The sequence below is a fragment of the Ovis canadensis genome, chromosome 8 (genome assembly GCF_042477335.2).
Source record: "Ovis canadensis isolate MfBH-ARS-UI-01 breed Bighorn chromosome 8, ARS-UI_OviCan_v2, whole genome shotgun sequence".
Lineage (NCBI taxonomy): Eukaryota > Metazoa > Chordata > Mammalia > Artiodactyla > Bovidae > Ovis > Ovis canadensis.
Genome location: NC_091252.1, coordinates 78,211,996 through 78,455,788, shown reverse-complemented (window position 1 = coordinate 78,455,788; position 243,793 = coordinate 78,211,996). Strand labels below are relative to the sequence as shown.

General features: G+C 40.5%; 1 protein-coding gene and 1 pseudogene across 8 annotated transcripts; one reads left to right on the top strand and one right to left on the bottom strand.

Annotated features, from left to right (window-relative positions):
• The first annotated feature begins 1,124 nt into the window (after positions 1-1,124).
• On the top strand, positions 1,125-218,715 carry HIVEP2 (HIVEP zinc finger 2). Of its 8 annotated transcripts, none has more exons than XM_069598560.1 (12): positions 1,144-1,544; positions 50,285-50,359; positions 123,098-123,210; positions 134,357-134,504; positions 177,442-177,536; positions 186,856-186,900; positions 187,571-193,128; positions 195,279-195,433; positions 202,856-203,031; positions 207,513-207,614; positions 208,386-209,281; positions 216,237-218,715. In XM_069598560.1, the coding sequence occupies exons 7-12, from the start codon at positions 187,957-187,959 to the stop codon at positions 217,062-217,064; spliced, it is 7,329 nt and encodes a 2,442-aa protein (XP_069454661.1). In that variant the 5' UTR covers positions 1,144-1,544; positions 50,285-50,359; positions 123,098-123,210; positions 134,357-134,504; positions 177,442-177,536; positions 186,856-186,900; positions 187,571-187,956; the 3' UTR covers positions 217,065-218,715. The 8 variants fall into 8 exon arrangements, with proteins under 8 accessions (XP_069454657.1, XP_069454661.1, XP_069454656.1 ...); XM_069598559.1 differs by having other exon boundaries at positions 1,396-2,006; XM_069598556.1 differs by lacking the exon at positions 134,357-134,504 and having other exon boundaries at positions 1,125-1,544.
• LOC138444910 (ubiquitin-conjugating enzyme E2 L3 pseudogene) lies at positions 86,503-87,023 on the bottom strand (annotated as a pseudogene).
• Positions 218,716-243,793: the final 25,078 nt, after the last annotated feature.

The following is a 243,793-nucleotide window of genomic DNA, read 5'->3' as shown; positions in this document are numbered from 1 at the left end:
AGGAGGCGCTCGGGGCATCCGCCCGGCCCGACGGCCTCTTGCGGCTCTCCGGCCGCCGCGGCCTCCCGGGAACCTCCCCCTCTAGGGTGTACATGAGTCCACACGGGCAGGCTAGCGGCTCGAGGGAGCCCCGGCGTCCCCCGGGGTGTCGCCGGGCCGGGGAGGAAGCCCAGCGTCCCGGCGCCTACTCGCCTGGGATTCCCCCGCCCCATGGCCCCGCTCTCCCCGAGCTGCGTGTGATTTCACTCGCGTCCCTTCGGAGGAAGGGACTCGCGCAGGCTGGGGGCGGCCGCTCGCCCCAGGTCCCAGCTCGGCCCACCAGGAAGCCGGCAGCTGCTCCCTGCGCCGCTGCCCCAGCCGATTTGAATACCCCGGCGGGGCGGGCCGCGTTCCCCGAACTGGGTGCGCCCAGGGCGCCCTGGTGAGTGACCTCAGGGAAGGCAGTTGGGGCTTTTCGGGCGCCAGAAAAGTTCGTGCTTCCGCGGGGGTGGGGGTGGGGGGTGCAAGAAAAGTGCTACTAAAACACTTTGCAAAGCTCCAGAAACGCAGCCAGCAGCTACAGTCTGATTTTGTTTTTCTTGACCGATAACAAATGTGAGTAGCAGAGGCGGGGTGAGGGAAAGGGATCAGAGGATGGAACCGGCCAGAATCGTCCAAGACAATACTCATTATTCTGTAATGCCGTGCGTGTTCAAGACCGGGAACCAGCATCTGGGAAATGGGGAAGATGGGGGTGGGGAGAGGAGGTTTCCATATCCCTATAGGAAATTCTCAGGCTCCGAGAGACGCCCAAGTTTTTTTTCTGCAAGACAAGTAGAGACCAGCCCTCCGGGGGAGATCCCTGATCCGAGCGAGCGAGAGCGCGGCCGCGGTCTTCCCGCCCGGAGCGGCCGCGCGGGGGCCGGACCCTGCCCTAGCGGTCGCCTCCCTGCCCCGTCGCCCCGCGAGCCGCTCAACCCACTCCGCTCGCCGGCTCCAGACTGGTTTTTCTGGTTCAGCCTCCCTCCCTGGGACGCGCTGGGGGATCCGATGACGTCGCTGGCTGAGTCTCTCCCTCTTCCTCCCTCCCTCTCTCCGCCTCTCCCCCCCGCCCGCCCTCGCCGCGCACTCCTCCTAGTAACTTCTGTTCGGGGAGGCGCTGCCAGGAATAACCCGGTGCGTCCACAGACCGGGAGGGGAGGCGGCCGCTGCGGCTCCCGCACGCAGACGGCTGCGGCCCGGGCCTCGCGGCTCCCTCCCGAGCCTCGTGGCCCCTGCCCCGGGCCCATCTCCGTACAGTGTCAGAAAAATAAATAAAAGGAAAGAGGAGCCTGGGCCGGCGGTCGGGATCGCTTCCCTCCCTCCGCACCCGCCCTCCCTCTGTCCTTAAGGAAATGCTACCAGACACCCCCCACCAGACACGCTCAGCCTTGGCGAGGAGCGGCCGCCGCGGCAGCGAGAACAAGGGCACCAGGGGGGTTTCCTCCCCCTCCTCCTCTCCCTCCTCTCCCTCCTCCTTCTCTCCGTCCTCCTCCTCCTCCTTCTTCTCAGCGGTGACTTTCCAGGTGAGCGGCTGCCGCTGCTGCTGTTGCGAGGATCCCCCTCGCCCGCTCGGGCTCGGGCCGCCGCGTCGCGCCCTCCTCCCGCCCCTGTCACCCGGCGGCTGCCGGGAGCTGACAGCCGCCCGAGGGGCTAGCGGCCCGGGGGCGGGCGGCCGGCCGGAGGCGGGCTGGAGGTGAGGGGGTGGAGAGGAGGCGAGCGGGGCGCCGCCGAGCGCTGTCTCTGCCCGCCGGAGGAGGGTCTCCGCAGAAACATCTCCGGTGACTGTGGCACAAGTCTTGGCCAAGTTGTGTCTTGGACGTTGAGGCTCCCGGGAGCCCGGAGCAACTTGGAGGGTCTCCTGGCTCCTTAACCATATTCCTACACGTCTCGACTTTTGGGGGTGCTGGGTGCAGCCTCGGGGTGCGTGGAGGGCGGACCGACCGTTCGGGCGAGCAGAGCGGCGGGAATCTAGGTCCCTCGGCTCGGTAAGTGGCCTCGGCGCGGTGTTTTTTCCTGCCTCCTTTAGCATTGGGAGCTCGTTTCACTTTACACCGTAATCGCCTCCGCCGGACCCCTCTGGCCCCTCCCGGCGCGCGCCCCCGGCTCGGGACCGGCGTCCGGAGGGTGAGGGTCGGAGGGGGCGGGGATGGGGGAGACCTCGGGAGGGGGGGTCGGGCGCGTTGGGAAATGCGGGGAATACCCTGGCCGAGGATCTATGCAGATGAGGGGAGGCTGCTTTGCGTAATGTCCTGGGGGAGGGGGCGGCGCGGGAGCGCTGGAGGCAGGAATGTGCCTGGTTACTAATGAGGGACGTGCACCGGCGCGCACCGCCGGGCCACCGCTGCGGCTGCCGCGGCCGCCGGCCGCCCGTCGTCAGGTAACGGGGGAGGGGGCCGCGCGGCGCGGGCCGGGGCCGGGGGCGGGCGGCGCGAGGGCCGGGCCGCCGGCCTGCGGCCGAGCGAGCGCAGCGGAGGAGCCGGCTGTTGGCATTTCGGCGACTCCTTTCTCCTCCCCAGCGGGGAAGGAAGGAAGGAGAGAAGGAAGGAAGCGAGGAAGGAGGGGACTGTCTCGATGGAAGGTTCAGGCGGAGGCGCCCTCGCCTTGCGGGTGCACCGGCCGCAGAGTGGCTCCCGGCGCGGCGGGCTGGCCGGGGGCGCGCGGGGACCGGTGGGGGCGTCTTGCATGCGTGTTCGCCTGTGCGTCTGCCGGGGGACCGGGAAAGGGACATGTGTGTTTGGGCTGTGCACTGTGGGGAGCTGGGTCTGCGCCTTTATGTCTGTTCCCTGAAGTGGGTGGAACGTTGGCCCGTTCCGGGAATGTTCCATGACGTGGTGCAGCCACAGGAAGGGGGTTAACGAGGGGCTCTCTGCCGCGGCGGCTCTGCCGGCTGCTATCAAAGCAGACGTGCGGCCGCTCCTCCTCCTCTCTCACCTCCCTTCACCCCTCCCCCCCCGGCTTTCCTTTCTGTGCGTCTGGTTCTGGTAGGGGCGAGACAGGAAAACACTGCTGGGGGTGGGGGGGCGGCGGCGTGTGTGTGTGTGGGGGGGTAATGTGTGTGTGTATGTGTGTGTATGTGTGTGTGTGTGGTGTCGTATTTGGTGGGGGAGACTCCAGATCTGCCCTGCCACCCCAGCTGTTATCACAGATCCGTGCGCTTTATACGCATGTGCCTCCCGCGTCCTGTCCGTCTTACATAACACATCCAGTGCAGCAGAGGACACGAGAAAATGCGACCCCAGCCCTCCCAGCCCAAATCGGGCGAAAGGGTAGAAGGTCAGGAAGTGTCCCTCGGTGTTGTCCTTCAGGGACGTTGCTCCGGTGGGGGGAAAGGAGCGGGGGAGGAGGGTTTTCTTCAAGTGACTCCTCTCTGACTTGAAAGCATCTAAGTAGAAAGGACTGCAGGAACTAGTCCTCTCTAATGGGAAAGCTTTTACATGCCACGCCAAGGAGAAGTGGGTATTTTAACCGCAGGAGTGCAGAAGAGAGAGGGTCCTTAATAGAGACACTCGCAGGAAATGGGCAGTCATACGTTCGGGGTAGGGGGCAGTAGGGGTGGCTTCGAGGGGACCGCAGGAATCCCTTGATAGTAGATCGGTTTCACTGGAGGGTTTAGGACACCTGTAATGGTTGAGAATTCGCACAGGAAGCAGAGTGTGCAACTGACATTGCAAAAGCCCTATTCTCTGCACAGTTACTTGGGCCTAAAATGAACATAAAAAGGCTTGTTTCCGGTACTTTCATTATAATGGAAAATTTGAACTGATTTTCCTCCTTCCTTTTTTTGCCGTGTTAAAAATAATTCAGTTGACTTCCAAATTGTTATTGGTACTCTCCCCCACCCCCAAAGGCTCGACCTGGGTAAGGCACGAGAGAACTGTGTTTTTTCTAGCATACCCACAGCCCTGGTCAAGGGCTATTGATTTTTCTCTTCAGTACAGTTGTTTCTTCTGTAGTGCATAATCAAGCCCAGAAATTACTTGAAATATTAATAAGATCCATTTTAATTAAGTTTGCTATGATCTGTCCTCCTAGAAAAAAACAGTTTAACTTTATTAGAAACATTTTCTCTAGTGATATAGTAATGTTTGGTGCTGTTTGTCTTTGAGGAAATCAAGTTATTCAAAATATTTGCACATATGTGTTATATGTACTTAAAGATATATTATATATATCATATATATTAGAATTTGTGAATGTCTTGTGCTTTTTCTCTGTATAACAGTGCCAAAGCAAAAATTTACCCAAGAAGATTGTATAATAAATAGACTGGTTTTGATTTTTAGGATATAGGCCAAATAATTTATCAAGACAGAAATGCCCTCCACTTGAGTAGAAAGGATATCATTTTCATTATTCAGACAAAATTCCTGTGGAACACTAAGAAGTCATGGTACCAGATGAAAACTGTGTATTTTAATTTTGAGGTGAAAGGGATTTACCTGTATCTCTTTAATGACAGTGTGCTTCAAGTGTCATGATCCCTTTTGACCACTAGGTTTGAAATGCAGTATATTTCTTATATATAGGAAAATGTTGTATTAAGTGGTGAAGCTGCTAGAAAATTGTCTGAGTTTCTTGCTTTGAACATCGGTCAGGTATAAAACAAAATCTGCTTGTTGGCATCTATATTTCTGTGATGATGATTGTATTTTATGTGGTTGTCTTTATTAGAGACTGCTTTTATTTATATAAGGGCATTTATGATTAAACCGATGTGAAATTAATTTGGGTGCAATTTGGGGCATGATAATATATTAATGATGCTACAAATTAAGATGTAACTGATTTTCAACTCGTTAGATCCTTGTAGCAGTCTTTGGAAAGATACCATTAGAGTAGATAAAACATGTTTATATGTCTCTTAAACATGGAATGTAAAAGTGAATTTACTGTGTATAATATCACGTAATGAGATCATGTTATTTGACTACATTGAAAGATTAGCCAGCAAAATCTTTTGATTGATCAGGCTCCTTTTACCTAAGATGTGTTGATAAACGTTCTTGTTACTATGAAAACAAAACAAGCAACACGTTTGCAGGTGTTCCTTGTGGAATAATGGTACATGTGTCTGCTTGAGGTTTTGGCACTTTGTCACTATTCAGAAAATCAGGCTGAATCTTTTATGCTGAGTCAATCAAAATAAAGAATCTTTAAGAATTTGTCAATTTTTTTTAAAGCAGGGTTTATTTCAGCAGTAGCAGCTACAAATAACATGTACTCTTTCTGTGTTGGTTTTAGATTTTGAGTTATTAGTACTTAGCTGAAATTAATCAGAAAGCTTCAACATAGGAAAAGTAGTTTTAAAGACCTATAGAAAATGTTATTTGGTGAGGAAAGTGTAATCCATTAAGATGAGGAATATTGATACCTGATGTGGTAAATATTATAATAAGGGGAAAGTGGCTAAGATCAACTGGATGGATGGTTGTGCATCAAACTTATCACCTATGTCTGTTAAACATGATTATCACATTTTGGTTCATAGCCAGCCTCAGCAGTACTCTCTGTAGGTCTATGCACTGGTCCTGTAGGTGGAGAAATGGTTCACAATTTAAATTTCCACCTGAAGCTTCCAGTGATATGCTTCTGGTTAATGTATTTATATATTAATTCATTGTGAATGCATATTTTGGCTAAAACTTGGTATGTAAGTATTGTGCCTTTTAAACTGATATTAGAAAAAGGAGCAGAGGTAGTTTGCTAAGTCAACTCAGTGGACTTCAGATTTCATAAGGAACAGACCATGTGTATGGCTTTGCTGTAATCACAGAGGCAGAGTCTTCATTAATCTTGAGTAAAACTGCAGTGAATCTTAAGTCAATGAGTCAGTCTTCTCAATGTTTGAAGCTGTGGATGAACACAGAGGATGGAGGGAAAATGGGAAAACTTTATGAAAATAATATTGTGCTTGTTTGAAGGAAATTGTGCAAGTCATGTAATTTTCTACCCGTTCCTGGTATTTGATCACAATCAAAAGCATTGCTTTCTATATGCTGTTTATGATAAAGTTAATAAAAAGGGAGGTTATAGATCAGTATTTGTAGCTATGAGATGGCTCTAAGTAATTTGGAAAACTATTTCAGCATTTCATCTATTGCTGTGAAGCAACACCAAGTCTTTATGTACAAAGGGAGGACACAGCTTACTTGATCTGCGAAATCTTTGGTTTCTGAGGTGTATCATGGCTACTAGCATTAATATAAACCTAGGACCGCATACTGTTTTAACCGCTTCATTTAGAATAGAATCAGAACTGCTTGATAATTTGTGTCATTATTGTTCTGGGCCAAATAATGAGCCACTAATCTTAACATATACTTTCATTGCCCATCACTTGACATGTGACATGTATTAACTGTGACATGTGATCTTACAAGTGTCCATAACTTTAGATTTCCTAACAGCTACAAATTTGGAATCTAACCATTTGATGTATTTGAGGAAAGTGCTTGCTTTGGAGAGAAGCAATGAATGAAGGGTTAGGCTCCAAATTTATAGCTTTGGAAAGAAGCAATGAAAGTGATGTTTGTGTGCCTGAAGATAGTTCTGTGCAGAAAGCAGGTGAGGTTTGACCTGCTCTTTTGGTCACAGAATGGTTGGATGTAAAGTCAGGAAGTATTCAGGGACCTCCGGTGTTCTGCGTTGTCACTCACTTAAAATCTTAGCCCTTTCTTTAGAGTATCATGACAGGTACCCTGGTTGTCTTGATCAGTTGCAACTTATTCATCCATTCATTCAACAAGTATTTACTAGGAGTCAGACCTTGTGCTAGATACCAAAGGTATAATGATGAACCAGATCACAAAAGGAACTTGTAATCTGTTGGGGCTGACCGGTCCTAATCATTAGGTCTGTTATAAATGCTATGGAAGAAACATAAAGGCATGTGTAACAAGAGGTCTGTCATCCCTGTCTGGGAGTGAGGAGGCGATCTCTCTGAGGAGGTGATATTTGAGCTGAGACTGCAAACAAATAAGAGGAGAAAAAGATAGATAGGGAGAGGGGAATATCCTTCAGTGAAGGAACAATGCAGATGAACCGAGGTTGGGGGATGTACAGTGTTTTGAAGAGCAAGAAGCAGGCCAGTGTGGCTGGAGGGCAGGTAACAGGAGAGGTAATGCAAGATGAGTTCAGAATATGTGGGCAGGTTGACTACATGAATAATTGTCTTTCTTGGCATAAATGGAGACTGTCCTTGGCAAATCCAGGCATATGATGACCCTGCCATTGGCCATGTTAGAGACTTTCACTGGAGAGGGAATTTGGGAGGCAGGGCCTAGAACCTGGAGCAGGCTTGTGTATAACCTGTGTCTTTTCATAGTACCTCCATATAAATGACTCTCCTGGAAATTTATGATTTTATATGCTGACTTCAGTTTGAGGGGGTTAGTTGTATGAAAACTAACATTTTTCTTTTTTTTAGGAATAAACAGTTTGTTTTATAATATACTTATTTGGGGCTCCAGTTAACTAAATTGGCTGGCATCATTGATTCAGTTAATAAATAACTGCAAATTCAAAAGTCTTTACAAGGTCACTGTGTGAAGTAACCGATTAATCTTTCGAGCTCTGCATGAGCTGGATCTATATGATTCTAAATAGCTACTAAAACATTCATTTTCCCAGATAATTAGTCTACATGTTTGCAAACTTCAGAAATTTTGGAGAAATTTGGATCTGATTTTTTTTTTTTGCTATATGTGTGATGAGTGGTCAGTGTAATACTTACAAGAGAATGTGAAGGCAAAGAGGTTCTTGAAATACAACATTCTTTTATGTAGTCTTGGACTCATGTTCCATTTTGTCAGCTGTATCATTTAATTATTTGCTTCCTGTTCTAAAATTTATATAATGTAAAAAATTTTATTTAGGTGGTAGAAAGAGCCAGTATTTGTAGTTATTCCAGGCAGTGGAGTCATACTGGAGATCAGAATGAATATCTGAGAAATAGAAAGACAAAGAGTGTAAGAATTTTACAGTTTAGAGAAGACAGATGGTTTTTAAGTAAACTTTATTAAGCTTACTAGTGAAAGCAGTGTATGAATGGAGGCACTTTTTTAAATTTTCCCCCAGCAGGAAAGATTAGAAAATATTTTTGGGAGGATGTGATTTTTAATTGAGGCCTTGGAAAACTGGGTAGGATTTCAGTAAACAAAAGGGGAAGGGAAAGGCCCAGCACAATTTGACCTGGAGTCCTGGGGCAGAGTTAAAGTAATGGGAGAGAAAGAGTAAGGTGAGCCTGGAAAGATACATTGATTCCAGATATGTGGGGCTCTACAGCCCTCCTGAGCTGGATTTCACTTAGGTTTTTGAGCAGAGAAGTGATGCTATGATGTATATGTTTTAGAAAGATGATAAGGGTATATGGGATGGATATCTTGGTAGCTGAGAGGCAGTAAAATTGTTGTAATGCTCCAAAGAGAAGTAACAAAGATTGACACTGCTGTGTGTATGATTCTTTTATCCTGTTAATGGACATCTTAAAAGCACCTTGTAAAATAGTAATAAGAGTGATTAAAATATTTTGATAAAAATGGCCCAATAGGTATGACAGATTGTCAGTTCGAACTACATTTTAAATACAGTACTGCATTATTATTTTAACCTACTGTAGAACTTTTTGCTCCAGAAAATACCCATAAATACTAATAGTTAAAGTTGGCCAACTTATGAAAATGGTTATACTCAGAATTACAAGGTATTTATGTTTTTAGATGTAAGTATTTAAGAAATGAATAGATGATTCATTTCATGGTTCATTAAAATACTGTTTTTAAATTTTATTTATTTATTTTTTGGCTGTACTGGGTCTTCTTTGCTGCACAGATCTTTCACTAGTTGTGGTGAGTAATTCTAGTTACGGCGTGTGGGCTTCTCATTGAGATGGCTTCTCTTGTTGCTCTTGGGTGCGAGGGCTCGGTGATTGCGGCACATGGGGCTCAGTAGTTGTGGTTCCTGGGCTCTAGAACACAAGCTCAGTAATTGTAGCACATGGCACATGGGCTTAGGTGCTCTGCAGCATGTGGGATCTTCCTGGACCAGGGATCAAACCCGTGTTTCCTGCATTGGCAGGAGGACTCCTTGCCACTGAGCCACCAGGGAAACCCTAAAATACTGCTTTTTCATTGATAACTTTTATACCTAATTCACAGCAATACTGGACAGATAGCCTAGTGCAGTGCTCTTGAAAAGCAGTTTTTTTTTGTTTTTTGTTTTGACAGATTTATTTGGTGGTTTTATTTTCTTTGAAAAAGAAAGCAGGAGCTCTCTGAAACTCATTGTTTGCACTGTGGCAGATTCACTACATTTCAGAAGCTCACCAGAAAGATGGGACTTTTGAAACTAGGCAATAAGTAAATGTAGACACACCCTCATTTGTATTTGCTTGGGGATCTGTAGGCATGCATATGTGTATGGGCATGCAAGTGCACAAACACGCTAATCTCAGAAAATCATGTGTGTACAGTGAGAAGGAAAATTTGATACTTAGAATGCAGTGTAGTAATTCTCATCCTGATAGGTGCAGAGAGTATTTCTTTTAAAATGGAGATTAGGTCTAATTCCATATAAAGAAGATTATAGGAAAGGTAATTTAAATTGTAAGTAGCTTTGTTCACTAAAATGCTAGATTCATTTGAAACAGTGTTTTATTTCTTTTGGAAGCCAGACAACTAGTTTAATAGTGTACATATGAAACACTAATTTGGTTTGTTAATTGGATGCAATTAAACTGAGGTTATTTTATACTGCTTAATTGTCTGAAAATTACATGCATTGCCATGCCTGTGTAATGTGAGGCAAAAACCAGGGGGTTAGTGGGAGCCGGGGCAGAGGACTTAAAGTCTAGTTGTGTCTTTGCAATTAACTTTCTGTAAAAACTTGGAAATGGGTCATTTTAAACTCTGGACTTGATTTGGAAATGGAAAAGATGGGAACAGATGGCTTCTAAAGGCTCTTCCAACTCATAATTTTATCAGTTTATAAATTCTACTTTGTAGTTATAGAGAATGCAGTGTCATTATATTCTGTAATTATGGTATTACAAGGATGAACCAAACACTTAAAAAAATCAGCCCGGTGCCAATTTAGCAAATCCGTTAGAAGGAAGGGAATTTAGGTTTTAAGAACACTTACTCTGTGCAGGCTTCAGCGCAGGCATGCTCCTCATGGTTACACTTAACGAAACCGAGACTCAGAAAGGGTAAGTGGTTTTGCAAGGATGCACTGATAGTTGGTGGTGAAGCTGGATCTGAACTCAGGGCCGTTTGGCTCCAACAACCTTTGGTCTTTTCACCATTCCACGCCACATAAGCTAGTGTTTGCACATCAGAATTATTTCACAGATTTAAAGAAATCATCAGCCGTTTTGTCTCTCATCACATTGTTCTCCCCAGTAGTTTATACACATCTGCCAGTGGGATACCCAGGCAGCCTAGGGGTTAAGAACCTGGTTTGAGGGCAGCTATCCTTGTGGCTCAGCTGGTTAAGAATCCACTTGCAATGTGGGAGACCTGGGTTCAATTCCTGGGCTGGGACCATTCCCTGGAGAAGGCAAAAGCTCTGCTGTACAGTATTCTGGAGAATTCCATGGACTTTATAGTCCATGGGGTCTCAAAAAGTCGGACAGATGCGACTGAGAGACTTTCACTTCATTTCAGACCTGGGTGAATTCCAGTTTCACGACCAGCTTGGGGAATTTAGGAAGGCCAGCTAATCTCTTTGCAGTTACAAAATGAGAATGGTAATCTGTTTAAGGGTCATTGTGAAATTTTTATGAGAATGTGGACATTGGTATCAATGAAAGTGAAAGTATTAGTCACTCAGTTGTGTCCAACTCTTTGCGACCCCATGGACTGTAGCCCACCAGGCTCCTCTGTCTATGGAATTCTCCAGACAAGAATATTGGCACCGATTGCCATTCCCTTCTCCACAATACACAGTAAACACTTGATACCTCGTAGCTATGATTGGGGCTTCCCAGGTGGCTCAGTGGTAAAGAATCCTCCTGCTAATACAGGAGACACAGAGAGACACAGGTTTGATCTCTGATTTGGGAAAATCCCCTAGAGGAGGAAATGGCAACCCATTCCAGTATTCTTACCTGAATAATCCTATGAACAGAGGAACCTAGGGGGGCTACAGTCCACGGGGTCGCAAAGAGTCAGACACAAAGTAGTGACTGAGCATGCACAGGCGCAGGCAAGATTATTGTTAAGAAGGGGTTATATGTTAGTTACTCATCTGACTCTTCGAGACCCCATGAACTGTAGCCTCCCAGACTCCTCCATCCATGGGATTTTGCAGGCAAGAATACTGGAGTGGATTGCCATTTCCTTCTCCAAAGAAGGGGTTAGATCAAAAGAAAAGACAATAAAATACTTAGACTTTTGATTGAAATGGTTTAAGAAGTGATGTCAGAAGACACTTGTTTCTTCATAATTAACAAATGGAAATGGCAATTAAAATTTGGGATATTTCTCCTTTAACTCAGCCAGTGCTACACTAGTGAAGTGGACTAAATTATGTGGTTCTCTGTGTATCATCCTTCTTGAGTTTTTGATCTAAAAATAGCCTTTGGGGCCAGAATTACCCAACTTGAACTTCTACGTAAATTGCAAGAGCTAGAGAACCAGTGTTTACTCCTGGGGCCTTGGGCTTTCTTAGGAGACCAGCTAAAGTGTTTATGAGACTGTTGACTTTTAAACAAACATTTATTAATGCAACAAAAATTTATTAGGAACCTACTCTGGAAAAAGTGCTGTACTATACACTGGGGATTCATCAGTGAACAAAACAGTTAAAAAAAAAAATCCTGTCCTCATGCTGTTTATATTCTAGTGGACTAATTTAGAAACTTTTTATGGTGTATTCAGCCATTATACTCCTTTCTAGTGTTTTTAGGAATCTCTGCTTCTATATTGAGTCACTCCACCCAAATAACAGTTAAAGAAGCATTGTAAAATCTTACTAAATCAGTAATGAAAACATCCCATTATATATATATAGGGCTTCCCTGATAGCTCAGTTGGTAAAGAATCCACCTGCAATGTGGGAGACCTGGGTTCAATACCTGGGTTGGGACGATCCCCCAGAGAAGGGAAAGGCTACCCAGTCCAGTATTCTGGCCTGGAGAATTCCAAGGTGGTCACAAAGATTCGGACATGACTGAGGGACTTTCACTTTTGCTTTTCACACACACACACACACACACACACACACACACACATATTTGTATTTCTAGTAAGGTAGCTGCTAGAGATATTTTTTGCAGTAAGGTAATTTTTGAGGAAGTACTCTTTGTATATAACTAAATATTATATCACTAGCTTTTTAAAAAATTCTTTAGCATTACAACCCTTCATACTTATAGAATCACTTCCTGGCTTTTTTTTTTTTTTTAAATGGGACGGAGGGAAAAAAATGGTTTACAAATGACACGTAACTATTGTAAAACGCATTGATCAGTTTGTTAAAGTGATTACCGCAAATAATATTTGGATTTTTAATTTTGTTTTTATTTTGTTTAAATGAATTTTTAAAATGTATTTTAAATCTTGTTTAAATGAATTTTTCATTTTTAACGTGATTTTTCTTATAAAATTTCTAATGGGTGAGGATGGTTTCCGCTTTCACAAAAGTGTGGTAGACACAAGGCGTGGTGCACAGTAGGTGCACAGTAGATATCTGGTGAATGCCTAAAGTCCTAATTCTCTCACAACGCTTACTGTCTGCATGGTGAGAACAGACCTTTGACCCACTGTAAGCAAAGGGGTCATCAGAACCACATGAGGGATGAAATCTTGCTCCCACAGGCACATCAGTCTGCTCACCCTTAACTGTTTCTTCAGTTTTTTTCTAAAGAAGTCCTCCAGGAAACAGCTCCCTCACCTCTCCGTGCAGCAGTCCCAGATACTTCTTGCAGCCATAGTCAGCCTCTCCTCGTGTTCTGCACAGATGGAGTCATCTTGAGGTAGTTTTTTCCTGCGGTTGGATAGAGAAGTTTAGTGTCGAACCGGGATTCCTCTCTGCAGAACAGTTTTCTTCGACCATATTTTGTTAGGGTGCTCTGAGGAGGAGAGTTGTATGGAGGTGGTCATGGCTTAGGGCGGTGGGGTTTGAGAAAGACTTGTTTCTTGGTGGGCCTGCTTGGATTGAATTAGGCAGAAAAGAGGGAGGATGTGCCTTTTCTCCACTGAAGACCTTGCCCTATGGAGGCAGAGAAAAATGAAGAAGCTGGGGGTGAGTCTTTTCTTTTCACTTGAATCGAGTGAGGAAATCTGTCTTTGCAACTCAGCAGTGCCCCATGGGACAGTCCTAATGGCTGGCCCCGGCACCTGATGGACAGGTCATGGGAAGTTCAGCTTCTCTTTTATCCATGGAACAGTTATCAGACTGTATTATTATTATTTTTTTTTCTCCTGATGCTTCCATTTTGAACAATCCCCATTTCTCTAAGTGAGGGAAAAAAGAATCCAGGGTTGGAAACATTCAATTAATTTTCTTGTCATTCAATGTATTTGCCATGTGTCAAGGTTGTGTTGGGAGAGATAGAGATCTGGGGGGTAAAAATGAGGATTTCAGATTTCTTTTGTGCCTATGTTGTGAGGATGTGCTCATTAGAGCTCACACCAGGGTTGCAGAGGACCCCAGGAGGGCTGACAGTAAACCTTGACCCCACTAGTTCATTGCTTGCCTCATTATTGATTTTCAAAATGATTCAGGCCAAGTGGCTGTACCTCCGTTACATTTCATTGTTTCTTCATCTGTAAAAAATAAAGCATTGTTTATAGCACTGCCCTACCTCCTGGGAACAGAGCAGGGTAACACAAGAGAACTGGAGTGGCTATTTTTAGGATGTGAAGCAATACTAAGTTTCGAGAATAATTCAGTTGTTGGGGAAAAAAATCTGATGCACAGCAATACATTTGTGACAAGGGTTAGTAGAGTGTTCTTGAGATAATTGACTGCTATTGATGCAATTTATTACAGGCATATGTAATTGTTTTCAGAAAGATAATGGTCAGCAGCTCCACAGCTTAGTGTAATATCCCTAATGCATCTAAATTTTGGATGGGTCACAGATGAACATGTGTACCAAAATTTTGAGATAGTTATACTCATGTCAAGCAAAAGAAAAGGAATCCAAATTCATTTGTTTTTGAATTTATAGTCTGTTTACTTGTTCAGATGACCTCAGTGATATTGTGATGAACTTGTTGCCCAAATTTAATCAAGTGTAGCTTTTAAAATGGGCCAAGTGGCTGAGAGTACTCAAAATGACCTTTAAAAATAAATCACCCGGCAGTATAGAATATAGCAAAAAACTGGATGCTATGTGGAGATTAGATCTTTAATGGATAAACTCAAATTTGTTCTGTCATCAGTTGATTTTTGTCCATGTTTGGTGAGAATTTACTAATGTCAAACCTAATGTCATCTGAAAATAGTTATGCTAAATATTAGTAACTGGTATGGAAGAATTGTACATTCTAGCTAGTAATCCCAGGAGCTTAGATTGTGTGGACATTATCCTGATAATTTGTCTTTCTTTTCCTATATTCTTCCTTTTTTTTATGCAGAATGGGAGCAATGAGAAGCAAAGAGAAGACGTTTTGAAATTAATAACGTTTTCCTGGCTTTGATTATTTTAACCCTTCTTATAAAAGCAAGCAGTGTCTAACAATATATTTAATGGTTGACATCTCCTTTAAGCCAACTGGTTTTGGTTTATGTTTCATAAAAGATTTTTACAATATGCCACACTGTTGAGTAAATCAAACTACTGTTCCTATGTCTGGCATGTAAGTGTTTCTGAAAAGTGAGGCAGTGAGAGGGTTAGGGGTGGGGAAATGGATTTCTGAGGCTCTTTTGGAAATATGCAGATGGCCTGCTTCTTTATTCAGAGGAACCTGTCCTAGTGCTGGTTTCCAGACAGGTCAGATCTTGGGTGTGAACAAGCTGCATCTTCAGTGCTAGTTTAGCATTTTGTGGGTAATTTTGCCTCTTCCTGTCACTCTGATACAACGTGTAATACTGCAGTGATGACTTTTTTAGGGCATCCTTTAAAGTGTCGTAATTTGAATTATGCTGATTATCCTTAAGGGTAGGGTCTGATGTATTGATTTGTCCAGGGATGACAGAACACTTTGCAGTGTGAAGTTTTTCATGAATTTTAGGCTTAGAGGAAACCACTGGAGGCATCATTTAATCCCCAACTGAGTGAGGAGCGATCACTCAGGACAAGTCACCAAGGACTGCCTGCATTCACTCTGCACACACAGCTCTTCCTTTCTCAGGGAGGCCTGTCCACTCTTGTACACTTCCGTTCATCACCTGAGCCTTCTGCCGCTGTCCAGAGCAAGTTTGCTCATTGACTTGCATGACAATCATATCATTATTTAAAGATAGCGATCATGTTCACCCTAAGTATTCTTTTCTCCAGGCTAAATATCCCTGGTTCCTTCAATCAGACCTCTTCTTATGTAGTTTTCATTTTTATTTTATTAATTTCTTTAGGGATCAGGCTGTTCGTGTCTGAAATCTACTTCAGGCTATTATTTTTTTATGAGTCCTCAAAAAAATTACTTACCTCCAGTTACTCTTCAGAATATATCCTCTTGCCAGCTGGTTTAGAAACATTGTACAGAAAAGGTCTAGACACGATTTTTGAGGCTTACAACTGTAAGAGAGCTGGAATGTCCAATAATATAATACAAATCTGTTTTAACATAGATGATTATGGAGATCCTCATATGTGTAAGATATATGGAAATATGAAATAAAGTATAAATCGTATATAAAATATAAAGAAGATGGACTGTTCTCATCATCAAAACTTTTGTGAAATAAATTAAAAAATAATAATTAAGGTGAGCTTGATCAGTGAAGGCAGGTTAGAAGTAGAGGAGTTTTTAACAAGCAGATCCCTTACCTGCTGTTCTTTAAGACAAGCTCAAGAATTTCTTCTGTTAGTCACCAGTTCTATTAACCCTATGGGGCATGATTTCAAACTGTTTACCCCTGTGGGACTGTCACGACAATCAAGATAGTGAACATAGTCCTTACTGCCCAAAGTTTTCTCCTGCCCTTGTGAGGCATCATCAAAACTTTTATAATTTATTATATTGAGGAAAAGAACTATGCAAAGGAAGCTATAATTAAAAGAAACAGGTTATGCGTGTATATGGAATTTAGAAAAACGGTATGCTGCTGCTGCTGCTGCTAAGTTGCTTCAGTCGTCTCCGACTCTGAGTGACCCATAGACGGCAGCCCACCAGGCTCTCCGGTCCCTGGCATTCTCCAGGCAAGAACATTGGAGTGGGTTGCCGTTTCCTTCTCCAATGCATGAAAGTGAAAAGTCAAAGTGAAGTCACTCAGTCGTGTACAACCTTTAGCGACCCCATGGACTGCAGCCCACCAGGCTCCTCCGCCCGTGGGATTTTCCAGGCAAGAGTACTGGAGTGGGGTGCCATTCCCTTCTCTGAGAAAAACGGTATAGATGAACTTATTTGCAAAGCAGAAATAGAGACACAGACAAGAGGACAAACATATGGATACCAAGGGTGGAAGGGGAGGTGGAATGGATTGGAAGATTGGGATTGACATATATACACTACTACTATATATAAAAGAGATAACTAATAAGAACCTGCTGTAAGCACAGGGAACTCGACTCAGTGCTCTCTGGTGACCTAAGTGGGAAGGAAATAAAAAAAAGAGGGTGTTTATGTATAGCTGATTCACTTTTCGGTATAGCAGACACTAACACAACATTGTGGAGTAACTATAGTCCAATAAAAAATAAAATAATGTTAAAAAATAAAATATTTATCACAAAACATTTAAAAAGCAGGTTAAGTATCACAAGTCAGGAATATATGAAATATTAAGGTGCAACATCACCCTTGGGTGGGGATATCGAGAGAGTTTCCTATGAGAATGAGGTGCTTTAGGTGGGCCTTGATTTTGATAGGCGCCAACCTGAAAAGGGGGCTTCCTAGGTGGCACTAGTGGTAAAGAACCCACCTGCCAGTGTAGAAGACATAAGAGACAGGGGTTCGATCCCTGGGTCAGGAAGATACCCTGAAGGAGGGCATGGCAACCCACTCCAGTATTCTTGCCTGGAGAATCCCATGGACAGAGGAGAGTGGCAGGCTACAGTCCATAGATTAGCAAAGAGTCGGACATGACTGAAGGGACTTAGCACGCAGCCTGAAAAGTGTCAAGGGTGCTTTCAGAGAAGCATCTGATTTGAGGATAGCACAAAATGCATATGAATTGAATGTTAGTGAAAAAGTTAGAAAGGTTGGGATACATCTTGTAAGGATTTGTATTTCATCCTAAAGATTTCGGACCTAAAACAGTAGAGAGCGGAAGGCACACGTCTGTAACATGTGGAGAGTTTGGTCCCTGGTCTGGGCATTTCCATGCAGACACAGTTAGATGAAATGAAACAGTTGAAAGGCATATCTTGTGAAAACTTCTATGCAGAAAATCCTGTTGCATTTGTAATTAGTGTGAAGTATATGTATTTTGCATAGGAGATATATTGACTTTGAATTAACGTATTTTTATTGCTACCTTTGTCCCAGGAACCCAGAAATCTCGAGGATAATGACTTTAATCATAAAAGTAAAGCAAATATATTGCTAATGGACTCACTGTTATTCACACCTGTGCCAGTTATTCAAAATTTTCCTACTTCCCACTTTTTGGCTATAGAAATGACATTCCATACACGAAGTTTAGCGCAAATGGAGGCCACTTTAACATAAAAAAACCATTTTCTTCAATTTATGTATTGTTGGTTAAAAGCAGGGATATAAAATGTTGGGAGGTACTTCCATGCAGGTGTCTTACTTGTAAGAATGTTATTTAGATAGCGACTGAGTGAGTTCTGTGGCATCTTAATCACAATTTTGAAAAATATTCTTTAGGTCTGGATGGTCTTTAGTGTCTGTGAGAAAACTCTCTTTTAATTTGCCTGCATGATTGCTTATTAATCCACCTAATAAATAAATAGGAGAGAAGATAGGTACCTAGATGGTGGGCATATTTCATAGCACAAGAGGCCCTTTATGCAGAAGCGATGTATGAGACAATAACTGAAAGTTAATAAGTTACCAAAACAAAGGCTGTCATTTCCTCAGTGGGCACTTTGACCTAGCAACCCTGGTTATAACCACTATAGAAAGTAGCCTATTTTAGATTTAACTCTAGTTGCACTTTTAGTCTCTAGAGAAGTACACAGGACTTTGTGAGGAACTAGGAGAGAATAAAAAATACGGTATCGTAATAAAATAATTTGTGCAGTTCATTAATTTTTAATCTCACTTTAGTGCATGTGGGAACTCTGATGTCTCAATAACACGCTTGATGGTAGGCCATGGGGGCACTTGCTATTATTTAGACTTTATTGAGGGCCAATTCTGAAATATTAAATATAGACAGAGGGTGGAAAAGGAGGGGGTGTTCTTAAGCACTTGAGTGCTATACATAAATACGTTTCCATTGGAAGAAGACACTGATTTTTACCCAGAGCCTGAAGGGTATGAGGTGACAGTGCTTCCTCTTGCGGTCGTCTAGAGCAGGGGTCCCTACAGCTCTAAGGTCTGGGATCTAATGCCTGGTGATCTGAGGTGGAGCTGATGTAATAATAATAGAAATGTGTGTGTTAGTTGCTAAGTAGTGTCCGACTCTTATCGACCCCATGGACTGTAGCCTGCAAGGCTCCTCTGTCCATGGACTTCTCTAAGCAAGAATACTGGAGTAGGTTGCCATTTCCTTCTCCGAGGGATATTCCTGACCCAGGGATCAAACCCCTGTCTCCTGCATTGCAGGCAGGTGTTTTACTGTCTGAGTCACCAAGGAGGCCCCAGGGAATAATAATAGAAATAAAGTGCCCAGTAAATGTAATGCACTTGAGTCATCCTAAAACCATCCACCCCTGGGGCCAGAGTTTTAGGGACCGCTGGTCTAGAGAGAATGAAACACCTGGAGGTCAGGGCCTGCCTCAGTGACAGGTGCAGTTGCACTTTGTATGGTGATCCAGCCTCCAAGAGATCAAGGTACTCATCATTTGTGCTGAGCTGAGGATCATTTGATAAAAAGAAGGTTATAATTTGGGAGGTGGTTTGTAAGAAAAATAAAGCATGGGACTTGGAAAAGTGGAAATAGAAAAACGGTTTGACTGGAACCAGATTGTGAAGCATGGAAGTAGGTAGGATTTTTCATGAAAAGTTTATTCATATTTGCACGTGTGTGTGTGTGTATGTGTGTGTGTGTGTAAAATGCAGTTCTCCATTTATTCCTGTAGTTTCCTGTTCACTCGGTGAGCTGTCTGTCATCCCTATTGGACTATACTTTAGATACTTCATTCTGAGCTGCACTGTGACCCGGGGAAGTTCTGGCTTTGGAGGAACCATGGAGCCCAACAGTGTGTCGTGAAATAGGACGGGACCAGAAAAGGAAGAGTGTCCTGATGATTTGGTCATGGCATTTCTTAGGAGCCAGTTTTCTGGAAACACAGCAAATGATTGGCAGATGCTCATTTGAGAAGAAAGACTCAATATTGGATATTATGAGATAAGAATACAAACTTAGGAGGCTTTAGTATTTTTAGAGATGCCAGCTTGTGAGAGACACAGTCAAGTTTCATCAAAGACTAGTCAGAGTCTAAGAGAATGCGCAGCCTCTTGTGGTAGTGAATTGGGATCTCAGAAACATGGAGACCCAGATAATTACTGCTGTAACTCACTACGACTCTCATATTGTCACTGAGCGTCTAAGGGAGACCAATCCTGAATGAAATAATGAGTCTTTAAAAGAATAACTTGGGGAAATTCAAGTCTTGATTCTTTCTGTTGAATGAAGTGATAATACGTTTTATTAAGTTGGAATCATGCACTCTCATAACATACTTCAAAGCACAAAATTGGAGCATTTAAATTTTTTTCCAGCGCTTGTTAAAGAGAAAGTCTAAAATAGGCTATCCTGCAAAACATCCTTTCATCCTCACAGTTTACTTGTTCTCCTTCATAATATAAAAGAGATGCATTTGAATATAGCACCAGGAACCTGAAGAATTCATAGTTTATTATGATGGCTTATATACTCAATTATGTTTATTCACAAGTTGATTTATGTTTCTGCTCTCATACTGGTCTTCATATTATCAGTTCAGTTCAGTTCAGTTGCTCAGTAGTGTCCAGCTATTTGCAACCCCATGAATCACAGCATGCCAGGCCTCCCTGTCCATCACCAACTCCCGGAGTTCACTCAGACTCATGTCCATCGAATCGGTGATGCCATCCAGCCATCTCATCCTCTGTCGTCCCCTTTTCCTCCTGCCCCCAATCCCTCCCAGCATCAGAGTCTTTTCCAATGAGTCAACTCTTCGCATGAGGTGGCCAAAGTTTTGGAGTTTCAGCTTCAGCATCAGTCCCTCCAATGAACATCCAGAACTGATCTCCTTTAGGATGGGCTGGTTGGCTCTCCTTGCAGTCCAAGGGGCTCTCAAGAGTCTTCTCCAACACCACAGTTCAAAACATCAATTCTTCAGCACTCAGCTTTCTTCACAGTCCAACTCTCACATCCATACATGACCACTGGAAAAACCATAGCCTTGACTAGACAGACCTTAGTCGCCAAAGTAATGTCTCTGCTTTTCAATATGCTATCCAAGTTGGTCATAACTTTCCTTCCAAGGAGTAAGCGTCTTTTAATTTCATGGCTGCAGTCACCATCTGCAGTGATTTTGGAGCCCCCCAAAATAAAATCTGACATTGTTTCCACTGTTTCCCTATCTATTTTCCATGAAGTGATGGGACCAGATGCCATGATCTTCGTTTTCTGAATGTTGAGCTTTAAGCCAACTTTTTCACTCTCCTCTTTCACTTTCATCAAGAGGCTTTTTAGTTCCTCTTCACTTTCTGCCATAAGGGTGGTGTCATCTGCATATCTGAGGTTATTGATATTTCTCCTGGCAATCTTGATTCCAGCTTGTGCTTCTTGCAGCACAGCGTTTCTCATGATGTACTCTGCATATATACTAAATTTACAGTAGTACTGATTTCCTCTATTCTGTAATTAGGATTATAAAACAGAATAATTTTTAGTCGTCCTTCTTTTGTTCTCTCCAAGTGCCATCATCAGCAATTAAATATAAACCAGAGAGCATGAACTTTGAATAAAATCTTCAGTAAGCTTAGACAGTATTTGGGCAGTCATTTGCAGCTTGTGGAGTGTTAATTATATACTACTGACAGATGATTTGAAGGACTAAGTAAAAGTATGTTCTAATCAAAAACACAAGAATCACCCAGGAGACAGACAATCACAGCAGCATTTCCTAGAATTGAACACATTTGGAATCACTTTTACGATCAAGAATCCTTTGACAGAACTTGGGAAGCCCAGGGAAGTTGTCTAAAAGTTGCTGTGTTCAGACTAAGTGAATAAAGCGGTAGGATGGGATTATTTCCCAGGCCCTTCCTGGTACTTGTACTGCAGAGGTGTGGCTACTAAGCTAGCCCAGAGCATCCTATGTAGTACAGAAGGGGTTGTTTTAGTCTGGAATTAGGAGTATGGGATGGGAAGGGTGCTATTTCTTTTCCAACAGATTGGAAGGAGTCCATTTGAGGCTCACACATGTATGCTAGTCCTGTGTTTTCTGAGCTGATTTCTTGATAAGATAGGGACAGGGATGTATGTGAAGTAAATGTTAATAACACCTGACTTCCCAGGTGGTTCAGTGATAAAAGAATCCACCTGTCAACTCAGGAGACTTGAGAGATGTGGGTTCGATGCCTGGGTCAGGAATTTCTCCTAGAGGAGGAAGTAGTACCTACATGGGTATTCTTGCCTGGAAAATCCCATAGACAGAGGAGCCTGGCGGGCTATGGTCCTTGGGGTCACAAAGAGTCAGATAGGACTGAGCACAAATGTTAACCTTAACAAACTATGCTAGCTTCATGTTATTACATGATAAAATATCCCATTGTGTTATTCAGAAGTTTAGAAAATAAAACAACAGAGGTTCTCAGGGGCTTTGGATCACTTGGAGTGGAAGCCAGGGTTACCTTAAATACTGCCCTTAGGTAGTAAATGCTGGGGAGAGGACAAGCAATATTTACCCGATCGTGAAGTCTTTTATATATGTTTAAAATGTAAAAGAAAAAAATTTAAAAATTAGTAAATTTTAAAAAATGTAACTTCTGGGAGTTCCCCTGGCAGGCAGTGGTTAGACTCCGGGCTCTCGGTGCCTTGGGCTCAGGTTCAGCTTGTGATCTGAGAACTAAGATCCTGGAGCAAGCTACACAGTGCTACCCCCACGACACCCCAAAATAACTTCTTTATCAAGGAGAGGTAGACCTGAATGATGAACTTCTTCAAAGCTTCAAGATGATGATTTCTTTATAATTCTTCAGGTGCATTTACTTGTGACTCCATAGGTTACAATGCACTGCACGTTTTAAATATCATGATTCTTTTAGCAATCTAGAGTTAAAAGCACTTTATTTTTTAGGAGCACTTTTATGTTCACATCAAAATTGACTGGAGGAGAGATGTCCACATATCCCCTTGGCTTCCAGCTACCTCTTCCTCCTCCCCACCTTCCACCCACCCCCTAGTAAGCCTCCTCCACTGGTAAAATCTTGCATAGAGTGGTACATTTGTTACAATCAATGAACCTACGTTGACATGTCACTGTCACCCAAAGTCCATGTAAAGCCCTAAATATGTAAATTTCATGTCTTTTTGTGAGCCACTGGTTAGTTCAGATGTTAGAAACAGTGACACAATGTGACATCTGGAACTTTGATTCACCAGGAGAAGAATAGAATCTATAATTTCTTAAGCTCATTTAGTTTTTATTAAAAAAATGATTATACAGTATGTTATGGTCTCATTTTTAACCCTTATTAACCTTAAGCCACTGCTTCTCTAGACTTACACATGGTTATAGTCTGGTTTATGGTTTCTTAACTAAATGGAAGGCTGGAAATTAAAAATGAAGCAAGCTTTTAAAAAGTCACCGTTATTTTTATATGAATGGGTAATTTCAATTTTAAAACATTCTGGCCAAAATCCAGTACCATTAAACTGGATATGTACAAGACTGGTTCTTAAGAGACTCTGAGTTTTTAAAATATTAGACATTTGAGATATGTTAAATTAGGACCAAATAAGTCAAATGACTTTTATGTTGTGTAGTGGGTGTTTTAAATAATGAAAATGTATAGAATAGGCTTTTAGAAACGTCTAAGGAGTGTCTTCTCGCCCCCTTTGTCCTCACTGGAGCTATGCTGGAGAGAAATGTCCTTTTTCCTCTTATATCTGACAGCTAAGGAGCCCACTGACAGGAGATGGCAAAGGAGAAGAAAGCATAATCTCAACAAGACTGAAGTGCTTTTCACTTTTGATTGTTTAAAAATAATCCTAGGGGAGAAAAAGAGTCATCTTGGGGGAAATTACGTTAAAAATTAAGCAAAGAAACTTGCCCTGGGAAAGGGCTTCCTCTGACACCTGGAAATCCACGCCTTTCCCCTCACCCCGGGGAAGAAGCCGGAGTAGGAGCGGCCGGGCCGGCCAGGCTGATCCGGGCAAGCGGGAGAGCAGATCCTCGCGGCGACCCCCGGCGTCGGGGGTCCTTCCAGCGCCGGGGAGCCCCGGGCCACTCGCCCGGGAAGGGGCTGAACTCTGGGCCCCGGGTCGCTGACAGCCGAGGGAGGGTGAATGCTGTGACGTCTCCGCCGGCTTCAGCTGCACAACAGGAAATGCTCTCAGCCTCCCCTCTTCCTGCCCAGAGAAAGTGGGGCTCGTGCTCCCGCCGCGCCGGCCCAGACCTAGTTTCTGGGGCGCCCTGAGAAGACACTGACTTTTGCCAAGGCTCCCTCTGAGGAGCCTGCCAGGGGACTCCGTTGTGCTGGAAGGGCGGGGAGGTCGGGCATCACTGGCCTCGGGGAGATCACGGCGCTCGCATCACCGAAGCCCTGTGGACCCACGGACCCGAAGCCTTGCGGCGGAGAGTGCTGAATAATGCTGGCTGCAGAGGGCCTGAGCCGACTTGCTCATCGCCTTGACAGACTGTACCATCTCGCTTGTCACAAAGCCCTACAGGAAACCTCTCCTTTCACCCTCCTTCTAACTGTCACCTGTTCGCTTTGTTGTGGAAGCAAAGATGTGACTGTTTAGTGCAAAGCACGAGCATCCTGTCCTTACAAGACAACTCAGTATTCAAGATTTTAATCGTTGTTTTGTAGGTAGTGAAATCTTGTTTGAAGAAATGCTTATGGTCTTGTGAATTTGGAAACAGTACTGTGTCCCTGGGTTTGCTTGTTTCCCCCCTGCCCGCCACCCCCGCCCCCAGCTGTTTTTCTTCAGTTTAAAAAGTTGAATCCAAGCAAATCCAACTTTTTAAATAGCCGGTGTTTTACTTTGCATTAATGGTCTTTCAAGTTACATTTTAGAATCTATGTTTAGTATTAATAATCTGTTATTTAGTAACATGAATCTTAATGTGTTTTATATACTAATGAGCATGATAAAGAAGGGTAATATCAGCCGGGCAGTCATCATTGTGATTACTTCTATGCTTGACTCATGAATAGGCTTTGTAATGGAAGATTGTTCTTTTGGCTCCACAGCCAAAATGCCAGAGTTCACTGGGAGGTCTGCTTAGGTTTCTTATATCAAAGACTTGACAGAGAAAGGATTTAACAGATGAAAATATGATTTAATAGTTCATAGTAAATGTAGAAAATCACTCTAAATTGGGACATACACTGTTAACACGTTTAAGTTAAACTGACTCACAAGGCTAATGACCGACCTATGCTTTTATAATTGTTGCCTGAATATTTTCCTGTAAAAGAAGTCCCCACGGGGTCATTAGATGTGTATATAGTACAATGTCACTTCCCTCGAGATGCTTTCAGCTGATTTATGCAATAAGGAAACTGCAGAGTATTTGAATACCCTTGGAAGAAGAGGGGTAGATTTCAACATTGTATCTTTTTTAGATAGCTTGTTGCTTTGACAGAATATAACATAAATATCCTCATTTTTTTTTTTAACCATGTGAACCTCATTCAAGTTGTTTTCATAGCACTCTTATTTGGTGGTGAGATGTGCAAAAATATTTGTACAGATATTCTCAATGGCTCTCTAAAGGAAATAAAGTTAGAAGTTAAGAACAGAGGAGAAGTTGTGACTGTTCAGTATTATGCCGAAGAGAGTGGACTCCATTAAAAGTTACTATCAATAACTAAATGGATTCAAGGGGCAAATGAGGTGGTGTGAGAGAAAGTGTCTTATAAAACTGAAAAGCAATACATTAATGCAAGGTTGGGTTTTTTATATGATTCTTTTTCCCTTCTCTCCCCAATAATAAAATTGTACAGAAGAAAATTTTGATATAACAAGGACAACTGTTAAACTGGAAATTAGTCTCAAACTTTTGTGGCCACAATATAGTTGGGTCCCCTTCACCATGCTTATTTACTTTATAATAAGATTTAACAGCTTTAAAACCCAGCTTGGCCATTTACAGCACTGGTATTATGAATGTATTTATTTAGCACTATTAATATAAGGATCAATTACTCCAGATCTGTATTAAAAGTAATCCTCAGTTTTTATGCAGCATCTCTTTGGAGGTGCTAAGTTGGAAACTTAGACACATTAATTAAATCCCGTAACAACACACAAAGAGGTTAGCCTGCTGTTTTCTAAAAACCACTGTGTGAAAAACTCATATAGACTGTACATAGAATCTGAATTTTTATAATATCAACACATCAAATCAACACGTCATCTGTGATTCTGATACAAACATACAACTTGATTCATAAAGGAGTTATAAATAGATCTACTTTGGGGGATACATTCTACTTTTTTTGTGGCAGAAGAATTTTGTGTCTGTATAGTAATGAAAACTATAATTCTGAGTAGGATGGGTAGAAGAATAAATTGTTTCTCAGCTGAGAAGGTTGTGCTTCTTGGAAGAATATCCTAGACTAAATGTGATCTATTATATCTCGGAATCATGATTTGAAATAGCTTGAAAAGTATTTTTAAAATAATTGGTTTTCTACTGTATGCCTTTCCCAGTGAGTTTCGCCAGCCAGGGCAGAGTTTGTCTTGTCCCCGCTGATTCCCTCAAGGCCTAGAGCAGTGCCCCAGCCAGGGCAGATGCCCAGGGCACGGGTGCCCAGTGAAGATACTAAGATGCTATCGCTACCTCTTATGTTTTAGACACTGTCTCATGTCCCTGGGTCATAATTTCAGAGTCCTCTTTTTGTTCAGTGGTTTGAATTCGGCGAATATGAGACAGTATTTGATTTTCTTTCAATGAATTAGAAACACAGAGTAGATGCACAGAGTAGTAGGCATTTAGGAAGTTGAAAAATGTTGAAAGAAGCATGATGTTTAAGCAATATTGTCTTCCTGTGTGCTTTGTTTACTGTTCTAATCATTTGCAGCTCTCCTTTTTCATCTAAGGAGAATCATTTTTTAACAATGCTTATTGACCTATTGATTTACAAAAGAAGACATTTAGTGAAGCAAAAGATCAGTCCACTTGAATTTGAACCATTTTTATTAGCACTTACGGAAAAGGAAATGGCAACCCACTCCAGTATTCTTGGCTGGAGAATTCCACGGACAGAGGAGCCTGGCTACAGTCCATGGGGGCCTGCAAAGAGTCGGACACAACTGATTGACTATCACTCACTATTAGCACTTAACGCTAAGGTGCTACATACCAGTTTGAGATCCAAAGATTCTCTGAGCTCTTAAACATAATTTCTCTTTGACCATTCATTGCATAATAAGATCTTTGATGTTGGGTTTGAACCCTTCTGGAAATGGGAATTGTGGATTAGAAGCCCACTGCTTTACTTTCAGTGCCTAGGATGGTGCCCAGCACAGAATCTGTGGGCTCCAGAGGACTAACTTTGTAGGCAGGCATGTGATCTGTGTAGTCCCCAGGCCCCCAGCTTGGTTTAATGCTCTGTTGTCTTAAAATTCTTACTTTTTGAACAAGGAACCTTGTATTTTTGTTTTGCATTATTTTTGTTTTGCAAATTATGTAGCTGATCGTGGTGCTCAATAAATATTTATGACAAAATGAATGACTTGACTACAAGATTTGGAAACTTAGATATTTTAATCCCAAAAGCATTGGCTTGATGGTGAATTTTAGTTTCCTTGTCTGTCTGAGGGTGCAGAGAATGAAAAACAGACTGGATTCCATCCAATAAAGTATCTCAACTAGAATATTAAAAAAAAATGTCTTCTCCAAGGTGTTCAGTATAACCTCCTGGTGGGGTTGAGCTAAGTAAAAGTTCTGATAGAATGTGGAAGATTGAAGCTCACATAATGGGGAATAGAATAGATAGTGTCATCTCTGTATTTTATACTTCTCTTTATAGTCTCAGCTATATTTTGATTCGTGTTTTTTTAACTCAGCTTTCTGTTGTTTTTTTTATTGTTTTGAAAGTAGCTTTTTGTGTAGTTTTATTTTTTATTGTTGTTATTATTATTTTTTGGCCGTACCACATGACATGCGGGATTTTAGTTCTCTGACCAGGCATCGAACCTGTGCCTGCTACATTGGAAGTGCAGAGTCTCTTATCACTGTACTGCCAGGGATGTCCCAACTATTAACTTTTAATTATTTGTCCCTATTGTCAATGATGTGATTATTCATGAGTATTGATTTATTGATAATACTCAGTATGTTATATATTGGGCAGAATTTATATTAAAACATGTTTCTTTGTTCTCTGGAGAGTATGAATGAGTATATAAAATAATGGAAGAAGGTACGTCATAGTGAGAGGAGCACGCTGTGGTCCTCTGGTCCTTCCTTTGCCTCCAGAAGCAAGTTGATCTTAAAAAAAACGATCTATGTTTAAAGCTCTCCAGGGATGTAAATTGCATCATTTTTGTTGAGAGCCGGTTTTGTTGCTTAATCAGATTTATGGCTGGAAAAGAGGCAGTATAGAGCATGACCAGGAGTCGGGGTTTCAGAGCTGGGCTGCCTGGGTTTGAATGTTGCCTCAGTGACTTTCTATTTGTATGACTTTGGGCAAGTTGCCTCATGTTTCTTAGCCTCAGTTTTCCTCACCAGTACAACAAGGATAATTCCTAAAATGGATCTCAAATGTTGTTCTAAGATTAAGTGAATTAATATATGTAAAGTACTTGGTCTACAGGAGGAAATTTTAAAAAGTCTTACTTATTTCCTTGTTTATTTAATGTTATTTACAATATTATCAAATAATAACCGAAAGCTTACATTGATACCCTCAAAGACATCCTGACCTCTGAGGGAACTGACTTTTAATCTAAGGATGAGTTTATTGTGGAATGAATGTAAAAATAGAAGGAAGTAGAGGCTGATAAAGTCTAGAAGGAGCCCTAAGCCATCCTTGGGGCAGGGGTGCAGGGACTGTTCTCTCAGCTGCTCTTCTGGGGGTCAGTAGGTCACTAGAACAGTATGGGGAGGGTTTGAGAATGCATGAGGGAGTGTGGGGAGTCCCAAATAGTTTAGTGTGGCTGGAGTTTACAGGACAATTGGGAGACCATGTAAATCATGGTAAGCTGAGCCAGGCCATGAAAATGTGGACCAGAGACACAGGAGGGCAACCAGAAAAATCTCATTGTAGGAGCCAGGCTTTCCCCAAAGAGAGAGGGAGGGTCAGTACCAAAGGCTGTGGACAGTCAAAGGAAGATAAAACCTCAAAAGTGATTTAATAACTAGGAGATGGCTGGTGGTTATCTTTGTGTATCATTTGCTCTTTAGCGTGAATGACTATTTAAGCCCCTACTATTGGTGAGTGTAGGGGAGACATTTAAATTAGACACAGAAGTTTCTGACTCAAAGAGGATTAAATCCTTGAATTACCAAAAGAAGTTTTACAATCTTTTTTTCTCTAATGTTTTCAAATTAGGATAAACCCCAAGCTCATAGTTAGTTCATGGCCCCACTCCACTATCATCTTCGGCTGGGAGAGGGCAACAGAGCCTGTTTATCATTCTAACTTTAGAATCTGATCATGTTTTTAGTTCATATTGGTAACTAAAAAATAAAAATATTGAATGCCAGGCACTTTTCTAGGCACTTTATATGCATTAATTAATTTAATCCATATCTGTATATCTTTATCTCTTTTAGTTAGGCAGGGCTTTTAGTCTCATCATTTTATAGGTGATAAAACTGAAGGACAGAGAAATTAAGTATCTTGTCCAAGGTCACAGAGCTGGTGTGCTTTGGAGCTTCTGTTTAGCAGACAGTCTGAATTCAAACCTCAGACACCCGTCTGTCCTGACTACCCCTCCTACCTCCTTACTGTAGCTCTTTGCACAGTTTGCTGGATACATGGGTGAATGAATGAATGAATTACTGGAAAGGATAGATTGATAATTACTTTTATTCAGTTTAGTCAATCTGACTAAAAAGTCTTTCTTCCTGTTAGTGGTAAGGTTCTTTTCTTTTTCTAAGGGAAGTTGATTCTTTCATTATTTCAAACAATAATCTGTCTGGTAAAGTCTTGGAAGTTGAAGATGTACTTGGGAATTTGTTTCTTGGTAGTTGGGGAATAGCCAAATGAGTTCTCCTTCTGGTATTGGGTCTTGAAGTGGGGGTGGAGGTGTCTCAGTTTGTTAGCGATGCTAATCCAAAACGTGATCGTGCTATCTGGGTCGTGCAAGACTGGAACTCCCCGGGAAGTGGTGGTGCTGTGAGCCCCTGGCCCCAGGCCAGCTCCCAGTGCCCTGAGCTTTGGAAGTCAGGACTCTGGAGATACCAAGGTAACGATGTGACAAGTAGCAGAATGTGACAGAAGGGACGTTATTCTTATGTTTGTGACTTTCTTTTTAGCTGTAGCTCTCTGACCTTATGTAGCAGTTGTGCAAAATGGTCTATCATTCTTAATTTTGGAGATGAAATGAGTGTGAAAGGAAAACATTTGCAGGACCCAACAGTAAATTTGACTACTGTGTCTTTACAGTGAACAGATAGTTTTATAGGATGAAACTTAATTTCCTACGATAGCAATACTTTTTAAAAGTTCATGTTTAAAGATATAAAAATGTGTTTGAAAGGTCTCTGATTTTTATCCAGAATAAGGAACACGTAGAGGGTTTTTTTTTTTCCTGCAGGAGGGCATGGCAGCCCACTCCAGTATTCTTGCCTGGTGAATCCCACAGACAGAGGCGCCTTGGCGGGCTAGAGTCCATGGGGTCGCAAAGAGGTGGACACGACTGAAGCGACTTAGCATGCACGTTTTTTTTTAACTCCTATGATTTCATCTGTGAATAGATAATTCCTTCAGACATTTCTGCCTCCACAGAGGACCAAGATTCTTTGCTCTTTAACATTACTGACCAGTGTGGAGCTGGCATACATTTATCAATAAGTTATTAATCTTAAGAATAGTCACTCTAAAATACAAAAGGAACAGAGTGAGGACCATGGCAAGGCATTGTTTTTTACACTAAATAAAATATGATTATCAATATTTAAAAATGTACCTTTACTGTCCTCGCATAGATGAAGGATATTGTGTTTTATTTTCTAAAACTTAGTAGGTTTGAACATGGAGTTTATTCATAGAAGGCAAATAAGAGAAATTTATAAATTTGGGTCTTTGAATAGAACAGTAATAAACTTATCCATCCTATAAACTGCATTATGACATGTGTTTTATTAAGAGCAGTGTGACTTGAAAAAAAGACCTGTATGTGAGATTGTGAGATTACTGTGGACCTAGATTTACTTAGGAGATATTTGTAGACAGTTCCTGATTTGAGGTGCCACTAATAAAGTGCATCCCTGACCTCACCAATGAGACTCTAGATTCACTTTTTGATTTTTTAAAGCACAATTTTGAATCAACTCTTAAAACATAAAGCTGTGAAATGGGTAAATCAAAGCATTGTCATCAGGAAGAGCATAGAGGATGTTTGCATATTTCACACAAAGTGCATTTAATACTATTATTTTTCTAGTTTTCCTTTTATTTACTTTATTTAGATCTTTCCTCATTAAAAAAAAAAGAGTTGAGCTGACTTACTTTATAATTTTTGAGAGTTCTTTTTGCTTGTGTCTTTATAGACTTTTTTTTTTTAAATATGGCAAATACACTAGAATTAAGGAATCCAATGTGAGTGAATGAAAATTTCATTAAACTAGATAGAATTTGGGATAGATCAGTGACTTGGAGTTAACAAAGACATTTCAATCAAAGCAGAAGAACATGTTTTTAAAACAAAGCAATCTAAATTGTATCACTTAAAAGTAAAATAATATGTAAGGAATTATAAACCCTGAAGAAACACATGAATGTGTTAACTACAGATATTTATATATATATTTTTAAGTCATGGTAGGAGTGATTTAATCTGAGACTTCGGGCTGTCTCAGTTAAACTGCTTTTATGCCATCATCGTTTTCGAAATTACTGCAACCTGTTTGTATCGGTTTGTTTTCACATCACTTGGTCATGGGAAAAAACATTTTTGTAAGTTAAGGCTCTTTCATTCATTTATTTCCCCCATACTTACAATATAAGAAGGTGTTAGTTCTCTAAAATTGAAAGAACATTGTGTTTATTGGTGAATAAGGACTTCTTATAGAGTGCTCTATTTTTACAGCTGTGCTTCATGGTATCATGTTCCAAAGAGGTCAGCTGGGCATGACCTCATGGGCATGAATCTTGAGGAGACAATTCTGAAACAGCCACAGGCCTGCAGAGTTGAAAGGCAATGCAGAATGCCCCAACCCTATAGTCAGAAGGCATCGAGTCTGTTAATGCTTTAGTAGTTTGTTTTTTAAGTAGCACCTAAGTTCAAAACTGAATCCAAAGATAAGAGGATCAGGTAGGGGGATGTAGCTAGTAGCAAGCAGGATTTGCATCCGTGAAAACTCTCAGTACTGTTGCAGTTTTAATTCTGAGTTTGCTTAAGAGAAGACATAAATAGGAAGGTGAAGAGGAGGGCAGAGGGGGTTGAAAGAAGAAGGTATTGAAAAGGGGAGGAGAGAGACTATTGTGATAGTTTCATTTCAGTACTAGCAGTGTTCTTGCTAAAATTATAGAAGAATAGTATGGTTTTCAGAATGTGCATGAAGCTGTTTGAGAAACAGAATTTATTTGATGTGCAGATATGATTATTTGGGGGATATTGCTTAGCGTTGTTCTTTGTACAGTCATAGGCAAGGTTTGAGGCTGCTGTTTGGTACACTAGAAATTATATATATTCTATCTAGTGATAGAAATATCACTAGAAATTGTATATAAGACTCCCACTAAATGAAGTAAAATCTGAATTACTAACATTTCCCCATCATTTAGAAAAGATATGTTACATTCTCTTTTGTCATCACTGTTAAGAAAAATGAAATTTGTCAGTTTGGAGTTCACATGCGTTCATACTTGTTGCCATCTGCTGTGGGTGACTGTTACATGGAAGCCATTTCAGCTGGCATTTGCTGTCCCTTCTCAGCACCACATCAAGACGTGCACTCAGGAAATTTTGAGGAAAATGTTTTAATAGGGCTGGGGTGATAAGTCACTCATTTTGGTAATGTAACATCAGTACTTTATTTTTCTATTATTAAGCATATTTTATTTTTCATATAAAATAGATCAATAATCCTGGAGAAGGAAGAAATTGGTGGCAAAACAGAGTACTTCACAGACAAAACCGTTACTTTCACTTACTCATATGTGGACAATTAGAATAGCATATGAAAGAAGTTATCAGCTAATTAGATGTGAAATTTTTAGTGGCATATATTAATTTTTGTTTATGGCAGCCTAAGTGTTAACAATAGCATATTAGAAGAAATACGTTTGAAATCTAGTTTACCTAAACTATTGCCCATGTTTTTGTATGTCCTCTATGTTAGAATAGAAACTTTTAGAAAAGTAAAAAACACTGTATATGAAGAAAGAATTTGCATTAATATATGATAGACAATTAAAATACAGTAGCTTCTTTCAACACGTATATCATGTTTGTTTACTGTTTAAGTTATTTAGCTAATATTTATTAAGTGTCTGTTATATGCCAGACACTGTTCTAAGAGCTGGAAGTACAGCAGGAATAAGAAAGGCTTCAGCCCATGGTTTCAGCCCTTGTGGGGGACACCCATCCATATTAATTCAGTATTCATATGGATCTATAATTATATACTATGCTTAACTGCTATGCTGTAGATGAGTAAGGTATGAGGAGAGAGGAGAATGGGGCAGCTTTGTCTTTTGGGCAAAGTCAAGGAAAGATCTTCTGAAGGTAGGGTGTGTTGAGCCTAGAGTGACTAATGCTGCTGCTGCTGCTGCTGCTGCTGCTGCTGCTGCTGCTGCTGCTGCTGCTAAGTCACTTCAGTCGTGTCTGACTCTGTGTGACCCCATAGACGGCAGCCCTCCAGGCTCCCCCGTCCCTGAGATTCTCCGGGCAAGAACACTGGAGTGGGTTGCCGTTTCCTTCTCCAATGCATGAAAGTGAAAAGTGAAAGTGAAGTCGCTCAGTTGTGTCCGACCCTCAGCGACCCCATGGACTGCAGCCTTCCAGGCTCCTCCATCCATGGGATTTTCCAGGCAAGAGTACTGGAGTGGGTGCCGTTGCCTTCTCCGAGAGTGACTGATGAGGAGACATTAACTAAGTGAAGGAAATTCACAGGTTATAGCTCATTCGGTGAAGAATCCTTCTGCAGTGCAGGAGTCCGCCTGCAACGCAAGAGACTCAGGTTCGATTCCTGGGTCTGGAAGACCCTGGAGAAGGAAATGGCAACCGTCTCCAGTATTCTTGCCTGGAAAATCCTATGGAGAGAGGACCTGGTCACCAGCAGGTAGAGGGAGCAGCTTGCACACTGGCCCCATGATGGGTGGGACCAAGAGTCCCCTCAGAATCAATGGAGCACTGCCGTGGCTGGAGCACCTTCAAGAGCAGGGCAGGTGAAGCTGGGAGAGTTGGTGGGGCCATTGTATGCAGAGCCTTAGTTTAAGATATTGGTCTTTATCCTACGATGAATGGAATGGAAAGCCTTAGACGGTGTTTGAGCACGAAGATGAAAGGGTCAGATTTGCTTTATGCATATTACTCAGTGTGCTGCAGAACAAATTGGAGGACACCTTGAATGGACCTGGAACTAGTCAACAGGCTATTGCAGTAATCTAGGGAGTGTATTGTTACACTGGACTAATATACTACAGTGGAGGGATGGAGAATGGGGACAAGTGGGGAGATTTGAGAAATTTCCCTGGGGAGAAATAGATCTGATAGTAGTTTGGGTATGGAGAAAGGAGGAGGGGAAATAGAGAACAATGAATCCTGTGTGAGGCCTGTGCACCTGAAGGAGCAGAGTTGCCATCCATTGGCATGAGAAGAGCCTGGTTTGAGGGAGCCATGACTTTAGTTTTGGGATTTGTTGAGTTTAAAATGGCTTTGAGTTATCTAAGTAGAGTTGTAAGCAGGCAGTTGAATATCTAGATATAAAGGAGAGGATAGGAGACAGAAATCTGGGAGCCATCAGCAGGTAAACTGTAATTGAATTGGGGTAGATGAGAGGATGCAAAGGAGGACGTTTAGTAAGAAAACAAGTCCAGGGGCACCCCCTGAGAAATGCCACCTTTTAAAGACCTGAAACCAAAGGGCAAACCCACAGAGAAGATTAGAAAGGGCTGGTCAAAGTAGAAGGACGGCAGTGAAGAGACCCCAGTGTCACAGCCTCTTAAATGAGGAGAAATGTTAGTTTCCTGAATGTTAGTGAAGTGGCACAAACTAGGTGCCTGAAAATAGCAGGGATTTATTTTCTCACAGCTCTGCATGTTGGAAGTCTGAAGTCAAAGTGTGTACAGGATTTGTCCTTCTGAGGGCCAAGAGGGGGAATCTGGTCCATGCCTCTCTCCTGGCTTCTGGGCTGGTAGATGGATGCATCGCTGCGGTATCGGTCTCCATCTTCACATGATGTTCTCTCAGTGCCTCTGTGCCCTCAAATTGCATCTTCTCATAAGACCAGTAGTCATACTGGATTAGGGTCCCACTCTACTCCATTATCAACTCATCTTAACTAATTGTATCTGTCGCAACTGTGTTTCCAAATATGGTTGCATTCTGAGATCCTGGGGTTCCAGCTTCAACATCTTTTTTTGGGGGGAGGGGTAGCAATTCAAATACGAACATAGAGACCCCATGTAAGACCTTACAGGGAAGCCAGTGACCACCAAGACCGAGTTCCCTTTCTTACATAATATTTTGGTGCAGGTCATATTATTCTGTCCAGTGAGGTCCAAGAAAAGTGACTATGGTACCTGAGATGGATGTGAGGGTAGGAATAGAAAGAATGGGGGATAAGATGGAGAAAGCGTATTAGAAAAATGAAATTTAAGGTGCACCTTGACAGATGGGGTTTAGGATTTATATTTGTGGACAATTGAGAAAATCTGGGGGAGAATTATTGGGGACAAAATCTGCACAAAATCTTGATTTGGAAAAATGTCCCCAGCCTTTAAAAAGCAGGGATCTGTTATATTAACATAGCATTGAAGAGCCATGCACCTAGCTGTTTCCCTTTCTATAAAGGGTATTGGATGCTTTTTGTTTGCAGGGAGTCTTGTGGCATGAGTAAGGCTGGGTTGTACTTTCAATTGCTTTAGTCAACAGTTATTAATACTGAGAGAACTTACTATGTGCCAGGCACAGTGCCAAGTGCCTGTGTGTTCAGTCGCTCAGTTGTGTCCGAGTCTTTGCGGCCCTGTGGACTGTAGCCCACCAGGTTCCTCTGTCCATAGGATTTTCCTGGCAAGAATACTAGAGTGAGTTGCCATTCCTTCCTCCAGGGGATCTGCTTGACTCAGGCATTGAACTTGCACCTCCTGCATCTCCTGCACTGGCAGGCGAATTCTTTACCACTGAGCCACCTGGGAAGCCAAGGGCTTGGGGATAAATCAGATTTTAATGAGGTATTTCACCATGCCTTCCAACACCTCTGCGTTAACCATCATTCTAACACACAGTTTGGGTAATAATAGGATTTGATCTTATGACTGCATCCATTTCTAGAGTCATGAATTTAATAATCATAACTAATAATAATTGCATACCTTACTTAAGACCAAGTGCTATTCTCAATACTTGAACTGCATTTAAAAATTGAAACGTTGCCAAAACCCTATGAAGTAGGTTCTACAGTACTTCATAGACATTAAGGTGCCATTACTTGTAAGATGGCATTTAATGTACCTCTAAGAAAGAACAATAGAGCCTCCAATTAATTGAAAGATGCTCTTAATGATAAGTAAGACTACAGTCAGGTTTCAGAAGTGTTGAAATCATGAAATGTTTCAAATATGTTGAAATGACCGAGAATTTGGTGGATATCAAATTGGTTGGCATGTGGTGATCATCGTTAGTTGACAGCTGAGGAAGTGGAGGCGCCGAGAAGGTTAACAGCTTGCCCAGGGTTACACACGGATACGCAGTGACCCCGGATTCTGATGCAGGGGGCTTCGCCGTCTTGCTCCGTTGCCTGTGCTGTGATCACAGAGTCCAAGCACCTCCCCAGTGTCTTAGTTTCTAAGCTGAGAGCCTGGTTGTGTTTTGGGGCCCCAGTCTGACCAAGTTTGGGGGATGCTGTGACAGGAAAGGTGTTTGCAGAGGAGCAACTTGCCGCTGGTGATTTGATTAGTCAAGCATTAGACGCGCAGTTTTTTTTTTTGGTTGGCCCTTTTCATCCACCTAAAACGTGAACAATGAAGAAAGGCCATCATGGTGAGCAGTGGGGCCAGGGTTGAAGGTGAGGTTGGGGCAAGAGTGGGTGACTTTCTTGTGGAAAACGATGCGTCTCCGTGGGTTTGAAGTTTCGTTTCCTCTACAGGCCACCTCAGCGCCCCCTTCCAGCGCTTATCTTGAATCTCTTCGACTGTCATCACTCTTGCTCTCGCCCTTCTGCCTACTTTCATTTCCTGTGAAGTTACCTTTCCCCGGGCTTACGGTGGCCTCGAGGGTACCTCTAGCTTCCGTGGCTTGTGGGAAAGTGTCCCTGAGCTTACTGAAGAAAGCGAAGCTGCGTTACAGTTGGCCAAATAAAGCCCTGAGTGGCGAAGTACAAATGGGGTGACTTTTCTCTTCCTTTGTAATTTTTCTGTCTTCGTAGACATATCCAGTGTACCCTGAAACATGGGTTTCCCCTTTGCCAACAGAGTTTTCAAAAATATCAGATACTGCTTTTCATTTGTTGTTGTTTTCAGTTGCTTGGTCGTGTCCGACTCTTTGCAACCCCTGGACTGCAGCACGCCATTCTTCCCTGTCCTTCACCACCTCCTGGAGCTTACTCAAACTCATGTCTAATGTGATGCCATCCAACCGTCTCATCCTCTAATATTGTTCATATGTTGTATACTTTGAAACTATCCAAATGATACCATGAAGGAAATTTGCCTTTTTTATTTCAGTGGTCCAGAAAAAGTTCTCAGAGTGAAAGAAGGGGTCCTCATGTGGATCCCAAGGCTTGAGTGTTTGAGGACATTGTAATTGCATGAATGAAAATCAGATTGATACAAACTTTCCTGAAGAAGCTTCTCCTGAGCGAACCCTCTGATTCCCATTGATCACCAGGAGCACTGGCTTTGTGCCCCAGCACAGGGGTTGGGGCCAGTCTCTGTATGCTGACTGATGACACTGTCATAGGGTAGGTGTCAGATAGCCCAGTCCTCCTCTGATGTATGTCAGCTAAGGACATTTTTGGACCTACTCCTAAAAGAATCTCATTCTTCTCCTTCTAAATAGGTGGCACAAGCAGCGTTTCCATCTAAGCAGTTACCTCTTGGTAATGATTACAAAACCTTACTGTGCTTTGGACTTCCTTCTTTCTTCCTTTCCTATCTATATTATTCTTTGGATGTTTCCATTAGTATCATGTTCTACCTTGTTGTTGTTTATTTGCTGAGTTGTGACTCTGTAGACTATAGCCTGCCAGGTTCCTCTGTTCACAGGATTTCCCAGGCAGAAATACTGGAGTGGGTTGCCATTTCCTTCTCCAGGGGAGTCTTCTTGACCCAGGGATGGAACTCAGGGCTCCTGCATTGGCAGGCGGGTTATTTACCACTGAACTACCTGGGGAGCTGATATTCTACCTAGTAATCTTTAATTAAGAATATACCTTGTATTTATGGAACTCTTACTGAATTAGGTAGAAAGAGAGCTTACATGACAACCATTGGTCCGAAGGAGCTTGCTGTAGGGAGGATGGTGTGCTTATAATATCAGGCTGTGATGAATACAGCCATGCAAAGAGAAGTGAGTTGAGATGTCTCAGAAGGAAGCCGTGTGTTTCTACTCAAGGGATTGGGACAGACTTAGTGGAAGGGAACACATTTGATCACTGGTGTCAGCATATGTTTAGAAATAGAGGTAAATGACAATTGTTGTTTATATTGAGATCTGTAGTTGTATTTTTGGGAGCCTTAGTTCCCTAGGACAGTTGTATCCAATTGAACTCTGCAGTGATGGAAAAGCCCTGTATGCTTACTGACCATAGGGTAGCTACTAACTCTGTGTGGCTTTGGAGTACCCGAGGGACTGAGTGTTTATTTTTATTCAATGTTAATATTAATGTTAAACAGTCACCTGTGGTTGTCATATTGGAGAGTATAGCCAGTGGAAAGATGTGTATTACTCACCCAGTATGGTGATTTGGGGTGGTTATTTTGGTCACAAATCAAAGAGACTTTATTTTCAGTATGTGAAGTTGCTCAGTCGTGTCCGACTCTTTGTGACCCCATGGACTGTGGCCGACTAGGTTCCTCTGTCCATGGAATTTTCCAGGCAAGAGTACTGGAGTGGGTTGCCATTTCCTTCTCCACGGAATCTTTCAGATCCAGGGATCGAACCTGGGTCTCCTGCATTGCAGGCAGATGCTTTACCATCTAAGCCACCAGGGAGCCAAGTATTTTCAGTATAATTTGTCATAAATGCTAGTGGTGCTGGAGTATCTTTTGAGGGTGCCAAAATGTAGTGACTATTAAGAAAAATGAGTGGTTAGTTAAATTAGTCGCACACACATACACTTGTGCATACGTGTATGCTCATATATGACCATACGCACACAGGCACACACACATTTTTTTGGCTGGCTTTTTGAAATGGAGGGAGGGAGAGGTATAATATGTTGACTGGCTTGCTGTTTTGAAGGACATGATGAATTAATGACTCTTCTACTTGGGGCAGCGTCAGGCCGGGTAGAGAATTGCTGATGGAAGGAAAGGACCAGCTCTGGAAAGCTGATTCTTAGTTTCCTCATCTGTAAACTGGGCATAACAGTGCCTCTTCTGTCTGCCTCTTTAAGGTTTCACCAAACAATGTCTGAGGTTTTTTAATAATCCTGCATACAGGCATTTCTCTTTCTGTCTACGGCAGCAGGAGATATGATAGTAGGTATTTTCTTCTTGATCTTAAATGCCCTCTGGCAGCCCGCACACCTCTTCAGAGACTCGTGTTTCAAAAGCTCTCCTTTTCGATCCTGCCGCTCGCTTGTCTTGGGAGTCTTCCTTTGTGAGTTCCAGTGATCCTTTGCTCAGTCCTGGACTCGGCTCCTTTCAGTGTCTTTTTGCCCACCGTACGGGGGACTGCATCATGGCCCCCATCCTCCCCCTCTGAACGCTTCATGTGCCTATTTTAAAGCTTTTTCATTTGTCTGTTTTGTCTTCCTGGTTAGAATGGAAGCTTCCGGGGCAGCGACAGCCTTTAGACTTTATTTTTCAAACTTTTTGAACTTAATTTTATCCAGTGCTTGGCAGAGGGTGGCACTCAGTAAATGCTATAAGCTGATAGTGAAATAAGACTTGAGTCTTTAGGCCTCAGCCTGACATCTTCAATAAACACTCTTTGATTATTTAGATTGGTGCTTTCAAGCTTTATCATGCTCAACAGGCTCCTAAGGTGCTTTTAAAAAGTTCAAGGTCTTAGGCTCTAAAAATATGATTTAGTACATCTGAAGAGGAGTATAGGAAACCTGTATTTTAAGAAGCAAATCAGGTAACTTTGATGCAGGTGATCTAAGGACCACTCTTTGGGAAACAGTCTGTGTGTTATAATACCGTTAACAAGTACTCTGCTTAAAGAAACCTTTTTCTGACAGCAGCTGTACTTCTTTTAAGCAAAAATGTGGGGTTTTTAATGTTTTTAAAAATTTTATTTTTAATTGGAGGATAATTGCTTTCCAATACTATATTGGTTTCTGTCATACATCAACATGAATCAACCATAGGTATACATATGTCCCCTCTCTCTTGAGGGCTTTTAATGTTTTTGTAGTTTTTTAGAAGGGCATGGGAGAAAAGGTGGGAAATTTTGTGGGTAGAACATTTGTTTTAACTGTCTTCTCGAATGTCTGCCTGGGTCAGTGAGATAATAGAAATATCACATCTGAAAGAACAGTGTAATTTCATCAAGCCACAATGATATGAAACACTTATTAAGCCATCACTTGGAGCTTGTTTGTCCTTATTTTAGTCTCAGTTTTTACCGGCTCGACGATCCAGTCTTCTAGAAACGATTAGGAGCTGTACATTAGATGGAAGGAGAAGAGTGTCACTGGTAGAGGATGGCACGTTGATTGCAGAAGTGATAGCTGACAGCTTGAAAGTGAAGAAGGAAATAGACAAGCTATAGAAATCAGACAGAAGATCTAAAAAGGCAAACAGAATGTAGGCCAGTGGGGAAGCCAAAGAGTGAAGGAGTGAGCAAATGCATGCATCTCGGTAGCTTAAGAAGGCGTTACTGAGTTACCCCAGTTTATAGTAACTATTTGTTGATCTTTCTTCTTAGACTCTGAGTTCTACCAGGGTTGAGACCATGCTCGTTCCATCTGGTACAGCATTTCCAGATAATGTATTCCTGGTCTTACAGGAGATGCTCTGTGTGTGTGTATGTGTGTGTGTGTGTTTAGCTATAAGTATAAAGATACATTTGCTATAGTAATCTGTACTTATGATAATAATTCTAGTAAATAAATATATAAATAAATGCATAGTTTTTCTGGGTGACCTGTGTTCGTGACAATGATTCTGAAAGTTTTTTGGCTGAAAGTACTTTTAACCTTTTAGATATATACTAAAAAAACACCCCAAACTCAAAAACGTTTGGTATGTGAAGTCTTATTCTACATGCTTGGGATGTAATTCATTCCCTAGCTCAGTCTTCATATTGTTGTTCTTTCCTCTGCCCTGTTCATATTTAAATTGTCTTGAAATGCATAGGGTTTATTTCTCAGATTATAACTGTTCATATATGTAGATATATACTAAAATATTTTGAATAATCAACCAGTGTACATTATACCAGTGCCACATGAGCACAGCATATTTTAAAGTCTTCAGAAATATTCAGATAGATTTCTGTATATTGATAGAAATCTGTATATACCATTTTGAAGATGTCTGTTTATATAGTTAATGCCACATCATATTTTATATGGCTAATCATCCTTTGATATATCGTAATGGTTTCCTTGGAGCATGACACATCTATTAAAATAGATATGGTAGCATGCATACTAATTAAGAAAATGCATATTATGTGCTAGGCAGAAACGTGGGCTCCATATAGTAGAGAAAATCATATTTAGATCCCTCTGAAATGATACACCTGCTCTCCAGGTGTTTCAAATTTGCCTTTAAACTTGCTCTTTAGTAGATTTTTGTTAATTGAAGAAGGAAAATTATTTTTTGATACTATGTGAAATAGGTTAAATTGTGCTTAAATTGTGCTGGGTTACTTTGTATTTTGTTTCAAAACTGTGTCTTTGATTGGTTGTGTATAATTGAGAATTCATTTTCTTGGAAGGTTTTGTCTTATTGGTGGGAGAAAGAGGTGAGGCGGAGATTCTCTTTTTCTGTAAGTGTAATACATGTTTGGTCTTAGGCAAAATTTTGAAATAAGGAAAAGTGTGACATCCTGCCACTTAGCACCCTCTCCAGACCAGTGAGCCTGAAGGCATCAGGTTATCAGAATTTAGTCCCACATTTTCTGTGGCTATGTTCCTTTCCAGTCTAAACTACGCCCTCTAACATTTCTGGTTCCTGAATCATCTGTCTCCACCCCATACAAATGTCCCAGCCAGTAGTTAAGTACCTATCCTGATTTGGGCAATAGGGTTGTGACTGTATAGAAAGAAAGGGGAATTCTGTGCTATTTACATTTTTGGACATTATACATACAATCTAGGACTGGTTATAAGACGTACATAATTAACTCATTATACTAGAAGACAGGATATACATAAATAAGTGACATAAACCAAGTGAAAGTGCAAAGAAAAAGATTACAACCAACTGTGGGAACCAGGAAAGGTTTCATGGAAGACGTGGACTTTGAAAAACTACTAGCATCTTTAGAAGCAAAGTTGAGATTGGGAGATGGCATTCCATGCAGAGAGAGTGTTGCAGATGAAAGGAGGAGCGCCCCAAATGGCTGTCTACGTGTAGAATATTTTTAAACTTTTGAGGGCACTGTTCACATAGACTGTGGTATAAATGGTGCCCTCCATAGGTGTTCAGGCCTCCCTGGTGGCTCAGATGGTAAAGGATATGCCTGCCATGTGGGAGACATGGGTTCAGTCCCTGGGTTGGGAAGATCCCCTGGAGAAGGGAATGACAATCCACTCCAGTATTCTTGCCTGGTGAATTCCATGGACAGAGGAGCCTGGCAAGCTACAGTCCATGGGATCACAAAGAGTTGGATACGTTCAGTATGATGCCTGGGAGTGAAAGCCAGGAGTCAAGAAATGTGCCAGGATAAGATCAGAGAATCATAAGGGATGTGATTCCTTATGGGCTATCTTGTAGTAGGTCTTGCATTAAAGAGTGAAGTTGTTTTGCCTCTTTCACTGTGAGTTTAAAGGCCTTAAAACTCACAGTATCTTAGGCCTTATAACTCATAGTATCTCAAACTCTGAGATATTGTGATTTCTCTAATTCAGTTGGTAAGAGGAGCTGAGGAAGATTTTTGAGCAATGGAGTGGCTTAAAATTTCAAAAGATGACTATATGCAAAGGGTGAAATGAACTGATAAGTTACTAGACTTGAGATGTGTATAAAGTAGTCCTACTTCTGTAAGGTCATCTGAGTGAAGTGAATCCTACATTAAATGGGGCTCTTTGGAGCCACAACATTATTCCCAAACCAGCCCTCCCTCACTTTGACACCATCTTTATTTCTTCCCTATCACATCTAGACTTCGTTTCTTTGAGTTCATGTGGCATCATTATTAATAACCTTCGCTGGACTTTCAACTTCTGTTTTCCTCTCACCATTTATGTCTCGTCTTGTCTCTCTGTGAATCACGTCCTCTGCCTGTGCTTTTGGATGCAGACCTTTCTGGGTTGATCCTGGGCTTGGACTCTGTCCATGAACTGCCTTAGTGGGCAACCTGTTGATCACAGCTGTTTGTTACTGGGTTTCAATTCCCTTCTTTAGCTCCAGCTCCGTGAATCAGGAGCCCAGGAAAGAGGGCTGTTATCATCAGGCTATTGGAATAGGATAGGGGCCGAGTCATCAGGCTCAAACTGCAGGGTGTGGAAATTCATTCATTCATTCATCAGATGTTTATCGAGTCATGTGGAGGGTAAGCACCAGCTTTGTGTGGCTTCCCTGGTTAGTCCTGCTTTCATTCCTCCGACCCTTCCTCCCTTCCAATGCTCTAAGAAGTTTAAGATTTTTTTTCACAACAGCTGAGTCTCTCTGGGAGTATCAGCAAGACCTCTGGTAGTGTTAGAAGGCGACAGCCTGGGGACAGCAGCAGCTGGTTTTATTTTTGGTTTTCCTCAGTCAGGTGTTTGTAAGTTGAGAACTGCCTGTATTCAAACAACGTGATTTGGTAGCATGTCATGAACTCCTGTAGGAATAATGAATGTGGTACAGTTAAAAGGATAACAGTGAACCATTTCTAACATCACAAGCTATATAGTAAATATTTAAAGGTCTGGGTGTGGATTAATGGCTCAGAGGGCATATGCTGTGGATCCTTCACGGTCTTATTTTGTGTAAAATTTTCAGTCTTGCTTTGGGTACAGAGATCTAGCCGTTGATGAACTTGTCTGGGGGAATAGTCGTTGTCTCCTGGTAGGTACTGACTGATGCATTTAGGAGATTTTATTTAGGGACTCATTAGATTAATGTGTTCATTTGTTCTTGTCAAGCTTTAAATTTTATCCCACATGCACTATTATGACACAATAAATAAAAGACATAACTATCTGATCACCTTTTACAATCTGTTGATCTGATTTTTAATTTTTCCTTGTATGTTCCTGATCTTTGCTCAAATTCACACATTTGAAATGGTTATAATCATGATATTGGTGTAGCCCTTATTTTCAAAATATAAACTTTCCGTTTTGCTAATTTCTGTACTCTTTTAATGGCCATATAATTTTGATTTATTTAAATGGTCACTGTTTTCTTAAAATTCTCCTGTTTCTGAATATTCACAATTTTTTTTGTTGAAGTACTTTTCAGGTCACTTCCCATTTTCATCATAGCTGTGCAAAAGTGAAAGTCTTGCTTGCATTGTTGTTTTGGTTTGTATTTCTTTAATAATTTTTGAAGCTTCTGTATTAGTTATATTTCTTTTTCTGAATTGGTTTGTCCTATTTTCTAATTTATTTCCTAGTTTTTTAAAAAATAAATTTCTATGAACTCTTTATACATTACAAATACTAATACTTGTCATTTTATACTTGGTTTTAATATTTTTGAAATTTAATTTTGTTTTGTTATTTTGTAAGTTTAACAATTTTAGCTTAGTTTTATCTGGTTTATCTACTTCTGATTAGTATTTGATGAATGTTTCAAAAATTATTTAAAAATTATACTCATAAGTATAATTATAAAGTATAAGTATAATTATAAGTATAATTTTTAAATAGTGCAGTTCTCTACTTATTCATCTTGCTTCTTGGTCCACTGTCAAGCCAACTGGATTCTTATAGACATGTATATTTTAGAATCATACAATGATCAGCAAGAGGGCATTTATCAGTTTTTATTTTTAATACTTAGAGTATCTAACAAATCATATTTCTTATATCCATAGATAAATGTAGATTTACAGATGAGCATTTAGAAGGTAGATGAAAATTACATTTAAGGCCTGAATATAGTGAAGGACTGGTAAATAAAGAAATATATTTAACTTCAGATTTTAATAGCAAAAAATTGTATCATATTTATAAAACACTTTAAAAATACTCTGTTTAGAAATCAGTTTTTGAGCATTTATGACACATTCTTCCAATGTCTTAATACTAAAATTTAAATATAATTCAGAAATGTTTCTTCAGATCATTGGTCCTTTGTGAGAATCACTTTATCAGTTTCTAAAAACTTTTTCTCCATTTTTATTTTTTAATTAATTAATTAATTTTTGGCTGCACTGCTCTACTTGCAGGATAATAGTTTCCCCAATCAGTGATTGAACCTGGACCCTCAGCAGTGAAAGCTAACTACTGGACCACCAGGGAATCCTCTAGTAGCCTCTTATTAATTATCTAAATTATGCCTTGTTGTTAGTATTCTTCTTTTGAGGCTCAGATCCTATTGTGTAACGGGGGTATACTTTAGGATTTATAAAGCATTTCATCATTTTCTTTTCATTGGTTTAATTGATCTTGTATTCATTTAAAAATAATCTCAGTAATCTGGTAAATATTTAGATTATGGATAGTAGTTGAGCAGTACGTTTCTCAATTGATTTAGAAATAGAAGTTCAATATATCTCCCATTATTTCATACAAGGAGGAAGATTTTAAAAAGCTAATGAAAGGTTGTTTCCTTTAATTAACTTTAGAAGATAAATTTTTATATCAAGAGTATTATATAATAATAAAAAAAAACTTAGCAGAAATCTCACCCTATACGACGCTTACACAAACCACTGCACCAACCTTAGGGGGGCAGAAACCAAAAGGAAGAAAGAATTCAGCCTTGAAGCCTGGGAAAAGGATACCTCAAATACAATAAATTAAAAAAAAATAATGAAAAAGCAGAGAAATACTGCACAAATGAAGAAACAAACTAAAAACACAGAAGTTCAAATAAATGAAGAGGAAATAGGCAAACTACCTGAAAAAGAATTCAGAATAATGACAGTAAAGATGATAAAAAACCTTGAAAACAGAATGGAGAAAATGCAGGAATCAATTAACAAAGACCTAGAAGAATTAAATAATAAACATACAGAGATGAACAACACAATTACTGAAATTAAAAATCTCTAAAAGGAATCGATAACATAATATCTGAAGCAGAAAAACGAATCAGTGAACTGGAAGATAAAATGCTGGAAATAACTTCTGAAGAGCAGAATAAAGTAAAAAGAATGAAAAGAACTGAGGATAGTCTCAGAGACCTCTGGGACAATATCAAACAACAACACCAACATTCAAATTATAGGGGTCCCAGAAGAAGAAGAGAAAAAGAAAGAGTATGAGAAAATTTTTGAAGAGATTATAGTTGAAAATTTCCCCAACACGGAAAAGGAAATAGTTAATCAAGTCCAGGAGGTGCAGAGTCCCACACAGGATAAACCCAAGGAGAAACTTGCCAAGACACATACTAATCAAACTAACAAAGATTAAACACAAAGAGAGAATATTAACAGCAGCAAGGGAGAAGCAACAAGTAACATGCAAGGGAAACCCCATATGTTTAACAGCTGATCTTTCTGCAGAAACTCTGCAGGCCAGAAGGGAATGGCAGGATATATATACTGAAAGGGAAAAATCTACAGCCAAGATTACTCTACCCACCAAGGATCTCATTCAAAACTGATGGAGAAATCAACAGCTTTTCAGACAAGCAAAAGTTAAGAGAATTCAGTACCACCAAACCAGCTTTACACAAATGTTAAAGGGACTTATACAGTCAAGAAATACAAGAGAAGAAAAAGATCTACAAAGTCAAACCCCAATTAAGAAAATGGCAATAGGAACAACAACAAAAAAATATTTTATAATAATGGGCAAACAAAATCATCAAAACAGTAATTAAGTCAGTTTTAATGTGTCATGGAGGAGAAGGAGTCATGCCAGTTCTGTGTTTATGACATATCAGCCTACTCTTATCCTGGGTCAGTAGATATGAAAACCACAGTTTGCCCATGGTTACTTAACTGATAAATAATGGGGCGGGATGTGAAATTGAACCAATTCAATTAGAAAGACTAAGAATGAAGTTTGAGGCAAGTTAGGATTGACAGATGAGAACAAATAAAAAATTATGCTTATAGAATATTGTAGGTTTGGTTTTACATTTTTAGTATCTTCAGTATTGGTAAAGATGTTCTTACTGTGGAACTTTCTTTTTCTTTTGTGGGGTAAGAAAGGGCAATTTATCCTCTCTAATCACATGATCAGTTTCTTTGGGTTGTCTTATTTTCATTCACAAAGAGGATAGGAACTAATACCAATAGTGAGTTACTCTTTGGATCTAAGTACACTAAAGGGAACTTTGTCAGTTCCGATAGTGTTTGGAATGAAATATGACATGTATCTCAGATCCTGCACCTACTGTATTTTCTCATAGGTTTTATTTTTTCATTTTAAGTTTGCTGTCCCATTGCCCATGCTGAACAATAGATTTCCAGAAATATACCTATCATTGAGGGAAAGTATATGTGACACTGTGACCTTCGACTCCAGTATTATTTTCAAATGTTAATTACTACGTTTTCCATGGCATTATTTTTAAGGAGAATCAAAGGGATATTCTGGCATAAAAAGGATTGATAAATCATATTTGGGAATGATTAGTATAACAGATGGAAAACAATAGTAGAACATGTGTCTTCGAACTCATCTCTCGAATTTCCTAATTCAGCATTTTGAGGTACTTGTCGAATACATCAGTTGAAATCCTAGCAGGACGAATTGATATTGTAAGTCTAAAAACTGCGAGAAGCTCACATTTTGTATTGATATAAGTGCTTATATTTATATCTAGTCTTCAGAGCTTGTATGTCTTGCTCCATTCTTGCTTCTCTCCTCATTCTCCAGCAGCCAGCCATCATCCTGTTTCCTTATTGTGTAACAGAATGACCAGTCAGTGAAGGAGATGCTCAGAGACTCATTTGAAGTAGCAAATTGTCACAGAGATATGCTTTAGTTTTGGCAATTTTTAAACTTTTTTGGTGGAATAATCAGCAAGAAAGCAAGAGAGTTTTCACTCCTCTCTTAGAATAGATGAAAGAGAGGATACTGTGAACTCTGAGAAGGTATTGTTCGTTGATAACACTATCTTGAAAAAGCAAGCCCCAAGTGTGCCCCCCATAGTTGAGCTCTCTTGTTTTATTCTTTTAATTGGTGTTGGATATCAGAATCAGTATGTAAGTAAATGGGAGTCACTTGAGTCATCTGCTTGAGTATGGAGACTCCATATAAGTGAAGTATCTCAGTCTTAGCACTCTATAAATGAAGCACTATTTTATTTCAGAATTTCTTGTATTTACTCTTGACAAGAATGCCCCTGAGCCTGTAAATTATTACTGTTGTTGGTACTAAGTGTCATAAATGAGAGACTGAACTTATTAAATAATATCGTTTAAATTATATATTCAATCAATAGTAAGGAACAATCTATTAAAAGTGTTTTCTGGCCTGAAAAAAATTATATTTTCACATCATTGTTTGAATCATTTTCAAAGGACAATTTGAAGCATTCATTCAGTGTACAGCACTTACAGTTCAGTGGCTCAAAGTCTTAAATCCTGTGCCTGGGTGGATGTTGTATTGTACAGTAGTAATTCTGTAAATTATTTACAATAAAGAGGAAAACACAAGAGAAAAGATCTATCTGTGGACTGCTCCCAGTTGTACAAAAAGGGAATACTGTTAAATTTCTAAAGTAGCTTCAGTAGTTCAGTTGTTGAGATATTCCATCCCCTCTCCCCCTCCCCAACATCCTGTTTCATCACAAATATTTATCATTTTATTCATCGGTTCTCCACCCGCCTTGTGGGCTGTTGTGGTTGCTGTCACCCAGCCAAGAGGCTGGGGAATGCCTATCCACAAGCAACCTGGGGCGTCTGGCTAGGGTGCTTACTAGGCCCTGTGACTGGCTAACATTGAACTGTCAACAGTATTGTGCCATTAAGATCAATGCAGAGTCAGCCTATTTAAATAATTACCAGGATCACCAATAACAGGCACGTTGTTGCTAGTCATGGTGAAAATATACATACTATTTGTGGTGAGGAAAAACCTGAGGTCTCCAGCCTTTGGAGATGTCATTCTGACGTGCTGTGGAAACAGTAGAATTGAAGAAAAGGGAAAATGACTATTTAAACAAAATGCCTACCTAAAAAAGGCTAGTCCGTTTGAGTGCTTGGTTAATGGTTTTAAAGACTTGTCTGGGTTTCCTGAAAACTTCATTTGGTAATAATTGGGTGCTCACTTTTAAAAGATTTAATATAATCTACAGAATACAAATGCAGTATGATATATAATAACAGTGTAGCATACCATGGCATACTCCGCTTGTTTGTGAAGGGATGGATATTTTCGAACAGTATTGGGCCAGAAATTTTGTAGGCTGGAATGATGGGTTTGGAGAGGAAAACTGCAGGAGGTGCCCTCCTCATTGCATTGTATTATCAGGTGTGTCCTGTCAACTTAACTGGTCACCAGTGGTGCTAACCATGATCACTTAATTAAGGGATAGTCTGCTAGGGTTTCGACTGTAAAGTTACAACTCTTCTTTTTCCATATTCTGTTTATTGGAAGTCAGCCCACATTAAAGGGAGAATAATTAAGCTTGGAGGGAGAGAGTACCTACATGATTTATTTATTTTTGGTATGGAGGCATGGGTATTTATTTTTTGGGTTATCATCCAATGCCAATCACTCTTTATTTTGTTGCTGGCAAGCTGATTTTAAACTTTTAAAACTGTCATGTTGAGGTTTAACAGAAAACAACAAAATTGTGTAAAGCAATTATCCTTCAATAAAAAAATAAAAAAAAATAAACTTTTAAAACTGAATTTTGCTTAGCCATCTGATATCCTGCATACGTAGCTTGGTGCCACATTCATCACCTGACATTTTGGCCTCTCCCACCTCCACGTATTTACATTCTTTCTTCAAACCAATAGATTTAGTTTTGCTGCTCTGGTTAGTACTTACGGTCATTTTCATAGTTAAGTCTTAATGTGTGCACTGTGGAAGGAGAAGTCATAACACGAAACTTCTTGTCAGCAGATTGGTGAACTTACCTGAGACACTGAGACTCAAGATCGTGAGGATGTGTGACTAGGACCGAAAGCAGATTTCCAGGTAGGAAATCAAAATGATTTTCTTGAACTCCGTGGCACTTGATTTTGTAGAAGTCGAATCACCATTTCTTGTGAGATGCAAAACTCCAAAAGGAGGGGTGGCATGAATATTGAGGTTGCATTAGCAAATCATGTTGTGTTCCTCTTTTAGATTCTTTTATTTGGTTTTTACACAGTAAGGTAATAGCTGAGCTTTGAAATGAAACCCAAGGGGACCTTGCAGAAGGCTATCTGTATTTACAAAATTTTTATTCATATGATTTTGATTGTTGAGGCCTATTGAGAAGTACCCATTGGAGTAGAAATAATCAGATTTATCTTGTCAGAAAAAAACAGCTACTGGTTACAGGAGGTTTTATGTGTTTCACAGAATATTTACTAAATAAGTGTTGATTTCTAGTTTGCATTTCTGATCAACTCCCCTAAGATACAATAAGGTCATAAACTCTGCTGGAAGGGAGGAGGAAGCTCCCAGTCACAAATGTGCTCTACTTTCTGCATGCTGAGCTGATAAAAGCAAGCATCAGTTTGCCAGCAGCTTCTAGTTTGCAGCAATCTTACAAAGAATAAGCTAAAAAAAAAAAAATCAAGTTCATGAGAACAGGAGGAGAAGCAACTGAAAATCGGGATTACAACCAGAGTTAACATCTTGTAGTGATTCTTACCTCTGCTGCTGGAAGTATAAAAGCAGTGTGATTTCTCAGCTCCATGGCAACATGAAGAACCTGTTCTGTCGGAGGGTGTGTGTACACAAATGCATTCAAAGCATGGGCTTGGGAGTGAATTTGGGGGAGGAGGGGTGCGGGGCCCAACCCTCCAAGTCTTGCCCACACATTTTTATGTATGTTTTATAATAAGGCCTTTGTGCAGGGAAGCCAGATAGAAGTTCATGTCCGCTGCCCTCTGGTCTTTTACAAGGTCTCACTGCCATCACCCACCTCCCTTCTCTCCTCAGAAAAGAAGCAAGAAAAGGCAATGAAGGAATGCTGCTGGAAGGGAAATGCCCCTCTCCCTTTCTCTTTTTGGAATGTCGACAGAGTTATTGCTTTTCTGTGTGTCTCTAGGGATCCTTGGCTGCTTCTGTCCACTGTCCTTTTCTAGGGAAAGCTTTTGAATTGCAGTCTTCACATGGGGGCTCGTGAAAGCTGTGATCAGCTTCCCCCTTTGTGGGGAGGGGTGCTTTCTGGTGCAGCTGGTGTCCTGTCTTCTGCATAAGGACCCAGGGGCAGCATGGAGTGATTGGTGAATGAAGTCTCCCTGCCCACAGTTACTGGCATCTGTCTCAATTCTGAAACTTCAAGTCCCTTTTCTCACTCATGCCTCACGGACACACTCATCTGCATCAGTTCCCTACCCTCCACCCCACAACGCCCCCCGCAACCGCCCCAGTCTCTTGGTTAGTTTCGTCACTTGAAGAGGTAACTTCACAACTGAACTATTTATCTATCATATGTCCATGTCCCTGCCCTGTGTTTTGGAAATGATAGAACAGTCTGGAAAATGTTTATTTTTGCTTTGATTCAATTTAGCCAATCTGTGGGATAAGTCAAATGCTCTGTATAGCTGTGAGAATATTCTCTAAGAAGCCTTAGACCATTTTTGTGCCACTTGAAATTTGAGGTCGAATTTGGATGGTTATCCGCACTAGGTTCAGAGATTAGGGAACCCAGCTAACATCCTCTTCAGTACAGATCTTTACTCTTTTCCTTTCATTCCTGAACATCATCATGAGCCCAGCATCATGGATAGCTCTGTGGGGTTGGTTATTGTTTTCAGTCACTCGGTCATGTCCGACTCTTTGCGATCCCATGGACTTCAGCACGCCAGGCTTCCCTGTGCTTCACTGACTCCTGGAGCTTGCTCAAACTCATGTCCATTGAGTCGGTGATGCCATCCAGCCATCTCATCCTCTGTCATCACCTTCTTCTCCTGTGGTGGAGGAATGAGGCCTGAGGATTTTATGTGCCTGAAGACTTGGCAGCAAAATGTTTTCAGCTTGGACTTGGGGCCACACTTATCACCTCTTCATACAAAGAAATAATCTATCTCCCTCATTGTTTCTGCCTAGAACATTCTTTTTGGCTTTACTCTTAAAAATAAATGATCTGCAGCTCCAAAGACATATACCCACATAACATCCGTTCAGTTTATTAATTAACATATGCAACTGCTTTTGACTTACTTTTATGTGCTGGCTTAAGCATGCAAAACAGAACAGGCATGTATCTGCCCCTGAGGAGCTAATGTTCTAGAAGGAAAGTGCAGACTGTAAAATATTCCAATAGGTGGTGAAATGGGCTATAAGAGAAAATGCACAAAACCTAGCTGTGACATAAAAAGGAATCAGTCAGCTCTGCAGGGGGCTTGACAGGGGAGTAAATGCCAGGGCTGCATCTTGTAAGCTGAATGGCAGTTTGCCTGGAAGACAGCACAAGGAAAGGCATTCCAGGAAGACAGCCCTGGCATGCGGAGACCCAAAGACATAAAACCAACAAGTAAATCTTCGTATGGCTGGACTACAGGGTTAGGAAGAGGATGAGTCATGAGGGAAAGAGCTGGAAATTTTGGCAGGGACCAGGTCAAGGATGGTATGCCATGTTGCCATGTTGGAGCTTTATCCTGTAGGCAAGGAGGAGAGACACACTCAGATTTGCATTTTTACCAGGAACCATCAGAGAATGAGAATGAATCACGAGAATGAATTAGAAGGACCCAAGCTTGGGTTGGAAGACATAGTTTGCAGACAGTTACAATAATCTTCAGGCTTCCCCGGTAGCTCAGGTGCTAAAGAATCCACTTGCAATGCAGGAGACCCCGGTTTGATTGATCCCTGGTTCGGGAAGACTCTGTGAAGGAGGGATAGGCTACCCACTCCAGTATTCTTGCCTGGAGAATCCTATGGATAGAGGAGACTGGCGGGCTACAGTCCATAGGGTCGCAAAGAGTCGGACACAGCTAAAGCCATTGAGCATGCATGCACGCACAGTAATCTTCAGAAGAAACTGAAGGCTTGAACTCATGCTGGGATGTTAAGAACAGTGAGCACATGATGGACCCTCAAGCTTGGAAAACAGTGCTAGTCACTGAGCCAGCGTGAAGGATGAGGGGAAGGGAAGGCAGTTTTCAGGACTCTAGCTGGACTGCAAGGTAAATATTGATGGCATTGCCCAGGGAGAGAAGGACAGGAAGATGAACAGGCCTTTGAGAAAAGCAGTGACTATGGTCATGTGTGGTCTGTGGAAGGATAAATGGTTTGGGGATTAGAAAGAACCTGAATTTCAATTGTACTTCTCTGATTTATCACCTGTGTAGTTTTAGGTGGAGAAGGCAGTGGCACCCCACTCCAGTACTCTTGCCTGGAGAATCCTATGGACGGGGGAGCCTGGTGGGCTGCAGTCCATGGGGTCGCTAAGAGTCGGACATGACTGAGCGACTTCACTTACACTTTTCACTTTCATGCATTGGAGAAGGAAATGGCAACCCACTCCAGTGTTCTTGCCTGGAGAATCCCATGGGTTTCTTGCCTGGAGAATCTCTGGGATACTTAGTTTCCTGGTCTCTTAAATGGAGACAGTAGTTATTGACTTGAAACACTTTGGTGAGGGACAAAAGAGAGAATCTATGTAGAGCTCCTGACTCAAGCCCATTCTTAACAAAAGGGCAAATTATTATCTCTACTTTGTTCTTTAGGCTGTACACAGGAGAAGTGAGATGATAGATAGAGGTGGAGACCCAGAGAGCATTTTTATATAGATGTGAACTTACTTGTGTGTGCTGTCAAGAAAGAGCCACTGGAGAGATAAAGGTGGGTGATGTAAAGGAAAGATGACCAATGATTGAGTAGAATCCTGAGCGGCCAGAGTGCTCCCAGCTCTAGAAAGGATTGAGTGGGGCAGAAGGAGTGGGGATAGGAAGGTCTACTACTAAGTTTATGGGAAAAACTGTACATGGATGAAATTTCTCCTTGAAAAACTCACCATTTTACTTAAAATGTATTATTTATTTTTATTTCTATACAATTTTAAAGGTTGTACTCCACTTACAGTTATTACCAAATATTTGCTATATTCCCCATGTTATACAGTCCACCCTTGTAGCCTAACTTATACTGAATAGTTCATACTTTTCATTTTCTTTGGGGTTTTTATGAAGGAGAAGGCAAAGTCATTTGTCCGTAAAAACTGGATGATAGTGAAAAAAACTGGAAACATTTAGAGCTGCCTCTAGAGGAAGCATGAGCTGACCTGCGCGTTCAGAGGTGATTATGTTCACCTGACCTGTGGAAAGCTCAGCAGAAGTAGCTGTGTCTCAGCAATTGATGTTTCTCAGCCACTCCAAGGAGGGGCTACAGGACCCAAAGGGACCATGATCCAAAGGAGGGTTTGGGGTTGAGGGCGAGGTGACAGAGGATGCTGGCAAGGGCAAGGGCAAAGTGGTTCCCAGTGGGATCCAGCCAGGATAGTGAAAGGAGCCTGGAGGAGGAGAGGAAGGAGCTGGGAGGAGAGAGGATGGAGAAGAAGAGGTCCTGAACTCCTGGAAGGGAGGGGCTGAGGAACTGAGGGTCTCTGTGAGGCTGGAAAACAATAGTGTGGGAATGTGACAGGTTAGGTGATGTGATGAGATTGACTAGAATACCTGTCCTATTGACCTCCTTGTAAGGTGTTGTGGAAAATGATCAAACACTTAATTAAGCAAAGTGCATTATTGTGTGTGAGATGCTCATTGAGCAGGGATTCCCCCTTTAAGGTGGGGGTGGCGTGCTCCTAGTCACACGTGTGCGTGTGTGTGCTCAGTTGTGTCTGACTCTGCAACTCCATTCCCTATATAGCCCACCAGGCTCCTTAGTCTGTGGGATTTCTCAGGCAAGAATACTGGAGTGGGTTGCCATTTCCTTCTTCAAGGGAACTTCCCAGCCCAGGGATTGAGCCCTCTTGCATCTCCTGCATTATTGGCAGGCAGATTCTTTACCACTGGCACCATTAGTCAATAAATATTTTATATTTTTCATTAAGTAACTTCATTAAGTTTCGTTTGAGTGTTTTCCCCCCATATCAGTCATTGGTTCTTAATTGGTTCAATAAAAATGATTTTAGGGTAAATATAGGGACTGAAGTGTCAGGTTTTACACTTAAGTAAAATGCTGAAAATAAAGACTTATTGCATCAGCAATCTCCATCAATAGAGGGTGGGCATGTCATCTTAAGCACTTACATTGGGAGTCTTCAGTTGATTCATTTGGAGTCCTTATTTGATTCAGCACTCATTTGTATTGTTGCCTTATAGCTACACATTGAAATAAATAATAGAGTGTGCTAAAATCTTTGATTTACGTTTAGTTCACTTCAGTCGCTCAGTCGTGTCTGACTCTTTGCAACGCTATGGGCTGCAGCACGCCAGGCTTCCCTGTCCATTATCAACTCCTGGAGTTTACTCAAGCTCATGTTCATTGAGTCAGTGATGCTATCCAACCATCACATCTTCTGTTGTCCCCTTCTCCTCCCACCTTCAGTCTTTCCCAGCATTAGGGTCTTTTCAGGTGAGTCAACTCTTCACATCAGGTGGCCGAAGGATTGGAGCTTCAGCTTCAGCATCAGTCCTTCCAATGAATATTCAGGACCAATTTCCTTTAGGATGGACTGGTTTTGATCTCCTTGCAGTCCAAGGGACTCTTAAGAGTCTTCTCCAACACCACAGTTCAAAAGCATCAGTTTTTTAGTGTTCCGCTTTCTTTATAGTCCAACTCTCACATCCATACATGACCACTGGAAAAACCATAGCTTTGACTAGATGAACCTTTGTAATGTCTCTGCTTTTTAATATGCTGTCTAGGTTGGTCATAGCTTTTCTTTCAAGGAGCAAGCATCTTTTAATTTCATGGCTGCAGTCACCATCTGCAGTGATTTTGGAGCCCCCCCAAAATAGTGTCTGTCACTGTTTCCATTGTTTCCCCATCTATCTGCCAGGAAGTGATGGAACTCAATGCCATGCGTTTTCTGAATGTTGAGTTTTAAGTCAACTTTTTCACTCTCCTCTTTCACTTTCATCAAGAGGCTCTTTAGTTCTTCTTCACTTTCTGCCATAAGTGTGGTGTCATCTGCATATCAGGTTATTGATATTTCTCCCGGCAATGTTGATTCCAGCTTGTGCTTCATCCAGCCCAGCATTTCTCATAATGTACTCTGCATATAAATTAAATAAGCAGGGTGACAATATACAGCCTTGACATACACCTTTCCCAATTTAGAACCAGTTTGTTGTTCCATGTCCAGTTTTAACTTGTTTCTTGACCTGCATGTTGTATGATGCTCTTAGCTGAAGTTTCAGTGATGTTTACATTTTCCTAAAACTAGCAAAGAGATTTTGCTAAATGAAAAAGGCTTCAATAGGAGGACTATATCTAGGAATTGGCAGAGTGCAAATCCTATAATGTATTCCAGTATGTGTATGACTTACCAGGGCAGCTTGCTGAAAATGTAGACTTGGGGACCCACCTAAGAAGATAATGTTGTCGGTTGCCTGCACACTCAACTTTGAGAATCCTGTGGAAGAGTTTCTAGTTTTGGAAGATGGCTATAGTACTGGGCAGCACCCTAAGTCATGTGACAAGGAAAATAAACAACAAGACAGGGAAAGTAGAACAGAAGAAGATAAGGAGATGATAAGCTTGAGGGCAAGAAGAGAGATAAGAATTTAAGTCCTGAAGAAATCCCTCTACAAATTTCTGTGTTTCAAAAGATAGGTTTCAAAGGGTGGTAGAATCACAATGATTTTAAGATTATAAGTGGAAAGCAATGTGAAGAATGCAAGATTATGTGGGAAAAAAAATGTCAAAAGATATGGTTCATGGAGAGCCAAACTGGTTACAAATTCAAACTTCAAGTATTAAAATGAAAATATAGCAATAAATTTTAGTTTTCCAACAACTTTTTAAATTATAATATGGTGGGTGTATTACTTGGGGTAAATTTTGATCATAGAACAGGATTGCTATTATAAACAATTAAATTGGATTCTTTTATTTTTCTCCTGTGAAGTGAAAGTCACTCAGTCGTGTTGCTCTTTGCAACCCCATAGACTATATGGTTCATGGAATTCTCCAGGGCAGAATACTGAAGTGGGTAGCCTTTCCCTTCACCAGGTAGCCCTCCCAATCCAGGGATCGAACTCAGGTCTCCCACATTGCAGGTGGATTCTTTACCAGCTGGGCCACAAGGGAAGCCCATTTTTCTCCTGATTATCAGTGAATCATCAAGGACAACCTTCAGTCTCCAAGATGATGAGCACTGCTGCCTGGGGTTGTTGTGAAGATTACATGAGATCTGAACTCTGGTTGCCAGAATTGCTGGGTTCAAGTTATTGCTCTGCAACTACCTAGCTTTATGCCTTTGGGCAAGTTAATGTGGCTTAGTTTCTTTGACTGTAACATAGGATAATGATAGTGCGTACCTCTAGAAATGTTGCCAGGAATACATAAGTTAGTAAATGTAAAACATTTAGGACTGTGCAATCCACGTGGTAGACATTAAACAAATGTTATTCTGAAACATAACATCTGTTGTCATTCTCTTGTTCAGAGCACCTATATTTTTAAAAATCATTATTCAAAATAGGGATATACATATGATTTTATAAAGTAATATTTATCTTGAGCTTTAGTCAATGAAATTATTGAACACCTATCCCTAAGACACTTCAAGTTCTATTGCGACAAGTAAAACATGACCCTGTACCCCAGCCACTCCGGCCTTGGGAAGTTATCCTGTCGACTGGTTTTCTCTACGCTATGTTGGAGAGCAGCATAGATGTTAATTGAAACTATGTTTTATAGCATAAGTAAAAGGCAGTGCATGAAGGACAGAAGGGAATACTAACAATAGATCATACCTTAGTGTATTTCTCAGCGTAGCAGATCATCCTGGTATTCTTCCAGAGAAAGATAGAGTAAAATGGACAGAACAGAGATAGGTCATCAGAAAAACTGGATATTCAAGTGCTAAGTATGCTTTTTCCTGACTATGTGACTGTGAGCAGTTGACTTAACCTGTGTCTCTCTTTCTTCACCTAAGAAACTGGCACATAGCCACCTTGCTGAGTATCTTGATTAATTGAGCCAATGCTTGTGAACTATGAGATGTTGGGCATTTGTATTTTTGCATGATTTATATTATATAGAGCTTGTGGATTTCTAAAGATCAATGGCTCAGAAACGACCACTTAGAATAATGTAGTTTTAATAGGATTACAGAGAACTTTATTATTCTCTGTAGAATTACCTGTTGATCAATAATAGGTGGGTGACTTGCTGCAGAAGTCAGATCCTGCTCCCCCCAAAAAAATAATCACAGCTGGAAGATGAAATGGGACAGAGAGGTTATGTGGCTGACCTAAGGGAATAGTTCGCAAGCTGTGGAATAAAAACTGACTGAGAGGATCCTCCCCTCCTCTTTCCACACTGCTCCCCAACTATTTCTCAGTTGGATGGAAGGAGTACAGGCTTTGAAGTCAGACCTGAGTTAAAATCCCTGCTGTGTCACTTACTAGTTATGACTCAGGCTGGTTACGAAACCTCTGAGCCTCACGTCCGTCATCGGCACAGGGGTTAGCATCACTTGCCTGGCAGAGTTGTGGGCAACAGAGATTACATCTGTAAGCTACCTGCCCGACAGCTAGCTGATACGTTATTTTTCTCATGATTATACATGGCCAGATTTCAAGGCAACTTGAATTACACCCTTGCTGAATAGGAATACTAATGCAACTAATAATAGCAACTGTTTAACTGAAGGGTTCCATGTGCCAGGCACAAGTCCAAGTACACTACGCCTATGAGTATCTTATTTAATCTCCAAACCAGCCTGATGATGTGAGTATTACTGTTATTGCCACTGAAGCTCCATACGTGTAGCTAACATGCCCAAGGTCACCCAGTGAGTTGGTTGGGGAGCAGGTTTCCAAATCTGTGCACTTGTGACTCTGGATCCCACTTTCCTCGTTACTGGATTATTCCTGTTCCTCCCTGGCCAGTTGAGGGATGTAGGACAGAGAATGAAGGGACTAGTTGTTTCATGAGAATTGTTTTATGAGTTGGGTGAGTGTTTGCTTTTGCAGTCTTCATTCAAATAGACACTATTGGAAGAGACCAGCACTCACCTAACACGTAAATCACGTAACTTGTGAGAGTGTTCCAAAGTCTCGTACAGCACCGCTTTCCTTCTTTGCACTGTTTTATACTTGTCAGGATTGTCGTGAGCATTTAGGGGGATGATAACTGGAGAGCCCAGTCCTGGCAGACATCTCCAGCTCTAATCTCTGGGCCCCCCTCCCTTCTTAAGTAGCAGTCTGGCACTGAGGACAGATCCTTGGGGAATGCCTGCTTTCTTTTTCTACATTAAACCAGTGGAGTTCTCTGTTATTTAGCACTCCCATGATGTTATATCACAGGACATTACTACTGATCCCCTTGAAAGTGCAATAAAACATTTGCTCACATACCTTCTCGTTGAACATACTTCTGATCAACTACCTTAGCTGAAGACAGGCACATCTCATTGGTCTTTTCATTGATTTGCATCCTGTGTCTGGATATGTGCATGCAGAGCGCAGTCCCTTTAAGAACCACTAGCCCTCAGCAAAAAATAACCTAGAGCAGCTCAGGTTACTGCTGGGCTCCAGAGACTCTTCAGGGGGTCAGGTTGCTTTTTTCTCTGGCACCTGCCTCAGCAGGGATGTAGGAAGAAGTTGATTTATTCCAGCAGAGAAGTTCTGGGTGGATCTGGGCACTGGAGTCCTTACCTCCAGCTTCTGGATGTGACCCTGCCTTCATGGTAGCAAGGTTTTGATTGGGCCATTTAAATGGCATTCAATTAAGTAACCCTGTCCCTGGACCTGGACGTAAGAGCCTGTCTTTCCTATCAACTGTGGATTTTATATTGTTTCTTTGAAAAATGAAAATGACATCAAAAGCCATCAGATGGGAATGCATCTCCTGTCTGCAAATCCAAAGTGTGGCCGTGCATTGAAGGGAGGTCGTGGGAGGACACGCCCTTTTCTCCAGAAGCCCTGTCTGTCTCACCAGCCTTTCTTGAAAGGAATGTTTTTACTGGCTGTCCATAAGCTCAGGAAACGAAGACTGTACAAGGCCTAAGGCTCTGTAAAGATAAATGTACAAACAAATGGAATAAACTCCTCAATTGTGAAAAGTAGGGGGAGCTCCTTAGAGGCGGTACAGTATGGGATGAGGCAAAGAACCAGCCAGGACTTAGACCATCTGGGGCCTTGTCTCAGCCACGCCGCTGAATTTGCTGAGTTGCAGAATAATAAAATTTTGTCAGTTAAGTGGTATCTGTGAGTGACTCACAGTCTTTACTTTTCCTAGAAGGAAAGTGCGTCTCAGAGCATTTGGGTGATTTACCTAAAGTCACTCAGCTGCTTGGTAGTAGATCTCAACCCGCAGCCCAAGTACATATATCATTGCTCTTCATCATGCTACACAGACATTGTAAAGAGTCAAGTTCTCTCCACATCCCCATTTCCTTATCTGGAAATGGGAATTCTCCTACCTGGCATGCCTTCTTTGTAGGGTATTGTAAGGCTCTGCTAAATGATTGTGGATAGAAACACGGTTAAAGACTATTCAGTGATATGTTTATATTGATATCAATTAAAAGTAAATTATAGGGAATTTCTGGAGGTCCAGTGGTTAAAACTTCACCTTCCAATGCAGGGGGCACAGATTCTCTTTCTGGTTAGGAGCTGAGATCCCACATGACTCGTAGTCAAAAAGCCAGAACGTGAAAAAATAACAGAAGCAATATTGTTAACAAATTTGATAAAGACTTTAATAATGGTCCACATAAAAAATACTTTAAAAATAGTAAATTATATATTTATATGCACACACATATATGATGATGAGATGTATGTATGATGTGATACCTCATATTTTGTTAAAATTCGTCATGTGGGAGATATTAACAAAAATCTGGATTCTTCTTTGGAAATTTGAAGCATCATGAATTTCCAGACATATGGTGAAAGTTCTATACTTTGAGTTATTAACCTGACAGTTTTACCTACTAGCATTACCATTACTTTACCTTTCTGAGAAATGGGAATAATAAAATTCTCTGGCTATCTTCAGTTCAGTGGCTCAATCTTGTCCAACTATTTGTAACCCCATGGACTGCAGTGCGCCAGGCCTCCCTGTCCATCACCAACTCCTGAAGTTTACTTAGACTCATGTTCATTGAGTTGGCGATGCCATCTAACCATCACTTCCTCTGTTGTCCCCTTCTCCTCCTGCCTTCAATCTTTCCCAGCATCAGGGTCTTTTCAAATGAGTCAACTCTTCGCATGAGGTGGACGAAGGATTGGAGCTTCAGCTTCTGAATCAGTCCTTCCAGTGAATATTCAGGACTGATTTCCTTTAGGATGGACTGGTTGGATCTCCTTGCAGTCCAAGGGGCTCTCAAGAGTCTTCTCCACTACCACAATTCAAAAGCATCAATTCTTCGGCACTCAGCTTTCTTTGTAGTCCAACTCTCACATCCATACATGACCACTGGAAAAACCATAGCCTTGACTAGACGGACCTTTGTTGGTAAAGTAATGTCTCTGCTTTTGAATATGCTATCTAGGTTGGTCATAACTTTTCTTCCAAGGAGCAAGCATCTTTTAATTTCATGGCTGCAGTCACCATCTGCAGTGATTTTGGAGCCCCCCAAAATAAAGCCTGACACTGTTTCCACTGTTTCTCCATCTATTTCCCATGAAGTGATGGGATGAGATGCCATGATCTTCGTTTTCTGAATGTTGAGTTTTAAGTCAACTTTGTCACTCTCCTCTTTCACTTTCTTCAAGAGGCTCTTTAGTTCTTCTTTGCTTTCTGGCTATCTTAAGTTGTCTTAAAGATAACTTTATGAATATATGTGAAAGTACTTGTTGAACTGTAAAGCACAGAAATGAATGATTATTGCCAAATATTGCTGAGGCCCACAAAGCCTGTCCAGAGAGCACATGAGGTATGATCAAGGAGATAAGTCATATATTCAAAAGCAGATTTCAACATTATCTGAACTTGGTGTCAGATAAAAACTTTATAGATAATGATTGCAATGAATTAATAAGTATTATTGTACCTTCCAAATGGAAGTGTAGTCATCCATTAATCATTACTCTTTTCCCATAGATATTTGCCCAGTTTGTCAAGACATCCATAGTGTTTCATATTTATAGGATATTAGCTATTGTAATAATATAGAAGGTAGAGATTTAAATGTTATTTATACAACTTTCTCAGTTACACTGTTTGCTTTAATATTTATGTCTGATTTATCTCATTTGATTATTAAAGAATATTTGTGGGTTGTAATTAATATTATCATTATCTGATGAATGAGAGGCCAAAAGATTTTCCCAAGACCTCATGGAATGTGAATGGAAGATCTGGGATTTGAAGCAATGTCTTCTGGTCCCAAATTCTATGTACTCATAACTTGTCTCCTTGTGTTGTGTTGGGGGTTCTATTTTGTAGACTGTATTCTTCATTGGTTTCTTTCATTGATACAGTCATTCATTCAGCATGAATATTCTATGTGGAACTCTTGTCGTATTATCTCCTACTCCAGGACTAAATTTCTTTGGGGAAACAGTTTGTTATATATCTGATTCCTTTAACTGAAGGAGAAGTAGTGACATAGATGCTTGAACCTTGCATAAATACTGATTTGAATAGGGAAGGGAGGATACAGGTCCTTAAATGGGGAAACCCTGATGTCAAAGTCAAAATAAATCTTTGCTTTCCAGTGAGGGAACATTTCATGCAAAGATGGGCTCGATAAAGGACAGAAATGGTATGGACCTAACAGAAGCAGAAGATATTAAGAAGAAGTGGCAAGAATACACAGAAGAACTGTACAAAAAAGATCTTCACAACCCAGATAATCACGACGGTGTGATCACTCATCTAGAGCCAGACATCCTGGAATGTGAAGTCAAGTGGGCCTTAGATAGCATCACTACGAACAAAGCTAGTGGAGGTGATGGAATTCCAGTTGAGCTATTTCAAATCCTGAAAGATGATGCTGTGAAAGTGCTGCACTCAATAAGTCAGCACATTTGGAAAACTCAGCAGTGGCCACAGGACTGGAAAATGTCAGTTTTCATTCCAATCCCAAAGAAAAGCAATGCCAAAGAATGCTCAAACTACCGCACAATTGCACTCATCTCACACACTAGTAAAGTAATGCTCAAAATTCTCCAAGCCAGGCTTCAGCAACACATGAACCGTGAACTCCCTGATATTCAAGCTGGTTTTAGAAAAGGCAGAGGAACCAGAGATCAAATTGCCAACATCCTCTGGATCATGGAAAAAGCAAGAGAGTTCCAGAAAAACATCTATTTCTGCTTTATTGACTATGCCAAAGCCTTTGACTGTGTGGATCACAAGAAACTGTGGAAAATTCTGAAAGAGATGGGAATATCAGACCACCTGACCTGCCTCTTGAGAAATCTATATGCATGTCAGGAAGCAACAGTTAGAACTGGACATGGAACAACAGACTGGTTCCAAATAGGAAAAGGAGTACGTCAAGGCTGTATATTGTCACCCTGCTTATTTAACTTATATGCAGAGTACATCATGAGAAATGTTGGAGTGGAAGAAACACAAGCTGAAATCAAGATTGCTGGGAGAAATATCAATCACCTCAGATATGCAGATGACACCACCCTTATGGCAGAAAGTGAAGAGACTAAAAAGCCTCTCGATGAAAGTGAAAGAGGAGAGTGAAAAAGTTGGTTTAAAGCTCAACATTCAGAAAACGAAGATCATGGCATCTGGTCCCGTCACTTCATGGGAAATAGATGGGGAAACAGTGGAAACAGTGTCAGACTTTATTTTGGGGGGTTCCAATATCACTGCAGATGGTGATTGAAGCCATGAAATTAAAAGACGCTTACTCCTTGGAAGAAAAGTTATGACCAACCTAGATAGCATATTCAAAAGCAGAGACATTACTTTGCCAACTAAGGTCCATGTAGTCAAGGCTATGGTTTTTCCAGTGGTCATGTATGGATATGAGAGTTGGACTGTGAAGAAGGCTGAGCGCCGAAGAATTGATGCTTTTGAACTGTGGTGTTGGAGAAGACTCTTGAGAGTCCCTTGGACTGCAAGGAGATCCAACCAATCCATTCTGAAGGAGATCAGCCCTGGGATTTCTTTGGAAGGAATGATGCTAAAGCTGAAACTCCAGTACTTTAGCCACCTCATGCGAAGAGTTGACTCATTGGAAAAGACTCTGATGCTGGGAGGGATTGGGGGCAGGAGGAGAAGGAGATGACCGAGGATGAGATGGCTGGATGGCATCACTGACTCGATGGACGTGAGTCTGAGTGAACTCCGGGAGATGGTGATGGACAGGGAGGCCTGGCGTGCTGCAATTCATGGGGTCGCAAAGAGTCGGACACGACTGAGCTACTGAACTGAACTGAACTGAAAGTAGTCCTGTAGTATCATAGGGGCTTCCCTGGTGGCTCAGTTGGTAAAGCGTCCTTCTGCAATGTAGGAGACCCTGGTTCGATCTCTGAGATGGTAAGATCCCCTGGAGAAGGAAATGGCAACCCATTCCAGTATTCTTGCCTGGAGAATTCCATGGACAGAGGAGCCTGGTGAGCTACAGTACATGGGGTTGCAAATGTCGGACATGACCACTAATCTCACAGGGCTATTTACTTTCAATTAAAATTAATTAAAATTTAAAAATCAGTTCTTCAGTCACACTAACCAAATTCCAAGTACCAATAGCCACCTAAGAGTGGTGGCCACTATATTGGACAGTATAGATATATAGATATGTATTTGTCACTGGTAGAGATAATTTTGGTGTCTGATATGTGTGTGTATAATTTCACATTGGAAATGAAATTGTTCTGGTGTACATTTTTACCTGAGACGTAATAATAGCTACCATGTACTGAACACCTTCTCAATAAGCAGTAGGCACATAATCTGTGTTACTTTATTTTATCCCCACACCATGTTTTATACTGGGAGTCGAAGGTTCAAGAGGTTATGTAATTGCCTAAGATGTGATGGGGCTATGGATTGACACCAGTTTTCTTTGATTTCAAAGAGAACACTCTTTTGCTCTAGTATGCTATCTTTCTACGTAGCCTAGTTGGATTACATCAGGAGTTGACATTCTCAATGCACTGTCTTATCATTCAGGCCACTTCAGTTCAGCAAGCGTGCTAGGCAGTCACTCTGTTGGGAGCAGGAGGTACAGCAATTAGTGCAGCCCTGTCTCTGATCGTAGGGAGTTCAAGTCAAACAGAGAGTTCAGGTCATAAAGAATAATTATGACAGTGAAGGATGATGTGTGGCCCAAGACCACATGATGCACCCAGGAGCCATTGAAGGGTTCTAGCCAATGAGTGCCATGAAAGTGAAAGCGAAGTCGCTCAATTGTGTCTGACTCTTTGCGACCCCATGGACTGTAGCCTACCAGCTCCTCCGTCCATGGGATTTTCCAGGCAAAGGTACTGGAGTGGGTTGCCATTTCCTTCTCCAGAGGGTGCCATAGTCAGATTTATATTTTGTAAACTCCACTGTAATCATGTAGAGCCTTGTTTTGAGAGGAAAGGGAGAACCTATGATAGTTCTTGTATTATTTATTTGTAATCTTGTAAGATTTACCTAAATGAAGGAATGTTGATGGCTAGAACTAAGATCATAGCGGTGGCGTTAGAAGATGGATGAGAGAGAAGCAACTTGGTAAAACTGTCGGGTTTCAGTGATTAAAGCTGAGGGTAAGGAGCAATTAAAGATGATTCTCGTATTTGGGTGCTTGGTGAATGGCCTCTTTAAAGTAAAGGAGATTTGCTATGTGGAAAAAGTTGTGCATGAGTGTGTGTTGTGTGTTGTGTTTATTGTGTATGTGGTGTGTGTTTTGTGTGTTTGTGTGTGTGAGCATTCATCCTTAAGTAGATGAACTGCAGGATGGGAAGGGGTGAAGATAATGACTTAATAGACCACAAGCCCATAAAATATCCAGAAAGCAGTTTATTTGGCAAGTGGAAAAGTGTTAGTCACTCAGTTGTGTCCTACTCTTTGTGACCCCATGGACTATAGCTCACCAGGCTCCTCTGTGCATGGAATTCTCTAGGCAAGAATACTGGAATGGAATACTGGAATGGGTTGCCATTCCCTTCTCCAGGCTGCTGTAAAACAATGACATCTTTTAAGAATGTAATTTAAAAAATGAAAAATCAAACAGAATCCTGCCATAATACTAAGACTAAGACCCTGATGCTGGGAGGTACTGGGGGCAGGAGGAGAAGGGGACTACAGAGGATGAGATGGCTGGATGGCATCACCGACTCGATGGACATGAGTTTGGGTAAACTCCAGGAGTTGGTGATGGACAGGGAGGCCTGGCATGCTGCGATTCATGGGGTCACAAAGAGTCAGACACGACTGAGTGACTGAACTGAACTGAACTGAACTGAAAAGGGAAAACTTAACCTTATGGTCTAAATATGATACATCTGTCCTAGGCTGGGCACAGAATAGTGAACTAGGGATGTATTTTCCCATTTTTCTAAATAGTCACAACATGTAAAAGTACTTATCATGAGATTACAATAGTAACATAGACAGTGGATTTAAGTATGGCTTCTAGGGAGCCTCCTGTTGAAAAGGCAGGTCTTTGCCACATTTTCTTTGGTGTATGCCCCCCTTCTTTTATATGATTAAATAATCTGTTTTTAATTTAGTGACCAGGTAATCATGTTATTTGACATTTCTAAAAGATAAAGATTAGCAAGTGTTCTGTAACATGGTTTTTAGCAGTCCTTAATTTTGAGCAGTGGTGTGTTTAATTGTGTTGTAGCAGAAAATAACCTCATAGGTTTAAATAATTATAATGATAGCATAGGTTCCAATCTAGAGTAAGCATAGATTCCAATCTAGAGTAAGGAAGTTCCATTTTCTTAAAAATAAAAAAAAAATCAGTTGTTTTGCTGATAGTACATTTAACAGGTGTGGAATTACCAAAACCAGGAGTGCTGATGGAAATAATTTCTTCTGAAACTCAACCTGTAGTCTCTGGATTGATAGCCATGTCTGTGCAATTTGAAACAGTGTCTGCTTTGGAGATTAGCGTTGTTTTATAATTATCTGAGGATCCTCGGTTCAGACCTGACTAGCATAGACCACCATGACAGAAGGCTGTCAAATGTACGATGCTGGCTGAAACCTGATGACTTCTGGGTGCCTGGTTTTGTTTTGAGCTACTTAAAAGCAGGAGCTTCTGTAAAATTTGTGAAACATCTTTGGTTTCCAGTCAGTTAACTTTAAGTATTTCTTTTTTCTTGGACAAATGCAGACGTATCTCATTATCTTGTGTTTTAGACTTTTTCCCCCATTTTCTTAATGTTTTTTTCCTCTATTCATTTCCAAAATGAATAATAAAACCTTGTGAAATAAAACAGACTCTAGATTTAATGTTTCATTATCCCACATCTTATGTTAGGAGTTAACTGCTCAACTGTTATGAATTAGGAAGTTTGCCATCGTTCTACGAAGAGAGTGATGTGTGCGTTTCTTCATAGCTGCTTAACGGTGATCAACTAGAGGGCACCAGCGAACATTTCCATCTGAGTTCTGTAAACTAGGCCACATACTGTTGACACATATGCACAGGAGAGAAACGTGAACGCTTTGCGAAATCTCAGTACTAAAAATAATTTCCACCTGTATTTATAGCAGTATTATCATACTTGATGAAAGTGATGTGGAACCTACCAGTATAGGAAGAAAAATGTCATCTTGTTACCATTCCTGGAGAGCTGCCCTCTAGAATTAAGCCCTTAAGTTTGTCCAGAGTTACAGCAATGCTGCTCACAGGTCTTTGCCAATTGCATGGGCTGCATAGTTAATCGACTGGGTAACAATAAAAACCTGTCCACTATTAGGAAAGACTGGTAATTAAGACTTCCAAATAGGGTTTGCAGGTAGGAAGCGTTCTGGTTCTGAGGCAGAATTTGGGTTCTGTTAAATCCAGTTGCCATTATGGTTCCTTGTGTCAGCACAGTTGCTTAAATGAAACTGGAGAGGGAACATTTTTAGATATCCAGATATTAAAATGTGCAAAAATTCAGCATTTTCTGATAGGAAAGCTATGTTAAAAGACCTTCCTTTGCAGGGTAACTGTGCATATGTTTGAGTGGGAGGAAAAAGAACAGATGATTTGAGAACTATTAAAATTGTTACACATGTAGAAAGTTATTTTCCTCCTCATAAAAAAACCAGGATTCCAGTCTGCATTAACATCTTACTTGTCACTTAATAAAAGTATTTGCATATTGCGTTTCATTGATCGATCGATTGATTCATTCACTTTTTTGGCAAACAGTAATATGCCTACTATGTGTAAGATACTGCAGTAGGCGTATCTCATACATGGGAGATTTACTTCTGTAAATGATCAAACAATTCAGGAGAGATATAATTGCAAGTATGGTATGCAGAATGTCCATTTCTTGGGCGAAACTGATAGTTAAGCTTAATTCTACTTAAAAGCACGTTTTAAAAGAAGATAACTGCAGAAGTGCAGTCTGTGTCATTTTCCTAACATTTATTTGGAAAGCAGCTAATGTTCTTTTTCTCTGGATCGATTAAGTGTTAATGTTTGGGGAGCACGCTTTGAAAAAAGAAGAATGGTTATAGGAAGGAGAACATGACTAAGAGGAGAGGTTATGTGGCATTTTATAAGATAGTTGGTGGTGCTGTTTAATGCTTATAAAGTTGTGTTTAAATGGACTAAACAGCCTGTTATTGCAGGAGCTTATTTAAACCAGCTCTTTGTGGTTATGTCTGGTGAGGAAGCTTAAACTTAAACTCTCTCCAGCCATTTAACTGCAGCACAGTGACTTCAGGTCTCTTGTAAGAAAGTCTAAATGTAGGCTGTTGAATAATCCCTTTGAGGGCCCTGTAACTATTTTTATGCCTGGATATGCGTCATCAGTGGGTATTTTCTCTGGTGACTTGCTTACATCAGGTCTCCTACCATACATTCTATCAGTGAGTGGCTTATGATTGATGGGAACCACGCTGTTGTTCAGCTTATCTGTGACCTCAGCGAACGGACAACAGGAATTTCCAGGCTGTTACATTCTCTGAATGCTTGAAGACAGGGGCTCACGGTGTTGATCCAGGCAGGTAGCAGTGATATTATTCACCAGCGGAGGATGGGAGGAGGGACAGGGGAAACAAGGGGAGGGAGAAGGAGGGGAAGGGAGGGGGAATTCCTTTTGTGAACGGAGGCAATTCTGGCTCAGCCGGCTGCTTCATCCTCGCCTTCAGAGGCTGTGCCCTGTGGGGAAAGGTGCATTTCCTGAACTGGAGGAAGCAGACAGTCAGACCCTTGATGGAGGCACCCAGTGACTCCTTGGGGTTGGCTGGGGAAGGCATTGAGTCCTCTTTCATGAGTTAAGATTTTGTTTTTCCAATTGGTTGGATTGATTGATCCATGAGTCACTGGACTGCTCTGGTCCTGGATAGAAGTAGGGGCTTTGAATCAAAGGTGTGCCAGTGTTTGTGGTGATGCAGAGGAATCCAGTGCTGTCTTTCACCTAGTAATGTTTGGAGGTGATTTGGAAAAGTTAACCTGTACCTCGCATCGACAAGTTTTGGGGGAATAGAGCCACGCATTGGTGTATGTGTGTGGAAATGAATTATAACTGAATTCACAAAAGTGTTTTCTCATTTCGTTCCTTTTCCCCACCTCTTTTACACATGGTAAATAAGGTTTCTGAACCTAGAATGAGAGTTACCAGAATTTTTGCAGCTCCACTTGCTTCCAGATAACCGTGTCCATCTCCTAAACTTTTTTCCTCCTCTCTGCCTTCTCATCTCCTCCTCTTCCTCATCCTGTTTTTTTCTCTCCCTCTCTTTCTCTCCATGATGTTATTTTGTTTGTAAAAGCAGTTCCGGACTTTTTGCTGAGTTAAAGAAAACCAGGTTCTGCGCAGATGAGTGAGGTGCACATGTGGATTCAAGCCCATGCTGGTCTGCCCGTGTTTGCAGGCTGTCCTTTCAGTGCTTTTTTTTTTTTTTTTAAGTGACACTTAAACAAAATTACACTTTTTTTAGTGTAATGCAATTACATCATTTAAGCATTTATGCAAAATTGGTCTTCTAATCTTTTAAGACTATATTCATTGTGGAAATATAACATTTATTGACTTGACTTTCCGAGTTTTATTCCCCCTTTCTTGCCCAAAACTGAAGCCACATCTCCTTAATGTAACAGATTACCAAGGTGACCATTCATGTCACTAATTTCTTGGCAGCTGGCCTCCTAGGAATCACATTCTGAGCTAGATCCTAGACACTAGTAGCCTGAAACAGGTGCTGTGTGGGGTGAAAAAAAAATCCTAATGGAAAAAAAGAGATGTTTGTTCCTGTCTTTCATATCTTATCCAGTGCTACTGAGTGAGTATGGACATGCATAATTGCTTTGATAGTTTCATTTCCAAATAGCTGTCCTACTGGTAAAAAATTATTCAACTGTCAGGTTATATTGTTTCAGTTTTAAACACTGAAAATTCAGGTGACTGAAGGAGAAAGACAAAAGAAAACCACTGCAAACCTCATCTACAAAAAAACACAACTACTCACTTTTCTTTCAAAAAACTGCTTCTTGGATAAGCAGTGTGACTCATGACAAGCAATTTATAATTTGAAATTTGTGAAAGATTAAAATTCAGAACTCTAGGAATTTTGAGTCATTAGTAGTTGAATGAGTTAAGGCTTCATAATGTAGCTCATTAGGAAGAAAGCATTCAAATATTAATGAGATTCATTGTTTATATCATTGTACTGTCCCCAGGAGCTGTTGGTGACTAGCTTTACTTTTATAAAAGTAGCATTATATGAAAAAGATAGTTGTTTGTTCAGATGCTGAGATTTCCACCCCCCCCCCCACATTGCAGGGGATGTTATTAGAAGCTGTAAAATTCTTCTCCTTCTCTTTAAAATGCATGTATGCTTTTATGTGGAGGAGTGTAAGAGAAGAACCAACATGTAGGAGGGTTATGCATTCTTCATTAAAAATATATTTCACAAAAGATTATAGTTTGTGTGGGAGGGAAATAGTGGCTTGTCTGTTGATTGCATTGTGCTTATTCCGTGTGAGAACTGTTTGAGTTTAGAAAGGATAACCTCATTTTGATAATCTGATGATGGCTTCTGCTTGAAGACGAGAATATAATTCCAAGGCTGCATGCTAATGGTCCACAGTAATTATTCTCTTTTTGGCAGAGCTTAGCATGGAATCTACTTTGGTATTTTTATAACTATGTATGTACATCTTTTCTTCAGATTTTTTCCTCTCCTCTCCATGTGTAGAGCTTTTTGTACAAGACTGTGAAATTCCAAAGGGGTACTGTCTAATTATGCCAGTGTAGGATGGTGTGTAAACCTAAGTTAGAGCAATATCTTGCCTTGAAGTCTTTTTGATAAGCAGATCCTTCACTGTGAGCAGATTCTGCTGTATACTTGGTTTCTATGGAAACACTTTTATTACTTATGGATGATCAGAACAACTTGAATACAGTAGGAGTGATTGGTGTGTTGGCTTGGGTCCATGCGGTTGATGGGGTTTTCTGGTTAATATGTGATCCTTTCACTAAGTTTCCTGTTATGTTGCAAGGGGATGATGCAAATAACGAAAACCCCACCTAAAACACTGAGGTGATATGATACTTAATTTTACCTTCTTATAGGTGTGTTACTCTAGTATTACACAAGGAAGAGACATTATGAAACTCTCAAAAGTGTGTAAAATTAGGATAATACCTAAATGGAAGTGTGAGAACAATTGAATGACCTACATACATAGCTCATTCTGGGAGGATGTAGAAAGATTTCATTCGGTAAATGATTCTTCGATTTCTTACCTATATAATTTAGTATGTTAATCACATTGAAGGAACTCCTTAGTTTTATTAATTCTTCTTAATGATTTACCGAGTTTTAAAAGGCTTTGTATTTTACTGTCATCATTTTTACAGATGAGGACGCTGAGGTCTAGTAAACTAATGAGCTTCATACCCCAAGTTATACATTGTATTGACAGCAGCTAAGCGACAGGCTCTCCTCATTGGAAGCTTTCCTTCTGGGGCTTAGGAACTGGAAGGCTCAGATCTCCTAGGTGTGGTGTCAGGAGAGAGGTAACCAGTCCTGCAGCCCTGACAAGGGTAACAGAACTGTGTTAATTAGGTAGGGCAATGTTTGCAGCTTTGAATGTCTTGTCTTGATTTCCCTGGAACAGAAGTTGCCAGTGTACGTCAGTGACTGCTGAGTGGATCCTGTCTGAGGTCCTCAGGTGCCTACAGCAAGGCACCATCACCCAAGTCAGCAGGGTGGAGGTTCCTGTTGAATGGCAGCTCGTAGAGCAGGAACAAGGAGCTCAGTGGTAGATGCAGATCACTGTGGACAATGGTGGATGGAAATAAATGTATCTTCTTGTGGAAATATTTTATTTTACTCTTCAATTGGTGTGGAAGAAGATCTGTTTGCTATAAAAGGAAGAACCCAGATGCTATATTTTTAGATACAAATGATGGAACTCAGGTCTAAGGATTTTCATCAAAGGCATTCTTCTAACTCACTAAAGTTAGGTAACACTGTCTGATTGCCTCCAAACTAAGGGATGGCTAGGAATGTCTTCTAAGAGCCCATGTAGGGGAATTCTTACTGCCTATTAAACAGGTTGCTATCATTATCTACATTCACCTTCTCAGCATTCACTTGCTGCAGAATTTTGTCTAAAAATATCTCCCTTTCCAGATATTTAGACTTTTTATTGGAGGTTTAAAAATTCTTGACATGGAGACTTACAGGTATTTAAATAACTCATTGCCCACAAGTGCCTCATTTTCTATAAAATTGCAGCCTAACTCCTGTGTGAACTAGGCAAGGTCATATTGAAAATAGTTCCTTTTTGTTATTTAAGTTAGTTTTATGTGAGTAGAGAGGTATTCATAAGGTCACACAGCATAATCCAATAAATAACTTATTTTCCTCCTGAGGGAATAAGTTTAAGAAAGACCAGGAGTATATGGTACAAACCATGAGAAAGGCCTTTTAACCGTAACTTATAAGATAAAAACCTCTGTCTTCGGAAACTTGAGTCTAATATGGGAAGAAAGTGGGATATGTCCCATGCTTGATCCAAAGAGTGCTGGACTCATCAAAGGTGACTGAGGTTTGAGTTGGGTGGAGGAAGAGGAGGGGTCTTCACAACAGAAGGCAGACACATTGGGGTGAAGACATATTTGACTTTATAGAACTGCTCTGTCTAATAAATGGGTGAGGAACCTGCCATTTGGACTGTGACTTTGAGTTGTGCCCTGGCATTGATGGGCAAGAGATATCAAGATGGAACCCAGTTGCAGGCTGAGCTTTGCCTGGAGATGTAGTCAGAGTCAAAGCTATGTTGTCCTTATAGGTTTGGCCAAATGGGGAAGTGGAGTGGGTCCATGTTCCCCATTTGTAATGAAGTACCGAAGCAAACCTTTCTCTTTTATGTGGAAGACTGTCTTCAAGGAAGGGCAGCAAGTGCCTCTGAAGGTATAGAATCCTCAGGCCTCAGAGAGCCTGGACTTTGAAAGGCAATAATGATCTCTGAGAAGAGAGGCTTCTTTGTCATTAATGTAGGACACATTGGTGACTGTCTGGTGGCAGAGGCTTGCCTGTCAGTCCCGCTTGAGGCTCAGCTGTCCCCACTGGGAGGGTTCGATTCCTCTCTGAGCTTTGTTCCTTCTCACTGGTCTTTTTTTTTTTTTTTTGGTAAGTCTTTACCTCCTGGAGCAGTGTTGAAGTTATGGGAATCTTGGCAAGAGTGTTGAACTTGGATTCTAATGAGGATAATTGTCTGAAATATCTTGATGTTCTCCTATGTTGGTGGAAATGGATCTCCGTTGGATAGAGAACAAAACGGGACTATAAGAGATCTGACTTTAGTTCCCAGGGAAATAGCTTTAAATGGAGGACAGCAAGAAAAACAGACTCTAGTAAAGAGGAGCAGTGAAGGGGGTAGGGGAAGCCAAGACAAAAAGTGATAGGAGAGATGGATTATAGTGTTTCCAAATGCTATCAAAACTTGTTCACTGTATATTGTGGCTGAGCTGTGGGCTAAGTTGCTACAGTTGTGTTTTACTCTTTGCAACCCATGGACTCCTCTGTCCATGGGATTCTTCAGGCAAGAATACTGGAGGGTGTTCTATGTGCCCGGCCCCGTGAATATAGAAGTGAACCAGACATCGTCCTTGTCCTCAAAGAGGTCATCAGAAGCCAGAGACCTCTACCTGAGTGGCACTGTTGAATGATTTTTGCTGATGTTTCAGTATAACCCAGGGGGAGACAGAGAAAGCAGCCTCTGGGGTGAGTCAGGTCAGGAGAGGGGTAGGAAAAGGAGAGGGGAGATGGAGGGATGTGAGGAGAAGAGAGTGTTACTGAAATGTCTGACTCTGTGGTCCATGATTGCCCAAATAGCTGAAGTCCAATGGCCTGGCAACGGTGAGATTAAGAGGCCAGAAGTCAACATGAGGGCAAAGAGGCTCCTCAGCATTTGGAAGGAAGTGAAAGACATTTAGAGAAACAAGTCTGGCATGAGCAAGTGCATGAGCAAGTGGAGATCTGAGTGTGAGATAGAGGAGAAAGAAGAAGGTTTGAAAGTGTTAAATCTGAGATGTTAGTGGAGGGCTGAAAAGGTTGAGTGACTGAGTTGATTTTAATGGTAACTCACGGACTACCCATCTATATTATTATTCCTGATCCTCAACCTTCATGTTCTTCCAAAACAAAAAAAAAATCTCCTACTATATATTTCAGCTATCACTACTCTAACATGGCTTTGCCACATCACACCTAGTCTACTATGTAGCCTTTTAGATGGTACATGCCTGTGTGCTCAGTTGTGTCCAACTCTTTGTGACCCCGTGGAGTCTTCCAGACTCCTCTGTCCATGGGATTTTCCAAGCAAGAATACTGGGGTGGGTTGCCATTTCCTTCTCCAGTTTTAGGTGGAGCTCCAACTCAAATGATTCTATCTGTGATTCATTCCATGGTCCACTGCAACGCTCATCTTCTTAAAATACCATTTTTAATAGGTTACTGTGAAGATCTAGAACCTTCACTGGCTACCCATTGCCTGCAGTTTAAAGGATGCACCCCTCCATAAAATGAGAAATGTCCATTTTCACAAGACTTCATAATTGACCAAGGGCTTCATATGCATAGCCTTACTGAGTTTTTATAAAACCCATGTGGTGGACAAGACAGATATTGCTCTCTTTCTAAATTTATAAATGACATAACAGAGGATCAGACAGGTTAAAGGCATGGCCAGAGTCACACAGTTCGTGAATGGCCGAGCCAGGAAGAGAAACCAGGGGCTTCTGAGTTCAAGTGCAAGGTGTTCTGTAGTGTACCATGGCCTCACCTGGCCCTGGAGCCCCATGCCCCTCCTAACCCTGTGATTTCTGTACTTAGGGTGGTGATGTGGTTGGTGTGCTTTTACCAAGGCCTCTCGGCCTCCTTGCAGTCACTCTTCTGTCTGCTGAGAACTGCTGAGAAGTTGTGATCTAGAGCTGTCGACGGAGACACATTTCCTGGCTGATTTTCCCCTAGATTGGGACAAGTCTGTCTCCTGCCAGGACATCTGAGGAGGCACAGAAAACACTCTGTACTCCCCTGATGTCACCCTCAATGCCTGCTCGTCTCTTGGGACTTGGAGAAGCTTGTTTTGCAATAGTTTCTGGAGGGCTTTGACCACTGGCAGGACCAACACTCTCTCCAAGAAGGTGTGGCTGAAACACACTTTCCTTTTTCACCCAGAGGAACTAATGGTCTAAAAACTTGTTTAAAAATGTCTCCTTATTTGTTATATTAATGAATATCTATAGATTTGTTACCATTTAGACATAAATAGTTCCCGGGAAATGCTGTATACAGAAGGAGATAAAGCTGTGCTTTGAACTATTTGTTAAAATCAAGACTGTTTGTGAGCAATGCGATGATTAATGAGTCTGTGTTACTGTGATTTTAGAGTACACTCTGTTTCCATCGTTTTCTCATTGTACTGAAGCCAGTGTGATTTGGTTTTTAACAGTTTGGGGAGGGAGTTTACTGTAGCAGAAGTTTAAATGACGTAAAAAATATGCCTGACAATTGTCTAGAATATCAAGAATTGCCTCCACTCCTATAAAAAATGATGTAGGAAATACATGCACAAGGATTAGTTAAATAATGTATTACAAGAGTGTTGCATTGCCTTGGGGCTTCACTTTAAGCCACACACACACACACACACACACACACACACACTCATCTGGCATCTGTTTGAAAATTGTGACCCTGAATCCTTTAACTTGGGTTTCCATGATGAAGGGTGCATCTTTCCAATGACAAAAGCTTCGGAAGAATAGTTGCAATACTCTTTTGTAAAATAAAGTATTTTTATGATCCTCATTGTTTTTGACCCCCTTATAATAGTACATGCCCCCTGAGATGACAGTATACTTCTCAGGAGGCAGATATGTATTTAACTTTTTCTAGTGCTTTCCATATGTTGGTGTTAAGGGGCCAGTAAATGTATGGGGTGGTTTCCCTAGTGACTCAGGTAAAGAATCTGCCTGCCGTGCAGGAGACCCGGTTTCAATCCTTGGGTCAAGGAGATTCCCCTGGAGAAGAGAATGGCTACCCACCCCAGTATTCTTGCCTGGAGAATTCCATGGACAGAGGAGCCTGGTGGGATACAGTCCATGAGGTCGCTAAGAGTCAGACACAACTGAGTGACTAACACTTTTCAAAGGTACAGGGTAGGAATATGAAGGATTCAACTGCCAAACTCTATTTTTTTCCTTTACTTTCTTTAATTTTACCACAGGTATTATGATATGCAAATATTGGACTGAAGTACAATTTAGACTTGGGTAGTAAAACGTTTTAGGGAGATGAACAAGATAAGTAAATTCTAAGTGGTGTTGAATGGAAATATTTCTGAAATGGAATTTGAATTCTGAACTCAATGTTGTGTTATTACCATCTGGGTAATTTTTTAAAGTTTTATTTATTAAGGTAGTCATTGGAAATATTGATTTACATTGTGACCTTATAATCTTCATTGGTTCTTTACTATAGTTAACTGGCTAGGTAATAAAAATTGAATAATTAAAGAGGACATTCTTGGTTAAAAATAATTAGACATGTATGTACTATTAGAGATTGTTAGTATGCCTGTTTGAAAGTACAATAAGGTAAAAGATGATTAGGAAGACTTCTAAGTATTCACGAAACTGAAAGAAGGCTGATGATAATATTTAATAAGAACACAATATGGAAAATTGATATTTTATAGATATCTTTACAGAGAAGGCAATGGCAACCCCCTCTAGTACTCTTGCCTGGCAAATCCCATGGATGGAGGAGCCTGGTAGGCTGCCGTCAGTGGGGTCGCTAGGATATCTTTATGCCCGTCTTTTCAAGTAGAGATGTCATGTGACATATCCGATAGTAGGACTTTTCAAAAGTGCCTACTTAGCCTTTCTGTATTTCACACAGTATTTTTCTCCTCCCTAGTTAAATGACTTTTGATTGGTGGTACTCAGTTGAAAGTCATTCTCACTTGCCCTGGTGCTGTTCGTTCTTGAGAGCTGTGGTCCATTCACCCCTGTTCTTGCCCCACAGTGCAGGCTTTCATCACACAGCAGCTGGAGACCAGGGCATCTTCTGCCTCATACTGATATTGTACATGATCTGGTTAACTTTGCTAGCCCTCGCCTATGTGTTGTAGTTCCCTGTAGCTCTACCTTAAATCCATTTATCTTCTTTATCCAAGGTCTCTAGCAGATCTCAATAGTTGCATGGTTTCAGATATCATTTGTATATTGATAATTTTCAAAGTTTTATCTGTGAATGGGTCTTCTCCTAAGTTCCTAGCTTAAATATTTCCTTAGTATGTGCCCTAGGCTGTCTGATGGACACATCCAAGTTAGGAAAGTCAAAAAGGAGTTGTTGATATCCGCCTGCAAAGCTCTGCTCCCCCACCGAACTCGGGCAATTTCATTAAGTAGAACTGCCATGCCCACCATTGCTTAGGCGCAAATTCCAGAATTCATCTCCTTCCCTCTGGCCTCCCATTCAGTGCAGCAAGTCCCTTGGTTCTCTCTCTCCAAAATAAATGCTGAAGGAGAAGTCTTCTTGCTGTTTCCTCTGCCATAGTCTCAGTTCAAGACCCCAGCATCTGGCCTAGTCTACTGCAAAAGCTCTTAGCTCACTTCCCTGACCCCGCACTCCCTAGAGTAGCCTCTTATGTATAAATCATATAACACATTCCCTTGTCACGGATTCTACAGTATATTTTCGTTACCCTTAGACTAAAATGTAAGCTTCTCATTGTGTTCCGCAAGACTGCTGTCCCGACCACATCTCTCTCTACACTGCCCATTCCCTATCAGGCTCAACCTTTCAGCCTTCATTCTGTTCCTTGAACTTGCTGAGCTGTTCTCCTCTTGCACTTAGCTGTTTTTTTCCTGCTTGGAATGCTGTTAACCCACATCCTCTGAATTATGGCTCCTTTTCTTGTTCAAATCTCAATTCCAGCATTCCTTCTTCAGACAGGCCATCTGTGACCCAAGTTTCAGTTTTTTCTCTTCATCTCTAATGCATCTTAAAGCACACCATTGTGATAAAGCTTATCAGAATCTGAAATGATCAATTTAATTGTTTTTGTGTTTGTTTTTTTTGTCTAACTCCCCCCACTCTGGACTCCCATGAGGTCAGTGACATTTCACCAAAGCCCCTCTGCATCTCAGAGCCCAGTGAATAGCTCCTAGTGGCTGCTTCAAAGTTTTTGTGGGCTCATTCACCACCTTAAGTCCGGTTTCTTATTTATTAAATGAAGGTGTCAGGACAGGTGACCGCCAAACCTGTCCTACCAGACAGTTTTAATTCTCATCGTGTCTCTAGTTCTCTGATGGAGTCCGCTTACCTCCTTGACATTCTGTGAACGGGCTGTGTTTATTCAGGTCTTCAGGCCATTGCTCCCTCTCATCTCTCCTCAGTGTCCTTCCCCCTTCTGTGCCTGCCAAATTCCTTAAGGATTTCCCTTCTACTTTTGTCTGTACCCTTCAGAAAGGAATGTAATTGTTTTGTGTCTGCATATCTTGCCTTTTGCTACTACGTGGTTAGCTGTTAAGCATGGGATTATAACTTTAACTTTTGGATCCCATGGCAGTCATTACAGTGCTAGCCTACAGTGTATACTCAGATAGCCTTATAACTCAGTAATGAGGGCATTATGTCCCAAAATGTTGATTTCATAACAATAAGAATGTTTGAACTGTTTTACTAATTTACCTAAAACAAAAGAGATTTTAAAAAAGCAACCAAATAGGTGTATCTTTCTTAAGTCTGAACTGGAGAAAAAAATCTGAAAATGGAAATTTAGGCTTATGGTGAGGTGGAATTTTGCAAACATTTGTAAGCAATCTTACTAAAAAAGTTTTGAAAAAATGTATAATCATATACATTTGAAAAGAGAAATAAACAGATATATATTTTTTAAATTATTAACTGAGGTTAAAGCTTGAGCCGGGTTTTTAATTTGGTTTGGTTTGTTCAGGTATTAGGAATTTAGAGGAGCTCTATGAAAATATCCCACCTACACATTTTGAATATCCACTTCCTGCTTATCTTCCAAACAGCTTGGTTCTTTTAATAGCAAATGGCTGAGTGGAGGGGAACCATTTGTAGTGAGTAAATTTAAGTACAGTGTGTCCTCCCATCCCAAGCAGAAGTCATGCTAACTGCTCAGGGATTTGGTGCAAATGTGTTTGCTTTTTGCTATTGTCCAGATCCTTGAAAACGCAGTATTTTAGAAGGATATTATCCATTGTTATGCAAGAAGAAGAATTACTGGTCAAATTTTTTTTTTTAATTCTGAAGCTAGGAAACACCTCATCTATTTTTTATAAACCTGTTGATTTATTATGTTTTTCTTAGAGGCTGTTCTTCAAATTTCCATAGGCTTGGACAGGAAGAGCTAGTGCTGGAGAGAATCACAGGCGTGTTTCTTCATTTCACATGTGAACCTAATGCTATACATTGGTGTGTATATGGAAATGGTAAATTCCTCTTAATCCAGAGTGGCTGGAAAATGTGTGGTCAAATTTAAGAGTAATCATCTATTCCATTCAGGGATTAACTGTTTTCAAACAATTCACTCAAAAACACTGACAGTATTTTAAATTTATTTTTAATGACATAAATAGCACTTAGTAGCCCATGGTAATCAGTGTGTACATCAACTATTGGTGAAGAGCATTATTCTAGATAATGCCTGTGATTGGATTAATTCTCAGTCTATCTCAGAATTTACTGCTTTGCATAAACGGCTTGTTTTCAAGGCATCCATTTCTTTTGGAAAAGTAGAGATGAGGAAAAAAAAAGTCTACTTCTATAAATATCTTGTTTGGGGTAAATAGCTAGTTTTTTTTTTTTTTTTTTTTTCCTAGTGAATAATGCAAAGGATTTTCCAAAAGGTTGCTGTAGCTTTGCATGGGAGAACTGAGAGAACACTTGTTGGATGTACTGCTGAGTGTTGAAGGCAGGTGAATCTTATTCTGTTGTTCTTACACAGCAGCCTCATGCTGGGTCCAAGCTGTGTGGTGTCTGGAAAAAGGTTTGCTATGTAATGCTTTAGGATTGGCATTGCAAATTCTTCCTTTTAGGGGAGCATTGCTGATGTGAATGTTGGCAATGTTGTGTCCTGTGGCTGCTGGTGTGACCTAGTTAGATCCCTCAGGAATTAATACCTACAGAAGCTGGGACTGGGGAGACTGAGAATATAGAGAAACAGTAGATTCAGGGTACCTCAATCAAACAGGGTAGGAACCATCAGGGTAATGATGGTACACTGAAAATGTAGCATGGGAAATTTATGCATCAGTATGAAAATCACATGGACAGAGGAGCCTAATGGGCCACAGTCCATGAGGTCACACAGAGTCAGACACGACTAAGCGACTGAGCATGCACAAAGAAACACAATACTGTATGAAATATTACTGCACCTCTTCAAAATTGACCATAAAGGGGCTGACTTCAATTTCAGGGAAAGAGGAAATACTCAATTCAGACCTGTGTGTTTAGGTAGGGTTTCCCTGATAGCTCAGTTGGTAAACAATCTGCTTGCAATGCAGGTGACCTCGGTTCAGTTCCTGGGTCAGGAAGATCCGCTGGAGAATGGATAGGCTACCCACTCCAGTATTCTTGGGCTTCCCTGGTGGCTCAGCTGGTAAAGAATCCGCCTGCAATGCAGGAGTTTGTTCCCGGGGGTTGTTCCCTGAGTTGGGAAGATCCCCTGGAGAAGGGAAAGGCTACCCACTCCAGTATTCCGGCCTGGAGAATGTTGTTCTCCAGGAGAATACTGGAGAACAGTATTCTGGGTCGCAAAAAGTTGGACACAACTGAGCAACTTTCACTTTATTCGTTAACATCTCTTTAGTTATGTTTTGGTAGGATGACTTGGACTTTTCCCTTGTGTTTTCAGGTAAAGATATAAATTCTCTTTAATTAATATCCTGTGATGTTCTTTGGTGACCCTGGTGAGGTCACTGGCTTGTCGTCCCGATTCATCAGCAGCTGTTGTTTCACCAAGTAGTAGTGTGATTTTTCACTACCCGTTTGCTTGCACAAAATAAGAAGGCATCGTTTTGTATTGTAAAATACAGTTTGAAAGACTTTATAAAATCATAGTCCATTTTGATTAATTTTTACCAGCAGCTGCCTGTAACTGGGGCTTTGTTCTTGATTGGGTCATAACTGTTGAGGGAAGTTTGCTGCTTTTTGGACATGATTTCAGAGACTCGTGGTTCCAGATCTCGGACATCTTTATGTTTTTCAGGTTCCACCATGCTTGGTCTAAAGCAGATTAATTACTAAACTCTCAGTGAATAATTAACCATCTGACTTGTTCCCAGGTTATATACTCACTGGGTTAGAAATTATTTCTCAAACTACTAAAGATAAGAGAAGGCTATTCCTGGTTTCACAATGTCCCCATTGTTACTGGCTTGTGTGTATGTGTGAGACCCATCAGCTGATCCCTCACACTGGTCCAGCTACTCAATCAAACCACTTCCTGGGGTTTTCTCGGGTGATGGCAGTGATTCAGAAGATACCACAGTAGTTTTAGAGGACTGTTCCCTGTGTGTAACGCTGGGCTGAATGACTAGGAGCTGTCAAATCCAAAAAGAGCATTTTTGTTGCGCCCGCATTAAATCTGCCCTTTGCCTGGAGAGTTCTATGGACGAAGGAACCTGGAGCAGGGGGTACAGTCCATGGGGTTGCAAAGAGTTGGACATGACTAAATGACCAGCACTTTCTTGCTTTTGCTCAAAGTTGCATTTCAGCTGAGTTTAGGGTTACTTCTCTGTGTGCTTTCAACAAGATATTTTTCTTTTTAAAAAATTTATTTATTTTTTTTAATTGAAGGATTATTGCTTTTCAGAATTTTGTTGGTTTCTGCCAAACAACAACATGAATCAGCCATAGATATACCAATGTCCTCTCCCTCATGAACCTCCATCCTGTCTCCCTCCCCATCCCACCTCTCTTGGTTGTTATAGAGCCTCTGTTTGAGTTCCCTGAGTCACACAGCAAATTCTCATTGGCTATCTTTTTTACATATGGCAATGTAAGTTTCCATGTTACTGTCTCCATACATATATTTTTAAAGACTATTTATTTTATAGTAGTGAGTTAATGCCTAATTTCTATCAGTTAACCAGTTTGTGCCTTAGTTGAGTTTCCACTATGTACCAAGTCCTATTGGAGGCTTGGGGGAGACAGGCAAATGTGTCATTTCTGGCAAGGTAGTCATTTGTACGCATTCAAGAGGATGTGATAATTGGCAGTGGGGAGGGGGCTGTGTGTATGAGCTGAGTTGTGTCCAACTCTTTGCAACCCCATGGACTATAGCCTGCCAGGCTCCTCTGTCCATGGGATTTCTCAGGCAAGAATATGGGAGCGGGTTGCCATTTCCTTTTTCAGAGTATCTTCCTTTGCTGCTGCTGCTGCTGCTGCTAAGTCGCTTCAGTCGTGTCCGACTCTGTGCGACACCATAGACAGCAGCCCACCAGGCTCCCCTGTCCCTAGGATTCTCTAGGCAAGAATACTGGAGTGAGTTGCCATTTCTTTCTCCATCCCAGGGATCAAACCCACACTTCTTGCATCTCCTGCATTGGCAGGTGGATTTGTTAACCACTGTGCCACCTGGGAAGCCCTCACAGTAATTGGGGAGATAGATCAAAATGGAGGGGCCACACCCTTCGTGTGAATGTAAGCATATTCAGTTTTACTTTCATAAATAGATATTTCTGTGATTTTAGTTTGTGAATCTATCACATATTGTGTTCCATAAGGTAAATTTTGTATTTTTAGAATTTAATTTTGCAGTATAAAGTTGCATAGAAATTACTTTTATAAAACCCTTGTTTTGTCTTCCTTAAATGAAAAATAAGAATTTTCAAAATTATCTTCAAATCAAAAGATATGTATTCTTTTCCAGCCTTTCAGAAGCTCCAGAATTGCACTTTTGACCTTGGAATAACCAGGGGCCCTGGAAAAATAAGATAGTAGCTCTCTCTTGTTAGTTATGTTGACCTTTGAATTGCCTTTTTCTTTCCTATTCTTGCAAATCTTCTGCCCTCATGTCTGGATGAGCTAGATCTGTTGAGATAATATATATGGAAGCATTCTGTAAGCTGGGAGGTATTGTGAATAAGCCTGTATTATTATTGTTGTTGTTATTGTTTTCTTGTATTCACTGCTTAGCATTGTCCCCCAAACACACCAGCAATTTACTTCTGCTGTGTCAGAGATGATTGTGTCTATCTCAGTGGAGAAGCTACTTTCTGTTTGAACTTAAGAAAATTTGGTGTGCTGGGACCTTTGGTTCACTGGTGGGACCTTTGTTCTCTTGGTGTCCTGACTGCGTGTGCGATTGTCAGGGAAAGAGGTGATGGGGAGGTTGATGAAGAGAAAAGATTCAGTCTATTTATGTCGATTGTGCATTATTTGGCTATCTGCACCCTGTGAGGTTTACTTTACAAAAACTCTCATTGATTTTATAAATCACCTTATTAAAATAAGAGACTGTTCTTGGTAGTGGTCAAGAGTGCGGACTGTGGAGTTAAATTGTCGTGCTTCTTGTCCTGGTTCCTTCATTTCCAGCTGGGTAAAACCTGGGAAAGCTTTTAAATCTCTGTGCCTGAGTTTTCTAAACTGTAAAATAGGGCTAATTTCATTACGTGGTAGGGCTGTTGGGAAGCTTAACTGGAATAATGCAACTGGGTTAGATTATATATGTTAGTAATTTTACTTACTAACTGCTAGTTTATCAACACAGTGACCCCAAAAAGGCCTGGGTTAAAGTTTGCACTGAATCACAGATTAAAGAAATAAACATTCTGTGTTGAAGTGATGACATGTACTGTCTCTTATACTCTTTCAGGCTCTATTTGATGGAATTTGGGGTTGAGTCTGATGCTCTGTCTCTTGAGAGGAAGAGAAAGGGCCAGGGAAGGGTGGTTAGAACAGAGTATACATGTGGAGGGACAGGAAGGAAGGTGTGGGGCTGAGGTAGCTCTTCCTGGACACAAGCCCACGTGCTTCCTGGTGCTTGGCACCTTGCAGAGTTCTCTTATACACCTTTCTTTCTTTCCATCCTCACGACAACCCTTGTTTTACAGAAATGGGAACCGTGCCTCGGAGATACTCCTTGACTGGCTCCCAGACAAGAAGCCAGACAGGGGCACAGCAGAACTCCTGGACTTGGGTGGTGACGTCCTTCCTTCCAGGACATGGTCCCTTCTCTGCTGTATACAAGGGTTTATGTTTATGATAACCTTGGTGCTGAATCCCAGAGGAGCTGTGGGTCACATGCTGATTGGAAGGGAAGGGTGTTGGTGGAGACCCAGTGGGGTTGCTCGTCCCGTGACCCTCAGAGCACTAACCTGCTGCTGTTCAGGACTGGCCTGGCTGCTGCTGCTGCGGGTGGTAAGTGACCCCAGGCTCTTCCTGGCCTTGAGTGAAGACTGTGTCATTTCTCTGAAGGGCCATTTTGGATCAGTGTTCTGTGGGAGAATTTGTCAGTCTGTCTTTTTTGTTGGAAAGGAAGTACACCTACAGTACACCTGCTCAGTGGTCAGACACATGCGATGCGAGATTAGCAGTGTGAATACTGTTTAAGCCAGGCCTTTTTGGGGTCACTGTGTTGATAAACTTGAAATTAGTAAGTAAAATGACTAATATATATATTCCCATTGTGAGTTGATTCAACTGTACATTTTAAAATGTTGGTTGTTACATAATATGTATTTTACTTTGGGGGGTCGGATATTCTGAGATTAAACACAGCTTTAAAAGTTTGATTTTCTCCTTATCCTGGTTGTCCTATTTGTCATATTAAAAATCAGGTGATCAGAGAAAATTCAGTATAGTGCTTTGAAATTTTAAAAACATTGAGAACAAATTAAAATTGGAAGAATTATTTTATGCATGGAATGGGTAGAGATTGAATTGATTTTAGGATTATGTTTGAATGCATTATTTCTATGAAATCATTTTCTACTCTGAATAAGAAATTTTCATATAGATAATACAATATGTTTGTCAAAGAAATAATTTTTTAATGCACTAAAATTTTAATTAGCCATAATACAATTTGTCTACATGCACTTTACTTTTTAGAGAAGTTGGTAACAGTGCATTTTTTTTTTCCTGAAGCAACAACTAGACCTTGGCTTTTCAAAACCACCAAACTTGGCTTTTCTAAACAACTAAACTAAGGTTTTCTCAACCTTGGTGCTGTTGATACTTGAGTCTGGACTGTGCCTTTTTTTTTTTTTTTTAGAACATCTTAAATTTTTAATCCTCTCTTTACAAGTTACCTAGACCACTTCTGATTAAGAAAACTGTAGAAAGTTAGTAACTGCCACAAGCAGACGCCAGGCGGTGGCACGTGTCAATTTTCCACAGAGTCGTGCTTTGCGGCGTTTCTCAATGCTACTGCTCGGGGCCTCTGTTCACAGTCGCTGGAATCCATCGCGGCAGATTTTAGTCCACAGGTCGCTTTTCCCCATATTTCTTTGTAAATTCTTCAGCATTCTTACAGAATTTTTTACAGTCCTTGGAGTATTCTTTGGCTAGGTCAGCCCGGAGCGGGTGCTTCGGCTGGGGGTCGTTCACCAGTGCTATGAGGGACTGGATGACTTGGTCGGTCTTGGTTGCTGGCTTCCAGTTTTCAGCACTAATTACCAGCAGACACACCTGCCCCTTCTCGTCGATGTTCGGGTGGTAGATCTTCGTCTTGATCGTGATTTTCGGTGGTTTGAAGGGGTACTCTGCTGGAAAGTTGATTTCGATCCTGAAGGCCCCCTTATCATAGGGAGGGTTTGTCGGGAACAATGAGCCCTTGCCAAGTCAGCAAATTAGCTTCATCGACCTGGATGTTGCGGAAGTTTTTCATCCCACACTTGCGGATTTCTTCAAGCTCCTTCATCAGCCTCCTGCTGGCCGCCATCTTGGCTGTGGTGCTGCTGCTGACCCAGAATGCCTGGGGTGTGCTTTGTTGTGGGCAGGCTGTTCTGCGTGTTGCAGGAGGTGCAACAGCAGCCCCAGCGCTCACTGATTGTATCCTGTCCCCTGTTCCCAGTCTTGACCATCAAAAATGTCTCCAGACATTGCCAAAGGTTCCTAAGAGAGCAGCCTCACCCCCGTTGAGGATCATTGATCTGGGGTTTACCTTATCTAAATCTACATTATTCTGTCATTTTGAGTAGATGTTCAGAATCACACCAAAAAAGGAGAAAATGATATATTTATAGAAGCAACAGACTTCTATAATAAGATTTTTCTTCAATATGCTTTGAAATGTTTTTTATTAACTCTCAGTTACCATGACACATTCAGTTTACCAGAATTCCAGACGTTTGGATTAATATGCTCTTTGTTTTCTTTCAAAATAGATGTATCTCTTTGATTCTGAGTTAATTTATATCAGTGACTTGATGACTTAACTTCACATAACTGGAAATAATAGTGTAGTTTGCTATATATTAAATGCTTCCTCTGATAAGAACATTCAGTATGTTCCTCATGGACACACTGAAAGGCTTAATTGCCTTTAGAGATGGGCATGTGTCTTAGTGAAGCAGTTGTGCAAATGGTGCTGAAGTTAAGTTTCAGGAATCCCTTTATGGACTTTGTAGTAGCTATTTTAGCATAAGGAGGCAGATACACCTATAACTACTGTATTAACTCAGGGATACAGACATTTTGCTTGGCCTATGAATTACATGACTGCTTTTTAAAGTGTGTCACTTTAAAGATAGAGCATAGTTTTGTTCTTGTGAACTGTGGACTGAAGCTTTAGCCAGTCAGAGGAAGGAATGGACTACAGGGTAAAGGAAATATTTGTTCCGTTATTGTACTCCATGGCTTCTCGCCATCTTTGATAAAGGATTGAAGTGTTGTGCACCCAAAGTCTGCTACCCTCTTGACCCTTCATCAGTCATCAGCCGCACTGTGAGGTTAGTGAACTGTGGCTCAGGAGGATAATTATTGTTTAAGCATTGTGTAACTCTTGAAAATGGAAATTACTGACACAGCAGTCTTGTAACGAGATGTCTTTCTAGTTTTAAGATTATCAACACGTTTCCTTTCTCTTGTTAATTGTGCCAGTTAGAGGTATAAGATGATAATATATGAGACTTGAAGTAGAGTTATTCACATGGATGATCCTGAGACTATTGAGTTTCTTTAAAAAAAAGAAAAACCAAAAAACTAAAGCCAGAAAGGACCTAGCACAACATTTCAAGAATTTCACATGGGATCCTTAAATCCCTCAGGGTGTCTTGCAGCTCTTGGATGCTGCTTCTCCACTATTTATGTGTTAGTTACTGAAAGCATAAAGTAACTAATGGCACATACAGATCCTTTCGTTGCATACCTTTTTTTTCTTCCTAGCTCAGGAAAACTTTTAAAGAGCTATATCTAGTATTCACAGCTTTATGTCATCTCATCTCTATATTTATGCCACATTCTCAAACAAGTCGAGTAATATATCAGCTGCAGCTGTTGCTGACCAAAAGCTGTCACAGAAGTGGGTGGAGGAAGAATCAGAGATGCGGTGTTCAGGTTCTGTGTCTCAAAAGCATATCTGTTGCAGTCAATCTGTGATGATAACAGCTGGCTTGTAGAAGGCAGATAAAGCCAGATATTAGTTTTATCTTTGACCAAATGTACAGTAATTTGGATGCCATAGCGATAAATATCAGTGATAGCTTAAGAAAAAAAAAGAGTATATACGATTTTCTCACTTGTACAGTAGGAAATACTCATGAATGTGAGGTATTTATTAGTTTTGGCTACAGCCTTTCTGTAAGGTTATTAACATAAAGCTTAATATTTAATAGCATGCAAAATTTAAAAAGAGGACAAATGAAAATCTATAATAGCAAATAAGTAAAATGTTTGTTTTTGCTATAAGTGGGCAATGTGCTTTCTAATTAAATGTATTTTGATTCAAGTAAATATTTACGCCAATTGCTACTTAGAAGAATGTTACCACAGTTTACTAGAGCTGGTTAGGATATTGGACTTCGTATAGCCCTGTCCAAGATTTCTCTTAACCCACTGGATCTCACTTGTCCCCATCTTCCATCATTCCCATTTTCTAGTTTAGCATGAGTTCAGAGAAGAAAACTGAAAATCCTCATCAAAACACTGTAGTCAGATTTTTATCTTTTTTTCTACTTTTTTATAAAGACAGTTCAAGGGAAAGAGAAACAATGTTTTAGCCATTAGGAGGGGACAGTTAGCCATATGAGGCTGTCTCTCCTTGTTCTTTAACCCGGTTGGGCTAAAATAAAATCCTTATATGGTCAAATCAGTTAAGGGACAGACTTACCTTAAAGATGCAAAGAAAGCCTTTTGTACAGCTTAACATGTGAGACCTCCCAATAGTTCTCCTCCTTCTCATTAACATCAGAACACACATTGCTTTTGAGATTGTCCTAATGTGTTCTAAGTACTTGATAGCATAGACAGATTCCTAAGGCTACGGGTGCCTTATGAAGACAGCCTCCTAGATATTATATAATACCTAATATATTTAATATGTAATTATATAATACTTTATTAGTAATGCTTAAATTATATAATATTAATACTTCATATCAAAGATTTGAATGCACATGTTTATGTAATTCATATTCAAGATATGGATACTTGTATGTTGGACAAAGATAATAAAGGACTTAGCTGTTACCTAATTCTGAAAGAAAGCTTCACAGTGGAGATGGAATTTTAGGAACTCGTTATTGCTGGAAATCTCTGTGTAGCTGGGGGTTGGGGAAAAGGAAGTGTGTGCTGATGGTTATGCTTGGTAATTATTAATAGGTAACAGTTACTGAGTACTTACTCTGTGCCAGGAGGGTGTCCTTATGCGTTCACTCACCCTTTGGGTATCCCTGGGGATTTGGTTCCAGGACCCCTGCAGATACCAACATTTGTGGATGCTCACATCACTTATATAAAATGATGTAGAATTTGCATGTAACCTACACAGAGTCTTCTACTTTCAATCAGCTCTAGATTACGTATAATACCTGCTGCTGCTGCTGCTGCTAAGTCACTTCAGTTGTGTCTGACTCTGTGCGACCCTGTAGACAGCAGCCCACCAGTCTCCCCGTCCCTGGGATTCTGCAGGCAAGAACGCTGGAGTGGGTTGCCATTTCCTTCTCCAATGCATGAAAGTGAAAAGTGAAAGTGAAGTCGCTCAGTCGTGTCCGACTCTTTAGCAACCCCATGGACTGCAGCCTCCTCCGTTTGTGGGATTTTCCAGGCAAGAGTACTGGAGTGGGGTGCCATTGCCTTCTCCTCCTATAATACCTAGTACATTGTAAATGCTAAGTAAATCGTAAATACAATGTAAATGCCATGTACATTGTTGCCACTGCACATCAAATTTATGTTTTACTTTTGGAAACTTTCTGGAGGTTTTTTTTTTTTTTTCTGATCATTAATCCTCCATTGGTTGACTGCCTGGGTGTAGAACCTACAGATATGGATGGCTAACTGTACTAACTTATTTAGTTCTCCAACAAGATTTTGAAAGTTAATCTTATCTCCACTTTCTAGATGAGGAAACTGAGGTACAAGGAGACTAGATAATGTGCTTAAGGTTCTAGCAGTAATAAGAGGAAGAACAGGCCTCTTAACCAATGCACCCAACTGTCTATGTAATTTAATTTGCACCATAGCCCTGCAAACAAGAGATTTTTCCTTACTTTCTACATTGAAGAAATTGAAGCCCAGAGAGGTTACCTTTGTCAAAGTCACTGGTGGCTAATGACAAAAGGATTGCTGGGAAACTTTGAGGGCAGGAGGAGAAGAGGGCAACAGAGGATGAGATGGTTGGATGGCATCACCGACTCAGTGGACATGATTTTGGGCAAACTCCAGCAGGTAGTGAAGGCGTGCTGCAGTGCATGGGGTCACGAAGAGTCGGACACGACTTAGCGACGAAGAAGAACAAAGAACTGACGCTCTCAAAGGTCTGTGCCTTTTCACTGCAAGAGGAGGCCTTCTTGGGAAGGCTCAGTGGCTGACACACACACACACAAATATGGGAGGCCTACTCCTTCCCTGCAAAGACAGTTGAGGTTATAGAGAAGCCTGTGTAGGTTGTTCATAGCTCGTCGTATGGCCGTGGAGTAGATGTGCACTGAAGCAAGAGACGCCCCTCTGGCTCACCTCTTCCAGAATGCACTGCCTCTGTCATCTGCCTGGGTTGTGCTTCGTTTTGTTTGGGGTGCCTCTTTTCAGTGTGCTGGGCTGTTCTATTCCTGTTTATGAATCTTTTAAGTGTGCACATTACGGAAGTAATTAAATTGTCATTATAATTTATAGTATGCCTGAAGTCAATCATCTAATTAAACTGCAAGAGAAGAGAGGTGGTAGCCTCATATGCATTTATTAAGTATTGCTATATTAATTATTTAAGGATTTAGAACCAAGTGAAAGAGAAAACGAACAATAATACCAGTCTTTAAAAGTTTTCCTATTTCTGCTCTTTTCAGTTCAATAATTTGAAATTCTCACTAGTTAGTAGCATAACCCTAATGCCTTTGGAGAGATAATTATTAATGAATTAGGATTTTTATGTCTTTCCCTTGGCCTTCTCTTATAATTCTCCGGGCAGCATTCATACATGCCACCCCACATCCTAACTGAAGAAGCAATTAGAAATATAATAGAAAACAAAAAGGTCCAAGTTCTGTTTTGAATTATAAAAAATGGTAGCATTTTAGATACCTGGGATCATTTAGAGGAGATTTGGTTTTACCAGAGCAATAGTGACTATTAAAATGCTTATTTTCTTATTAAGGAATAAAAAAAAAAAAAAACCCACAGCAACAAAGACCAAAACCAAATAGGGTATAATTAAACTCTTGCTAGAGGAAACTATTTTTGAAAAGTCTATTTTTCAACTCTAAGCTCTAGCTTTTATTTTTATATATATATATATATATATGCATATATGTTTATTCTGTGAGGTGAGAATTGATAACTCAGATAGGTATCTCAGCCCCCTTGGGAAGTTAATTGCAGTATGTAATGGAATTGGCTGAATCTGCTCTTTTGGGATTTGGGTGTTCAGGAAAAGGAGAATACTGAAAAACATGATCAGGTGTCATTCATGTGAGTGACAGATTGTAAATGTGGTGAATTTTGCCCTTCTCATTTTAAATTTGGGGGGGCTGAGATTGAATTGAAGGCTAAAATTCCAAAAGAGCCAATCCTTAGAAAAGGCAATCAAGAGCACAATAAAGGCATTTAATTGAGCTATGTGTTAGCAAATATATCTGTCTAGAAGTTACTAGGTTTTCCAACAGCTCTTGGCTAAACAGAAATTAGTTACTTGTAAAGATTCCAATTTCTTTGCCCCTCTATGTGCATATAAGAGATCCTCAACTTCTAAACAGTTTTCTTGGATAACATTTATATTCTTTTGCTGAGTCACAAAAGCTGAGTTGACCTGTAATGTACTTGGCAGTATTAGTAACAAGAAATTACAAACTGGGTATCAGTTTCTCTGCAAAAATGCATTCTGAGTGATATTGGGGATTGCATATTGGGGATCTACTCTTGTGGGAACAGTGTCTTTCCTAGAGTTCTTGGTTGAAGAGATTGAGGAGGCTCCTTTGCTGACACTCTCGCAGGCTGGAAAATGGGGGAGAGAACCAGTAAAGTTCAGTTTTGGTTTCAGGCTGCAGGTAACTAGGGGGAAAGGAAGGCAAGAGTGATATCCCCAGTGTATATGGGCAGAGGGGAAAGGAACCCCCCTGCAGTCCTTTTGCTGGTTTGGCTGCTTACTGGGTGGTCTTTCCAGGACAAGAGCCAAAGGTGAATCATGTACTTTAAATTTGAAAATTGCTAACACATACATATCCTTTTAAAACAGTCTTTGTTTATAGCAATATAAACATCTCTCCATACTGGAACAAAAACTGCATAAAATAATAAGAATGAGATTTAAATAAAGATTTTGTGTAAACATGTGTTTTAGGGACTTGTGGACTATAAATATTCCTTGAACCAATGCTCAGTGGAATGTGAGCTTTTCCATAGAAAGATAGGCATCTGATAAGATCCTAGCTCTTGTCCCAGAGTTTGATAAATTGCAGGCCCTCAAAATGTGTGACATGTAAAAGCATGGTTAGATGAAGGTAAATGTGAGTTATTGTGAAAACTTTGATGTGATATTTTTCATTTGCATTAAATCTAACATGACATTTACTGTTGAACTTGACCTCTTTGGGGAAAGACTTTCTAAACTTATTTCCTCTTTCTTTCTAAGAACTTAATTAAATCTTCAGAAGGATTCATAACTTGATATTTGCCATGTACTATCTTTAGAAGTATTTTATAATATATCTTATATGCTTTTAATTAATTTATTTATTTTGGCTGTGCTGGGCTTTCATTGCTGCGTGGACTTTTCTCAAGTCGTGTTGCACGGGCTTCTCGTTGTAATGGCTTCTCTTCTTGTGAAGCATGGGCTTTAGGGTGCATGGGCTCAGTTGCTGTGGTTTCCAGGCTCCAGAGCACAGACTGGAGAAGGCAATGGAGGAGCCTGGTGGACTGCAGTCCATGGGGTCGCAAAGAGTTGGACACAACTGAGAGACTTCACTTTCACTTTTCACTTTCATGCATTGGAGAAGGAAATGGCAACCCACTCCAGTGTTCTTGCCTGGAGAATCCCAGGGATGGGGGAGCCTGGTGGGCTGCCGTCTATGGGGTCGCACAGAGTCGGACACAACTGAAGTGACTTAGCAGCAGCAGCAGCAGAGCACAGACTCATAGTTGTGACTTCCAGGCCCAGTTGCTCTGCAGCATGTGGAATCTTCCTGGACCAGGGATCAAACCTGTATCTCCTGCACTGGCAAACAAGTTGTTGTGAGCCACCGGGGAAGCCCCTTATATGCTTTTTGATTCTTCAGAAAGCTGTATTTTAGAAAGAATTTTATACATGATAACCATTAATAGACATTAATAGTCTAAAGAATTTAATTCATAATTTCCAAAAAGACCTTAGGTTTTAAAATAAAAATAATGTCTGTGTTAATATCAGGAACAATGACAAGGCTGAGGAAAACAAAAATTTGCCTGTAAACAATTTATATTAAAGAAAAACTAGTAGAATTCAGAGTTTATTTATCCTTTTATAATTCTGCTCTCTGAAGTTTCATGTTAAATTTTGTGGAACTATTTTATATATGGAGCTGTGGACAGAGCATTTATAAGAAAAATATAACCAAATCTGTTTTTGTCATGTTTCTATATTTCATTTACTACAGTAGCAAATCCTTTGTTCAATATAGTTAACTGTTGAAGGGATTAGAAATTGTTTGAGGAAGAAATGACATTTGTCCTTCACATGTGAAATCTAGTACCATAAATTTGTTTCATGCTTTTCTTGTAATTATGTTAGACAGACACATTTCAATTATTAGTGTTTCATTGTTATGAAGATTTATATAGTAGGAAAAAAGAACCTAGGGCTAGAAAAAGGTCCAGATATAAAATATTGATAACAGAATCTTGGAGTGATTGCTGGACTGATGTGCTTCCTTAACTTTATAATCCTAAAATTTTCTGAAAAAATTTTTAAGTAACACTATAAAAATCTAAATGCTGTTTCATTGTCGGTGGTGGTGGTTTTACTCATTACAGAAATCAATAGCTCTCAAACTATTCTCCCCATCTTCCTGCAGCTGTCCATAATAACCATCTGCTCTTGCAGGTGGACTAAATTCTAGTCTTCAGTAAGGCTTGTCACACTGTCCTGTTTACTTACCATTTCTTTCTTAGGAGTCCACTTTGAAATGGAATCCTTTTCTAAATAGAAGCTCCATACACTGAATTTTACCTATTTATACTTTGAAAGGGTGGGCCTGACAACTTAGAACCTAAGAAGACATGAAATTGTTCAGAAGAAAAGGACTAATTTTGAGGGTATTTATGGACAACTTGGAAAGAAAGCCAAAACAGATCTCATGTTTTTTGTAATATTAAAATTTTGACATCAGCCTGACTGCAAAATGTGTATGTTTTGTGTGTCATTGTATCTTTTTTATAAATTCCTGTTATTTGTGTGGTGCTATTCTACTTTTTCCAAGAAACAGTCATTTTGTTGGGCTGACTGTGTTACTCACAATTCATCAGTGTTACTGCATTAGATATTTGGTTTACATGGGACATGGCCTTCCTTTTCTTTTTTTTTCCCCTATGTAGAAACTACAGTTTACTCATCTCAAGCCTAAAGTACATTTGTTAGAGCTCACAGTTATTAGCGAATAGCTTCTTATAGACCAATCATGTGAGTGTTACCACTGGGGAAGGCCATTATACATGATCTGTCAGTGAGCAGGGAAGGAGTTTGCTGCTTCATAATGTAATACAACAGTGATGGTATTTATCTGCAAACATACAGAAGCAGAGAGGCTTTGTTATTCTAGCCAACATTTGCCTTAATGAATGCACTTTGGCGTTTGCACATGCTGCTTATGCTGCCTTCATTTGTCTCTTGTTGTTATTGACTCTTTTGGGGTGTTTTCCAGTTATCTGATGCGGATACCCTCTAAATAGATTTTTAACTTCTTTGAAAATCGATCCAGTTTTCTATGAAATGTTAGTTGACTTCTATTTCTCTTTTATTTTTTCCACAGTTTAACAAAGCTTCTAGGAATGAAAGAGGATTTACTTCATTTTAAAAAGTCTGTTTATTACTTAGACAAGTTGCAAAATTTATTGGGAATAAGGCCTTCTACCAGGGCCAGGAGTGACACTAACGGACAGCCTGCGAAACATTGTATAACAGGAGTGAACATATAGGTGACTTTTTAAAATCTTGAAACGAAAGATAAGTGATGTATGTTTGTTTCCCTCATATCAGGAACTCATTTAAGTTTTTATCCTCTTCGTTCTTCTTAGTGGGATTCATGTGAATGAATCCCAAATGTAAAATAGGTACATTTAAGCATAGTTGTGGCTCAGAATTTGTGTTATCCCTTTTACAGTTCAGAACAATTAGAAGGTCTGAGAGGATCTTTATTCTCTTTGTTGAATAAAAGGAGAGTTTTAAAAGGAGAGTTTGGAGGAGCAGGGTGGGTGGGGGTAGGGGTCTGTTTACACTTTCCCTACTGTGAAGTTTAACCCAAATGAAGATTTTAATTTTGGTTAGGATCCTTCCCTTTCAGTGACTTTCAAAGGATATTACCTCAACCTCTTGCCTAGCAGGACAGCAATAAACATTTTATTTTCAACTTCTTTAAAAAAAAAAAAATTCTTTCTCTGCTCTTTGTTTTGACAAATTTGTGTGGATTAAGTCCTACTGCCTTGCCTTTGAGAGGATGCTGTTGGCTGTGAAGATGACGCAGACTTTTCTGGTCATGACCCAAAATTACAGAATCAGTAAAAGAAAAAATTATAGACAGAAATCTTTTACTCCTTTTAATATTTCTATAGTGTCTACGTGGTCGCTGCTCCCAAAGTAGGCAATCACAAGTGATTCATTTAACAACCCTCAGCTGATGTTTTTCTGAGCACCTGCTACGTGCTTAGTGTTCAGCAGAGTTGCCACCTCCAGAAGCTCTGCGTTTAGAAGAAAGGCAGATGGAAAGGAACTGCAGTGTAATAAGTGAGGGTTTCCACAGAGGCCAGCACAGAAGGGGGAGGTCATGAATAGGGAAAGGGGCATTCATTCTGAGCCAATCGTAATCAGTCGCTTGCTGTTTTCTAAGCACTATTCAGGGTGTCCGGGCTACAGGGAGACAAAACAATATAACCTGTCTTGAGAAGCATCTGTCCTAGTGTGGGGACCGATAGAGTAATATACCAACCTTCCTAGCATATATGGTGTGTGTGTGTGTGTGAGAGAGAGAGAGTGATTGACTCAGGTAGGGAGACGAGAAGGTACGGGAGGAGGTGATGCTGAGCAGGACTCCGACACACCAGGCAGAAGGAACAGCTGCTCTTGTTATAGTGTGGGCTGTAGCCAGACACTTAGACCTCTCCTTGAAAGAGAGCAGTGAACATTTCAAAGTGAGGAAGAAGGGCAGCTTAATATAAATGAGATAATGTAGCAGGCAGGACACTGGATGCTTTATGCCATGTGCAGGCCACCAGGTTCCATCTGTAGTCTTCAGCCGACCTGGAGGTGCCAGGTGCTGTGCAAGGCTGTAAACTTGAGATGTTGCCCAAGCCTAGGCTGTGATCTCCTTTCCAGAGGGGTGCCTCCCTTCCTCCCTGGGTCCTAACCTTTTGTCTCAGCTCCTCCTCCCACCCGTGGGCCTTAGTACAGGGGAGGCCCTGGCTCGGAAACCATGAATGTGACCTAAAATTAAACCTGGAACTATAATATATATTTATATATATATAATGCCATGATTAGGTGTTTACAGCACGGAATCTTCAACAATTAAAGAGAAAAGGTGTGGGTGGGGTTAAAAAATAGCAGTACCCACACTCTGAAGTTTTTGAGAAAAACAGGAAACTAGTCTTTTTTAACCAGTGATGCCCAGAACTGGTTATTGCAGAGAGGGTTGTTTTTCTAATGCATTGTGGTCAGCGCAGCTGTGCCAGAAGTTGATTTCTGCTCATTATGACAGCCGTCTGTGGATTTCTTTAACTGACAAACCTATAGACAGGCAAGCATAATTATCAGAGGTAACCTGGTCATTATGGCCGGATGGTGCTTGGAAAACAATTTGCACAGGTCCTGAAAGCCTGTGAGAACATAGAAAATAAAAGCATTTGGCCACCGTGCAGTTATTTCCGGGAGCTGTGAATGACCCAGACCTGTGAACCATACAATAGCTTATTGTAGAAGGACTGTTTGTATTCTCTCTATACTTGGATTTTTTAAAAAACTTGACAGATGACATTGGATGGCAAGTGACATATTTTTGTCTTATTTGCTCGTTAACTCAAGCTCCCATTTTCTAACAGTGTTTTAGATCTTTTTATTTTTTGCTTGTATTTGCTGGTTGGTGGCAGTTAGATATAATTTAAAAAGTAAAATCATTGAGGTCATAGAGATATCTCGTTCTCAGAATGTCACAAATGTATGCTTACTGCTGCATTTGTAAAACAGGAAAAATGATTACAGAAGGGATTGTTTGAGCACTTATTGATTAGATTTGTGTTCTTTGGAATAAGGTGAAATACTTATTATTTTAGAACCAGATTGAAAGAGAGCAATTCCCTTTATCTGCACTGTACACGGAAGACTAGGTTAGTACAGACTAGTCACTGAGGTTTCCCTTCACTTCCTGTGTGGGTTCAGTGTAATCGGGGAGCCCCTCTAAACCAGAGCACTCCCTTGCAGGCCATTTCTTTGTGCACGTGGAGATGTCATCTTTTTAAGGAGAAAGGGAGAGCGTTAAACTTCTGGAAGTGGAGTAATGGAACCTAGATTCGATTGCTCGTTGCATTTTATGGTCGCCAAGTCAAGCATTTGGTCTGTGCGTTGAAGGATTTACGCTTGTCTGTTTGTATCAGACTTTACAGTTATCTCTTTAATAAGTAAATTACTCACGCTTCTCTCCAGTGAAGCTTGTTTGCAGTGCTTGATCCAGGCGGTGTGCCTGGGCTTAGCAATGCCCCCTGTCCAGCTGACTGCCCAGGCTGCTCCAGAAAAGGCAATCGTTACTGCTATTGATTTTTGTAGCATGCTGGTCCTATCAGAGTTATTTGCAGCAAAAGGGAAGTCAGCTCCTTTCATCTGCCTTTTTGTTTCACCACAAAAGTACTGTCTACTGAGGCTTCAGTCTCGGTGGCAGTGGCGGTGGCAGTAACAGGACTCCAGGGGGATTCTTGTCACTCCTTTCTCTGGGTGGGGGTGTGGGTGGGTGTGTGTGCCTGGGAGCAGTAGGTAGAATACGGAGGAGTGTGAAAGTCACCCTATTTTTAACCCCTTGCTCGCTGTTTCCTAGTGTATTGGGGCGGGAGTAGCTGCCATCTCCCCCTTCGCCAGCATGTGGCCAAAAGTAATGAGACAACCATTGTCAAGCGCTCTCAAATGCACACGACAGATGTTTCTGTAAAGTACCAGCTCTTACTGAGAAAAACAAGATGACAAACGAGCCCAGCAAACAAACATGCTTTATCAGAAAAGCCTCCTATTTCAAACATATATTAAAATACTCATTTTAAGTTGGGAAGACATAGCCCTGGGAAGTTGCGATCATGTTGAAATGGGAGAAAAATGGCTTTTTATTTCTTTCTTCTCATCTATCTCTCTAGCATGGTGCACTTTTCATTATGTATTCATATTCAGATTTTTAAAAAAATTTTGAGAACTAGAAATATAATCTTTTGCTTTTCATACTTGGTGGAGCCTCAATCTCTCCTTGACGTTATTACTTTAAATAGCCTCACTAAGCATATGAACAGAAAAAAACACAGACTAGAAATCTCAGGGGAGAGACTAGGGGAAACCATATTCATTCTTGCAGTAGAGCAGTGAATGAAAACAAGCTCAGGAGATCAAGCAGCAATGCTGAGCGGTTCCCTGGAACTAACTTGGGCGCCTACCAAAAGGTTATTAAGAAGTAAAGTATGTGTTTGCTAACTACTAAAGGGCCCTCAAATTCCTATTGCTGTGTCCCTCCCGTTTTGTTTTCATTGGCGATGGTGCTGACAAAGACATGGTTAAAAATGCACTGTACTCTTCTTGCTAATGAGAAAGTGGTGCTCGGAGGTGACACTTATCTGTGCAGGAGGCAGAGGCTGATGAGGTCAGTGTGTAATAATTAGTTCTTTTTCACCATGTACACATGGAGGTTGTCCCTTGATGTCTTACCACCATCATCCCTAACATGCGTGCACACGAAGTCACTTCAGTCGTGTCTAACTCTTTACCACCCTGTGGATTGTAGCCTGCCAGGCTCCCCTGCCCATAGGATTCTTCAGGCAAGAATACTGGAGTGTGTTGCCATGCCCACCTCCAGGGGATCTTCCCAACCCAGGGATTGATCCTGCATCTCTTAGGTCTCCTGCATTGGGAGGTGGGTTCTTTACCACCAGCACTAGCTGGGAAGGCCTATTCCTAATATAGCTCTGAAATAAACAGAGACTCTCTCTGCCAAGCTTGGGGCCAAAAGACTTCTCTTGTGGGGACTGCTTACTGTTTGGGTAGTTTGTGTACTTCTTGTTCACAGGCACCCCGCCTTTGGAGCCTTCACGGTGGAGGGTTTCACAAAGTGGCTTTACCTACTTTCTTTGGAGCAGCCTCCTCTCCTCATTACCATCTGGAGAGAAAACAATCATGGTGGTGAGAATGAAAAGGGAGGTCAGAGATGACTAAGTCAAACTCACTTAGTTGAAGAGAGAGCCAGAAAGAGGTTATGTTGCTTGCCTGGGTCATGGAACTCTTTGTGCCCTGATTATTGGCTCTGCCTTCATTATGTTTCACATAGACAGCCCAGTGAGGCTTTTCCTGGGGGAGATGATTACTGTAATACTGAGGAGCTGTGAGCGTTTCAGGAAGTAGCTGATGCTTCTGGGTTGTCATCGGATGATGGGGAGAAATACGGCGGTGGTTCCTGGAAATGCCTAAGAAGCCAGATGTGGCATTGGTGGCCGGGTTTACATTGACATAGGAGCTCGTACCATACACTGCCCTAGAAAATTGCAGGGTGATCCAGGTGATATCTATCCCAAGTTTGTGCCAGACTTTTCCTGCCATCCTCTCTAACTTTGGCTCTCTTACTCTTTTCTATCTAATTGCTTCAGTGAATAAACAAATGTCATGCTTCATAATGCTGAATAGCGCTATTGAGTGTTTGCAGAATTTCTCTTAGTGGAAACTTAGTCTTCACACTGCAGTCTGAGTGATAGCGTAGTCGGCAGGATTTGTGTTGTCATCACTTGCTTAAACACATCAGGGATGCGGTTCACAGGTAACAGAAGTTACTGCAGCACAAAGTATAGAGGGTTTTTCAACTTGGGCGCTGTTGACATCAGAGTATGGATAATACTTGCTGTGAGCGGACTCTCCTGTGCATTGTAGGCTATTTCCAGCGTCCTGGCTTCTACCCGCTAGGTGACAATAGCAACTCCTCCCTGGTCACGATAACCAGAAAGAACCCAAGACATAGCCCCTCTGTGTTCAAGGGCTGAGAACCTCTGTAGGCTAACAGTCAGTCTACCAGACTGAAGCACTTTGTCATGAACAACATACAGCTTGTCTCTAAGAGGACAGTGTAAGAAAGTAAGGGCTGGGAGGGTTAAATTGCTAAATAATGAACATTCCTTGTCAGTGACACAGTGACTAGCAACCTAAACCGGGGATTTCCCCTGCTGGCTGTGGCAGGAATTCCCTTTCTCTTCCTCTCACCCTCAATTGTAGGGAGCTCCTTTTGCAGGAATGCCCTTGCTTCCGATTCACTTATTTTCTGTGTCCTCCTTTCTCTTCCACTTTTCTGCCACGTCTGCTGCCATCAGCAACTGGTCTGCCCCTGGAGCCTCTGTTAAAGCTTTGAGCCACTGAGATCTTCCGATGACCTTGAGCCATCCCTCTGATCCTGGGGAACACGTCTGGCTATTCTGTCTTCATTATTTACCTCTTTGCATTCTACTTAGATTTTCACAGCCTGTGTAGGGAACAGTGAGGAGCAGTTTTGTATCCAAGGACGCCAGTCCCCACTTGACTATTTTTTTCTGATAGAAGCTATGCCATATATGGTGAGCAGGCCCTAGAGTCCACTTATTACATTGCCTTAGGCTACTTCTCAATCAGGTTATATAAACTTTTGAAGGCTAGCCTGGAATGCCAACCACTGTTTGTGACACTGGTTACAAAGGGACACGTTCCAAATTTCAAATAGTAGGTTTCAAAGCAAATGTTCAAAACACAGTTTACTTTAAGTGGAACTGCTTTGACAGGCCGGAAGATGAGATGCAGCCATCCAACTTGCACCTGTTTTGAATATGTTCTTCCCCCTAAACCACAAAGAGACCCTTGGGGAGGTGGCTCAGACTCTCCCTTCCAGCGGGACGGAACCTTCCCACCCTAAGTCCCAGACTTGGCGGGCAGACAAACTGCACCAGCTAGGGTTTGCTTCTCTGATGTGGAAAAAATAGGCATCTGGCAATCTCCTTGGATTCCATTTGGACGTGCTCTTGTGTCTAACTTCTGCCAAGTGTACTTAGGCTGCCAAAGTTTGCCAAAAGAGGAAAAGAAGAGCACCTTCATCTATGGGTTGAGATGCTAACTGAAGGAAATCAATAAGAAAGCAGCTAGAATCTTAGCAAGCCTAGAAATGGAAAAGAAAGATATATGTTGTACCAAGTGATGTAAGTCAAACAGAGAAGGAGAAATATCGGATAACATCCCTTATGAGTGGCATCTAAAGAAAAATGGTACAAATGAACTTACTTACAAAACAGAAAGAAACTCAGAGAATGAACTTATGCTTCCTGGCGGGGAGGATGGGACAAAAGGACAGTTAGGGAGTTTGGGATGGACGTGTACACAGTGCTGTGTTTGAAATGCATAACCAACAAGGACGTACTGTATAGCACATGGACTTTTGTTCAGTGTTATGTGGCCGCCTGGATGGGAGGGCAGTTTGGGGGAGAATGGATACGTGTATATGTGCGGCTGAGTCCCTTTACTGTTCACCTGAAACTATCACGATATTGTTAATCCATTGTCAGTTCAGTTCAGTCACTCAGTCGTGTCCGACTCTTTGTGACCCCATGAATTGCAGCATGCCAGGCCTCCCTGTCCATCACCAACTCCCGGAGTCTATCCAAACCCATGTCCATTGAGTCAGCGATGCCATCCCGTCATCTCATCCTCTGTCGTCCCTTTCTCCTCCTGCCACCAATCCTTCTCAGCATTAGGGTCTTTTCCAATGAGTCACCTCTTCGCATGACGTGGCCAAAGTATTGGAGTTTCAGCTTCAACATCAGTCCTTCCAATGAACACCCAGGACTGATCTCCTTTAGGATGGATTGGTTGGATCTTCTTGAAGTCCAAGGGACTCTCGAGAGTCTTCTCCAATACCACAGTTCAAAAGCATCAATTCTTCAGTGCTTAGCTTTCTTCACAGTCCAACTCTCACATCCATACATGACCACTGGAAAAACCATTGCTTTGACTAGACTGACCTTTGTTGGTAAAGTAATGTCTTTGCTTTTGAATATGCTATCTAGGTTGGTCATAACTTTCCTTCCAAGGAGTAAGTGTCTTTTAATTTCATGGCTGCAGTCACCATCTGCAGTGATTTTGGAGCCCCCCAAAATAAAGTCTGACACTGTTTCCACTGTTTCCCCATCTATTTCCCATGAAGTGATGGGACCAGATGCCATGATCTTAGTTTTCTGAATGTTGAGCTTTAAGCCAACTTTGTCACTCTCCTCTTTCACTTTCATCAAGAGGCTTTTTAGTTCCTCTTCATTTTCTGCCATAAGGGTGGTGTCGTATCTGCTGTACCTCAATACAAAATAAACAGTTTAATTTAAAAAAGATATATGTTGTACAGGAATGCAATTACACTAAGAAGAACTTGGATAATTAAAATATAAGTACAATAATGACCTTATCTTTGTATCTATATCAAATCATAAATGTTTACACTAAATTTGTTAAAGATAGGAATGCTTTTCCTTTTGGACAAGAAACATCCAGTGGAAAAGATGGCGACTCCAAGACTTGAAAGGGTCTTCCAATTCTGATAATCATATAGGCTTTTTTTACTTTCCCTCTAAATTTGTCATACATGTTAATATGTTATACTGTGGTAAATCTATGCAACTAGAGTATAAGAATGGTGGCCAATGACATCTCTGGGAAAGTTTCTAAACATCTATACTGGTGCTTTTCAAATTGGATTCAGGGTTTCTGGGAACATATGGAAGTTTAATGTATATATATGTATATATATATGTATATATATAGTTGTGGTGGATTTGACATGTGTCAGTTTTAATCACCCCTAAATCTGAGGCTTCAGATCATGACAGGGGGGATGCTTAGATTCCAAATTTTAAATACTGTGCGTTTAGGAAAGAGTTGCCTTACTCCTGGAGAAGGAAATGGCAACCTACTCCAGTATTCTTGTCTGTAGAATTCCATGGACAGAGGAGCCTGGTAGGGTATAGTCTATGGGGTTGCAAAGAGTTGGACATGACCGAGCAACTCTCACTCACTCACTGCCTTATTCCAATACTATTACATAGTGTCTTGATTGCATGGCATGCCTTTTGTTAGGGATTTACCGGCAACAATCTGTTTTCAGTGTCTTTCCATCACTAGCCCCTGAGTTCCTTGAGGACAAGAATCATGGCTTTGGGAGGACACAGTTTTTTGTTGAATGAAAAATTGAATAAATGAGGGGGAAAAATTCATTATGAACATTTTATAAGAAAAGCATAGTGCTTTTCCTAATAGAAAAATAAAATATAGACATTTCCCAATAATGAAGTTACAACAAAATTGAAAAGAATGTCATGCTGTGACATTTTGTTTCCTTTTTAGAGATTTTGGCTTTTCTTTAAGAACAAAGAAATATTGTATTTTCTAGAAAAGGAGAGCATGGCATGCCCTCCAAAATTAATCTAGTGGAACATGGGCATAAAAAGTCCTTTATACCCATCAATTTTAGCCACACTTTATAGTAATAAACACTTTTTAGTGCCAAAGTAAATTAGGACAATGATCTGGGTAAAAGAATACTCTTGAGCTGTATAAGAAAGATTTGGATTTTGTTGCCAAATTTAGAGTAATGACCTTCATTCTGTACCTGAAAGCATTTCCATCATTGTCATATGTAGACCTGGTTGACCCACCTGAAACTCTGGTGATCATGTGATTCCGTAGTCCCAACATAGATAGTGAATAATTAGGAATGGTTCAATATATTAAACTTTTTTTGGTTTGGCACTTATGATCCATTTGCCAGATCAAAATCATAAGTGGAACTGAAAATTGAGTGCAAGTAACTACACGGTGGGCTTCCCTGGCAGCTCAGACGGTTAGGAATCCACCTGCAATGTAGGAGACCTGGGTTTGATCCCTGGATAGGGAAGATCCCCTGGAGAAGGGAATGGCAACCCACTCCAGTATTTTTCCCTAGAGAATCTCCATGGACAGAGGAGCCTTATAGGATATAATCCATGGGGTTGCAAAGAGTCAGCTGCAACTGAGCAACTGAGTGCACACACACACACACACACACACACAATTACAAGGTACTTGGATTTCTTCAACTCGAGAAACTTTTTATATTGCCACTATATATATCTTTTCAAGAGCGTTGGTTTAGAGTCAGACTCCCTAGATTAAAAAAGGCATTTTCATTATTTACTATGAGGCCACGGACAAATTTCTTAAACTTTTGGATCCTTAAGCCGTCTTTGAGGGAGGCAATAATGGTACCTGCCTCATGAAAAATTCAATGAGAAAATACGCATGAATCACTTAGTACACTGATGGGATGCAAGGACTCAGTAAATGTTGACATAAAATGTTTATATCATTCTATGTGATGATTGTTTCAAACTCCATTACTCTTTCTAGATCCCAATCTAGATCTAGAGCCCAAACTTTTAAGTTTCTTTGTTATGAAAGTCTGACTCTAAACAGAGTCTAGGCTGCCAAAACTGTCTGCTACCTCTTGTAAAGAAATAAAGTAATGCTCAGGGTATGTGTCTGCCTCCATGTGAAAGAACCACAGTCCTAAATCTTGCCAGACTGAGGGCAGGTGGATCCCAGTCTTTGCTGGGAGGCTAAATCCTATTACCAGGCCTTATTTATTTCAGGCCTGATAAAGATGCTTCCTCTGGGTGATTTTTTTTTTTTCTCATCTCTTATTTAAAACATAAAGACTGAGGGAGTTGGAAAGCTATAAATTAAACTTTTAAAAGAAGTACAAAAGCACTTCTATTATTTTTATGTTTCCCAGAAACTGACTTATAAGTCATTTCCAAAGTTCTAAAGAAACTTTTTTCCCTGACTTTTTTATCGCATGAATGAAACTGGGTGTTCAATTACAGTCATGCCACAACACAAGTCATCACATGGACACTACTGTTTTTTACCTTGGTATAAATTCTCATTTACTCTTTTCAGGATTTCTTGGTCATGTAGTAACTTTCAGAGTGAGGACTGACCCCTGAGGGACATGACATCAGCCTGAGCAGGATGAGTTAGTCATGAGGTGCTAGGAGTATGGGATGTCAGTGGACCCTTGAGGGGACCCTTTCCTGGGAATTTTGAATCCTAAAACTGCCAGGTTTAGGAATTAGCTCCTTTTTGTCATGACCAATTTCTTTCATCTTGCGTTCTTTAAATATGGTTTTGATATTTCCCAGTGGAAGCTGGTATTATTGCGTGGAGTTAAAATCTGTTTTAAAATAAGGGATTTAAGTGGATATCCAATCTGTAAAGTTTTGTTCAGCTTGAAAAATCCTATGACCAAAGTTTACCCTTGCCTTTTAGTGGTTTTACTTTTTAAACGTCTCCAGTTCAGTTCAGCTCAGTTGCTCAGTGGTGTCCGACTCTTTGCAGCCCCATGAATCGCAGTGCACCAGGCCTCCCTGTCCATCACCAACTCCCAGAGTTCACTCAAACTCATGTCCATCGAGTCGGTGATGCCATCCAGCCATCTCATCCTCTGTCATCCCCTTCTCCTCCTGCCCCCAATCCCTCCCAACATCAGAGTCTTTTCCAATGGGTCAACTCTTCGCATGAGATGGTCAAAGTATTGGAGTTTCAGCTTTAGCATCATTCCTTCCAATGAACACCCAGGACTGATCTCCTTTAGAATGGACTGGTTGGATCTCCTTGCGGCCCAAGGGACTCTCAAGAGTCTTCTCCAACACCACAGTTCAAACGCATCAATTCTTCGGCGCTCAGCTTTCTTCACAGTCCAACTCTCACATCCATACATGACCGCTGGAAAAACCATAGCCTTGACTAGATGGACTTTTGTTGGCAAAGTAATGTCTCTGCCTTTGAATATGCTATCTAGGTTGGTCATAACTTTCCTTCCAAGGAGTAAGTGTCTTTTAATTTTATGCTGCAGTCACCATCTGCAGTGGTCTTGGAGCCCCCCAAAATAAAGTCTGACACTGTTTCCACTGCTTCCCCATCTATTTGCCATGAAGTGATGGGACCAGATGCCATGATCTTCGTTTTCTGAATGTTGAGCTTTAAGCCAACTTCGTCACTCTCCTCTTTCACTTTCATCAAGAGGCTTTTTAGTTCCTCTTCACTTTCTGCCATAAGGGTGGTGTCATCTGCATATCTGAGGTATTGATAGTTCTCCCGGCAATCTTGATTCCAGCTTGTGCTTCTTCCAGTCCAGCGTTTCTCATGATGTACTCTGCATATAAGTTAAATAAGCAGGGTGACAATATACAGCTTTGACGTACTCCTTTTCCTATTTGGAACCAGTCTGTTGTTCCCATGTCCAGTTCTAACTGTTGCTTCCTGACCTGCATATAGGTTTCTCAAGAGGCAGGTCAGGTGGTCTGATATTCCCAGTTTTGTGTAATTTCTTACTGATTTCTTTTGGTTCCCCAAAATATTGTAAGTCATTAATCAATTGTTGAAAATTTGAAATTTTACTTTCCCACAGTCAAGTTTTAACTGTCTCTCCACTATGGCTAAAGTGTAATTCAGTAAAATCTTGTTAGAACACTTTTTTCTTTTCAGGGCAATGGCTTTTAAATAGATGCCCCAACTTGAGAGATTAAGCATGTTCAAATATTTTACGTTTGGGACGTAAACAAACAAGCAAACTGAAATCAATAATCCTAATGGATTTTCTACCTCCCAAGTTACCTGTCTCTCAACTGCATCACAGTTTTGACTACCTACTTTAGAAAGGAATCTCAGTAACCTCTTAATTTTGAAATTCAGTGAAATCTTTGGCTTATTTGTTCTATTTTTTTATTTGTATTTGGCACTGTTTGTCATTTAATTGTTTCTCCACTTGGCTCTGTGATGCTGGTGACCTGGTGCCCACCTCTGTCCTCAGCCCCTTCCCTACTCCCCAGTCTCTGTGGCTCTCCCCAGAGTACAGCCCCTAGGCCTCCTGTGTCTATAGCTTCCCAAATCATTGACAAGGCCCATTGCTTCATATCACCGTAGATACTGATGATGCTAGTGGTCTTCCAAACTGAGTTTCAGCTCCCATATTCTTGTGGGTTTTATATCTATATGTCCTGCTGTCTGCTTGGACATGTCTGTCTGAAAATTCTTTTTCTTCTCTCTGGCCACTCCATGTGGCATATGGGATCTTAGTTCCCTGACCAGAGATCACACCTGCGCCCCTTGCATTGGAAGCGTGGGATCTTAACCACTGGGCTACCAAGAAAGTCCCTATCTGAATATTCCTAAGGCACCTCAAAACCTCAAACCTAATTTGTTCTAAAACCAAATATACTGTTTTCTCCCAAACCTGGTTTTCTGTTTGTCTGCCTGACAAGCTTCTGCTATTACGCCAGGCCATTTCAAGTGTCTTCGCTCTCAGCCCTTCTTTGACTGCTGTGCCTCACTCTCCTGTGGGTGCTGTTGTAACCTGGACTATGGCACTTTCCCTCCTACCTGCACACCAGGTATTTATTGAGGTCAGAAAACACATGTTTGGACCTTTGGATGTAGCACAGTGCCTGGTATGTGACAGCTACTGAGAAAATGGTTGCTGAGTATGTTACCAGGTGACAGAAACTGCAAATTATAAATACTGAAATAGGAAACAGTTTTAATTTCACCAGGCAGAATAGTTTGCAAGTGGCTGGATATTAAAAAGACATTTGCTTATAGTTTTATAGAAAATGAAGCCTTGTTGATTAGCTGTGGCTCCTAGAACTAAAAGAAGAGAAGAGAAGCCTTTATTTCTTCCCTAGACTCATGGTCAACCAGGTATTTGGACTTGGCTTGAATGGAGACTCATTCATAGAGTCCTGGTAGCAGGTATAGTTTTTTGAGTGGATTTTCCAGCTATTTCAAAAGGCTTCTGAATGAACAGTGCAGAACTCAACTGTCTGCCTGGAGAACATTTAGGTGTAATTGTTTCCTAGATGCACTTGCTCTCCACTCACTCTTCACTCCTAAGTGGAGCTATGTGGGTCAGGATATGGGGATGATATGTAGGCTTCTGTTTACTTAGGCAGAAGTAGTGAAAAATCATGATTTAATTTACAGAGTGAGGACCCCTGCTGGTTTCCCTGGTGGCTCAACGGTGAAGAATCTGCCTGCAATGCAGGAAACTCGGTTCCATCCCTGGGTCGGGAAGATCCCTTGGAGAAGTAAATGGCAACCCCCTCCAGTATTCTTGCCTGGGGAATCCCATGGACAGAGGAGCCTGGCGGTTACATCCATGTAGTTGCAAAAGAGTTTGACACGACTTAGCAACTGAACAACAACAACAGCAACCCTGCTGTGTCCTCCTTCTTTCCCCTCATACACACAGATAAGATTGTGTATCTAGGTGTGCTAGTCATACCCATTTAAAATCATCTCTAAATACACTAATATTATCCTTTGGTACCAGTAGCTTTATCACATTGCCTTGAAGGAGTATTTTTAAAAAAAAGTTTGCTATTGGAATCTTTATATTATTGGGATCAGCTTATCTCTAAATGGGACAGGTATTCATGGGTTAATCCATGTTAATTTTAAAACTAAGAGGTCCTAGCATTGAAGACTCATCTCTGACTGTCCTGTATTTAAGATTAGTGCAGAGTTCTCTGCACTCTGATATTGGACCACTGCAGAATTACGTTATGTAACTATTTCCCTTTTGGCATTCATAAAAACAAGAAATATGTCTCCAGAGGTCATCCCACATTGAGCAAAAATTTTAAATACACGAATAAAAATTCCATCAGGCTTCATAAATACTTCACATAGGTTTGTCTTTTTGTTGTCTTTTGTAGCTTTATAACTGGTTTGGTAGTCTTTTATGAGGAACAACAAACAAAACATCCTGTTTTTATAATATCCAGCACAAATCCCAGTGGAATTATTACAGAAATAGCTAAGGTTCTTCCTATATCAGTTAGCAGTTTTTTAAAAATCTCCATTATTTAATGTTTCTCTTCGAAGTCTTAGAAGTGTAACTAAAACAAAATTGCTTTGTGTCCTCAGGCACCCAAGTCTTGCTAAGTGTTAATTGTCCAGGGTTTGTATATTGAGTTCCAAGATAATAGAAGGGAACCACTGCATCCCAATGGTGACCATTTAAAATGGCAAATATTTGTAAAACTCTTTTGGTTGTTTTTTTTTTCCCCCTTCCATTTCACAGTTTCATCTTTTTTTGAAATTGCTCAGGATTAAGTTGAAGGGTTTGCTTCTGTTCAAATAAGTTAAAATTGAATAGGGTTATACTATGGCTTTAGGACTGGTAAAAGAGCCAGAGTGATGATTCAGAAGCTGAAAATAGCTCTACATTTTATGCAATCAAGTAAAACTCTGTACCTTGGCCTTCCCCACACCGGATGAGCAAGGAGTTGGAAGTTATTCCACCCCCAGCATGCCACTAGGGGTGACTCGCTGGGCCCTGACGAACTACCGCCTTAGTGGAGCATGTGTGGCTGGAAGGATCACCCTGATGTACAGGGTGGATTAGGGCTGAGTGACCTCAACTCATATTCATTTCCTCTGGAGGAACGCTCACAAGGCCCTCTCTGTTCTAAGGAGGATTTATTCCGTGCAGCTTCTCTCGGAGACACCCAGTCACTGGTTGGCCCATAGGTGCCGTGTTCCCTTGTGATGCTTGCTTCCTTGAAAAGGCTTTGGTTCGTTCACAGCATCTGTCCTGGTCCTGAGGAATCACATTTTAAGATTACAGAAGGGAGAGTAATGGATTGATTTTTCTTTACTCCCTTCCAGAGTTTTCTTTCTTTCTTTGTTTTCTGTATGTTTTTATGCAGAAAGCTATGCAGTAAAGTGAGGAGGAGAGAAGATAATTAATTCCTGAATGAACTCCCATTTTTGTTGAGTGTGTGTGCATGCATGCTAAGTCACTTCAGTCATGTCTGACTCTTTGTGACCCCATGGACTGTAGCCCACCAGGCTCCTCTGTCCATGGGATTCTCCAGGCAATAATTCTGGAGTGGGTTGCCAGGCCCTCCACCAGGGGAATCTTCCTGACCCAGGGATTGAACCCAAGTCTCTGATGTCTCCTGCATTAGCAGGCAGATTCTTTACCACTGAGCTACCAGGGAGCAAGTTGGGTCAACTTTTCTGGGTAGAACATTCTAGGACCCAGAGCTGAGTCATCTTTGTGACAGAGTTCAAAGCCTCAACGTAAGTTCTCCTTCTTGTTACTTAAAATGAGACTCTATGCTGTGTCCTGTCAAATAAATAAAACTGTCAGGTTATAATTAACATGCGGTGCTCCTCTAATTAAACGGAATTGATGGGAAATATCTGGGAGGATATTAGCAATGGAACAGTGATGTTTGCATTTCAATGATCTTAATTACCCCTTAGACTTAATGCCCTGTTACGATGGATGGGAGAACATCACATCTCACTTAGCCCTATTGTTTTAGACAGTGGCTGCAAGCTGAAAAGGACCAGAGTGCATTAACTTGCATTGTGGTGTCTGCTTTTGCAGACAGAAGGTTTGGGAATGTATATTCTTTTCTTTTTCTCCCTTTCTTTTTTTTTTTTCTTCAAAGGAAATTAAATCACATCTCTGACAGGAGAGGGTAAAATCTCTGAGCAGACCTCCCCGGTGCTTAGAATTCACAGACTCTATCCTGTCCCAGTTTGCTATTATCCTAAGGCAACACACTCCCCTGCTGCTCTTTGCGTCTTTGGCTGCTTGCCAGCCTCCCAGGGCCTCCAGCTTTGATGTAAGGAGCAGGCTGTCCTCAGGCCAGGCTGTTGTTGCTGCCCCGGCCTGGGCTTCATGCACCCACAGTGCCAGGAGGGACGACCTGTCTCACAGAACACATTTCGACAGCCCAAGTCATCATCAGGGCTTTCTAAGTCTCTCGAGGCAGAGGGAACTGCCTTTGTGTTGCCCCAAGTGGCTGCCCCCAGCCGCTCAGCTGGGCTCTGCCTCTGCCGGTTCTTGGTGCCCGTCCTTGGGGGAGGGCCTCTCTGCCCGCCCAGGGGAAGACACCAGCTCTGCCAGGTTGGCTGTCAGTCTGCAGGGCCTCCTTGGCAGGGCTCAGGGGAACTGACCCGACGAGTTGAACAGCCTCCTCTGGGGACTGTGCGTCGACCTTCATTTGATCTAGGCCTGGCAGCCTGGTTAGTGAGGACATCAGTTCTGGCTTGGGAAATCTTTCACCAAACCTTTTTCCACAGTGGTTGCAGGCTTGTAGTTAAAAGTCTGTGCTGCTGTAAAGTTAACTCTTAAAACTGCTGATAAATATGGGTGGGTGTTTTTAAAAGTAGGTGGATGCATAAACACAGAGCATTGTAGAGAGAGATATGAGAAAAGAAAACGTGGGGCTATGTTTTATGACTAAGCAAAAGGCCAGATCCAAACCAGAGGGTGGGGGGTAGGGAAGAGAGAGAAGGAGAGGGAGAGGATATGTCTCACTGAGGAACTGTCTTCAGAAGGGCCAGTTCGATTCAAAGAGAAATGGTCTCACAAAACTGAAAGCAGACCATGTCTTGTGGTTTAGAGGACACGGTGCCTTGCACAGGGTCTTCATGGTATTAATAACCGCATCTCCCAAAGTGTGTGGGGAGGGATTTCTTACTTTTATTCTAGTAAAATGCATTCCCCAAATAAACCTCATCGCCAGCCATTATTTATTGGTTTGTAATAAGTTTTGTCCTGTCCCAAGTACTTTTGTTTGTTTTCATAAATTCTTTTTCTAATGAGAATGTATTACATTTTCAGCAGCCAAGTATGAAAAAGATTGTTAGCTCTTTTTTTTTTTTTTTTTGCAATAGATGGGGAGTGCTGCTTTCACGATCCCTGACCTAGTTAGGGGAGGACACCTGAAAGGGTTCAGAATAGAAAGAGGAAGAGATTTGTAGAGGATAAACCTCGTGATCTTATTAGGGCATGTCCGTTTGCCTTCTACTTACTGTTTTGCAGCCATTCACGGTGAACAGTCTCATAGTAATCTCTACTTTTTGTCATTATGAGTGTATGCCTATGTGGGTTAGGTTGGGGGAGTAGGTAACCACTGGTGCATCCTGAATGTGTGTGTGTATGTGTGTGTGTGTGTGTGTGTGCGCGCATGCTCAGTTGTTCAGTCATGTCTGACTCTTTGCGACCCTGTGGACTGTAGCCCACCAGGTCCTTGGGATTCTCCAGCAAGAATACTGGATTGAGTTGCCATGCCCTCCTCCAGGGCATCTTCCTGATCCAGGAAGCAAATCCAGTAGTGATGAATGTATCTTATCATGTTCGAGTTTACAGACTTTGAACTTGGAAAGTTTTGCCATAATCCATTACCTAAATTTCATCTTCGAGCAAGCACAGGGAAGTTTTACAGGACAGAAACAGAAGGCACAGTCAGTCAGTTCAGTTCAGTCGCTCAGTCATGTCCGACTCTTTGCGACCCCATGAACCGCAGCAAGCCAGACCTCCCTGTCCATCACCAACTCCCGGAGTCCATCCAAACCCATGTCCATTGAGTCAGTGATGCAATCCAACCATCTCATTCTCTGTCATCCCCTTCTCCTCCTGCCTTCAATCTTTCCCAGCATCAGGGTCTTTTCAAATGAGTCAGCTCTTCACGTCAAGTGCCCAAAGTACTGGAGTTTCAGCTTCAACATCAGTCCTTCTAATGAACACCCAGGACTGATCTCCTTTAGGATGGACTAGTTGGATCTCCTTGTAGTCCAAGGGACTGTCAAGAGTCTTCTCCAACACCACAGCTCAAAAGCATCAATTCTTCGGCGCTCAGCCTTCTTCACAGTCCAACTCTCACATCTATACATGACCACAGGAAAAACCATCACCTTGACTAGACGGATCTTTGTTGGCAAAGTAATGTCTCTGTTTTTTAATATGCTATCTAGGTTGGTCATAACTTTCTTTCAAGGTGTAACCATCTTTTAATTTCATGGCTATAATCACCATCTACAGTGATTTTGGAGCCCCCCAAAATAAAGTCTGACGTTGTTTCCACTGTTTCCCCATCTATTTGACATGAAGTGATGGGACCACCTCATGCGAAGAGTTGACTCATTGGAAAAGACTCTGATGCTGGGAGGGATTGGGGGCAGGAGGAGAAGGGGACGACAGAGGATGAGATGGCTGGATGACATCACTGACTCGATGGATGTGAGTCTGAGTGAACTCTGAGAGTTGGTGACGGACAGGGAGGCCTGGTGTGCTGCGATTCATGGGGTCGCAAAGAGTTGGACACAACTGAGTGACTGAACTGAACTGTACTGATGGGACCAGATGCCATGATCTTAGTTTTCTGAATGTTGAGCTTTAAGCCAGCTTTGTCACTCTCCTCTTTCAGTAGTTGTAATTAAACCACAGTCATGGCTTTTAATGTTCACATGAAGTGTAGTATTTGCAAGTAGGCCACATACCTTTTCTTACTCTTTATGATAAGGTGATAAGGCTGAAGGGCTTCCCATCCCGCTAGTGGTAAAGAACCTGCTTGCCAATGCAGGAAACGTAAGAGATGCAGGTTCGATCCCTAGGTTGGGAATATCCCCTGGAGGAGGGCTTGGCAACTCATGCCAGTATTCTTGCCTAGAGAATCCCATGGACAGAAGAGCCTGGCAGGTTGCAGTCCATAGCACTGCAGAGAGTCGGACTCAACTGAAGTGACTTCGCGTGCACACACAATAAGGTTGATAGTGCCGAAGACAGAGCTGGAACTTGATGAGAGTGTTGGCCTGCCTTGAGACTAAAACGCACTGTTTATCTTTCAAATGCGCTCTTCCCTCCTGCAGCTTAGAGGTACCCTCGTCTCCCTATAATTTTCTTCAGTAAAAAAAGTTTAGAGTTCGAATTTCCATGTTTATATTGACCTTTGTAATCCTCTGTTCCTTTCCTGTTGGATCAATATATCTGACCTACTGGGGGGGTTGGTGAGAAAATATCTTTAAGGAGATTTTTTTGGAAAAAACCTGAAGCCCTCAGATATAATTCATTAATAATTTCATTCTGTTTCTGGATATGTTTTCTTCCCATTGTCAGCCAGTGTGGGAGAAAAAGGAAGAATATTGCTGGAAGTGGGGGTGTTGTGTGGGTATGTGCCATCCAAAAGTATCTTCTAGGAGAAAAAAGTGTTTATTTTTATAATAAAAGTAGACTGAATAACAGGAAACACTCTGAATAACAAAATTATTAATTCTATTACAGTGAAAAGTTCTATCCTAATGCTGTTAAAATAATTCATTATTAAAGACATAGATTAATCAGAGGCATACATTACATAAATATGTGTTTAGCCATTCAGTTGTGTCCGACTCTTTGTGACCCCTTGGACGATAGCCCACCAGGCGCCTCTGTCCATGGAATTCTCCAGGCGAGAATACGGGAGTGGGTTGCCATTCCCTTCTCCCGGGGATCCTTCCAACACAGTGATCAAACCCGGGTCTCCTGCCTTGCAGTCAGATTCTTTACCATGTGAGCTACCAAGGAAGCCCAAATATTTATACAGAAATGGGACCTTTGTGCTACCAGGCTTACACCTATCAAATGTCATTAATGACACATGGTATTGTCAATGAAGAAAATTTAAGACTAAAACAAGATTTCCTGTTGCTTTACTGTCCCAAAACAGCATTGTAAGTCCCAAGTGTTCACATTTTAAACAAAAGTCAGAATTTCCCTAAACTTGGTTGAAAATGAATTCTGGTTAAAATTTCTAATGATGATATTTACAATTGGAAAGCAAGGGATGTAGTTTTCTCTTATTGGACCTCCAGGCACGTAGCTCCCTTCTAGAACGTCCTTTTCTGGTCCCCGGCTCTTTCTCTATCCAAATCCTCCCAACTGCAGGCTCGACCAAGTCTACCTGGCTCTTTGAAACCCCTTGCCATTATTCCAGCCCTGTCTGATCTCTTCCTGTTTTCAGTTCCTATTATTCTAGATCATTACCACACTCTTTAGCATTTATCACTTAATTTTTTAAAAAATTGTTTCTTATGGTTTCTTATAGAACTCCCCTGGTGGTTCAGACGGTAAAGCGTCTGCCTACAGTGTGGGAGACCTGGGTTCAATCCCTGGGTCCGGAAGATCCCCTGGGGAAGGAAATGGCAACCCACTCCAGTACTCTTGCCTGGAAAATCCCATGGACAGAGGAGTCCATGGGGTGGCAAAGAGTCAGACACGACTGAGCAACTTCACTTTCTTTCTTATAGGTTAGCTTAGGGCTAATCATATACACTTGGTTATCATCTCTAACAAGTAACCCATTGTTAGGTGCCTTGCAAACATTTGTAGTTGTTGATTATTATTTCTGTTGTCTGGCAGTCAGTAAGCCATTGTGATTGACTAGAACCTTGCTTCTTAAAGTATAGACCTCAGGCAAGTATATCAGTATCTCCTGGGAACTTTAAGAAAGTTGGATCCCACACAGAACTGTAGAATCAGGGTCTGCATTTTAACAAACTCCCCTGGTGGCTCATATGCACCATAAAGTTTTCATAGCCCTGTTGAAGAAGGTCCCTCTTCCTGGGTGTGGCAGTGACCCCCATGGTCCTTCAGCTAACTTTCCCTTTCTGTCACTGTTGTATTTAGGTATCTGGTTGTAACTGAATAGAAACTGCACACTCTTGCTGTAACAATGAGGTTGTAAATATGGTATTTGCATGGATACTGTACCATTTAAAAGTGGCTGACGGGCTCCGTTTACGTGTTCAGGACTGTATTTGTGTTCTGATTCCAGGCAGATGCTAGATCCAAATCTTTAAAATTCCTTTAAAGGACCTCTTTTAAAATTCTCAAACTGAGGAGCAAGAAGTATGACTTCCTTTTCCTTAGTTACCTTTTTTTTTTTTCCCCCTACTTTGCACTTGAAGTGCTTACACCCACTCAGCTTGCTATTTTGAACTCTGGGAAAGAAAATTTGTGGGCATCTTGCAGTCTTTCAGGAAACAAGGCTCAGATTAAATATTTGCCACATTTTCTACGTGTTTTTTCTTCAGGAAAGTGGAGAAGCACATCATTCATGCTTTCACTCAATTTGACACAAAGTGTGACTTTCTAAGTGTGGATGGAAAACAGCTTCTGTCCTTATTTGCCTGCCTTCACCAGGTGAATGTTTCTGCCTTCTCCCCTCCCATTCCTTCTGTATGTCTTTCTCCTTTTTCACCATAGTATCTACAGTTCTGGATTTCATAAAACATAAGACTTTTAAAGAAGATTTAGGTTCGTTAAGTCAAGGAAGATAATGTGCGGATTTAATTATGATGTATTAATATAACAACATGTGGATTATTCTCAGTCAAGTTTACATTTAAAATATTTAATTTAAGTTATTTACATTTCCCTGTTTTTTTTCTTGCTCACTCTTTTAATCCAAACCTATTTACAGAGAACAGAAATCAGAGATATTGGTCAAGATGGAGGGAGAAGAGGAGGGTATTTGGTAACCTCAGTCATTCAGCTTCATTTTAAATGAACTCAGGGCTTTGTCCTGTAAATATACTAAGAAAATAAAGTGGTTGCTGGAGCTATTATTTTGTGGTGCTTGTCTCATTTACAGACAGGTTATTTTCATTTTTGTTGAGACAATTAAGATGTTTTAAGATGGGACTTAAAATACTTGTCTTGTATTTCATCAGTATTCACCTACATGTACAGGATATTATTCAGGGGACTTTGTGAGGAATTAATGCAGCTTAGTAGCTGGACTTGAGGATGAAACATTTCCAAGCAAGTGAAGTGGAAATGAGGAAAGACACAACAGGAAAAGACATGTAAATGCTTACTGAATATAAAGGTTAAAAGGTAGTAGAGAGGTGCATATCATATACTATGTTTTTTCCCACATGAGAAAACAAAATATTGAACAGATGTTTATATTTGTGATTCAACACAATTCTTTTCAGACTGTTAATGAGAATTGTTTGGGTGTGGCTGAATATAGAGGGTGGAAAATGCACTTAATCAAAGAATATAATCTGGGAAAATAGGTGAGGATTTCTCAAGTATATGTGTTCACACAAGGAAATATCAAGTAATATTTGAAAAAAAGAGACTATGGAATAGAATCTAGGCCTACTGTATATTCAAACATACTATGAAACAGTAACAATAATTAAAATTACCTAATGCACACACACACAAGTTCATGTAATAATGAACATGACAACTATATTACTCAGTGCCAATCACATAACACTTGCTAGGTCTGAACAAACATTCCCTTTTAAATATGTAGATCAAGGTAACAGATTGAGGAAGCCAGAAATGAACCCATAATAATACAATCTATACATAAAATATAACACACCAAGCTTAGTAAGCAGGATTATGGGAGCCTGAGATTTGTCAAAAATCTTTGAATATATACCTCACACTGAGAATCCAAATACACGCCAGACATATTAACTGGTGAATATCCAACAATAAAATTATAGGACAATTTGTAGACAATTAATGTATTTATTATATTGAAGACCATTCAAATTCATAAAAAACATATAACTTAAAAATAGTAAAATTATATGAATAGAATTATATTAAATTTTATATTAAAGTTGAAATAAAATTATCTTAAAATATGAGATTATGATTTCCATTAAAATAGGAAAGAAACTCTGAAATGCCATTTTATATTAAATAAATCAAAAAAATTAATCACATGCCATGGTGAGGAAGTTTGGTGAAAGTAGAATGCTCATATGTTGCTGGTTACTTTATAGGTCATTTCAGTCTCTTCACATCCATAAGGCTTTTTTATGAAGGCCATAAAATACTCATACCCTTTGATTTAACAATCATATTTTTGTTAATGTTTTAAGGAAAACATTGTGTCTCTAGTGTTAAAGGTAAATGAGATATATGTATGGCTGAGTCCCTTCATTGTCACCTGAAACTATCACAGCATCATTAATGGACTATAACCCAATAAAAAATGTTTTTGGTGTTAAAAATTAAATAACATTTTAAAAAAGCAAATGAGAATATTTGAAATACTCCCACGTATAGGAACGATTAAGGAAATGGCTAAATAAGTATGCAAACCCTATGGACTATGATGTCATGTCCAACTCTATAGACATGAGTTTGAGCAAGATCCAGTGATGGACAGGGAAGCCTTGTGTGCTGCAGTCCGTGGGGTCACAAAGAGTGAGTCACGACTGAGCGACTGAACGTTATATGGCTGATGAAAATGTGAACTTTGTGACTTATGTGGAAATATGTAATGTGTTTATGAAATGTTAAATGAAAAGATAGAATGCGTAATTATGCATGAGATGCATGAGATGTTATGAGAGCATCTTTGTGAAAATATGCTTTGTTGTTATGTTTAGTTGCTAAGTCCTGTTCAATTCTTTTGGGACCCGATGGACGGTAAGCCTGCCAGGCTCCTCTGTCTATGGGATTTCCCAGGCAAGAATACTGAAGTGGGTTGCGTGGGGGCAAATAAATACTGGATAAAATTTTTTTAAATGAATATGATTGTGTTTGCATGGTAGGATTAAGGGTGCTTCTCTGGTTAAAAACGTCTTCAATGTTGTTATGTTATTTATAAGGAAAAATAATATTTATGACCCAGTAAGGCAGCTGTGCTAATAGCTGGCTGTTAGGACACTGCTTTCTAAATGTTATTTTGGAGCTCTGCCAAAATATGCCCAAATATCTTGGGTATGTAAGAGTCTCAAGGTATTCTCAGTCTCTTTATTCTTCTTGGCCTGTTTTTTATTAAGTTTTCAAAGAAGTAGTTTGACTATAACTATGCTCAAGAGGGTAGTGTGACACCTGTGGTATTTGTGGGCCTGTTCTCACTCACTTTGCACCCATTATCATCTCTTCCTAAATTGAGAAGTGTCTTTAATGTCGTTGGTCCTCAGTAAGCTCCTGGTCAAGATTATTGAACTTTTGCTTATGGAAAGCAAAGAAGCTCTGTGATGTAAAGGGGAAAATGGTGGAAGAGTAGTCAGGAGACCTCCCTAGCGGCTGTGGCCCAGGACAAGTGTCTGCAACCTTCTGGGCCTCAGCCTCATCCTCAGTGCAAGGAGGAATCTCCATGACCACTAATCCATAGTACAGGGCTATGAAGACATTACAGTTCACAAACTTACTCCAAGGTACCCTTTATTCTCTTCAAGGGTAGTTTCCATGCTCCCAAGAGAGTAATTTACTGTGTTCACTGTGGCAACAGCTTGGACAGCTGAAGTGTTCTTAGAGTAGCCTTGTCAATTCAGGGAGCATGGTTCCTGTGTGTTACATAGGGAACCATTCAGCCAGAGAAAGTCACTCTAATCCAGCATTGTAAATATATGGATTTATTACGTTAAAATGACTAAACTAGGCCAGTTGGTGACAAGTACAATCAAATATTAGCTAATGATAAATTACTCTATTGTTTAGACCACATACTTGACAGAAATACAAAGTTCAAATGTATTTAGACTTTCTGATGGAGCCCAAATACCACTGACTGAGGTGGGGTGGTTTTTTATTTTTGGTCTTGTTTTCCTTTTTCCCTAGTGTGGTAAGGCAGGCAATAAAAACAAAATGAATGTAAGGAGGTGGGGATTCAACTGCTTTCATCAGGTTACAAAATTATTTTAGATAGGTACTACTGCATGGTGTAATTATAGGAAATCAACCATCATCTCTCAGTTGTTAGTCATTTCTAAGGAAATGAACATTTCTAGGGAATGTTGTATCGTGGTTTGCAAACATGGGACTCACTTATTACACAGGCAACATATCTATACCTTCTGTGTAAATTACGGCAATCATTTAACTAAATCATCCATACATAAAATTAATATATTTTGTACTTACTGCTTTTGAAGCTTGGTAGGGAGCACTTCGTAGGGATTCCCTGGTGGCTCAGATGGTAAAAGCATCTGCCTGCAATGCGGGAGACCTGGGTTTGATCCTCGGGTTGGGAAGGTCCCCTGGAGAAGGAAATGGCAACCCACTCCAGTACTCTTGCCTAGAAAATTCCATGGATGGAGGAGCCTGGTGGGCTACAGTTCATGGGGAAGCGACTTAGCGACTTCACTTTCACTTTAGGGAGCACTCATGCTGAAAAATTCCTAAATAATTCGAAATCACTGACCACTCAGATAGTCCTAGTTATTTTGAAACTAGAGCATATTTGCTATATTGTGAACGAAAAACCTAAATAAGATTCTGGCTTGGTGGCCAACCATGAAATGATGCCAGAAGTGAAGAAAGAAATATGAATACATAATTTAAGAAAACAATATTTCATCTAAATAACGAACAGAGCGATGGTAGATCTAGACACTTGTACAGGTCAGTTTCACATTATACATTGAAGCATCGATGAGGAAAGGATTCTTAGGATCTTCAAGTCGTTCTGTATCATGATGGGCAGTACCCTGGATTTTTCCTAGAAAGTGGCTAACCTTAACAGTATGATAGCACAAAACCATCGTGTAAGCACCCAGAGGTGATAGGAAGCTAGTGACTGAACATTGTTTGAAAGCACCTTTGTATAACTAACTCTTTCATAAAGGGCCTGGAAAAGTGCCAAAAAAATATGTCACAGCTCTTAGATACTCAATGTGAAAGTTATGTGCATTGTACCATTTTGCGTTTCATTGTTTAGGTACTCTAAACCTAAACAATGTAATGGTCTAGTATAATTAAAATAACCGAACTATTTGACATTTGTCTTGTCGTAGTTATGGCAAGAGCCTTAGAATAATAATTAAGACTATTTATCACCATTAATGAGGACCATATCCAAATGAGTTTCCTAGATAACTATTTGTTGAATAGTAGCAAGACTAGCATCTAGACATTGGTTGTCTTTGACGTGAAAACATATTTCCCATGGCTACTGGGGATTTCTACTTAGTATTATTATTACTATTTGTCTTCTCCATTAGTAGGAACAATTTTGTTTTGTTTTGTTGGAGCATCTACCTTCAAATAGTGGGTAACAAATCTATTTAAACCTTTTTTTTTTAAAAATATATAACTGACGTAGCTCAATTTTTCTGTTAACAATATGTGTAGTGGGACTCGTGGAGTGACAGTATGTGGTTAATTCCAAATTGCATTATAAAAATTATATATTTATGACCTTGCAATAGGTTTTTAACTTTCACTGGAATATAGGTGTGTCTTATGTCCTAGAACTTTAAAGTTTCTTAATCTACCCTGGGAGGACCTGATTCAGAAGTAGCTAGAAGCTGTCCAATTTTCTCACTCTTCTGCTCAGCCTCCCAGATTCCCATTTATCTTAGGTTCTCGTCAGTTGAGATATAGCTTTGCCTTCTGTCAAACTTTCTCTTGAAGCTAAGATAGCAAGTTAATATTTGAGCTTCAGAAAATGCACATCTATGGGTAAGATGAATAGAATTAGCTGATATTACTTATGAACCATAATTAAGCTGTTTATGGGTCTTCAGTAAACACTTTCTGTGGGAGACAGGGTGTAACAGTCTAAGAATGATTTGGAAATTTATGCTAGTGAATTCTCCCAAATGATCTATCTGGGTATTCATTTATATTCCTCAAGACAGATTGCCTATAACTAGGACTTACCTGCTATAAAAACTGCAATCTCCACATTTTCATTGCATCAGTAAATTAATAAGAATCAATGAATGGAATTCCAGAGTAGTCAGTTACATCTTTTACTCATCTCTAATTTTACATACATATCCTAACTGACATTATATAGTCATCACTTCCGTGTGCCAATCAGTACTGAAAATAAACGCTTCTGCTCTCACACATTGTTATTTTATTGCTTTTTCTGTGCCTGAACATTCTTTTTATTTTCAAACTGGAAAATTTAATCTAGTTGCCAGATGCTTTTGTTGTTTTACAGTTTTAAGTAGCACAGTAACTTAGATATATAATAATAATAATCATCTTGCTTTGATTTCCATGTTACTAATATATAGACCATATAATGCTCCTCTGGTTTAAATGCTATCCTTTGTTGTGTTTTTTTCTCTTTCCTCAATAGGTGGAGTCTTTGAATTTTTTAAAAGACAACAGTAATCGGATCTACTTGAAAAATTAAGTGAATTGATTTGTTTGGAACACTCTTTGACCAATTCATTAACATTTAGCCACTGGGTAAGTTGAGTCAAGTACTTTCTATGTGGTTTGATTTCAAAATTATTGGAATGATCTCTCAACCCAGATATTAAGCTTTATGTGAAATTTTGACACTCATAATTTGAGGCCCTCAAAACCTGTGAAAGATGTCTAGGATGCTATCTAAATGAACTTCACCATGTCAGCAGAACCAACCTGATGAGAAAGATGAGAAGATTAGAAAATGTTGTCATTTATAGTTTGAAACCAGATCCTTTCATTTACTGTTCTAATGATTATTTGCTTGTTGTAATCTAAGGTAATGTGCGAATATCAGATTTTACTTTTAGTGAGATATTATGTACTATATAGTATCAGATTCAAATCTAAGGTGTCAGGCAGCAGTCCCCAACCCTTTTGGCACCAGGGACTGATTTGGTGGAAGACAGTGTTTCCACAGACTGAGGGCAGGGGATGGTGGTTTCAGGATGCTTCAAGAGCAGGAGGGTTTGAGCTCCTGTGAGAATTCAGTACTGCTGCTGATCTGACAGGGTGCAGGGCTCAGGCAGTAATGCGAGTGATGGGGAGCAGCTGTAAATACAGATGAAGCTTCGCTCACCTGCCTGCCCTCCACACTCCTCCTGCTGTGTGGCCCCGGGGGTGAGGGGAGGGTGGTTGGGGTCCCCTGCTAAAAGGAACATTTTCCCGACCCAGGGATTGAACCTGCGTCTTCTGCATTGGTAGGCAGATTCTTTACTACTGCACCACCTGGGAAGACCCTGAGTAAATTAGTAACTCTTCTTATTCTCATTTTGCAGAAGGCTTGGTTTCTGTGATAAGAATAGCAATCTGAAGGACTTGCTTAATCCAGCTTCCTTGTTGCACTGTGTTACTTCAGAATGCTCTTAAGGTACAGAATTCTTAACCAGGAAGAATTTAGGCTTTTAGCAAATTTGGGGCCTACCAAGCCAAAATTTAGTGGGAACAGGACTTTGGTTACTGTTAAGATGTCAGTATAGTAAAGCCTGCTCTGTCAAACAGATTTTTAAAGTCAGAAATCTAAACAATACTGATTTTAGGGTTTGCTAATTTTTGTTTTAACCAGGCAAATGCTTACTCTTTATACAGTAACAGAAAAGGTGGAAAAAATTTTGTATTCCTAGTCCAGGTCATAAGATTTGAGTTTCTGAAACTCTGTTTTATTCATGATTCTAAATTGTGCAGCTTGTTACTTAATTTTCCTCTGGATAAACTGAAGGTATTTAAAAATCTGATGAATGATGGTAAATGAGAAGAATGTGTCTAACCATTCAGGGAACAGACTTCAAAACCAAACTAACAGTGTCTGCTTTACCTGTGGGCATCTTCAGACGTGATGGGTCAGGTGGTTTTTCAGGGATACTGTTGAATATGGTTTATGCATTGCTAACAGTTGCTTTAGCTTTGTCTAGAATAATCTTCCTTTGGCAACTTCCCTGGAACTTGATTTGTTTGTATAGCTTTTGAGCATCCAGTGAGTGCAGAGATATTAAGTTCATGGACCCAAGATTCATCTGTGACCAAATTTTTACTGTTATGGGCACATGGTACTTTTGGGAAATTTTTTAGGGTAACTCAGTGGACATGAATTTGAGCAAACTCTGGGAGATTGTGGAGGACAGGGTAGCCTAGTGTACTGCCATTCATGGGGTCACAAAGAGTCGGACACAACTTAGTCACTGAACAACAACGGAGCACATGAAAAACCCATCAGGAAGAGAAATGGTAAAGAAGTTTCAAAAGCAAAACCTTAATTTCTTCAGTAGCCATAATGGAAGATGAAAATTGATACTCTGAACTACTCACTTAAATGTCTTTGTCTGCCACATTTCATTTTCCATCTGCTCACAAGGATTGACTTATACAGTTATTCCCAAAGTACCCCAGAGTATAACGGTTAAATTTGGTTGGTGGGACCTAATTTAAATTATGTTTAGGAAACTGTTCTGTAAGTGCCTCGTGAGAATGGATGTTGGCCTTCCTGCTTATCTCACTGTGAATTCTGAGCACCTTTGGTTATGTCAGATCTTTGGTTAAGTCAGTCACTGCGTTTTAAAATAATTTTTCTTTTGAGTTACACAAAGGCACAACTTAATTCGTAAGGTTACATGAGGATTAAACTCTTGGCAGGTGGTAGAGACTCAGTAACTAGTAGTAATAATAACAATGGTTATTCACGGTTAAGTCACAATCATGGTTTAAACGTAACAGTAATTATACTTTATTAATCACATGACTGATTGTTTAGCATGTCATTGTGGACATAGCTCATAGAGATGAGTACTTCTTCTCCATTAAACCAAATACTTGTTGAAATACTCCATAAAAACAAATACTCGTTTTGATAAGACACACATCATATGAAACCAGTCAGCTTTTTTCATGCTGTATATGACATTATCAGCAAGCTGTCAATCACTTTATCTGTGAGCCTGGTCTTCTCCATTGACTCAAGCAAGGATTTTTTTTTTTTTCCAAATAAAAAATTTTTAAAATGTGTCCATTTTCCCCCCACTCAAAACTGCTAGTGATAGAAAACAGGATAAATAAAAAGGGAGAGTTTGTATGATAAAATTTTACATGATAAAAAAAAAAAACTGTCATCATTAGGATGGTCTTCCTTTTATGGTATTTTTTGTAAAAAGATAATAAATACAAATTACTTTATAATAATGTAACTTTTTATGTCCTGCCATTGTCCTTCAGGTAGCCAGTGCTTTTGACCGATCTTGACCTTATTCATTTTCAGGTACTAGTAGCTGGACTATATAGACCTTTAAATCAGGTGCACAGAGTTATATGCTCTCATTGCATTGAATGCAATTATTTCAGAATTATGTAAGTAGTATGTCTTCTTTAAGCTGAGGAAAGATAAGACGGAGGGTGAAAATTATTAGCATTCACTGAATATGTTCTGCAGAGTCAGGTTTTTTGCTATAGCTGCTTCATCCTGAAAAGTAAGAATAAAGGATTCTATATTCATTTGAGGAAATCGGATTTCAGAGAAGTAATTAATTTGATGAGAATTCTACAGTTATGATAGTAATTTTAAGAGTCAAAAGTTATCAAAATCTTACTTTGAATTAGAAAATCCAAACTATGTAATTCTATTTCCTGTAGAAATTGCTGTATTTTCTGATTTCCCCAGATTCAGTTTTCATCCATCCATCTGCTCCTTTATATGTTTTTAAGTTATTTTTGTCATTACTTATACCAATATGGAATATAAGATGGAAGATTTTTTAATCCATTTTATTTAGACACATTTTTCCTGGTGGCTCAGATGGTAAAGAATCTGCCTGCAATGCAGGAGACATGGGTTCGATCCCTGCATTGGAATGATCCTTTGGAGTAGGAAATGGCAACCCATGCCAGTATTCTTGCCTGGAAAATTCCACTGGACAGAGGAGCCAGTCGATGGGGTCGCAGAGAGTCGTACGTGACTGAGCATGCATGCATATGCATAAAGATTTGATGAGGTTTCAAGTAAGGTTTGTGCTCTGTTCTCTATGGTTTGATACAGCTTTTCCTGCTGTTACATATAATTCAGAGCAAACCTTATGAACTTCAATGTGTTGTGGCCTTCAAAATATTTACTTTAAATGGAGCCATTTTTATAGATTTTTCAGATGCCTACAGTTCTTCTGTTGGGCCCTTTATGTTTTAAGTTAGCTGAGAGAGTTTTACTAAACCGATATGAAACCTATGGACCTATAAACTCTTCCACAGACTGGTTTGTTTGGTCATTACAGTCTGTGTGAGTGGAGCTCATTACTGTTAGCTTCTCGGGCTACAGAATTTCACTTTTTCAAAATTATTTTTTGACCTCTTGTATAAAATTTCAATCTTCCTGCTTTGTTTTTCAAGCACATCATTGGACTATGCCTAGATTCATTCATACATTCAGTCCCTTACCCTTCATTTATGCATCATCAGCAAGATTAATTAAACCAGTAGTCTGAGCAGAGCGCATTTTGTTCCTTGAACATTCTGTAGCCATTTGAAAAACTGACTGAGGGTTGATTTTCTATCATTTCACGGTACTCCCTCCTGCCTCTCCTTTCTGCCCCTTCCTTTAGCTTGCAGTGTGGGATGGCTGTGTGTGGCAGGACCCCTTCTCTGGTATTGGCCACGGAGAACCTGCACAATGGAACTCAGTAGTCATATGCCTTGTTTCTAGGATAACCTGAATAATTACTTGTGTAATGCTTTACAGTTTTCCAGTGGCTTCCACGTTGGATGATCTCACTTAAATCAAGAACTATTGTGTGGCTACTACTTATATTTAATTTTGTGTGTGAGGAAACGGAGGCTCTGGAGGTTACAGTGGAATGATTTGCTCCAAGTCACAGCATTAGTGAGTCATAAAAGCAGGATTCAACCCTGGTTCTCCCAACTTCAGACAGCATGTCATTCGATGCCAGGTCACCAGTCTGGTTGACTGTGCTGTGCTGTGTGCTGAGAGTGTTCAAATACTAGAGATTTGTTGATATCATCTGTATATTCTGTTTAGCATGAAACGTGAGTAGATGCCATATTGGAGTTTGGGGGAAGAACAAGATCTCACAATTTTAAGGAATCTTGAAGGCAATGCACCTTTACTTCCTTGATGATACTGTGAAATTCACCAATCACTCCCTTGCTCTGAGACTCTCATAGACTCCAGGCAACATCCTTATAGATCAAGAATGGCTTTTGGAATTCTAGTTCTCTTGGCAGTTGTAGTTTTCACTGTGAATTACTAGATTGGATATTTTGAGAGCATCACCCACTAGGGAGGTCTTCATGCTTTATCTCTTCTCTCTGAAACTCCTTGTTGATTAGTCATTCAGTGGTGTCCTACTCTTTTGCTACCCCATGGACTGTAGCCAGTCAGGCTTCTCTGTTCATGGGATTTCCCAGGCAAGAATATTGGAGTGGGTTGCCATTTCCTTCTCTAAGGGATCTTCCCAACCCAGGGACTGAAACTGCATCTCCTAATTCTCCTGCATTTCAGCAGATTCTTTGCTGCCGAGCCAGCTGAGAAACCCTGGAGTCCCATTAATACTTGGTATTTTTCTCCTGTCATGTTTTTATGCATATTTTTGTGTTTGTGCTTTTTAGTAAAGTGATACCTGTAGGACTTTTATCACACCTGCCACTCTGTAAGCTGCTTGAAGGCAAAGACTGCATCTTTATTTCATTGGTCTCCTCTTCAGCCTTGAAAATAGAGGTTGAAAAAAAGTAGTAGGTATTCCATAAATAAGTGTTGAATTTATTGAAAACATTTGATTATGAGCTTTCATCTAAGATTCATTTCGGGAGCTTCAAATTGGTACCTGGGCACAGATTTAATTTTAATCATAGTAGGGAGATGAATTAGCAAGTCTTTGTGTGTGTTGAGTTGCTCAGTCATGTCTGACTCTTTGCAACACCATGGACTGTAGCTTGCCAGACTCCTCTGTCATAGAATTCTCCAGGCAAGAATACTGGAGTGAGTTGCCATGCCCTTCTCCAGGGGATCTTCCCCAGCCAGGGATCAAACCTGGGTCTCCCTCATTTCAAGCAGATTCTTTACCATATGAGCCACCAGGAAAGCCCCTGAGCAGAGAGTTAAACAGATTTATATGCTTTGTAGGTGATCTTTTCAAATGCAAAAAATTTGTCTTGGTGTAAAATAACAACCCCCCTCAGCCACAAACAAAACAAAACTCCATACATTCTCCTACAAAGGTGTTTTATTGTCCCTGTCTTGACCATGAGAACAAAAATAATTGATCTCTGCAAAGACTTAATGAGGTAAAATAACAGTGGGCTCTGTTTGGAGGCTTCCTAGAAGGTACAGGTGTAGCTGTGCTGTGAATGTGGAGCATAGCTGTCACAGGCTTAGCACTGAGGATGTACATTTAACTTGGTCTGTGTTGCTGGGAAGCCCCTGAAAATTTTTGAGCCAAAAAGTGATGTCATCAGAGCTGCACTTTAGGAAACTCAATCAGGCTGGGTTGTGTTGGATGGCGTGGGGGTAGAGGTGAGGGTGGGGTGAGTGGGTGCAAGAGTCCCTGAAAGCCTCTTAGGAGGCACTTAACATTAATTCACACAAGAAGCTGTCACCTCCTGTTATGCCCTTTCCCTCGCCTCCCACACGTACATCACAGATGAAAGCACTGTTAAGAAAACCTTAGTGAACACTTAAATCCCAAGTTCAAGGAATTCTTTCTTTTTTATTGTATCAAAGTATAGTTGATTTACAATGCTGCCTTCATTTTGGGTGTACAGCATTGTGATTCAGTGTTTTTATTTTTATAGATTACACTCCATCTATCATGGCTATACTACCCTGTGCTGGAATTCTGACTTAACTTCCTCCAGTCTCTTCCTTAGCTTCTCACTTCTTGGTTCTGCATCCTCATGCCTTTGTGGCTACTTTCAGCTCAAAGTATTTCCCTTAAGACTCTGCTGATGCCTCCACAAGTGACTACTTCTGAGAACTGTCCCTGGATTCCATACACCCAATGCCCAAGGGCACAGAGCCTAGACCTGTCCTATGAAAATTTGACAGTTGTACTCAAAGCACCTTCTATCTGACTTTGTGCAGTGGAGGGTCAGATAGGTGTTGAGGGCCTGAATTGCAGGGACAGCAATACGGGTGGAGAGGACACAGACAAGATGAGAGAGAATGTGCAGGAGGCCCATATAGGGCTGCCTGATTGGATGTAGGAGGTGTGTGTGTGTGTGTGTGTGTGTGCACATGTGCTTCCGGGGGCGGGGAGCAGGAAGAAGCTGTCAGTGATGACACCAGGCTTTGAGAGTTTGAATAGGATTTTTAATAGAAAAAGGGAAGTGAATCCAGAAGCTGGCTTGGGCTGTAGGATGATGAATTTGTGTACCAGTTGAGTTTGAGATAAAAGTAGATAAAAAGCATGTACTTTTCTACTATTCGACTTTTTTTTTTTCCCACGAGGATTTATAGCTGGAAACAGGAAATCATTGGAAGACTTGAGTTTTCTTCCTCTTTTTGCTGTTCTTCCAGCTCCTTAAATATTTCCCTAGAGCTGAGGATGGTTTTAGGTTTTCTCAAACTTACCCCTGCCAAAATCCCCCACAAATTTACCTCTCCAGGAACCTGTGTACTTGTCCGAGTACTCACAGCAGCCAGAAGTGTACCTTTCAGCCTCCTAAAATAAAAACATTTGGGAAAAATATAGCTGTCCTCTCCTTTTGACAAGCACGAACATTGTCACCTTACGACTTGCTGAAATAGCACAGCAAAGGAACACCTTCATGCAGGCTGGAAAATCAAGGGAATACAAAAACACAGGTACTTCCTCTTTCTTTTGCTTGAGCCATTCAACTGAGACAGTCTAGTTCAGGGAAGCAGGGGCATTTTTACTTGAGCACTAAACTCGAAGAAGTGTATTAACCATTCAAATCAGTGTGTGTTAGCCATTCGAATCAAAAGTTGTTCTCTCAATTGGTGGTATTTCTAACAGTAACATCCTAAGGCTCTTAAATTTGGCGGTAGTAGAGAGCCAGCTGGTCCCAGTGTAATCCACTCCCATCCCCATCCACTGAGGAGTTTCTGAATTTCAGCAGAGATATTCTTGATTCAATCAGTTTAAAAGCATATAATGATCCTGTAATTATAATTTGCCATTACCTTGTGTACTAATGATTAAAGCAAACATTTAATAACCAAAGGGCAGTAAATATATTTTAGATCTTGAGCCATAAAAAGATTTCCATTAACAGAATGTTTTTTGCACAAATAAATTATTCATTGACTGTAGCAGAGCTTAAGCCTGTCATCAGCCTTAAGTGGAAATTTTGAGAACACCAATCATCACAGATGCCAACACTAAGTTGGCTTGAGCCTCCATCCTTCTTACATGGAACCTAAACTTTTTTGGCTATTTATAAGAGCTTTAATTCGGATAAATTCAATGAATATTTATGGTATTTCTGCCATATGCAATTTAGTGTTCTGGTGGTTGGAGGACTACAATGATGAATAAGTCTGCATTTTAGTCTTTAAGTTGCTTATACACCTAGAAGAGAGGCAAGATTAGTACATACATGACTTGCATATAAGAAGGCTTAAGTAGCAACCTCAGAAGTGTATAAATAAAATTTGTTGCAAATTCAGGGGAGAAAGAAATCACATGCATTTTCTCAAGGGAATGGGGAGGGAAGAGTTTGGAGATCAGGAAGTGTTCCCTGAGGAAGGCTTTTAAGATGGGCAAGGTTTTGACAGATGGAGAGAATTATAACCACATAGGCAAAGAGTTGGGATGTATAATGTGGATGTCATTGGAACGAAAAGTAACTTGGTGTGTTTGGAATGCAACATTGGTAAGTGAAGGGGAGACATGAAAGAAGAAGAAAGAGAGATACCTAGAGATTTAGAGAGTATAGAAGGCTTTCAGTGAGTAATTAGCACATCAGTTTGGTAGACATTAAGGAACCACTTTTGAGCTAAGGAATGATGTGATTGGATTATATTTTTGAAATATACCTCACCTCCTAGGTAAGAGGTAGAAAACTTGGAGGTCAACAAGTTAAAGAGCCATTGGAATTGTCTCCATGAGAGGTAATAAATTTCTGAACTAAGTTGGTGGTAATAAGAATACAAAGGAGGGCCCAGATGGGAGAGATGGTACAATTATTTGTCTATAGGTTTGGCACATGATTGCCTACATTACGGGTAGAGAAGAGGAAGGCGTTAAAAATTGCATTCAACATCTTTAGGCAGTTTTTGAATCCAGTCAACATTTGTGGAAAACCAAAGTCATATGCAAGACGTTGTACTCTGCTAGAGTTGTGTACTAAGGAAAATGAGAAAGCTGCCGTCTCTGAATGGCTGAAAATTTGGTTGGGGATATAAATGTATATACTCAACTAAAATCCAAAGCAGATCATGATTAGTGTGATCACAGGAGATATGAGACAGTGGTGCTTGTGTGAATTTTGATGCTGGAAAAGTGGAGAAACATCTAGGGAAGACACCTGGGCCTAGAAGATCAGAAAGAGGAATCCAAAATACTTTAGGTCTCAGAAACATAGTGGGGAAAACTAAGTGAGACAAGTATCAAAGAAGCTGAGGAGGAAGAATCTTACAGATAGAGGAGCTCTTACTTATTGCCCCTGGTATGCCAGATTCTGAGCTGGGAGCTCTGTGTTTAAGGAAGGAGTGTCCCACAGTGCTCAGTGCTGCAGAGTGGTAACAATGTTATCTAAGGAAGGGCCCCTGCATTCAGCAATTTAAGGATTAGGAGTGGTTTTTTGAAGAGGTTTCAGTTGGATAGAGATTAGCCTAGTGGCTCAGATGGTACAGAATCCGCTTGCAATGCAGGAGACCTGGGTTCAGTCTGTGGGTTGGGAAGATCCCCTGGAGAAGGAAATGGCTACCCACTCCAGTATTCTTGCCTGGAGAATCCCATGGACAGAGGAGTCTGATGTGCTACATACAGTCCATGGTCTGTCAAAGAGTCGGACATGACTGAGCGACTAACTCAGTTGAGTGGGGAAGGAGATATTCTAAAGGTTATTCCTAGTCTTGAAGCCCCAGTACTTTGTCCACCTGATGGGAGGAGCTGACTGTGGAAAAGACCCTGAAGCTGGGAAAGATTGAGGGCAAGAGGAGAAGAGAACAGCAGAGGAAGAGATGGTTAGATAGTATCACTGACTCAATGGACATGAGTTTGAGCAAATTCCAGGAGAAAGCAAAGGACAGAGAAGCCTGGCATGCTGCTGTCCATAGGGTCTCAAAGAGTTGGACATGACTGAGCAACTGAACATCAACAGCAGTCTTGAAGATAGAAGTGAAATCTAGACTGAGCTCTCCTCAGTGATTTATCCTTGATGGGTCAAGTTTACAGAAACAGTAGATCTGATTGTGCCAGGTGGTCTTCGAGGTACCCCCTTGAGAATGTGTTAGTCCTGAGCAGTTTAGTTGCTAAGTCGTTTCGACCCTTTGCGACCCCACGGACTACAACCGGCCAGGCTCCTCTGTCCATGGGATTCTCCAGGCAAGAATACTGGAGTGGGTTGCCATCCCCTTCTCCAGGGGATCTTCCCGACCCAGGGATGGAACTCGGGTCTCCCACACTGCAGGCAGATTCTTTACCATCTGAGCCACTTACTCCTGAGAAAACTTTGCTAATTGTACATTGCAAGCGTCTTGGATTCCTAGATGATTTTCTCACAGGTCGGAGATTTCAACACTGACTTCCAGCCTCCCTCTTTCTCACTTCCTTCTTCCCACCCCTTCCCTTTAAGCACCCAGCTGGTTAGGGTGCGCACATTTGCCACACCCTTGGCTCAAGGTCAGGGAAGTCCTCGGGCTCTCCTTGGCGCTTTTCCCAAGTGGAAGGAGATTTCGACAGAGAACAATCCAGGGAAGTGCACGCACACAGAGACACATACGCACACACACCAGTTCTTTTCCTGTCCTTCAAGATATTCATGTGCCAATAAACAGACAAAACATACCGTCACTTACAGGCATGTTGTGTAACACTCACCCTGAGAAAACAGGGCAGGGACATAGTCATCTAGTAGGAGGTAATGGGGACAGCATTTAGGAACAGTGATGGAACTTAGAGAAAAAAATTAAAGGAGCAACACATTACTATAGAATATGAAGGGATGACATCGTGTGAAGGTTATGTTTAGTGGAGTTTTAAAAAATCAATTAGTACAGTAAATTGAACACAATAAAAGAATTTTTGCAGAGGCACTCACTACTACAGAGGGGAATTTTAAATTGTATCAGGCCATCCTGTAATTTGAAAGGAAGGAAAGAGAATTTAAAAGGAGTAGTAGAGTGGAGCAAGAAGCAATTGCTTCTTTACCCCTCAAATGGTGTGTGTTAATTATCATTCATTCATTCATTTATCCATTCACCCACTTGATCACTCAATCAATAAATGTTTACCAACTTCCTATCATGTCTTGAGCTGAGTGCTGGGAAATATAACTGAGTAGAGGGGAGAAAAAATGTATCATTTTAAATACAGTACATCCTTCTTATGGGAAACTAGCCAATAGAAGTAGGTTTCCCTGTTTTATTAATATTTGTGTGTGTTAGTCACTCAGTGGTGTCCGACTCTTTGTGACCGACCCCGTGGACTGTAGCCCGCCAGTCACCTCTGTCTATGGCATTCTCCAGGCAAGAATACTGGAGCAGGTTGCCATTTCCTTCTTCAGAGGATCTTCCTAACCCAGGGATCAAACCTGGGTCTCCTGCATTGCAGGCGGATGCTTTACCATCTGAGCTACTAGGGAATCCCACAGCTTGATAGAAGTACATTTATGAGGTGAGTATTATATACTCCTGATTTTACCACTCAAAGCTGACTTTCTGCCATTGTAAATCCTAAAATGGGTTCAACTTGCTATAATACAGTAATCCAGCTTTATTAAATTAATGATTATGGGACTTGTCAGAACTTCTAGAAAAACTGTCATGTGTTCTCATCATTGGAAATTTCTTTTCCTTAAGAATTCAATCAGCAGGATGATTAATCAGGCTGCATTTCCTCTGTCTTATCAAAAGCCTTGGGCTAGATAGGGTCAATAAGCTTTTTTGTGTCGCCATAGAAATGTCCTCAGGGAATTCCTCCAAACGTAGGGTAACTATCTACTTTCCGAAATAGGACAAGATCTTTACAGCAGTCATTGAGTCTGACTTAGTCTGGTCTCCTAGGGCACAGTAAACCTGAGAATGCTAGTGATATGTTCCTTGCCAGCTAATTCTTTCTCTTTTTACTTTTGTTTTATTACCCCTCCTTGCCTCATTTTAATAATTTTCTGCTTTTTTTCCAACTGGCAACTGTAGTGAATAGGTTTGTGTCTGGCAGGACTTGTTTTATTATCAGCTTGGTGATGCACAAGAAAACAAGACCTTCATTTTCAGCATATATTCATGTTTTGAGGTCAGATATAGCATGGTGCCATGTTTTAACTCTATTTTAAATGGTCAAAAATTTAAAGTGAACTAAGAAACCTATGGCACTTTTGTTCCAGAACTCTTACTCTTGAGTTCTTTTGTTTTCAAGTAAAATAAAAAATATATGTGTGTCATATTTCCATAAATGGAAATAGTTTTCATTATAAGCGGCAGCAATTTTTTATTATGTCAAAACAAAATTTTGAGTTTTGATGAACATATTAACATAGATTTTTGCAGAGATACTAAAATATTTTAATTAAACTATGTTAACTTGAAAGTTTTATTATATATAAAGAATGCACTAACCCAAATTTGGAAGTATTTATTGACAAAAAGAAAATGTTTATGTGGATTTTTTAAATTCTAGACAGAGAGAAAGCAATTTCACTTTGATACTATTTTCTAAATAGTATACATTTATGCCTGCCTGTACTGTTTTCTAAATCTGTGGCCATGGAGAGGACAGGAACTGCTCTGATGTGTATACCTGTATCATTCATTCATTCACTCATTTATTCATTCATCCAGGATAGGGATGGAAGGATGTTGATCAATGACTAATATTTTCCATTTCAATAAATGCAAGTAAAGTAAATGTTTTTAACTGGAAAATATAGTATTAATGGAGAGTGGGGAATTACATGTCACACTCTAGGTTGTTGTAGTGAAGTGAAGTCGCTCAGTCGTGTCTGACTCTTTGCGACCCCGTGGTCTGCAGCCTACCAGGCTCCTCTGTCCATGGGATTTTCCAGGCAATAGTACTGGAGTGGATTGCCATTTCCTTCTCCAAGGTTGTTGTAAGTGGATGGAACACTGCCATCTGGTCAGGAAATACATAGTACCATCATTTTAATAAATTATTGATTAATTATAAAATTCTCTTTGATCATCTACAGGTAAAAGGGATGTATTCTTTTCAAAATATCTAGAACTGTATGCGTGCTTTTAAATTTGTGTGCTGTGAACTTTTGCCAGTGGTAGGAACAAGACTTGAAATACTTAGTTATCAAGAAATGTTCTGCTATGTTAAAAAAAAAAAAGAACATTAAAAGAATTAGAAAGATAAATATGTACCTGGTGCAGAGCTGATACTAATAAATATCTGTTATATGGAAAAAAAAGAAATTTTATGCTAGCTACAATAGAAGAGTTCTTCAGAGCCCTCGTCAAAGCTTTTATTCTTAAGCTGTTTAAACATATACCTAATGGAAATTTATCCTTAAGCATTTTATGATAAGACATTTTATTTTACAGTTAGCTATAGATATTAAAATTTTTCTATATCAGATATTTTATATTTGTATTTTTTGATACAAATAAGATTGTCTTATACAGTATGTGAGAAATAATATTTGTTCACTTGTGATTTTACTTAGAATTTAGCGGTGAGCCAGTGGACAAAGAAAACTTAATCTTTAACTGAAGATATACATATTATTTTATTTTAAACATTGCTAGGATTATAATCATATTTTTAATGTGCCCCATTTTACATACATATGTTTGATGCAGTTTGGAAATCTGATAAAAATTTAAATTGAAATAAATTAATTCCATTTTAAGATTGGCACTGTGAATTATTCTTCAGAACAGATGTAATTAGTTAACATTTTTCTGAAGCACACATTTTAAAATCTTTTTACTCATAATATCATTATCACTTAAACCCTCATTTAGAAATCTTAGAGAATTATGTTTGGAAATGTTCTGTAAAAGTTCTGTAATGTCTATTATAAATAGATATCTTTGAGTTTGTACATTTAGTAATAATATACATAACTTATGAGAAGGATGACTCTTGGTAACTCTGTGATAGCTAAGTCTTATTTTGTAACATTGTCAAAACCTTAGTGAGTGATTTCTGAATTTAATAATACTAACGTAACATGGCAACACATAAACAATATGTGGATAGTTAACTGTAGTAGGGGCTTCCCAGGTGGCACGAGTGGTAAAGAGTCCACCTGCCAGTGCAAGAGACCCTAGAGATGCAGGTTCAGTCCCTGGGTTGGTAAGATCCCTTGGAGGAGCACATGGCAATCCATTCCAGTACTCTTGCCAGGAAAGTCCCGCGGACAGAGGAACTTGGCAAGCTATGGTCCATGGGGTCGCATCTAGTCAGACATGCCTGAGTGCCTGAGCACACACATGCACAGAACTGTGGTAGGTAGGGAACAGTGATTGGTTGGAAAATTCATTGGTTGAAATGTCAGGAAGCTGTCGAGGTTCTTGCCCTGGGTCTCATAGACTATGGATCTTGTGCAAGTAATTCAACCTTCCCTTATTCCACTACCCACCCTCTTAATTTATATATATATATAATATAATTGCATATTCATATACATCTGCAAAACCTCTAAAAGTCTTCCTCTGTTTAAAATAATAATCTGTGAGATTCTAAAGAAGAGTTGGAAGGCGAAAACCTGGTGGCTTGCTTTCATGACAGTCTTGAGGGAGAGTTGATTAGAAGCCAAGCTTGGTTTGGACATAAGTACACACAACCTGGGATTCGGCTCTTGCCACCAATACTTGTGAGGCCTCCAGGGCAGGAGTTCAAATGGAGGCCCGCACGCTTTCTTCTTAACTGAGTCAGTGATTCTTTATTTGTAAAGAATGTGAATTTGCAGGGATTTTATCTGACCAGTTTAAGTTGTGGATTTGGTGAGAATAATTTTCTGGCTCCTTCTTGCTATTTTGAATAGTAATTAAATCCTCATCAAAGAATGAATTTGTAATGTCCTGTTAGTGAATTTCATATGGGTCATGCTTAATAAAAGGTTGCTTAATAAAAGGTTACTTACTTTCATTGTTTCAGGCTTTATAAAGTTAAGCAGATTGACTTTGTCTAACCCCACACTTTGCACTGTCCCAGCCCACAAACCTTCAGGGCATTTGAACTCCTTTGATTGTAGATTGGAGCACAGATTGGGCAGGAGATAAGGAAAAAGCATTTCCTGGGCCTAAAACAGCTGTAGTCAGGAGCTGGGACGTTTAAGGCTATAAGACAACTGGATGCCAGTGACAGAGGCGCCCATACAGTTGTTGGCACATTTCTTTTGTGAATTTGTGGTATGGGGGCTTTCTGAGGCATGGGACCCAAGGCAGGAACGCCTCCTGCCTTAAGGTGTGGACTCTGCTATTGTATCTGGGTATTAGCATCCTCTTGAGGGGCCGTCTGCAGAGACAGCAGAGCGCCTCCTTCCTGAGGACACTAGGGGGAGCTGGCGCAGGAAGGCGTAGCAGATGGTGTTGCGATTTGCTGTCAGGCTCCCCGTGGGTTTTTGTAAGTCCTCCTTGCTGGCATCGTAGAAATACTTGGTTGGGACTTTTCGAGGGGACTGGAGGTCCTCTATGAGCAGGTGGGGCTGGAAAAGGAGCTGTGGTTAATTGGTGTTGATGCCACTTCATCTTTATATGCCTGTAGGCTGCGAGGGTCTGGAAGCGTTTGGGCAGCTTATTTCCAAGTCAGTAAGTGCTCCCTTCACTTCCATAGGGATGGGGAGAGACACGTCTATCCCATAAATCCGTTTTCTCCACACATTTGGATAGGATAGTTCCATTTTCATTTCGTGAATATGCACTGTGGAGGGAGCTAGCTCTTATTGTGCCTGCTCAGTTGTGTCGGACTTTTTGTGACCCCCCAAACTGCCGAAGGGAGCTAGGGAAACAATTAAATCATTGATCCTAGGTACTTGGAATGATGAAGGGATTTATTATTTACCTAGATTGGGAACCTTAACCACAAATGGATAGAATTCAGAGGATCTGAGAAATTTGGTTGATAAAAGAATTAAAACTTTATTTTCACAAACATCTGATAGAATGTTGGCACTCCATTATTAATGTAGGCAACAGACAGTAATTTTAGCAGTTTCTGTGACTTCGTCACCAGTAGAAGTCACAGATATTTTCATGTCACCTTACTTTGTAGATAATATCTCACAGTATCTTTATAATTGTGACTACTCAAAATGATGGTGAATATTATCCTGCAGTGTATCCTGTTTCTGAATTTTAATTACTGTCAACAGATGTGTTCAAAATTTTTTGAGGTAGTTGAATTTCATTTCAGTTGGTTTCCTTTATAGCTCTGTGTATTTTATTTGATGTAGTTGGAAACACCATGTTAAGGAGGGATCCCCAGGCTTCATCAGGTTGTCCAAGGGGTTCATGGTGAGGAGAAGGTTGAGAAGTTCTGATCTAGATAAAATCTCCTGTTTTACTGCCTTGGAGAGGGTAGTGAGTTACTTAAGGTTACCCGGAACAGGAATTAGAAGTAATGTCCTTCCTGTTGTGTGTGGGCCCTTGGCAGCTCCATCCCCATCTTGGTGCCAGGGGAATGAATGCCTTAGTCTTATTCAGCAAGCCCTTTTAATATGATGGAGGCCAAGTCAGCTTCCTTCTTTCTCTGCACTTCCCTTTTCTGTGGTGGCCTTCCCCTCACCTCTGACTTCCAGGCCGGCAGGTGGTGGTGGGTTTGGTCATCTCCAGCTGAGCTTGGCCCTGCTTGGCCCTGCGGCCCACATCATCACAAAGCATGTTGTCCTGAGACACCTGAGCAAGTCAACAGAAAGAGTAGAAAATTTAATCCTGATTACTTGACCCCATTTTAGTGGTGGTATTTCAGGCAATGTTGATATCTGCCCCCCACCCCCACCCCCAGCAAGGGAAATCTTTCATCCAACCCAGTGAGCTTTGTTAAATTAATTAGGGAACTCTTGTCACATAGTTCCTTCCTCTTTTAGACTAGCATAAGGCTGAAATATCAACAGAGAAATAGAGATTTAACGACTAATGTTTACGTTTCACTTCCTAGTGCCATTTCTTAGCACTGTATTATTCTCTTACCTATTATAATGTTATTATCATTATCCCTGTTTGACAAATGGGAAAACGAAGGCATGGGAAGGTTAGGTGACTTGCCTGAAGTTATTTATCTGTCTACTAAGTGTTGGAGATGGAATTCGGAAGAGGCTTTCTGGGTCCAGAGCCCCTGATCTGGGCCGCTGTGCCATGTCCAGTTGCTATACCAGTGCCTCACACCACCATTGTCCAATCTGTGTTTCCTTTGGTTTGGGGTTATTTTGATGCAGTTCTAGGAGGGACTTTTTCCAGATTCTCGGAGCTGTCTCTGAAAGGTACTGTGTCATTTGGTTCCAAGTCCATTCGGCTTTAATCCCTTGCTTGTATGTATTCCGGCAATATGAAGAAGGAAAAACACATTCGCACTCACAAGGTTTAGGAGTGCTACAAAACGCTTAATTTGGATTGACTTCATCTCCTTTTCAAGGATGTTGTCAGTGCTTTGATCTTTGCGTTTGTAGCCCTTTCGTCAGCAACATTGGCAAATACACCTTTGAAAATTTGTATCTGAATTCTTGTATTTTGAAAAAAAAAAAATGTTTGTTAGTGTTTCTCTTCTTGAAGACTAGTTGATGTTTTGCCAGCTAGTTAAACGTCTGCAAATCTGAGTGCTGGCCGAGAAACTGAGCTTGCTGTAACCAGTTATCCTCAGATGGCCAGATTCCGCTGTGTACCACTTTTATAGATGCTCACTGGTTCATGCTTGAGGTTATGAGGTGTACTGTTCCACTTGTTTTTGCCAGCCATGCACAGCACATTATTTGGTAGGTTGAGACAGATGGTATAGCTTAAGCTAAAATGATGAGGGAGGGGAGAAAATGAAAAAAATAGAAAAAGGGCACTTGATTTTCTAACTCAACTGACATTCGGAAGTGAATTTTAGTTTCTGTGATTGACTAATAAATGCAGTGTTGCTCTAAGATTTGAATTCATTAACTTCTGTTTAAACAGATATAACTGAGTAATCGGCAGGAAGCAATGTTTTCCTTCTTGGATGCTGTCAGATTTTATGGGGTCTCCTCCAGATTTGAAAATGTTGGGCCATTGGAAGTGTCAAAAATAGATCTGGGTTCTTCAGACTAAGATATACCACCATCAGTACCAATCCAAACAGAAAAATCCCAAATCTTATTTTTAAACTGGAAAAAAAAAAAAAAGGTATATATAGCCTGGTGAAATAGCGGTGATAAGGACAATTAATCAGTTTTCATGCAGCTGCTTCCTGACATTTCTGCAAATTGTTGTGGAAAAATTAATGAAGGTTAGATCAGTAATGGTTTCAAGCTTGGCCAGTGGAAAGTATGACAGTGTTTCCATCAGCAATTAAGCTGGGCTGCTTTCTTTTTTCTATAGGGGAAGTGGTATGATGTGTGTTCTCCACAGGAAATGGAAAACGGCAGCTGAACTCTGTGAGCACAGGTATGGAGGAGCTCTCCACGGCTCCTCCACCAGGCACTCCTTGGTGGGCATGACCGACCCATTTGCATTTTCTGCAGAAACGCTTTAGTTCTGCCATTCCTGAAAACAGAGAGTCGGGATTAGAGGATTTTCTTGAGCTGCCATTTCAAAAACCCAGAAAGGCTCTGCATCTAAACTTTGGGAACCAGAAAGTGGAACTGATGACAAACAGAAAGTGAAACTCACCTATCTAATTTTATTTTTCAAGCCAAAGGTACTTCAGTACAAGCCCAGTTCACATCCTGTGTAACCCTATGGGATTTTCCCCAGTATTAGTTAAAAATTTTCCCATAGGGTCACACAGGATGTGAATTAGAGTAAACACTTAACAAACATGATGAAAAGGAAATTAGCTTTCTAAATGATCCTTTCACTGTTAACATCCTGAGTAGCTATTAGAAACATGGGCAAGGGTGGCTTCATGTCTCATTATCAAGTTGTTACATTATTAACAAACTATATTAATATTCTACTACACGTGAAATGTATTTCTTAATATATGAAACTAGATTTTAACCTATATATTTTCCTCTTTGGAAAACATTAAAAAGCCTTGCAAAATGCTCTATGAATCTGAGGTTCTTAACCTTTTGCAGGGAGAGGTTCACAGATCTCTTTAGGACTCTGAAAAAACCTTCTGACACTTTCTCCCAGAAAAATGCATATATTCACAATATTTTAAATACAATTTTTAAAGTTTCACAGCTATCTTAAGTGAGCTTGGATGCCAGGGGTTTTTTTTGTTTTGTTTTTTGTTTTTTTTTTTTAGTTCTAGTTTTATAAAGCTTTTTATGGGCAGATAGAAAAATATAGTGAAAAAGTTTATTCATTTCAAGTAAAGATTTTATAAGAGGCACTTTTTAAGAAATTTTAACTGTAGCAGTAATAATTCTTTTCTGTTTCCACCTGGAAAGTGTTTCCTTGTCTTTGGAAAGGAGCATGTACATTGGACAGAACATACAAAGCTGGCTTTGAAGCCTGCGGGGTGATATATTCCCAGGTGGCACTAGTGGTAAAGAGCCTGCCTGCCAATGCGGGAGACAGATGCCGGTTCAATCCCTGGGTTGGGAAGATGCCCTGGAGGAGGGCAGGGCAACCCACTCCACTATTCTTGCCTGAAGAATCCCATGGACAGAGGAGCCTGGTGGCCCATAGGGTTGCAAAAAGTCAGACGTGACTGAGGTGACTTAGCATACATGGGTGACATATTAGCAAGTGACCTGAGGTATCCTGCCTCAGTTTCGTCATCTCTAAAATGATGGCAACAGGGATGACAAATAGTCCATTTTCAATATGTATCCCTCCCCTCCTCTTCTTTCCTTCGTCCTTTGAGAGGTAGCTTAAGTGCCACTTTGTTACGCATCTCTTTGCAACTTCTGAAGGCAGATTTTTTTTCCCCTTTACCCCTCTGTATTTCTCTAGGGCTTTGTAAATCTCATTACTCTTAAAATTGTGTCATCATTCACTGGTTACAGCTAAAGATGTGTGTTTTGAGACTCTTCTGTCTTATTAGCGTTGTTTTATGTCTGTGCATGCTGTGTCCAGCATAGTGCTTAAGACGTAAAAGCATTCCCTGTTTATTACATTAGTAGTAATAGTATAATGCTTATTAGAAATAAAATAACTTGGACTTGGGCTTATAATTATATCATGCTTATGTGACTGCTAGTCGTCACAGAAGAGAGGTCAAGTGATCCATGTACAGCTGAAGTGAAATTTAGTGAGAGAACAGAACCTTGAGTGGAAAGTATGTCTTTTCCAGTTTTGGCTACCTCCAGAGTATATTCTAAACCAGAGCCAGGGTGTTCAATCAAGTCAATCACCAGGTGATTGGGAAAAAAGAGATGTTATGACATTACTCAAATGTATTTCTTACATATTATCTGACTCTCAGAGGAAAGTGTAGGCTCCCAAAGCCTTAGTTTTAGAATTTTATTTGTTTATTCAAACATTATTATTTAGGATTTGGGGTTGAACAATAGCTTGAAGAACATCCCGATCTGACTTTCTTTGGATTAAGTCCTCACATGTCCTTGGTAATGCTTTTCAATTCAAATTGAACAAAAATGTCCTGCTCTTTGAGGAGCTGATCATTTGGCAACTCCCATTGGTCCCATTTCTCTCTCTCTGTACACACACACACACACACACACACACATCCTGCAACTGTTACAAGTATATTAAATAAAGACAACTTTAAAAAATTTATATCAAACCACATTGTCTTAATACTTCAATAATTCAGTAGCAGTCAGCTTCGTACTTTCTATATGTGATGAATGGTTTCCAAGCAGTAAACTATGATTTAGAGCCTTGGGCATAAAGAATGACTTCATGAGCCCTGGGAGGCTTGGAAGAGAGCAATGCCTAGTTGGCTGCTGGAAGTCTTGGAGCAAACCAGCGTGGAAAGACAGCAGTGACTTAGGATGGAGAAGAAGAGAGTGGAGAGGGGAGAAGGAAAGATGCTGGAAGTAGGGGGTGATGTCTGGTGGCCTGGGGAAGGGTTTTGATGCAAAGAAAGACCCCTTAGTCCTAACCTTTAGAGTACTAGAAAACTGTGGGTAGAACACTGGCTGGGGTAATAGATGAATCAGGCCCAATGGAAGGAACTTCAGAAATGGATCTGAGGATCCATAGAGGTGCCTGCTAGTGGTGGTGAGTTGAGGAATGAAGAGGTTGTTGTAGTTGACACAGAATATGAGCAGAGGCTTGTGCCTGTGAGATATAGATATGCTATGCTAATTTGCTCAGTCATGTCTGACTCTTTGCAACCCATGGACTGTAGCCCACCAGGCTCCTCTGTTCATGGGGATTCTCCAGGCAAGAATACTGGAGTGGGTTGCTCTACCCTCCTCCAGGGGATCTTCCCAATCCAGGGATCAAACCCAGGTCCCCCACAATGCAGGCAGATTCTTAACCATCTGAGCCGCCAGGGAAGCCCATGAGATACTGTAGATAAAGAGTTGACTTTAGACTATAGGGAAGGACAAAATGTTTGTTGGACATGGACTGAATTGGGAGCAAATACAGTTGAAGATTTTGCTAATAAATCATTGGCCATGAATTCTTGGCACTTGTGAGATGCACACCATTCCTTTACTGAAGCATTTTCACCTCCTGGAAAGCCTTGTCTCTGCCTGTCAGAATTTTCAAGCCCTTACTTAACTTCTACCAGCTGCATAAATATTTCTTTCACAGCACTAGCTCATAGCAGTCGCTCTTCTGCTAAGCTTGTATAGAACTATTATAAATCCCATGGGCTGTAGCCTGCCAGGCTCCTCTGTCCATGGAATTTTTCAGGCAAGAATACTGGAGTAGGCTGCCATTTTCTCCTCCAGGGGATCTTCCCAACCCAGGGATTGAACCCACATCTCCTGGTTTCCTGCATTGGCAGTCGGATTCTTTACCACTGGAGCCACCTGGGAAGCCCATTGTAAATGCAGTGGCAGTTAATTGACATTTAAAGCTTGAAGTTAACTTTTCACCTGTATGTCTTGTCTCTTGAGTGAGCTTCTAAACTTGTATAAAATTTGACAGTGTAAAAAAAAAAATCTCTTCTGTGGTCTAATATGAAGTCATACCTATAGCAAGAATTCAATATACTTTTAAGAATTTTAAAAGATACTGAGCTTTTGTACACATAACAAATGCACAAATTCTGCTGATTCTTCTTCCTAAATATCTCTTTGATTAATGCCTCCTACCTCTGTCCCCATTCAATTCCACATGGTATGTCCTCAAGCTCTTACAGGAGCCTCCTGACTAGGGTCCTGGCCTTAAGCCCCACCCACCTCCCTTACACTCTCTACGCTGCTTCCAATGCTATGCTTGTAAAAGAGAAATCTTCCTTCTGCTTTAAGATAAAGTTCAAAATCTTACCATATCATAAAGGTGCTTGATTATCTTGACCAACTCTGTAATTCCTATATCATTTCTCTCATCTCACTATAAAACCTCATGAAATTGATAATACTTCAGTAATACCCAGATTTATTCATTCCCAGAATATACCTTGTTTCTTCTTGCTTCTAATGCATTTACAGTTGCTATTTTCTCTCCAGGCCCATAGATACTTCAAGATATAAAGGTTGCCTGGGTTCCCCCTTTCTCTTTCCCTCTTTTGTCACCCCCAGCACAGTTAGTCACCTTCTCACTTCTGCTCCCATTGTGCTCTCTCCATCCTTGACACATATGGTATAAGATTATTTTTCGCCTGTCTGACCCTAGACCATAAACTCTCCAAAGGTTGCATCTTATTTATCATTGTATTTCTAGTAACCACCGTGGCCTGCTAGGCAGTCTGTAAAGTAATAAAGGAAAGGTTGTGAAGAGAAGCTGAAAAAGTTTTCTGTTATAAAATATCCGAACTGATGATGAGGCATCCAGATTTAAATGTCTTATAGTTTATAAATTTTATTGCATTTAAATGGTTTAACAATATAATATTTATTATTACACTAGAGGGACAAATTTAAGAAAAAATAATTAAATATGTATATTACCCATGTGTAGAGCATAATGAAACCATGAATGTGAGTATTTTCAGAATCCAGAAGATTCAACAACAAAAACTAGGAGTGGTAGGCGAACCAAAAGATGGTCAGTTAGAAACTAGACCAGAAAAACAACATGAATCTTTCAAGTGAAATAAACTCTCCCAACAATTTTGATTGGATTAATATAATTGTCTACAATTATAAAAATAATGGCCTGCCCATGAATTTTTATTATCACCACATATGCTAATATATATGTAGCTGGTAAAGTCAAACTAGTTATTTAAAACTGTAAAGTTATTTATAAGTTTTGATAGTCCTCATTTAAGGTTTGGTAACAGTGGCAGGTCTTATTAAAAGTGGATATAACCATCAACAGAAAGGTTATAAAGTGACGTCATAATGTCAAATAGTTTTATCAATAGGCAAAATACCTTTCTTTTCACAGTGTTAAATAGATCTTCAGCTATATAGTGAATTTTGTCTCAGCCTCAAGACAACTGTCCTCATGTAACTTTCAGACACACTTTTGGAATTGTGGACTTTGAGTAGGGCTGAGTATTTTGTCTCTCTGTTTCATTTTGGATAGTTTCTATTACCATGTCTTCAGGTTCACTATCCCTTTCTTCTGGAATGTCTAATCTGCCACCCAGTGTATTTTCCCTCTCAGGTTTTGAGATGGTCCTCTCTAGAGGTTCAAATTGGGCCTTTTAAAATATATCTTCCATATTGCTTTCACTTCACATATTCATTCTTTACTCCAGTTTCTTGAACATAGGGAATATAGTTAAAATAACTTCTAATGACCTTTCTACTAATTCTGCCATCTGTGTCATTTCTGGGTCAGTTTTGATTCATTAATTTTTTGGCTTTTTATGGGTCAGATTTTTCTGTTTCTTTGCAGACTTGGTAATTTTTGATTGGGTGCTAAAATTTTACCTTGTGGGTACCAAAGACTTTTGTATTCCTAAAAATATCCTTGAGGTTTTTATTATTATTATTAGATGTAGTTAAGATACTTGACAATAGTTTTATTTTTTCAGATCTTGCTTTTAAGCTTTGTTAGGTAACCAGGGCAGTGTGTAGCTTAGGTTTAATTTTTTTCCTCTTTCTAAAGCAAGACACTTCTTAATACTCTAACTGATGCCTTATAAATTATGAGGCTGCCCACTCTGGCTGTTGGAAACGAGCGCTCTTCTTGGCCCTTTCTGAGTACTGGGCACTGCTGTCTCTAACAGTTTCAGTGGATTTTCTCCTGACTGTGGTGGTTTCCTCACATGCCTATGCTAGTCGGTATTCATCTGAGCACTTTATCTACAGACCTTCCAAATTCTGTCTGTCCAGTGCTGTCCTTATCATGCCCTGTGATCCCTGAACACTTAGGTTCCTTGCACTTCAGGGAGACCGCTGGTCTCTGAGTTTCCCTTCCTGACATGGTGAAAATGTTCTCCAAGGTGTCATCTGGGGCGATTTTAGGGCTCATCTCACTTGTCCACTTTCTCTCAAGGATCACTGTCCTTTGTAGCCAGTTGTTCAGTTTCTTAGAAGCTATCCTCATATGTGCGAGCATGGTAAGTTGCTCAGTCGTGTCTGACTCTTTTCAGCCTTATGGACTGTAGCCCACCAGGTGCCTCTCTCCATGGGATTCTCCAGGCAAGAACACTGGAGTGGGTTGTCATGCCCTCCTCTAGGGGTTCTTCCCAACCCAGGGGTCGAACCTGGGTCTCTTACATTTACCTGCATTGGCAGGCAGGTTCTTTACCGTACCACCACCTGGAAAACCCTATCATCATATATTTATTATTTATCTTTATAGTGCTTTACAGGCAGGAGAGTAAATCCAGTTCCTACTACACCATGTTGATTTGAGGTTAAGTCAAGGCCTATTTTAGTTATTGTTTACTCATTTATATACTATTCATTAATCTGAAGAATTCAGGGTGCTATTAGATAATTGCTAAATAAGAGTATTTAATCCAATGTACACACCGAACATAGGGAGTTAAGACTGTGAAATCTGTGCTGGAGAATGTGTTAGGAGGTGTTTTCATAGCATGATGCAAAAGTCCTGTTGGCTATTCCTTTTGAAACCTTTGATCCATTTTAAAATAAACTAAAAGTTGTGTGATTTAAATCCAGTTGTGAATTTGTGAGATTTCAAAATAATGTCTCTTTCTTCTCCTTATTCCCAACCTGACGTCCTTAAAAGTAGCCACATTGTGTGGCAGGGGAGGAGGAGAAAGACTTGTGACAGGAATGAAATTTTAGCCATTGCTCAAAATGATAGGGTTTAGAAGATGTAAATAGCGTGGTTTGGACCAATTCACCTACTTACTCCTATTTGTAAGAAGCCAGGTTTCTTAAATGGATCTTAAGTGATCGTTTTGCTTTCGGTAACCTCTCTGCATCTACAGTGGAAGAGAGTTAGATGTGTTGCATTTTTCATGATTCGTCTTATAGAGCTTCTGAGGTCAGTTTGCGGTGGAATGCTGTCAGACTCTCAGATCTCTCTCTCTGTCTCTCTCTCTGTCTCTCTCTCTCTCTCTCTCTCGTACACACACACACTCACACACACGAAAATAGAGACATCTTCCAGAGAACTTCCTGATGTACTGTTCTTTGAATGTGATGACATTTGTTTACACAGGAAGCTAGACACTGGATTCTTTTCTTTGGAGACTGTTTCAGAAACACATTTCCACATTGTTTTTTCTCGATATGGCCTACATGTGAACCACTTACATATTTAATGTTTGGAAGACTGATGAAGAATTCCTGATATGAAGTGCCCTTATCGATCTACTTTAAATATTTAATGTTGAGAAAACATCCTCTTTCCTCCCCACTAATTTTTTTTTTTAATTCTCCTTGGTAAACTGTGACATAGAAATCAGATTAAAGGCAGGCCTTATAGCCTCACTTCTGTGCCGTGCCTGTCATGGTTTTCTGTCAACTCAATGTGGCCTCTATAGATTCTATTATATTTTCTTTGTCAGTTGAATCAAGATTCTTATTAGAAACATGGCAAATAATTCGTAGCCCCAAAGATATGGACTGTGTCTGCATGGGATTTATAGAAAGCAATTTTTGTATATTCATTGAAAAAATTTATATCAACATTTATTTTCACCTGTCCTTTTGATGTAGTACTTACAATTGCTGTCATTCTTGAATACTGTCCAATTGCTGGAAACTCTATTAGGTGACTTATGTACATAAACTCTGGTCCTCACTATAGCCTGCCAGGTGGGTACTATTATCCCCTTGGGAGACATGCAGGCATCAACTCAGAAGTAAAAATGATTTGTGCAAGACCACATCCCTAGTAAGAAGCAGAGCTGATGTTGGGCTAAGTTTTACTACTCTAAGAGATTAAGCAACATATCCCAGGCTTGTTCACAGTAGTGAGTATACTTGGTAGATAAAAAATCAGAACGTTAACTAAATATTTCTAAAATAGAATATTATTAAGAAACTTTCATCGAGTGCCCAGTGTGTGTCAGATCCTGCTCTGGGGACAGTGGGTTATAGAGATGAGCAAAGACTCTGCCTCTGGCCAGTGAAGAGACGCAGGGAGCAGCAGTTACACAGTGGTGTGCAGCCTTGCTTCTGATGCTGTGTGCGCATGTGCCTAGGGAACATGGAGAGGCGGACCTAGAATCTGGTGGGGAGTGTGGTGGAGAGAGTGTTCTCAGAAAGGCTTCAAGGAAGACATGGTGCCAGAGTGGTGTCCTGAAGGAGAAGTAGAAGGCCATGACCTTTATTACCTCTAATGGAAATTAATTTCCAGCTATAGACCTAACCTCTGTCTTCTGTAGTATTACTAATAGTATTTAGGATGCTTTTTCTGATTTGTTTTTCTTTTTTGGAATCAGGAAGTTTTATTTACTAGGCATAATATGTTTTAAGAATTCTTAAGTTTTTAATCAAACCTTAAATTTAAGATAATGATAGCTGTCCAGAAATAAAAAAAATAAATAATGTAATAAGTAGAACCATGTTAATGTTGATTTTAAATTAACAATTTTTGAAACTTCAAATTATTGCTGGGGAAACAGTTTAATTTGTGAGGGGAGAATATATTAGAATTGGGATGCTTTTAACTTTAACATTGAGGGGAAATGTCACTCTTGTTATAACATTGTTTTTATGGAAAAAATGAGATTTGATTTATATCATTTCAACTTACAAGGACTTCCCAGGACTGCATTCAGCCCAGAGTTAGCCCCCTACTTGTCTTTGGATGAAATGTGTGTCTGCTTGTTTTCCTTTTAGCTGTCTCCTCAGTTCAGCCTCATGAGGCACTCTGCCTACAAGATATCTATATCTGGATACACAGGTTGCCCTCAATGCAAATTAAATATGGAGTTTGCTCAGGGCATGCAAACTGAGTTTCATATTTGCTTAAATTAAACATGAAGGCGATATCAGCCTCAGTTGACCTTTCTAGCTTTCCCACTCTCAATTCCTCTATACAAAACTACGAAGTACTAGCCAAGTACTTTGCCCACCTCTAGGCTGTTAGTTCATTGTCTCACGTCCCTGGGCTGCCCTCCCCCGTAATCTCTGCCTTTAAAATCCTTCTAACTCTTCAAGGTCCGTGTCTAATATCACTCTCCTTCATTTAGCTATTCATAATTATTCCGTAATTATTTTACTTCCCATGGATTTTTCGTGTACTGCTTGTTCATAGGGCTTCCCAGGTGGCGCTGGTAGTGAAGACCCCACCTGCCAATGTGGGAGGCATAAGAGAGGCGGCTTTGATATCTGGGTCGGGAAGATCCCCTGGAGGACCCACTCCAGTATTCTTGACTGGAGAATCCCTGGGACAGAGGAGCCTGGTGGGCTACAGTCCATGGGGTCACACAGAGACACAGCTGAAGTGACTTAGCATGCACTTGTCATAGGCTAGGAGCTGGGACATTGCATTGGGATGTACCTATTTCCAGTGCCAGCTCCTTATTTATAACCTGTGTGACCCTGGACAAGTTACTTAGCCAGTATAAACATCATCTATAAAATGGGATTAACACCACCTGCCTCTGAGAATTGTTTTGATGATTAAATGTGATAATATATGTACAAAGCTTAGCATCGGGCTTTCTGTCATGTGGTATGTCTTTCAGAAAGCGTTAGCAGTTTTTGCATCTCTCCTCAGTTCTGAGGTCATGTTGTGTCTTACTTATCTTTGTGAATTCCTCTCCAAAGCCTGCCTTTACAAGAGAATGTCATAGTGCTTCGAATACAGCAAATATTCCATAAATATTTCTTTGAGAAGGAAATAAATGTGATTTTAAAATTGCAGAATTCACTGGCCAAGAAGGGACTTATGAAAAAGTGACCTTAGGTTCCAGTTTGCCAAAGAAAACCTGGTCTCAAGTATTAAAAGTACCCCCCTTTTGTGGTGATGGTTTGGATTATAAATTTTATGGACACCGTATATATGGAATATTTGCAGTTTTTAATTGTCCATGCATGGCACTTTTCCAACTGTGTTATTTTTCACACAGATAATTGTGTCTCTTAAAGGAGATCATAAGGTGCTTGAAGATGGCACACCATTTCATATCTTATTTCTCCAAATAGACTAGTGCTTTGGGAGTTCTGACAGTGCAGCGGAACCAGAGCGAATCTACTGTGATCCAATTCATGCTATGGTCATACAGGTATTGACTGTGATCTAAATGCTGCTTTTTAAATGAAGATGTAAGCTAACGCGTAGATGCATTAGGCTGTATATAAGTGGAGAATAGTCATTCTAATCCATGGTGGGAGGGCTGTTCACTAGACAGAATTTCTCCAGGGCTGAGATCATGTCTACTTGTTTCCCCACTATAGACCTAGCACCAGGCACAGCACCCAAAACATGGTTATCTTCTCAATAAATGTTTGTTGAATAAATGAATGAATGGTGAGGATCTTGGCACCCCACATGTTAAGTAAGAGTTTCATGAGTCTCTACCAGATTCCTTTCGGATCCTTTGTAGATGGCAGAATACAGTATATATAGAGGCTGAAGTGCTCTGGTATGCCTACATATGAGCTCAGGAAGTTTATGAGAGGGTAAACTTAGGTCAGGAGACAGCTCGCCTTCTCAGACCTTCTCTGGAAACTGTTTCCATGTAGAGTTTGTTTGTTTTCTGAATAAGCTCCTTTTCTAGAAGAAAAGTGGAAGGTTTATTTTTGTAAGAGTCTGCCTACTTGATAAGAGAGCCGATGAAAATCAGATGAAGGCAAGGTCCCTCTCCTGTCTGCTCCTCTCTCCCAACATGCAGAAGAGTGAGTTCCGTGGTACACAAGGTTCTTGTATTTGGTGGAGAGAGATCTGACTTTTTCCCATTATTTCTCTGAGGCTTGTTGGAATCTCAGGGAACATGGAGGAGTTGGAGGGCTCCTTTCAAAGGAATGTTGGCAGTAGTTGCTTCTCTTTCCCTCATGGGGAGCACAGGCTTTTGCCCTCTATGCTGGGGCAGCCAGGAGAAGTGGCCCAGGGTCATGGGCTATGTCCATCTCACTCTTCTGGTTCTTTGTTTCTCTAGAGATGCCTGCTATCCCATGGGAATTCATGTAATTACCCTTCCTCTTAGAGTTACCTGGTCCACATTTTCAAAGGGTAACTTACTTCACAACTTAGTATTACACAAAACAACATACTGTTAATGCAGTGTTAAGCGGTTTGTTGCGTATGTGTTTTTGCTTTTTGGACATGGGCTGAAATTTTAGTGGTCGTACCCTATGGAGTCAAATATAAAGGACTAACATCTTCTCATTCATCTTCTTAAAAATCTGTTTAAAACTGGTGCATGGGGATGACCCAGAGAGATGTTGTGGGGAGGGAGGTGGGAGGGGGGTTCATGTATGGGAACGCATGTAAGAATTAAAGATTTTAAAATTTAAAAAATAAAAAAACTAAAAAAAAATAAATAAAGATATAATATATTTTCAAAAAAAACAACAACAACAACAAAAAAAATATTAATCTAACACTTTTCCTGTACTGATTCTTTCAACCTTTCTCCAAGCTGAGGTGAAATGGCCTTATACACAAACATATGTCCTTATTAAGATTGCCCTTTTTTCTTAAAAGAACATCAGCTTTGCTCTTCTTCCATTGGCCATCTGTCTTAATCATCTTGGGCTGCTGTAACAGAAATACTGTAGGCTGGTATACACACCAGATGTTTATTTCTCATAGTTATGGAGGTGATGGAAAGTTCAGGATTAGAGTACCAGCATTGTCAAGTTCTCAGTGAAGACCATCTTCCTGGCTTACAGATGGCTATCTTCTCAGTATCCTCACATGATGGGGAGAGAGGGGATGCAAGCATCCTTGTGTCTCATCTTCTAAGGGCATTAATCCCAGCAGGAGAACTACATCCTCATGACCTAGTACCTTTCAAAGCCTCCACCTCCTAATGCTATCCCACTGGGGGTTAGGATTTTAACATAAGGATTCTAGGGGTGTGGGGGAAACACATGCTCAGTCCACTCAAGTGAAATTCACCTGAAATTTACCTTCATTCTTCAGCTGATTATTGAACACTACACTTCCTCTGGTCTTCACCAGGACATCTGCTCATTTTCAATATCTGCTTGGCCCCAAAGGGACTAGAATTGTGAACCCTGATATTCTAAAATGTATCCTGGGATGTCAGGCTAGAACAGGAGAGTGTGAACATACTGTTGTACATACCCTCCAAACCCCCAGTCTTTTTCTTTTCTTTTTTTTTTTCTTTTTTACTCTTTTGGTCAAGACACATTTAGCATGCAGGATCTTAGTTCCACAACCAGACCAGGGATCAAACCCCCTGAAGTAGAAGTGTGGAGTGTTAACCACTAGACCTTCAGAGAAGTGCCCCCAAACCCCAATCTTTGTGGGACAGTAGAGCTGGTTCAATACTGATCCAATTTTTTCTAATAGTGAATGAAGCTAGCCATGTGTAGTATTCATTTATAATTATTCCCAATTTGTTTGAGCTCTTTCCCAATAAGATGTGGTTATTGAAGCTGTGAGCAAATTCTTCCCATTAGAATTTATACATTTGGGTAAAAGTAAACTGGTATCATGCTTCTGTAATGTTTGAACTGGAATTTGCTGTATTGTATCTTTGTACTTGCTTGCAAGCTTCATAAAATAATTAAAGGAGATTGTGAAAACAGGTAAAAATAGCTTTTGATGTTCGTGCTTAAGAGCTCCTTCAGCTTAGAAGTTGAAACGCTTTGGAGTTCAACGAAGGTTTATATGGAAATGAGAGAATTTGGCTTCTTTCCCAGTTCTTCTAGCCTCTCTTCCCTGAGGACTGTGGGTGCATGAAGAGGCAAGATTCCCACACCCAGGGCACCCAGAAGAGAGGTTTCTACGCTGTGAATTAGGCAAGTGTACTTGGCCTTGATTATAGAAGAGGAAGAATTACTTCATAGTTTTCCCTCCTCCTTTTGCTCCATGTTCTGATATTTACCCATGGGTTAAAGGTGACTACTGAGTTTACTTTCAGTGCAGAAGGCTATCTTCTCTTCGTGTTCTGAGTTAGTTGTTACTGTGTGTGTGTGTGTGTGTGTGTGTGTGTGTGTGTGTAGTTGTTGTTGTTGTTGTTTTTGCCTCAGGATTGGTTACAGCTGTTCAAGATACAAACAGCAGTTGTTCTGCAGCTAATCCTTACTCTTTGTGTCCATGTAGTGTAGGTGAAGTCTTTTCTTACCCTCTTCTTCAACTAATTATATGCCTTGCCTATGCCATTGTAATTATTTCTCCAGCATCTACAAAACCTATGTCATTTTTCTGTTAAAATACAGTTATAAAAATAGCAGAAATAAACCTAATTTGAGAACTTGTGTGGTGAGGCAAATTCCTCTAAAGTAAAGGGATGCTCTGGATTGGCATCGCCCATAGCCTTTCATCACCTGAAGGTTCCCAGGGGTGATGCAATGCTGGACTATACACCTAGTTTCCTATTGGAGCTTAAACTTGTACTTGATAGATTTCTTTTAGCGAAAGTTAAATGCACTAGCAATTTTGACTTGGTCAAATAGACTTTTAAAAAGTACTTTACGTACTACAGAGTTTTCTATGATGCCTTTAAAAGACCACGCAGTCATTCTTGCTGTTCTTAGTAACTTTACTTAAATGAAAACAAAAAATGTTAAGTGTCTTTTTCATCTGGGCTTTTGGTCAACTTCTAAACTCAGTTGATTTTAAGACCAGTTAAAAGCAGTAACGTCTGAGTTTGATGATGTAAAGTCTAGCTTAGCTATGGAAACATGACAGGACCTTACCTCAAAGTATTATAAAAATGTAAAATTCTGCAGTAAGTAGACTCTGTCACATTCTATCTTTTCTTAATGCATTGCTAGTAAATTTTGTCTCTGTTTATGATTCTCTCCTCTTTGTACTATCTCCTTCTCATGAGGTGATTCTGATTTAGGGAACTTTGGGCTTTGCTTGAGTGTGTCATTCATACATGAGGAAGCATCTCTGATGTTTCTAGTATAAGTGTAGCAGAGAGTGACTGGCCCTTCTCCAAACCTAGGTCCTGTTCTTCCAGGGCTCACAGTTAGGCTTGATTTCCCAGCCTCTCATGTAGTTAGAGGAGCCACGTGCCTAAGTTCTGGTGAATGGAATGTGGGAGGAAGCGCTGGGTGCTACATCCATGCCTGACTCATAAACCCTCCCATAGGTTAACCCTCTGTTTTCCTTCCTTTGCCAGCTTGAGGCAGATAATCATGGTGGCCCTAGAGTCTTTGCTTCAGATGGTGAATTGTAAGGTTGAAGGAGCTTAGGTTCTTGAGTTGAAGGGAGGCAGCATCTGTGAGGGGCTTCCCTAGTGGCCCAGACGGTAAAGAATCTGCCTGCAATGTAGGAGATGTGGGTTCAGTCCCTAGGTTGGGAAGATCCCCTGGAGAAGGGAATGGCAACCCATATCAATATTCTTTCCTGGAGAATTCCACGGACAGAAGAGCCTGGCGGGCTACAGTCCATGAGGTCCAAAGAGTCGGACACGACTGAGTGACTGACACACACACCCCATCTGTTAGGATACTCATTTTAGATGGCTGCCGTGAATGGGCCGCAATGTGTTTTGGATTTTGTTTGTTACAGCATCCTTTAGTACATTAACAAATACGGATAGAATTCCTGCCTCCAAGGGCCTCCTCCTGTAATCTGAGAGATACACATCAAAACTATGGCACGGTGTGATGATCCATTAGTAGATGTCTGTCCTGTGGGAATCACAAAGGAGGGTTTGGGATACTTTCAGAAACACAGGACATTCTTAGATTTAAAGATGAATAGGAATAAACCAGATGTGTCCCTAGATCCATGAAATATCAAAATCCCATTTGAGCTTGAGTCATGACACAGAAGGCCTGTGATGGGGTCATCTATTAAACTATGACTGAGAAGCACCATGAATTTAACTCTCACGTCTTCCGACGATTTTTACTATTGCTTTCAAATGTACAGATTCATATAGTTTTTAAAATAGCTAAGGAAGGCAGCAGGGTGGAAATTATGGTGTCCATTTTATTGGTGGGAAAACCAAGGCCCACTGATTTTAAGTGATTTATCTAAGGACACATAAACAGGAGAGCTGAATTCATGGGCTGAGAGGTGCCATGAATGAGTGGAAATGTTTGGGGTTCTAGAGAAAAAGAGAATTAGCTTAAAATCCTGTGCCTGGTCTTTACCATCTGGGTGATCTTTGGCCTTATCTAACATTCTCAACTGTAAAAATGTTGCGTTTCAGTGTTATCGGGAAAATCCAATGAATTTGGATATTATAAAGTGTACAGGTGCTTGCTTTAATCCAGCATTCTTTTCATGTTATCATGAGACCTCTAACCTACACCTGTGCCTCTCTGTACCCCTTGTTCCTGTTGTTTTTGATACTGGCCACAGCTTGACCTCATCCATAAGCTGGGAGGCCTCAGGGAAGATGCTCTCCATTCAGATCTGTGATCTGTGAAGCATGGAAAAGGTGTGGTGGGACAGGCTGAGCAGCTGGACGTGCCATCCTGGCCCCCCTTCCCCATGCAGACTCTTAAGTGCATGGAGGAGGCTCCTGCTTTCCTTGATCTGTTCAAAACGTAGGGGTTGCTACACGATTGTCATTATTTAACCAGTCTTTGTCAAGCAAAGCCAGCATTCACCCCTTAACACCAAGAAGCAGCAAAGAATCGAGTGAAGATGCTTTCAGCACTGCTGTCTGGTACCATTTACATTGCCTGTCGTTCGCGGGGAGAAACACTCCATTCTAAACAGGGATATTTCCAGTTTCAGCAAAGAGAACCAGTTCTTTAATTTCATGGATGTTAATACTTTCCATACATTTTCAGGGATTCTTCCTCCTAGATCTTTCCAATCCCCTCCCCACCCCCACCCCACCCCCTGCTTTTCTTCTGCATATCATCCCTCAAGATATTAAAAGGAAGACATTACTAAGAGTTTTATCTTCTGGTTTCAAATGTTAATCTCCTTCAACAAATTGAAATCTTTCTCATCAACTAGATATCCTAAGTGGAAAATGTGTTCTTTTGTAAATTTTCATATATACATTTACTCATGCTGATCATTCATGCATTTCGTGTCCCTCAGCATATTGATCATATATAAAAGTGAAGGGCAAATACTTTGAAACTTGAGGTGATTCACTTGGAATGGAAGCAGATTCTCACTGAGAAGCATAAATCAAATGAAGATGCCATCTGGCAGTCGGAGTCCTACCTTATTAAACTTGAATTCTGCACTTTGCACAGAGGTGCTTAATAAGTGTTAACAGTGACTAATATCATATCATGGATGTTAATTGAATGTTGATAAGTGTCTCAAAATTGCAGTAATAGAGCCACACTTCAGCAGCTGAGCGCAGTGATGCTCTCGCTCCTCGGCTTCATGCCTCAGCTGTTTGTGAGCTTTAACAGGGTTTTTTCTCACCAGTCAAATGCAGACGTTTTCAGGGGTTTTTGCTGCCACCCAGCTGTGCTGCAACCCAAGCACTGAGTCTGAAGTTAAGGGGAAATATGTGCTGCTGAAGCTAATTTCTGATGGAGGTTGTGGGGCAATGATATGGTTTGAAACATACAGGGGTGGGGGTGGGGTGGGTGGAAGAGACTTTAGCCATTTGACCTGCATTTGAAGAGAATTCACTATTCACTGGTGTTCAGTGATATGTGGATTTTGAGGTACAAGCTGAATTGGGTGGATTCCAAACTACTCAGTGGTGCTGGGTCACCATCAGAGGCTGGCCTGCACAGGGACTATTTGCTCCCCCTAACTGGATCTCAGTTCACAAAGGTCTCCCTGCTTTTTTCTTTCAAACTAATTTTATTTATTTCCTTTATTTTTGGCTGTGCTGGGTCTTTGTTGCTATGCGGGCTTTTCTCTGGTTGCAGCAAGCGGGGTCCACTCTCAAGTTGTGGTGCTTGGGCTTCTCATTGCCATGGTTGCTCTTGTTCCAGAGCATGGGCCCTAGCGCGTGTGGGCTGCAGTAGTTGCGACGGGGGGCTCAGTAGTTGTGTGCACAGGCTTAGTTGCTCCGTGGCATGTGGGATCTTCTCGGATCAGGGATCTAATCCATGTCCACTACATTGGCAGGCGGATTCTTTACCACTGTGCCACCCGGAAAGCCCCTCCCTGCTTTCTGACATAACTAGTTTGTTCCTCCACCACCTGGATTGAACTTTCATTACAGTTTCAGGTTGCATGCATAGAAGCTAGCTGCATATCCTATCAATTCTACAGGACTAGAGGAAACAATGAATAGCAATATGAACATCCAGTTTTTCTATGAAAAGATGATTCTCTCTGTCCCCTTTTCCTTAGTGTTTTAGCTTCTTGTGAAGGAATGGCTCTCTTTGAAACTGACAAGATGCATACCCACATTTGTTTTTCAGGAATACTTAGATGTCCCTCATGGGCAGCATCGAGGGCCTGAATGGCTTTCCTGTGACAAGCCAAGAAATGAACTACATTTGATGGCTAGCCCTTCTTCCATATGTGTGTGTGTGAGAGAGAGAGAGAGAGAGAAATTATTACAGCATTGGTTTTCTACTTAATGAGCTTTACTTTATGAAATACAATTTTTTAAAGTTTGCCTTTTGAATATTTACTTGCACTGAGACAATATATTCTCAAGAGGCTGGGTACAGGCAAAATTAAATAACCATTTTCAACCAATTTGATACACTTGATATTCATATAGCTCAAATAATAAAAATCAAGTATCTACTTTTATAAATAGAATGTTAGCCTATATTTACAGCTGCATGAAATTTAACTCTGCTAGTATATCAATAAGAATGCCAGTACTTTATGAATGTTCAAAATTTCAGATATTGTCTGGGAGTTTTATATATGGTATCTCATTTAATACAACAATCTTTCATGTAAGGACTACTGTTAACCCCATTTTACACGAAGAAACAGATGTTAGGATCATTAGTAATTGAATCAAGGTCTTGTAGCTGATGGGTGTGTTACAATTGTGACCCAGTTCTCCAGAATCCTTGGACTTTATCATTCCAGTGCTGTCTTCATGGAGTCACCTGTGACACTGAGCCTCAGGAGCAGAATTACTTCTTTATTTTGTCGTGAACCTCCCTCCCACCTCCCACTTCATCTTACCCCTCTGGATTGTCACAGAGGCCTGGTTTGAATTCCCTGAGTCAGACAGCAGATTCCCACTGGCTCTCTATTTTACATATGGCAGTGTTTATGTTTCCACACTCCTCTCTCCATTCGTCCCACCCTCTCCTTCCCTCCCCGTGTCCATAAGTCTGTTCTCTCTGTCTGCATCTTCATTGCTGCCCTGCACTTAGCTTTATCAGCTCCATCTTTCTAGATTCCATATGTGTGTGTTAATATACGGTATTGGTTTTTCTCTTTCTGACTAAACTTCACTGTGCGTAATAGGCTCTAAGTTCACCCACTTCATTAGCACTGACTCAGATGCATTCCTTTTTATGGCTGAGTAATATTGCATTGTGTGTATATATATACACCACAACTTCTTTATCTGTTCGTCTGCTGATGGATATCTAGGTTGCTTCCATGTCCTAGTTATTCTAAATAGTTGTGCAGGGTACATTGGGGTACATGCATCTTTTTCAGTTATGGTTTTCTCAGGTTGTATGCCCAGTATTGGGATTGTTGGGTCATATGGTAGTTTTAGTCCTAGTTTTTTAAGGAATCTCCATACCGTCTTCCATAGTGGCTGTATCAATTTACATTCCCACTAACAGTGCAAGATGGTTCCCTTTTCTCCACATCCTCTCCAGCATTTATTGTTTGTAGATTTTTTTTGATGATGTCCATCCATTCTGACCCATTTTGATAAACTCAAAATGGACTAAAGACCCAAATGTAAGACCAGAAACTGTAAAATTCTTAGAGGAAAACATAGGCAGAACATTCTATGATACAAATCACAGCACAATCCTCTATGACCCACCTCCAAGAGTAATGGAAATAAAAACAGAAATAAACAAGTGAGACCTAATTAAACTTAAAAGCTTTTACACAGCAAACGAAACTATAAACAAGGTGAAAAGACAGCCCTTAGAATGAGAGAAAATAATAGCAAAACAACTGACAAAGTATTAATTTCCAAAACATACAAGCAGCTCAGTCAGCTCAGTACTTCTTATTTTGAGAGAATGAGTTGGGCAGAAAATTGCAACCCAGGTGAAAGACTACAGTCTTCCTTGGCATCATGCCTTCTTCACGGGCAGGCAGGTAGATCTAGGAAGTAAGAAACAGGAGCCCATGTGTTTTAATCATACTATTTGTGTGGTGGTTCCTTTGAGAGCGAGGGACAGAAAACCTGACTCAAATTCTTTATAGCAAAGATGGAAACATTATTGATTCACAATCCCCAGTCGTTCAGGGATCGTGTGCTTTCAGGCTAGGCTTGATCCAGAGGCTTGCAAAGCCTCCAGGATATGGTTTCTTCTGTTGGGATTTTTTGAATGCACCTCCTGTGTGTATCAGATTTGTCACTGGGCTCACTCCCTTCATGGTAGTGTCAATGACAGAAGAGATTCCTGACTTCCTCTCCTCACCACACAAATCAAAGGAGGAGATAATTTCTTATGGCTTTTCAGGATGAAAATCTTCTTTTACGTTTGACAGGCACTACCTGCTATTACCTAGAAGCTCAATTCATAATTACTTATAATACTTTTCTTGACATAATATCACCACATTAGAAACAAAGGGAAGGATTTTAGAGATGTGTGTACATGACATTTGCATACCAACCACATATGTACACAGCAGGAAAACTGTTATTCCAGAAGAATAGCTCTTTGTTTGCAATTTTGGATGACATTGCCTCCCTTCCCTGTCTAAATGATGTATGCCAGTTTTCGCTTAAATTTCCTAATTGCTCTCTCCTTGAAGAAAGTATTTCAAATTTATCGCTTTTGATGAGTTACAACTATTTTCTTTGTCCCATGAAGGAAAGGGCTGTGAAATAATTTAGAACGAAATATTTCATTTTCATTTGGGTTCACTTGTGTAGGTCATTTAACTAATGCCCAATAAAAATAAAAATACATATTTCCCATCCAAAATTATTAAGTATAGCTATTTTACATCCTAACCTTATATCTCATGGAAATTAGACCACATCGAAATACAGTCATTTGAACTTTTCTTTGAGATGTTTTTGTCAGAGAAAATAAGCTGACAAGAATACGGAAACCCTCCATTTATAGCAAACCCTTGGTGAGGAGGCACTATTTATAAATATTTTCCATATGATGTACTTGTATTTTTTGGTTCTGAGTACTATGCCTATATTGTTTCTTTTCTCTTACTTTTTTTCTTATGAGTAAAGAGTTCCATTCTCTGTGCCCCTTTCTCCATGAGGAGAAAAGAAAGGAAGATCTGTTTTATGAAACAGGTCGTGGGAGCAGGTAATAAAATAAGGTTTTGCACAGGCTTATTTATTACACTGTTTCTGCCCTCCTGTTCACTCATTTCTAGGTTCTGAAAAATGGATTTTATTGTAACAAATTTGAAGAGAAAGGACCATAATAGTCAAAAGGGTCATGGTCCAAATATAGAAAAGCATCAAGGGTGAGTAGGCCATGTGTCTTCAAGTGCAGAGCCCTGTCATTCTTATAGATGAGGCATCACTGAGCAGATGTACCCACTGAAGGGCTTTTAAGGGTATCAGTGGTCCCTACAATTAAGAACACTGCTGCTGCTGCTGCTGCTGTTGCTGCTGCTGCTGCTAAGTTACTTCAGTTGTGTTCGACTCTGTGCGACCCCATAGATGGCAGCCCACCAGGCTCCCCTGTCCCTGGGATCCTCCAGGCAAGAACACTGGAGTGGGTTGCCATTTCCTTCTCTGATGCATGAAAGTGAAAAGTGAAAGGGAAGTTGCTCAGTCGTGTCTGACTCTTAGTGACCCCATGGACTGCAGCCTACCAGGCTCCTCCGTCCATGGGATAAGAACGCTAGCGATGCTGATATTTTCTTTTTTCATCTGTCCCTTCCCATTTACTAAACTAAAGTTTGATGCTTACTGTAGACTGTGCCAGGCACAGATGAAATTATGCCATTTTTAGCTTCTGGGGTGAAGATGTTGCAGGGCCTGCACTAGACAAACAGTAACTCTCCCTCCATGGACACATGTTCCTGCTGCAGCCCAGCAGGACTCACATGTCTGAAGCCTTCTTGGCCTTTGCAGGTCCTTGTCATGGAATCTCACATTGGGTGGATGCTAAAGTGATTTCTCATCAAGGCATACAATGAGTGTAAATTCGTTGCCGGTGGATGTGTACAGAAGGCTTTGGCTTGTCTTTCTTAACCGCATTATTGTATAGAAAGCTTTCTGATGGGTTACTGTGGGCTGACAGACTTGCTCAGGGCCCTCGGGGAAATAGGAAGTATTAAGGCTATTAAGTATTAAGTTAAGGCTCAAGCCTTTTAATTCCTTCTCTTTTTGTTTCTTTACCAACAAATTTGGTTTGGTCTGTGAGTATCTGGTGGCTCAAACGGTAAGGAATCTGCCCCCAATGTGGGAAACCTGGGATCAATCCCTGGGTTGGGAAGATCCCCTGGAGGAGGGAATGGCTACCCGCTCCAGTGTTCTTGTCTGGGAAATCCCATGGCGGGTATTTCCCATGGAGTCGTAGAGAGTCGGACACGACTGAGCGACTAACACACACACACACACACACACACACACACACACGCACTCGCGCGCACACACACACGCACACAATTTGGTGACTTAGAATTGACATGTCGATTGACATGTCACATCATCTCAATTTTTTGGCTCACCAACTGAGTGGTATATAAATAGGGCCAGCACCTTTATGATTCCTGTTTTATCTTATTTTATTATTTTTTTGCAGTACAAATTGACTTATATTCCCATTTTATATATGAGGAAATTCAAGCTCAGAGAAGGTAAGGGAACCACACCCAATGTCAGTCCATGGCAGAGGGGATCTTCAACCTGTGTCTCCTGCCCATGAATCCCATACATGCTTTCTTTTTTTTTTTCCATACATGCTTTCTAAAAACCTTTCTTAAAGCTGGCTTATAGCATCCTCTGTGGTCCATGGAAATAGCCTTATTCTAGGAGAGAGGAAGCCAGGTCACTCCTCACTGATTTGATTGTGTAATCTTGGAGAGATTGCTTTAACAACTACTTAACCTTTCTGAGCCTCTATTTCCACATGCTTTTCTCACATTATAAGGATATTATGAAGATGAAATGATAAGCTGTGAAAAAGAAAATAATACACATACTCAAGGCATTATTAAAACATTTTCTTCTCTATATTGCTAGTTATCAATTAAAAGAAATATTATAATCTACTTGTATACCCATGTTAAAACCAAAGAACAGATGCTGCAATAAAATTAGTTCTGGCACCTAGTCTAAAGGCCCTTAATGAAATCAGAGAAAGCTTGATAAATGAGACAATATGATAAAATATTTAATTTTGTAATCTTTGTCTATCTATTTACTTAATTGTTTTTTGCTTATTTTTCTCTACTTTGGTTTGTTTTAGTGAGAATCTGTGCTAAGGAAGAATCCCTAATAAGATTTCTAAACAAATTATTTTCCCTTCAGTGAAGTATCAGAGAGAATGAAAGTGAGATTCCAAATAACTTTAGTATATGTGAAGTCAGTGAACAGTGTGTGATGAAGACCGTTCGTGGGTCTGCAGATTTTGGCAAACTGCTTTAAAGCTGAAACCAAAGCATATTTTAAAAACTTATTCTAATTTTTTTCAGGGTGACTTATTGCTGGCTGCATTGTTTAAATTGTGTTCCTCAAATCATTTATATAGGTGTGAACAACATATAAATCAAGCTAATATGCCCATATCGGATACTAGTCAATGCTGACTGAAACCCAAAATTATGGATACAAATACACATTCTCCAGCATTTGGATTTATTTGAAAACAAAGAGAAAATTAAATCACATATGCTGGGCTAATCAAATCCTCACTGAAAATGGCTTTGGGATTCTAACTCATTGTTTAGAATTTTAGTAACATTTATGATAGATGATGCTTTTACCTTTAAAGTAGAAGTTGATTTGAAACTTGAAATGCTTTCTGATCAAATGGATTCTAAACTTATTAAAGTACATGTGTTCAAATCTGATTTTATACCCTATGGATGTTCGGCAAATAAAAAACATTCATCCAACCCTTTGAACACTCTGCACAGGATCTGCGTGTAGAATCTGCCAGTGTAAGTTATCTGTGTCCAAGAATATGTCAGATGCATTTACCACGTCTGCTGCTGAGCCTTGACAGTAGCTGGAAATTTGACCATGTCTCAAAGATAATATAATTTGACCATATTATTTCCATATTATTCATATGCAATTTCTTAGAGAAGGAAAAACAATTAATGTTTTTCTTGAGTTGTGTTATATGTACCTTTTCAGTTGTATTTATGAAATCCTTTCTTTTCTTGGAATCAATACAGTTGGAGACTGGAGGAAAGAAAAATATTTGGGGAGTTTCCACATTACTTTTTATGTTCCTGGAACCAGTTAGCTTTCAGAGTTGTGCTGCCCAAACACTATTGAAATATACAAATAGATTCAATTTTGGAAACAGTTCCCAGCTACATTTATTATGTCTTCTGTAATAGTCCTCATTATTGAGGTGTGTATGTGTATAAATTAGTGAGTGTGGGCATGAACCAATAGGAAACAAAGGTAGCGCTAGTACTTGAAGCTAGAAATGATGGTAATGATCAAAATATATGTGAACAAAGCCTAGATACTTTCTAGAGAAAGGCCCCAAATTTAGATGTTAGCTTTCTAGCAGTCAACCTAAAAAGGGATACTAAATAGCTTACAATGTAATCTATAAAGCCGGTTTTTAGGAAAAATAAAATTCTCCTTGATATTGATACCACATACATATCTCTAATATGTCCTCACTTTAAAAAGACAGTTAAATATTGTGAACTGCACAGCTCCCTTTTAATTGCTAAATAAACTGAAATAGACACCTTGCTTTGTCCATAGTAGCATGCAATACATAGTTTTCTTACCATTTAATTGTACCTAAATTTGTTACCTAAACCAAAACTTGGCATAGAATCATCATCACTTTTCTTTGATAAATTGATTAAAATACTGACAAAAATCATCTCAATCCCTAACAATACCATAAGAAATGAATATTTAGGCCATCAGTAAATATATCCTTCATGTTAATGGGCTGAAGCACAATATGACTATTGCAATATTCTGCTTTAGGTAGTGATATATAGAATTATGAGATTTTATATCATTAGCTATTATATTCTCTTCCTCACAGGATTCCCCCTTAATCTTATTATCTTTCAAAGATCAGTTTATTGAGTACCTACTGTGACAGACACCTGGATACAACAACCTTGATTGGGAGGAATTATTGTTTTCATTTTCTCACAGAAGAAAGAAGTATCAAAAAGGTTAAATAAATTGTCCAATATTATGCAGTTAAAAGATTTAGATCCCTGACCTCCATCTCTTGCCTCTCCAGCTTGGCAGACAGATTCTTTACCACTGCACCTCCTGAGAAGCCCTAGAACTAATGCAGGGGTGTGAATTTCCTGAATTAAAATGCAGTATTCTTTTCATTTGCACATTTTCTCTCTCGTCTTAACATGCTTCAGGTTCTAATCCAGGCCTGATCTTTCTTTTCCCCTGGTTTTCAGTGCTTTTCAATCTACAGGTTTGGCATACGTATACATAGAGTTAGAGCTTGCCAGGTGTCACAGTGGTAAAGAATCCCCCCGGGGTCAGGAAGATCCCCTGGAGAAGGAAATGGCAACCCAGTATTCTTGCCTAAAAAATTACATGGACTGAGGAGCCTAGCGGGCTACAGTCCTTTGACTCGCAAAGAGTCTGACGGGACTGCGCATGCATGCATGATAGAATCAACATCAGACTTCACAAGTCTTTAGCAATTAAAATGACCACTCCAATCAGTACGGAGGCAGGAGAGAAAGAGTGAGAAATTGGAAAGACCATGTTAAATTAATATTTTATTGTTTACATTTCAGTTAAAGAGATTTAAGCCTAACTCTTACTTACTTTAGTTACTGTATCGAGATGAACTTCTTAACAAAAGATAAGGTGATTGGATGTTTAAAATTATTATTTGGTTAAAAAAATACACATTTCTGTTAACTTTTTTTCTACCTAAACTTTTAAATAACATCTAACTTCTCTGCATCTTGCAACATTTGCAAAAAATTTCTCTTTGTGGTTAGTAGATGAAAAAGTGTCAGAAATTCAAAAACTAACCCTTTTTGAGGTTTTGGAATGCTCAACTTTCTCGAAGTCCACTTAGGTCTGTCACTTAGTCCTGAGGGGTTTCTGTGTCCTCAATTATTGAATATGGTGGTAGACTAACCAAGATCCAATCTGTGCTCTATGTCTGAGAGTTTATGAAGCTCTTTTTTATTAAGTAAGCAAGAAGAGTGTTTTCTCAGGTGCTGGGCACACACATGTGGTATATTCACGGTCATTCATTATTTCATTCGCTTATTCACATTCATTTATTCCTCCATTCACTCAACTGACAAATATCTATTGACTTCCTACTCTGCCAGCTACTGTCCCATGTCCTGTGGGACATTCAAATGACTTTTTAACTTTCAATATATTTCATTGTGGTTGAATATATATAGTTAATTCAATAAGGCAAGGAATCTATATCCTAGATATTAACTAATAGTTCAGTCTTTTAAACTCAACATTTCTAAAATCAAAATAGATAAGTTTTCATGTTTATGAAAAGATCTCATGTTTAGTAAGAGATCATGTTTAGTAAAAGATCTCCACAGCTATTCTTTTAAAGAAAAGATTAGACATATATAAAATTTTAAAGATTGTTTTATATCTACTATTCATAGATAATGTCTTAAATAGTTCATCATCTTTAGAGTTTTACTGAAAAATAAAAGAAATTTTAATATTCTATTTGATATAGTATTTAGATATATTTATCCAATACTTTGGCCACCTGATGCAAAGAACTGACTCATTGGAAAAGACCCTGATGCTGGGAAAGATTGAAGGTGGGAGGAGAAGGGGACGACAGAGGATGAGATGGTTGGATGGTATCACCAACTCGATGGACCTGAATTTGAGCAAGCTCTGGAAGTTGGTGATGACAGGGAGGCCTCGCGTGCTGCAGTCCATAGGGTTGTAAAGAGCTGGACACGACTGAGCGACTAAACTGAACTGATCTACTTAGATAAGTTTTGTGTATATTTTGGTGCAAAGTACTCTTTTTAAATAGCCTAATAAGAAACAGTGTTCTTAAGGTTGTCTAGTGGTTAATTACTCAGGGAAAATAGCTGTTTAAACCCATTAAGCCCCTCAACAGTTTCTAGCTCCTTCATGCCCGTCAGATGACCAGCATTCTACTTTTCTGAGCGAGTTAAGAACATCTTAAGGAAAATTATCAGTTTCTTTTCTATCTAACATGTTAATTTGCTTCATTATTTCTTCTTTTCCTCCAGTCTAATTCAGAAAAGTTGGACTTCCCTGGAGGTGGTTAAGGCTCTGTGTTCCCAGTGCAGGGGACATGGCTTGCATCTCTGATTGGGGAAGATCCTGCATGCTGCTTGGTGCAATCAAATAAAAATAGAATAAATAAATAAAACAAAAGTTTTCATTCTTTCTTCTAAAACTGATCTTTTAATCGATGCTTTTGAGTTCCCTTTTCTTTCCCACTTTTCTAAGAGTTTATTCCCTAATTCTCTTATCACTTTTCTTTTTCCCTTTAGCTTCAAGTCTTCTTTATCTTACAAACTTATCAAAATTGATTCTTTTTCAGGTTACACATTTGTAGTTTGTCCAGGAAGAGATGGAAAGAGATGAAATATGTGTGAACTTTCTACAGTGTCTCTGTGATTGGGGTAGTCTGCTTGGAACTTATGATGTTAGTCACTGTCTACCAGAGTTCCCTTACCATCCCTCAAGACCTTTCCTTCTCAGCCCTCACTTCCATTTGCTCGATGTGCCAAGTGTTCTAGTCAGACCAGCTATTTCTTCAACATCCCCTGATCTTCTCTAGTGCATAATGATGTATACATATTAAATGCCTTTTCTTTGCATCTGTACTTGCCAAATCCTAGCATTCTTTTAAGACCTAAGAGAGTGTTTCCTAATTGCTGCATGCCCAATCAATGTCTTGTTTCTGTACTCCCATAAGACCATTTTATGCCTCTGTAGCTTTTACAACTTGTTTATATGGTTTTCTCATACACTAGACAGCAAGCTCTTTGAAAGAAGGATTCTTGTCTTGTTTATCTTTGAATTCCACATGTGTACATTATTTTGAATTCATACTCAATGTCATTGAAATTGATATCAGTTAATAGATAAATGAGACAATAATATCTAGATTCAAACTTCATATGAAATTTGATTTCCAATAATATTTTATGTCATCACATTGAGGATATATATGCTTTGGAAAATATATCATATGATTGAGTGAATGAGCCAATAGATGAAATTCTGGAATTATCTGACAGAGTTTGTCTATTAGGATATTATAGGCACCTGCTTGAAACTTGAACATTTTTCTAGCCTTAAACTTTGCAGGTGATGACATATTCCAGGATGAGGCTAAAAATATGAATGCCACCCAGAGATTATCAAAGTGCCAGGGTAGTACCTGAATAACTGCATAGCAGAGGTGATTATAAAGCTTTTCTGGTTACCTCACTTGGATAAGGGATTCTCTGGTGTCTCAGATGCTAAAGAGTCTGCCCGCAATGCTGGAGGCCTGAGTTCGATCCTTGGGTCCAGAAAATCGCCTGGAGAAAGAAATGGCAACCCCACTCCAGTATTCTTGCCTGGAAAATTCCATGGACAGAGGAGCCTGGCAGGCTACAGTCCATAGGATTGCAAAGAGTCACACATGACTGAGCAACTATGCACGTTTCACTTGGATAAAGTGTGACTTCCATTTGAACCACTTACCACTGTTGTCCTACCTGGTTGTGCAAACCCTTCTTGATCATATACTTTGTTAAGCTGTGATAATAGCTGGTATTCAGATTATTTGTCATTTCCTAACTTTATGTCTAATTCCAAACTCTTGAGGGTTGTACCCTGTTGTTTATTTTTTTTTCTGTTTGCCTCATCAATCCGCGGACAGTGTGGAATCAAGATTTGAGGTTGTGTACATTCACACTGGCACGTGAGTCCCCATTTCCCCATTGACTGTAAAAATTTTCAAGAGAGACAGAATTGATTATTTCAGCAGCTCAGTTACTAACTGAATAGGGCTCATCTGATTAGATTGTAAGATATGCCATAGGCTTTGCCTTGATTTCTTCTTGAAGGATCTTTATTGTGTGCGGACCTAGGATATGGAGACTGAAAACAGTTTTATTCATTACATCTGAGAATCGGTTGTAGCATGAAATTTTGGAATGCAATTCAAGTTGTCAGCTGTGCTTTCATTACTTTGGGTATTATTTCCATTGATGTGGGAGGCTCTTCCCTAAGAGAGATTTTCCTTCAGGCAAGGTCAGCTTGTTTATGCATACTTATGAATATAATGCATATTTTACCACTCTATTTCTCTGTTCTCTTTGTTTACAGAATCCAAAATTAACGTTGGCTTTTCTTTATGCTAATCTTGGCACATCCAGGAGTAAAGGAGATTTAGAGAAAGAGTTATGACCTTATTTAGTTATACCAAAATTGTAACCAAATAGTAAACATAAGTTCTGTAAAAGATGAGACTGGAGAAAACAATACCTTGGAGGTATGACTTTGTTATGTCATACTTCTCATTAGAGTACACTAGTCAAATAGTCCTCCTTTGGCTTTATCCTTCAGGTATTTAGTTAAAGAGTAAATGTTTACAATAACTTGTTAAGCAGTAGTTATTTACCTGCCATAATATTATTAAGGGATAGAATAGAGGGAATTGAAAAGAAGAGAAATAAAACTTAAAGTGAGATATAAATATAAATATGTATCACATATGAGAAAACAAAAAAAAATTCAGTTAATACAGAACATCTAATTGGCCATGCCCTTTTGCAAAAACAAAGCAGCAAAGAGCATTCTGCAAGCGAAGTAGTACCTGTGAAGGTGGGGTCCTGTATTTCCATAGGCTCTGTTAGTGAAATTTCAGTTTTATGAACCAAAGGGCTTACCTCTATTAACTGTCAATTAATGAGCTGTTCTTGCTTTGGGATAAAAATTGATAAACAGTTTAATGAAGCATTGGTTTTTAGCTACTGTAATTTTCTGTTCATTTGACTTATTAACTTTAAGGTATGGGTAGTAAATGTCATTGCTCATTCTAAGTTCAATATTATTTATTCCTCATTTTTGTTCCTTTTTTCATTTAATCAGTTTCTGCAGTGGGGTCAGGTTAATAAACTTGTAAATAAGATAGTAATATGAATAGTGGAAAATAGTTGACTTGAATGGTTGAAGACCTAAGCTATATATAGTCCAGGTCATCATAATGACCTATGAGTCCTTAAGCAAGTATCTTAACTTCTCTGGTTCTCAGCTTTTTTTTCCCTGTTATTTGGCTGAGAGACTCGATGATTTCTAAAATCTTTCATATTACTAAATACTCCCTATATGATTTAGAATAAGCTCAACAAATAATGGTGATAGAAGTGAATGGTTATGTATTTGCTCCTAAAATAAGTTAGTCTGATGTCAAATATGTGGTCAAGAAAAAAGAAAAATCTCAGTTACAACCCTGATCTTGGAAAACTTGACATGTGTTTAAGAATACATGCGGGGGAGAAGTTTGCGTTGCCAACACCAGACAGTCATAGCCCAGATGCAGAGTCAGGACCAGAGAACAGTATACTATCCTGAATCATCAAAGAAAGATTAAATTATGTTCAGGAGACTGTAATTAACTCAGGGAGAAGGCTAATGTACTTTGGAAAATAACCATTAGCAGATGTTAAAACAAAAATTATTTCTCTGTGGTCTTTACCTAACCATAAGATTGTATTAACTAGAACATTTACCTTATTCCCTAAGCTTCCCCACTAACCAGACTTTCATCACAGTAAAATAAAATAGATGAAACTAGAGAGAAACAGGAATGATAGAGCCTTATGTTTTTATTTAATTTGATTATTTATCTCTAAATCTAACACTGGAAACTGCAAGTTTTTGTATGCTAGCCTACATGCATGCTCAGTTGTGTCCAACTCTTTGTGATCCCAGGGACTGTAGCCTACCACGCACCTCTGTTCATGGGATTCTCCAGGCAGAAATACTGGACTGGGTTGTCATTTCCTTCTCCAAGGGATCGTCCCAACTGAGGGACTGAATCCACATCTGTTGAGTCTCCTGCATTGACAGGCAGATTCTTCCCCTGAGGCCTCTGGGAAGTCCCATATTACTGTGTGTGTGTGTCTGTGTGTGTGTGTCTGTGTGTGTGTCTGTGTGTATGCGTGTTTAGTTGCTCGGTCATGGCGGACTCTTTTCCACCCCATGAACTGTAGCCCGCCAGGCTTCTCTGTCCATGGGATTTCCCAGGCAAGAATGCTGGAGTGGGTTGCCATTCTATTCTCTGGGGGATCTTTCTGGCCCAGGGATTGAACCTGGGTCTCCTGCATTGCAGGCAGATTCTTTACTGACTGAGCCACCAGTGAAGCCCATTAGCACGTATAGTTTTCTTTAAAGACTTAGTATCATTGTGTCTCTCAAGCCTTTTGTGCTTGTCTTGATAGGACTGGCCATTTCCTCGTTTGTGCTGTGCCCAGTACCGTGCTTATATTTTTGTCAAAGCACCTAAAACACTTTGCAGCACTTATTTGTTCACAAATGTTTCCCTTCTAGGCTCTGTAGAGTTTGCTTTTTCATTTATGTATTTTGTAAACTTAGCTCATTTTCTGATGAGTATAGACATTCTCAGTTCAGTTCAGTCGCTCAGTCGTGTCTGACTCTTTGCGACCCCATGAATCACAGCACGCCAGGCCTCCCTGTCCATCACCATCTCCCGGAGTTCACTCAGACTCACGTTCATCGAGTCCATGATGCCATCCAGCCATCTCATCCTCGGTCGTCCCCTTCTCCTCCTGCCCCCAATCCTTCCCAGCATCAGAGTCTTTTCCAGTGAGTCAACTCTTCGCCTGAGGTGGCCAAAGTACTGGAGTTTCAGCTTTAGCATCATTCCTTCCAAAGAAATCCCAGGGCTGATCTCCTTCAGAATGGACTTGTTGGATCTCCTTGCAGTCCAAGGGACTCTCAAGAGTCTTCTCCAACACCACAGTTCAAAAGCATCAATTCTTTGGCGCTCAGCCTTCTTCACAGTCCAACTCTCACATCCATACATGACCACAGGAAAAACCAAATGTCTAACAGTGTCACAAAAATAGTCCAGAAACCCTAATTAAGGAGGCTTAAGTTATAATCATTAATTCACGGGTACTTATTCTTCTGTGTTTTTATTAGTTCTAATTCACATAATGCTTTTGTTTTGTATCTTTCCTGTGCTCCAGCACTGACAACCTGCTGAGAAGTGGTACTCTCAGATCATTTTCGCCAGCAGTTTCCATAACCAGCCCCCTAAACAGTGGCAGAGTAATCGAATTTTTACTGTTTGTCCCTTCCTCCTTTTGTGAAAACTCCCCTTTTCCAGACACTTTTCACTTTTCAAAGCCTTCTATGTAGTTGTCCCAGCAGTGAATTGTCCCCTGCTCCCAAATTAGCATTCTTTCCTGTTTCTACTCTTTATCCCTTTTTCGTCTTTACATTCTGAACCCAGTTCCAACCTTTAGCTTCGTACCATAACTGTTTCTAAAAATATGAGCTTATAATCAGACTTATCTGTGTGTGTGTCTGTGTGTGTGTATCTTCCCAGCCTTTAACTATCTTCTCTACCACCTCCCAGGTACCTCTTATTTTGCCCCTCTAGACATTCCAAATGGAACAGTGGCCCCATTCAAAGTTCTTTTTTGTAGCAAGGAGAAGATGCTTCTTCTGGTACACTTTTGGTACACTCTGATAAAGTATTTAAGCATATTTATCTTTCAGTACTCTCCTCCCATCTTTGCCTACGACTTTTGAATCTCTTCTACTTCCTTCTATAAAATAAAAGAGGTATGTATCTCTTTTCTACTACTGAATATATGAAGAGTGATAGTCCTTCTTTTAAACATTTCTTTTAACCAAGCAATATAAGGATCATATCTTGTTTCCAGGTCCTATTTGCCACTTCTTCCATAGAGTTGAAGCACATAATAATTGTTTTTAATTGTGACAGCTCTCATCTAAAGTGTAACTGGTATATTTTATTGGCTCTTCTACTAAAATTATGATCTAGTCTGTATGTGTTTAACCTCAGAAAAAAGGTTGATTTGCATCAGAAGTTTCCCAATGAAATGCTAACCATAGTAAACTATTAATCCATAACTTGTCTTAAAATAATTTGGAAGAATAGAAAAATGAAATACTAAAGAATCTTACCAGCAATGGACATTTTAGATACGTCTCCATGTCTGTCTATCTGTCTATTAATACCTGCCTACCTATCTAATCATAGCTCAACATGACCCTCACTTAGGTTAGTAATAATAACCTGTAAGCTTCCAAGAATAAAGATCTAATGTCAAGGAAGATTTTTTTAGAAACCACTGGATTAGAAACAATAATGTTCAAATTTTCCAAGTGTTTGTTACAAGTAGGCGACGGAGGTTTGGAAAATATTTTTAAGGAACTCTTCTGTAAGCCTATAAACGACGAAAAATCAGTCTTTACTTTGTTAGTAAAGTGAAAGATAATTTTGCCTCATATTTAGGAAGGAATTTTAAATAACTTGGGGATATTTAACAAGATCTGTGAACACAATTTTCTGAAAAGTTGTTAGTTTTATTGGATATTAATGTTTCATTGCAGAGTGGTTTCTTATGAATCCAATAACCTAGAAGTAAAGCTTAAAAAGTGAAAAGTCTCTCTTTACTTTATTCCATTGTTTAAAAACTATACTGTATGAACTGCTGATTTCTAGGAAATACAAGCGTAAGTTGTAATACTACATTCTCAGGAGCTGTTTGAGGAAATGTTTTTCTTTTATTTCAAAGAAGATACTGAGGCACAAAAACTCAATTAAAATTAAGGCAAAAACAAATTTCTGAGATGGTTATCTCTATGTCTCTATTTTAATAGTAACAACAATTGCCTCCCTTGTAGAGGCCATTACAGATTCCAATTGAAACAAAACGATTTGCGCAAAATCTCCAAACTTGGTGTCCTATCTTTCATGTTATTATCATTTAGATCTTTGCTTTAAAATCACACTAATTACTTGGAAGTTTCTGTGAGGTAAAATAGCAGTACAATTTATGACCACTGCTTTTTGTTCTTCAAGGGCAAACCAATCATTGAAGAGGTTATGTGTAGCAGTTTCATACGATAGAAACAATTTTCAAACCCTCTTAATGAGTGAAAAAAGCAATCTTCTATCATCTAACATTCCAGTTATATGTGCATATCATGAGACGACTGTTTCCTATTTCCCGTGGTCATAGTCCTGGCGAGTCAGACTGGAAAAGCAGGGTCAGAACTGGGAACACTGCCCCTGACACATCTTGTCTGGAGGACTCACATGCTCCCTTTTGCCTGTGGAAGCTATTGGTGGGAATGACGCTTTCTGGGTTAGGGGATGGTTGGGTGCTTGTGTGCAGCTGCCAGATAGCTGGAAGGAGTGGGTGTCAGTGCCAGCGTTCTGAGGCTGAAGTTCTCCTTTTGCCTTTTAACTTTTAGTTCAGTGGCCATGGGGTCGCCAATCTTAGGTAGTCCCTGGATACCACAAGTTGTTGTTTCCTGTAAATAGCTGTATCTGTAGAATCTTGGCCTATTTCTGTCTTGGGTGAGTTCGTCTCAGGGTGTGAATAGCTCAGTGATTTATTATTTTTTATCTGAGATGCCATGCTTTAGCTCAGGTCATATTGCCAGTGTACAATTTTGTTTTTTTTAGCACTTGAACTTGATTTTCTTTTCAAAAGAGGTGCTCTTTGGTTTGTTAATATGGATATGGTTTAAATATATAAATATATATGTATAATTATAGAAGCTATAATATTGTTGTTGTTCAGTTGCTAAGTCGTGTCCAAATTTTTGTGACTTGATGAACTGCAGCACGCCAGGCTACCCTGTCCTTCACTATCTCCTGGAGTTTGCTCAAACTCTTGTCCATTGAGTCGATGATGCCAGCCAACCATCTCATTCTCTGTTGTCCCCTTCTCCTCCTGTCTTCAATCTTTTCCAGCTTCAGGGTCTTTTCCAATGAGTCGGCTCTTCGCATCAGGCAGTCAAAGTACTGGAGCTTCAGCTTCAGCATCAGTCCTTCCAATGAATATTCAGGGTTGATTTCCTTTAGGATTGACTGGTTTGATCTCCTTGCTGTCCAAGGGACTCTCAAGAGCCTTCTTCAACACCACAGTTATACACATATAAGATTATACCTTATATATATATACTATACATAATAAATATACTATAATTTAATATGAAGAAAGTGAAAGTGTTAGTTCCTCAGCAGTGTCTGACTCCTTGTGATCCCATGGACTGTAGTGCACCAGGCTCCTCTGTCCATGGAATTCTCCAAGCAAGAATACTGGAGTGGGTAGCCATCCCCTTCTTCAAGGGCTCTCCCAACCCAGGGATTAACCAGATCTCCCATATTGCAAGCAGATTCTTTACCTTCTAAGCCAGTAGGGAAGCCTTATTTTATATGTATATATACATATACATACATACATATCTTTAAGGACCCCATCGCTATTCCCTCAGTGTTTAATCAGTCATGCTCTTTGGCTTTGATGAAGCTTTCAATTTTGAGAATGGTGGAGCTTGTCAAGAGTCATTTAAGTGCCAGAAAATAGTTGATTTGAGGCAAGAACAAAGTTTAGAAAGAAAATAAATCTAGCATTCGCTTAATAATTTGCCCTTTGCAGCAACAGAATCTTATCTGACCACCCACATTCATCTGGCTGCTGACGTGGTTCTTGCTTCAATTGCAGAAGCTATTTTTGCACCTTTTGTGTCTTTTGAGGAACCGAGTGGGCCTACGTGCTTATAATGATTCATGTTGCAAAGTGCACAGGGTGTCCTGAAGTGATATGCAAAGAGGAGGAGAGAAAATTAAAGCTAACTGCTTCCTTTAAGCATTTTGAACAGTCACATGAAATGGTACTGGATTAAGGCACATTTTAACTCTCATGTCTTGATGCTTTAGTCCTTTCTATGAGATACCTTGCCTAGAAGAAAGAGCAATGTTTTTAAAAATGAACAAATAAACAATGGATATCTATAGATATGTAGTACCTATTTATATGGGCCTTTTATACTGGGAGATAAACCATCTAAAGATGGTGACTGATTAATCTATTTGGATTGTGTACTTTGACTGATCTTCTATGCATTTTTTTTGGATCAGGCTTGAATAAATTAATCCTAAGTATGAGAAAGTTCCTTTCTTCATTACTTTCCAGAGTTTGTTATGTCTCAGGATTTAACTTTGGTTGGTTTTGGCTTCCTATTTCAGAAATTAATTTTAGCATGGAACATAACATTGCTGAAATAAACTATAGAAAAGAATTTTCTAGGAGGTTATCTGAGTCTTCATCCTGGGGAGTTTAGTTGCTGATGCACCAAAAGAAGTTTAGTGGGAATCAGCTTTGAGTTAGATTTGTATCATGGATTGCAGTGGCATAATTTCTAGTTCCAATACATTGATTTAACACTAGCATTATTTTCCACGTTGCTTCCATGTTTACTGTAACAGATAATTCTCTTTTAATGCAAGAACTTATTCAAAAGATGTAAAGTATGTGAAAAGACAGGAAATTTTTTCTTGAAAGAAAAAAAGTCTTGAAGGATCCAGTTCCAAATTTTCTTTTCTCAAGGAGAGCATTTCTGTGAGTAGTGTGTCGGTTAAATTCACTACAAGGTTCATCATTTTAAAAAAATCTTATTGTTTATTTTTTAGATTCCCAGAAGTTGTGCATGTGTTCCTGTGGAGGGAGTTGGCATCATCGAAAGCAAAGACGGCTGTGATGCACTTTTTTGATATGAGGATAACAGGTTAATAGCTGACATTTATTATTTTATTCTATGATTTTTACATTTAACTTTTTTAACTTACTGTGCACCCACCCGTATGTGAATTGACTGTCATCCAGTTTGGGAAGAAACAATGTATATGCTATTTAGTGAGTGAAGGTTTTGTTTTGTTTTTCATAATAGCCCAGTTTTAATTATAATTTGCTTAATTGAAGCAGCTTCATTTAAGAGAATTTGTTTCTGGCAGAGTTTATTTTCATAAAAAATGCTGTATAGTAAAACCTAATAACTTTTGTTACAGAATGTTAAAACATTCCACCAGGAGAGCAAAATCACAATTGTAAAAAATTTGCAAAAAAGCTTATGACAAAATATTAAAATGAGTAAGCTGTAGTCATAAGTCATAAAAACTTTGGACAGATATGCAAACTGTACAACTATCTGCAGTCATTGTAACCAACATGCAAAAAATATAGTTTAGTTTTCCATTAGGTTTGAAATGCCAAGTTAAATTTTAACGTATGTCAAACTAGACGGTGATCATCACAATCTCTTTACTTTTTCTCCAGAAGTTCTCTTAATTACTTGGCAAGGTTTTATATAGTATATGAGTACCTTCCTCATATTGGCTACTTGCTCCTTTTAGGGAGAACTAAGGTTGTGATGGGAATTTTGACTAATAAAAGAAGCATTTATAATGAATTTGGCTCTCAGAAAGGTGCCTTTTTTTAATCATCCTGTGGAAATAAGTCTGTATTCAGCTGGACTCTGGCACTGCTCATGGTTTTTCGGTAGATCCTTTTTTCCTTCATCCGGTACTCATAGGTGGTAGTGACTTGTGGGTCCGTCCGTGTTAAAGCAGCAGTGCTCTGAGATGCTCATGTATTTCTTAAAATATTTTGCAATTTTTGACATTTTGAAAGCAAATACATGGAAATGGCCTCTAAATTTTTGTCCAGTAATTATTATCAGAAGACATCTATTTTATTTACAAGTGTAATTCCACCAATGTCTCAAAAAAGACCAAGTCACCATTTCAGTTTTTAAAAAATGTTCTATTATTAAGACATTGGAAGTAGAGAAGTAGTGTTTATTACCTGTCATTTTATACCATTATTATTTAGGATGTTATTATTTAATGCTCACTTGACTTTTGCCACCACTCAAGTAATGATTAATTTCCTGAGGTAAAGTTTTTTTCTAAGATAGTGTTTTTCTAAGCAAAATATCCCAGATTGACAGCCCAGGGTACTGTAGGCCTTTATTCATCTACAGAGCTGGGCTGCCCGGCTGCCAATCCCACCCAGCTGTTATCCTGAAGAGACCTCTGTGGAGGTCTGCATGGGAGGCTGTTTCTGTGCCTTTCCTCTCAGGGCCTGTCTGAGGAAATTGTTTAACTGGGTGCCAGATTTATTTGAGTGGGACTGAAGCATGGTCAAAGGAGTGGGCACACTTTTAGAAAAATGGCAACTCTTCCAAGTAATATCATTTTCTTTTCTTTTGCTCAATTACTTTAGTTCTGTTGCCACTGAAACAGCATGCAGAAGGTAGTGTCTTTTTCAGTATTACTCCACTCAGAAAAATGCACGGAGCCTGCAAGACAATGCCTGTCTTTCTTTACCAACCGAAGGACTCCTGTGGGCTAGGGCACCATCTGCAGGAAACCCCAAAGTCATATCATCCTGCAAATTATCCTACTCCTTTCAGAGCACTCAAAGGCAGGAGGGAAAAATTTCAATGTGAATGTGAAGCTGTGCTTGGAATACTGTTCCTTTGTTGGCAGTGGGTGCCAAAAGTGAATTTGCGTGGGTTTGGTTACCATAAAAAGAAACCTCAGAGAATGAAATGATAACCAGCTATTTTCTTTCCATGTGAGGATTGCTCTAATATTGCATTTTTAACACATCAATTGATTGGGAAAATTGGAGATATACTTTTAACACATAATTAGAGAATTTGAAAAATGAAATCAATCTATACATCATTGAGAAGTAATGTAGCTATAATTAACTATATTACTACTGATCTTCATAGCTCCAAGTAGATCTCTGTTGAGAAAATTATACTGAAATTACAGATTTATACAAGATACAGACACATTTGATGGTTTATAATAATATTCTGAGATACAAAGAAGGTATTTCTCTATCTTATAAGAATTTTCATACATTTAATTAATACAACACAAGCTCAAGAATTTCTACCATTGTTGGTAGAGTTAGATGGCTAAGTAAAAGTATCCTTTAAAAGTATCACCAAAAAAAGACAAATGTCATTATTAAACTTCGAAAGCCTTATGGATGTTCAAGTGAATTTATTTTCCTAAGTGCAAGTTCAGGAGAGCAGCAAAGAGACTGAACTCCAGAAAGACATGCCATACATGCCCAGGAATAGATCTGTGGTGCAAACCATTTGCATTGCAGAATTTTTTCAGTCTCCAAGATAAAGCAACCAAAGACAAGAGATTAACAAAAAGAGTACAAATGGTTTATGAATAGGATCAGTAAATTCCCAAAGGATCTGTCACTCCTGTTTCCTCCCATCTACCTTTCTATGTGCCTCAGAAACTCCAAGAAGGAAAGTGGTCTTATGGATAGCAGTTAGTTGAAGGCTGTCCAAGGATGGGTAAGAGAGTTATATCCTCAGATATGTTTAAAATCTCATGTAAACAGTTCACGTGAAATAGTGATTTCCAGTTCCCTAATAATAGTCTAATTACACAAAATTGTGTAATAGTCCCTAATAAGCCTGTCACTGAAGTAAAAAGTTAGACATTATAGTTCAAAGGAATGTAGACCAGAAGAGGTTCCAAGTCCTACTGGGATCTTCAGTTCAGGCGGAAGGACAGAACCTCTTCTTGGACCGAAGTTGGGAGGATGATACTAGGTTTATCTAATTTATAATAAAATGGTAAGACATCGTAGGTGGGTTTACCTTAGAAATTTAAAAGGAGGAGGTTTTCCTGACTGATTCAGGGAAGTCTGGTGGCTCGTGGTAAAGAATCTGCCTGCGGTGCCAGAGACCCAGGTTCGATCCCTGGGGGAAGATCCCCTGGAGTAGGACATGGCAACCCACTCCAGTATTTGTGCCTGGAGAATTCTGTGGACAGAGGAGCCTTGTGGGCTATAGCCCATGGGTCACAAAGAGTCAGACATGACTGAGCAACTAACAACACTTTCCTGACTGAAGCTATTTACATAATTGAGTCAATGTGTTTCTTACTGGGATCAAAATTGTGATTTTTAAAACATTTTCTGGATAATAAATGCTATTGGAATATAGGATGTTCTTCTATTAGTATCAGCAAGATTGTTTTTTAAAAATAAAAAGTAGGTGTGACTTTTTCTGATTTGCCCTTTAAAATTTAAACCCATTGACAAATAACTATTCCAGATAATTTTTTTCTGACCATTAATGTATTATTTCTGATCTACTTTTGAATTTTGTGTAAATCACTTTTCTTCATCTTCTGGTCTGTTTCTTTAATAGCATAATATTATTACCTTTCCTTGAATTTTATTTGGTGCTTTTATTTTTATATGTCCTTAGTGGATAAGAATTGTATATGTCTGGTTTAGGGTTTAATAAATGTAATTCTTTACTGTAAACCACAAAAATTAAATCTGATTTTAAAAGTTATTGCCTCATTGCTACATGAAAACACTATATTGTATTTAATTATTAAATATAGTATCCCAGTCCTGTTTTTCATAAAATTTTATGTATGTGTTTAACTTGCAGTCCATGTTTTAAGCAAAATTATATATTCTATGAAAACTGAGAAATGGCAAGTGACCATATGCCTAATTTTCACTTGTGAGGTTCTTATTAATACTTTCTTAAAAGTAATGCTTTTCAAGGAACAAAGTAAAACAGTTGTATGTCATGAGACTTAATCATGGTCTCACAAGGGGCTGTCTTCATTAATACTTCAATATACAGATTTTAACATTGTTTAAATTGTGGATTTGTTTGAGATCCATACAGAACTCATATATTCTCTCAGGACTATGAAAAATTCAAGCATTGGAAGTATCAGAGTCAAGTGAAAATAAGAAAGCATTATTGCAGATGTATTTTTTCTGTTATATTCAGTTGCTAAGTTGTGTCTGACTCTTTTTTCAACCCCATGGACTGCGTCTGGTGGCTCCTCTGTACATGGGATTTCCCAGGCAAGAATACTGGAGTAGGTTACCATTTCCTTCTCCAGAGGATCTTCCTCTCCCAGGGGTCAAACCCACATCTCCTGTATTGGCAGACAGATTCTTTACCACTGAGCCACCAGGGAAGCCCATGTTTTATTTTACGTTGTAATAAAACTTAACAGTTGAGCTGGGAGTAGGGGATGCCGGTTGGGAAGGTGAGACCCCTTATGCTTGGCAGTCAGCCAAACGTGGATTTGATTCTGGTTCTGATCCTAAGTATGGAAGACAGTCTTAACCATTGGGCCACTGGTGGAGTCCCCACAAGGACTTCTTGATTACAGATATCTTGCTTCAGATACATGGGGGCTTCTGATTTCTCACCCAAAAGACTTATTTATTCCATGTTTTTCCCCCTTTTCCAAGTGTACTTATTATCATCACAGTAGCGTTCTATATTAGGGAGCAAATTGGTCATGGAAATAAAATCAGTATTTGAGTTTTAGTTTGGGAAATTACAGTACATTTATACAGTGGCATCTTTTTTAACAAATATTTTATTTAAAATGTGAATATCCATGAGTACATGCCAAATCACTTCAGTAGTGTCTGACTCTGTGACCCCCATGGACTGTAGCCGCCAGGCCTCTCTGTCCATGGACATTCTCTGGGCAACAACACCGGAGTGGGTTGCTAAGCCCTCCTCCAGGGGATCTTCCCAAATCAGGAATTGAACCCGAGTCTCTTACGTCTCCTGCATTGGACATACTCATGGTAAAAAAAAAAAAAAAAGAAAAGAAACAAAGAAAAATAAAGATTACCAGAAGTCATAAGGTTAAAGGTAGAAATCCCTTCCTTTGTCCCTTCTTTTGACTCCCTGGCTCCATTTCTGTGATTTAACTAATGTAAAAGCTGTTTGGCATCCTTACAGAAATTTTCTGTTTATTGCCTGTTTCTCTTTTATACAAATGGGATTATAAAATATATTCTAGGGCACGATAAACTATTTTACATCCAATGTTACTACCTTCTGGATGAGCTTTTATATTAGTACTTATAGATACACTTAATTTTCTTTAAGTGGCTGAGTCTTACAACTGAGCCTTAATTGACCTAAGTAATCCTTGTACATACATCTTTGTGCTCTTGTGTACATCTGTATGGATACATTTCAAGACATGGAATTCCTGGACCAAAGAATATGAGCTTTCTTACTATGATAAACACTGCTATATTGCCTATTAAGGAAACACATCAGATATCATTGTAATTGATACAATTGAAGTTCTCAGAATTCTATGTGTACTACATTGGCCATTCCCATATGGAAACTGAGTATTCACTTAATATCTAACAGTTTCTAAGTTATCAAGTTTTCTGGAGCCATTCATAGTCATCTGGAAGACTTTTTCACCTTGCTGTCATGCAAATTTCCTAAAAAAGATATTTATTAAAAAAATTTTTAAATCTACAGGTTAAATTTAAAAAACCCATTCTTCTCAACTTTTTAATATCTAAGGAATTAAAGCCAAGCCTTTCTGTCAAAAGTCTAAGATGTTTTACTTATATTTTAGAAAGTATGACTGAAGTTTAAAAAATGTTTTTCTCCTTGAGTTATTCTTAGGCATAGTGGCAATCAATATTATGTTTACTACTTTACTGCTTTCTAAAGCAGTTACTTGCTGTATTTTTTAGAGCACATAATATGGTGGTGGTTGCTGTTCAGTCGCTCAGTCGTGTCCAACTCTTTGTGACCCCATGGACTGCACCACACCAGGTTTCCGTGTCCTTCAGCATCACCCAGAGTTTGCTCAGACTCGTGTCCATTGAGGTGGTGATGCTATTCAACCATCTCATCCCGTCATTCCCTTTTCCTCCTGCCTTCAGTCTTTCCCAGCATCAGAGTCTTTTCCAGTGAGTCGGCCCTTCCCATCAGATGGCAAGAGTATTGGAGCTTCAGCTTCAGCATCAGTCCTTCCAGTGATTTTTCATTCAGGGTTGATTTCCTTTAGGATTGACTGGTTTGATTTTCTTCCTTTCCAAGGGATTCTCAAGAGTCTTCTCCAACACCACAGTTCAAAGGCATTAACCTTTGAACTCAGCCTTCTTTATGGTCCAACTCTCACAATCAGTACATGACTACAGGGAAAACCATAGCTTTGACTATACAGACTTTTGTCAGCAAAGTAATGTCTCTGCTTTTTAATATGCTGACTAGGTTTGTCATAGCCTTTCTTCCAAGGAGCAAGCATCTTTTAATTTCATGGCTGCAGTCATGCATTGATTTTAGAGCCCAAGAAAATAAAGTTTGTCAGTATTTCCATTGTTTCCCCATCTGTCTGCCACGAAGTGATAAGACCAGATGCCATGATCTTAGTTTTTTGAATGTTGAGTTTTAAGCCAACTTTTTTACTCTCCTCTTTCACTTTCGTCAAGAAGCTCTTTAGTTTCCCTTCACTTTCTGCCGTAAGGGTGGTGTCATCTGCATATCTGAGGTTATTGATATTTCTCCTGGCAATCTTGATTCAAGCTTGTGCTTCAGACAGCCTGGCATTTCATATGATGTACTCTGCATATAAGTTAAATAAACAGGATGATAATATACAGTCTTGATATACTCTGTTCCCAATTTGGAACCAGTCTGTTGTTCCATGTCAGGTTCCTACTGTTGCTTCTTGAGCTGCATACAGGAGGCAGGTAAGGTGGTCTGGTATTCCCATCTCTTAAAAAATTTTCCACAGTTTGGGGACTTCCCTGCTGGTCCTGTGGTTAAGACTCTCAGCTCCCAATGCAGGGGGCCCAGGTTCGATCCTTGGTCAGGGAACTAGATCCCACATGCTGCAACTAAGACCTGGTGCAGCCAAATAAATGAATAAATATTAAAAAAAATTTTTTCCACAGTTTGTTGTGATCCATACAGTCAAAGGAATAAGTGTAGTAAATGAAGCAGAAGTAGATGTTTTTCTGGAACTCTCTTGCTTTTTTTTATGACCCAACAGATGTTGGCAATTTGATCTCTGCTTCCTCTGCCTTTTTTAAATCCAGCTTGTACATCTGGAAATTCTCAGTTCATGTACTGTTGAGGCCTAGCTTGGAGGATTTTGAGCATGACCTTGCTAGCATGTGAAATGAGTGCAGTTGTGTGGTAGTTTGAACATTTTTTGGCATTGTGTTTCTTTGGGATTGGAATGAAAACAGCTTTTCCAGTCCTGTGACCACTGCTGAGTTTTCCAAATTTGCTGGCATATCGAGTGCAGCATTTTCATAGCATCATCATTTAGGACTTGAAATAGCTCAGCTGGAATTCCATCACTAGCTTTGTTCACAGTGATGCTTCCTAAGGCCCACTTGACTTTGCACTCCAAAATGTCTGGCCCTAGGTGAGTAATCACACCATTGTGGTTATCTGGGTCATTAAGATATTTTTTATATAGTTCTTCTGTGTATTCTTACCACCTCTTCTTAATATCTTCTGCTTCTGTTAGATCTGTACCATTTCTGTCTGCTATTATGTCCATCTTTGCATGAAATATTCCCTTAGTATCTCTGATTTTCTTGAAGAGAAAATCTAGTCTTTCCCATTTTATTGTTTTCTTCTATTTCTTTGCATTGATCACTTAGGAAGGCTTTCTTATCTCCCCTTACTATTTGGAACTCTGCATTCAGATGGGTATATCTTTCCTTTTCTCCTTTGCCTTTCACTTCTCTTCCTTTCTCAGCTATTTGTAAGGTCTCCTCAGACAACCATTTTGCCTTTTTAGCATTTCTTTTTCCTGGGGATGGTTTTGATTATCATCTCCTGTACAATGTTTTGAACCTCCATCCATAGTTCTTCAGGCACTCTGTTGATCAGATCTAATCCCTTGAATCTGTTTGGCACTTTCACTGTATAATTGTAAGGGATTTGATTTAGGTCACACTTGAATGACTTAGTGGTTTTCTCTACTTTCTTCAATTAAGTCTGCATTTTGCAATAAGGAGTTCATGATCTGAGCCACAGTAAGCTCCCAGTCTTGTTTTTGCTAACTGTATAGAGCTTCTTCATCTTCAACTGTAAAGAATATAATCAGTCTGATATCGGTATTGACCATCTGATGATGTTAGTGTGTAAAGTTGTCTCTTGTGTTGTTGCAAGAGGATGTTTGCTATGACCAATGTGTTCTTTTGGCAAAACTCTGTTAGCCTTTGCCCTGCTTCATTTTGTACTCCAAGGCCAAACTTGCCTTACTCCAGGCATCTCTTGATTTCCTACTTTTGCATTCCAGTCCACTATGATGAAAAAGACATTTTGTTTTTTTTTTTTGGTGTTAATTGTAGAAGGTCTTATAGAACCTTCAAGAAGGTTGAATGGTCTTCATAGAACCATTTAACTTCAGCTTCTTTGGCGTTAGTGGTTGGGCATAGACTTCGATTACTATGATATCAAATGGTTTACCTTGGAAATGAACCAAGATCATTCTTTCATTTTAAGACTGCAGAGACATTACTTTGCCAAGAAAGGTCCATCTAGTCAAAGCTATGGTTTTTCCAGTAGTAGTATGGATATGAGAGTTGGACTCTAAAGAAAGCTGAGTGCTGAAGAATTGATGGTTTTGAACTGTGGTGTTGGAGAAGACTCTTGAGAGTCCCTTGGACTGCAAGGAGATCCAACCAGTCCATCCTAAAGGAAATCAGTCCTGAATATTCACTGGAAAGACTGATGCTGAAGCTGAAACTCCAATGCTTTGGCCACCTGATGCGAAGAATTAACTCATTTGAAAAGACCCTGATGCTGGGAAAGATGGCTGGATGGCATCACCGACTTGATGGACATGAGTTTGAGTAAACTCTGGGAGTTGGCGATGGACAGGGAGGCCTGGCATGCTGCAGTACATAGTGTCACGGAGGGTCGAAAATGACTGAGCAACTGAACTGAACTGCATTTTGGACTCTTGTTGACTATGAGGGCTACTCCATTTCTTCTATGGAATTCTTGCCCACGTAGTAGATATCATGGTGATCTGAATTAAATTTGCCATTCCCATCCATTTTAGTTCACTGATTCCTAAAATGTCAGTGTTCACTCTTGCCATCTCCTTACATTACATCTCATAACATTGTGAGATCTACATATAATGAGTTTTAAATTGACATTTGTAATTGGCAACGTTATAGTTTAATGGAGCAATATTTCCTAACTGTATTTATTTTCTACCCAGGAAGCGACAAGACAATCATGCCCATGAGAACTCTAAACCATTCAGGTAAACATTATATTTTTTAACTTTCCCCAAAATCTGTTTTTTCATCCATATTACGAAGATTTTATAACTATTTTATTTAGATGCACTTCTCTTGCCTTTTCCAAAGCTCTGTGACAATCTTTAATTCTTGCAGCCAGCCTTAGTCTAATCAATGTTTTTAAGTTATAAAATATACTTACATTTTATGTTAACATTATATATAATACATATAACATTTTATGTTAGCATTGTATTATATACTTGTAAATTATATCATATTATACATTTAACATATCTAAATAGAGAAATATGTAGTACACTTAGCATGTAAGTCATAAAACTTGGTTAACAATAGCTCTAAATTTATGTTAATGAAGACTTTGAAAATTTTTATGATTTTATAAATAATACATATCAAAAGTTTTCCCTCAAATGCTGTTATTGTATCAAGATTAAGGAGGGTTTAAAAGGGTGACCAAAAGTTAAGAGATTTATGCTTATGACTATATTAAATTTGCAATTAATAACCTTTAATTGTGGAATTAATGTAACAGATATAAAAAGGATTTCTTGGAATAAACATATTTTCACTGTATCCAATTTCAGGCTGTATATTTAGGGTTGGTTTTAGTTTCTTACTTGATAACTGTTATTGACAATCTCTTTTGTGTTTTGTTCTGTTTTCTTTCAGACCATTTTGTCTTAGTGAAACTGACAGTTGAACTTTGCTCTAGTTGATGGGCAGAATTTCTCCTAGACTATTCATCATCCCAATTTCATCCTAGTTGAAAATATTCAAATGCCATAAGAAATCTTTATAGATTTGCACTTAGCTTTTGGATGGACATTTCTACAATGGAGAGAACTGTGTTATAGCCCCGGTCCAAGGACATACCATCAAATGCCCACAGACTACGGGGTGGGTGTGGAAGGTTCCAAAGAGAAGGAAAACTCAGCAAGTCTGCAGACACCCTGGAACATGGAAGCAAGCAAGCTTTGAAAGGGACAGCTTTGAAGACACCCCATGAGTCTGCACGGCTTTCAAGCAAACTAGCACTTGAGACCTTGTGTGACAAAATGGACACTGGGGACACAGCTCTAGGACAAAAAGCTACCTCAAGGTCTGGAGAAACTGATAAAGCATCAGGTAGATGGAGACAGGAACAATCAGCTGTTATTAAGATGAGCACTTTTGGCAGTCAAGAAGGACAGCGGCAACCACAAATTGATCCTGAGCATATTGGAAACACAGCATCAGCACAACTCTTTGGTTCTGGGAAACTGGCCTCACCTAGTGAAGTGGTCCAGCAAGTGGCAGAGAAGCAATACCCACCACACCGTCCAAGTCCTTATTCATGCCAACATTCACTCTCTTTCCCTCAGCACTCATTGCCACAGGGGGTCATGCACAGCAACAAGCCACACCAGAGCCTCGAAGGCCCTCCGTGGCTTTTCCCTGGCCCTTTGCCATCTGTTGCCTCTGAGGACCTATTTTCCTTTCCTATACACGGCCACAGTGGTGGTTATCCTAGAAAAAAGATTTCAAGTCTGAACCCTGCTTATAGCCAATACTCCCAGAAAAGTCTAGAACAGTCTGAAGATGCTCACAAAAAAGAGCACAAACCCAAAAAGCCCGGCAAGTACATTTGCCCTTACTGCAGCAGGGCATGTGCCAAACCCAGCGTACTGAAAAAACACATTAGGTCCCATACCGGTGAGCGGCCATACCCATGTATACCTTGTGGTTTCTCTTTCAAGACGAAGAGCAATTTGTACAAGCACAGGAAGTCACATGCCCATGCAATTAAGGCAGGATTAGTCCCTTTCACAGAGTCAGCGGTATCAAAATTGGATCTAGAGGCTGGTTTTATTGATGTAGAAGCAGAAATACATTCAGATGGTGAACAGAGTACAGACACAGATGAGGAGAGTTCTTTGTTTGTTGAGGCTTCTGACAAAATGAGTCCTGGCCCACCCATTCCACTGGAAATGGCCAGCAGAGGTGGCTATCACGGGTCATTGGAAGAATCGCTGGGAGGTCCAATGAAGGTGCCGATTTTGATTATCCCCAAAAGTGGAATTCCTTTACCTAATGAAAGCTCTCAGTATATTGGCTCTGATATGTTACCAAATCCGTCTTTAAGTACTAAGGCTGATGACTCTCACACAGTTAAACAGAAACTTGCACTAAGACTGTCAGAGAAAAAAGGACAAGATTCTGAGCCATCTCTGAACCTTCTGAGCCCGCACAGTAAAGGAAGCACTGACTCTGGTTACTTTTCCCGCTCAGAAAGTGCAGAGCAGCAGATCAGCCCTCCAAACACAAACGCGAAGTCTTATGAAGAAATCATCTTTGGAAAATACTGTCGGCTTAGTCCAAGAAATACACTCAGTGTTACTACCACAAGTCAGGAACGCGCCACGATGGGTAGGAAGGGCACCATGGACTCATTACCTCACGTCAACACCAGGTTAGATGTCAAGATGTTTGAAGATCCTGTTTCACAGCTGATTCCAAGCAAGGCAGAAATTGACCCCAGTCAGACAGGCATGCTAAAATCCACCAAATTCAACAGTGAGTCAAGACAATCCCAGACAATTCCATCATCTATCAGGAATGAAGGAAAACTTTATCCAGCCAATTTCCAAGGTGGCAGCCCAGTTCTCCTCGAAGCTCCAGTTGACTCTTCACCCCTTATTCGAAGCAACTCAATGCCAACTTCTTCAGCAACTAACTTAAGTCTTCCTCCTTCTTTGAGAGGAAGTCACTCATTTGATGAGCGGATGACTGGCTCCGATGATGTGTTCTACCCAGGAACGGTAGGCATACCACCTCAGCGCATGTTAAGGAGACAAGCAGCTTTTGAGCTGCCTTCAGTCCAGGAGGGGCATCTGGAGGGAGACCATCATGGCAGGGTGTCCAAAAGCATCACAGGTCCATCCTTGAAGGAAAAGAAATTGATTCCTGGGGACAGGGTCAGCTATGATTATGACGTCTGCCGCAAAACCTATAAGAAGTGGGAGGACTCTGAGACAACGAAGCAAAACTACAGGGATGTTGCCTGCATCAGCCCATTAAAACATGGCGGAGAGTACTTCATGGATCCCTCGGCTCCATCCCAGGGCATGCCAACCATGTTTGGAACCACCTGCGAAACTCGAAAACGCCGGAAAGAAAAGAGCGTCGGGGACGAGGAGGACACCCCCATGATCTGCAGCAGCACGCCTTTGGGCATCGCGACTGCAGATTACGAGTCCAAGCTGCAGATGCAGGAAGGCACGAGGAGTGGGTTCGGCCTGGCTGGACAGGAAAACCTTTCTCACGGGCTCTCTGAGCGCTTTGACCTGTGTCGACCCCCACTGCAATCTGGGAGCCCCTCTCTCGGGTCAGAGGAGTCACCCTTGGCGGCTGATCCGGACAAGCAATCGGATGGAGCGGGCAGAAAGCCTCCTGGAAATGTGATCTCTGTGATTCAGCACACCAACTCGCTGAGCCGCCCCAATTCCTTCGAGCGGTCCGAGTCCGCTGAACTTGTGGCCAGCACCCAGGAGAAAGTCTCATCACCCTCTGAGACGTGTGACAGCGAGATCTCCGAAGCCCCGGTGAGCCCGGAGTGGGCCCCGCCCGGGGAGGGCGCGGAGAGCGCGGGGAAACCGTCCCCCGCGCCCCAAGTCCCGCCGCCGCCGCCACCCTACCACGCGCCGCCCCGGCTGGTGCGCCAGCACAACATCCAAGTCCCGGAGATCCGTGTGACCGAGGAGCCGGACAAGCCGGAGAAAGAGAAGGAAATGCAGAGCAAAGAGCCGGAAAAGCCTGTGGAGGAGTTCCAGTGGCCCCAGAGAAGCGAGACCCTCTCCCAGCTCCCTGCCGAGAAGCTGCCGCCCAAAAAGAAGCGTCTGCGACTCGCGGACATGGAGCACTCCTCCGGGGAATCCAGCTTCGAGTCCACAGGCACCGGCCTCTCCCGCAGCCCCAGTCAAGAGAGTAACCTGTCCCACAGCTCCAGCTTCTCCATGTCTTTCGATCGAGAGGAGACCATGAAGCTTGCGGCTTCCAAGCCAGATGAGTTCGGGAAGCATTCGGAGTTCTTGACCGTCCCCGCCGGTTCCTACTCACTGTCAGTCCCTGGCCACCACCATCACCAGAAGGAGATGCGACGCTGTTCATCTGAGCAGATGCCTTGTCCTCACCCCACGGAGGTCCCAGAAATTCGGAGCAAGTCATTTGATTATGGGAACCTGTCCCACGCGCCCACAGCTGGAGCGTCGGCCGCCTCTGCGCTGTCCCCGTCCCGGGAGAGGAAGAAGTGCTTTCTGGTGCGCCAGGCGTCCTTCAGCGGCTCTCCCGAGATCTCCCAGGGGGAGGCCGGCGCGGATCTGGGTGTCAAGCAGGAGCAGCTGGAGCATCTGCACGCCAGCCTCAGGTCCACATGGCCCCACGCTCCGTGCTCCGTGCTCCCTCCCCTCCCGGCGGAGGACCCAGGGAAGCAAGTCGTGGGTCCCTGCCCCCAGCTGAGCTCAGGCCCCCTCCACCTGACCCAGCAGCAGATCCTGCACCTGGATAGTCAGGAATCTCTGAGAAATCCCTTGATACAACCGACATCCTATATTGCAAGCAAGCACTTGTCTGAACAGCCACATTTGTTTCCCCATCAGGAGGCTCTCCCGTTTTCTCCAATCCAGAGCGCCTTGTTTCAGTTCCAGTATCCTACCGTCTGTATGGTTCACTTACCAGCCCAGCAGCCCCCTTGGTGGCAGGCACACTTCCCCCATCCTCTTGCTCAGCACACTCCGAAGAGCTATGGCAAGCCTTCTTTCCAGGCAGAAGTTCACCCCAGCTACCCCTTGGAGCCCTTGGCCGAACACACTGGAAAGAAATCCGCTGATTACACGCACACGAAAGATCAAGCCTACCCAGGTTATTCAGGAACATCAGGGCTACCCTCAAAGAACCTCCTTCCAAAGTTTCCCTCTGGGGAGAGCACCAAGTCAACAGATACTCCCTCTGAGCAGGTTGTTCAGGAAGATTTCGCCTCAGCGAGCACTGGGCCCTTGCAGTCCTTGCCGGGAACGGTGGTTCCTGTTAGGATCCAGACGCACGTCCCATCCTATGGGAGTGTCATGTACACAAGCATTTCTCAGATGCTTGGGCAGAACAGCCCTGCCATTGTCATATGCAAAGTTGACGAGAATGTGACCCAAAGAACCCTGGTAACCAACGCGGCCATGCAAGGGATAGGATTTAACATTGCCCAGGTGTTGGGGCAGCATGCAGGCTTGGAAAAATACCCCATCTGGAAAGTACCTCAGACTTTACCCCTTGGCTTGGAATCCTCAATCCCCTTATGTTTACCTTCCACCTCTGACAGCGTGGCCACCCTGGGAGGCAGCAAACGTATGCTTTCCCCAGCCAGCAGCTTAGAACTCTTCATGGAAACGAAGCAGCAGAAAAGAGTCAAGGAAGAAAAGATGTATGGACAGATCGTGGAGGAGCTCAGCGCCGTGGAGCTGACCAATTCAGACATCAAGAAGGATCTCTCCCGCCCCCAGAAACCCCAGCTGGTTCGACAGGGCTGTGCTTCCGAGCCAAAGGATGGCTTGGCGTCAGGGTCATCTTCCTTCTCCTCGCTGTCCCCCTCCTCATCTCAAGACCATCCCTCTTCCAGCGTGCCCTCAAGGGAGCCTGTCATGCCAGGCTCCCGAGCATCCCCCCTGGGGCAGAAGTCATCCAGTGGGCCCTCGGAAAGCAAAGAGTCCTCAGATGAGTTGGACATTGATGAGACAGCCTCTGATATGAGCATGAGCCCTCAGACCTCCTCCTTACCACCTGGGGACAGTCAGCTCGAAGAGCAAGGAAAGGGCCAGAAACTGCCTGCTGGTGTGCTGGTCCACAGGGCCTCAGGCCCAAGTGGGAAAGTGGCGAATTCAACTCTTCTTTTCACGGACATGGTAGATTTCCAGCAGATTCTTCAGTTCCCCAGTCTGCGGACAACGACAACTGTGAGTTGGTGCTTCTTGAATTATACAAAACCCAATTATGTGCAGCAGGCCACCTTCAAATCCTCGGTTTATGCTTCATGGTGCATTAGTTCCTGTAACCCAAACCCATCTGGATTGAACACCAAGACCACACTGGCTCTTCTGAGGTCCAAACAAAAAATCACTGCAGAAATTTATACTCTGGCTGCTATGCACCAGCCTGGAACTGGCAAACTGACATCGTCAAGTGCTTGGAAGCAGTTTGCTCAGGTAACAAACTTTGTTTCTGAAAGCGTTCTGTGTTGTAGATTTGATTGCTGAGCAGAATAACGTAGTAAAGAATGTACGACCAAAAAGATACAAGTAAAGTGAAGGCCACGGTGGCCAGAATCCTCCGCAGATAGGCCTTAATCATTGATGTGAACTTAGTTATGAGGGTCTTAGGACTGTCCCAAGCACAAGGTATCTCTCCGGCCAGGTGCTGTGAAATCCCACCTCAGGGGCTAATTCCTTAGAGTTCCTCCCCCTTCTGAACAACCTGGGTTAGTGACCTAGGAAATCGACTTTTTGTTGATATGAGGAATTCAGGAAATTGTGAAATGAGGACATAGAACAAGGAGTGAGCACTAGAGAGGAAAGGTCGGGAAGGTGTCAATTACAAATTGGTGCTTGCCAAGGGCATTTACCATCTGCCTCGGCGGAGATTGCATCTGAACCTGTGCTTCTGTAGCTGTTGATCTTCGACATGCCCTGAAGGGTATTCAGCATAGAGAGTGAGACACTCTGTACTCCAGGGAATCTGGTGGAACAGGTCTTTAGATAGATATTTTTCAGGAACTGATTCCACGATTCCAGTCCTTGTTGTTGTTCACTCACTTAATTGTGTCCGACTCTCTGCAACCCCATGGACTGCAGCACACCAGGCTTCCCTGACCTTCACTATCTCCTGGAGTTTGCTCAAACTTGTCCATTGAGTCAATGATGCTATCCAACCATCTCATCCTCTATCGCCCCCTTCTCCAGCCCTCAATCTTTCCTGGTATCAGGGTCTTTGCCAATGAGTAGTTTCCAGTCCTTGCATCTCCTCATTTCTAGAAAAGTACTAAATCTCTTCATGGTGACATCAGCTCCCTGTGACTGGCAGAAAACCTTTTGTAAGAAGAGTGCTTTATGGCATTGAACACCCCCTTCACCAAATCTCGTATGTTGAACTTTCCCCACTACCACTGGGGCTTCCCTGGTGTCTCAGACGGTAAAGAATCACCTGCATTGCAGGAGACCCGGGTTTGATCCCTGGGCCGAAGATCCCCTGGAGAAGGGAATGGCAACCCACTCCTATATTCTTGCCTGGAGAATTCCGTGGACAAAGAAGCCTGGCGGGCTACAGTCCATGGGTTCACAAAGAGTCAGACACAACTGAGCAACTAACACACACATACACTAACTCTTTGGAGCAGTTTCTCAGGGCTATCTAAAGTGCTGTCTCCCGGGTTGCAGTCCTCAGTCAGTCAGTTCAGTCGCTCAGTCTCAGTCGTGTCCGACTCTTTGTGACCCCATAAGTTGCAGCACGCCAGGCCTCCCTGGCCATCACCAACTCCCAGAGTTCACTCAAACTCATGTCCATCGAGTCGGTGATGCCATCCAGCCATCTCATCCTCTGTCGTCCCCTTCTCCTCCTGCCCCCAATCCCTCCCAGCATCAGAGTCTTTTCCAATGAGTCAACTCTTCCTCATTTTGCCTCAAATAAAACTCAACTCACAACTCTCATGTTACGCATCTTTTTTCAGTCGACAAAGGAAACTGCAGGATGTCAGAACTGAGCTCTGCCAACTTCTGGGGGAAGAGTTGGTCCCATTGACTATACTTTTTACTAAAATTTATTTTATATTTATAATACATATGTATTTCTCTCAACTCATTTTCCCATGGATTAGTGGGTTTGCTTCTGCATGAACAGTTATTGCCTTATGTGTAAAATTATAAAAGTATTAATAAGGGCCATTTTGGAATTTATGCTAATAAAAAAGTAAATGGAGGATTTATAAATATAAAATATATAAAATGTACAGTATATTTCAGTTACCATTTCTCTTTAATAACTTTTGAAAATGTTTTTGAAATGCATAGAGATTGCTTGAATTGCTACTTCCAAAATACAGCACTTGTTTTTAACATTTTTATTAGTGTTGCACGGTATTTGTGCTAATGGGGTCTTGTTTTTAAAAGAATGTTGAATTTATTCTGTAGAAACTGTCATTCTTTTCTGATTTTATCCCCATTGTCCCTTTTATGTAGCCACCCCATGGCCTTTTAGTATGAAATTTAGGCTAATTTTCAGAGACCATGAAAGAGTGGAATACATGGGCTTCCTCTGTGTTTTAGGGAATGCATACAAAATGATTCTCTCTTTTTTCCTGCAGATGAAACCAGATGCGTCCTTTTTATTTGGCAGCAAACTAGAAAGGAAACTAGTGGGAAGTATCTTAAAGGAAAGAGGGAAAGGAGATATTCATGGAGATAAGGATATTGGATCCAAGCAAACTGAGCCTATTCGAATTAAAATCTTTGAAGGAGGGTAAGGAAACATAAGTGCAAATGTCAACTATTCTATTAGACATCAGAGTTAATGGTCCTGAGTGTCTGTGTGGAAAATATCATACCTCCTCTGGTCCGAAGCATAAAGCAAATTCTTTTTGTATACACATTTCTGAAGTCTGTTTGGTAACAGATAATGAGTTTATGCCCATGCTTTCATGACTTGCTTTTAATAAAAGTATCTTATTGTATATGGTTTGAACCTCTGCCTTAAATTTTCATACCTCTAATTTAAACTGCTGGACTTTTGATGTCATCTAACTTTGTTCATTCTTTAGTATTATTTTTACAACCACTTGTGTTATTAATGGACATATTTTTATTTTGCATTACAAAAATGCAATCTTGCGCACTCATGTACGTACCTGGAAGCCAGTTGGTTTTATTGTTTTTATTATTACCTGAACTCCAGATAAATGGGATTTTACCAGTTCCTGCACTACCCTCTTTCTCTTCCAGGAACCAAGCCAGAGCACCATTTTGCATGTTTCTCCAGCCTCCTCTGATCTGTGATAGTTTCTCTGTCTTTAGGAATTTCTTTTTAAGAATTCTGAGTTGCAGAAACTCAAATGATAAGGTTCAATGACTTTGTTATCTATCTAGTTAAGAAAAATTACATGTGTGTGTAATGTCAAGTTTTAGATTTTGATAGAAAAGTATCTTCAATCCAGTCACATTGAAGAAAAAGCCCAGATATTTGGTTTAAATTTTTTTTAATTTAAAGGACATTAACCACATTTGGAGATTGTGATGTAATTACCTTATCTCTACAACAGATCTATAATTTACAACTTTCCATGACCATGAATTTATTCTAATTATATTTAAAGGACAAAATAATGTTATCTGTTTGACCCTAAATTGTTAGTTCAGTTCAGTCACTCAGTCGTGTCCGACTCTTTGCGACCCCATGAATCGCAGCATGCCAGGCCTCCCTGGCCATCACCAACTCCCAGAGGTCACTCAAACTCATGTCCATCGAGTTGGTGATGCCATCCAGCCATCTCATCCTCTGTCGTCCCCTCCTCCCAGCATCAGAGTCTTTTCCAGTGAGTCAACTCTTCGCATGAGGTGGCCAAAGTATTGGAGTTTCAGCCTTAGCATCAGTCCTTCCAATGAACACCCAGGACTGATCTCCTTTAGGATGGACTGGTTGGATCTCCTCGCAGTCCAAGGGACTCTCAAGAGTCTTCTCCCAACACCACAGTTCAAAAGCATCAATTCTTTGGCGCTCAGCTTTCTTCACAGTCCAAGTCTTACATCCATACATGACCACTGGAAAAACCATAGCCTTGACTAGACAGACCTTTCTTGGCAAAGTAATGTCTCTGCTCTTGAATATGCTGTCTAGTTTGGTCATAACTTCCCTTCCAAGGAGTAAGCGTCTTTTAATTTCATGGCTGCAGTCACCATCTGCAGTGATTTTGGAGCCCCAAAAAATAAAGTCTGACACTGTTTCCACTGTTTCCCCATCTATTTCCCATGAAGTGATGGGACCAGATGCCATGATCTTCGTTTTCTGAATGTTGAGCTTTAAGCCAACTTTTTCACTCTCCTCTTTCACGTTCATCAAGAGGCTTTTTAGTTCCTCTTCACTTTCTGCCATAAGAGTGGTGTCATCTGCATATCTGAGGTGATTGATATTTCTCCCGGCAATCTTGATTCCAGCTTGTGTTTCTTCCAGTCCAGCATTTCTCATGATGTACTCTGCATAGAAGTTAAATAAGCAGGGTGACAATATACAGCCTTGACATACTCCTTTTTCAATTTGGAACCAGTCTATTGTTCCATGTCCAGTTCTAACTGTTGCTTCCTGACATGCATACAGGTTTCTCAAGAGGCAGGTCAGGTTGTCTGGTATTCCCTGTTTTTTTCAGAATTTTCCACAGTTTATTGTGATCCACACAGTCAAAGGCTTTGGCATAGTCAATAAAGCAGAAATAGATGTTTTTCTGGAACTCTCTTGCTTTTTCCATGATCCAGCGGATGTTGGCAATTTGATCTCTGGTTCCTCTGCCTTCTAAAACCAGCTTGAACATCTGTAAGTTCACGGTTCATGTATTGCTGAAGCCTGGCTTGGAGAATTTTGAGCATTACTTTAGTAGCGTGTGAGATGAGTGCAATTGTGCAGTAGTTTGAGCATTCTTTGGCATTGCCTTTCTTTGGGATTGGAATGAAAACTGACCTTTTCCAGTCCTATGGCCACTGCTGAATTTTCCAAATTTGCTGGCATATTGAGTGCAGCGCTTTCACAACATCATCTTTCAGGATTTGAAATAGCTCAACTGGAATTCCATCACCTCCACTAGCTTTGTTCGTAGTGATGCTTTCTAAGGCCCACTTGACTTCACATTCCAGGATGTCTGGCTCTAGGTGAGTGATCACATCATCGTGATTATCTGGGTCATGAAGATCTTTTTTGTACAGTTCTGTGAATTCTTGCCACCTCTTCTTAATATCTTCTGCTTCTGTTAGTCCATACCATTTCTGTCCTTTATCAAGCCCATCTTTGCATGAAATGTTCCCCTGGTCTCTCTAATTTTCTTGAAGAGATCTCTAGTCTTTCCCATTGTGTTGTTTTCCTCTATTTCTTTGCACTGATCGCTGAGGAAGGCTTTCTTATCTCTCCCTGCTATTCTTTGGAACTCTGCATTCAGATGCTTATATCTTTCCTTTTCTCCTTTGCTTTTTGCTTCTTTTCTTTTCACTGCTATTTGTAAGGCCTCCCCAAACAGCCATTTTGCTTTTTTGCATTTCTTTTCCATGGGGATGGTCTTGATCCTTGTCTCCTATACAATGTCACAAACCTCATTCCATAGTTCATCAGGCACTCTATCAGATCTAGTCCCTTAAATGTATTTCTCACTTCCACTGTATAGTCATAAGGAATTTGATTTAGGTCATACCTGCATGGTCTAGTGGTTTTCCCTACTTTCTTCAATTTAAGTCTGAATTTGGCAATAAGGAGTTCATGATCTGAGCCAGTCAGCTCCCAGTCTTGTTTTTGTTGACTGTATAGAGCTTCTCCATCTTCGGCTGCAAAGAATATAACCAGTCTGATTTCGGTGTTGACCATCTGGTGATGTCCATGTGTAGAGTCTTCTCTTGTGTTTTTGGAAGAGCATGTTTTCTATGACCAGTGCGTTCTCTTGGCAAAACTCTATTACTCTTTGCCCTGCTTCATTCCGCATTCCAAGGCCAAATTTGCCTGTTACTCCAGGTGTTTCTTGACTTCCTACTTTTGGATTCCAGTCCCTTATAATGAAAAGGACATCTTTTTTGGGTGTTAGTTCTAAAAGGTCTTGTAGGTCTTCATAGAACCGTTCAACTTCAGTTTCTTCAGCATTACTGGTTGGTGCATAGGCTTGGATTACTGTGATATTGAATGGTTTGCCTTGGAAACAAACAGAGATCATTCTGTTGTTTTTGAGATTGCATCCAAGTATTTTGGACTCTTGTTGACCATGATGTCTACTCCATTTCTTCTAAGGGACTCCTGCCCGCAGTAGTAGATATAATGGTCATCTGAGTTAAATTCACCCATTCCAGTCCATTTTAGTTCGCTGATTCCTAGAACGTCGACGTTCACTCTTGCCATCTCCTATTTGACCACTTCCAATTTGCCTTGATTCATGGACCTGACATTCCAGGTTCCTATGCAATATTGCTCTTTACAGCATCGGACCTTGCTTCTATCACCAGTCATATCCACAATTGGGTGTTGTTTTTGCTTTGGCTCCATCCCTTCATTCTTTCTGGAGTTATTTCTCCACTGATCTTCAGTAGCATATTGGGCACCTACTGACCTGGGGAGTTCCTCTTTCAGTATCCTATCATTTTGCCTTTTCATACTGTTCATGGGGTTCTCAAGGCAAGAATACTGAAGTGGTTTGCTATTCCCTTCTCCAGTGGACCACATCCTGTCAGACCTCTCCACCATGACCCGGCTATCTTGGGTGGCCCCACATGTCATGGCTTAGTTTCATTGAGTTAGACAAGGCTGTGGTCTGTGTGATCAGATTGGCTAGTTTCCTGTGATTATGGTTTCAATGTGTCTGCCCTCTGATGCCCTCTCCTAACACCTACCGCCTTACTTGGGTTTCTCTTACCTTGGCCGAGGGGCGTCTCCTCAGGCTGCCCCTCCTGACCTTGAACGTGGAGTAGCTCTTCTCAGCCCTCCTCTGCCCACACAGCAGCAGCTCCCTGGACAGGGGTTGCTCCTCGCCGCCGCTGCCCCTGACCTCGCGCGTGGGGTAGTCCCTCTCTGCCGCTCCTGCGCTTGTCGCAGCCTGGCGCTCTTGGTCACCGCCCCTGACCTCGGAAGTGGGGTAGCTCCTCCCGGCCGCTGCTGCGCCGCCGCAGCCCAGCGCTCCCGGCCGCCACCCCTGATCTCGGGCGTGTGGTAGCTCCTCCCGGCCGCTGCCCCTGACCTCCGGCGTGTGGTAGCTCCGCTCTGCCACGCTTCTGCATGGTCCGTCACAGCCGGCGTTGGTAATACAAGATATCAGTTTCTCACCTAGATTTACCATTTGGAAATAGATTATGGAAGCTGGTTACCTCATAGGGTTGGCCCCCTTTGGGTGGATGCCTGAGTATTGTCACCGCTGAAACCACAGTTGTTTGTCGTCATGAAGCTTGTCTCAGTATTTTTTGACATTCCTCATCTTTTAACACAAACAAGAGAAACAGAGATAATATCTTTCCTCAGAGCCCAAGAAGTTCCTGTGACTGAGTCAACCCTTGTGTCCAGCAGTCTTCTTCAGAGCAGTGCACTTGTGCTAGATAAGTGAGACCTTCACAGGGCTGCATGCTTTGGGAAGCTCATCGCCACTAACAAAAGATGCAAATGAAAAGCATATGTGAACATTTTATTACTGTGTTTTGACGATCCAAAAGGATTGTGCCGATATTTCATTTCCTCTTCCTTTCATTGTCCCTTTATGGGCTATATCCCATTCATTCCTTAATCTGTGATCCAGCTTCTGCCTGGTGGTGACCAGTTGTTTATTCCAAGAAATGTGTTAAAACCTCTTAGTTTGCCATTGCAAAGTGATGACTTCCAAAAAAAAAGGAAAAAAAATTACTGACCAAATTTTTAAGTGTATATGTGTTCTATATTGTCTAATTCATAGACCTAGTAATTTCATTGCTGTTGTTATTTAGTTGCTAAGTCATGTCCAACTCTTAGTGACCCCATGGATTGTAGCCCACCAGGCTCCTCTGTCCATGAGATTTCTTACACAAGGATACTAGAGTAGGTTGCCATATTTCTTCAAAAATCCATTAATTCTTGTATCAAGATTTATGGGTCTGTAAAACTTTTGAAGGGTAAATATTTTATTTGTACAGATTTTTCTAATACATTTATATTTTATACAGAACTTAATTTTCATTCTGGAAGCAAGTTAATCAGCTAAGGAATTTAAAATAGTATTATTTGAAAATAAAATGTGTTTTCCATGAAGTACAATGATGTACCACAGGAAGCTTGAAGTACCCTTCCCTGGAGAAGAATTGCTGTCTATGAAATTATTTGTTTTATTCTGTAGTCCTTAGGTAGTTTCATCCAGTTTGGGGCAGAGAATATTGGTATTAAAAGGTGACATATTGTGCAACTTTAGGTTCCTTTCTGCTTTATTACAAAGACAATGAGATAAAAGATAAAGTTCAAAATAGTTTTGAAGAAAAAGTTGACTTTGGAAATTCTTTGTAAAAGGGGAAAGATTTAAAGGACTAAAAAGTACATAAAATTGACTATTCATATTTTTGATACTACTTAATTCTCACCTGGATTGGTACTGACTGAAAAACAGATAATGTTAAGATCAAATAGTATCCATAGCAGAGTTGACAGGATGGATTTTCTATCTTAAAAATCCTTCAGTGGTTTGGACGAATGAAAGTGAATTTGCTTTTATTCCTGATGATGGATTAGCTGGAACAAAATAGAGAAGTCTGCAATGCTCTTAGAATATTTAAAAACAAACAAAAGAAAAAAAAAAAAGACTAAATCTAAGACCTTTAAGTCAGCACACACTGAGTTAGGGCGTTTGTAGGTCACTTTACCTTTGGAAGTTATAAAAAGAATCCTCAAAAGAAATATCTTTGGCAGTAGACCCATAATTCTAGCCTGTGATTTAAGAGATAATGATATTTACTGAGTTATTCAGTAGAATGCTGCTATACACTATGATGGATCATGTTTCCTTAAATGCTGAACAAAATGAGACCGATGGTGATCACTAGGTAGCTTTCTTCCATGGATTATTACAGTGAATACCTAAGACTTTGTTCATCTTACTGATTTAATTAAATTGGATGACCTCAGACATCCTTTCAAACCTCTCTATAAACCCTTCCAGAAACAAAGACAAATTTGATTGAAAAATAGAATCTCTAGTTTTTATTATATAACAGTACCTTCCAGAAGCCACTTGAAATTTAGACTTCACTTCAGTACAGAATTACGGTCCTTGGGAAGAACAGATCAAATCTGTAGGCAACAGTTGGTGAGCTCAGCTCAGCCTGTGTAAGCTAGAAATTTCTGACTCTCGTGCCAGGATTGTAAAAATAGAGTAGAAACTTGCAGTGAAGAATTCTATAATCAGTTATATTTATTCTAGCAATTTAGAGGGGTATATGTGTTGTGAATGCACATCTTAGATGATGTAATGTTAACAAGTGATATGTGATGATTTAAGTATGCTAGTATAACTTTTTGGATGTTTCTTGGTATCCAAATCTGGAAGGAGTAAGGTGCACAGTGCTGCAACTCTTTGCGGCTTATATAAGCCCATTTGAACTTCTATACAGAGTCCATATAGTCACATTTCATGGAAGAGCCAACTCCATTTTGAATTCCACATAGAAAAAAAATTCCCTTTTATTTACAATGCCAAATCTGTTACCAAGTTCTTCCAGGTACTGCATAGATTTCACTGGATCTGTAGAAATAAAGTTGAATAATTGTAAAAGACCCATCTAAAATTTTGTCTTGCAAGTGATTAGCTTTTGATTTTATATATATAACATGTATTTGGAAACATGTTAGTATTTGGAATCATGTAAACTATTTGGAGGGAGAAGGCAATGGCATTCCACTCCAGTACTCTTGCCTGGAAAATCCCATGGATGGAGGAGCCTAGTAGGCTGCAGCCCATGGGGTCACTAAGAGTTGGATATGACTGAGCACCTTCACTTTCACTTTTCACTTTCATGCATTGGAGAAGGAAATGGCAACCCACTCCAGTGTTCTTGCCTGGAGAATCCCAGGGATGGGGGAGCCTGGTGGGCTGCCATCTGTGGGGTCACAGAGTCGGACACGACTGAAGCAACTTAGCAGCAGCAGCAGCAGCAGCAGCAAAGTATTTGGAAACACACTGAATTTTCCCTTTTTTAACAGATATAAATCAAATGAAGACTATGTATATGTCAGAGGACGTGGACGTGGAAAGTACATTTGTGAAGAATGTGGGATTCGCTGTAAGAAACCGAGCATGCTCAAAAAGCATATCCGCACGCATACTGATGTCCGGCCTTATGTCTGCAAGTTATGTAACTTTGCCTTCAAAACAAAAGGTACCGGTCTGATTTTTTTTTAAGAGGGAAAACTTTTTTTTAATGGTTGTTCCAGATTCTGAATACCGTTTTGTAACTGTCATCGACAATTAGATGGTTTTCTTTGTGAAAATGTGACACTCATGAAATGTGTTTTCTTTCTGTAAGTGGTCTGAAGATGTATGAGACAGTGAGGCTCCTTTTATGACTGAAGTAAAAGCTATAGACTTAGGTCCAGGCTAGTAGTCTCGAAGGAAGTGGCTAAGAATTGCCTGCATAGCTATTACTTCTTGTTGGAAATGTTATGTGGTCTAGAGAATCTTTGCACCAGTATTGAAATTCTGCAGGGAGACAACCCATTCCAGGGCATTAGAAAAGCAAGGAAGCAGCTGGGAAGAAAACATGTGCCCCATGGTCAGTTTCAAGATTATTAATAATGTAGAAACCCACAGAGTCCCGGGTGGGCCCCTCCATCCACACTTGCATTAATTATGTATAGAAATTTGATCGCTTGTGTTCTGTGTATTTATGAGCTCAGAGACAATTTCTTACTCTCAGGCCACAGCTATTAATCTCATAAAACTAAGACTTGCCTTGAAATGATATTCTGTCTTTAAAAAATAAGTCTGTTTTTAACAAATAGTCTTACCTGAAAATATTTTATAAAAAAATGTTGCTTCGGTCATATTTCTATCATTTTGTAAAATTATGAAAATGTTCATAAACCTAGTGTTTTCAGAATACAAATAGTTGTGGAATAGAGGTGATTTGACTTCTATAGAAGTATATTTTACTACTTACTGTCAAAGTATGCAGGTGGTGTGGGTTCAATCCCCAGATCGGGAAGATCCCCTGGAGAGGAAATGGTATCCCACTTCAGTATTCCTGCCAGGAAAATCCCATGGACAGAGAAGCCTAGTGGGCTACAGTCCATGGGGTCGCAGAGCCAGACATGACTGAGCATACACACACGTGGAAGTACTAATGGAACCCTATAGACACCCCACCACTAACCTTACACAAACATTTTCTGATGTTTTTACTTTAATTTGCATACTAATTAATCTGCTCCACTACCCATCAAGAAAAATAAATATCAAATAAAACTATCTTTGGCAGGGAAATGTGTACCTACTTTCTTTTATACCCCAAATCCAAAATTGTCTTTATTGGTTTGTCAGAAATGTAAATGTGTTGCCTCTGAGCATATCTGTTTTTTCTTTAATAAAAAGATATTTATATTACAATTATGCCTCTTTGAAGCCACAAAAAGGGGGAGGGAATGTTCATTTGCATTTCAAAGGAGATAAATATGAGGTCCTTTAAATACCATCCACTTTTGCACAATCAAGCCTTTTATGTGGAACTTCAGTAAGAGACTCCCTAGGACATAAAAATATATAAACTTTGGTTTTAAGAAATAAAGCTGATCCACCGGTCATTACAACTGATATTTCCTGGGCATGTGAGTTGACTGGGTATAGCCTCCTGAAACTGTACCTGAAGAAATGTAGGATAGATATTTCTATCATGTTAAATTTGGCTCTGAGCCATTGTCTTGGAGTTTTAGCAGAAAATAATTTATTCTTGATCATTATCGGAGTTTCCTTGTCACCCTTTGGAAAAGTATAAATGTCTTAGGATCTTGAAAAGAGTAAATCATCCTGGGAAACCCATCGCCAGTGTTCACTTCCAGCCAGCTGCCTCTTGTCATATCATCTGAGTACAGAATCAGAGTGCTCTTGCAGGATTGGTACCTCCTCTCTGCCTATATCACTTCTCCAGACACCCTTTCCTGCCATCTTGCTGCTTTCTCTTTGCTGTAATTCTTCAGACATTCAAGACTTCAATAAGCCAAAGTCAGGGCAGGGTCATTTCTGAGCCAGATTTCTAACTATAAACCTACCCTGAGGATGAGAGCCCAAAGCCTGAGTGCTTACTTGAAACAGAAAGAAAGAAAAATAGAAGAAACACATAAAAAGATCTAAATAAACTATCTTGACTTAACTAACTTCCACATCTATCCACACACACAGATTATGTGCACCCTTACAGAAGCAGATGATTTCCATTAATTTACAAATTTTTTAATTCTTGATAATCATGTGCTGTGCTTAGTTGTGTCCAATTCTTTGTGACCCCATGGACTGTATGTAGCCCGCCAGACTCCTTTGTCCATGGGGATTCTCCAAGCAAGAATATTGGAGTGGGGTGCCATGCCCTCCTCCGAGAAATCTTCCCAACCCAGGTCTTCCCCATACAGGCGGATTCTTTACCATCTGAGCCACCAGGGAAGCCCAAGAATACTGGAGTGGGTAACCTATCCCTTCTCCAGGAGAACCTCCCTACCCAAGAATCGAACCAGGTTCTCCTCCATTGCAAGTGGATTTTTAACCAGCTGAACTACCAGGGAAGCTCATGATAATTTGTCTATAAGAATTTTTGAGATCTTTAGAAAAATTAGAGGTATAATTTTTTGTTATGTAAGAGCAATATGGGCCAGGAAATATTTCCATGTTTGGAGTTACAAAAATAGCACATTAAATTTGTAGGTATATAAGCAATAAGCCACATGTTAAGGATTCCCTGGTGGCTCAGATGGTAAAGAGTTTGCCTGAAATGTGGGAGACCCGAGTTCAATCCCTGGGGTCAGGAAAATTCCCTGGAGAAGGAAATGGCAACCCATTCCAGTATTCTTGCCTGGAAAATCCCATGGACAGAGGAGCCATAGGGTTGCAAAGAGTTGGACACAACTAAGTGACTTCACTTTCCCTAATTAAAAAATAAAGTAATATAAATAAAATAATAACGGTGCCCCAGTTTAGAGTTGTGGCTCATATATTACATTAATAGTAAGCCAAAAACTCCTGCAAGAGGAACAAACTATTTTAGCAGGCCAGAGTTTCCGCCTGGATTCAGTGAGCCTACTCTTAAAGCATTTGCTGCTATGTGACTAAAGCAGTGTCAAAGAACAAAGATAATATGGCCCTTATAGCTGAATTAGTTCCTACATTTCTTTTGATTAGTTATATATATGATGTGGAATGGGCTTTCCGGGTAGCTCAGCTGGTAAAGACTCTGCCTGTAATGCAGGAGACCCCAGTTTGATTCCTGGGTCAGGAAGATCCCCTGGAGAGGGGATAGGCTACACACTCCAGTATCTTGGGGCTTCCCTGGTGGCTCAGATTGTAAAGAATTCGCCTGCAATGTGGAAGACCTGGGTTCAATCCCTGGTTTGGGAAGATCCCCTGGAGGAGAACATGGCACCCCACTCCAGTATTTTTGCCTGGGAAATCCCATGGACAGAGGAGCTTGGAGGGCTGCAATCCATGCGGTCACAAAGAGTCAAACACAACTTGGCGACTGAGCATGCACACATAGAAACACACTAACATACATAATTAGGTACATGTATAATTATACAATCAGCCCTCCTTATCTGTGAACTCTGAACCTACAATACAGTGGGCATCATTATATACCATTTATACTATACATAGGGACAGTTATATAACTATCTGTGTATGGAAGATGCAAGAGTTTGTGCTTATGCTATGTCGCTTCAGTCGTGTTTGACCCTTTGCGATCCAATGGACTGTAGCCCACCAGGCTCCTCTGTTCATGGGATCTTCCAGGCAAAAATATTGGTGTGGGTTGCCATTTTCTACTCCAGGGGATCTTCCCCACTCAGGGATCAAACCCCAGTCTGTTATAGCTCCTGTATTGGCAGGCATGTTCTTTATCACTAGCAACCTGGGAAGCCTATATCACCATCATAATACATCCTTTGTTCTTAGAACAGTGGGAGTTTCAAGGTAAATAAGAAAGGAATTTTGCTGCTCTGGAACTTTAGAAGTTGCTGTCATAAACTCTGCTCATATATGTCAGATGGATAGAAGCTAAATACTAAGATTAATGTTCCCAATAAGTAGTTAGCTAAGTATTTATCTGGATCTTTGAATTCATTTACAGGATTGGCCCCAACATCAGTTTGCGTTTATTTTTTCTTCTGACAAGTGAGCATCCTGCCAATTTAATCTATATCTGATTGATGACAGAAGGTCTGGGGTCCAGGGACTATGTTGATTACAACAGTTTATTCTAAAATTGCTCAGAGATGTGTGACCCAGCTTGTGTCACCCTGTTTATGTGGAGCCCAAGAAGGCAGACCCAACTGGGCCAAAGGTATTCGATCCTCTCTCAGCCAGAAAAGTCAGGGATTCTCGGTCAGACTTGAGTCTCCACTTGAAATAATATGAGCCTGGACTTCCACAGCTCTAGAACAAAGACAACCTGAGACTGGGCTGAAGCTGTCGGGGGTTCATATCTTCAGAAGCCAAATTGTTCCTCTTAAGTTTGAGGCAAGGAGCAGGGGGTAGAAACAAATGTGTGTTATCTCAAGTTAGTTCATTTCACACTGAATTTTGGAGCAGTCATCACATTTTGGTAACCAGTTAATTGCTCTTCTTCTTTTTTTTTTTTTTTTGGGCTGTATTTTCTAGGAAACCTAACAAAGCATATGAAATCTAAAGCACACATGAAGAAATGCCTGGAGTTGGGGGTCTCAATGACATCAGTCGATGATACCGAAACCGAGGAAGCAGGTATTCACACTTGAGTTGACTGACCTCTTTACTGTGCATGCTGGAGCTCTGTGGCCAAGGGGTAAAACAAATATAGGTATTAAAAAAAAAAAAAAACTGATCACGTTTCATTTTACTAAATACTAAACATAGAAGAGAAATCTGACACATTGAATTGCTTGAGACCTAGCGAAAAGAAATGCATTTCAGTTTTGGCTGAAGAAGTAGAAATGCCTTACTGTGAAAATAATTTTATCATTATTAGAATAGAACCATAAAGGAAATCTAATTGCACTTACTTTGTAATGATGATTTAAATCTTATGATGATACTTTTTGGGAAATTTGAAAAGCATTTTAATGTCTTATTTTTTTGATCAAGAGGTAATCCAGTAGAAAGAAAATGTCCATCAATAATCTCAGTAGAAAATCTGGGGATCAGCTGGACCTCCTGACTTGTAGAGACAGGTTCTTGCTTTTCTTTTTCCTCTAATATCATCATTAACAACATTATGTACCACTTATTGAGGGTTTTCTATGAGTGGTGTGATGCCTGAGCTAAAAGTTCCTACTCTGGAGGCCATATTATAGGCAGGAATGAAACCAGATAGCTACATAGAAAGATCAGAACCTATCAGTGTCACAGAGGTAAGTGTTCATGTTATAGGAGTTCAGAGATGACCGTCTCTAGGGGCTGGAGGATTGAGGAAGCTTTTGCAAAGAGATGGCATCTGAATGAGCTTCTAACCTTGTTTGAATCTTGATGTTCACTCTGTTTGTTCAATTGCTTCAGAAACGATGGAAGATTTGCACAAGGCAAGTGAGAAGCACAGCATGTCCAGCATTTCAACTGATCATCAGTTCTCAGATGCTGAAGAATCGGATGGTGAAGATGGAGATGATAATGACGACGACGACGAAGACGATGATGACTTTGATGACCAAGGAGATTTGACACCAAAAACAAGATCAAGAAGCACCAGTCCCCAGCCTCCTAGATTCTCCTCCTTGCCTGTGAATGTTGGCGCTGTGCCCCATGGGGTTCCTTCTGATAGCTCCCTGGGGCATTCTTCATTGATCAGCTATTTGGTTACCTTGCCAAGTATTCAGGTTACTCAGCTGATGACACCAAGTGACTCATGTGAAGATGCTCAGATGACAGAATACCAGAGGTTATTCCAGAGCAAAAGTACAGACTCAGAACCAGACAAAGACAGGTTAGACATCCCCAGTTGTATGGATGAAGACTGCATGCTGTCTTCAGAGCCAGGCTCCTCCCCACGGGACTTCTCACCCTCCAGCCGCCATTCCTCACCAGGATATGATTCTTCACCCTGTCGAGATAATTCACCAAAGAGGTGTCTGATACCCAAAGGGGATTTGTCACCCAGAAGACATTTGTCACCTAGGAGAGATCTGTCACCCATGCGACATCTTTCACCAAGAAAGGAAGCTGCCTTGAGAAGAGAGATGTCACAGAGAGATGTTTCGCCAAGAAGGCATCTGTCCCCAAGGAGGCCAGTGTCACCTGGGAAAGAAATCATGGCCAGGAGGGACCTCTCTCCCAGAAGAGAGAGAAGATACATGACCACCATAAGAGCACCATCTCCCAGAAGGGCTTTATACCACAACCCACCGTTGTCCATGGGGCAGTATTTGCAAGCAGAGCCAATTGTATTGGGGCCTCCTGTAAGTATCCTTAGTTTTCTCTTTCTAATATATAAGCCCAAACTCATTGGAGCCTCTTGATGACACACTGGTGTGAAATTTATTATGACGCGGGTATCTCTCGTGGGGAGGAGTGAACTTGGCTACTGAAAATAGCAGAAAGGCATTTTTATCACATGCTATTGTCAATCACGTGGCTATGGCATTACCCCAAGTGTAGCATGGCATCAGAGAAGAGCATTTCAATCTGGTAATGACAGGTGAGACCTTTCTGAATGCTTTCTAAGCTTAACTCATTATAGGCAGGAGTTGAAAACTTGGCATGAGTGGAAAAGGTAAAAAGTCTTTGGAATGACATGACTGCCTAGACAGACACTCTGAAGGATATTTAGGTATTATTTATCAAACTCTCTACCAGATGAAAATTCTGATTCGGGCATTAGCATTGACTTTCAATCAAAAAAAAAATTTAAATAAACTAATTACTTTGCTGGTAGTGAGTGGATATGTGAAACCAGTAAGGGACCAGGAGAGGGGAGAATGAACCCCGTGGTATAAATGAAAGGCATGAACATGCATGCTTTCTTGCTGGTCCCACCACCTCCTGTTACCGAGAGCCCTTGTTCAGTGATACTGTGAGCTCACAGAGTGGGCAGTTGGAAGAGGTAAGAGAGAAAGCATCAGAGGAGATTTCTGTGGATGCCCTCATTATAGATTAAGATAACATCAGTAGCAATCATGAATGATATGTGGGCAGTAGGGCTTAATGCACATCCATAGAAGAGGATCAGCCCTGCCTCACTTCACCAACATGATAGATCTTGATGTCTTTTTCAACTTGTGTAAAATTAAAAAAAAAAAACAAAAACGAAAGAAGCAGGCACCTAGCATACCCAGCGTAAGCAGAGGAAGGATACCTTTGGAGTTTGGCTGCTTTAAATGTGCTTTTTGTTTCCTGGGCTCCATTCGTGGCCATTCTCTCTTTGCTCTGGATTTCCATCATGTGGGTCGTCACTGCCCTTCACAGCCAAAGGAAGCACTACCAGCTCTCAGCTCTGCTGTCTTATCATGGCCCTAGTGGTCAGTTTCCCCTCTCTCATCATCTTTTTACCATCCTGAATTAGATGCTTAGATTCCCATTTTTCAGCTTTAGGAAAACCCTGCTGCCTTCTACTCCCCAGCCCCCAAGACCCTCTGTTTACAAGCCTGCTACCAGCATAGTCTTCAGGGTGCAAAGACTGTAGAAACATGCATAGCAATCAAGACATAACTTAGCTGCTAATAAATTAGCCAACTAAGAAAAAGAGGGGCATTTCCACAGGTTTTTGTGTCTTAGTGGTACCAAGTAGAAAGGAGGGCTCTTCTGAAGTTCATGCTATTGCAGGATAAATAGAGAAATCCCTTTCATACCAGAATACCACATCTGGGGTAGAAAATGGTTTTTCTGGTATTTGTTGTTCAGTCACTAAGTGGTGTCTGACTCTTTGTGACCCCATGGATTGCAGCACACCAGGCTTCCCTGACCTTCACTATCTCCAAAGTTTGCTCAGATTCATGTCCATTGAGTCGATGATGCCATCTCATCCTCTGTCATCCCCTTCTCCTCCTGCCCTTAGCTGTTCCCAGCATCAGGGTCTTTTCCAGTGAGTCAGCCCTTTGCAATAGGTGGCCAAAGGATTGGAGCTTCGGCTTCAGCATCAGTCCTTCCAGTGAATATTCAGGGTTGATTTCATTGATTGGTTTCATCTCCTTGCTGTCCAAGGGACTCTCAAGAGTCTTCTCAGGCACCACAGTTCAAAAGCATCAGTTCTTTGGCACTTGGCCTTCTTTATGGTTCACTTCTCACATCTGTACATGACTACTTGAGAAACCATAGATTTGACTAGATGAACCTTTGTTGGCAAAGTAATGTCTCTGCTTTTTAATAATCTGTCTAGGTTTGTCATAGCTTTTCTTCCAAGGAGCAAGGAGCTTTTAATTTCATGACTACAGTCACCGTCCACGGTGATTTTGGAGCCCACCAAAATAAAGTCTGTCACTGTTGCCATTTTTTCCCCATCTATTTGCCATGAAGTGATGGGACTGGATGCCATGACCTTACTTTTCTGAATGTTGAGTATTAAGCCAGCTTTTTCACTCTCATCTTTCACCTTCATCAAGAGGCTCTTTAGTTCCTCTTTGCTTTCTGTCATTAAGGTGGTATCATGTGCATATTTGAGGCTGGTGATATTTCTCCTGGCAATCTTGATTCCAGCCTGTGATTCATCCAGCTTGGCATTTCACATGATGTACTCTGCATATAAGTTAAATAAGCAGAATGATAATTACAGCCTTGACATACTCCTTTCCCAATTTAAACAAGTCCATTGTTCCATGTCCAGTTCTAACTGTTGCTTCTTAATCTGCATACAGATTTCTCAGGAGGTAGGTAAGGTGGCCTGGTACTCCCATCTCTTGAAGAATTGTCCACAGTTTGTTGTCATCCACACAGTCAAGGCTTTAGTATAGTCAATGAAGCAGAAGTAGATGTTTTTCTGGAATTCCCTTATTTTTTCTGTGATCAAACGAATGTTGGCAGTTTGATCTCTGGTTAGACCCAGTGGTGCTGTGGAGTGTGTGAGCTGAGGCTCCCCCATTCTAACTGGCCTAGTGGGTCAAGACTGTGATATTTGGGAGATATTGGAGTATATCCAGTCATCTGTAGGCATAAAAAATAATGCTTTGGTGCCAACATAGTACTGTTATTAAAAAATAATAGCAACTCACAGTCACTTTCGGCAAATAAGCAAAGAAGTGGACTTAAAGACTTCATCTAATTTTTGGATCTCTGCCCAGAAAGTTGTTGTTGAAAAGAGATTGCTTTTATTAGTGATTGAATTTGTATTTTTTTTATACCAGTTCACCTGGATATTTAATAAAATTGTTGAACTTTACCATTTATGAAGCCCAAGTGTTGAGCTTTTGCTCTATTACCCAGTTTAATTCTCTGTAGACAGTTCTTAACATCCTACTTTGCTCATGTGATAGGAAAGAATAGCCCTTGGAATCCATCCTAAAGCAGGGACGCTTGGTCTCAGACGCTTCCCATTTGATGCTTTAGCACTCTGTTTTTGAGGGGCAGCAGAGAATTTTTGTCTTTCTATGATGTATGGACAAGATTCTCATTGTGAAAAAGAATCAGTGATCCTTTAAGGAGTACTTCTGATTGCTGTAGTAGATGAGTGCTTCCCTCTCTCTGAAGAATGTATGTTGTTTTCTTCAATCACTAAGTCACATCCAGCTCTCTGTGACCCCATGGATTGCGGCATGCCAGGTTTCCCTGTCCTTCACTATCTCCCAGAGTTTGCTCAAACTCTCACGTTCATTGAGCAGATGATGTTATCCAGCCATCTTATGTATGAACATATTAAATTGGAATAACTCTAAAGATCATTATCTTTGATGGAAATTCTGTTAGCAATACCTGTGGTTTAACACTTACCAAGCACTCACAGGGCAGTGACTCTGGCATTGAAAGGACCTCATAGCCAAGCATGGCACACTTATTATCTGGTTCAGCCTGTAGTGGTAGGTTCCAGGGAGCAAGTTTGGAGGAGATGATATGCAGTCACTGAGATTCTAGAACCCTGCTATTTCTGCTCTATTGTCCTCTGGTTAGTTTTAATTTTAAAATAGATGATAGATAGGTAGGTGGGTAGGTAGATGGATGGATAGATAAAGAGAAAAGGAAAGAAGAAATAAAGAGAGGGAAGAAAGGAGGGAGGGGAGAAGGACAGAAGGAAGAAAGGAAGGAAGAAGAAGAGAGAAAAGTCTTATATTCATTCATTCAGTAAATATTTTTTGAGGGTTTAATCATATGTGGCTCAACGTTGATGACAGAAAAATTGTATGGTTTCTGGCCTCATCCTTTTTAAATAAGAATTGTTCCTTTTCCATTTTTAAAGTTTTGGTAGATAAATAGCAAGGAGACAAAGAGTATATGTCCTGGTCCTCAGTGCAGAGCGTCCGTGAACCCTGTCTAGTACAAGTGCTATGATTTGGTTCCATCCCTTGCTCTCTGTGTGGTCTTAGGCAAGTCACTTAACCTCTTGGTCAGTTTTTTCATCTGTTTGTGGCAGCCAGGGAGGTGGGCCAAGTAGACTTCTGTCCTTGAAAGAACTTACCATTCAGCTGTAAGGAATGCAGTGAGCTGACAGCCTCCTGATGTTCGAACCTTCAGGATAGACCTCCATTTTCAAGCCAAGGCCACATTCTCCCCTGCAGCCTCTATCGGTGGCTGAGCCTGGATCAGTTCCAGGTGACCCCCTGCTTCCTCTCCCCGTTACTGTCACGTACTTTATATCCCAGCTCCCCTGTCACCAACCCCAGCCAGAACTCCTGTACCTCTACCTCCGTCTTATCCTTTGCTTCCAGAGGACCTACTGACACTGCTGAAAAGATGAGTTGGGAGAAATATCTGGTACATAGGATACAGATAGATATACACACACATATGCATACACAACCCACACAGGCATTCATTATTCATATTTCCTTGTCAAGATTTTTAAGGAAGATGGGAGTTTATTCATATTAAAATGGTAAGGCTCAAATTGTAAAACAAGATAAGGTTGCAAATGGAGTAAAAATTAGAGTAGAAAAATCTTCTGGAGAGTTATTTGGAGGGTGAAGAAGGGGTGAGTCTGAGGACAAAGAATATGTGAAAGGCTTGGCAGTATCTGGAGCCATGGAAGTGGTTACGTGATAGGAATTGTACAGTTGCTTCTGTGGTTGTAATCATTTAATGTCTGGTCAGTAAAAGTCTGAATATAACACTTGTATTCTTAACACAAAATTCTATTGGCTTTTGAACAGATTGAATACATCCTATTTTTAGAGGACACTTCATCACTCGCTTTGTTGGACTTGAGTCAGAGATCTTATGAAATAGGGCAGCTCTGTCTTTGGCTGCCTCACAAACCCCCATTCTGATTAGGTGTATACCGTGGACATCACAGAATAGCAACCAAAGGCAAGATGGAAAAAGAGCCAAGCTATGTTTCATTTCAGACTTTACATCTGTGATCATTATGATCCAAAGAAGATTCATTTGGTTACATTCACAGGTGGTTATTGTAGGCATTATGATCTCCACCTTACCTAGTGTTGGATGAAGTAAACATGCCTTTTTAAAACCAGAGCAAATAAATACAAGAGGGATTTTTTAGTCGTATTTACTGATTTCTTTCTCCTACCATAGAATTCTCCCCTTACCTAGCTTATGAGGTCCTTAGCTTATGAGGATTGATGTCTGATCCTGCACTTTCAGCAGAAGTCATTTGTTTCTGGCTTGAATAAGGTGAAGCCTAGAACAGGGTAAGGGCCAAGAATGGTACAGAGTAGCAGAAACAGTGGATAATTTATCTTTCCTAACCTGGTCTCACAATCTAATTAGAACTGGATGAATCATTAATGGTATAGAGCACACCTTGCATTTTTGACCTGAAATATTCTTGGAATGATGGCACAGTGGTAAAGAATCTGCCTGTAATGCAGGAGACAGAGGTTCAATCCCTGGGTTGGGAAGATCCTCTGGAGAAGGAAATGGCAACCCACTCTAGTATTCTTGCCTAAAAAATTCCATGGACAGAGGAGCCTAGCGGGCTAAAGTCCATGGGGTCGCAGAGTCAGACATGACTGAGTGACTGACCATGCACGCCTTAAAAGGATGAATCTCAGTTAATTGAAGTTTCGTCATCTCATTTAATGGAGAAGGCAATGGCACCCCACTCCAGTACTCTTGCCTGGAAAATCCCATGGACAGAGGAGCCTGGTGGGCTGCAGTCCATGGGATCATGAAGAGTCGGACACGACTGAGCGACTTCACTTTCACTTTTCACTCTCATGCATTGGAGAAGGAAATAGCAACCCACTCTACTGTTCTTGCCTGGAGAATCCCAGGGACAGAAGAGCCTGGTAGGCTGCCATCTCTGGGGTCACACAGAGTCGGACACGACTGAAGCGACTTAGCAGCTTAGCAGCAGCATCTCATTTAAACCCGATAATCTCACAGTTAGGGTAGGTTTTGCTATAGAAACAATTATAAAAAATGGGTTCTCCGTTTTCAGGACTGGGACCATGAAATCTGGATTTCTGGCCCCAAACTTTAAATGTCCAAATTTATTAATTGCCAAAAAGATTTTTAAGTGGGAATAATAGCATAGAAGATTAAAATACAGTCATTTCTGGTTCCCAGCCGCATAGTCAAATATGAATTATAACTACTTGAAATACTTAACATTAACTACTTTGATGCATAGTTTCCATAGAAAATCTGGCCTTGAATTACGGTTTGATGGAGATGCTGGTGCTGATCTTCTGCCTTGATGCCTCCTGAGCAGAAATCTATTTCTTTAGAGCAGTGTCTTGCACACTGGAGGGACCAGTTTCTGTATCACCACCGTTTTGTCATCTGCTCTGTAGAAGACTAAAAAAAAAAAAAAAGAGAGAGCTAATTTTCAAGCTTGTCACTCCATTTATATTCATCAACACTTAAGAAAAATATTAAAAATCTGCCCGGTATATAAACAGATGGTAATCGTTTAACTTTCTTTTGGATTTAAAAATTTGTTATTAGTGTTTTTTGGCTCAGTAAAGTTTTTCTGGTAATTATCCGTTATTTTCTTTTCATTCCGTCTTACAAAAAAAACCAGAGCTGGACCGTGTCTCTGTACCTAGTGGAAAACACACTGCAGGTTTTATCACATTCCTGTTTAACAACGAAAGCAACTTTCATAGACCTACCTGCTACAGTCAAGAATCCTAAAAGACTGCGGAGCAAACCTCTTTTGTCTTGAGAAATCAAAGAGTGATAGAAAGATTAGGGAGTCTTCACGTGTTTTGAAGGAATGAGTGAGTGAGTGAATGAATGAATGAAAAAGTTTGACCTAAACTTGAAGCACGCTGGGTCCTAAGTGTTGTCTCTGTTTTCCCAAAGCAGAATTTAAGAAGAGGATTACCTCAGGTTCCTTACTTCAGTCTCTATGGAGACCAAGAAGGTGCTTATGAACATCCCGGCTCCAGCCTTTTCCCTGAGGGTCCTAATGACTATGTCTTCAGTCATCTTCCACTCCACTCTCAGCAACAAGTGCGAGCTCCTATCCCTATGGTGCCAGTTGGTGGGATCCAAATGGTTCACTCCATGCCGCCGGCCCTTTCCGGTTTACACCCTCCACCCACATTGCCTCTGCCAATGGAGGGCTCCGAGGAGAAGAGGGGAGCCTCAGGGGACTCCTTCGCCAAGGATCCCTACGCAGTTTCGAAGCAGCACGGGAAACGGTCGCCTTACGCTCCCCAGTCATCTGGTCCACCTAGCACGCCCTCCTCTCCGCGGCTCCTGATGAAACAGAGCACTTCAGAAGACAGCCTGAATGCCACAGAGCGGGAACAGGAGGAAAACATACAGACTTGCACAAAAGCCATCGCCTCCCTCCGGATTGCCACAGAAGAGGCCGCTTTGCTTGGGGCAGATCAGTCAGCTCGGGGGCAGGCGCCTCATCAGAAACCCTTGGAAAGTGCACAGGCTAGCATTAGACACTTTAGTGGACCTGAGCCAGGTCAGCCCTGTACCTCAGCTACCCACCCTGACTTGCATGATGGCGAAAAGGACAATTTTGGTACATCCCAGACTGCGTTCGCCCACTCCACGTTTTACAGCAAGAGTTGTCTGGATGACCAACAGTCGGGCTTTCAAGACAGCAAGGAATTACCTTCAAGCACAGAGGCAGGCAAGGAACCGGCTTCAGAAAAGAGTCAACTACATTGATCTAAGATGCATGGAGACTTTCATTTCCACATTTTCCCATTTGTTTTGTTTTTGTTTTTCTAGAAATAGAGGTAATCAAGTTTATAGCATGCCTGTCCTAAGTTACTGGTAGTTTGCTATTATATATACTTTTGTTATATCAGAAGAATTAGGTAAATTAACAAGTCATCATGAGCCTGACCAAAACAAAATTTGAAATTAACCTATTGGGTCTGGTACTTTTAAAATTGTACAGATGTTTGTGCCTTTTCTTTACTTTGCTTATATTCTTATAAGCATTTTTTAGCAGTAATTTGTACATATTTTAGAATTTGTGTATCTGCTTTGTAATAAATGTAATTTCTTTCCTTTTTTGGACACTTGGATCTAAATGATGTAAAGCAAAACAGCATCAATATATATGTGAGGTTGCACTAAAACATATTTTTATATGATTAAAACTGAACAGCTTTTATGTACAGCTCTGATTCTGTAATACTAATATTTATTTACTTTGTTTCATAAATTGTACATTTTTTCTTAATGTTGTGGATTGCTTTTCTATGTGAAGCATGGGGTTTACTGTTGCGTAACTAGAACAAAAAATGTATATTGTAAACAAGATATTTAAACTAGAGTATCTTATTCTGCACTTATGCATTAGTTAAAAAAAAAGATAAAGGATGTATCAGTCAGTTCTTAACTCTTGTAAATTTTTTTGTCTCTTGTTTGCTGGATTGACTATAACTTAAGTGCTGATTGTGATTTTAAACTGATAGTACCGTAAAGCATTAAAGTAAACAACGTGCTATTGTGAGTTTTTTCAAAGCTTTATAAATCAGTTATAAATAATATTAAAAGTATTTGGTCTTATGTGAACATGTTGATCTATATACTCAACTAAAAATATGGGAAAACATTCCGCCCCATGTAAATATGTACAAGTGCATCACTGGTACAATTTTATGTAACTCAGTTGGACACTAGGTTGCCACAGACCTATGCTAGGGTGTCTTTAAAAATTAAAGTGACAAAGCACATGGGACTGTGTTGAGCTTGGTTATCGGCCGGCCCGGTGGCTTGGCAGGCAGTGCTGTGCGCTGCCCGTGGAGAAGACCTGGGCTTAGCAATCTCCTTGGTTCTTGCTGCACGAGATGGTGACTGGAACTAAGGCTACTACAGAGGGGTCGCGCTTGGACTGAGAGGTGGGTGTGGAAGCGGGGAAGGGCATGGAGACCTGCTCCTCAGCCTTTCCTGTCAGCCAGTCTGCACGGTAACAGGGTTGACATCAGCTCTGGGGGAAGCCACTTGACCCTACTGCAGAAGGGAAGAGTGTCAGACCCCTGGCTATCTCAGGGGGAATGGAAAAGAAGCTTACCAGGGAAAAGAACTTGTGGGAGGATGCTGTCTTTTGTATATAACATTCAGAATGGGCTTTGGTTAGCGTTGACGATGGGCAGAGCCTTTGTTTGTAGGTTCCGAAGAGTGGAAGGAAGGGAAGGGGTACAACACATGGGCACACACAAACACGTGTGTGCACACACACACACACACAATCTGGGTTATCTTTGTGCTATATAGTGGATTATAATTCTGTGAAACCAAGTTTGTATATTGAATTACATTAAGGAGTGTTCTTTAAAAAGAGAAATAAATATACGATTACATGCTTGAGGTGTCTAGTTTTTATGTGTTGTTTGACATTTTGATTTCCCAATTTTGTTGCTGGAGAAATGTTGATGCTACCAACATGCCATCTGTGCTTTTCACTCCTAGGTTCTGCCCATCCCAGGCTGCGCAGAGTACAAATGCCTTGAACAAGTGAGAAGGCAGTTGTTGGCTTCAGCATGTCACCTGATTAGAACAGAGAGTGGTCAGTACAGTGCGAGTTCTAGAAATGGAGTCCTTAGAACCTGGACATGGGAATGGGTGTCTGAAAAGAGTCATGAAGGAATCAAATCATCATTTCCCCTCTGCTTCCCTCTCAGCATGCATACATGTCTGAAATTCTACTTACCCGGGAAACCTCCTGATTTTTGCTGAAATGACTGAAGGTAGAAACTAACTGAAACCAATACACTATAAAATATCCACAAGTCACAGTTCCTTTATTACAAAACAGTAGAATCTTTTAAATAATGGAAGTAGCTCATTAAAGGTCAAAATCTATGGGTATTTCCATTCCAGAAATCTCAAATTGGTGGATTTACAACTTAGCTATGATGTTTTATGATCCAGGCTGTCTCTTTAAAACTATGGTTTACAAAGGTGATTTAAAGGCCACCACGACCAGCCTAATATCCATCTCTCGCAGAGAAGAATCTTGAAACATGTAATTGCATAGGGTGATTTGTGTGTTTTACTCCTCACTGGTGTGTGTGTGTGTATGTGATCCCAGGTCAAATCAAATGCTCTGCTTCTTCCTCTGATTCATTGCATGTATTCACTTGCTCATAAAACAGTTTTTGAATGCCTACTATGAACTGGGTGCTATAATGCCCATTTAGGGTGGATAAGAGTACTCCTGTCATCAAGGAGACCAAATAAAGAAAAGAGATGATATGTGAGTAAATGTGTGCAGTATGCTATTAGTGCTAAAATAATGGTACATTTGATGTGTTTTGCAATCGCAAAGGAGCAACCACCCTGCTGAGAATGGAAGGAGGGATGGAGCAGGCTTCTTTGCAAAGGTGGTCCTGGAGCGTTACCAACCAGGGTTCTTGGCCTTCTTAATCAATAGAAATTTCTGAGTTCAGACAAGAAATCCTGGCCAGGTTTCATTGGGGACGCCTGCTGCAGCACAGAGGAGTGAAAAGAACCAACAGGTGCCTTTGCTTGTCCACTTGCTGAGGGGAGCAAGCTGGTACCTTGTATGAGGTGACGGTGGGTATGGGTCCAGGGGTCAGGCTGGAGTGGTGGCTTAGTTGGTTTGCCCACCCCTTCCGTGGTCATGTGCAGAGGGTATGCCCAGTACTCTGCTTTGGCTCCCAACTCCCTGCTTTTGTCCCAGCTCTTCAGAAGTGGCCGTTGGACTTCTTGGTCTTTTTGCACCTTGTTCTCCATAATTTGTCCCAACTGTCTGCACAGTTATTTTTGGTCTTTTATAACTTCATTGTATTTCGCTGCTCACGGAGATGTTTGTTTAGGTGCAAGCACTGGAGCAAACAGTCCCAGGTCCCAGGTCTCATCCTAACAATTTATTGACTTATTCAATAGGTAAACTTCATCATGGACACTGGGACACTGTTCTGTGTGCTAGGTGCACGGTACTGCACAAAACACAGCAGGTCCTTGCCTTTGTGGAGTTTACATTCCCGTAGAGGTGGGGCATAAAAATAAAGTGGAAAGCAGCATGTTAGATAATCATGATCATGTTGTGTAAGACTGAATGGAGGAAAAGCCAAATGTAGCTGGCTGCCTGGGTCTATGACAGGGTGGATGTAGTTAAGCTGGAAAAGCAGGTCAAAACCCAAGATCCTAGTCCAGCCCAAAGAGCTCAGATCTGGCCCTGAAAGCAATGAGGGGTGGAGCCAAGGGAAGATTGAAGCAAGAAAGTGGCATTGCCATTGTTAGTGTCATTGTTGTTATTTAGAAATATATCAATGTGGCAGCAAGGAAAATAATCTAGTTGAGAGGGAGTGGAGGCAGGGAGACCAACTGGGAGAATTATGAAGTCATGTTGTTTCCATGGAAATAGGGCAGCAACAATCCAGACAATGGGGTCATGGAGGTAGAAGGGACAGTTTTGCTTAATGAAAAGGAATTGATCATAACTAGTGACTGATTTGGTGTCAGGGGGAGAGAGAGATGGAGGACCTAACCAGAGTTTTAACCAGGGCAGTGGAAAGAGGTAGTCTTGTTAACCAAGAAAAAGCCTGGATTTATACTATATTTGTAGACGCAGGTAAGGAAATGAGCTTCCCACTTCAGTTCATAAGAAATGTGATCTCAAGAAAGGCCCAAACTGGAGGCTGATTTGTCCCTTCTTGTCACTTAACGGTAGCTGAGCCCTGAGCTGGATGAAATCACTCAAGGTGTATGTGTTCGGAGAGCTAGAAAGAGGAGGTTTGAAGACTCTCATAGGAGAGACGTTAATTCATGACATGGGATGTCTTAGGGCATCAGGGCTTACTCTTCTTATGGAACCCTATTTGTAAAGGGATGTGCTCAGTTGCTCAGTCATGTCCAACTCTTTGCGACCCCATGAACTGTACCCCACCAGGCTCCTTTGTCCATGGGATTTTTCAGGCAAGAAGACTGGAGTGTGTTCCCATGTCCTTCTCCAAGGTGTAAAGGGATGGACTGTAGTGTATTTCCCAATTCAACTCAAGCCCAGTCACATTGTCAGACTTGGTTACCAGAGAGTATATACTGAGTCTCATAGCACAGCTGCTGCTGCTAAGTCACTTCAGTCGTGTCCGACTCTATGTGACCCCATAGATGGCAGCCCACCAGGCTCCCCCGTCCCTGGGATTCTCCAGGCAAGAACACTGGAATGGGTTGCCATTTCCTTATTCAATGCATGAAAGTGAAAAGTGAAAGTGAAATCGCTCAATCGTGTCCGACTCTTCGAGACCCCATGGACTGCAGCCAACCAGGCTCCTCCATCCATGGGATTTTCCAGGCAAGAGTACTGGAGTAGGGTGCCATCGCACAGCATAACATCTCAAATTGTACTTGAGATGTGCCTGCTCCAAAGTGGTAAGTGCTATACATATAAAGTACATGCCAGACTTTGAAGACATGGCAAAAGGAGGAGGCTACATGTCTTTTCAGTTTTTCATATAAGTAGCATGTTGACGTGATTAGCATTTGGATATTGTAAGTTCAATAAATTGTTATTAAAATTGATGGCTCACATTTCCTTTTCTAAATGTTGGTCAGTTACTGAGTTTGGTGACCCTGGTCTCCTGAGTTTGGGGTCCCTGTGGGGCATCTATAAGGAAAGATTCAAGGAGTTGACTGGATATATGGGTCTTCTAATACAGTATCAAAAATAGTAAATACCACCAATCATTTATTTAAACCTATCTTATGTTCAAGAATATCCCATTTAATCCTCACATCTATTCATGGATGCACCAAACATGCCACCTTCCCTTTCTTTTTTTTAAGTTTCTTTATATCAGGGGTTCATAGTCCTATTAAACCCAGTGCCACTCTCCTTTCCTGATACATGTTTTATTGTGCCCCTTTTATATAACATAATTGGCCTTTGCATAACATTTCAAATTTTTCAATATAATATTCTAGCTGTATGTAAAGGGAGAAATGAAAGGAACATAATCTCTAAGGCAATTTTCTTTCCTTATTCGTTAGATAAATGCTCTTTAACTTTTCCAGTTAAAGGTTACAGTAGAAGATCTAATGGCATTGTTTGGTACCTGCACCTCTACACAGATCACCTGGAATATGATAGCTGCCAATGCAGGCTCATACCAGTGCGTCATGTTGGGAGTCCACGGACCACAAGTCTTATTGCCCAAAGGGTATGATGTTCTGAAATGGTGAACAAATCTTGGAAAATTCCAAACAAACAAAACCAACATTTTTCTTGATGGTATCTGCCTTCCTAGAACAAGTCATAGTTCTCTAACATTTGCTTTAAAATTTGTTCCAAAGCAATTGATATATTAAGGAACAATCTGAACATAATACATTTGCTGATTATACAGGACATTTTCAGCAAGAAACACTTGGCAGACGCAGAGAAGTGCACTTCTTCTGAATGGTCCATGTTCAGGAGTACACACACATATAAATTAACACACCAGACACAGACCAGCTACTTCATTTCATCACACCTGGACACGTAGTGAATGGGACTACAGCTTTCCATCCAGTTTCAGATAACCCTCCACCACTTCACAATTACTCACAAATGTCAACTCCTCTGTTGCCCACTTCCACTTAGTGAACTTTAGGGTTTTTTCCCCCCAGTACTTATTGTAGTTCTTATATATTTCTTAACCATTTATCATGTATAAAACTATGCTACTATTTTTACTGGGATTCCATCTTTTTATTTGTATGTTGAGTATAGTGTCCCTAACTGCATTTTTCTCATAAGCCCTGTGTTTTTTAGCATGATTTTGCATAGCATGATGATTTTTAGAAACACGTCTTATAGCAGAAACGACTTATTAAAGATCTATTCCATCCCCAATTTGTCTTTAAAATAAAACAGATTCTAGATTCATATAAATCATAAATCTAAATAGATCTTTCACTTTCATGAATGTCTCCTCTGGAAAAAGAAAAAAAAAATGAGTATCTCCTCTGGAGGGACATTAGCAAGTTGTCCAGAACTGTTCTACACACTGCTGGGACCCCAGCATCCCAGAAACTGGTCTACTAAATGTCACTGTTACACTGCCGTCATGATATCCTGCAATTATAGCAGTAATGGACAAGTCTTCTTATATTTCTGAAAGGTGCTGGGTGTTTATGTGCGTGATACTGCCCCAGTTAAGAACCACTGGTCCGTTTGAAGTTGGGGGAAATAAATAGAAATTCACCCGACAGAAATGTACTTATTTATTCTAAAATTCTCATCCTCAGTATCACAGAATCAAACATTTTGAATTTTATATCTGAAATGATTTTTCAAAGCATTTGACAGTTTCTAGAAGCCTATTCTGATTATAGTTGCTGACACATAAATTCACCCATAGTGTGTTAAGAAGAGTACAACTACTTAAGTTTGATGCCAGGAAATTCCCTGGTGATCCAGTGGACTGGACTCTGCGGTTTCACTGCCAAGGGCCCGGGTTAGATCCCTAGTCAGGAAACTAAGATTCCACAAGCTGCATGGTGAAGACAAAAAAAAAAAAAAAAAGTTATAGTCCTGAAAAAAAAGATGCCAATAACTACTTTTTTACTACTTTACGTCTGCTGTTACTAAAATGATGATGTTCAAATCCAAGTTAGACACCAAGATCACTACTCTATCACATTATTGTCATCCATGCAGTCTCCCTATTACTATGTTTACTCAGTGTGATAACATAGACTTGTAAAGTTTACAAACATGTAAACATTACTTTACATACATATTCAAAGGTCTTCAAATTGACCTCTACCTATAAAAGTAACAACATTTCTTTACTCTCTTCACAAACCAAGCTGAATGCTCAAAGCTGTTTCCAATATATCAGAGCATTTTTGCTGTTACCAGTTGAATTACATGCTGTTGAATTTAACCCCAAACCAGTTTATGCAAGTTCTATGGATTACTGAAGTTGCATAGTTTAAATGTCCCATAAAACTATGAAGTATGAGTACAAAAAGGGAGAGTACTTATGACGACAAAGTTAAATGCTTTAGAAAGACTTAATAAAGATGAGTCACTAAAATTTGTCATTGAATTATGTGTGGTTGATACAACTATAAAAGAGTCAAAAAAGAAAATAAAAACTTAAAATGATTCTGCCCTCCAACTGATTCTTGAATGTCTTTGAATTCTCACTCCTCTTTAAATAAAGTTGGAATTTTAGTTTATTATGGTTGGGTTTTATTTAAGCTACCTGATTAGATTTCCAACAACAGACTCATACTCAAAAGAAAGATGGTACCTTTCCATATGGTAAAAGAAGATGGGCTTCCCTGGTGGCTCAGAGGTTAAAGCATCTGCCTGTGATGCCGGAGACCTGGGTTCGATCCCTGGGTCAGGAAGATCCCCTGGAGAAGGAAATGGCAACCCACTCCAGTATTCTTGCCTGGAGAATCCCATGGACAGAGGAGCCTGGTGGGCTACAGTCCACGGGGTCGCAAAGAGTCAGACACGACTGAGCAACTTCACTCAAAAGAAGATAAATGTATAAGCATTTTTAACCAAGTTAAAAGGAAATATTTAGAGGTATAATTATTAACTTTTATAATCCTTTGACTTTTAAAAATTAATCAATCAACTACTAGTTCTGGTTGCATTATATAAGACAACTTACTGTGTATTGCATTTCTAGAGTTTGGTATAAGAGAACCAAACCACAGAACCAATAATGGAGTATTCACAAATAGAGAAAATTATATAGATATAGATCATCATTTGTTTCTCTCTATAACATTGGGGATCCAGGATGAAAAAAATAACATCTTTCATCTTTGAAAGTAAAAGTCTAAGGAAAAAAAAGCAGTGTTAAGGAAAAAGAAGAGTCTAAGGAAGATTCCAAAATAAATACTTATTAACTGTTTTCTAACAACCTCTTTTTTCATATTACTCATTCTCTTTTTCCTGAGATGGACAGGAGAGATTAATTAACTGCACCCTTAATTTTAAAATGCAAACATCACCACAGAAACCTCCTTTTTGCATTCTTTATCCATGAGCAAGATCTCAGAATTAAAATATCTATTTTGAGGCCAACCGGTAACTATAAACTCCGGTGTAAACAAATCCTGCTTGGTGGGGAAAGATGGCAAGAATGAGCAGGAGTGGTATTTTGGAATGCCTGTTTCTTTCTTTCCAAACTTATACCAGGAAGACTTGCCAATTGTTTAGGTACACTATGCACCATTCAACATTTTGGACATGGACATGTTTAGGATAAGTTATACCAGAATGCTCCCCTTTCATTTTTATTTTCTGTAAAGTTCCAGGAAAAAAAGTTTCTTTATTTTTTTTTAGTCATATTAAATAAGGTGTCAAAAATCTCTAAGGAATGTAAACTTTGGAAAGTATAGAAGGCCCCAGAGCCAACTCTTATACTTCTTGCCATCTCACCTCCTCCCAAGAAAAGTATAGCATTGCTTCCAGATTTGGTGGACTCTGCACTGGGGGACCCTCCTGAGAAGGTGGCAGGGAGAGAATCAGAGTTCGAAGAAACGGCACTTGCGGGGTATTTGTAAGATTCAAAATATTAGTCCTACTCTTAGAAGGAATAGAAACAAGCCATCATCCTTGCCACCATCAAGCAAGATCTCTGTTAAATTGGGTGAAAAATGAAAGTGTTAATTACTCAATTGTATCTGACTCTTTGTGATGAACTATAGCCGACCAGGCTCCTCTGTCCATGAAATTCTCTAGGTAAGAATGTTGGAGTGGGTTGCCATTCCCTTCTCCATGGTATCCTCCTGCCCAAGGGGTCCAACTCAGATCTCTTGCATTGCAGGCAGATCCTTTACCATCTAAGCCACCAGGCAAGCCTGTGGTGGGTTTTCAAGGCACAGTTGTGTAACATAGAACTCTTACTGCTTGTCTCTGTACATTTCTGTCTGACTCAAGATTTAGAACAGGGTTGACAGTATGAAGCATGTGAGCCTCCTCAGCTCCTTTCCAATTCTTGATGGATGTCAGTAGTCAGGCTTGTCTTTTTTCTCAAGAGGCAGCAATGTCAGCAAGTTCAAATCTGTGCTTTGCTACTTCCTAGTTCTGTGGCCTTGGATAAGTTATGAGAGGCTAACTGCTGGAACAAACAGCCCCCAAGTTTCAGGGGCTGCATGCACAAGTAGTCTATTTAAAGTCATAGAAAGTTTTCCAGATTAGCAAGTGGCTTTCCTTTAAGCAACCATTTAGGATAAGCTTGGTAAACTAAGGTCTGTGACTGAATTTGGCCTGCTGCACATGTTTTGTACAACTGATTACCTAAAAATAGTTCTTACATTTTCCTTTATTTTTTTCCAATCTTATTTATTTTAGACTGAGGGAAAATTGCTTCACAATATTTTGTGTTGGCCTCTGCCATACATCAGCATGAGTAAATCATGTTTTAAAATTACCACATTTTAAGTGTTTGTAGACATAAATAGCTACATAATATCTGCAGTTCTGTGCTTCTTGGTCCTCAAAGGTATTCACTTTTTGGTATTTTACAGAAAAAGTCTGTTGTTCCTCGATTTAGGGCCCAAAGCTCCATCTAACTTATGGCTTCACCATCTTCAACATGAAGCTTCCAGAGCCCTTTCATTACACAAGAAGAATGGATGGTACCTGGGAAAATTTAATGAGCCAGGCCCAGAAGTGCCGTGCACCATTCCCCAGCTATGCTCTCACAGCCAGAACTCAGATACTTGGCCACACCTAGCCTCAAAAGAGGCTGAAAAATGTAGCCCAGCTGCCTAACCAGGAAGCGAAAGAGAGGAGATGGATATTAGTTGGCTAGTCTCTGCCACCGCAGATTACATAACTTCTCTATGTCTCTGATTCAGCTTGTGTGAAATGGGAATAATAAAATTTTAAAGAGAATTGAATGAACAGGGCCTGGAATAACATGAATGCTGTGTAAGCATTTACTATTATTTCTCTCTGCCTGCAGGTGAGAAATCTTGAATTCCTTCTTGACATCTGCTGTCTGGAATATACAATCAATCACATCAATGTCCAATTGATCTGTAATACTCTCAGATGTGTCCTCTTCTCTAATATGCCACTGTTTTAAAATGTAGTTTTACCGTTATTAAGGTTCAGCAAGGCCAAAGGATCAGGAGACAATTGCCATTGAAAAGATTAGCTTGCTATACTCACGGAAGAGGGGCATACCACTGCATGGGGAGGCCATACAGGCAAGCGCCAGGGTTTGTCAGGAGGCAGAGGAGAGAGGATAAAACATGGTGGAAGCCTTTATTGTGATTTCCACTGGAAGGAATGGGCAAAGCAGGGTAAGCAAGTTTAGGATTAGCTAGTTGCAGAATCTCAGTGGGTCCCGGAGTTGTCTGGTTGTATGGTACCTGGCCTTGGGGTGACTAGGGTAGGTGGATACTGGCCCAGACTGTAAGAGCTTGATTTTTAAAAAAAGGCAATTGGGGGCATTGGCTCTGAACAGTTTGGTTTTCATAAAAGCTATGCTTGAAGGCCACTTGTTGACACTCCCAGGGATTAGCTAGTCCTGGGAAGGGCAATCCCCCAGGGTCAACCAGCACCAGATGCCCAAGTATCAGAATATAGAAAGTGAAAAGACCTGGTTAACACAGCCTCTGTCTTGAACTGAATGGCTTGCAATGCTCTTCCATCTCTCTTACCCATGTAAATAAGCCTTTCTCCCGCAGGCAGAGTGACCTTCTGAAAGCCTACATTGTACTACCAGACAGCTTAAAATGATGCAGGAGTTTCCCAATGCCCTTGGAAGGAAGGTCAAGGTTATCCTCACTGCTGAAGTGCCCTAGTGTGCAGATCTCTCTTCTGGTCTCTTTCCCTGGGCTTTGCTCACGCAGACTGGCACATCAGTTTCCCCCTTGTTCCTCCACCTACTGGGCCGTTGCACCTGCTCTACTTTCTGCCCTTAAAGCTATTCCTTGTTCTGTGGCTTCCCCTCTATCTCTATTCAATACATACTTCAAATTTCATTCCAGATTCACTTCCTTAGAAAAATGTATGATCTTCCAGATATACACATGCATTCTGTGATTAATTTCTTGGGTGCAAAGTAGCAAAGTTGATAAATATTAACCTTTGGAATTTGACTAAATGAATTCAAATCCCACCTTCATCACTTCTCCCCTGTTAGACCTTGAATAAGTTATTTAATCACTCTAAACTCAGTTTCCCCGCTCATGGCATAGGGATAACAATAGGAACATTCTCCTGGGCTTCTTGGTAGGATTAAGATAATACATCTATAATGTTTAATAATCTCTAAGACTTAGATGTTTCATATTAAAATTTCCTATTAAGCCTCAGAATTCTTTGTAACCTACAATTCTTGGCAGCTACTAGCAATTAGTCAGGACTCAAATTGAGACCATTTTCATATCCCTGATTAAGAGAATGGTTTGTTAATTAGTCTCAATCACTTCAGAAGGTTAATAAAAGCTAATTAATAATTTAGATACTGTTATGGAAATGACATTTGCTCACCACCGGCACCAAAATGGTTTTTTGTTTTTTGCTTATCTATCATAACATATAAATTATCCTTTTTTTCATTAACTGAGTTCTGCATATGAAGAATACAGAGAAAATAAACATAATATATGATGAGAACAAATATAAGGGCATCATTATAAAGTTGCCTTTTCTCACTTTCTGCAGATGAAATTTCATTTTGACCCTTGAATTCCTTCTAATAAAGTGTTACTTCTGTTAGGGTGAAAGAGTGAGGTATGATGTATGTGTTCATACTTGAGTGTGTGCTAAGTATTTCAGTTGTGTCCATCTCTTGGCGACCCCATGGATTGGAGCCCGCCAGACTCTTCTGTCCATGGGGATTCTCCAGGCAAGAATACTGGAGTGGGTTGCCATGCCCTCCTCCAGGGAATCTTTCTGACCCAGGGATCAAACCCATGTCTCATGCAGCTATTGCATTGCAGGCAGATTCTTTACAGACACCCGAGAAGCCTGAATGTATTCATATATCAGTACAAAGATTAGATTTGATCAATGGTTGCCCAGAGCTGGGAGTGAAGGGAAGGCCTGACTTCAAAGGGTCATGAAGGAGTGTTTGGAGGTGATTGAATGGTTCTAAACCTTTATTGTGGAGAAGGCAATGGCAACCCACTTGAGTGTTCTTGCCTGGAGAATCCCAGGGATGGGGGAGCCTGGTAGGCTGCCGTCTCTGGGGTTGCACAGAGTCGGACATGACTGAAGCGACTTAGCAGCAGCAGCAGCATACCTTTATTGTGGTGCTGCTGGTGCTAACTTTCTCAGTTGAGTCCAACCCTTTTGTGACCCTATGGACTGTAGCCTGCCAGGCTCCTCTGACCGTGGAATTTTCCCAGCAAGAATACTGGAAATGGTTGCCATTTCCGATTGCAGGGAATTTCTGGACCCAGGGATCGAAACTTTGTCTTTTGAATCTCTTGCATTGGCAGGTGGATTCTTTACCACTGTGCCACTGGGAAGCCCGTTGTTTATGGTAATAGTTATACAACAATTAATACATACATTTGTTAAAATTCATGGCTTTATACATTAAAAAGGCAAATTTTACTCCATACAAATTATATCATAATTTTTTTAAAAAGGAAAGATTGGTTTGACAATTCAGTGTTTTCTTAAGCTTAAGAAATGTTAGACATCCCATTTTGAAGAGACCAAGAGTAGTATATTTGTTTTCTCACAAAATCGTGATCCAATGATAATTTCAAGTTTTAAAACTAACTATGGAATAGCTTAGTTATAGGTAAGCAAATGTTGTCCTTGCCATAGAGACAGTATGTGATGCTGCAAAGTGAGTAGCAGGGGAGTGAAAGACACAGGACATAGCAACTAAAGAAGACCTCCCAGAGGCTACACTTTTACCTAAATGCATGGAACTTGGAAAAGTCTAGACTTTTTTGTAAAAATGGTGAGAACCTCTTTATATTGGTACAACTACTGCAATGTGAAGACTCGTAAGAAGGTGCAAATTGACTCATCACTAGGTAATCACTACACAACAGAGTGTGTGCTTTCAATACTGAAATGATTTATAGCCTGCTAATTAAAGCATGCTGAAATTGGAATTTTGCTTTTATTTTTGATGGATAGAAGAGGGTTTTGTTATAATAGCTTGGCCCTTAACCCTAGGGAATGTACGGAGTGAATGCCTTCTACAGAAACACACGGCTTTTTGAGAAGTATAAGTCATTAATCGAACGATAGGTATGGGAAAAAAACCCCAACCCCTCCCAAACTAAATCAAAATGTTAACAGTTGGTACCTATCCTGAGGCAAATGCTGTCATTGTTATTTCTAATGATGTTTCTACTCCTTTGAGGAGACCTTACCTCTGACAATCATGAGCTCTTTTTCTCGTTTAAAATAAAGGACCTGTTTTAATGTTCGAAGGTGCGACATCAGCCCTCTCTCTCCAGTTTCCCTGGAGTGATCTGTTTATGAACTATTGACAGGTTATTTCTTGCATTGTTAAAAATTTATGGGTACTTTACTAGTTTCCAGGTATTATACTAGATATTTGAAATTGAAGGACCTGTTACCAAGAGATTTTCTTACTACTGCTACGCCTATTGGATTTTTTACATTAACTAGGTCAGCCTAATTTAATTTTTGGATGCAAAGAATAACTTTAAAAATCTTTCTCTTTATCCACTAGAATTTCTCTTAACTTCTCTGTTATAACAATTTATATTTGATACTCATCTGTAACATTATAATATTTACCATTGAAATTCTTGTCACAAACTAGAAAAGTCTATGTAATATGAACGAAAAACAAATCAGTAATAAGTTAAGAATTTTACTTTTAAAGCTTTGGGTGCTATAGGGACTTAAACATTTATCCATTTGCTCAAAACTATATTTTTAGGAATAGTTACCATATGCTAGGCATATAACTTAGATATAATTTACCATATGCTAGGCAGTGTTTTAGATATCAGAGTTAGAGGAGTAAACGGATGGATGAGGTGACTGCCCTTCTCAAATGTATGTCCCAGTGAGGTGTAATAAACAAGTAAAGGAGTGAGTAAGCATGGTTTGGTTCAGAGAGAAAAGTGAAATAGAGCAACATGACTGAAGACAGGCTCCTTCAGGAAGAGGTACACTGAGGAAGTGACATCTGATCAAAACACCTGAGCCATCTAAGGCGTGGCCATGTGAAGAGCGGGGAGGAGCTTTCAGGTGAAGAGTGTGCAAGTGTGAAGTTCTTTGGAGAGAATGCACTTGAACTCTTTTTTTTTTTAAATTAAAAATTGTTTTTAATTGGAGGATGATTGCTTTACAATGTGTTTACAATAGCTTCTGCTGTACAACAATGTGAATCAGCTATATGTCTACATATATCCCCTCCCTCTTGAACCTCCTTCCACCCCCACCCCACCCCACCCGTCTCATTCATCACAGTACCGAGCTGAGCTCCCTACAGCAGCTTCCTACTAGCTATTGATTTTACACATGGTCATGTACATATGTTTCAGTGTTTCTCTCAATTCGCCCCACTTTCTTTCTCCCCTGCTGTGTCCACAAGTCAGTTCTCTGTGACTTCATCTCCATTCCTGCCCTGCAAAGAGGTTCCTCTGTGCCATTTTCTAGATTCCATATATATGAGTTAATAGACAATATTTTTCTCTTTCTGACTTGGACTCCTCTAGGAGCTTCTAGGAGCTGCTTCCTGCCCAGCAGGCCAAGTGAGGAAAGTAAGATTCATCCTGAGTGCAGGGGAAACTATTTTGGACACAATTTCAAATTTACAGGAAATTTAGGTAAAGAAGTTCAAGGAATATGCATTTCACTCATTTATTATTGACATTTTGCTCAATTTCCTTCCTTTATTATTGATTATCTCTCTCCTTCTCAAAAACACTTTTTGTTTGAAGTATTTGAGAGAAAATTTCATACATCATGGCTCTAAAATGCTGCAATGTGTGTTTTCCAACAAAACGGCTATTCCCTATTGTGAGGACTAATTTTAGGGGTCAACTTGACTCAGTCATGGGGTGCTCAGATATTTGATCAAACATGATTCTGGGTTTCTGTGAGAGTGTTTTGCATGAGATTAATATTTAAGTCAATAGATGGCATAAAGCAAATGGCCCTCTCTAGTGTTGGTGGGCCTCATCCAATCAGTTAAGGCCTCTACAGAAAAAAAAAATGGCCGACTCTCCCCAGAGTAAGAGAGATTTTTCCTGCCTGATGGACTTTAAACTGGAACAGTTTCCTGCTTTCAGACTCAGACTGAACCGTTGGTTCTTCCTGGGTCTTAAACCTTTGGCTTGGAACTACCCCATCAGGTCTTCAAGGTTTTCAGCTTGCTGACTTGCTCTACAGATCTTGGGAATTGCCAGCTTTCATAATTGTGTGAATAAATTCCTTATCTATCTATAATCTATCAGCTATGTATCTCCTATTAGTTTTTTTCTCTGAAGAATCTTTACTAATTCTCCATACAGAAAAGACCCTGATACTGGGAAAGATTGAAGATGGGAGGAGAAGGGGATGACAGAGAATGAGATGGTTGGATGGCATCAGTGACTCAATAGACATGAGTTTGAGTAAACTCCGGGAGTTGGTGATGGCCAGGGAGGCCTGGCGTGCTGCAGTCCATGGGGTTGCAAAGAATCGGACATGACTGAGTGACTGAACAACAAAATAGTTATCAACTTAAGTAAAGTTTAGCGTTGATATGGTACATTTATCCTAACTACCATCTGTATTCCAACTGCATTAATAAAGTCAGTGATAACATCTTATTGCATATTTTCTTTTCCAATACAGGATCCAGTCTAGGATCACATATGTACTCAGTTTTTGCATCTTAATTCCTTTGATTTGTAACACTTCTTCAGGCTTTGTTCTGCTTTTATGACTACTGACAGGTTTGAAGCAGGCATTCTCCCAACCTCTGTCCTCATCCCTACCCCAATCACCCCTTTTTAATAGATCAATTCCCATTTTGAGGTTTGTCTAACATTTCCTCATTATTAGATTCAGGTTAAGCATTCTTGGCAGGAATGTCACAGAACTGATGCTGGCTCTTCTCAGAATATCCTATCTAAAGACACTCAGTGTCCATCTGCCTTGTTCATGATATTAATTTTAATCACTCAGTCAAGGTGTTATCCAGTTTTCCATTGTATAGTTACATTTTCTCCTTGCTATTAACAAGCAATCATGCAGATATACTGATCCTTTTTTAAAAAATTAATTTATTTTAACTGCAGGCTAATCACTTTACAATCACCCACTTTTATTTAGTGGGTATTGCCATACATTGGCATGAATCAGCCATGGGTGTATCCTTATCAAATTTATTCCCTAGATTTATCCTTTTTTGATGATCCTTGCCTGAATTTCTTTTTACTGCAATGCTTTCAAAATGATGGTTTTCCATATCCAGAACGCATCTTACATTTACAGCATTCTACTGTTAGTAAAACTCCCCTTCTCCTTTATTCCTTGATTCATGATTTATCATCAGTATGGACTTGTGGATTCCTATTGTTTAATGGTTTATGGTTAATTACTGCTCTGAATTATTTTATTATTTCTCAAATTGTCCCGGGGGAAGTTCCTTCAAATTTTTCACATTGTTCTTGTGACAAGTCTTTGTCATTTTTGAGGCAACATTTCCTTAATCTTTCATGTAAAGAGAAAACTTGTATCTCATATTTCCCTTATCCAGCCCAGTAAACAATCATTTCTCTGAGATCCTTGATTCCTTTGCATGGAGGTAGTGTCAGAAGTCCAGTTCTAGTTGGGAAATGTGATCATTTTGCTACTGGGAGTGTCATTGCTCCCCAGGTTCTTTCAATATATAGAACCAGGAAATATATTTGTCCAAATCCATGCATGCATACAATACATACATATACTCAAACACAAACACGTTTTAGAAATCACAAGTCTGCATCAAAATCTCCAGATATCCATTTTCTCAGGATCTCTCCTGGCTATATCAAGGTAATAATAAGAGGTCAAAATATCTTTCTATGTTTCTGCAGACAACTACATAGACTGTCCTCCAGGGCAAGTGGGGAAGCAGGGAGACCAATTAGGAGCCATTGTAGCAGTTCAGGGGACAAATGATGGTGACTTGGACTAGGTTTAGAGAGGAATAGTCAGACTTATATTAAAAAAAAAAACAAAAACTCACACAGGGAAGTGTTTGGGATACAGGAATCCTGGAGGGGGTTGCTATGTGGCTGAGGGAAATATGCTGATATCCCCAATATGAAAAAGTTCCAGAAGCAAAGCAAGAAAACCAGCCAGCTTCCCAAGTATTCCTTCAATTTATTTAATTTTTTTAAATTAATTTTGTTGTGGTAGTGGTAAAGAACCCATCTGCTAATGCAGGAGATGTAAGAGGCGGGGGTTTGATCCCTGGATTGGGAAGATCCCCTGAAGGAGGCATGGCAACCCACTCCAGTATTTTTGCTTGGAGAACCCCATGGACAGAGGAGCCTGGCAGGCTACAGTCCATAGCGTTGCAAAGAATCACACACAACTAAAGCAACATAGCACACGCATACACACAAGAGCACTTAACATGAGATTTACCATCTTCAGAAATTTAAGTGAACAACGACACAGTATTGTTGTGTCTTGGTATAATGTTTTACAGCAGATTGCTAAATAATTCCATAACATCAGACCACACTGAGTGTACAATCCAAAGAAAGAGATTGCAAAGAAAGCAGAAGTTGCATTGTCCACTGTTTCAACAGTTGTACCTCCTGAGTATGACAGTCCTGTGGGACCCACTCTCCTCCAAGAATATAGCTACTTTCATTTCTTGTGTTTCCCTTCAAGCCATGTTGACAAACACACAGTTTCTACAGTGAAGTCATCATTGCATGCTTTATGATATGTTTAACCCTCATTTTCTGCTTTTATATTTATTGAACATTGTTATAGAAGCACTTTAATTTTCTGAATATCCCATTTGAGACGTTTCATGCCATCTTTTCATAATGTAGATATTCACTCCTGTCCCCACCCAGCCCTGCCCCCACAATAACTCTCCAAAAAAAAAAAAAAAAAGGTTCCCAGAATGCAGTCATTCCAACTCTTATCATCTTGCTTTACCTTATTGCTTATATCCTTCCTCGCTTCAGGGTGGGAATGTGTTTCAAGTCACAGAAAGAAAAATGATTAATAATTTATCTACTGATTCATTTGATCCTCTAACTAGACGCTGAGCTGTCAAATCTAAGCCTGCTTTCTTATCTGCAGAAGAAACCAAACAGAGTTTGATCTGCTTCATTTAGTGTGGGCACTGCTCCCATGAATGAAATTCCACAGCAATGGCCAGATAGGCACATCGATGTCAGTTATCTATACAAACACACCACAAGCCCAGGGAGGAATCCCAGCTATCCATGTTTCCCAGGTCCTGATAGGGAGTTCCAGTGGGTGATGACATCTGAAGCACGGCTTCTTGTCTGGTAGGTTTAGGACCGCCTACTCCTCTTCTCGTGCAAAATTCCAATGGTCTTTCTAAAATCCTGAACAGTGCGGAACCTTCCTTATCTCTGAGTGCACAGGGGCCTGTGGAACCAGTACTTCCTGCACTACAGGAATAGGAAACTCAGTGCAGATGATTTATTAAAGATGTTTCATGCACAGCTTGTGCATCACTACGCCCCCTGATGTTCTATGTGGCTGTTGATCTCCTCTGCTTCCAGAAACATTAAGGTCCAGGATGGACTCACCACGAAAACATCAAGAGAGATTCTTTGGGTGTAAAGTAGATGTTGACATGTTGACCTTCCATCACTTGAGAACCCTGCTTGGGGTTTTCTGATATGAGGAGGAAGTTGAGGCAAAGGAAACAACACAAAACTTAAAGCCAATTGTTTTAAAACTGCAAAGTCTGTGGGAATGTGAGTTCATACTTGTTTTCCCATTATAGCCTGTTCCTTGCATGCTCCCCTCAATGCCCTTCCTTGGGAGGTGATATGTTTATATATACTTTATGAGGCAAAGGGTTTTAACATTTATTCTGAGAGAATTCTACCAAACAGATCAAAAATTGAACCTCTAAATCCAAGATATCACACACGTATGGGAATAAAAGATAAATTTCTTACACTGGAGGAAAGAGATTGCAACTTGCAACTCACAGCCACTTTTTCTTGGCATTTTGTTAGCAATTTCCTGGTAGCAGTTCTCAGTGAGGTGTTACCTGGAATTCTGCCAAATCAGTCTTACGCAATTTGTTACAATGACTGTAGGTCACAATCTTTAACTGTTGGCAGGTGTTCTGGGCTTGCCCTCACTTGAGGAGCCCCAGTTAATCCAGTTTGGTACAATTCTTTTCTGCTTAGTTCTTGAAGATCCTCTTATATACTCTCTGAACCAGAAAAATTAGTGAGCATGAGCTTACCCAAACCAGTCCTCACAGTGCTTAGAGCGTTGATTTCCAAGAGCTGATGGAATCTTTCGAGAGCTCTTCACATATCTCTTTCTAGTCTCAAAAGAATTTTCAATGGATCTGTGAAAATAAAAGGAATGTAACAGATACGAACATATTGTCAAGAGTTACCTGACCTAATTCTGTAACTGTACATATTAGTCCATTTGTGCTTATGTGCTTAGTCGCTTCAGTCGTGTCTGATTCTTTGCAACCCCGTGGACTGTAGCCTGCCAGGCTTCTCTGTCCCTGGGATTCTCCAGGCAAGAATACTGGAGCAGGTTGCCATTTCCTGCTCCAGGTGATCTTTCCGACCCAGGGATCGAATCTAAGTGTCCTGCTGCTCCTGCATTGCAGGTGGAAGTTTTATGGCTCAGCCGCTGGGGAAGCCATTAGTCTGCTTGGGGTGCTGTACTTGAATATCATAGACTGAGTGGCTCAAACCAAAGATACTCATTTCTTATACTTCTGGAGGCTAGGAAGTCCAAGATCAAGGTTCCAAATGATTCTCTTCCTGGTGAGAACCCTCTTCCTGGCTTGCAGAGGAGTAGACAAAGAGCTCTGCTGTCTCCTCTTCTACAGAAGTCACTAATCCCATCATGAGAGCCCTACCCTCATGACTTCATCTAAACCTAATTATCTCCTAAAGGATCAATCTGCACATACCATCACATTGGAGCTAGTGTTTTGTCACATGAACTTTGAGGAAAACACAAACATTCAGTCCATAACACTGTATGAGTAGAGAAAATAAATCCTGGAAGGAGCCTGGTTGAAAGCTGGATAAAATAACTTGACAAAAGAGGACCTGTCATCTGGGAAGGTAACCACCCTATGCACTTAGGGTTTCAAGAAGTTCAAGAGCAGTGGAACATTTTGTTGCTCTTGGCTGAGAAGGTGTTGGGAGTTTCCCTGACATCCAGGATATTCCAAGACCCAGTGACAAAATACAGCTTCAACTGCAGAAGCTGTGCTTGTGACTTAATGCCCTGGGGAAGCTCGGCCCATGAGGCACCTTTTAGAGTTGTGTCTGCCCATGTTTCAGGAGTGGAGGGCCAGGAGAACAGGATCCTTGTCCTAGTCATCTGGGGCTTCTGTCTCTCTCTTCTGTTCAATGGACCAGTCCACTGACATGAGCTGTTGTTCAGTTGCTCAGTTGTGTCTGACTCTGCAACCCCATGGACTGCAGCAGGTCAGGCTTCCCTGTCCTTCACCATCTCCTAGAGTTTGCGCAAACTCATGTCCAGTGATACCATCCAACCATCTCATCAGGATTCCTGTAGTCTCCATTTGCCTCACACTTTGGGGATGAGCTGTCTTCTGGCTGTAATGGTGTCTTTCCTTCCTGCCTCCTGAGAGGATGCCCCTTCGAGCTCCAACTAGTTTCATGGTCATTACTCAGACTATAAGTGGAGATTAAGAACAGCAGGAAAAAAAAATCCATTCATGAAGGTTCTGCCTTTCTGATTTAAGTGAAAGTGAAAGTGTTAGTCACTCAGTCATGTCCAACTCTTTGTGACCCCATAGACTATAGCCCTCCAGGCTCCTCTGTCCATGGAATTCATACTAGAGTGTGTTGCCATCTCCTTCAGGGGATCTTCCCAACCCAGGGATTGAACTCTAGTCTCCTGAGTTGCATGCAGATTCTTTACTGTCTGAGTCGCCAGGGCAGTTAGAGGATGGTATGGTTGCACCCCAGGGAAGCTAAAGGGTGGTATGGTCATGCTAGGAAGATCAGTAGGTGGCAGGGGCAAAGAAAGAAGAAAGGCTTTCCTGACTGGAAATCGAACCTGGGCCATAGCAGTGAGAGCACTGAATTCAAACCAGTAGACCACCAGGGAGAGATTCCTGACCTAATCATCTCCCAAAGGCCTCTCCTCCAAATTCCAACACGTTAGTGCTGGTTTTGAAACAGGAGGGAAAGGGGCAGGGCACAAGTTTTGAGAGAACGACATAGCCCAAGGACACAACATAAACTGATTAGGATCAAATGGGTCCAAGATGGCGGACAAGTTGACTTCGGCTAGACCCTGGTCCTCAATCAGCAACCTAAATGACACACTCAGAGGCACCATGACAGTTCCAGGGCACCATCAAAAGACCAAAAAGTGAGCAGTGGCCCAACTCCTGGAAATCTCCACCTCGTCTCCCAAATAACTGGAATAATCTTTTTACTCATTAGCCTAATGAAATTTCAGTTCAGTTCAGTTCCTCAGTCATGTTTGACTCTTTGTGACCCCATGGACTATAGCTTCCCTGTCCATCACCAATCACAGAACCCATAAAAGCTAACCACACCACATTTTTTAGGTCACCAGACTTGCCGTCTGCAATGGACCACACTGTCTGTGGAGTGTGCTTCTCTCAGAATCTGAATAAATCCACCTCTTACTTATCACTTTGTCTCTGAATTCTTTCTGTGATGAGACATCAAGAACCTGAGCTCCATTAGGTCCTAAAACCAGGTATGGTGGGTTTTGTCTGAGTCCAAGTCCCAGCCTGAGGTAAACGGTTTCAGTTTCAGTATATGAACTTGGGAGGGGATCGGGGACACAAACATTCAGTCTACAGCGATGATGATGGTGATGAATGTACTTATTTGGGGAATTTATGACCTGAATTTGTCCTTCTGAGGCCATGGGCCCTGTGCAGTGCAGAAAAGGTCAGAGGTGGTCATAGAATAAGTTTATTCTTGCTGTGGCAAAGTCATCATCTGTTCTCCTTATGGAAGAGCCAGATAAAGATTTCTGAGAGCCTTGAATTACCCCAACTCATCTGGCACTCCTGGGAAGCTGAATTGTTCATATTTCCAACAGATTCCTTCTCCTCTGGGAAAAAAAAAAGAACCCCACCAACTAGTTTTCCTGCTAAAAATGAGTTTGGAGGTCCTTTTTCTACCATTATAGAACTCAATATGTTCAGTCCCTGCAGCTACAAACAGTTTATTCTGAAATCTGTTGTAAGATTATTCTCTGCAGCAAAGCTCACTCCAGCCTTTGGTTTCTCTTCACTTCCAGGCTTTCACAAAGAGAGAGAGAGAGAGAAAAAAAGAAAAAAAACTACCTATCTTTAAATAGCCATATTATTGTTGCTCTTTTTGCTAATAGAAATAACAAGAACATCATGCAACAAGAAAAATATTTTTCACATTCACCTTCATTGGTATTCATGACAACCCTGTGAAGAAAGTAAAACAAATCCATCAGAAAACTCACTTTGTTTTCTCAGCATCTTCAAGTATTAAATCTTCATTTCAGGTTCTTTTCAATAATGTGCCATGTGGGACCATCAATGACATTTGCTAAATCTTTCTGCTTTAGGACATTTGACCTTTGAATCTTTTTGTCTTCCCCATTCCCACTGAAATTGCCTTAATTAAAGCTGTCGTGTCTTCCGAGAGTCTCCAATAGGTCTTTTAGCTCAAATCAAAACCAATTGTCACTCATGGCTCTCAAAATCCTGCTCAGCCTTCAATCTTATTCCCTCTTAGAGGTCTATCAAATTCCACCATCAGAATCAATGTCTCTGTTACTAACTCTCATTGTCCTTTAGTTAAGGCTCTTCTCATAATAATTTAAAGCACAACTTAGTTGTCTACTTAACTGTTGGCAAGCTCATTCGGGGCAAAGTTCTGATTTATTCAGGTGTGCAGTGCTCACCCTCTGGCCTAGACCTTCCATTTGGTAGTACTACACTGTTGAAAGAATGAAAATATGATGGCACTAAAGTGCTTTAAGACAGTCTATGAAATTTATTAACATCAGTTACTCTTATTGTATAATGCCCGGCACATTTTTTTCAATGCTGGTTCTTCAGCAGTTTTTTGTTTGTTTTGCAGTAAGATAACTTTAACAGATCAAGTGACAAAAACTCTTTCTTGCCTGTAATTTCACATTGGCTCCTATGGAAATCTGCTTGTAAAGTAAATATAGAATTCAAAAGGTCCCTGAACTTGAAAGAGATGTTTAGAAAGAAACAAGGAAGTTGAATCTGAATTGTGGACAATTTCATTCATGAATGTCTTCAAATTAAGTAAGCTATGGTTAACTTGGAAAGTTCTCAAAGGTCATACTTAAGAATCAAGATTTGGAAACTGAGGTCAATGATAAGAGGATAATGTAACTCCAATCAGTCAGGATAAAGAGAAATCTGTCTTTAAAACTGCGCATTAGAGAGCATAGGTTATTGTTTTAAAGTTGTGTAGATGAAATTTTAAGAGGTGTTGACTTTAACAAAGTCAAATGAAGTATTACTTGATAATTGGCAAGATATTACTTTATACTTTGGTAGAGAAACTCATCAGGAAGACATCTTTAGGCTCTAATCTCTCCTCTGAATCTTACGATTACATGTCCAATTTACCTACTTGATACCTACAAGTGAATGCCTGGGAGACATCCTATATGTAGCATGTGAAAGTGAAAGTCACTCAGTCATGCCTGACTCTTTGTGACCCCATGGACTATACAATCCATGGAATTCTCTAGGCCAGGATACTGGAGTGGGTAGCCTTTCCCTTCTCCAGGAGATCTTCCCAACCCAGGGATCGAACCCAGGTCTCCCTCATTGCAGGCTGATTCTTTACCAGCTGAGCCACAAGGGAAGCCCTATATGTAGCAAGCTCACATTGCTAAATGCAGAAAGAAAAAACACCCCAAAAAGGAGCATACACAGTGTTTTTCCTTTTGTATATGAAATAAGAGGAAAGAGTAAACGAAATAAGAATATATATGTTCTTTTATATATGCATACTTGCTCATTTTTTCAAAAAGAAACGAAGGAAAAAATAAATCAATGATGTAAATGGTTAATCTAGAAGTTCATGAGAATGAAGTAGAAGGGACTGGGATAGGGGTGAAATTTCTCTGATGATTTTGATTTTTGTACCATATAAATATTATATATTATCTAAATAAAACTGAATTAAGCATGGTGAAATAAGAGTAAACATTTAATATTACATTTTAAAAACTTACCTATATATCAAATTTGTAATGAAGTCACATAGAAAAAATTAACCCAAATAAGTTTGAACACAATGCTCTGGCTGTACATCTTACTGGTAATGGTTTAAAGAAAAAAATAATTGTAAAAGAATCTCATTTTATTAATTAATTTTGTTGTGACAGTGATTTTGGTGGAATAATTATAAAGTTTTCTTTGTGTATGCTGAGCTATTGAGTAAGTATATTAATGTTTTATGAACTGGGGTTCTCACTGTGGTAAAAGACAGATATATACATGAGAATGATATGTACAGAGAATGCTGTTAGATTTGAATTCATGGTATCAGTATGAAGTAATAATTTTTAAAGTTTTACAGATCCAAATATTATTATTCATTAATTACAAAGAAAAGAAGTTCCTTTTAACAGAGGATTCTGGCAGAAACTACCTTAAACAAGTAATCAAATTTGGTATTGAATCCACTTGATGCTTTGCAATGAGAAGTATGCACCAACTTTGTAGTATTCTTGTCAAAAAATTTTAATGTGAACCTAATCATGAGGAAATCATGGGACAAATGCAGAATGAGGGACATTCTCCAAAATAATTGTCTTGATTTAAAAAATGTCCATATCAGGGGAGAATGGGGGAAGGGATAGCTAGGGAGTTTGGGATGGACTTGTGCACACTGTTATATTTAAAATGGATAATGAATAAGGTTCTACTGTATAGCACAGGGAACTTTGCTCAGTGTTATGTGGTAGCCTGGATGGGAGGGGAATTTGGGGGATAGTGGATACATGTGTATGTGTGGCTGAGTCCCTTTGCTTCCACTTGAAACTATCATGACGTTGTTAATTGGTTATACCCCAATAAGAACTGTAAAGTTTTGTTTTTTTTTAAAAAAGAAAGACAAGAATAAACAGCATTATAAAAAATACAGAAAAATTGTTCTATATTAAGAGACCAAAGAAATATGACAGTCAAAGGCAACGTGGGAATTTTGATTGGGAAACTGAGGCTATGCAAGCGTAAAAAACTTGGTCAAAGTCACAATGTAGTAAGAGACAGAAAGAGTAGACCAAGCTGATCGTGTTCACCTCCAAAGCCTGGACACTCAACTTCCTGTCAATATTTATGGGTTTTCACAAGACCCCGACATTTAGCTTGTTCAAAGCTGGAGAAGAAATAAACATCACTTTTTCAGAAGCTCTATTTTCACAATTCATCCTTCCATCTTATCAACTGGTCACAGAACAACAGGTGTCTCAAATTTCAAAAAGCATGTTTGTCTTAGACCACAAAAGTGACAGCTGATTCCCTCATCCTAATGGGAAATTACAGATCAATAGAGGCATTCTTTCTACCTAAAGATAGATCTGCAATATAGAGTCTTGCTCTTGACCTCCAGGGCTCCAATCATAGGTTCCTACCTTTTAGAGGATGGGAAGGAAGTGAGTTAAAGTGAAGCGGAGAAGATAATAGCACAAAAAGTAGAACATTTAACAGGAACAAAATGTGTCTGTAACCCCTGTCTCCACATTTAGCTCAGCTACCAACCATCATTTGCCAAGGAAAGCATGAAAAGCATCATGTTTGTGTTGAAAGGAGGAAAATGTGAGTGGCATACTTGGTAGCAAGGCTTGGAAGTGGGAGGCAGTGAGGAGCTATATATTATACCTGGAACTCAGGCATACGGGTGCCAGCTTCAAAAATGGATTTGAGAATAAGAGAGAGCTAAAATTTTAACAGAATCTGGAGCCTTTTGAAGTGTGAATGAATGAAATGAGATGTGTGAACATGCACAGACCCGTCCTTCTGTTCATCCTAGGAAGCTCCCAGCCTGCAAATCCCCAGATACCCGCAGAGGAGGAGACCTTCCGGATGAGGACACGCTGTGGGGTTCCCTGTGAGATCAGTGCGGGGCACTTAAGGATGTGTGTCAGCTTACTCTCTGGCCAGTTTTGGTCTCTTAAGTGATGGGCCTTCCTTGGGTCCACAATGGAACAGCTTGTGCTGTCAGGGACATCTTTAGACCCTCACTGGCACATTCACAGAGTGGATGTATCTGTGAAACGC

Coding starts and splice junctions, on each gene's coding strand:
- HIVEP2 (XM_069598556.1), top strand. CDS start 187,957: ATGGACACTGGGGACACAGCTCTAGGACAAAAAGCTACCTCAAGGTCT. Junction 193,129..195,278: donor CTTGGAAGCAGTTTGCTCAG/GTAACAAACTTT, acceptor TTTTTCCTGCAG/ATGAAACCAGATGCGTCCTT. Junction 195,434..202,855: donor ATTAAAATCTTTGAAGGAGG/GTAAGGAAACAT, acceptor CTTTTTTAACAG/ATATAAATCAAATGAAGACT.